At 45.1% G+C, this 283936-nt stretch overlaps 14 protein-coding genes and 2 long non-coding RNA genes across 36 annotated transcripts in view; 9 read left to right on the top strand and 7 right to left on the bottom strand.

Moving 5' to 3' along the window:
* ptprfa (protein tyrosine phosphatase receptor type Fa) overlaps positions 1-11921 on the top strand; it is a 36880-nt gene extending 24959 nt beyond the window's left edge. For 2 of the 6 annotated variants that reach the window (XM_089000066.1, XM_089000062.1), the window contains exons 14-35: positions 595-712; positions 1173-1754; positions 1830-1927; positions 2010-2266; positions 2352-2430; positions 2789-2998; positions 3210-3373; positions 3485-3496; positions 3934-4046; positions 4114-4146; positions 4522-4619; positions 5000-5123; positions 5197-5372; positions 5437-5556; positions 5692-5846; positions 6026-6311; positions 6928-7106; positions 7178-7304; positions 8177-8302; positions 8380-8534; positions 9458-9593; positions 10519-11920. In XM_089000066.1, coding sequence (XP_088856192.1) covers positions 595-712; positions 1173-1754; positions 1830-1927; positions 2010-2266; positions 2352-2430; positions 2789-2998; positions 3210-3373; positions 3485-3496; positions 3934-4046; positions 4114-4146; positions 4522-4619; positions 5000-5123; positions 5197-5372; positions 5437-5556; positions 5692-5846; positions 6026-6311; positions 6928-7106; positions 7178-7304; positions 8177-8302; positions 8380-8534; positions 9458-9593; positions 10519-10587 — 3417 coding nt within the window. In that variant the 3' untranslated portion in view covers positions 10588-11920. Of the gene's footprint in view, positions 1-594; positions 713-1172; positions 1755-1829; positions 1928-2009; positions 2267-2351; positions 2431-2788; positions 2999-3209; positions 3374-3484; positions 3497-3933; positions 4047-4113; positions 4147-4521; positions 4620-4999; positions 5124-5196; positions 5373-5436; positions 5557-5691; positions 5847-6025; positions 6312-6927; positions 7107-7177; positions 7305-8176; positions 8303-8379; positions 8535-9457; positions 9594-10518 lie in introns of all 6 variants that reach the window. The other 4 variants (XM_089000063.1, XM_089000064.1, XM_089000061.1 and 1 more) reach the window with 3 other exon arrangements.
* Positions 11922-12272: 351 nt separating this feature from the next.
* On the top strand, positions 12273-25246 carry kdm4aa (lysine (K)-specific demethylase 4A, genome duplicate a). 3 transcript variants are annotated; one of them, XM_089000444.1, is made up of 22 exons: positions 12273-12393; positions 14245-14424; positions 14560-14654; positions 15807-15921; positions 16000-16193; positions 16410-16459; positions 16824-16927; positions 17024-17161; positions 17227-17411; positions 17486-17601; positions 18369-18760; positions 19491-19581; positions 19646-19827; positions 20225-20429; positions 20504-20580; positions 21648-21703; positions 21847-21955; positions 22870-23058; positions 23294-23464; positions 23540-23659; positions 23736-23828; positions 24564-25246. In XM_089000444.1, exons 2-22 carry the CDS (start codon positions 14272-14274, stop codon positions 24702-24704), a joined length of 2976 nt encoding a protein of 991 aa, XP_088856570.1. In that variant the 5' UTR covers positions 12273-12393; positions 14245-14271; the 3' UTR covers positions 24705-25246. The 3 variants fall into 3 exon arrangements, with proteins under 3 accessions (XP_088856570.1, XP_088856569.1, XP_088856568.1); XM_089000443.1 differs by having other exon boundaries at positions 14479-14654; positions 23294-23461; XM_089000442.1 differs by having other exon boundaries at positions 14479-14654.
* Positions 25247-25847: 601 nt separating this feature from the next.
* Positions 25848-34360, bottom strand: polr1b (RNA polymerase I subunit B). 2 transcript variants are annotated; one of them, XM_089000441.1, is made up of 15 exons: positions 34167-34360; positions 33610-33777; positions 33343-33489; positions 32416-32548; positions 31790-31926; positions 31236-31459; positions 30984-31155; positions 30143-30314; positions 29189-29604; positions 28871-29041; positions 28645-28801; positions 28368-28564; positions 28001-28251; positions 26917-27424; positions 25848-26488 (listed from the first exon to the last, which is right to left on the bottom strand). In XM_089000441.1, exons 1-15 carry the CDS (start codon positions 34341-34343, stop codon positions 26114-26116), a joined length of 3405 nt encoding a protein of 1134 aa, XP_088856567.1. In that variant the 5' UTR covers positions 34344-34360; the 3' UTR covers positions 25848-26113. The 2 variants fall into 2 exon arrangements, with proteins under 2 accessions (XP_088856567.1, XP_088856566.1); XM_089000440.1 differs by having other exon boundaries at positions 28871-29604.
* Positions 34361-37705: 3345 nt separating this feature from the next.
* artn (artemin) lies at positions 37706-41703 on the top strand. Of its 2 annotated transcripts, none has more exons than XM_089001320.1 (3): positions 37706-37987; positions 39338-39512; positions 40811-41703. In XM_089001320.1, exons 2-3 carry the CDS (start codon positions 39341-39343, stop codon positions 41212-41214), a joined length of 576 nt encoding a protein of 191 aa, XP_088857446.1. In that variant the 5' UTR covers positions 37706-37987; positions 39338-39340; the 3' UTR covers positions 41215-41703. The 2 variants fall into 2 exon arrangements, with proteins under 2 accessions (XP_088857446.1, XP_088857445.1); XM_089001319.1 differs by having other exon boundaries at positions 37711-37997.
* Positions 41704-43650: 1947 nt separating this feature from the next.
* On the top strand, positions 43651-52726 carry rad54l (RAD54 like). 2 transcript variants are annotated; one of them, XR_016115602.1, is made up of 17 exons: positions 43651-43922; positions 44015-44095; positions 44437-44565; positions 44627-44687; positions 44781-44916; positions 44989-45058; positions 46213-46501; positions 46573-46697; positions 46770-46920; positions 48187-48313; positions 48375-48449; positions 48516-48646; positions 49217-49327; positions 49437-49520; positions 50359-50538; positions 50630-50793; positions 51721-51861. XR_016115602.1 is itself a non-coding variant. In XM_089001318.1 (17 exons), the coding sequence occupies exons 1-17, from the start codon at positions 43920-43922 to the stop codon at positions 51923-51925; spliced, it is 2241 nt and encodes a 746-aa protein (XP_088857444.1). In that variant the 5' UTR covers positions 43661-43919; the 3' UTR covers positions 51926-52726. The 2 variants fall into 2 exon arrangements, 1 of the variants encoding a protein (XP_088857444.1); XM_089001318.1 differs by having other exon boundaries at positions 43661-43922; positions 49397-49599; positions 51721-52726.
* Positions 52727-53864: 1138 nt separating this feature from the next.
* On the bottom strand, positions 53865-74376 carry arhgap39 (Rho GTPase activating protein 39). Of its 2 annotated transcripts, XM_089001511.1 has the most exons (11): positions 74227-74376; positions 63562-63966; positions 60928-61927; positions 60263-60427; positions 60010-60195; positions 58620-58833; positions 57918-57991; positions 57656-57855; positions 56626-56717; positions 56389-56558; positions 53865-54933 (listed from the first exon to the last, which is right to left on the bottom strand). In XM_089001511.1, exons 1-11 carry the CDS (start codon positions 74373-74375, stop codon positions 54739-54741), a joined length of 2850 nt encoding a protein of 949 aa, XP_088857637.1. In that variant the 5' UTR covers position 74376; the 3' UTR covers positions 53865-54738. The 2 variants fall into 2 exon arrangements, with proteins under 2 accessions (XP_088857637.1, XP_088857638.1); XM_089001512.1 differs by lacking the exons at positions 63562-63966; positions 74227-74376 and adding an exon at positions 62621-63143.
* A 1315-nt stretch (positions 74377-75691) lies between these two features.
* Positions 75692-85097, top strand: LOC148895011 (ankyrin repeat and MYND domain-containing protein 1-like). Its single transcript, XM_089001523.1, is given in 19 exon segments — positions 75692-75837; positions 75840-75985; positions 77009-77155; positions 77218-77412; positions 78281-78331; positions 78503-78744; positions 78849-79065; positions 79419-79577; positions 80376-80480; positions 80564-80742; positions 80820-80991; positions 81108-81248; positions 81317-81424; positions 81513-81620; positions 82227-82349; positions 83308-83409; positions 83672-83837; positions 83912-83954; positions 84042-85097. Coding segments are annotated over 19 exon segments (2616 nt in total). The 5' UTR covers positions 75692-75800; the 3' UTR covers positions 84217-85097.
* Positions 85098-85903: 806 nt separating this feature from the next.
* On the top strand, positions 85904-102222 carry LOC148895009 (E3 ubiquitin-protein ligase RNF14-like). Of its 4 annotated transcripts, XR_016115624.1 has the most exons (9): positions 85904-86056; positions 86540-86670; positions 86748-87272; positions 87374-87452; positions 88059-88271; positions 88365-88537; positions 88843-88976; positions 100832-100900; positions 102151-102222. XR_016115624.1 is itself a non-coding variant. In XM_089001520.1 (8 exons), the coding sequence occupies exons 1-7, from the start codon at positions 85909-85911 to the stop codon at positions 88969-88971; spliced, it is 1398 nt and encodes a 465-aa protein (XP_088857646.1). In that variant the 5' UTR covers positions 85904-85908; the 3' UTR covers positions 88972-88976; positions 97385-97745. The 4 variants fall into 4 exon arrangements, 3 of the variants coding, with proteins under 3 accessions (XP_088857646.1, XP_088857647.1, XP_088857645.1); XM_089001520.1 differs by lacking the exons at positions 100832-100900; positions 102151-102222 and adding an exon at positions 97385-97745; XM_089001521.1 differs by lacking the exons at positions 100832-100900; positions 102151-102222 and adding an exon at positions 94313-94453.
* Positions 88904-116642, top strand: LOC148895008 (phosphatidylinositol 4,5-bisphosphate 3-kinase catalytic subunit alpha isoform-like). Of its 2 annotated transcripts, XM_089001516.1 has the most exons (26): positions 88904-88976; positions 100832-100900; positions 102151-102230; positions 102328-102496; positions 102664-102790; positions 103211-103420; positions 103583-103677; positions 103781-103936; positions 104630-104875; positions 106010-106095; positions 106978-107083; positions 109174-109326; positions 109479-109613; positions 109911-110035; positions 110161-110242; positions 110877-111041; positions 111727-111830; positions 111903-112074; positions 112161-112267; positions 112333-112454; positions 112542-112620; positions 112732-112902; positions 113465-113582; positions 113736-113887; positions 114589-114751; positions 114838-116642. In XM_089001516.1, the coding sequence occupies exons 3-26, from the start codon at positions 102175-102177 to the stop codon at positions 114943-114945; spliced, it is 3207 nt and encodes a 1068-aa protein (XP_088857642.1). In that variant the 5' UTR covers positions 88904-88976; positions 100832-100900; positions 102151-102174; the 3' UTR covers positions 114946-116642. The 2 variants fall into 2 exon arrangements, with proteins under 2 accessions (XP_088857642.1, XP_088857641.1); XM_089001515.1 differs by having other exon boundaries at positions 112333-112620.
* Positions 89919-98592, bottom strand: zmat3 (zinc finger, matrin-type 3). 2 transcript variants are annotated; one of them, XM_089001518.1, is made up of 7 exons: positions 98373-98592; positions 94902-95279; positions 94588-94781; positions 94373-94513; positions 93004-93170; positions 92828-92931; positions 89919-91223 (listed from the first exon to the last, which is right to left on the bottom strand). In XM_089001518.1, the coding sequence occupies exons 1-7, from the start codon at positions 98494-98496 to the stop codon at positions 91015-91017; spliced, it is 1317 nt and encodes a 438-aa protein (XP_088857644.1). In that variant the 5' UTR covers positions 98497-98592; the 3' UTR covers positions 89919-91014. The 2 variants fall into 2 exon arrangements, with proteins under 2 accessions (XP_088857644.1, XP_088857643.1); XM_089001517.1 differs by having other exon boundaries at positions 94588-95279.
* A 311-nt stretch (positions 116643-116953) lies between the features above and the next one.
* kng1 (kininogen 1) lies at positions 116954-122421 on the bottom strand. The gene is made up of 9 exons (XM_089001522.1): positions 122279-122421; positions 122073-122140; positions 120708-120845; positions 119986-120102; positions 119803-119878; positions 118527-118696; positions 118333-118443; positions 118149-118247; positions 116954-117443 (listed from the first exon to the last, which is right to left on the bottom strand). The coding sequence occupies exons 2-9, from the start codon at positions 122127-122129 to the stop codon at positions 117153-117155; spliced, it is 1059 nt and encodes a 352-aa protein (XP_088857648.1). The 5' UTR covers positions 122130-122140; positions 122279-122421; the 3' UTR covers positions 116954-117152.
* A 1904-nt stretch (positions 122422-124325) lies between these two features.
* mccc1 (methylcrotonyl-CoA carboxylase subunit) lies at positions 124326-133409 on the top strand. Of its 3 annotated transcripts, XM_089001419.1 has the most exons (20): positions 124326-124614; positions 125037-125080; positions 125952-126091; positions 126177-126272; positions 126544-126665; positions 126729-126876; positions 127160-127281; positions 127879-127990; positions 128085-128166; positions 128248-128375; positions 128438-128621; positions 128706-128815; positions 129727-129943; positions 130022-130108; positions 130574-130623; positions 131015-131152; positions 131224-131331; positions 131447-131518; positions 131605-131768; positions 131816-133409. In XM_089001419.1, exons 1-19 carry the CDS (start codon positions 124559-124561, stop codon positions 131734-131736), a joined length of 2148 nt encoding a protein of 715 aa, XP_088857545.1. In that variant the 5' UTR covers positions 124326-124558; the 3' UTR covers positions 131737-131768; positions 131816-133409. The 3 variants fall into 3 exon arrangements, with proteins under 3 accessions (XP_088857545.1, XP_088857546.1, XP_088857544.1); XM_089001420.1 differs by having other exon boundaries at positions 128248-128315; positions 131605-133409; XM_089001418.1 differs by having other exon boundaries at positions 131605-133409.
* A 403-nt stretch (positions 133410-133812) lies between these two features.
* atp11b (ATPase phospholipid transporting 11B) lies at positions 133813-154819 on the bottom strand. The gene is made up of 31 exons (XM_089001251.1): positions 154368-154819; positions 151620-151736; positions 151315-151404; positions 150741-150821; positions 150483-150590; positions 150147-150275; positions 149889-149992; positions 149762-149809; positions 149228-149292; positions 148607-148688; positions 148199-148349; positions 147095-147292; positions 146241-146399; positions 145924-146111; positions 145770-145838; positions 145621-145694; positions 144421-144524; positions 144081-144262; positions 143810-144013; positions 143565-143718; positions 143327-143429; positions 143079-143224; positions 142914-142973; positions 141973-142100; positions 141599-141737; positions 141271-141294; positions 140759-140824; positions 140197-140300; positions 139942-140107; positions 136363-136526; positions 133813-135326 (listed from the first exon to the last, which is right to left on the bottom strand). Exons 1-31 carry the CDS (start codon positions 154392-154394, stop codon positions 135242-135244), a joined length of 3519 nt encoding a protein of 1172 aa, XP_088857377.1. The 5' UTR covers positions 154395-154819; the 3' UTR covers positions 133813-135241.
* Positions 144472-212715, top strand: LOC148895004 (uncharacterized). 2 transcript variants are annotated; one of them, XR_016115595.1, is made up of 4 exons: positions 144472-144555; positions 209097-209174; positions 209299-209471; positions 211267-212715. It is a non-coding gene; the product is annotated as an uncharacterized LOC148895004 (long non-coding RNA). The 2 variants fall into 2 exon arrangements; XR_016115594.1 differs by lacking the exon at positions 211267-212715 and having other exon boundaries at positions 209299-209934.
* LOC148895002 (uncharacterized) lies at positions 211097-266520 on the bottom strand. The gene is made up of 4 exons (XR_016115593.1): positions 266258-266520; positions 233066-233114; positions 226341-226522; positions 211097-211254 (listed from the first exon to the last, which is right to left on the bottom strand). It is a non-coding gene; the product is annotated as an uncharacterized LOC148895002 (long non-coding RNA).
* Positions 243985-245795, bottom strand: sox2 (SRY-box transcription factor 2). Of its 2 annotated transcripts, XM_089001269.1 has the most exons (2): positions 244320-245795; positions 243985-244115 (listed from the first exon to the last, which is right to left on the bottom strand). In XM_089001269.1, the coding sequence occupies exons 1-2, from the start codon at positions 245252-245254 to the stop codon at positions 244106-244108; spliced, it is 945 nt and encodes a 314-aa protein (XP_088857395.1). In that variant the 5' UTR covers positions 245255-245795; the 3' UTR covers positions 243985-244105. The 2 variants fall into 2 exon arrangements, with proteins under 2 accessions (XP_088857395.1, XP_088857396.1); XM_089001270.1 differs by lacking the exon at positions 243985-244115 and having other exon boundaries at positions 244150-245795.
* Positions 266521-283936: the final 17416 nt, after the last annotated feature.

Genomic DNA, 283936 nt, shown 5'->3' with positions numbered 1-283936 from the left:
TCGTCCAAACGCTTTGTGGGCAAACACGCCAGGTTTTGGATTTGTGCTATGCTAATGTCTCCTAGCACTTTGGGCTCAGGTGTGGCTTGCCCTGCACTGTAACGGCGAGCGTGTGTATGGAAGGTGAAGTAGAAGTAGAAATGTGCGCATTGCCTCCGATCAACGTCATTGTCAGCATCCGCGGAGCCAGGGGGCGCCACTAAACTTATCAGGCTGAGGCCGTGAGACAGCGCCTGGGATTTGGCGGCTCGCCGGGATGAGATGGGAAGGCAGCAAATCGGCTGCGACGCTCCTCCGGGTGAACAAAACAAGACCACCGGCGGAACGTTCTGCTCCAGCGCCGGCTGCCATCTTACTGTGACCTCACCTGCCTCCTCTTTCAACACACCTGCATTCACTGGACCTCAAATGCCAACAAACAACAAATGACCTTTTTCTTTCCGAACGTTTTTCTAGCGTTGATGTCGCTCTCATCAAGTGACGCAGTGAAATGGTTCCCTGAAATCCAAAAACTAGCAACCAAGATCTGCTTGGCGATTCCCTCGATGTACTGTAGTAGATTTTGTTCAAGGTCTTCACTTCCTTTGTCGACAGGAAGCCATTTTGACGGGCCTTCTGCCGGAGACCAGCTACTCACTGACGGTGGCGGCATACACCACCAAGGGAGACGGCGCCCATAGCAAGGCCCGGCTTGTTACTACCACGGGGGCAGGTGGGTTGCGCACCGAGGGTCTGTTGCTCTTGCAATATCACGACTTCTAAGACGTACAACCCACAGCTCCTTGAGACACTTTATGCAAAAAGCTATGGCTTGATGGAATCATCAAGCCATCAACGACCATCACAAAGGTCACTAAAATGACTTTATTATACAGTAGAGTTTATTTCTTTTAGTACAATACCATAGCACATTTATTATACATAAAATGAGGTATATTGTGTGTAGTTTTAAGGCTTGTTTAGTTGTAAATTATGTTTTATGGGGACGCATTATTCTCATTTTAATGGTTTCCTATGATAAATTAATGTTTGGAATACACACTTTTCACCTTACACACACTTTCTGGGAAGCAATTAAGTTCGTAAGCTGTGGTATCAGTGTATTCTGATTATTTACGACGACGATTCTGTCCGTCATGGTCATATTGTGTGTCCTGGGATTTCATTTACAGTTCCGGGCAAGCCCACTATGATGATCAGCACGACCATTGGCAACACGGCGCTGATCCAGTGGCAGCCACCCAAGGAGATGGTGGGCGAGCACATGGGCTACCGCCTGCAGTACAAGCGAGCCGAAGAGGACGCCTTCGCCGTTAGAGACTTCCACAAAACCGACGACCACTTCACCGTCACGGGCCTCCACAAGGGCGCCACCTACATCTTCAAACTGTCCGCCAAGAACCGAGCGGGGGACGGTGAAGAGTACGTGAAAGAAATCAGCACTCCTGAGGACCTTCCCTCCAGCTACCCTCTCAACTTGAGTGTGGTAGGCCTCACGGCGACCGCTACCCGACTGGCCTGGGAACCGCCGGCACTAGCCGATCGCAACGGGAAGATCGTCAAGTATGTGGTGGCGTACCGCGACATCAACAGCCAGAACGAGAGTTCCGATACCGCCACGGAAACGCACGTGAGTTTAAACGGCCTACAGCCGGACACCACCTACGACATCCGGGTCCAGGCCTTCACCGCAAAGGGTGGCGGACCACTCAGCCCCAGCATACAGAGTAGGACCATGTCTACCACAATGCCCGGTCAGCTCCAAAACAGCAACTTCTACTTAGTGTCTTGAACTTTTGCGCACTTAAAATCCTTCCGTTTTCCCTCAGTATTCACCAAGAACTTTGGGGTGACGGCAGTGACCAAAACGTCTGCGCTGCTGACCTGGGATGTTCCTGAGATCTTTGAGTCTGAGGTGCCCCTCAAGGTAAGCTCCTCGCTTCGTGTCCGCTCACTGTGCAGTAGAAGGAATGAAATTGTCATACCGGCCATGATGCCGTCTCCGGCAGATCCTCTACAACCAGCAGAGCGTGGAGGTCCGTGGCGAACAAAGGAGGAAGCTCATTACGCAGCTCACACCCGACACCGAGTACTCCTTTGTGCTCATGAGCCGCGGGAACAGCGCCGGTGGCCTCCAACAACAAGTCTCCATCCGGACCGCACCTGACCTGCTCCTGAACAAACCTTCAGAGTATCCGCAGGATGTGGATGAAGGCGGGAAAGTCAGGCTGCAGCTGCCCCGGGTACCGCCGGAGACCCCGTTCAGGTCTGCGTTGTCCTGGTTTCCAGTACGTTATGTAGTTAGGTTATAAATGCACGTTAGGATCTTATGAATGGACTATGCACACCAGCTGGTTCTACATCGTGGTGGTTCCGCTCACCCCGGCGTCCCTCAAGTGGGAGAACCCCGACGATATGGATCTCCAAGCGGTGAGTATGACCGCTCTTTGGTTTTCGCTTGGTGTGCCAAAAACTTGATGAAGTATTGTGGTCCTACCGGTGCAAAAAGGCTCAATATTTGACGTAGATACGATATGGCTAATATCAGATTCTGAATTAGCAACGATCAAAACAATAGCAGACGTTGGTCACTAGCTTTAGATTTCATCTCCGAACCATGTGTAGATATTTGAAAATAAACTCAGTGGAAGAACCCAGACGGCAATAGAAACAAAATGAAGTGCGGTGGCCCCTAGAGGTTCACGAAGGCTCATGACCTGGTCAAACATTTGTCGACATGTTAGCCTCTCAATTATAATAACGTTTTTTATTTCCATCTTTCACGCAGCTCCTGCAAGGAGAATACGACGCCCAAAGGAAGAAGAGGCACCTCGAGAGCAACTTCCTGCAACCGTACGTGGCGGCTAGGCTGGAATCGCTTCCGGAGGTTTTCACGCTGGGTGACGGTCAGGACTACCACGGCTTCCGCAACAAGGCGTTGCCGGGGCTACAACAGTACCGATGCTGCGTGCTGGCCGAGCTGACGGAACGCGAGTCTGTAAGAGTTTACATTTTGGAACGACGTCGCTGTGCTAGCTGGCTAAATCTTAGCATCTTTTTAATTGCACAAAAAATACAAAAAACTAAATACTGTACACGGCGACAGCAACAAGTATGGGCCGAAAACAAGAACGTAAAATATTACCTTGTTTTCGCAATTGTACGGTTCGATGCTAATTGTTAGCATTTCGTGTGTGGCCCATTTGCAGCAGAGAACGCTGGTGGCCAGTCCTTTTTCGGAAGCCATCTTGGTGAAGCTCCACAGCGGCATGGTGCGCCATTCCGAGGACCCCGAGATGCTTTGGGTGATGGGACCCGTGTTGGCCGTCATCCTCATCGTCATCATCGTCATCGCCATTCTTCTCTTCAAGAGGTGAGCAGCTGCATTTTACGCAACAGTTAGCGTCAACTTGCCACGTGTTTGTTTGACCTTTGATCTCCGTCTCTTCTTGATGATTTTTTGTTTATGTCTCTGTGGACGCAGCAAACAACAAAGGTGAGCGGGCGCTTCTTGTCGATACGGTTGCTATTTAGTTCAATGCTACATTTGGAAATGCTAATTTGTCAGTGCTAGCTTTTCAATGCCATATTTCGCAATGCTACTTTTTTCAATGCTACTTTGCCGCTGCTAGTATTCCATTGCTACTTCATTCGTGGATGACATACTGCTACGATTACTCCGTTCAAAGGCGGTACTACTTTACCGAATGGCATACGATGCTAGCGTAACAGTTGGTCACTTTATTAAACGCTGTATTATTTGTAAATTATTCATGATTTGTAACGCTACTTAACTCGGTGCGACCTTTTCAAGGCTACTCCTCAGGACTTTATATAAAAGCGCTTAGCTCGATGCTACCGTCGCCGTCATCTGTACTTCAGATGACGGCTGAAGAAACCTTTTTATCGAGACCGTTGCTCTCATTCGGTCAGGAAGCGAACGTCCCCGTCCCCCAAAGACGAGCATATGGCGGGCGCGAAGGACTCGCTGCTGGCCCACTCGTCCGACCCCGTGGAGATGAGGAGGCTAAACTATCAGTCCCGAGGTATGCGGGTGCGTCCAAACCTGGAGACACCAGTCCACTGACCCCTTTTGTGACCTTTCCTCAACAGGCGGCGGCACCCTCACTTGTCCAACCACACCAAGTTAGTCGTCATTCTTTTCACCCTTGAGACCTCATAAAATGTTGTTTTTGAGAGCCTCTAATTCAGCCTACCGATAAGGGTTTTTATAGCCTACTAAAGATCAGCCAATGGTGTCCAACTGAAGGCCCGGGGGCCATATCCGGCCCAGCGATTCAGTTTTGGGGGCCCCCTAAAGCCTATTATGCATGTTAAATGGATTTTTTTCCCTCTATATATAGTTGAAAATCTGGAACAATTGTGAACAATTTTACAAATAAATTATTCTTTGGCAACCCCGAGGTGACAAATATCTTGGGCCGGCTTTGGGCCAGGGTATCACTTTGCGTGTTTCCAATGTCAGCTCCAGTTTTTTTCATCATGTGTGGTGTCCACTAGGAATGAGACAACATCCTCCCATCGCCGCTTGCGACCTCGCCGACCACATCGATCGACTGAAGGCCAACGACGGTCTGCGTTTCTCGCAGGAGTACGAGGTAGCATGCACACACACACACACACACACACACACAAATGTGCGGAAGAGCAAATAGTTCAAAGGTTTGAAACCAGAGCGATTCTACCTGGTTCTAAATGGCTGGAACCGGTTGGAACCACTTATGACCGACTTTGACTGGTTAGAAGCAGTTGCGACTGCTTCGAACCAGTTAGGACTGCTTCTGATCGGTTAGAACCGGTTCCAACCAAGTGGACAATAGTGAAACCAAACTGACTCCTATCTTCTCACATCATCATCGGAATAAAACACGTGGACGGCGGTGAAGCCTATCTGGTCATGATCACAATATCATTGTCTCGAACCCGAAGAGATTTCCGATGGATGCGATTAACCAAGGCGTCATTGGCTTCCTTTTAGTCCATCGACCCCGGTCAGCAGTTCACGTGGGAACATTCCAACATGGAAATCAACAAACCAAAGAATCGCTACGCCAACGTCATCGCCTATGACCACACCAGAGTCCTCCTCACCCCCGCGGACGGTAACCTCCGAGCCGTCCTGACGCTACGCGTGTCTCCGACGCTTGTGGGCTTCCAACCTGAACCTCTTCGCAGGAGTTCCCGGCAGCGACTACATCAACGCCAACTACGTGGACGGCTACAGGAAGCAGAACGCTTACATCGCCACGCAGGGACCCCTACCCGAAACCCTCGGAGACTTCTGGAGACTGGTGTGGGAGCAGCGCACCTCGACCGTGGTCATGATGACGCGCCTGGAGGAGAAATCGCGGGTACGACCGTGACCGGGGTGAGAAGACAAAGGAGGGCTTGGTTGACGTGCGTGTGTTGCTGCAGGTAAAGTGCGACCAGTACTGGCCCAGTCGTGGTACTGAAACCTACGGTATGATCCAGGTGACCGTGTTGGACACGGTGGAGTTGGCCACCTACAGCATACGCACCTTCGCACTCTATAAGGTTAGGCTAATAGATCATATTTAATGTTATATATAGCTAAGGTGTTGTATTGAACGTCCTCCTACACGACGAGTACGCCAGATGTCCCTCACGTTTCATGCATGGCGCTGTAATTCGCCACCGTGTTTGCATCAGAATGGTTCCAGCGAAAGGAGGGAGGTGCGCCAGTTCCAGTTCATGGCCTGGCCCGACCACGGGGTCCCTGAGTATCCCACCCCCACCCTGGCCTTCCTGCGTAGGGTTAAAGCCTGCAACCCCCCGGACGCCGGGCCCATGGTGGTCCACTGCAGGTAAACACGGAATCGGTAGGCTACGTACAGTAGCATGTTCGCATAACATGGTAGCACAGCTTGCGAGCATTGTTTTTTTTTGCATAGCATGCTAGCATAGCTTGTTAGAATCGCATGCTAGCATAACATGCTAACATAGCATTAGCATCGGCTGACAACGTGCGTTGACGTCTTTCCAGCGCGGGAGTAGGGCGCACGGGCTGCTTCATGGTGATGGACGCCATGTTGGAGCGCATGAAGCACGAGAATTCGGTGGACGTGTACGGACACGTCACCCGCGTGAGGGCTCAGAGGAACTACCTGGTCCAGACCGAAGACCAGTACGTCTTCATCCACGTGGCCCTGCTGGAGGCCGCCGTGTGCGCAAACACCGAAGTGGCCGCCCGCAACCTCTTCGCGCACGTCCACAAGCTCAGCCACGTTCCTCCCGGGGAGAGCGTCACCGCCATGGAGCTGGAGTTTAAGGTCGGTATGACGGAGACCGACAACGCCATTACACCATTACACCATTTCTTTTCTTGTTTGGCTGCTGATAAAGCGTTAGCCATAGCAATGGTTTTTCTTTTCCACAAGGGGGTAGCATTTCCCCGTTTTCCATGTTTTGTTGCAGTTTCAGCTGTTGTTAAAGCGCTATATCAATCTATTGTATTTTGTATAGCTGTCTGTCTATTGTATTTATTTGTGTGTGCATTTATTTATGTATGTATGAATTTATTTATGTATTTATGTTTTGTTGTATTTATTTATGTATTCATTAATGTATTTTTTTTAATTTATATTTACTTTTTTACATTTTTATTCATGTATTCATTTATTATTTTCAATGTTTCCATTTATGTATTTACTTATATTGGTTTGTTTATTTAGCTGGCTGTCTACTGTAATTAACTGTGTGTGCATTTATTTATGTATTCATAATTATTTTTTTATTTACTTTTTTACTCATCTATTTATTTATTATTTTCATTTTTTCCATGTATTTATGTATTTATATTGGTTTGTTTATTTAGCTGGCTGTCTACTGTATTTATTTGTGTGTGCATTTATTCATGTATTTATGTCTGTATGTGTGTTTTTTCAGAAATTGTCCAACTCCAAAGCGCATAGCTCCCGTTTCATCAGCGCCAACCTGCCGTGCAACAAGTTGAAGAACCGTCTGGTGAACATCTTGCCTTTGGAGCGCAGCCGCGTCTGCCTGCAGCCCATCCGAGGCGTGGAGGGCTCCGACTACATCAACGCCAGCTTCGTCGACGGCTACAGGCCCGTTTTGCTCGCCGCCGTCCGGGTTTCCGCTCCGCTGTAACCGTGCGGCTTTTCCTTGGGGTCTCCAGACTGCAGCGAGCCTACATCGCCACCCAGGGCCCCTTGGCCGAGACCGTCGAGGACTTCTGGAGGATGCTGTGGGAGCACAACTCCACCATCGTCGTCATGCTCACCAAACTACGCGAGATGGGACGGGTAAAACACAAATGGAGATTAACAGTGAATTGGTTTTTTTTTTTTTTTTTTCAGAATTAAAGGACAGGCGACACCATTTTTTTGTTTCTTAAGTGACATCAAAAAACGTTTGCTAGCATCTAAAACAGGCTGATATTTTTAATCAAATGCAATAAAAATGACTTCAAGTCTCCCAAAAGTGCCACAAAATGAGCTCGGAAATGGGCAGATTTAGCAAGTCCCGCCCCCTTGTCGGTGACGTCACGCCAGGATACTCCTTCACCAACTGCCTTGCTCCAGAATCAAAACAATGGCTTCAGGGAGTTCAGAGGATTCGGGAGGAAGATGCTTTCTTGTTACTCGTCCAGTTATGAATATGATTCCAATAGTTGTGAAGAGGAAAGCATAAATGTTTGCCATCGATTCAAGAAGTCCTTTCGTATCAATTTGAGCCGTCTGGACTCCAATGTAGCGCCCAAAAAATGCACAAGATGGCGCGCAAGCTGCGTTGGAAATGGGCTGATTTGTCTGCTGGGAATTTGTGTCAACTTAAACCTTCTTTATGCGCATTACCGCAATTGGCTACGACACACAACCATTCACCGTCGCATTATTGATGTAGTTTTCCTGCAAATTTCGCCATCAACGCGGTGTTTATAGACGAAAAAAGGACCCAAATTGCATTGTGTGTCGGTCAGGGGTGTTCCCTTCGTGACGTCACTTAGGTCATCAACTCAAAAACAAGACTTCATGAATATAAAAGGTAAAATATCGCTACATGCGGTGGAATCTTTGTCAAATGCGCTCGGTAGAAGTCATTTAACAAATTATGGACGGAACTTGTCCGGAGGTGTCGGTTGTCCTTTAAATAACAGCCTATGGCTACCTTTCAGGAAAAGTGCCATCAGTACTGGCCCGCTGAGCGTTCAGCCCGCTACCAGTACTTCGTAGTGGACCCCATGGCCGAGTACAACATGCCGCAATACATCTTAAGGGAGTTCAAAGTGACTGACGCCAGGGTAAGCGGCGACCGGTCGTTTGCAGTCTTTGCACCAGTCGCACCCTAAGTCGGTCTCGACCCCGGTTTGTCCGTCAGGATGGCCAGTCCAGGACCGTCAGGCAGTTTCAGTTTAGCGACTGGCCCGAGCAGGGAGTTCCGAAAAACGCAGAAGGCTTCATCGACTTCATCGGACAAGTTCATAAAACAAAAGAGCAGTTTGGTCAAGACGGACCCATCGCTGTGCACTGCAGGTTGGTTTGTTTTTTTGCTCACGCCCTTCACAATAACATACAGTGATAGCTCAGCTTACAAACGCTTTACTTCACAAACTTTACACCTTCCGAACATTAAATTCACAAGAATATAATCTTGGCATACCAACTATTTCTCGGGAAACACACGGAGCGCCAAAGAGGCTGGCAGACTAGTTTTCCACACCCACTTTCTTTGAGTGCACTCAGTGCAGACATGGTTTGTTATCGATGGGATGCTTTTGCTTTTTTGGGACCAAAAAAGACCGCACCACAGGCTAGTGTTAAGCCAAAGAGGACACAACAGAAATTGACGGTCAAGCAGAAGAAGGAGATCCTCGAAAAGCATGAACAAGGTGTGCGTTTGTGTGACTTAGCGCCCCAGTACCAGTATGCTAAGTCGACCATTGCTACGTGTGGCTAAGGGCGTTTCTGTGTTGTCTAAGCAACGGTCTCAGGCAATAGAAGAGGTTAAAAAACTTCTGTTGATTTGGATTAACGAAAAGCAGCTAGCAGGGGACAGTGTGAGTGAGGGTATTATTGCCGAGAAATCACGGCAACTTCACTGGGATATCATCAAGAGGCAACTACATCAACGACCATCACAAAGGTCAATAAAACCACTTTATTATACAGTACAGTTGATTTGTTTCATTACAATACAATCGCACATTTATTATACCTAAAATGAAATATATTTTGTGTAGTTTTAAAGTTTATTTAGTAGAAAATGATGTTTTATGGGCACCTGGGAACGGATCACTGTACACTTAATTGGTCGCTATTAGCTACTCGGCTAGTCAGCGAGTCTATGAGTTATTTCATTCGTAATTCAGTCTGTCGGTCTATCACAAAGTTGGCTCAGTTACTCTGTCCGTGACTTGCACTAATTCTGTGTGACCCCTGACCCGACCCCCCAACAGCGCCGGTGTGGGGCGCAGCGGCGTGTTCATCACGCTAAGCATCGTCCTGGAGAGGATGAGGTACGAAGGTGCTGTCGACATCTTCCACACGGTCAAGACCCTGAGGACTCAGCGGCCCGCCATGGTGCAAACGGAGGTAACCATTTTGGACTTGCCCCCCCCAATTCATTAAATGGAGGTTTTTATACACCGAAATGGACTATGGAGGATAAAGAATGTATGCATGTTACTATTACTGCATTGGCTGTGCACATACTGTTTGTTGATGTGTTTTAACACCGTCAACATTGGTGCTACGTGTTAGCTCATCTATGACGTTTTTCACTGTATGTTAGCAATCAGCTAACGGGAGGCAAAATGGTATGTTAGTTTTAATAATAATACATTTTATTTATAAGCGCCTTTCAGAACTCTCAAGGTCACTTTTCAGTCATGGGATCAGTTTTTTATGTGGGTGAGCAGCGGCAGCCACACGCGCCAGCGTTCACTCAACCCAGAAGCAACTCAAATAGATAGAAAGCTAGATATATATTAGCTATCTAGCTGGCTGGCTGCATAACTAGCTGGCTATCTATTCACTTAATAGCTAGCTATCTAGCAAGCTAGGCATTAGCTAGTAGATAGCTAATAGATAGATAAATAGCCAGTCTGCTCGACCGCTAATAGACAGCTAATAGATAACTAACAGATAGCAAATAGCTAGGTAGGAAGCTTGATAGCTAGCTCGATTGTCATAATTTATGATGTAACAGGAACCATGAATTATTTTCAAAAATGTACGCACATGTACATCAAAATCAATTAAGATAGCCGGTTAGACAGCTAGCTAGTCAGCTACACACGCAGGCAATGTTGAATGAATGAATGAATTTTAGCGCTTTGTTCCAGCTTCAGCTGTTGTTCAAGCGCTATATAAATCACCATGTATTGTATTTTGGACAGCCGCCCTCATTTCAAGCTCACATAACTCCAGCCCCATATAAATTAGGAATGAACTAAACTTCATCTGAAAGCAGCAATAAAGAACTTTTGGATTTCCCGCTTCTGTTTGATGCCTTCAGGACCAGTACCAGCTTTGCTACCGGGCCGCTCTGGAGTACCTCGGAAGCTTTGACCACTATGCAACCTAGCCAGCGCTCTTCTGCTAGCCACGCCGGCCGGCAACACCGCAGTCCACCGACTGCCATTCTGGCTCGTCCAACTGACTTTTGATCACGACTTAATCTTTTCACTTTCTCGAAGCACTGCAGAGGACATGTTTTGTTTTGTTTTGTTTTGTTTTGTTTTGTTTTGTTTTGTTTTGTTTTGTTTTGTTTTGTTTTGTTTTGTTTTGTTTTGTTTTGAAACATGCGCTCATGTATTATGATCATGACTATTATGATGAAACTCACCTTGCTGCTACTTTGTTTTTCTACCATAGACATGATGAGAATCTAATGTTACTTTTATTGTTTCTTGGTGTGTGTTTGTTGGGGCGCGGGGGGTGTCATCACATCCTGTTGATGGAGCACAACAGACAAACTTTTTGGGGCTCGGAAATACTCAACGGGATATTGAGCCACAGCAAGTTTGATCGTACTTCCTTTTATTCGTCCAGATTTCAGGATTTTACAAAGGTATAATAATAATAATAAAAAAAACATGATATTAAAGGACAACCGACACCATTTTTTGTCAGAAAAACGTTTGATAGCATTTAAATTAGCCAAAACACGCAGGTTGATATTTTTAGTCAAATGCAAAACACACATAAAAATGACTTCAAGTGTCCCAAACGACTTCAAAATGACCCCGGAAAATGACCCCCGGAGATGCCGAGTCCCGCCCCCTTGTTCGTGATGTCACATCAGGACGTCTCGCCTTGCTCTAGAATCAAAACAATGGCTCCAGATTGGGAGAAGATGCTTTCTTGTTACTCATCCAGTTATGAATAGGATTCAAATAGTTCTGAAGAGGAAAGCATACATGTTTGCAATCGATTCAAGAAGTCCTTCCGGATCATTTTGAGGCGTCTGGACTCCAATGTAGCGTCCCAGAAAATGCACAAGATGGCGCCCAAGCGCCGTTGGAAATGGGCTGATTTGTCTGCTGGGAATTTGTGTCGACTAGTATCAAATAGTAGTTTTGGTGCAACACACGATTCACCATGGCGTCATTGATGTGTTTTCCTTCTAATTTCGCCATTAACACGACGTTGTACCCAAAATGCATTGCAATGCAATGCAAAAAAAGTACCCAAAATGCATTGTGTGTGGCTTTCTCGATCAGAGGCGTTCCTGACGTGACGTCACGTCAGAACTCGTCACCAACTGGAAAACAAGACTTCCCGAATATTCAGCGCGAGTCTTTTTCCAGGCTGAGTGACTTTGCGCGGGGTTAGGAAAGCCGATGATGGATGAGGCGTTAAGTTCAACAAATCTCTCTATATTTTATGTCGTTTCACATATGTGATTTTTTTAAATAAAAAAAATATGCACATGAAAATCTTATGGACTCTTCATTCACGTGTATGGGCGTCTATTTATTGATGTACGTATTACGTACGTATAACAGTATGTCGTCAATGGCTAAATCCACTGGGTATTTGTAGATGTGCACATTCCACCGTGCCATCCTTGATCCACTGTTGAAAAGGACGCCTTGATCCTCGAAGAGGGTACAGCAAGTGCTGAAGAATGAATGATATATGTCGATATTACACAGATAATTTTGTCGCGCTAATGAGTTTCGTGCGCATACAACAAAAACGTACTTAAAAGCGGCGCCTTCCGGCTGGTTGTCAAGGTCCCGAGCCCCTCCCCCTTGTCATGTCAACAAACCCACAGTGGGCAACTGAGCATGCGTCAGCGCCGTCATGGAGGAGCGTCTTTTCAAGCAAGACTTCGCGTCTATCTTTCGACTGCGTTAACTCGCGTCGCGTCCCCGTTGCTTCTCACGTAAGTCGTTTTGGACGTGTCTTCACGATGTTTGCGCACGCCAAAGTGTGAGCAAAAGTAAGTGTTTTCAGCGGAGAGAAGCGGCAAGCAACAAGCTGTTGCTACTTGGGCTAACGTGCTAATCGAGGGCAGCTGTCACTTTTACAATGCGCACGCCCGATTCTTTCCCTTTTACACTTCCGCTTCTCGCACAAGGACGAGTTTTTATCGCACACTTTGTATTGCTTCACGCAAGTCTCGGACTCTTTTGACTTCCGGTTTGATTTTGTCTTGAGATCGCAAAGCAGGCTGTCCTTATCCGTTAGCATGTTTAGCTAGCTAAATATTTTTCCGAGGAGCTTTGCTCTCACTGGGCCACCGTCGTTGACTGACACACCCGCCAGCCAATCGGAAATAAGGCTTGAGTTTAATTGGCCGACTCAAAGAGTCGGGCTCGTTTGCGATTGGACGGTTTGGTCATGTGTCGTTTTACGGCCACTCCGATTTCGTGTTTGTTTTTGTTTTTGTTTTTGTTTTTTACTGAATCGGTGCAACTTTTAAGACACGATCGCGTTTGTCCACAGCGCTCACCATACGCACATACGGCGTTTTCAGGTTACACTCAGAACACTCAAGTCGGTTTAGCAGTCTCCCACTTGACAAATGCCATTGCTATTTGTTTCTTTTCTTACATAGCAACATCATAACGTGTCAAATTAAACCTCTCTTAAAGGACAAGCGACATCTCCGGACAAGTTGTGTCGGTAATTTGTTAAATCACTTCAAATGACTTGTACTGAGCGTATTTTACAAAAATTCCACCACATATAGCTATATTTTACCTTTTAAGACTCGCGCTGAATATTCAGGAAGTCTTGTTTTCCAGTTGGTGACGATTCCTGACGTGACGTCACGGAGGGAGGGAACGCCCCTGACCGAGAAAGTGACACACAATGCATTTTGGGTACTTTGTTTGGTCTGAAAACACCGTGTTGTTGGTCAAATTAGAAGGAAAACACATCAATAACGTGATGGTGAATCCTTGTGTGTTGCACCAAGACTACTGTTTGATAGTAGTTGACACAAATTCCCAGTGGAAAAATCAGCCCATTTCCAACGGAGCTTGTGCGCCATCTTGTGCATCTTCTGGGACGCTACATTAGGACTTCAATGACGGCTCGAATTGATCCGGAAAGACTTCTTGAATCGATGGCAAACATGTATGCTTTCCTCTTCAGAACTATTTGAATCCTATTCATAACTGGATGAGTAACAAGAAAGCATCTTCTCCCAATCTGAAGCCATTGTTTTGACTCTCCAGCAAGGCAAGACGTCTTGGCGTGACATCACGAACAAGGGGGCGGGACCTTCTGAAAGTGGCCACTTCCGGTTTCATTTTGAAGTCGTTTTTGGACACTTGAAGTCATTTTTCTTGGTGTTTTGCATTTGACTCAAAATATCAGCCTGCGTGTTTTGGCGATTTTAGATGCGATCAAACGTTTTTCTGTTGTCAGTGCGGAAACCAAAAAATGGCGTCGGTTGTCCTTTCAAAGTAGATTTGACTGAGAATTTTGTGGCCACTTTTAAGTTGCTCGCAAGTCTAAGTAGGGCAGGGTTCGGGGACGTCAGCTATTCCCCAGGAATGTTTTTTTTTTTGGGGAAAACAAAATTGCACATGGTATATTTTAAACAGCTTCTTCCCCCAAGCCATTAACTCTTTGAACTCTTCAACAGTAGCCAAAATGGAAGTGTATAGTGCCACTTAGCAGTTTTTTTGACGACGATACTAGTGCAGCGTGTTCTACCGGAAACAAATTCCTTGTGTGTTCTACATACTTGGCAATAAAGATGATTCTGATTCTGATTTTCCAGGCGTGAGCCGAAAGAAGACGTCCCGCGATGAGCGGGGACTCATCCGCCCGGGATGCGCTTGCGGGCGCGGCCCCTTGTAGGATCATGACGTTCACGCCATCGATGGAAGACTTCCGAGACTTCCGCCGCTACGTGGCCTACATGGAGTCTCAGGGAGCGCACCGGGCCGGGATGGCCAAGGTACGTTTGACCCGTGGCCGCTCCGACGCGCCGCTGACGCCTTTCCCGGCGCAGGTGATCGCGCCTAAAGGATGGAAGCCTCGGAAGACGTACGACGACATGGAGCAGCTGGTCATTCCCGCTCCCATCCAGCAGGTGGTGACGGGTCAGTCGGGACTCTTCACGCAGTACAACATCCAGAAGAAGCCCATGACCGTGCAGGACTTCCGCAAGACCGCCAACTTGGACAAGTAAGCTCAAGTGCAATCAATCAATCAATCGCAGCCCTAAATCAATAACGTCTGGCCCGCATGTAGAATGAAGCGCTGTTAGTGTGTGTGTGTGTGTGTGTGTGTGTGTGTGTGTGTGCCAAGTGCTGCCATCTAGAGGCTCAATTACAAACAGCAAATTGGTCGATGAGTCATTGACTGACTTCGCACCTCAATTTTTTTCAAGGATTTCAAATTGGATTTTTTTTTCTAAAATGGCCATTTTCTACATTTCTAAAAATGTTTTAAAATTGTGATTTTCTAATAATTTAAACATGGATGTGCTTATAAATAAAATGTATTAGTAATTTTATCATTGTTTTGTAAAATGGTGATTAAAAATACAATTTTGCAACAATCAAAATGGCGATTTTCAATTTTTTTGAATTTCATCAAATGGCGATTTTCAATTTTTTTAACATTTTCTATAATGGCGATATTTTTTTTTAAATTTCATAATGGTGATTTTCAAAAATGTTTACATTTTCTAAAATGGTGATTTTCAATTTTTTAGTACAATGTCTTCGATAGCGATTTTCTAAATGTTTAAAAAAAAATTAAAATGGTGATTAAAAAAGGAACATTTTCTAAATTGGCGATTTTTTATTTTATTTTATAAAATGGTGATTTTCAAAATTCTTGACATTTTCTAAAATTGTGATTTTTCTATTTTTTTAAATTTTCTTCGATAGCAATTTCCTAAAATGTCAAAAAATAAATTACAATTGTGATTAAAAAACATTTTGTAAAACGGCGATAATCTTTTTTTAATTGCATAAAATGGTGATTTTCAAACATTGTTACATTTTCTAAAATGGTGATTTTCATTTTTTTAATGTCTTCGATAGTGATTTCCTAAATGTTTAAACATTTTAAAATGGTGATTTTAAAAAGGAACATTTTCTAAAATGGCGCTTTTTATTTATTAAAAAAAAAACCATGTTCTAAAATGGTGATTTTTGTAAATAAAAATAAGAAAAGTCCGAAATGGAGCCACAGACAGAAATGGACGATGACTTGTCATGATGATGATGATGATGATGATGATGATGATGATGATGATGTAAGTGGTCACTTAGATGATGGTGGATGTCCGTTGGCCCCCCCCCCCTCCCCTGGAAACCCCCCCCTCAGGTTCTGCCATCCGCGCTACGTGGACTTTGACGAGCTGGAGCGTAAATTCTGGAAGAATCTGACCTTGAATCCGCCCCTTTACGGCGCCGACGTCAGCGGGAGTCTCTACGACCCGGTTGAGTACGGGAGAGTTTTCCGGGGCGCCGAGCGGACCCGCTTTGGCGCTCCGGCTGAGCGACGTGTTGCCTCGCAGGACGTCGACGAGTGGAACATGAGCCGCCTGGACACCATCTTGGACACGGTGGAAAAGGAGAGCGGCGTGAAGATCAAAGGCGTCAACGCGCCTTCTCTTTACTTTGGCATGTGGAAGGCGGCCTTTGCGTGGCACACGGAGGACATGGACCTCTACAGCATCAACTACTTGCACTTCGGGGAGCCCAAATCCTGGTACCGATCCTCAGTCTGCTCTGTTTCCCGGATAGATAGACCACGTCATTTCATTTTTACTTCAAGCGATATATAGACGCACCAAAAAATGGCCTTTCACGCCATACAATCCAATACACAATTGATTTACAGTATATAGCACTTTGACAACATCTGAAGCAATGTTATTTGTCCCATGACGGCTCGCTTTGTTGTGTCCGTTTTGTTTTGACCAAGGTACGCCGTCCCGCCGGAACATGGCAGGAGATTGGAGCGCCTTGCCAAGGGTAACTCCCTTACGTCTCTCTATTTTCCTTCAAGCGGGAGGTGTTCCTCTGATGTCTAGCTAGCTTTCTATCTCTCTATCTAGCTATCAAGCTAGCTACCCATCGATCTAGCTAGCTAGCATCTATCTTTCGACTAACTAGCTAGCTAGCCATCTATCAGTCTCTCCGTTTGTCTATCTAGCTATCAGCTACCTGCTATCTAGCTTGCTAGCCATCTATCTACTAACTAGCTAGCTATCCAGCTAGCCATTTATCAGTCAGTCTGTCTATCTAGCTATCAGTCTATCTACTCATCCCTTTATTTGTCTGTTTGTTTTTCCAACTTAATTTGTTTGTTGATTGCATCGTATCTGTTTGCACGTAGGTTTCTTTCCCGGCAACGCTCAAAGCTGCTCGGCCTTCTTGCGCCACAAGATGACCTTCATCTCGCCGCCCATCCTGAAGAAATACGGAATTCCCTTTGAGAAGGTGACGCCGTGGCTTTGGGTTTTGAAGCGGCGCGCGAAGGGTGCGGTGGGCGTGGCCCAAGAGGCCTTCCCTGATGCGTCTTGGCGCCGGCCGCAGGTGACGCAGGAAGCGGGCCAGTTTATCCTCACCTTCCCGTTCAGCTACCACGCCGGATTCAACCACGGTTTCAACTGCGCCGAGTCCACCAACTTTGCCATGCGGCGCTGGATCGACTACGGCAAACGCGCCGCGCTGGTACGCCGCCGACGAGCCCTTCCGATTGGCCCATCTCCCGACCCGCCCCGACTTGTCCGCCGCAGTGCTCGTGCCGCCAGGACGCGGTGAAAATCTCCATGGACGTCTTCGTTGGCAAGTTCCAACCGGATCGCTACGAGCTTTGGAAGGCGGGAAAGGACGACGCCCCCATTGACCACGCCAAGCCCACGCCCGAGGCCGCCGTCTTCCGGAAGGGAAACGCCGGCGAGCGTGACCCCCCATCGGCGAGGTAAGCTAGCACGCCGCGGACGGGCGGACGGGCGGGCGTCCGCTCGCCTGTTGACGGACGTCTTCTGGTCTCAGCCCCGAGGCTCGGACGGCCGCAAAGCGACCGCTCCGTGCCGCCGAGGATGCCAAAGGCCAGTTGGGTCGGGAGGAGGCGGAGCCTAAGAAGGCCAAGATGGAGGCCGACGCGCACGGTAATCAATCATTTGGGCTTTGACTGTCAATCATTTTTCAATTAGTCGCCTATCCCAAACATCAATTTATTGAATATATATATATATATATATATATATATATATATATATATATATATATATATATATATATATATATATATATATATTCAATTACATTTTAATAAACTAGCACTTACAGGAATATTAAATGACACATTCTTAAAAATACTTTCAATTTCACATTTTTGGACATTAAAAAAAATTCAACCTAAATTGTAAATAAAAAAAAAGTATTTTTGTAATTTCAGTAAGATGTTTATAATTTAACTAAAAATATATATACAGGTAACATCCAACTTATGACCGAGTTCCGTTCCGACCAAATGGTCGTAAGTCCAAATAGTCGTAAGTCGAAATCCTTTCAAAATGTTGAATAGAGACTTGGAGGCTAAATGACTGGCAAAGTCCCCCCCTCCCTCTGGTGCCATCACGTGGTCGATTGCTGTGCGAGTGTGACATGCTGGCTGGCTGGCCAAAATTGTCCTACGTGTTGCGGTGCCAGGCGTAGAATTAAAATTTTCCAAAATAGGAGGTCGTCTGGAGGTCGTGGTCATAAGTACGGGTGGTCGTAGGTCGAGCCGGTCGTAAGTGGGATGTTACCTGGATATAGATACGTATGTTGAATTCCATTTTTAACAAACTAGCATTTACAGGAAATGCGTCCTTGGAGAAAAGTCAAAGAAAACATTTGCGTGTTGTTGAATGTTGTTTCTTACTTTTCTCAGATGAGACAATCAAATTGGAGTGTGAGCTGCAGAAGAAAGAAGAAGAAATTGTCAAAGAGAACAAAGAAGAAGAAGAAGAAAAAGAAAAAGAAAGTTCACCAAGGAAAACGGAGAAGGAGGAAGACGTTGAACCCGAGCCTGCCGCAAACCACGTTCCTGCGCCTGCGCCTGCACACAGCACCCAAGTGGTGTCGCCCACCTCGGCGGAGGTGGCCGTCTCGGACGCGGGCGCGTCGGCGCGCAAAGCCTTCCGGCGGACGCTGAGCCCCGCCGATGTCCTGCACGTGCACAGTTACGCCAAAGGAGATTACGCCGAGGAAGACGCCGCCGCCGCCGCCGCCAAAGAGCAAAGCGACCGCGACGGCGCCAGAGGCCGCAAAGACGTCAACAAAGTTAGTCCGCGACGACGACAGCCGTCAGGCCCAAACGTCACTTTCATATGGCTGGCTAGCTATCTATTAGCTATCTTTCCAGCTAGATGGCTAGTTGGCTTGGCTATCTATTAGCTTTCTGGCTATCGGGCTATCTATTACAGTAAAGTCTCGTTATATCGATATTCAAGGGAGTCCGAAAAAATATCGATATAACCGGGACTATCGATATAACGAGACTTTACTGTAGTTATCTATCCGGCTAGCTGGCTATCTATTGGATATCTATTAGTTAGCTAGTTGGCTGGCTATCTGTTGGCTATCTGTCTGGCGAGCTATCTGTTAGCTATCTATCCAGCTGGCTGCTAGCTATATATTAGCTAGCTGGCTGTCTATTAATAATAATAATACATTTCATTTCTAAGCGCCTTTCAAAACTCTTAAGGCCACTTCACAGTCACATTAGCTATCTGTTAGCTATCTAGCTGGCTGGTCAGCTGGCTATCTATTAGCTATCTGTTGGCTGGCTGGTGTTGTGAGCTATCTAGCTGGCTATCTGGCTATATGGCTCGTTCTCTAGCTGGGTAGCCAGCTAGCTATCTAGCTGGCTATTTAGCTATCTAGCTGGCTATCTAACTGGCTACCTTCCAGTGACCTCCAGAGTTTTGAAAGGAAAATTATGATGATGATTCTGATTCTAAAATGTTAGCATGAACTGGGCATGTCAAATGAGCATCTTGTTTGTGAGCAGCAGAGGGCAGAAGAGGCTCGAAGCGCCACGCGGCACAACGTACTGGGCCAGCTACCCGGACATCACCCGCTCATCAAGGACGCCGTTGAAGGTGCGCCACACCCGCAAAGGTTTTTGTGTGTCCGCGCGGTGTTTGCCAGCGTCGCTGTCAGCAGGTCCGGAGGAGGCCTCGTCCGTGGAGGAAGGAGGACTGGAAGGGGAAATCTGGGCCAAGGCTCTGGCCCACCTGTGGCAGAGTCGCCCCCCCAACCTGAAGAAGGAGCGCGAGTACAACCGGAGGTTGGGTTCCAAGCCGCCCTACTGCTCCGTCTGTTCGCTCTTCACCACCTACCGGCAGGTAGCCAACCAACCAACCAACCAACCAACCAACCAACTTAAAATTTTGCTCGTCATCTTCTGCATCTAAATCATAAACTGTTTTTTTTTTAAATTCCTTTCTCAGTAGGAACAATTCCATTTCATGTGTATTTATTTTGGCTCTTTTCGGCTCACAAATGGTTTTTTTGTTGTTGCTTGAATTAATTTACTCGCAAAAATAATTACAAATGCTAAAAATAGACACTATTGTAAGCGGCTCGCTATGAAGGCTCATTCTTTATATAGCTAGCTAGCTAGCTATTTGAGTCAGGAAACATATTAGCTAGCTATCTATTAGCTATCTAGCTATATGTTGTATATTATAGCTATTAGCTATCTGTTCGCTAGCTAGAGTTGTAAGGTCATCCGTTTTCCAGACGGAGGGCGCCGGCGGGTCCAACGCGCCCGTCATGGCCGCCGGCGGGCACGTGCGCAGCAAGCCGCTGATCCCGGAGGCGTGCTTCGCCACCACCGCCGAGGAAGACTCGGAGCGCCAGCGGGCGCCGGCCGCGTCGCGCCTGGAGGACGACGGCACCAGCCTTCTGCTCAGCTGCTCGCACTGCAGCGTCCGCGTCCACGCCAGTCGGTTGTCGTCGTCGTGACCGTCTGGAGGGCGTCGGATTGACCTTTGGCCTTTTTTTTTTGTCCCCTTCCAGGTTGTTACGGCGTGAATCCCGCCACTGTGAGCAAGGAGTGGAAGTGCGCCCGCTGCAAAGCCAACGCCATGACGGAGGTGAGCGCGTCCGCCCGCACGCCGTACAAGAGTCTGAATATTTTGCCAATAAAAAGAAATGAAGATGGCAAGATGTTTTGACGGCTCTCATCACATTTTGCCCCAAAAATCATTTCATGAATACGTCAATAAATTAATCATTCATTTAATATGTTAAATGTTTCAAAATGTCATCATTTATTAATTTAAAAAAATGTTAGACTTTACTAAGATAATAATTTGACATGTTAATAAGTCAATAATTTGATAATTTTATTATATAATAATTCAATTATTTTATAATTACGCGCATTTAATAAGTTAAACATTTTGTAATTTAATGGTTGAATAGTTGAATAATTTGATAATTGTAATCATTAAATAATTCGATTATTTTATAATGGCACATATTTAATAATTTAATTGTTGAATAATTGGATATTTTGATAATTTGATATGAACAAAAATAGATGTTTTTGGTGTCATAAAATTTTGTTACTCGGGGAAAAAAGGGCAAATAAAATGTGTCAGATGGAATTAGTCGCATATTGAATTTAATGTATTTATTTTAGATGAAAATAGTCCATTTTTCACACGGACAGATTTTTAAAAAAATATCTTCAATTGAAGTTTCATATTTATTTATTTTTCAACAGTTTGTGTAATTCGATTTTAATTCCTACGATGTAAGAAATGCAACTTTTCAAAAGCAATCATTCAAAATATTATTTTGACAGAGTAAAAATTGGATGTTTTTCGGAATAAAAAAAAGGAAAATGACAAACAAATTCTAAAATCAATTTGTTGATTTTAAAGATTAAAAGACGAGTATTTTTCTTTGTTTATATCAGAAGAAAGTTTCTTCATTATCATGACCACAAAGATTTATGTCGCCGCTATGGTTTTTTTTGTCAAGATATCGTTACTAAAATATTTCTTTCAAAATCATAATTTTACAAAAAGAGATCATATTATTGTTGTTTTTGTTTTTCCTGCCCACGTCTGACAACAGCAACAGCTTTTGATTTGCTCATAATGTTATGTTATTGATGAACTTTGCCCAATTCCTTTTTTCTTGTGCATTTCAGAGCTGCTGCCTGTGCTGCCTGCGCGGCGGCGCGCTTCACAAAGCCAACAACAACAAGTACAAGGCCTTATTTGCTTTTTCTCTTCCTGCTTTTGTCTGGCAGCGTGTCGCCCCCCCCCCGCGTGGACTAAAGGGGGCCGCGGGGGTGTTTTTTTCTTTCTTTCTTTCTTTCTTTCTTTCTTTGTTTGCGGCGGCGGCAGGTGGGTGCACGTCCTGTGCGCGGTGGCCGTGCTGGAGGCTCGCTTCGTCAACATCACCGAGAGAAGTCCCGTGGATCTGAGCGCCATCCCTCTGCAGAGATTTAAACTGGTGAGCTCCACGTGGCGGGGGGGCCTTCTGGGGGCCTTCTGGGGGCCTTCTGGGGGGCGGGTGGCCGTGAAGACTGCCAACGGGAAGCTTACAAATGGAACTTTGGAAATCTATTCAAATGGCAATCGTCTATTTCGCCCTGCCCACCAATAAATAAATATACAATTTAATTCATACATTAACAAATTAATTCATTAATATAGCAATACATCAATAAATTAATAAAGTCAGTAAGAATTTGATGATGTAATAATTTGTTAATTTAACAATTTTATACTTGACTAATTTAAGAATTAATTTAAATATTTAACACATTTATAAATTAATAGATTTAATGGTTTAATCATTTAATGAATAATAAGTTGTTGGATAAACAATTAGGTAACTAAATAAACAAATAAATAGATGTATAAAAAGATACATCAATATATAATTAATAAATAAGTAAATGTACAATAGAATTCATACATTTACAAATTAATAATTTATTATATTAATAAATAATCTAATAATTGTGTAGTGTAATAATTTATTACTTTAACAATTTTATATTTGACTAATTGATGAATGTAATAATTGTATGTTGTAGTAATGTAATGACTCATTCCTTTGATAATTTAATAATGCCAAAGTCAGCTTTCTTGTCAAATACGCGCTACTACGCGTGACATACGGCACACATGAAATGACTGTCCTCTCAGACACTTTAACAAACACAAAAACGCCAATTCATGTCACGTAGTTAATGTCATGGTTTAATAATTTAATGAATGAATAAAAAAACTTGATCAGCCCATGAACAAGTAGTCAAGTGAAGAAACAAATAGCGATCGATCGATCGATCGATCTAAATAAATAAATAGATGACTAGGAAGATCCACGAATGAACCAAATGAGCAGAATTGTCTTTGCAGAAATGTTACTACTGCAAGAAGCGCATGAAGAAGGCGTCGGGCTGCTGCGTGCAGTGTTCGCACGGCCGCTGCCCCACCGCCTACCACCCGACGTGCGCGCAGGCCGCCGGCGTCCTCATGCGGCCCGACCGCTGGCCCTTCGTCGTGCACGTCACTTGCTGCCGACACAAGGGACCCTCGCACATCCAGGTCAGGACGGCCGGTCGGGAGTCCAGCCGCTTGGAACCTGCCGTTATCTCATTGGGAATTATATACTCACTCCTTTGAGCCATCCATGAAAAGGACTGCTTTCAAGGTCCTCATCCGAAAACCTTCGTCATTCAACTAAAATTGTGCCGGAAGCTCTCTTTGAATCTTTTTTTTTCATGAATTTGCGTTGGATTTTTGGGCTTGTGGCTGAACGTCCGTGTTTTTTTGCGGTCAGCGCAACAAAGCGGCCATGCAGGAGCTGACGGCGGGCCAGAAGGTGATCTGCAAGCACAAGAACGGCCGCTACTACCAATGCGACGTGGTGCAGCTGTCCAAGGAAACCTTCTACCAGGTCAACTTTGACGACGGCTCCTTCAGCGACAACCTCTTCCCCGAGGACATCGTGGTGGGTCTTCCCTTTCCGCGCCGCTCGCTTTTGGCCAAAAATGTCAAAGCTCGCATGTCATGTGACCTCCTCCAGAACCGCGACTGCGCCCAGCTGGGTCCGCCCCCCCAGGGCGAAGCGGTGCAGGTGCGCTGGCCGGACGGCTTGGTGTACGGCGCTAAGTTTGTAGCGTCCCGCGTGGTTCAGATGTACCTGGTAGGCAAATCCAACGCACCCTCGTCCACCCTTCCCAATTATCTGTGTGTCACGAGACGGTTGCGGGTGCCCTCAGGTGGAGTTTGAAGACGGCTCGCAGCTGACGGCCAAGCGAGACGACGTCTACTCGCTGGACGAGGAGCTGCCCAAGAGGGTCAAGTCCCGGCTGGTGAGCGGTCGCCCGTCTACAAAGCGGATCCCGTCGCTTGGCGACAAAGAGCGCTCCGCCCGCCAAACCGCGGCCAATATACGACGCTTAATGACCATTATTGTGCTTTATAGGACACAATTTAAAATGTTGCTTTGGACTTGAGCTAGCATCCTGGAATTTCACCGGTTTGATTTGCTTTCGCCGGCCGAATAAAATGATGCGACGGGCCACATTTGGCCCGCAAGCCTTTATTTAAACACACGTGACGTAAGGGATTAGCCAGCCAGCTGAATAGAAAGACATATAGCTAACAAGTTAGCTTGCGAGCTCGATAGAGTAGCATGGAATTTCACAAGTTTGATTTGCTTTCAAGGGCTGAATATAATGAAGTGACGGGCCAGATTTGGCCCGCGTGCCTTAACTTTGACACTTGTGACGTAAGCGATCAGCCAGCTATCTGAATAGAAAGAGAGCTAGCTAACATGTTAGCTTGCTCAATCGATAGCTAACTCTATTGATGAGCATGTAATTTCACCATTTTGATTTGCTTTCAATGGCCGAATAAAATAACGCGGCGGCCCAAATTTGGCCCGCGTGCCTTGACTTTAACGCCGGTTTTTTTAGGCCCTCCAAGAAAAAAAAGACGACTACGATGGTTTAGAAAAAAACTAATTGCGAAAACACGAATATACGATGCCGTTGTTGTCGTTCCCGCCGTCGAGTCTGTAACATGGCCGCCATGTTTGTGCTCAGTCCAAAGCGTCGGATATGCGCTTCGACGGCATCTTTGAGGGGAAGGAAATCATCCGGGAATCCAAGAGGCAGCGTGTCATCAACTCGCGTTACCGCGGCGACTACATCGAACCCGTCATCTACAGAGCCATCATGGAGTAGGAGCTCGCCGGGACCACCTTTTCTTTTGGAACTGGTTTTTCTCGTCTTCCAAAGACAACTAAGAGCACTATTTGTACTCCCTCTCCGCGAGTAAGGAGAAAAAGGGCGGCAAAGCATCATTTCATTGGCCTCATGTTTGTTTTGTGAATTGGGAACAAATCCCAGACACGAAATGCACAAAATGCGGAGCGGAAATCAACTTTGGGATGTCTGGAGAAACAAATGCAGCGCACCCTCTCGAAGAGATGGTCTCCAGAAAAAGAAAAGGTGCGCTTCATTTGCTGACCTCACAAAGCCGCCTTGACTTTGACCACAAATAGCATTTTGTGCACATATTTAATATATATATATATATATATGCATTTTAATTCACCTTGTCATCAGCTCCGTTTGTATTTGTTTGCATTATTATTTCACGTGATGACATACACACTCTGCTAATCCCAAAAGCATTTCGGGTGAAACACACACATTAGTACTTTTGTTTTGTTTAACGTCCCAACATTTGTCTGCTAAATTGATGTGATTTAATTTAAACTTTTTTTTTTGTGTATTTGTTTTTGAAACTTGTACAGTCTTTGGTGCTTTTCAACACCTCTTTGGTTTTTAAAACACCCAAAATCTATAAAGCAATCATGACTTAAAAGCTTTGCCGCTCGCTAACATTGTCACGGAAACATTTTTATAAAAATGTGTATATTAGATTAAAATATGTATATGCTATTAATAAAAAAACAGCTTCGCTGACTGCGAGGCAATGAAATAAGTTTAGCTAATCTTAGCTAAATTTTGCTAATCTTAGCTAACGTAGGCTAACATGTATTTCTGCCTTTTTTCTTCATCCAAATGTGTCACAAATGCTATTTTTTCTACCACAAACAATGTTTTATAACAAAAAGAAAAAAGATTGGACTTTTTTAAATGTCTTCCCATCAATTTTGTAATTCAAGTTAAAAGCGCTTTGAACTTTTAGCTCAGCAGCTTGTGTAGTTTTGGAGAGTTGTTTTTTTAAAGAAATGTTTGTGTGTATAATGTCAAAATACACTTCCAGATATTCAACGATTTTGTAATTGTTTCAGTAAAAACAAAAAAATATATATCAAGATATAGATAGCATTCGGACCACTGTCTTTTTATCCCCAGAGCGCAATTCTAGATAGCCATATAGCTAATACATAGCCAGCCACATAACCAGATAGCTAATAGATAGCAAATGGAGAGCCAGCCAGGTATGTAGCGAGATAGCTAATAGAAAGCCAGCCAGACGGTCAGCAAAGTAGCGAAATAGCCATATCGCTCACAGATAGCCAGCTACTTAGCTAGCTAATAGATAGCAAATGGATAGCCAGCCAGTTAGCTACCTAGACAGTATAATTGTATGGTCAATCAGCGTTTTGGCCGTCCGTCATTCACTTGACGTCCAGCTTGACTTTAATGTTCATGGCGGCCAACTCGGCCACAAAATAGCGAAAGACGTAAGGCACCGACACGGATTCCACCGAGTCGCTTTTGCCGCACAGCGAGCAGACGGTGCGCCGGTGGCGCGTGGACGACCACGCCGGCGGCGGCTTCTCCAGCAGCGGCGACAGCAAACTGCCGCAGTCCACGCACACTTGCGCCACCGAGCGGTCGGAGCAGTTGAAGAGGCGGTCGTGCAGCAAGAAAGACGAGCCGTGCGCCAGCAAGGCGTCGCGCTCCATCTCGCCAAAACGGATGCCGCCTTGGACGTTCCTGCCGCCCACCGGCTGGTTGGTCACTTTGTCGCGCGACCCCGTCGTACGCACCTGCCGGAAGGACAAGACGGTGGCACATTGAAGAAAAAAACACGATCGCTTCAAAATTCTGCTCTTTTCTTCCTTTAAGTAAAGAAAGTCGGCAAAAAGTTGCGTTAACGCGATAAACGGGAATAAAAAAAAAAAAAAAAACGCCTCGAATGTCGTCGCCTCAACGACAGAAACCATAAAACGCTCTGAAATCAGTTGAAAAGCAAAGACATCCATCATAATACATACAAATATAATCAATAAATACAATAACTGTGAATATCATGGATATAGATACATTACAAAAATAAGGCTGACAGGCATGTATTCTTAATCCTCCGAGACGAACTCCGCCTCACGGATGTCGTCCCACGTTTGGTCAATATGCGGTTAATTTGGCCATTTTGGCAAACAAATCGTAAAAAGCGTCACTCACTCCATTCTTTTACCTGGAACTTGTCGGACACCATGTGCCTGAGCCTCTGGTAGTAAACCACGCCGATAAAGATGTCGGCCTCCAGCTCGAGGCCGCTGGTGCCGCTGTAGAGGCGCTCGGTGCCGTAATAGTTGTAGCCGGCGGCGCGCAGCGTCTGGCCAAAGTAGTCGAGCGCCACGTTGTCCTCGGAGAAGACGAAGGGCGTGGCGTCGTGGCTCAGCCCGTGCGCGGCCGCCGACTTGCCCGCCATGCTCTCGATCAGCATGCCGATGGTCATGCGCGAGGGGAAGCCGTGCGGGTTGAAGAGGATGTCGGGGCTGAGGCCGCTCTCGCTGAAGGGCATGTCCTCGGCCGGCCACAGGCGGCTCAGGATGCCCTTCTGGCCGTGGCGGCTGGCGAACTTGTCGCCGACGGTGGGGTTGCGAGGCACCCGCACGGTGATGCACACCCGCTTGAAGAGGCCCGTGCCCGCGTCGTTGCCGCACACCTTGATGTTGTCCACCACGCAGCTTTCGTGGCTCCTGCGGGCGGGAGCGAGAGACGCGGCAACACGTGAGCTGCAAAAGGCCGTCGCCGGCAATTTTGGACCTTTGCTCGGTACCAGAGTGGAGATTTAACAAAAACGATCGCAAAGTCCTCACTCGCACCTTTCATTTGAGCTATGACATGACGTGGTTTGGAGCCAATGGATTTTTTTTGCAGGTGAGTCGCGTGAAGCCTTTTGGACGTTTTCTCGGCACACGAGTGGATATTTAACACAATGACAACACAACAACAAAGCCCCCATTAAGACCTTTAATTAGAGCTGTAACTTGATGTGGTTTGAAGCAAAAAGATTTTTTTTTTGCGCGGTTGACAAAATGAAGCGTTTCGGACGTTTTCTCGGCACACGAGTAGCTATTTGACAAAATGACAAGAAAACGAGAAAGCCCTCACCGAGACCTTTAACTGGAGCTATGACTCGATGAGGTTTGGAGTGAATTTATTTTTTACTCGTGGACTTCACCTGCTAAGTTCGTGGAAAAAAAAAAAATCGCAATTTTATGACGCGAGTTGGCGTTTTGACCTTTTGGAAGAGAAAGCGGGCGCAAACTCACTTGTAGAAGGTGACGAAGGCCTGACCGGTGTTCATGTCGACGTAGCCGTAAAAGGGGTCGCCGTAGCGTAACGTGGCGCCCACCGGCGGAAGTCCGTCGGCGTCCAATTGCCGGTTCACCTTGGGATCTCCCGGCTTGATCCCGAACACCGCGCCTTCCTGGCCCCGCGCCCGCGTCGCCAGGTCCACCATTTCCGTCTTGTAGATGCAACCGTGAGCGAAGCCGCGTTCCCATGACGACTTGTTCACAATCTGGCCATCGGGGGGGGAGATTTTAGCGCGATTTTGATAGCGTCGAACTCGTGGCTATATTTTATTTAGGCCTCCGACAACAACGGCCGAATGCGCTTTTTTCGAGGGCCACTGACCATGGCGTCCTCCATGTCGTAGCCGCTGTAGGAGATGACGGCCACCACGGCGTTGGTGCCGCTGGGGTAGTTGTCCAGCTGGTAGCGATCGTACATGGACGGGCGCACCAACGGACTCTGCGGCGTCTGCAGCCGGTACAGTTTGTTGTCCGAGCGCTCGCGGAAGGCGTGCAGGGGGAAGCCCATGGTCTGCTTACCTGGAGACGCCGGCGCAAGCTAACCAAAAGGGCTCGGCCGGCGGCGCCCGCTACGCGGACGCTCCCGTTTCGCCACTCACCCATCTGGCACTGGTACATGTTCCTGGGACTCTGGTTGTGGTCCGAGTAGGGGATGAAGCTCGCCACCACGCTTAGCATGCTGTGCGGGAAGAGTTCCACGTGGCTGCTGACGCCGGCCTCCGCCTCGGCCTCCGTCACGGCGACGTTGACGTAAAGCTGAGCGGCGCGGAAAGCAGCGTCAAGGGCGCTCGGGCCTCGCCGTCCGTCCGTCCGCCGCCGCCTTACCTGCTCCATAGTTCCAATGAGTTCCCGCTTGCCCAGCGCCAGGTTGCGAACGGGGCGGACCAGGCGGCACGGCGCGGTGAACAGGAACAGGCCCGGGTACAAGCTGGCTTTGCCCGTCTTGGGTATCAGGACGATCTCGGTCCAGGGAGGGAGCTTCTTCTCCCGGAGGACCTGAACGAAGGAAGGAACGAAGGAAGGAACGAAGGAAAGAAGGAAGGAAGGAAGGAAGGAAGGAAGGAAGGAAGGAAGGAAGGAAGGAAGGAACAAATCCATTTCCCCCTCAAAGGTCTCCGGGAAACTTTTGCCGATTGGGCCCACCTTGAACACGCGCAGCGAGTCCGCCAGGGCGGCGGCCTGGCGGGCCTCCACCCAACCCGTCAGGGCGCCGTCCAGCAGGACCGGGTAGCAGTCGGCGTAGCGGCCGGCGGGGACGGCGTCGGCGGGCGTCACGCCCAGCGAACACAGCAGGGAGGGCAGCGCGGCGGCGGGCGCGGACGCCGTCACCACCCGGCAGCTGGCCGTCATGTGGTTCATGAGGCCGCAGGGTTCGCCGTCGGGCGTGTGCACCGGGCACAGGAAGCCCCACGACTCGGGCAGCAGCTTGCGCACCGACGTGGTGCGCATCTTGGCGAAGGCGGCGCCGCGGTGGACGCAGCGGAAGTGCGACAGGTAGCGGATGAAGTTCAGCTTGTCGGCCACCACGCACAGGCCCGTGCTTTGGAGCATGCCCAGACCTGGCGCGGGAAGGCACAACTCAACACCTCCATTTTCACACCGTAAAGTGTGCTTACAAATCACACCCATTGTTAGTCTTTCTATCTATTTGAGTTACTTCCTCCGGGTCGAGCGTGGCCGCCGCCGCCGCTCACCCGCACAATAACTCATCCTGTGGCCGTAAAGTGACCCTGAGCGTTTTGAAAGGCGCTTAAAAGTGAAATTATGATGATTAATTTGACGCCTCCGAACAAAAATTCATTTGAAGCTTCACCTCAGTTTGAAACGCTAAGCCCCGTTGACTACGAAAGCCCAAAGCTTCATTTAGCCCCGCCCCCTGTCTTCAAAACTTCATTTAGCCCCGCCCCCTGTCTTCAAAACTTCATTTAGCCCCGCCCCCTGTCTTCAAAACTTCATTTAGCCCCGCCCCCTGTCTTCAAAGCTCCATTTAGTCCCGCCCCCTGTCTTCAAAGCTTGACTTTGTTTAGCCCCGCCCCCTCGTCCCGATAGCTTGCTTTAGCCCCGCCCCCTCCCAGCTCGGGCTCAGGCGCGTCTGACCGGTTCTGGAGCTGAGGTTGCCGGTGGCGAGCAGGTACTCGAAGGCTTTGGTGAGTTCGCTTCCCAGGTTGAACATCTTGATGATGTTTTCCGCCGTCCAGGGCGCCTTCAGCCGATTGGATCGCTTGGCCATCGCCGCCTTGATTGACGTCAGCCACGCCCACATTTTCTCCTGCGGGACCGCACACCTCATTTTATTGATTCCCCTGATTTGATTGATTGATTTTTTATTTTTTCCTCAACGTCACACATTTTCTATGTATTAAAAACAAATAAAGAATTGTTCAAAAACTGCGCTTGCGTATGTGTACTCGATTGACAGCATCGTCAATTCACAAGATAAGCATCGGTAAAAAAAATGTTTCTAAAGAAATGTCAGGTGACAATTGAGGTCATCCTTTTTGACTGACTTTTCATTCAAAAATATGTTAAACGTTTAGAAACGTCATGAGTTTTATTTAGAATGAATTACCCAATCTCTTTTTCAAATGGTAAATCAATAAAAATAAGTCATGAAACCAATGCATGAAAAAAGAATCATTAATAATATAATAATAATAAATAGATAGACAGATAAATACTGTCAAATATTTTCATCAATAAGCTACTTTTTTTATTTCATTTTGGAACCTAATTGTGCAAAAAACAGTCAATCATTAAGAATCCATTAATAAGGACTTTTTTGATCTAGATATTGTGCAGTCATAATGATTTCGATAATTACTGAACCGAAATAGGAGAAATATTGATGATTAAAAGAAGTGAGAATATGTTGTACGTTGGTTGTCTGACGCTAATTAAAAGTTAGTTGCGTCATCGCTAATGACTGACAGGCAGGCACCTTGAGGAACATGAGGTAGAGCTGCCCCGGCGTGAGGACCTCCTGGCAGGCGATGCTGTCCGGGTTCTCCTCCAGGCTCTCCTGCTTGGCGAAGCTGAACAGCTTGCGGCACATCAGGCACAGCAAGCGGAACTTCTCCAGGCCCGTTTGCAGGTGGATGCAGATGCACTCGCTGCGTGCGGGGAGGCGCCAAAAGCGTTAGGGGGAAGGGGCGGCGACGGCGGGGTCGGGGGTCGCGGCGGCGCCTCGTACTCCAGCAAGATGTCGGCGCACTCCCGATCGCTGTACCACTCGGGCAGGTTGAGTTTGACGCGGAAGCGCCGGCCCAAGTAGTCCAAGACTTTGGAACGCGACGTGCAGCCCTGCTCCGACACCAAGCGCAGCATCGCGCAGGCGCAGCTGCGGTACAGCGAATTCTCTTCCACGCCTTTGATCATCTCAGAGAAAATCTCCGCGTCGCTCAGGTCCACCAGAGCCTGCAAAGCACGAGACAGTCCCGTGTTTTTCACGGTTCACCTGATCCGGGAGCAAAAATCAGCAAAGTCCCGAGTTTGACTCCGCGTCAAGCCCCGCCCGATTCTTCAGATGGAAATTTTTCAGACATTTCCTCAAACATTTGTCCTTTCAAACACAAACAGCGACTCCAAACCCGAGTTTGAAACGCACACAAAAATATCTTCCAACCGCTACCGTGTTTATGCAGCAGAACCGGACTGCTCTCACTGGCCAAATTGCTAATTCCTTTCCCCCCAACAAAACTCAAGCGGATGCTAGACGCGTCAAACTCATTTTTGGGGATGGCGTACCTTCAGCGCGAAACCCAGCGGCAGGAAGTAGAGTTCTTTCTGGTAGATGAAGTTGACCATGACGGTTCCGTTGTCCAGGTAGTGAAAGTTCATGTTGACCGCCGTGTGCTCCCCTTTCATGCAGCGCATGGACAAACCTAACAAAAGAGACAGCGGGGGAAAAAACAAAACAACAACAACATACGTCCGATCAACAAAAAAGAAAAAAAAAAAAAAAACAATTCCAAAAAAAGAATTAAAAAAAAAAATTAAAAATACCGCAAAAAGAAAAAAAGCACAAAAAAACATACGAGCCACAAAAAACAAAATACACAAAAAAACAAACAATACATTCCAAACAAAAAAAAAACTGAAAAGAAAAAAAGTACTGCAAAAAGAACAAAATAAATAAAAGAAAAAGGAAAAAAACATACAAGCAATAAAAAAAACTAAGAAAAAAACACCCCCAAAAAACTGCAAAAAAAAAAAACATGAGCAACAAAAAAGAAAAAAAAAAACATTCCAAACAAAAAATAAAAAAACTGCAAAAAGAAAAGGAAAAAAAAAAGGAAAATCAACAAGCAACAAGCAACGGAGTGTCCGTTTTGAAGGCTGGCAATTTGAAGCAAAGCGAGCGCGGTGTTTACCGTACTGCGTGTAACCCTGGCCTCGGCTTTTCCACTTGGGTCGGGAGAGGGCGATGGGGTAGTTCCTCCGAGGCATGATGAGCATGCGGATGACTTTCTCGATGCCGTTCACCAGGAAGTAGCCGCCCATTTCCTGGATATCGCCACGGAAGGATTCCAAACCTGACTGACTTACTTTCAGAGCCCAACGCAATGGAAATGTCTCCACTGCGAGACTAATGAAGGCCAATCCAATCCAATCGAGACGCTGACAACTTACGTGTTCAAAGCCTCCAACATCGGCTTGGAAAGCCAGACTTTGGTTCGAAACCTGCAGACATTTCAAGGCCTCACGCTAACTGGAGCAGCGCTAACTAAGCTAGAAATTGAAGCCATTTCAAAGGCTAACCCTTGTGTGGAAGTCTCCGTTTGAAAGACGATTCTTTCTTTCAAAGCGCAACGCCCCGAGCCATGTTTGAAAGCCCTCAAACTGGAACTCATTCACAAATTGATTGGGGAATTGAAAATATGGCACAGAGCGCCATTCCCCAATTTGGTCGGGTTTTGGGTTCTCGTGCTTGGGTGCCGATACAGCGCTGGCCAGACCTCTGGTAAAGGTTTTTCCTTTCCGCGAGGGGGCAGCATTTCCCCTTTTCCAATGTTGGCGCTTTGTGACAGCTTCCGCTGTTGTTAAAGCGCTATGTCAACCAATATGTATTGTATTTTGTCCATCTGCCCCCATTTCAAGCTCAGATAACTCCAGACCCACATAATTTAGGAATTAACTATTTTTTTCTGACGAAAGAAGAGAGTCTAAGGTTTCTAAGACGGTCCTAAAAGTCAATATTCTACGGGTCCTGGAATTGGAGCGACAATGACAAAAACCCTGGCACTGGAGCGGACACCTCTGAGTGAATTTGAAACGCTGAGCAAGGTTTGAAAGCCCACCTCGGCCTCTTCATTGTGTTCCACCAGCTGCCGCGGCGTCATCCCGTGCAGGTTACACAACTTGGACTTGACCATGATGGGAATTTGCCCCAGCACCTGCTTGATGATCCCTTTGGGAACGCCGTCCACCGACCAGCTCACGTCCGCCTGGATGCATTCATAGTGGCGGGTAAAAAAAAACAAACAAACAAACAAACAAAAAAGAATACATTGGGACCCCCAAGGATCAATGCGGTGACCTTATCCGGCGGCGCCCACGTCACTCACCACTATCTTGCCCCTGTAGGTGCATCGCCTGCCGCGACACTCTGCCGGGAAGACCCTCATCTCGCGACACACGCTGGCCTTGGACACGGCTGGCGGGTGCACGACGGCCTCCACGAAGGCCAGGCCGATGCGCTCGCCGTTCAGCATGAACTCCATCGGTGGGATGGCCTGATGAACCCCCGCCCCGAGTCGCTTCGTTAGGTCGGACGTAGTTTCCACGCGCGCCGACACGCATTATTCGTGTTCGGTAACTCAAACGGCCATTCAAAGTCGAATGCTGGTTTGAAAGTGGATTAAAAGCGATCGTTGAATCACAGACCGGGTCGGTCTTGACACCCGATTTACGACTTTGAACCTCAACAATAAATCCGAGCGATTAATCAATTCTCAACGTAGTTTTGAAATCGCAATCACAAACACCCCGGTCAACACGCTGCCCGTTTTGCGAAAACCTCCTTTGCAAAATTGACGTGTAAAACTTACTTTAAGCACGCATTTAAAGGTTAAGTCGAAATGGGATAAATAACGACTGCGTTTATCAGAGTAAAAGTCCAAACCTGCACGACTTGACTGAGGCCTTCGCCGATGGCATGGTCGAAGGAGTCGATGTGCGCTCTGACCAAGTCTTGCACAGCGCCACATTGGCTCTGCTTGAGCGCGCCGAAGCTTCCATCCGTGAGGTTCTTCAAACTCGGACTTTTAGCCACATCGTCCCACGCGTCCGAGTCGTCCATGCTTGTTTACCACACGTGCCAGCTCACCCCGGAAGTGCCGACTACGGAAGCCCAAAACTAAATGCCAATACGTATTTTTGATACGCTTCGTCATATCAATATTGGTACTGTATGACATGGGTTGATAATTGTAATTTCAATATAATAGTGGCTTATATATACCCTCTTCCATTGGTAAAGCGTATAATAATAATCGTTCGATAACGTTTTAGTGTATTTAGTCCCAACGTAATTGCCGTAGATCTTTTCCGCTTCGGGAAAGCTGAAATGTTTCGATTTTGGGAAACAGCTCCATTCTGTTTTAATATAAAATATGTATTTTTAATTAATACAAAAACAAATGCAGTAGGAGCTTTGCCTGATTAGTGAAAAAAAAACGCTTTACGATTAACACATTTTTGTCCCAAGGTCGTGCGCTTGTTAGTGGGCACACAAACAAGATTTACAAAGTAACACACACCCTATAAAGTAAACAAAATATATATTTGTGAAGAATAAAAACACAATTTTGGGATAAATAAAACTGACATTCCCCAAAAATGTTCGTGATTGTTTGGTCGTTTCTATGTTTTGAACACAAGATGGCGGTCATGTACAAAATAAAAAAACGAAGGAGACGAGTTACAACTTATTACTGTATTTCTCTATCTTATCATTTTGACTAAAAATAGTACTTTTGTGCTTTTGTGTGTGGAGAACCGTTCACTAAAATTAAATGAAAGTTTTGTCAGCCTTATCAAATGTAGATCACCACCCAGGACGTACTAGATAAATTGTTTTATCCACAAATATAAATTGATGACGCATCAGTTCCTGGTTTAGTACATGATCTAGGCCAGAGAATGGTCAAAGATATAAAGATATAAATAATTGTTTTCCAAATTAAAATTAGTATTGTTTCAAGAAAGATTACATAAATATGATTTATTCTACGACAGACTGAAATTCTGGTGATTTTTAAACATTTAAAACAGTAACTCCAAGCGATGAATCAATTCAATAGTTGAATCAAAAAATAGTTGTTGGCTAATTTAATCAGCAATTAATCACTGGTTCATTCATTCATTCATTGTTACAACTCTGATCCAAAACATTTTCCCATGGCGTCAAAATGGCAGGTGATGTTAATGCAGCTCTCCACGCTGTCGCCCGTAGCAACTTGAGCGAGCGTGTTGCTTCAAGTTAGCCACTCGTCAACATTCCACAGAGATTTAGCCACAGTGATTAATCATAATTAATACGGCAGAAACACGCAAACGTAACTTCTTTCTATTTTTTTCTTGTTTTTTTTTTTTATCAATTATGTACTACCGCATAGCTCCTGGGAAATTCTTCTTCCCCAGTGTGTGGCCTTCGCTCACGTTCCAGAGATGTGGCTGACCGAGTGACACCATAACGCGTGTTGGGGCCTCACAATCTCTCTCCGATTTGACATAAAAACCAAAACAAAACAAAAATAATAACAATAAATGTAAACCGCATGTATTTGTAAACAACATAGTTTTTTTGATAGAAAGCTAATATGGCTAATATAGATACATAGCGGACATGTGAGACTTTTAAGTTTACCTACCTACCTACCTATTATATGGCTCTCAACGTTTTGGTTGCCAAATCTTGCCCTAACCCTAACCTTAACGCTCAGGCTAATGCTAACGCTAACCACCCAACCGCAACACCAAGCCCACATTTCTACCTAACTTCATTATTGAATCAATTTCATTTTCAAGAAATGGTGTCAAACACTGAACAATTGTATCATCAAATTAAAGAAAACAACAATAGTCAGTTGGCTAAGGAGTTGGTTGGTCAACTGCGTGTCATTCCAATCACGTCAGAGTCACAGGTGACGCATGTTAGGAATGTGGCGTCGTAAAGAACAAGAGAAAATTCCGCAAAAAGTCCAAAGCGGCAGAACAGGTGTCCTCTATTTAAAGAAGGTCGTTGACCCCCGGTCGCCGTGGCTAAGACGGCGCGCCAGGACACAAAAGAGGCTTCAGCTTCAGCTTTGGTGGTCTCGCCATCGAAGGGGCTCACCTTCCTTGCCATCATCTCTTCTTTCATCTTGTCTCCGCTACCGAGGGGAGGAGGCTGTTCATTCATTCATTCATTCATTCACTCACTCATCTCAGTTATTTCCACGTTTGAGCCCAAATCTGCCGACACTACGTTCACAGAAGAAGCTTGATCTCAGGCGACAGCGTATCTAAAAGAATTGCACCCAGAGTAGTACTCAACTACTCTGTATCTAGAGTAACTAGAGTACTCACTCAAGTCCGCCTGCTTTGGATACCTGGGGGCACAATAAAAGATAAATTCAGCTATACCACGGTGTCCAAGTCAAGGCCCGGGGGCCAAATCTGGCCCGCCACATGATGTTATTCGGCCCGTGAAAGCAAATCAAACTTGTGAAATTCCATCATGCTTTCTAAAGTACAAACCAAAATTTGAAATTGTCAACCACAACAACAGTCATTATTTTTTACTTCAAATTTAAAGTTAGTTAGTTATTAATTTTTGGGGGGGGCTCTATATTTAAAATGGTGGAGGTGATGAAACATTCTAATGGCTTCCCCAAATTCACAAGGCCCCCCCGAGAGGAAACAATATGGCTCACGGCAAAAAAATTACTTTTACACCCTTGAGCTATAATAATAATAATAAATGTCATTTCTAAGCCCCGTTCAAAACTCTCAAGGTTAAGTTTTGTTCTGCAGCAGCAGCCACACTCAAAGCAGAATACCTCAAATAGATAGAAAGCTAGCTAATAGATAGCTAAATAGCTAGCTCGATACCTAGATAGATAGAGCGTACACAGTTGATTTCAGCTCCTCAGTCCGTCACTACATTTGATCGTTCTTGGCGGAGGATAAAAAATATATGAGCGCAAATACTTTTATGTGTCTCTTTGCTAAATGCCACCGTGGCCTAGTAGCCGGCGATTGGTGACGCCTGACTTGGGAGGACTTTACAAACTAATTAGGTGTCCTCCAAGTGCTCTTTTTTCTTGGCCGAGGGGAAAAAAAAAAAAGATTCTTTCCGCGGCCCTGTCGGTCGTCACGCTCCGAATGACTCGGCCCATACAAGGAAGCTGCAGAGGATTTGAGGATTTGAGGCTCTCTGGGCAGAAATCACGAGACATGGAAAGATTCTGCACATCTTGATAAAAGATGACCATGTGACTTATTTATTTTGTCCTGACACGTAATTATAGAGATGGAGGAACACACTACAAGCACACGTGTCAGACTTGCGGACGCATCGTATTGTACTGTATTGTGTTGTATTGACCAAAATAGGATTGATTTTGGTCACCAAATTCACAAAATTGCATTAGAATGACAAAAAACCCACATAACATTGTCAGATTAGTTGGACCGTTACGAAAATTAAAGTAAAAATTGAAAAAAAAGTCGTGTGTAAGAAAAGAAAATGGCGGCGACGTGACAAGACAAACAATTCCTCGAAATTCACTTCACTACGCATGCGTGCCAACGTTTGTTTTCTTCACCCCCCCACACACACGCGAGTACACGATGGGGGGTGCACGCGTGTCTGCGCGTCCCCGCGACTGCGAAGGGTGCGCGCGGGGCTTGCGCGGGTCTTGCTAGCCGCGTCCGTGATCTTTGGCAGGCAGCGCGAAGGTGCGGACAGGTAAAAACGCCGATCGCGACGACGCGTTCGAGGACGTCCGTGACGTCAATTCTCATTTCGACGAGCGTCGGTTAAACCGGAGAACATTCGAGAAGTATTTGAAAGTTGGCGCGACCGGGTCCTTCCGGGACCTGAAATATGTCCCGTGCGTTTTATTTTATGTCATTCTTTTATTGGAATGTCAAAGTAAAAGCGAGTTTTACTCATTTCTAACAGGCCGCTGCGATTTAATGGAGGAGGAAAGACGTTCAAACTTTGTTTAATGTATTGCACACAATAGCAAAATAGAAATCGTATTTCCTGTTTACAGACGATGTCATGTGCTAGAAAAGTTACCGACAGGAGACCGGGGCTTGAGATCACATAATTATGTATGTATTTATTTATTTATTGGTGTAACTATTTATTTTTACGACTAACTTTAAAGTTAAATTCAAACAATGACAGAGGTAAGACAAGACGCCTTCATCTCTCCTGCGACAAGTGCAAACTCCAACTTTTATCTGGTAAATATACAATATAGAAAGTCACTTTTTTTAACGTGTCGTTCTCGAAAATGGTTAATCGGCGCTCATCTATCCTCCCGACCCCCCTTCCACCTTCCACCTTCCACCTCCCCCATCCCGACGAAATGCAGAGGAAAGTCGTCTTCCAACTTGAATCGGCGCCCTCGCGTGGATACATTCAAAATGCACAAGACAAATGCTGAGCTGGCGACCGAGTGTCCAATGACGGCCATCGACACGAATGGAAAACACTTTCGTGGCTTATTTGTCACGCAGTAGTGGAGCAGGAAGCATCTTTTCCGCGGCGACGCGAGCCCGAAGGCGCATCGCTTCCTCACGGCCGCTTTCACACTCGTAAAATATTCAGCAACAGCCACCGCGTGTCCAATGACAACTGAGTGGCTGCACTAGCATGAAAAAAAGAGCCAAATAAATAAACAAAAATACATAACCAACAAACAAATAAATAACTAAATAACCAACCAACCAGTTAAGTAAACAAGCAAACAATGAAATAACTAACTAATAAATTAACAAACTAACCCAAGCGGGTAAGCAAGCAAGCGAGTAAGAATGCAACTAACTAACTAACTAGCCAACTCACTAACTAACTCAATGTCCATTTGTCCACTGCCAGACGAATAAAGGCACAGCCAATCCAATACACCCAACTAACTAAACAATTAACCAAATAAATAAATAGATGAATGAACAAACAAACAGACAATTAAACAATTAAATACATGAATGTATGAATGAATGAGCTGTCCAATGTGTTGGGGTGTGTTTTCCTCTCTGCCGTGTCTTGACGGGCGTCCATTTTGTTGCGGTCAGGCGATGCTGTGGCTGATGGCGGCGTTGCTGGCCTTGGCGGAGGACGTTTTGTCTGAGGAGGACGGCCCAGAAAACCAGATGAAACCGCACCGGCACGTCCTCGGGCAGCCCCCGTGGAGGTCCTCCGCGCCGGAGACCAAAGACCACGTCCCCTCGCCGTGGACGGAAGCCTTCGGTAACGGGTTTTTTTTTCTAAGACTTTGAGAGACTTTTACCCGGTTTGGTGTCGAGCGTTAAAAGTGCCGTCGGAGGCTGATTTCAAACTACAGTAAAGTCTCGTTATATCGATAGCGGATATATCGATAGTCCCGGTTATATCGATACTATTTCTATGCACGCACAGAGAAAATTACATGCGCGCAGGGTCGGATATATCGATAGTCCCAGTTATATCGATATTTTTCGGACTCCCGAGAATATCGATATGAGACTTTACTGTATTTAGGGGGCGCTATTGAGCAGCGCAGATGCGGCTTTGCCTCTCGACGCCGTTGGTTCATCCAACTCTGGCGCTAAGCTAACGATGACAAAGCGTCTTAATATAGTCCAGTGACTTGGTGTATCTGGAGCGTCTCAAGGTCGAGCGAGCTCAGTCACCGGAGCCCGTGGCATCCTTTGAAAAAACAAAAACAAAAAAACACTCCATCACACGAGTAGTCAAGACAAGTAGGGAGGACCCCTCTGCCCCCCCCAGCGGCCATTCAAACTGGGCAAGTCTGCATCCAATGTTTTTTTTTCTGCGAGATGCTGAGGAGCTGTGAACCATCTTGATTTATATCCACGTGTCTGTGCTCTACTGCCCCCGCGTGGCTAGGAGGGCAAAGCCGCACGAGACAAAAATCAAAGCAACTAAATCATTATTGTTGCCGGTTTAGACAGTCGCCCAGCGTGACGGGGAAACATCAAAATATTTCCGTGTAATTATGACAGGACGTTTGTGTGTGTGCGTGCGTGTCTGAACGTTGTTGCGCGATCCAGCGATGCGTTCATTTTGACAAAAACCTTTATTACGGATTACAATTGTTCCTGAAGTCAACACGGGGGAGGAGGGGGGGGGGGCATGAACTGACAAGCGTTGCGGTTCCAAGAGAAAGTCACACCAAGACAACGGCACTTTTTAGATATACACTATATATATATATATATATATATATATATATATATATATATATATATATATATATATATATATATATATATATATATATATATATATACGACGATACTAGTGCAGCGTGTTCTACCGGAAACAAATTCCTTGTGTGTTCTACATACTTGGCAATAAAGATGATTCTGATTCTGATTGAGTGTATGTTCTAATAATTGTCCACATTTGTCGAATATTTTCTGTCAAATATATTGACAATATTTTGTAAACAAAAAAAAAACCCCAAATTTTAACTTTGAAAGGCGGTGGTAGATGAAATGTATTATTTGTGTGATTTCTGATTTCTTTCTGTATTATTTTGGAAGCGTGGACGCAAGTCCAAGACGTGGACGGCGCTGAGAGCCGACGGCGCCGCTCCCCCCGCGCCGGCAAAGGCCCCGCCTCTCGCCGGAAGCCGAAGCGGGCCAAAGGCGGGCCGCGGTGCCGCCTGGAGAAGCGGCAGACGCGCGTCGGCGAGCTGGGCCTGGGCTACGACTCGGACGAGACGGTCGTGTTCAAGTACTGCGCGGGGCGGTGCGGCGCCGCCCGGCGGAACTACGACCTGGCGCTGGGGGGCCTGTTGGCCCGGGGCGCCGTCTCGGCCCGCCGGGTCGCTTCCGGGCCGTGCTGCAGGCCCACGCGCTACGAGGCCGTGTCCTTCATGGACAACCGCGCCGCGTGGCGGACCGTCCGCTGGCTCTCGGCCGCCGACTGCGCCTGCCTGGGATGAGCCGCCGCCGGTGGAGCGGCGCCTCGCTCGCTCGCGGCCCGCCCGAAGCACAACCTTTCGGCTGCGACGCCCGCAAGAGGGCCTCGACTCAAGACTCTGGGCTTTTTTCCGAGTGTGGCTCAAAAGAAGACTCTTTGAAGAAGTCCTGGGAATTGTGCAGAGTGGAGCTCGTACCACGTCAACGTTTCTGGCACGACGGCTCATTTGCTTGTTTTGGCCAGACCGCAAGATGCCTCTGATCCTGAACACTTCTGGACCAAAAACCATTTGACAAACTTGACTCCTGCTCGTGTTTCTGACAGCGCTAAACTGTTGCCACCAAGGTCAAGGCAAACGCGCCACTTACATGTCCAAACACACACATAACACACACACTTTTCTCCATAGTGGGGACTTGGTGTGTGAGGCACACACACACACACACACACACACACACACACACACACACACACACACACACACACACACACACACACACACACACACACACACACATGTCAAATACACACATGCACGTTTTTCATACATAGTGGGGACTTAGGGTGTGTGAAGCACATATGGATGCACACACACACACACATATAACCATACACGCATATACACACAACATACACAAGTTTTTACATCATGGTGGGGACTTGGTGTGTTTGAGGCACACACAGACTGACACACACTCACACAAACGGACTCTTTACAAGACAACACGGTGTAGTGGGACAGCAGGACAAATATAGGCGTGATCCAAGCGCTCTTCAAAGCGACGGCTTTTCAACACGTCGTTTAATTTTAGACGCCAAGCGACGCGACACCGCCCAAAAAAAAAAACATCGTCTTGGCAAACAAAGCCGCAGTCGTTCGGCACATCCGGAAATCCCACAACAAGATTTTGGGTTGACGAATAGGCTACAACAGGTGGCATTGACATTTTTTTTGAAAGGTTATATATATATATATATATATATATATATATATATATATATATATATATATATATATATATATATATATATATATATATATATAGTAAAGTCTCGTTATATCGATATCGGATATATCGATAGTCCCGGTTATATCGATACTATTTCTATGCACGCACGGAGAAAATTACATGCAAACAGGGTCGGATATATCGATAGTCCCGGTTATATCGCTATTTTTTCGGACTCCCTTGAATATCGATATAACGAGACTTTACTGTATATATATATATATATATATATATATGAAACAGTTTCGACAGTTATGCTTCATAAAATCAACAATATCCTCAATTCTATGTACTGTATAAGCTATTAAATATTTTCTTTTTAGCAAAGTCATGTTCACATAACAACGCCATCACTTCCATGAAACATATTTATTCGATAAATTATTTTATTTATTGGTCAGTGGCACTCAACATGACGAGGGGATATTTATGAGACAGTACTTAGCACACACCCCCGCCCCCAAAACACACACAGAGACATTTTTTTAATACTTTGGTCGTTCTGAAATGATTCACAAAGTTTATTTTTCTTCTTGTGCTTGTCGGAGTGCGAAGAAATCGCCTTCCCCAATCTCGATCGTGTGTCGACGTGTTGCAGTTTATGAAGACCGAATAACATATTAAGGGAGTAATAAAAGAAACCAATCAATCGACGTCCTTGTTGTTTTGCTCCATTGAACCGTACGACTAACGATTTTATTGCAAATGAAATTGTTTTTTGAGACGGGACAACGCTTTCTATTTTCAACTGTAAAGCAATGTAATCGCTATTTTTGTAATTTGTCGATACATTTTGAGAGTAAAGAAAGTTTAAACTGTTCGGGTGAGGTTGTTTTCATTTGTTGTTCGTGTCTGCTAATTCCGTTTGGTCAGACATGTTTGTTAAATGGCAAAGTGCTTATTTGAATTTGGGTGTGGTGACGTATTGCTTGAGTTGGGATAAGGGGTACAATGACATCACCACCAGAATACGTAATTCTCACCCTTGCGCTCGATTTTTCGCCGTTTAGAATTGAACGTTTCTTCAAAGATCGAAAATGACTTTGTGTAAATTTAATGGACAATCCTGACATCTAGCGGACAATGTTAAAAACGCCTGCCCAGTTGTCACAAGTATCAGTTGTGTCGAAAAATCAAGATCAAATTAAATATTATATTTGACAGTATCCACTAATTTACCACGGTGGTGAAAGAATGAAAATAAATACGCTAAATATTATATTTTTTGTTCCTATTTTTTACTTCATTGGGAATGCCAGACCTCGGGCGGATGTACCATTTTTATTTGGGGACGGGGGTTTCGGGATGAACCATTCTGCACAAAATTATTAAAAAGTGTTGCTTCTAGAACCAATTACACAAAGCCATCATTTATTTTGTCTAAATTACGTCTACAAAATGTAGAATAGGAATGCGTCACTGATAGATAATAAGCATAAAACGATAAAAGAATAGTGTTTCTGCCTCCGCGCTTGCCGTAGTTGTTTAGCGCGCGGTTTGAGAGATGGCGCTGCGTTCAGGGACTGACGTCTGTTTTGGTAATTCGGCGCTAATGTTTGCAAAGTGTGAATTATATCAAAAGTCAAGTCACGCGTCGGTTTGAGGAGACTCAAAGAGTCTCATCGGTCGGAGACCCGCGCACGCGGTGGCGAAGATGCTCGCGGACTAAAAATTTAGCGGCGACGACGACGACGACAGCAACGGAACAAGAGCGGACATGGTAAACCGCAAGGCAGTCAAACGACAACGAAAGAACGATATTACCTTTCAAGTCTCCGCTAAGTTTTGCATCTTTGTCTTTTCGCCACTCAGAGAAGAAGTTTGGCTCCCAGTCAGGTCGCGAAACGAAAGCTAGCCGACGATGAGGAGGACGAAGAGTGGACGTCTGTGTCGGTCAGTGAGCTCGTCGCCATTAACCGCAACGTTGCAAAAGTGGCACACCCGAGTTCCTTATTAACCAATTCATCAGATGAAAATGACTTTTTAAAAATGTATCCACGCATTTCAAAAACGGGACACAATTCCAAAACAATTGTCCATATTATTATGGTAACATTAGATCCTTTCAAAGCGTGGTAATTACACAGAGCTGCCACAAGATGGCGGCGAAGCACTACTTTTCCGTAAACGAAGCGCCGAAATTGACTTGCACGTGGTTCGAAGCACTCGGGCGCGTTGTCGTTCAAAGCGTATCGCGGTGCCTTGTGACTGACATGATAAATCCGTGTCGGCAGGGTAACAAAAGGAGTAAAGGGGCCCAAGCGGAGATACGAGCGAGTCCCACGGTGGCGTTCAGGAGGCCGCCGACGCAGCTCAACGCTCACGCTCACGCTCGTCCCGTCTGCCCCGACGGCAGCAAACACGTGAGCGAAGGTTTGGATTGTAACTCGTCACGTCACCTAATGGCAACCTCGTGACCCGCAGGAGGAGTTTATTCGCGGGATCCTCTCCAAACCCTTTAAAGTTCCCATCCCCAATTACACGGGTGAGCTTTTTTTTTTTGTTTGTTTGTTTGTTTGTTTTGACCACGGTGTGACTTTGCACTTGTCAATGTATGTGACGGCGGCGCCGTCCACAGGGCCGCTGGGCATCCGCACGCTGGGCCTGAAGCGATCCGGAGTGAGGCGAGCCCTTCACGACCCGTTTGCGGCCGACGCCTTGGTTCTGTTTGAGCCGGCCACGCCGAGCGCCCACGAGCGTCTCAAAAGGGACAAGTAGGAGCGCCGACTGACGTTTGGCCGGTCAACCCCCATTTTTTTGCTCCTTGTGGTTTTTGTCTTGCGCAGGGACAACATTTCCGTTCACGTGGTGGTGGATCCCGTCTTGGGGAAGGTGCTCAGACCTCACCAGAGAGAGGTAAACATCTCCACGTCACAATTATTTCATGCAATCTGCAACCTGGCTGGAAATGTACACACGTGATGCCCGTGTCAACCCCCGCCGGATCCATCAATACTGATTATTTATCTGTCTATCTATTTACTTAGTTAGTTATTTTTATATATTTATCTATTAGGATTTATTTATACATTTATACATTTATTTATTTGTTCATTTATGTATTTAGTTATATATTTTTTTATCCACTTTTCTATTTATTTCTCTATTTTATTTGCGTCTATTTAACCACTTATATATCTGTTTTATTTCTTTATCGATTTGGATTTATTTTTCTATTCTTGTTTATGTGTTTATTTAAGTATTTGTTTATTTATTTATCCACTTATCTATTGTTATTTATTTATCTATTCTTATTTATTTATGCTTTATCTGTTCATTTATTTATCCACTTATGTCAATATTTTTATGCATTAAAGTATGTATTTATTTTTCTTCATTTATTTTTTTATTTATGTATTTATTTATGTGTTCATTCATTCATTTATTTATGTACAGTAAAGTCTGGTTATATCGATATCGGTTATATCGCTAGTACTGCTTATTACGATACTATTTCTGTGAACTCAAGGAGAAAATTACATGCCAAAGGGATGGGATATATCGATAGTCCGGTTATATCCATATTTTTTCCCACTCCCGAGAATATCCATATAGCGAGACTTTACTGTATTTATTTATGTATTTATTTATCCACTTATCTATTTATTTACCTATTTTTATTTATTTATGCTTTTATTTGTTCATTTATTTATGTATTATTTATTTATCCATTTATGTATATTTATTTATCTATTTTTTTATTAATTTGTCTATTTGTTTATGTATTTATTTATTTTCTTTATATATTTATGCATGTGTTCATTTCTGTATTTATTTGTGTATTAATTTACCTTTTATTTATTTAGTATTTGTTCATTTATTCATCTATTTATTTATTTATTATGTATGTATTTATTTATTATTATAATTTTTATTTTTTTTATTATTGGATGGCTGATATTGATTTGATGGAGATGGAGTTGACGCGGGGGCGCTAAAACGGTGAGCAGGCCGGCAAGTGACATGACGTGATGACGGCGGTGGGTCGGGTCGGGTCGGGTCGTTCGTAGGGCGTCAAGTTCCTGTGGGACTGCGTGACGGGGCGCCGCATCCCGGGCTCCTTCGGTTGCATCATGGCCGACGAGATGGGCCTGGGCAAGACCCTGCAGTGCATCGCCCTGGCGTGGACGCTGCTGCGCCAGGGCGCCGACGGCAAACCCGAAATCGACAAGGCCATCGTGGTGTCGCCCTGCGGCCTGGTGCGCAACTGGTACGACGAGGTGGCCAAGTGGCTGGGAGCCCGCGTCCGCCCCCTGGCCATCGACGGAGGCTCCAAGGCGCACGTCGACCGGCAGCTCGGTAAATCCTTCCGCCAAATCCCAAATCGTGCCTGCGCGGCAGCCTCTGACGCCGCTTGCTTTTCCTCCCAGTCAACTTCATCTCCCAGCGTGGGCTTCGGGCGCCCGCGCCCATCCTCATCATCTCCTACGAGGCCTTCCGACTGCACGCCGACGTCCTGCACAAAGGCCAAGTGGGACTGATCATCTGCGACGAGGTACGCCCGGAAAAAACGCCACCTTTGCGCCCGAAACAAACGCCACCTTTGCTTCCTGTCTATTTTGCGCAGGGACATCGGCTCAAGAACTCGGACAACCAGACGTACCGGGCGCTCAACGCCGTGCGCGCCCAGAGGAGGGTGCTGATATCGGGGACGCCCATCCAGAACGACCTGCTGGAGTACTTCAGCCTGGTGCACTTTGTCAACGCCGGCATTCTGGGTAATCTCCTGGCCAAAATGAAAGGGGGCGGGGCGTCGGGGCAGATCTCCATTTCATTGGAAGCCCTTGTTGATTCAATGTTGCACCTCCGTAATGGAGCAAATCACGAGGACAGGGGGTGTCTTTGAACGCCCCACAAAATGGCCGCCGCGGCAAACTCAACAACGTCGAGACTTCTTGAGACTTTTTTTGTGGGTCCACTCACGGCAAGAAAGACGGAAGTTTTTGTCAACATTGCTTCCGTGGCGGATTTTGTCTTTAGTTTTTTATGTATTTTTACATTTTTATTTTTGTGGGTCCACTCATGACAAGAAAAATAAGCCATTTTTTGTGGCTCAATGTATATTATTTATTTATTTGATCTTTTTTTGTTTTATTTGATTTTTTTATAATAATACATGTCATTATTTAGTTTTTGGTGGGTCCGCTCATGTTAGGCACACGGCTAGCAAATTCCAAGTCGCTGATATTTGGCTTTGGAAGCAGAGGAAAAATTGAGAGCTGAGTTTTTGACCAAAAATCTCAATATTTTTTGGGGAGTCACCAAATTTTGCTACCAAAAGTAATGAGGAAATCACAATCGGGCAGAATCTCAAAAGACAATCACTTTTTCTGTGGGTCCACTAATGATAAGATTGTCCACATTTTTATCTATTAATTTTTTTTCTTAGGGCATTTAAATTTTATGGTCCACTAACCGCAATTTGGGAGACATTTTATTCCTGTAAATGCAAGTTGATTTTTTTCAACTTGGAACCACCAAACAGCTTCCGGCATGCATAGCGTCACTAGCCGCTAGTCATAAGAGCATACTGGCCAGAGCTAGCACACTGTATCTGTGAGTAAACCTAGAAAACAATTATGACAGTCGAGCTAGTTCTCAAGCTACCTACCTAGCTATTTATTTGCTATCTGTTAGTTACCTATTAGCGGTCTAGCTGGCTGGCTAGCTTATCTAGCAATTAGCTATTTATTAGCTACCTATCTAGCTTATCTATTAACTATTTATTAGCTCCCCACCTAGATTATGGATTAGCTATCTATCAGCTAGCAGGCTAGCTTCCTATCTATTGTTTATTATTGATATATTTATTTCAATTACTTCCGGGTTGAGTGACCGCTGGCGCGTGGTACTGCCGCTGCTCACCCGCAGAAAAACGTAACCCGTTTGTGTAAAGTGACACCTTGAAAGTTTTGAAAGGCGCTTGAGATTGAAATGTATTCTGATTATTATTGACCCGGGCGCCGTTTTTGCCGCAACGTCAGGGACGGCTCAGGAATTCAAGAAGCGATTCGAGTTGCCCATCCTGAAGGGTCGCGACGCCGACGCCAGCGACAAGGAACGACAAGCGGGGGAAGAAAAACTCAAGGAGCTCATCGGCATCGTCAACAGGTACTTTTATTTTGGCGGGTGGCGAAATCGGCCTTAACGTCTGCCCGTATGTCTCGCTCAGGTGTTTAATCCGCCGAACGTCCGACATCCTGTCCAAATATCTCCCCGTGAAGATCGAGCAGGTGGTCTGCTGCAAGTAGGTGCAATTCCCCGCCAGTGACGCTCATTTTGCCGCTAACTGGCTAACGCCGACTCCCCGCAGGCTAACGGCGCTCCAGACGGCGCTCTACGAGCGCTTCCTGAGCCAAGCCAAGCCGCTGGAGGCGCTGCGGGACGCCAACGTCAGCGTCTCCTCCTTGTCCTCCATCACCGTGCTCAAGAAACTGTGCAATCGTGAGATTTTGACGGACAATCGCCTCGCCGTCGTCGGGCAGATTAACGGATTTCCCGCTGTCTGAGGCGCACCTTGATTTGCGCGTTATACCGAAAATTGATTTCTACACCATTCGTTGGGGGTGCGCCTTATACACCAGAAAATACGCTATTTATATATTATATTTCAAGACAAAATGTTCATTCATTGAAGGTTATATGATATTTGGAAAAGTTATTTTATTCGTTTGAAAATAGAGTACATCGTTCATTAGGGGTGCGCCTTATACACCAGAAAATATGGTATTTGTGTAATATTTTTTGGGAGGTTTTGACTTGTCAGCCCAAAAAATTGCCGCGATGCAGTGCATTTGAATACAATTCTCCCCAATGGGAATCGATTCTTTATCCTCTGCAAAGAATGGCAGAAGGAGCAGCGCAACGGCCATTGAAATCATGCAAAAAAAAAAAAAAAAACATGAAAATTTGCAGTTATTTGTGAAGCTGTGCTAGTTTCTGGTGCGTGTTAAAAGTCTTGTTTGAAGGTCGCGCACGAGATGTTGAGCTGCAGTTTTTCTTGCGGCCCATCAGATCCAGCGCTCATCCACGAGAAATGCGTCCGAGGCGAGGAAGGTTTCCGAGGCGCTTTGGATCTTTTCCCCGACGGCTACTCGCTTCAAAAGGTGGCGCCGCAACTCTCGGGTAAGGAGACGGACGGCCAAAGTCGCAACGTCGTCACGCTCGATTCCGCTTGTTTTCCTTTGACCGCAGGCAAAATGTTGGTCCTGGATTTGATCTTGGCCTTCACCAGGTCCAGCACCGGCGACAAAGTGGTGCTGGTTTCCAACTACACGCAAACCTTGGATCTTTTCGAGAAACTTTGCCACTCTCGAAGGTATCCTTACGTGCGCTTGGACGGAAGCATGTCCATCAAGAAGAGAGCCAAGATCGTGGACACATTCAACAGTCCCGAGGTCACTCAACCAATTGCCACGCACCAATTTACAACAAAGTCAGTCACTGCCAGAGCGTGCGCAAATAAATAGGTGTCCGCTCCAGCGCCGGGGTTTCGGTCATTGTCAATTCCAGGACTCACACAATCTTGACTTTTACATCAACATTCAACGCAGCATAAAAAAAAAACCTTACACTCTATTCTTTCATCAGAAAAAAAAAAAAAAAGAGTTCATTCCTAAATTTATATGGGTCTGGAGTTATGTGAGCTTGAAAAGGGGGCAGATCTACAACATACATATTGATTTATATAGCGCTTTAACTACAGCTGAAGATTGAACACAGCGCTAACATGGAAAAAAAAAGGGCAATGCTGCCCCCTTGTGGAAGGCTGAAACAATTTTGCCTGAGATCTGACCAGCGCTTTATCGGCACCCAAGCATGAAAAACCAAAACAAATTCGGGAATGCCACTCCACGTCATACTTTTCAATACCCGAATGAATCCGGGAATGACAACGAATGACTAAAATAATAAGACATTTCATTTATAAGCGCCTTTCAAAACTCTCAAGCGTTTTCTGCGGGCGAGCAGCGGCAGCCACATAAGCCAGCGTTCGCTCAACCCGGAATAACTCAAATAGATAGAAAGCTAGCTAGCTAGGTAGCCAGCTAGATAGCGCAAGTGAGCAACATGGTGCAATTAAAAAAGGTACCTGGGCATTGCAGATTTTCAATTCAAGCATCCTTTTGTTGTTGTTGTTGTTGTTTTGTGTCCAGAACCGCGAGTTCATCTTCATGCTAAGCAGCAAAGCGGGCGGCTGCGGCCTGAACCTGATCGGCGCCAACCGCCTGGTGATGTTCGACCCCGATTGGAACCCGGCCAACGACGAGCAGGCCATGGCCAGGGTGTGGCGCGATGGCCAGAAGAAGACTTGCTACGTCTACAGGCTGCTGGCGGTCAGTTGCCGATGGCCCCGTCCGTCCGTCCGTCCGTCCGTCCGTCCGTGGCTCTTTTGCCATCTTGAGATTGACGCGATCCCGCCCGCAGACGGGCACCATCGAGGAGAAGATCTTGCAGCGCCAGGCGCATAAGAAGGCGCTGAGCAGCTGCGTGCTGGACGAGGAACAGGACGTCGAGCGACATTTCTCGCTCGGCGAGCTACGAGAGCTTTTTGCGCTCAACGCAAAGACGGCCAGCGACACGCACGACAAGTAAAAACAAACTAAATGCCTTCAAGATCTTTCGCTATCTCTCCTCATTAATACTAATAACGGCATAATAATAATAATACATGTCATTTATAAGCGCCTTTCAAAAATCTCAAGGTCACTTTACAGTCACAGGATCAGTTTATCTGTGGGTGAGCAGCGGCAGCCAAATGCGCCAGCGTTCACTCAACCCGGAAGTAACTCAAATATAGAAATCTAGCTAGCTAGAGAAGAGATAGCTAATAGATAGCCAGCTAGACAGTTAGCCAACTAGCTAGATAGCCATATAGCTAATAGATAGCCAGCTAGGTAGCAAATAGATAGCTAGCGAGTTAGCTAGATAGATAGCAAATTGATAGCAAATAAATAGCTAGCTAGCCAGACAGCTAATAGATAGCAAATAGGTAGCTAGCTAATGGATAGCAAATAGATAGCCAGCTAGACAGTTAGCCAACTGGCTAGATAGCCATATAGCTAATAGATAGCCAGCTACGTAGCAAATAGATAGCTAGCGAGTTAGCTAGATAGATAGCAAATTGATAGCAAATAAATAGCTAGCCAGACAGCTAATAGATAGCAAATAGATAGGTAGCTAGCTAATAGATAGCTAGATAGCAAATGGATAGCCATCTTTGTGATGATGTGCGAAAAAGATATTTTTGGCTATTTAGCTGCCTAGCTGTTAGCTATCTGGATATCTACTAGCTATCCATTAGCTAGCCTCCGTTGTTAAAAATATGTTCGTTTGCGGCTTGTTTTTAACGTCTTTTCGGGTTTTACTCCTGTTCTCTCCTTCCATATTGCAACCATCGATGTGGTTTCGTGTAAATCCTGCAATGCATCATGGGTAGATCCCCACCCAAGTTCATTGTTGATGATGCGGTCACGTTTCATATTCAATAATATAATCCTAATAATAATGGGCCGCAGGTTCCGCTGCCGGCGCTGCGTCAACGGCATCCAAGCGCGCCCGCCCTCGCCCGAGTCGGACTGCACCAGCGACCTGTCCCAGTGGCACCACTGCTGGGACAAAAAGGGCCTGCGGGACCCAGTGCTGAAGGCCTGCTGGGACGCCGCCGCCGTCTCCTTCGTCTTCCACCAGCGCTCCCACGAGGACCACAGGGGCATCGTTTAAGACGCATTGATTTCATTTTTTTAGATCCCAAACAATAAAGGACATTTTTGTTCGCATCTACATTTAAAAGCCAGTCATTTTATTGTACAAGATGGTCCAAATTCGATGGAAACTAAACATGCCACTACGTCATGATTCATTTTGGCTTCTTTTGGTTTATGGTTCTATTCCCTGCTTATACCCACACGTGTTCATTTGTTTGTACTTGACACAAGTGGTCCCCGAGCCACGGTACACAAGAATGAATGATTTATGAATGAATGAATGATGTATTTCTGTTTGATTTTTTTTATTAAATGAGTCGCGCGTAGTCTTTTATTTTGAAATGACCGGATTCTCCTCTCAGGTACGTCTCTTCCTTTAGTGCCAAAAATTAAACCCAGCTAGCAAAAGTTCCAGATGAAAAAAAGTTCCATGTGAGTACACAATGGATTGAAGTTTGTTATTATAAGCCCCACCCCTTCCGTGCTAAAATTGTCAAGCGTTACCCGGAAGAACAAGGTTGGATGGGGACTTACTGCTTTAAACAATAAAGGGGAAAAAATCGTCGCTTTATACCAGGGGTTGGGAACCTTTTTGACTAAGAGAGCCATAAAAGTCAAATATTTAGAAAGGCGCGCGCGCGCACGAACACACACACACATGCACGCGCGGCCACTTTTCAACAATATATCAGAATGTATTATTTAAAATAACTGTGATAGTACTCACCGTTAACATGAATGGTTTCCCGTTCCTCGCGATTGGTAAAAATCCAGGCAAACGATCGGAATGAAATTGAACTTGCCGGTCCAGAGACAAAGTTAGCTACTGCTAGCTAGCCCGCGCACAGCTCATAAGCTTCCGCACTTGCTATCTGCAATCTACTTCTCGCAGAAGTATGTTGATGCTAACGTTAACAAGGGGCTTGTTAAAATGTCACTGACATTCGACTGTTTCATCGATGCTATTGTTTCATTGCAAATTCCAATCCGAACATTTTCTCTCCTCAAAGGCGAATGAATCCTCCGGTGCATTCGAGGTGAAGTGCACCCGTTGGGCTCATTTAAAGGGGCGTTGACCTGTTTCAACATGACGGCCAGTATCATCCAATCCAAATGGCGCTTTCCGCCAACTGGAGCCCCAACAGCAAAATGAACGGCAAAAAAAAATGAATATGTATTTAGTTTTATCGGCGAGCCATATGTAATCATCAAAAAAAGCAATATATATATATACCCTGCCCACCACCTTTTCCAGCTACTCCCCTCAGGCAGGCGCTACCGATCCATGCGCACCAAATCCAGCAGACATTTAAACAGCTTCTTCCCCCAAGCCATTAACTTTTTGAACTCTTCAACAGTAGCCAAAATGAAACTGTATAGTGCCACTTAGCAGTTTGTTTTTTTTGACGACGATACTAGTGCAGCGTGTTCTACCGGAAACAAATTCCTTGTGTGTCCTACATACTTGGCAATAAAGATGATTCTGATTCTGATATATATATATGGCTCGCGAGCCATAGGTTCCCGACCGATACACGGGAAATAAAATAGAGAAAGGCCAAATTAGCAACACGCTTTGACAAAACATTCCATCTCGAGTCAAAACAGTCGCTTATAGTGTTTTTCTTTTATGAAAGCAAAACGTCTGGTACACGTTCAGTCTCGACAAGAAATGACATTGAAGACAACACGGAAGTTTCTCACTCGTTCTTCGTTTCGGTAACTTGACACAAACAAACAAACCCCAAAACAACCCATCCCCGTTAGAAAAAAAGGTGGTTCGACGTCACTGTACGCGCATGTTGATTGGCCTCTCGGCCGGTCTTTGCCACGCCCACAAGGAAGTCTTTAAATATGACTGGTCAACTCTCTCGTCGACGTGAGGAAATGTATCCAAAGTCTTTAAAAGTTTTATTTTGTCCCACGTTAACGTTTACGCCACTTTTCTCGAGATGTCGTTTTTCTTTCTTTTTTTAATACTGTCTGTACACGCTTAATGTACATAACCATCAATCAATATCGCACACACACACACACACACACACAAGCCTTGAACACGCGTACAACACGTTAAGAAGGCATCAAATAAATAAGAAATAAATTACAGGTTAAAAAAAACAGCAGTTAAAAAAACATATCGAGTCAGTCGGCAGCTCAAACCATTCAATCGTTCAGGAAATTATTTGAAGATGATTTAATGTTTATTTTTGGAATACAATGGCACCTTGAGGTGTTGAAGTGGGGCAAATTAGCGCTCCATCATACTGTATTTTTTGAAAAGCAATTGGTAGATACATTCATTGTGTTTGATTGGACTTTGTTCTTGTGTTGAAATTGGCGATTTGGTCAAATTGAGCAACATTCTGTTGCCGTGGATTAAGAATTTATATCTTTACGAATGATAGTTTTAGTCGCTCATCTCGAATGGTGCTAACAATGATCATTAAATAGTTGACGTGTAATTCCGTTTTTTGTTGAAATGCTAACACAGGAAGAAAAAAAAAGCCACATCTCATACGACAGGTCGCGTCTGTAAAAAGTGGTCTGGCCGGTATCTCAAGGTGCCAAAGTATTGACTTGGAATAGATGGAATTGATCCCATCTGGAACCATTGGGCGGTCGTGAGCGATCGGGAAGGTTCCGTCTGAAACGTGTCGGCACTTGCGGCGCTGAAAGTGAAAGGAAGGGCCTTGAACCTTGAACGTTTGTCCTTCATCCTTTTTTTTGGAGAAGCGTATTTGTGTTAAACGGTGTGAAACCACTAAACCAAAATGACACGCAATCACAAATCAGGGGCGACAGGAAGTCACATGACCCGACGGCCGTAGGTTATAGGATGGCGTCCATGAAGCCGGTGTCCAGCGTGTGGACGAGGAGCCTGATGAAGGACATCTCCTTGCGGGTGTTCTCGAAGATGACGCGCGGGTCGTCCGATTGGCAGCGGAGGCAGTTGGGCGCCATCACCATGGCCAGGTTGTTGACGTCCATCTTGGTCACCGACACGTTGGACGGCTGCGCAAACACCTGCAATGAATCGCAGTCAATTTTGCAACAAACAGACACCCCCGCCCCCCAATAAACAAACAAAACAAATCAATAAACAAAAAAATAACATGGTGAATAAATTACTAAATACATCTAAAAAGCAAAAATAAATAAATAACAGAGCGAATGAATAAATACAACAAGATAAACAAACAAACCAAAAATAAATAACAGTGAATACAAACATTACTGCGGTAAATAAGTAATAAAATGAATAAAAAGCAAAAATAAATAAATAACAGTGAATAAATAAGTAAACAATAAGCAAATAAATACATGATAAATAACAGTGAATAATTAAATAACAGAGCAAAAACAAACAAACAAATAAATAACAGTAAATAATGTGGTGAGAAAATAACTAAATAAATAAATAGTAAAAAAATACATAAATAAGAGAGTGATTGAATAAATAGTGAGAAAAAAACAAAAATAAATAACTGAGAGTAAATAAATACATAAATAATAAGCAAATAAATACAAGATAAATAACAGTGAATAAAAACATTACTGCGGTAAATAAGTAATAAAATGAATAAAAAGCAAAAATAAATAAATAACAGTGAATAAATAAGTAAACAATAAGCAAATAAATACATGATAAATAACAGTGAATAATTAAATAACAGAGCAAAAACAAACAAACAAATAAATAACAGTAAATAATGTGGTGAGAAAATAACTAAATAAATAAATAGTAAAAAAATACATAAATAAGAGAGTGATTGAATAAATAGTGAGAAAAAAACAAAAATAAATAACTCAGTGAGTAAATAAATACATAAATAATAAGCAAATAAATACAAGATAAATAACAGTGAATAAATAAATAACAGAGCAAAAAAATACAACCAAAGAAATAAACAAAATAATGTGACGAATAAATAACGAAATAAATGAAATGCCAAAAAAACAAATAAGAGTGAATTAATACATAAATAATAAGCAAACAAATAAAGAAAAATAACAGTGAATAAATCAAGAGAAATAACAGTGAATAAATAAAAAACAGGGCAAAAAAACAAATACATCAAAAAATAACGTGGTGAATAAATAACGACAAAAATAAAAAGCAAATGAATAAATAAATAAGTAAAAAACAGATAAAACAATTATAAACAACGGATGGAATAAATAAATAAATAAAAGAGAAATAACAGTGAATAAATAAATGACAGCAAAAAATAAATAAATAAATAAATAAATCCATAAATGAATAAATGAAAACGGCCAAACTTTTCCACATTGTCTTTTTGCATTTAGTGACAAAAAAATCTCAAAATTATTGACACAAATTTACAGTTGTGTCATTTGTCTAAATTGCTGATTGATTTTTTTTCTTTCTCTGAAAAAAAGGTGCGAAATGAGTGCGCGCGCGCGCTTTCGTGTAGTTTTTGGTTTTGTTTTTGTTTTTGTTTTTTGGGGCGTGCGTACCTGCAGGAAGCGTATGAGGTAGCAGAGCACCAGTTTGTTGATGTGCGGCAGTCCCAGCACCGCTTGGACGGCGCCATCGGCGTTGTCGTAGTTGTTCACGCAGCGGTCGTAGAACTCGTGCGGAATGAGCGGCTCCTCCAGCTCGCGGTACCAAAACTTCAGCAGCGACGCTGACGTGGATGGACGGATGCAATTTCCAGCATCCGCTTGATGGAGGCGGCGGGGATGAGCGCTCACCTGGAATGTGAGGGTCTTCCAGTCCGGTGGGGATCTTCCATTGGTCCACTTGCAACTTGAGGGCGTTGACCTCGTCAATGTCTCCGGGAACCCTGACCAAGCAAGGGCAACGGGCTTGTTTTATTAAAAAAAATAAATAAACATAACAATGCCCTTAGAGCTTAGCCGCGGCTGTCTTGGATTGTTGTTCGGCTTCTTAACTCATTGACTGCCAGACCGTGTGCAAAAAAAAGGGCTCTGTCCACTCTCCGTTTTTGTCACTCCAATTCCAGACCCCACAGAATATTGACTTTTACGACTGCATCAACATTCAATACAGCGTTAAAAACCTTAGACTCTTTATTTAGTTAATTCCTAACTTATATGGGTCCGGAGCTATATGAGCTTGAAATGGGGGCAGATGTACTAAACACAATACGATACATACACATTCCTTTAGATCGCGCTTTAACAACAACGCAAGCTGTAACTCAGCGCTAACGTGGACGCAAGGCAAATACTTTCGCCCTCGTGGAAGGAGAAAAAAAAAAAAAAAAAAAAAAAAAAAAACATTGTTAGAGGTCTGGCCAGCGCTTTATTGGCACCCAAAAAAACAAAACCCAAACAAATTTGGGAATGGCGCTCTGCCATATTTTCAACTCCCGAATGTTAAATATGTCAAATAATTTCATAATTTATATATGAATATTTTCACATTTACAGTCATCCATTTTCCAATTGAAGAATGTTATTATTCCTAATTTTGATTCGTAAATATATATTTTTTTAAATTTGTTATATATTAATATTTTGACATTTACAGACATACGCTACAATATTTTTTATTTGTGATTTTGATTTGTCAATATAAAATTAATTTTTATTTGTTATATATTAGTGTAGTTTTGATATTTACAGTCCTCCATTTTCCAATTGAACAAAATGTGTTTGATTTGTAATTTTGATGTCTAAATGTAAACGTATGATTTTTTTCTTGGTGAATGGCAGTGACTGAGAGAGAGAGAGAGAGAAAGGGTGGGTGTTTGCTGACCTAAAGATGCCCTCCGTCTGATCCCCGTTGAGGCCCAGGACCTCCTCAGAGAGGCGGGTCTGGACCCAGGGCAGCTGGCGGTCCGGGTAGCGTTCCCTCTGCAGGGCCATGACCTCCTCCAGGGAAGAGCCAAACATGGACGGGCTGAAGATGGCGTTGCGGGCGTGCTGGATCTCCTCCAAGCACGGTTTCTGAAGACCCTGACGGGAGGAACAAGGTCAATACGGGTGACCGGACCGGACCGGACCGGACTTGATGGTACCTTCTTGGCGCCGGTTAGCGCCGCCTTGGTGAGCTTCCGGTAGCAATGTTTAGCATAGCTGCTAATAGCCACTCCTAAACAGACAAACACACATTCACAATCAATATCCGGAGCTGAAGATTTCAGAATCACAATCATCTTGTTTGCCAAGTATGTAGAACACACGAGGAATTTGTCTCTGCTACAAAAAGCTGCACTAGTATCATCACAAGAAAAATTGCAAAGAGGCACTAGACAGGATTCTTCTTATTCTTATTATTATTTGCTATTGTTAGGTTAAAATATTACAGGCTACCTTCACTATCTATTAGCTATCTGCCTGGCTAGCTAGCTATATATTGACTATCTACCTGGCTGGCTATCTAGCTAGGTATCTGCTGGCTATCGATTGGCTAGCTAGCTTTCTATCTATTTGAGTTACTTCCAGGTTGAGTGAACGCTGGCGCGTGCTCACCCGCAGGAAGACTGAACCTGTGACTGTAAAGTGACCTTAAGAGTTTTGAAAGGCGCTTAGAAATCACATGGATTATTATTATTATTATTATTATTGGCTTGGAGGAAGAAGTTTTGTTTGAATGTCGGCTGGATTTGGTGCGGCTGGATCGGTAGCGCTGGAAAAGGCGGTGGGCAGGATGCAAAGGGTCCAGGTGGACCCTAATTCAGGAAAACTAAGAGGGGAGACTCGCGATGGCGCAAAGGTACCCTTGGTGTCGTTGAGGGGGTCCGTGTGTCTGCAGATGTAACCCTCCAGGTAGGCGTGGAAGCGCGGCGTGGGCGGGAAGAAGGCCAGGCAGACGGCCATCAGCTCCCAGCCGCGCTCCAGGCTGTCGTAACGGAAGTTCTCCGTGGTCTGCCGGCACAGCTGGATGTACAGCTCGTCGCGGAGGCCCTGGTTGCTCCAGCCGCGGACCACCACCTGCCGAGAGGGGGCGGGGGAGGGGCGCAGCCGCAAACATTCCAAGTTGAAGATATTGGAAGCAAGCAAGTAAAAAAAAGAAAAAAAAGGAAAAAAAAGAACATATATACATATCGCATCAACTCTTGTCGATATGATTATACAGTTGTGGATGGCAGTCATATGCCGAGAACTGTAAAAATAAAGGGAATGAAAGGAATACAAAAAATAAAATAAATAAAACAAGTTCAAATAAATTCAGTAAAATAAATAAAGAACACAAATTAAAGAAATAGATAAAAAATAGCTAAAATAAATAAATAGGGAACTGTAAAAATAAAATAAAGACATACAAAAATAAATAAAACAAATAAATAACAAAAATAAAATAGCTAAAATAAATAAATAGATAAACAGGCAGTAATACGCCGGGAAGGGTAAAAATAAATACAAACATAAATAAATAAATAAAAGAAACAAATAACATAAATAAAATCAATGAAAGAGATCAAATAAATAGGTGGCAATATGCCTGGAACTGTAAAAATAATAAAATAAAATAAATAAAACAAAATAAATGGATAAATAACATCAATACAAAAACTAAACACATAACATCAATAAAATAAATAGATACATAAAACAAAATAAAATAGCAAAAATTAATACATAAATAAGGAGTTATAAACCGGGAACTGTAAAAATAAATAAAATACCAAAAATAAATACATCAAATAAATAATATAAACAAGTACCGGTAGATAAATAAAATAGCCAAAATAAAGAAATGCTTTGCTTGAAAAATCCCCCTAAACTTCGAACATTTTGAGTGGTGATTTTTAATCCCTTCAAAGGCCTGTTTTTCAACCGCAACAAATGGTCGTAGAATCATGTTTGCAGTTCCCAAGCAAACCTGCAGAGGTCACTGTTGCCTAGCATTATACGGACTAAAAGTCCCATCGTCTTTTTTTGGCATCAAACTCAGTTCGAAGGTTAAAACTCATTAATATACATACTTATTGGTTTATATAGCCATTTAACAACAACACCTAACAAAGCGTTAATATACCGTATTTACCTTTAGAAAACAAAAATGCCAATTTATCATGTAATCCCCTTCGACAGGCTAACGGTAATTAGCATCCATTCTATGGAAGTCGTTTTGAGCTGCTTTGTTGTTTTTTTTGTTTGGCGTACCTCCAGGGCTACGAAGAGGGGCTCGGCTTTGGCGCGTCGGTCCCCCATGTAGGTCTGGATGAGCTTAAAGATGTCCACCGCCTCTTTCTTGACGCTGCGGTCCGACGTGACGATCATGGGCTTCTTGATGGGCTCGCTGCTCCACGCTAGCATGTTAGCGATGGACACCTTCCTCCTGAAAAGACCCTGCCCACGCGTACAAGAGCGCGCTTTTATCAGGCAGGACGGCTGGCGAAAAGGCAGTTTGGCGCACCTGCGTGTGTTTGTTGAAGTGTTTGGACGCCCAGTTTTCGATATCGGTCTCGGAGGACGGTTTCCTCAGCGTGAATTCCGGGAAAACGCCGCAGCTGGCGCTCGGCATCATGTTCCTGGCGTTGCGACTGGCCTCAAACTGGGCGCAGGCCCCGAGATCCTCCGACTGACATGGATGGAAAGAAAGGCGGCAAAAGTCAATGGCGGGAAATGGTCCCGCAAGCAGGACTAATCACGCAAGGGGCTAGATTTTTGAAAGCTGTGACGTAAGGGATTAGCTAAATAGCTGAATAGAAAGAGAACAAGCGAGCGAGCGAGCGAGCTTGATAGATGAGCTTGGAATTGGACGACTTTGATTTGCTTTCTGGGGCCCAATAAAATGGTTTGGCGCCCAGTCCTTCACTTTGACATCCGCGCCGCATTACAACTCTGAAAACGGGTCAGGGCTGCTGGCGGACACTATTTTGCCACAAAAGTCAAACAGCTCCCTTCCGTGCATGTTTTGGAAACCAGAGTACCCTGAGAAAAGCCACAAGGGCCCAAGGAGAAGGCGCAAAGTCCACCCGAGGAGGCCGGACCCGCGCGTGCGCGCCGTGAGCTAACCGGCGAAGCGCCGTCGGCAACCCCGGCGCGAATTGGAAAGTGGGCGGACGTCGGTCGGGTCACCTGCGAAGGATGAAGATACGTCTCGGGCGAAGCCAGGCCGGTCTGCACCGAGAGACTTTTCTCCAGCAGGATCTGCGGGAATCCCAGACGCTCCAAGGTGCTTCTCTTCCAAAGGCGGCCGTCGCTCTGCGCCAGCGCCTCGTCCTCGCTGAAGGCCCTCGCCAGCGGCCCGGGCAGCGGGACGGGCGCGGCGCCGTCGCTTTCGTAGCCGCGAGTCCCGCCCCCGTCGGCGCCCGAGTCCCAACTGCCGCGCTGCTTCATCAGCCGCCGCGCCTCCGACGCCGCGCCGCCAAAGTCGCCGACGCGGCGGTCCGCTTCCCGCGGGAGCGAGGGCTTGCGGTTCTTGGACAGGGAGCGAGTGCGGCCGGGGGACCAGGAGACGGAGTCCCGGTAGAGTAACCTCCGAGCCCCTTCGCCACCCTCGTAGTCCGGCAAGAGGCGGGGGTCCCGGATGAGAGAGCGGCTGTGCTGCAAGGTGCGGGACCCCCCGCGGGAGGCGCCGTAAGGCGGCAGGCGGGGGCCGGACGACGACTGCTCCACGTAGACCAGCTGCTTGACGTACTCCTTCCCCGCCGGACTGTACTCCAGACTCGCCGTCTTCTCCGGACACTTTTGCCGGGTCAGAACCAGCTGGCCGTAAGGGGACTGCTTGGGGGAGCGGTAGAGGGGCGCCGGCGACTTCCCGCCGCCGTAAAAGGAGGCGTCGGACGGCGGCTCCTCGTAGATGGGCGGGGCGCGGTACTCGGAGGGCGGTTCCTCGTAGAGCGGCGCCTCGTGGGCGTAGCGAGGGGACGACGGCTGCGAGTCGGCCGAGGAACGCCGAGGCCGGCTTGCGCCCGCCTCGCCGCGTTTCAGGAAGGGCGAGCGGCGGCGATCCTCGGCTTCGGGGGCCGCCGGGGAGTAGCCGTTACCTTGGTGGGACAGGAAGCTCGGCTCGCGCTCCGTCACCTTGATCAGCATGCGCTCCTTCGTCCCCGTCTTCCAGCGGAACGGGGACGTCCTGAGCCGCACACCCACAAACGCCACTCAATATTCATCATCATCATCATCAGCAGCAGCAGCAGCATACATTTCATTTCCAAGCGCCTTTCAAAACTCTCAAGGACACTTTACAGTCACAGGAAAAGTGAGCGTTCACTCAACCCCAAAGTAACTCAAATAGATGGAAAACTCACTAGCTAGCTCATAGATAGCTAATAGCCAGTTACCTAGCTAGATAGCTAATTGTGACATCAAGCAGTTGTAGATGAAAGAGGAGAGGCTCAAAGCCTCCTTTTCAACAGTGGACCAGGGACATCATGGTGGATTGTGCACGTCTACTACCAGCTAAATAATGTTGTTGCATTAGCTATCCATTAGCTAGCTGACTAGCTATTACCTGTTTATTAGATAGCTAGCTTTCTATCGATTTGAGTGACCTTGGGGTTGAGTGAACGCTGGCGCGTGTGGCTGCACGCGCCAGCCCCAGAAAATCTTTTCCTGCGACTGGAAAGTGACCTGGAGAGTTTTGAAAGGCGCTTACAAATCAAATGGATGATTATTATTCCATCAAGGTTGTGAATATTTAATGAGGTGAAGTTGATGAAGTTCACAAGGAGGCTTTCTTTCTTTCTTTCTTTCTTTCTTTCTTTCTTTCTTTCGTGATTGGCTGACAGAAATTTTTCATTTGCCAGCCAGCCAGCAAAGTGCTCACTTGGCATCGGTGCTCTCTTTCATCCGCCGACGACCGGAAGAGGGACACCAGTGTGAAATCGATTGGTCACCTGGCGGGGTGTTGAATGGTCGCTGAATGGCGCTGGCGTGAGAATGTGAGAAACAAAGAAGAAGAAAAAAAAAAAAAGAAGAAGAAGAAGAGGCCTCAACGCCCCTTCCGGCTTCTTTTTTGAAGAGCGAACGTGACGAGTCTCAGCGGGACTTGAACGCAACAAAGCTTCCGCTTTTTGGAATTAGTTTGAGAGAGCCAAGGTTGGGGCGCCGGAGGGGGGGCGCTTATCCGTCTGTTCATATTAAAATTATTTGTTTTAAATATGGAAGATTTGTTGGAGTGCAAAAAAACTACAGCTCTGACGTGATTTGGTGTTGCTGGAGAGATACAGGAAAATCCAAAGAACAACACCCCCAGCACCCCAAAAAAATCAAGAAAATAATGTCAAAGAAAAGAATATTAAAAAAATAAAATAAGATCATATAAATAGTATAAAAAGACAATAAAATAAAATGAAAAACAAAATATAATAAAATACAATTTATAAAATTAATAAAACTTATTGACAACACTGAAAAAAACGGTGGTTATTTTCAGCATAATTCTGGATGGTTTTAGTTTGTTTGACAAAATAAGACGCTGTTTCAGGAATTTTTTTGTAATGCATTTTTGACCAAAACCGGCGGTTACTTTGGGCATAATTATGCATGGTTTTGGTTTGTTTGACAAAATAAGACGCAGTTTCATATAGGTTTTTTTAAAGTATATTAAACAAAAATAAAATTATTATTGATAGTATTACAAAATAAGACGGTTTCGGGAAGGTTTTTCGTAAAAGTATTTTGACGTTAGCTTGATTAGCCGATTAGCCAAAGCCCGTTGACGCTAGCTTGTTTAGCCGATTAGCCAAAGGCCGGCGATCGCCTCACCGTTCGGCTTCATCGTTCCCGGCCGGCTTGTCCGCCGTCCCTTCCCGGTCCAGCGAGGACGAAGTGCTCCCATCGCGACTGAGGCCGCTGTTGCGTCCCGGGCTGTCGTCGGCCGAGGCCCCCGCGGGGACGGCGGCGTCGGCGTCGGCGTGCTGCTTGAGCGTCTGCAGTTTGGCCAGCGGGATGATGTCGCAGCCTTGCGGGCGGTGCCAGACGGTGCGCCGCGTGGACGCGTCGTAGTAGTAGAAGCGCGAGGTGTTGGCGTCGAAGAGCTCCCACCACTGGTCGTCGCCGCTGCGTTTGATGCGCACGCCCGCCGGCGGCTCCCACGCGCACTCGCCCGTCAGCAGGTTGGCGTACATGCGCTCGCGCGTACGCGGCTCGATGATCTCCACCCACTCCAACCTGGCGGCGCGCAAAAAGGCCAGACGCGGGCGCTTAGCTAACATCGCTTAGCATGCTAGCATCCGCCCGCGCCCAAATGAGTCCAAACTTTGATTGGACTTTGTCTAGATTGGAGATGTCAACTCCTCTTCAATCCTGATTTTGATGTCAACAGAAGCCGACAGCTGTCAGTCAGTCGACTTCGCTCATTCACTGCCATTCCCAAATTGATTTGGGAATTTATGACGCAACATTCCCAAAGTTGTTCGGCTTTTGGGTTTTCTTGCGGGGTACCGATAAAGCTTCATTCATCCATCCAGATATTTATTTATTTATTTATTTGTTTACCTCTTTATGTATTTATTTATTTGTTGATGTATTTATTATTCATTCATCCATTTATTTATGTGTTTATGTATTCATCTCTGTGTTTATTTGTGTATGTATTTATTATTCATTCATTTCTTGATCTGCTCTCCATTTATTTATTTACTTATGTGTGTATTTATGTATGTGCTTATTTATGTACAGTGAGACCTCAACTTACAAACTTTTTGTCTTACAAACGTCAAATTTCTGAAAATTAAACCTTATAATAAGCACTATTTTCATAATACACACCCACCACGGCTGGCGGAGTGATCATCGGCGGAAGCACACGACCGAACAGCACCAGAGGTTAAGTTACCAACAGTGTTAATGGAAGGTGACTCTCCTTCCATAAGCCATCAACGACCATCAAAAAGGTCAAGAAAACTTTATTTTACAGCACAGTTTATTTCTTTAATTACAGTCCTCATGTCATGCGCCTCTCTTTCCAAACAGCAATTCCCTTTGACCTTCGACCTCCAACGCCATTCCATCAATGACCATCACAAATGTAAATAAAGTGACTTTATGATACAATGCAGCGTATTTCTTTCATTACAATACAATAGCACATTTATTAGACATAGAATAGGGTATGTTGTGTGTAGTTTTAAGGCTTATTTAGTCGTAAAGTATATTTTATGGAAACCCGGGAACGGATTATTCCCATTTTAATTGTTTCCTATGTGAATTACTTTTTTGAGATACACACTTTTCGCCTTACACACTCTGTCTGGGAACCAATTAAGTTCGTAACTTGAGGTCTCACTGTATTTGTTTTTGTATTTATGTATTTGTTATTCATTCACTCATCCATTTATTTATCTGTTCTCCATTTATTGATTTAGCTATTTATTTACTTGTGTATGCATTTATAAATGTATTTGTTTACTCATCTATGTAACTGCGTATGTGTTTATTTACTGTGAGACTAATAAAGGCATATCCATCCATCCATCCATTTATTTATTGATGAGAAGGTTTCTTCAGCCGTCATCTGAAGAAAGAAGAAACCTTCTCATCGATGGACCACTTCTGTACGACTGAGAGCTTACACAGACATATGTATTTATTCGCTTGTTTATTCATTCATTCATGCGGCCATTTATTTATTTATTCACCTACTCATGTATTCATTCATTCATTCATTTTTCTATGTATTTATTTTTACTAAATATTTGTTGATGTATTCAATATTGATTTATTAAATATTTATTTGTTTATTTTTATTGCATTTATTTATTCACCTACTTATTTATTTATTCGTGTATTCATTCATTTTTCTATGTATTTATTTTTATTAAATATTTGTTGATGTATTCAATATTTATTCATGTATTGATTGATTGATTGAGGAGAGGCAAAACGATTTGTTCCAACAAGTGTTGGACTTCCCACAATGCCTTTCCACACACACAGGTTTCTGTTGCACCCACATCGGGGGGACGTCAGCTGCCCCTTTGGAATGAGGGCAAATTTTTGCAGGCGCTTATTACAAAAGTGGAAACGACGCCGCATATTTCCATCGGCACGCGGCGGCGGCGGCGTCGTCAATCAACAATTTCCCTGGCGATCGGCAGAAGAACGGGAACATTTTGCGCAGGTTTGTGCGTGGACGATGTCACGGTGCCTCCGCGTCAAATGGAGCCAAACGGCGTGAAAGGGGGCGGGGGGGGCGTTAAGTAGAAATCCGCCGGGGAAACGGAAGGATTAATTGGCCATAATTGCATGCAAATGACCCACTTTGATGAAATATTCCCAAGTGACGATTGACACGCTAACCCCTTTAGCGCGGCTTTTTCTTACCGCCGTGTCTTCATTGGCTAACGACACAAGTAGATGAACGGGGACGATTTCAGTCGATGCCAAATGCGGATATTAGCAGGAAAACCGGCTTTGGGAGGGAGTTAAGTGTGACCTAGCATATGTCCCGCTAATGCTAATGGACAAGTCTAAAAGGGCGCCGCGAGTTTGTGGCCACGCGGCCAGCCGATGAATACGTCGGCCATCTTGGCGCCACTCAGCGCTTGTGACGATCTGGCTAGCTCGCGGACGACAATTTTCCCTTTTAACGAGAAGCAAAAAGCACAAAAAGCTGAAAATGGCAACCGCGCCGCTGTTTCTTTTGCTCATTTGGCATTGGCGTACGCGTCTTTCAAGTTGTCACGGGCGGCGCTGGTCGTCCGCTTCTGCCGGGCTAAGCAAATCCAAGTAATCCAGATTCCACACAGAACACAAGACCTTTCAAATGAGAGCGATCACTGCCACCTCGACGGAATCGCCTTGTTTTTTTTTTGTCAGTACGTCGACGTGCGCCATTTTACTTGTTCTCATTCTCTTCTTATTGTCGGTAATTGTCAGTCAAATATTTATGATCAAGATTGAACGGGATCTTTTAACGGGTCATCCGCTGCCAGACCATGCGCAAAAAGGTGTCCGCTCCAGTGCCAGGGTTTTTCTCATTTTCATTCAAATTGCAGGACCCGCTGAATTGGGACTTTTATCAACATTCAATGTAGCGTACGAAACCTTACAATCCCCCAAAAATTGTTATTTCCTAAATGATATGGCTCTGGAGTTATCTGGGCTTGGAATGGGTAGGTACTATCTATTAGCTAGCTAGCGTCCTATCTATTTGAGTTACTTCCGCGTGTGGCTGCCGCTGCTCACCCGCAGAAAAAAAAATAGCTTGTGACTGAAAAGTGACCGTGAGAGTTTTGAAAGGCGCTCCGAACTGAAATGTATTACTATTCTTATTGTTGTTATTTTCAAGCAGGACGTTTGGATGTAACGCCGAGGAGTTGAGCTCCACCCCCGCCCGCCATCTGTGGCGTTCCAGCATTCCTTTCATTCTGTCGCAGTCGCCCAAAGCCAAGCGTCATTCCCGGTGAGCTTCCCTCCCCGGGTCGAATGGGCCCTTCCCAAGGAAAAAGGAAAAGCCACCCCGGAAGAAATCTCGGAGGTGCCGGTCGACACCCCCCCTCCCCCCCTCTCCCCCTCCCTCGCCGCAAAGGCTTTTGCGCCACCCACCCCGTCCGTCATTGCGGCTCAAGCAGAACAGCTTTTCCGCCCACTCGCCGACGACGAATTAGAAAACGCATTCAAGCAAGCGAGCGTTCCAAAGTGCGGCCCGGGGGCCGAATGTGGCCCTCTGTCAATTTTCATTCGGCCTCCCGTCATAAAATCAATAAGGTCTGTCTGTCCCGCATGTAGAATGACGACATCGGGCGCTAGCTAGCGCTGTTAGCTATGTATGCTAAGTGCTGCCATCTGGAGGATCGATTACAAATAACAAATTAGGAGAATTTCCATTTTTTTAATTCTAAAATAGCAATTTTTCAAAATATTCCAAATTTTTTTAAATGGTGAATTTCGACATTTAAAAAAAATTAAAATGGCAATTTTCAAACTTTTAAAATGTTCTAAAATGGCGTTTTTCTTTTGTTTGTTTGTTTTTTATTCTAAAATTGTGAGTTTCTAAATATTTTAAAATTGTTTCTAGAATGTTAATGTCGTCCTAAAAGTCGATATTCTGTGGGTCCTGGAATTCAAGTGACAATGACAAAAACCCTGGCACTGGAGTGGACACCTTTTTGCACATTGTCTGACAATGAATGAGTTAAATGTTTTTTTTTTTTTTTAATGTTACTTTTTTGGGGTGGGTGGTGACGACAGCACTGTCAGAGAGAAAAAGTACGATAGATGCCAGGCATACAAAGCTAAATAAAACTAGCGTGATATTGCTTCATTTGAATGTCCACATTGGCTAACTGTTAGCCTCATCCCCGAAAGTGGAACGTCACGTGACCCGCACGCACGCACGCACGCACGTTGTGACGAATCAAGCGCGTTGTGGCGAATGAAACATCGATTGGCACGCCGTCCATTTGCGAGGCGGCTCAAGTTAAATGCACGAGCTGTTCTTTGGCGACGCGCGAGCTAGGCGGCGTCACGCTACGCCCGCGATTGAGTCAGCGTCGGACGATTTCACGCCGTTTGACGAGCGCGTATAATTGTCTTTGGTCATAAACGTCCTCGGCAGCTAAAGGACATCTCGAGTGGCCGCACGTGGCGCGCGTTAGCACATGCTAGCTCGTTTGTTGGCTTGCCGGCTATCGACTCCTCACCTCCCCCGCCAATAATATGACGAGAAGCCATTGCGACAGGCTGTTATGACGAGCGTTTACACGCACTTTTTTAATGCTAATAATTTGTCCGAGAGGGAACCCGCGCAGAGGAACGCCGGAGCAGGAATCGAACCCACGTCCTCTGCATTGTGAGGTTGACGCGCTAACCAATGGCCCACCACAACTTATCTTTCGTCACCAGACATTTTTTGGATTTTATAACTACATTCATGAATGTGATCATCAGAGTCAATTAGCAAAAGATTGATCACACTAAAGGAAATAAACAAGCAAGCAAATAAATAGAGATACATAAATAAATACACAAACAAATCAATAGACAAATGACATTTAAATAAAGAATATACAAATAAATAAAGAAACAAGTTAACAAATGTACACACAAAGAAAGAAATAGACAAATCAATACACAAATACATACATTTATACACAAATATATAAATAAATAATAAAACAGATGCAGTGAAAATTTAAATAAGGAAATGAAATACAAACACATTAATGAACAGACAGCCAAAAAAAACAAATAAATAGACAAATAAGTAAATAAATAAATACAAAAATAAATAAATAATACATGAATAAATAAAATACAAATAAATAAACAAATAAATATCCACGCAAACAAACAAATAAAAAAAAAATAGACAAATAAAATAAATAAATAAAGAAATATATAAATAATAAAACTGAAAATTGAAACAAACAAATGATATACAAATAAATAACTGCATAAATAAGTAAATAAATAAATAAATATGTCAATAAATAAAATACAAATGAAGAAACAAATGAATAAATGTCCTCACAAATACATTTTTTACAAATAAATAACTGAATAAAAAAATTATAAAACAGATCTACAGACTAAATTTTAATAACGATATACAAATACATAAACACACACATAAATTCACGAACACACACATTAAGAGACATTTAAATACACAAATAAATAAATAAACGTAAAAAAATAAAACAAATCAGTTGTAATTTAGCAGATGTAATGAAACTAAGTGCCAGAAAGGATTGACTGTGCTTCTTTTCATTTGTATTTTTGTTGAATTGCATATTTTTTTTCTGAAAATAAAGAATGTCGCGTCCATATTGTATATGTCACATCCTGTCAATGTCAAAGCATCAATTTGACGGCGAGGACGCTCCGCATCATCCGCTGATGACTTTTTCCACGTCAGGCAGCGAGCAGGCAGGCGGCCTGGCTGCTCGCTGCCTGCGACCAATCGCGACAACGCCGAGGATTCCGCGGTCGGTCGATAGCAATCAAGAGATACAAGCGACGCGGCCCCACCCCCTCCCCCACCATCATCCTCCGGTTACTATCTATCCATCAGGCCCCTCCCCCTTCCCCACCATCATCCTCCGGTTACTATCTATCCATCAGGCCCCTCCCCCTTCCCCTCCGATCATCCTGACAAGCGGCGCTGGCATCTCCGCATCCGCGATTGAAAGCTCTGAAAATAGCAGCCGCAAGCCACCGACGGCCTTCGGAACCTTCAGCCACAATTTCTATTTTGCTCCTTAGCTACCTAGCTAGCTGTCTACTTGCTATCTATTAGCTATCTAGCTGACTGGCTCGCTACCTAGCTGGCTATCTATTAGCTAGCTAGCTCGCTTTCTATCCATTTCAGTTACTTCCGGGTTGAGTGAACGCTGGCGCGTGTGGCTGCCGCTGCTCACCCGCAGAAAAACTGAACCTCTGACTGTAAAGTGACCTCGAGAGATTTGAAAGGCGCTTATAAATGAAGTGGATTATGATTATTGTTATTAAAGCTAGCTAGCAATGAGCTAGCAATGAGCTACGGATGGCTACCGGGTGGCCCGCAGAGCCTTTTAAAGATATCCGGCGCGAAAGCGCATTAAAGCGGCGAGCAAAGACGCACACGGGCTACACGGGCAGGTGTATTGTGTTGTTAAAGTAGATTGTGAGCATCAGTCAGTCGAGTGCGGGGGAGATGGACGGTCTCCTAGCAACCGTCGTCTTAGAGATGGCGTGACCCCGCCGCTAGCGCACGTCAAAGGGAGCGTGACACCACGCCCCGAAGACCTCCACCCGCGCCTCAATCCCGCCATTGCCGCATCGGACGGAGACGTTGCGGCGGTGACGCGTCGCCAACTCCCTCAATTCACGTCAATCATAATTGACAAGATATGACGGCGCAAAATGGGACGATGCGGCGTGGTGACGTAGTTACAGGAATGGCTAGCTCCAGCAAGATAGCGCCCATGAACACATTTTTGCACATTTTGTGTCCGGCAGTGAATGAGTTAATGACTTTTTTTTAATGTCATTTAAATGTATTTTTGCAAGTAATAAAGTTAACTACTTTGATACAAACACCAATACACAATAAAAACTTGGGAAGCTAACATGATTTTGACATGTCACATCAGAAAAATACAACAAAACCGAAAACATCAACTAGCGACACAAATACAAGGGCAACAACTACGTACTCTTTCGTATGCTTTGTTTTGTTCGAAGGGGCGAAAGACGAAAGGGCAATCAGAGTTCCCTTTCACCAATGGACCAGAGGCGTCAATACACCGGCACCGTACATGCCCAGAAGGCCAGCGAAGGCATCAAGAGACATATTGTAGCTCCATGACACGCGCAGATTACGGGGGTTGAGTGGCTTTGAATAGCAAGTGGAACACTCCAGTGGGCTTCTTTGACCACTCAGCCTGTGGACCAATCACAGCAGCGCATACCAAATGAGCATCTATGCTCACTCGTCGTTCGACCAAAGTTAGATCCAAGTTTTCAGATTTAAAAGTTTCATGCTGCGGTATGCTTAGTTGGCCCAACGTAAGGCCCACAATGGAAGCAGGGAAAATATGGGGTTCATCGGAGGTGAACAGATACAACCTGTGACGGTAAACTGTCATCCTCGGGTAAGAAATCTAGCCTTGGACGGAATTTAGGACTTGGCAGGTGCGTCAGTGCGGCACTAAGCGATGTCGTTCCAAGCAGAGGGTTACTGTTTGCTTCTTCTGTCATGTCTGAGTGTGTTGCCATTTGTGTTGTTTTTCTTGCTGAATGGGCTTAAGCACCACAACTCATTAGTATTCGCATTTTGTTTGCTTGTGTTAATTACACAAATTGTTATGGGTATGCGAAAAGGGGGGTTCCCGGTATCACATTGACTTCCAAAAGCTAAATAAGAACACAAATTGCAAAACGCCACAAATGGACTTTGATAATTAGCACCGACGTCACAGTTGTATAATCATGACTTGGTTGCGGGATAAAAGCACGAGCAAAATTCCTGCCGCCTCTACTTCTGATGTTGTTTTTGTTGGTCGCAAAATTGGATTAAAATTTCATCTTTTTCACGCGACACATCAATTAGCAATGTTTGCCAGCTCGCCCAATTAACATTTTAGTATCCAATAAGTACATTTGGGAAAAAAATACACGTCACATCTCCCCACTGAGTTACGTGTGCCTTTGTGTAAGTGTGTGTGTGTGTGTGTGTGTGTGTGTGTGTGTGTCGTGATTTACATGAGGTGACACGATCTGTGTGACACACAAATGCACGAGCCATGAATTATTAAGGCGGGCCAACGACGCTGGTCTCGCGGTGGAGCGGCTTCCGCTGTACGTAGCCCGCCGTGCCACATCCAAGCTAGCTTACGACTCTTCCCGCGTGTCAACTTCCCAAATGGCCGCAGAACAAAAGGTTGAGCGCGCTCACCTTCCCGCGGGGGGACCAAAGCGGATTCAAATTGGCAATGTTTTAAATGTTCCACCGGACCGCGGCTGAACAATGACTCTGGAACACACCTTGCTTGGAGCACTTTTCCCACAAGCTAACAAGATTCCGCGGATCCGGGTACAAAATAATATCATCATCATCATCATCATCATAATAATAATAATTTGCGAAGGGCCACATTGTAGTTACGGTTTCCTCTGAGGTTTTTGTTTTTCTTGCTTGCGATAAAGCGCTGGCCAGACCTCTGGCAATGTTTTTTTCTCTTCCACAAGGGGGCAGCATTCCCCCTTTTTTCAGCTGTTGTTAAAGCACGATGTAAACCAATGTGTTGCATTGTATTTTAGACAGCCGCCCTCATTTCAAGCTCAGATAACTACAGACCCATATCACATAGGAATTAAGTCTTATTTTCCTGGATCAGGTAGAGATCTGGCCTAGGACTAATTTAAGACTTGGTGAATTCCTTCACAGGTGACAAATCTATCAGTTCGTGGAAAGACAATTAGCTCATATAACTCAAGACCCATTTAATTTAGGAATTAAGTCTTTCTTTCTGATGAAAGAAGAGAGTCTAAGGTTTCTTACGCTGCATTGACTGTTGATGTAGTCCTAAAACTCAATAATCTGTGGGTCCTGGAATACGAGTGACAATGACAAAAACCCTGGCACCGCAGTGGCCACCTTTTTGCACATGGTCTGGCAGTGAATGAGTTAACGAATAACTACTTTTCATGTTTGAAGTCAAAAATAACGACCGTTATTGTGGTTTACGTGGGACAATTAGAAATTTTGGTTCGGACTTTGGCAAATAGCATGGAATTTCGCAAGTTTAATTTGCTTTCACGGGCCAAATAAAATGATATGGCGGGCCAGATTTGGCCCGTGGGCCTCGATTTTGACACCTGTGGAATACTGTCGACATTTTTTGGCCAAGAGGCAAGACAACGCCCATAACTGGTCATGTGTCGCAGGACACATAAGACAAACAATCGACGGGTAATAATAGTCATTTATAATAGGGAATAGAAAGACGAACAGTGGACTGATTGCTTGTCAAAGTTAAGGCACACGTAGCTCAACCACTGACAGCTTTGCACCTCAATAAATGACTGGTCGCCAGCCATTGTCAGAGAAGGTACAGACAAACCGAACCTCTGGTGGTCCCGAGTGAAACTCCACATAGACAGCCTGAACGCTTTTGACGGGACTTAAACACCGAACCTCCACACTGCTAGCCGGGTAAGATAACCAAATAGCAGCCGCGGTAGCCGCGGTGCGACGTTAACTGAAGAAAATTCGTCCGCGTTACTTGACGGACGGAGCAGCCGAATGAACGAAGGCAACGTGTGCCGAAAGGCGTCGCGATGGCAGGAGAAGGGCGACGCACTTCCTGCTGCATGTCTGCCTTCATCCATTATCGGGACGAGGGTGAGGCCACACCAAAAAAAGAAAGAAAAAAAAGCAACAACTTGACACCGTGGATTGAACGACGGCGATGGATATTTGCGTACAGATACGCAAAAAGTTGCATTTCCGCAGTAAAAGCGAGATCTTTGCCTAATCGCCGAATGACGAGTCAAGTGATCCAATAGATTATTGCTCCGGAAACACGCAAGTTTCGTCGACAGAAAGGCATATTGAACTCCTGTCTCCTCGACGACGATGAGGATGCCGCACTGATGCTCCGTTAGCATCCTCCGCTAGCATTAGCCGCATTCCGCTGAGGTGAGGACGATTCGCTCCGACAGGTGCACGCAGGCGGCCGGCAGCCGCCTGCCAAAAGCCTCCTCCCGGCCACCGCCGGCCCCTGCGGAGCCCGGTGAGGTTCGGCGAGCACCTGACGCCGAGCCGGACAACACCTGCCACTGGCTCTCTGGCGAGAGCGTTCATAAATGGTGGCCCGGACGCGGCGACCGTCCGTCCGTCCGTCCGTCCGTTCGTTCGTTCGGTCGTTCGTCGTCGCCAAGCAATATCTCTCGCTTTATCGAGTCGACGAAAAGATGAAAACATGTACTCGCGAGACTCACCTCTCGGCCATTTTCCCCGCTGTTGTTAAAATCCCTTTGGAGTAAATGCCACAGAGGTTCGGTCCATGTTGGCCGAAAACGCAGCCGCCGCAGTCCAACCAGAACCCCCTACTAGTGCCAGACGACCGTCGAGGTAACGGGAAGCACATAGACTACATCCGGTAATGAGCCTCAGGGGTAAAACAAGATTTATTTTCCTCCGAAGATATAGCACCTATTCAAATCCCCGGTGCTTTCTCAGATTAAACCGATATAAACCTCGTTAACATTTATTTATGTGAAAATACCACATTAAGTCTTATATTTAATGTAAAACAATAGATTTTTTTTTTATTTTGACGCTATCAGACTTCCTTCTCCCGCTTGGTTATTTCAGTGGGTATACATTGGAGAGAATGCGCACTGGCGCGAGGCGTTCAAGTTGAAATGCCAGCTACGGTGCATCCGAATCTTTCAATGTTCCGTAACACCACGACTATCCCAGAATACTCCGGGGCACTCTGAAAAGGACAGACAGATGGACCGACAATATCTGGTCTGCGTGAGGGCTATGTGGATTGGATTGGATTTGCCTTTATTAGTCTCACAGTGGAGAAATTTACATTTCACAGCAGCAAAGTGATGAAAGGAATGAAAGTAGAAAAACAAAATACATGAGCTGCTGGAAAGGCAGCCACTCTCGGGGCGCCGATGTGGAATCAGATAACACGTGTGCAACAATGTACATATTTTTCCTATCATTAAAACAGAGGTCATGACAAAAAAGAACCAGAGTTACCTGATAGCGGATCAAGATCAGACCAGGAAAATGTGTGGGTTTCATGCGTTTCTGTCGTACGTTGGCATTGGCAGACTGCAGCGCCTCCATGTGGAGATGTATCAAAACTCACTCGATGTTATTTATTTCACATGCCGATTTGAGATTTCGGTACAGGTTTTAGCAAGGATCATGTAAGCTAACACACGCGACTTGCTTTCGCAAGTCACATAAAATGACATTTGGGCCGGATCTGGCCGCTTGGCCTTGTGTTTATCACCTGAGACAAAGTTTCGTTATAACTTTAAACTTACAAATTTTAATTCCCCCTTTGAATTGGGGGATCCTATAAATTACAGAGCATTCAAAATGAATAAGGCTGTTGTTAAAGCGCTATATAAATCTATGTATTGTATGAATTGCACTATAATTAATAACATTGCTTTTTCCCCCATACATCCAATATTTTAATTTATTCAGATTTGTCTGCAATGGTATGTGTTCAATTTACAATTAAGAATATTTCCGAATATTACAAACGCAGGTGAACATATTTTTTTTTTATCGGTGCAAGTGTCGTGAAAGTGCGAGACCGAAATTTTGAACAAGTCATGTCATTTGGTGGGGGCACTGTGTGATGACGTCACATGACGCGGGAAATTTTTTCTTCAATGTCATGCAAACAATGACATCATTAGTTTGCACATTATGAGAGGTTCTAATTACGTCGTTGTTCTCAGGTACGATATTAGAAAGGCGAATGTTGGAATTTTAATTTTTGTAAATATGCGTACAAATCCCGTGGCGTCGCATTTAAATGTCAAACAGGCAGAAAGCCGACGGGTCGCGACAACCGCCGGCGGGAGTCCGAGCAGAACCGTAAGCGAGGAAAGACGACACGGATTTGGTGTTCAGGACTTTCTCGACGGGTCAAAATACGAAGGAGAGTTTGCTAATGGCCTCAAACAAGGACAGGGAAGGTACACCTGGAGCAGCGGAGAGGTAAAGGGGGCAAGAAACACTCCGGTTTCTCAAAGGCGCCAAAATCCAATTGGATAACATTTCACTTGTTCACATTTGCCCCAAACCAAAACGTAGGGATCATCACACATTTTCTAATACCGTATTAAAGTGCATTTAAATAGCTTTCCAATGATGTATAGATTATTGTTCTTTGACAAATAATTAGGAAATAATGGCATTTTAAATTTTGGAAATATGAGGGGATTTTTCTGCCTGTAATGACACAGTTAAAACAATGAAAATCTGTGACCGAGTTCTTCATTACAGTTTAAACGATCATACTTTCTTAATTTTTGGCAGATCTTAACGAGTGAGGTGCCGTTGGAAAGCTTTTGAAATTCTAAACAAGAACAGAAAACACAAGAAAAGATTGAAAATATAAATGAGCAAATATCAACGATTGGATGCAGGCAGATTTTCGTCAAAAATCCAAAATGGCTGTCACTGAATACTAGGAAAGAAAAGCTCTAGAAATATAGATGCTAATGCATCTTTTTGCTTCAAACTTGGTAGTTATTGAGAAAAATATATATTCTACCACTTCTATGAGTTATAAAAATACAATTTACCTTTATAAACTGTAGTGTTAGCAAAAGAGCGTAAACTTCAATTCATTTTTTCCCCCGTTTCTCGTAAATTTCAAGAACCAGCATGGAGGGAAACGTCATCATAAGCTGCATAGCTTGGAAAATGCCACCAAAAACCATGACTTACTTCCCAAAAATGCAATGGTATGCGACTGCGAGTACAGAGTACGCTCGCTTCACTGGACAGAAACAATGGCGGTGGAATATAGCGAACTGTAACGTACCTAGCTAATGTTCCGTCAAAGCCAAATGGGAAAAATCTGATTCTCCATCCCGAAGCTTATAAGCCACTCCGAAAAAAATGAATAAACGACATAAAAGTACTCCAAGGTCCAAATGATCTGCCACGTTCAAGTTCAAAAAAATGTTCATATCATATCTCAAAATGTTTCACCAATATTTCTGTTGCGTGCAGTTCTACGAAGGCTCTTTCTACAAAGACTACAGGCACGGAGATGGAATGTACTCATGGCCAAACGGCAACACATTTGTCGGCAAATTCTACCTGAACTGGAGAGAAGGATACGGAAAACACATTTTCCCCGACGGAGCCGTATTTATGGTAAGAGTGACTCTAAAGTGGCGGCAAAGGAACGCCAAACCCAATCCAAGGCTCCGTTTCAGGGCTTGTACCACGCCAACCAGAGGTTTGGTCCCGGTGTGCTGAGCGAGCCAACAGGATGTCAGGACGTGGGCCTGTGGCATGGGAAGCATCTGATCCAACTGTGTAACGCCGTGCCAGGCAGCTTCAGCCTCAAAGACTTTACAGAATATACTTTCTTCTTGGATCAAGATGCCACCGCCACGTCTCAAAATCAGGTGAGTCGCAATCAATGACCAAAACGCTTCTGCAGACTCTTTGGATGGTCCTAAAATGGATCCTGCCTTCATATTTTGTTGGGGTTACCCGCTGAAGTCATGAATCGGAATCATCTTTATTGGCCGAGTATGTCGAACACACAAGAAATTTGTCTCCGCTGCACTAGTATCATTAAAAAAGACATGTCAAATAAATATGGAAGACACTGATAAAGGTTCATCTCGAACTGCTTCATGTCACAAAGAGGGTACAGCAAGTGCTGAAGAATGAACGACTGTGTCTTTGTGTTGTCATGTTTATTTTATTTTTTTACTTTAAGATTCCTTTCCATCTTTCTTTCATCACTTTCACTGCGTGTTTGCTTTCAGCATTTATCTTGTAGTAGATGTGCACATTACATTATTTGTTATTTAGTTTTTCGTTTTTTTTTTTTACTTCAGGATGGCGCCGTGAGAGTGGCTGCCTTTACAGCAGCTCCTGTGTTTTGTTTTTCTACCTCTTCCTTTCCTTTCCTCGTACTTTCATCACTTTTCTGCTGTGCAATGTCAATGTATCCACTGTGAGACTAATAATGGCTAATCCAATCCAATCTAACAAATTAATGAATAGTTTTCAAATCTAACGTCAAGATAAATAACTGTTATTGTGGTTTACATACGATGATGTGGAAATTTGGATTCAGACTTGCTTTAGCGGGCCGAAAGAAATAATGTGTTGGGCCAGACTAGACCCCCGGGCCTTGACTTTGACACCTGTGCTTTAGAGAGTTAATGGTGAGGGTCCGGTAGAATTTTCCACGCTCTTGTCTCGATTCTTGCAGTGTGCAAGTCGAATCAAATATGTTGATGTCCATTTTTTGCACCTTAGGAGACTCCTCCAACGCTTCCCCCTGAAGGATTTGCCAGGACACATTTAGCGGTGAAGTATTTTCATGAATAACTGATCGCAAATTAATTTGGGTCATATATGATGACACACTGTGGCAATTTCTGATTTTGCCTTCCGGGTCTTAACAATAACAGAGTCAATTTGCGGCCATTTAGTGCATCTCAAAATCATGGCTTTGTAAAATGGCCGTGTTTGTTTCAGAGTGACACAGATGACGAGTTGCTCCTCTTTGACGACAACACCATCCTCCCCGCCGGCATTGAGAATTATTCCAGCGATGGTGACCACCTCCCGTTGCCCGCGCACGTCCGAAGAGACTTTGACCAACGTTTCTTCGGCCAGCCGTGGGAAGCCGCTTCCACCCCGCACGGGGGCTACAAACGAGACCCTATGGATAATCTGCCCTTAACAGACAAAATGTTGGCTCACGTTCACAAGCACAGGTGGGGGAAGGTGGGGCCAACCGCAACGGTCCAAAAAGTGAAAGGTCCACCACAAAAGACATCTTAAACGATGTGGGTTTTTTTTTTGTTTTTTTTTTGGTCAGACATCAGGGCGAAACATTGGATTGGGAAATTGCAAAGGTCCTTTCATACCAAAGAGACGGTTTTGGTCCAAAAGGACCTCTGGAAGTCGCCTCGGAGCTTCTGATCCATCAGGCTTCCATCGGAGAACGAGAAGCCGTCTTACAGATCCTCCTGGCTGGTGTGGTTCACCCCGATGTCGCAGATTCTCAGGGACACACTGCCTTGATTGCCGCCACAGTACGTTCTCATCTCAGCTCGCGCTATCCTTGTACTCACTTTATGCGATTTATTGAGTTGACAGATGTCAAAGTCAAGGCGCGGGGGCCCGATCTGGCCCGCCACGTCATTTTATGTGGCCCGCCGAAGCAAATCAAACTTGTGAAATTCCATGATCATCTATCGAGCTAGCTAGCTAGCTAGCTAGCGATTGAGCTAGCTGACGAGTGAGAGACACCCCCCTTGAGTAAACCGTAACTACAATGTGGCCCGCGGCAAAAATGACTTTGACATCCCTGATTTAGTTTCTACTTTGCGACTTTTTTTTGCAATCATTTGATGATTTTTGCCCTTTTTTTGGTTGTGATTTTCAGATAAACTGCCATAATGACGTCATTGACCTTTTGTTGGATATGGGGGCGTGTATCGACCAGCGCAACTTCGAGGGTATGTCGTCGTTGTCGGTGTGTCACGTCCTCTACTATCCTGTGCAATGTCTGTACACCTATTCAGCCCCTGCGGCCTCCACGCAGGTAAGATTTCATTCCAGGAAGTGGATTTCGGCACTGACGGGCAGAACCTTCTGCTATCCAAATGTGCGCACTTCCATATTTTACAAAAAGATTGATCCGTCCGTCCGTCCCCACCTGATTGTAAAATGGAGATTTTTTTTTTTTTTAATTTACAATTTAAACTGTTGAAAATGACATTTTCTGTTTTATCTTCTTACTTAACTAAGGGCATCACACTGCTTTTTGACCGATTCTTCCAGAATTTTTATTTATGGAAGGAACACATTTGGTCAAACCCCCCCCCCCCCCCCCCCAAAAAAAAAAAAAAAAAAAAAAAAACACCAGCAAATAGCAGAAAACACAAGTGATAATTATGCAAAAACTAAAAACTAATTAGATACAGTAATACAGTAATGGCTTATGAACTTAATTGGTTCTCAGAAAGTGTGTAAGGCGAAAGGTTTGTCTGCCAAACATTTATTTCCCATAAGAAACCATTAGAAATGAGAATAATCCGTTCCCAGGTCCCCATAAAACATCATTTTCTACCAAATAAGCCTTAAAATGACACAAATATACCTTATTTTATGTATAATAAATGTGCAATTGGATTGTTATTAAAGCAATAAACGGTACAGTAAAATAGTCGTTTTTTTGGCCTTTGTAATGGTCGTTGATGTCGTTGCCTCTTGATGCTATCCAAGTGAAGTTGCCGTGCTTTCTCGGCAACAATACCCTCACTTACACTGTCCCCTGCCAGCTGCTTTTCATTAATCCAAATCGACAGAATTTTTAAGGCGGCGTCATAACTTTCCACAGAATATCGCAAAGGAGCGAGCCACCGTTGAGAACTTCAGCCCGGCGGACGATCACAACACCGCCGAGCCGAATAACTCGCCGCACTTGGTAGATCGTGCCATTCAGGTGACGATCGCTCTGATTGTGCGAGTGCCGGTGCACATCACGCAGGTCGCCGTTCTTGAAAGCCTCTTTTTCTGTGTTTGCAGACAGACAGCGAACTGATCCCGGAGCAATCTTTTTCGTCTTTCTGCTCCATGTACGGCTACCGAATGGAAATCTCCGAGGAGCTCCTGCAAGCCGCCGCCGAAGCCTTGAGTCGCACCGGCTTTCCTCAGCATTCCGACACTCAGGAGACGGTTCGCAAAATGGCGGCAAAGAAATACAAGTGAGTCCGCCATCTTCCATACTGGATCCAAGTCAATCCAATGTTTGTTTGTATTTTTTGGGGCTTATGTGAACCAGGCATCGTTTTCGTTTATCCACCCTCAATCTGCTGTTGGATCGCGGCGCGGACCCCAATATATGCAAAGTCCCCTTGCCCGTCCTCTTTGTGGCCATTATGGCAGGAGACACTGAAACGGTCAGGAGACTTTTACTGAGTGGAGCTCACACCGGGATTTCACTCTCGCTGCAGGTGTAGCATTGCCAGCGTCCACTTGTAATCTTTTGCATCATTGCGCGTCAGGTTGATTGACAAAAACTCCAAACCGATCCTTGTGTCACCATAACGCGCGTAATCTTCTGTTGTAGAGGAAAGGCCTTTATCCGCTGCACGTGGCCGCGGCCCTCCCCGGTCCCGAAAGCCCGAAAATTATCGAACTGCTTCTGCACGCTTTATCGGACCCCGACGCGCGGGCATCCGACGAGAATGAGATCTACGAGCTCGATAAGGCTCGTATGCGCCGCTCTGGCCGTATTTCTCTTGCTGCAATAACAAAGCGCTTGCGACGGTTGTGCAGGTTTCCATCACGATCAGAAAATCGTGCAAGAACCATCGGAAGCCGACCGCCGAAGAAGGAGGCCGAACGGCTCTGCACATGATCTGCCAGAGAGAAACGGACCACGCTGTGAGGCGCCGCCGAATTAGCACGGGAATGTCGGAATCTACGCCAGGACGGCATCGGACGACCGATCGCTGTCTTTGTTTTGATCCAGAATGCCAGCAAAGCGGTGGCGCTCTTGCTGTCCCACCGAGCCAGAACGGATCTCCTCTGGAGTGGACACTCGCCGCTCTCCTTAGCCATATCGAGCCGCAATCAACTGGTAACTAAGCGCCTTGACGCGCAACTTTTTCTGGGTGGACGGAAGCTTTCAACGTGGCAAAGTGAAGCATGTGCTCCTAAATGCAACCATTTCTTTCCAGGACTAACCAACTAACTAACTGACCAACTAGCCAACAATGACCTAGCTAATTTACCAACTAGCTGACCAACTGAATAACTAAACAACTACCCAACAAATTAACTAACCAACCATTTAACAATGCAACTATTGAGCTAACTAACTAAGCATCTAACTACCCAACTAACTAACCATCTAATGATCCAACTATTGATCTAACTGACTGACCAACTAGCCAACAACTAAATAACCAACCACTGACCAACTAAGTAAACAACTAACCACCTAATTAATTACAAACTAATGACCAAACTAACCATCTAACTATTAAACTATCTAACATCCAACTATTTAACTAACTAGCCAACTAGGTAGTTAGCTAACTAGCTAAATAAATGAATACATGAATAAGAAAACGAATCAAATGTGGCTGATACCTTTGCCACGAAAAAAGCATGTTGGTGGGGTCGTGCAAAAATCAATGAAATGTTTAATGAATGTAAACATCTCCCGACCACTTGAATGTAGGCAGTGGACGTGCTGTTAAAAGGCGGCGCAGACCCCAACATTCCGTTGGGTCTTGGAGTGGGCACTGCCCTTTGTGCCCTCTGTAACTTCAGCTACCATTTGGATGACAAAAGAGTCACACTGGTACACCATTTCTTCACCCGCGCACTCATTCCTACTTCCCAAACAAAGTCAATACAGTCACACCAACGCTTCAGCTCACCAACTTTCGCTTCACCAACATTAAATTCGCCAGCCTATAGTCTCGCCTCACCAACGAGCTTTCGGCGGACAAACACCAAAACACGGTCGAACGGCGCCACGGTGGCTGGCGCACCACCTTTCTTTGAGTGCGGACGTGGTTTGTTAGCGAGCGGAGTCCTTTTGCTATTATGGGACCGCAAAAGACCCCACCGCATGCTAGTGTTAAGCCGAAGAGGACACAAAAGAAAATGACGGTCGACGATCATCGAAAAACACCAACGAGGTATGCGTTTGTGTGACTTAGCGTACCAGTGCCAGTTTGCTAAGTGGACCATTGCTACGTGCGGCTAAGGGTGTTTCCGTGTTGTCTAAGCAACGGTCTCAGGCAACTTGTGTTGATTTGGATGAAGGAAAAGCAGCTCGCAGGGGACAGTGTAAGTGAGGGTATTATCGCCGAGAAAGCACAGCAACTTCACTCGGATATCATCAAGAGGCATCAACGACCATCACAAAGGCAAATAAAACAACTTTATTATACTGTACAATTTATTTCTTTCATTACAATCCAATAGCACATTTGTTATAGATAAAACAAGGTCTATTTTGTGTAGTTTTCAGGCTTATTTAGTAGAAAATTGTGTTTTTTCAGGGATCTGGGAATGGATTATTCTTATTTTAATGGGTTCTTATGAGAAATACATGTTCGGGAGACAAACTTTTCACCTTACACACACTTTCTGGGAACCACTTAAGTTCGTGAGCTGAGGTATCACTGTAACACAATATTAAAATGCTCACTGCAGTTTTACAGTGAACCCCCTTCCCTAAAAAGCTTTAGATACAGCCAGTGGGGAAAGAAATGAGCATACTTTATTTAACTTTTCTTTGTGCAATGCAGCTGGACATGTTGATAAAGGCTGGCGCCGATATGTTGATGCCGGTTTACATCGGTGACATGAAAGGGACTGCAGTCGATTACGCGCACTTCTCTTTCAACCAGGTAGGACCGCATTTAAAACACTTGCGGGAAATTAGTTTTAATAATAATAAGAGCTTGGTCAAAACAAACATGCGGCTCAAACCTCTAAAGATGGAGGACACTGATTCGCTGTGGCGACCCCGTCAAGGGAAAAGCCCAAAGGAAAAGAAGAAGATTTGATCACATTTTTTGTGCATCCTGCTTGCTTGTATTGGATATCAACATTGTAGAGGTTGAGATCTTGCTGTACCTTTTCCCACTTGTGTGTAACGCCGCCATGTAGGACTTGCGTATCGCCAAATCCCCCTTCAACACCCTCAACATGGAAGAAAGAGAAACGTTCAAATCGCGCCGCCACCTGCTCGGCCATTTGGGAGATCTTCTTCGCCGCAAGGCCGTCCAGCGAGAGAAAGAGAGATTAGAGGTGGAAAAGCTCCTCTCACACACTGGTAAGCCTATCGGATTTTGCGGCGCCACGTTGAGTTTTGGTCACGTGCTTCAAGAGCTTTGATTGCCTCCTTAGAGGAAGACGCCGGTTCTTGTCGCCCCAAAACTCCAGACGAAACGTAAGTCCACTGTTGATGAACTCTCCCCAAAAACTATCAGGAGAGCGTCTGCCTCTTGAACTTGTATTTGTCATTTTTTGTCCCTAGGAAACACTTTCGCTTCTGCTACCATTGTGGCCTGTCTGCAACGGTGACACTGAGCGAGTGTACTCGCTGCCACAAGGTTCTTTTCTGCTCCACGCATTGTAAACTCAAAGCATGGAACAAGGGACACAAGCAAGAGTGCGTCCGGGATGCTCGACATCATACGCTTCCCCGTTAAAATGGACATACAAGACAGTCTGTCCCAACAGGTACCGTTTGCGACTTGTGCTAAAATTATTATGACAAATATTTTTGGGGCCAAACTACCTCCAAAACCTCAGTCTCCGTGACAAACTTGACCGACCCGAAGCTTCCAAAACTCTTCTTCTTCTTCTTGTACAAAATCATTTTTTTCACGGCATTATCGGGCATGTGTTTCTTAAACACTGCAGTGTACTTAGTATACATCCAGGGGGATTCCCATGACTACCGTGTCCACCATTTGACCTGTGAACTGGAGGCATGATATCAACACCCTGATTTTATGACACAAACTATATACGTATTTCACTCAAACTAAATAAAAGGTGTAATTAAAATAAGATTTCAGTGGTTGCATTCTATCCAACATGGTGACCCTTCCCCAGGGATGCTTCCAGCTTTTGGGTCCTCACCCACCCTCACACAATACAGGTAACATCCAAGTTACGACCAGCGCGAGTTATGACCACCCATACTTACGACCACGACCGCCAGACCCTTTTTTTTAATTCTACGCCTGGCACCGCAACGCGCAAGTAGCTGGCAACGCCTACTACAATTTTGGCCAGCCAGCATGTCACACACTTGCACAGCAATCTACTGTTTGAATACACTCAATCCGGTAGTTATACAGTGCAGATACCGTCTTGGCAACATCTCCTGTAGTAGTCTACACTGCTTTTTTTTTTTTCCTTCGCCGTCCGTCTGAGTCCGAGTGTGTGTCGGGCGACCTCTTCTGGCCGTTAGCAGGGAGAGCCATTTTTCAACAGCTGTATTCTTTACGTATAAGTGTTTTCTTTAATCCACTATATAAAATGTAAATATAAATCAATAATATGAAATATAAAATGATAAAAACGACACTAAAAGGTAAGTAGAGCATTTATAAATTGTACGGTAAACAGTTTTGTATAAATTACAGGTACTTACACAGGAATAAAAATCCATAGTACAAAATGATTAAAATGACACTAAAGTTATCAAATTTTTAAATGAACTGTAAACAGTTTGATATATAATAGTATTCAAGGGAAAAAGTTGCTTAAAAACAACCTACTGACATCGTATATACTAACCTGTCGTGTCAACGTCACGTCGGCCATTTTGAATGGATTTCAACTTACGACCATTTCGTTGGAATGGAACCTGGTCGCAACTCGGGTGTTACATGTATATAAAAAACGTCGGATGTAAGAAAAAGGAAGAAGACAACTGCCTTCTGTAGAAAACTCGGGGGAATCGGGGAAAAGCGGAATAATCATCCAAGCTTCATAGATGGAGATGAGAAGGCAACTAGTTGCACCTGCGTGGTGGGAATGCAGTCACAGACAGCTCAATGGAGGCCGGTCTCCCCCACGTTACATTCTCATTTTTGTCTATCGCGGGTGGTCCCATTCACCGCGAAAAACGAGGGGCCGCTGCACTTGCTTTCGCTTCAAGCTGCGCGATCAAATTAAGTTGGAAGGATACCCCATGACGGTAGTTTGATTTACGTCGTCAAATGTCGGCCGTCATTGGAATGGAGCGGCTCGACTGGCGCGGTTGCTGTCGCTTTTGTGTTTGTTACATCATCCCCAGATGAGTCAGCGGCGGGGCGGACGACGAGACGGACGAGCAGGAAACGGCGAGTGAAGTGAAAAACACAAGAGGGGCGAACGGGCGACCGGGAATGGACGCGGAAGAGCAAGACAACGAACTGCTGGCCCTGCGAAGTATCTTCAGCTCCGAGGAGTTCGCTCCACATCAATCCAAGTCTGGCGGAGAACTAAGAGTTTCGCTCGAGCTGCCGGCGGGATACGCGGTGACGCTCGCTCAAGGTAAACAGCACTTCCTTAATTAAAAAAAAAAAAAAAAAACACCATAACGTCGAAAATAAAATTAACTCACGACCACGTCGAAAATAACATGAAAATAACCCACGACGACGTCGAAAATACAATTCAGAAAACAGATGACTTTGAAAATAACATTAAAACTCGACGATGACGTCGTAAAAAATGTATCCAACTCGACGATTATGTCCAAAGTAACATTTTAAAAAGACGACGTCGAAAATACAATAATAAGATGACGTCGAAAAGTACATTAAAACTCGACGATGACGTCGCTAATAACATGACAACTCGACGATGACGTAGAAAACGAGCACTTCATTGACTTACTTTGAATAAAAACCATCAAATATCCACTTAAGGCTGAAAGATATCCAGTAGAATGGGTTTTATGACATTGACAAATAATTTTCGACGTTGTCACAACGCCGCATGTCTTAAGTTGTGCCCTCTTTTTCTTTTCTTAAGGTGACTCCTTGAAACAATGCGAGATATCATTCCTTCCACCTCTGAGTCTGAACTTTGACCTGCCCGAGGATTACCCCTCCCGCTCTCCGCCTTCCTTCAGTCTATCTTGCGGCTGGCTAACTCACAAGCAGGTAATCTCGGTCAATCCGAAATGACATTTTTCTTTTTTGTTTGCCACGGCTCACAATCTGCCTTTTTCATTGTCCAGCTTTCGTCGCTGGGAGCTCAACTCATCGATCTGTACCGAGCCGCCGGAGGTGAGGTGGTCCTCTTCTCTTGGGTCCAGTTCCTGAGAGAGGATACTTTGGACTTCCTGAAGCTCACGTCCGCGCTGGAGCTGCCCGATGTGGCCAGCGCCCCGTACCGCAGCCGCCAATCGATACGCGCCGCGACCCTAGAAGGCGAAGGCACCCAAAAATGCGGGAAAGGAGCCGAAGACCAGACGGCGGAAAGCTCCTGCGGTGCCTCCTTGAGTCCGGCGCAGAGACTTCTCTCTGAGATATTGACCCACGACGCGGCTCAGAGACAGCAAGTGTTTGAAAGCGGCGCGTACGACTGCGCCGTGTGTTTTACCAGCTACCCGGGTTCCCGATGCGTACGAATACGAGAGTGCGCTCACGTTTTCTGCCGGCCTTGTCTGGCTGAGTTTTGTAAAGTGCAGATTATTGAGGGAAACGTCCTCGGCGTCACCTGCGCCCAGCCGGGCTGCGCGGCATCACCGACGCAGGCGCAAGTAAATCACCTCCAACGCTCCACGGTTGACAAATAGTCGGCTGTGGAATGTGGATCTTTTTTCCCCGCCATCTTTCACCCTGTTGTGTTTTGATCGGGAAGGTGGAGAGTCTGGTTGGAGAGGAACTCTTCGCACGCTACGACCGTCTTCTCTTCCAATATTCCTTGGACTCCATGCCAGGTAACGTATAGCGTGTGCAAATGCAATTTATAAGAAATATACATGTCGTTTTGTCACACGGTCAAGCTGAAAACCAAAAAAGGCACTGAACTTGTTCACTGCCACCATAGTTGACTCGCTCGTTCGCTGTCATTCCCGAAAAAAAAAAAACATTGTTAAACTATATTTTTCTTTAGCTGTTTTTTTGTTTGTTTGTGAAAGACAAGATATGTTGTTACGGCTTCAGCTGTTGTTAAAGCGCTATGTAAATCAATAGGTATGTATTGTCTTTTGTATATCCGCCCCCATTTCAAACTCATAACTCCAGACCCATATAACTTGGGAATTAAGGACAAAAGTGTCAGGTTTATTACGCCGCATTGAACGTTGACGTCGTTGAAAAACTCTGTGGCTATTCTGTGGCTCCTGGAATTCCAGTGACAATGACAAAAAACCCCGGTACGCATTTTTGCACATTGTCTGCAAGCCGATGAGTGAAAATGGATGTTGGCGGACGTCCATTTTCAGTTTGCTTCATTGCAGACACTTTTGATGGTGTTTTCTATGGAAGTCAATGTCAATGTCAAAGTATTTTCTGTGTAAGAGACGGCATAAATATGTGTCCAGATGTGACGTACTGTCCACGTCCGTCCTGCGCGTCGCCCGTCGTTCGGGAGGAGGCCAGCGGGGTGGCGCTCTGCTCCGTCTGTGGCTTTGCCTTTTGCGTGATCTGCAAAAAGACTTACCACGGAACAGACGACTGCAGGCCCGAGAGGCCGCTGAAGACTTTGCAAGAAGAAGACTCGGAGCCAGGCGATGTGCAACTGCCGCAATCCCTTGGTAGCTCAATGTGCTTTTTTTTTTTCCTCCCCGGAAATGGACTGTGTCACTAGTTGTGTCTTTTTGCTGACATCGGGTTGCATTTCATGTCAGAGGGGATGAAGGCTCTCTGGGAAGACTTTGCCGCTGGCAGTAAGCAAAGGCGTCGCCTGCTGCTCAGCAGGTATGGTCAACAGGGGCTCTTCCAACATCTGGAGGACTACCTGAGCCAGGGTTGGATTGCCACCAATAGCAAATATTGTCCACGCTGCTTCTGCAGGATCGAGGTATGTTGAGATCTTCACCATGCATTTTACATTTAGATTCCATAAAAAAAAAAAAAAAAAAACCTCAGCCTACGAACTCTTGGTTCCCAGACAGTGTGTAAGCTAAAAAGTGTGTATCACAAAAACAAAATTCCCATAGGAAACCATTAAAATGGGAATAATCCGTTCCCGGGTTTCCATAAAATATACTTTTCAACCAAATAAGCCTTAAAACTACACACAACAAACCTTATTCTATGTATAATAAAGGTGCTATTGTATTGTAATGAAAGAAATATATATTGGTGTCTGTCTATCCTTTTCAGAAAAACCATGGGTGCAACGTGATGACTTGTTGGCAGTGCAAGCAACAGTTTTGCTGGGCCTGCCTGGCTATGCTTTCCTCTGAGAAAACATCGCGACACTTTGAGGACGGTTTGTGTTCTCGCTACTAAGATGAGTGAGTACCACCAACCTTTGGCTGCCTTGTGTCCGTCCGTCCGTCCGTCCGTCCGTCCGTCCGGCCGCGCACAAGTCCCTTCTTGAAGGACCCGACGTTTGCTCAGGAGTCATTGAATGGAGATGACAAATTCACCTTCCAGAGTTATTTTGGATTGGATTTTCAATTCTAACATTCAGACCGTATTTTACACCTTCGTGGGGAATTTTGATCACAATATATGCTGTTATCAATCAATATTTAAGTCTGAATCCTGAAAAAAAAACATTGATTAAAAAATATTTTTTTTTAATTAGCTCCCACAACTCATAACAATAAATACGTAAAGTCCAGGCTGAACTTTGGACTGTTTTTACAACCATTTTTGTATTTGTTTCATGTTACAACAGAGAGCAAAATGGCAAGAAATGTTGTGGCGGACGCTCACATAGTAAGAAATACCAGTTTTCAAAATAAATAAAAGTGGGAAAAAAACCCTAGACAGAACATTGAAATCCCTGGCAATTTTTAACGGAAACTTCATTTTCATGTGGTGAAAAGTTACACAGTATTTATACAGAAAATTCGACAAGAAAGTGGCACGTTATACGCCAATTGGAACCAAAATATCCAAAACAGCATTCTGCTTTATCTTTGGTGCAAAATATCAAATATATGACCACTCGTTTCCTCTTAAATGATTTCAGTGCTTTGTCACTTTTTTTGGATATCAAAGAAAAAAAAAACCCGCAAAAATATATATATGTATCTGTAGCCGAATAATGGTCTAATAATTCATGCCAAATAAAACAAAGTCAATTCAACAGAGCTATTTTTCACCAAAAATTCATCCAGGTTTTGAACGATTGATTGGTTGACTTTCCTGATGAGTCGACAAAAGATTCATGACCATTATAGAATATATATATATATATTACAATATTTACAGTAGTATGAGTTGACATAATAATACATTTCATTTATAAGCGCCTTTCAAAACTCAATCCCAATATTAAACATGTGTACACTGTATATTATGATTTTTTTGGGTTGACTCCATTTAATTGCATCAAGCAGTTGTGAACTAAAATCATGTTTTTAATGTTCATAATCAGAAAGCTTTTACTAGAAATTAGCAAATTACATCACCTGATGAAATAAAATGGAGTAAATTGAACTCACCACCTTTTTAGTGTACCTACTCCCCTTTAACGCAATCTAATCACCGATTTGAAATTATTATTTATTTGGACGTAGCAATCGCGCAAAAATGTTACTTTCCCCATTGTGGCCCTAATAAGCCATTCACTGGCAGACCAGGTGCAAAAATGTGCCTGCCCACTCCAGCGCCAGGGTTTTTGTCATTGTCACTGGAATTGCAGGACCCACACAATATTGACTTTTAGGACTACTTAAACCTTCAATACAGCGTTAGAAACCTTAGACTCTCTTCTTTCATCAGGAATTCCAAAGTGATATGGGTCTGGAGTTATCTAAGCTTGAAATGGGGGCAGGTGTACAATATAATTGATAGGACTATTTTATAGACAACTTTGACCCAACAATAATACATATGGGTAGAGCACTTTAACAACAATTGAAGCTGAAACAAAGTGCTAACATGGACAAAAGGCAAATGCTGCCCCCGCGTGGAAGGGAAAAACATTGCCAGAGGTCTGACCAGCGCTTTATTGACACCTGAATAAATAAATAAATTGGGGAATGGCAGCCAATGAGTTAATAACGACACTGCCAGAATGCTTGGTGGAAGCTTCTGCGTCCTAATTCCGTTTTCCCTACGACTGAAGGCACAAACAAGGTCAGGCCGGCGAAGCTCAAGGTCAGCAAAGGTCGCAGGTCATGCGCCGCGTTTTCCGTCGCCGTCGGTCTCTCACGTCGCTTACGTTTGTTTTCTTGGTTCATCTGACGATTCAATCGCGTGATGTCTTTTCAATTTGTCCTTAGTTGGACTTTCTTATGGGGATTTTAAAATCGTACATTTTGACCCTCCAAGACAAAGATTGTGGCTTGCAATTTCTTCTTTGTCTTCTTTGATTTTTTAGCCGTAGCCCAGATTGTCCATCTCGTTGCGATACCTCCACTCGGACACTTTAGCTTTATGCCGCTTGCTTTCCAGATGCTGTCGGAAATCCGTTTCTTGTTCGGCTCCGCAGTTGCACATGGAGCAGTAGAATTGTCCGCTAGGGGTCACGCACATGGCTAAATCTCGGGGGATCCTCTGCCTTGGTCTGGGGTTGTAGTACGGCCCTGGAGAACAAAAACAAAAAACTAAACTAAACAAGAAATCCGGGGCACGGTTCATCGGAAGGGAGGGTGTTCCATTTTTAGAAGGCATGACATGACGACGTCTGTGAATAGAAAGCCGCTGTTCTTTGTCTGCTCTGCCAGAAGCTTTGTGGCTTGTCGACATGTAGCTTAGCATTTCTTTTCCACGGTGTCACCACCGTCAAGTATTTATATCCCACATCCGCATCTGACTCATTTACCTTGACCTTGGAATTCGCCTTCAACTCATTGACTGCCGGACGATGTGCCAAAATGTGTCCACTCCAGTGCCAGGGCTTTTGTCATTTTCAATCAAATTGCAGAACCCACAAAATATTGACTTTTAGGACGACAAACATTTAATGCAGCATAAGAGACCTTACTGTCTTTCACCGCAAAAAAAGGTTAATTCCTAAATTATATGGGTCTGGAGTTATGTGAGCTTGAAATGGGGGCGGATGTACAAAATACAATACATATTGGTTTATATAGCGATTTAACAATAGCTGAAGCTGTAACAAAGCGCTAACATGCTGCTGTGAAATGTAAATTTCTCCACTGTGAGACTAATAAAGGCATATCCAATCCAATCCAAAAGGCAAATGCTACCCCCTCGTAGGAGGGAAAACATTGCCAGAGGTCTGACCAGTGCTTTATCAGAAAAATAACCGGGAATGGCGCTCTACGTCATGGCAGTGAATGAGTTAATGTTTTTGGAGCTTCTTCTGGGCTCTTTGGTTAACATTGGCATGACTGTATTTTCCATTGTATAAGGCGCACGCACCCCCAATGAATGTATTTTCAAAAACAAATTCCACATATAAGGTGCACCTTCAATGTGTCTAAAAAGTTTTCCAAATATATTTAAATACCATATTTTCTGGTGTATAAGACACATGGCAGTATAAGGTGCACCCCCAATGAATGGTGAAACTTTTTCCATTTACTGTATAAGGTGCACCTTCAATGAGTGAAAAGTTTTCCAAATATAATATTAAATACCGTATTTTCCAGTGTATAAGGTGCACGCCCAATGAATGGTGTACTTTCACACTTTTTCCGTGTATAAGGTGCACCTTCAATGTGTGAAAACAGGTTTTTCATATATAATACACAAATACCGTATTTCCCAGTGTATAAGGCACAGCGGAGTATAAGGCGCACCCCCAATGAAAGGTGTATTTTCAAACTTTTTCCATTGATAAGGCGCACTTTCAATGAATGAAAAAAGGTTTTCCAGATATAATGTAGAAATATCTAAAATGTAAATAAATATAAGGCGCGCACACACACACACACATAGAAGGTGCTACAGAAGAGGCTGCGCTTGCGCACGCATTTTTCTACAGGAGACGTGGCACTTGCCAGACTTGTTGTGGCTCAATACAACTTCACATATAAGGCGCAGGCTCATCTTTTCAAGCAAAGCAACGGCGCACCTTCAATGTGTGAAAACAGGTTTTTCATATATAATACACAAATACCGCCTTATACACTGGAAAATACAGTCATCCTCGCTCGTTTGTTGATTTAGGCTCAGAAGCACCTGTTTGGCTTTTGTCGAGACGAGCGGGCTGAGCTTTTACCTTGCGCGGAGGCAGGAAGCTGCGGGCTACGCCGATTTTTCACCAATCTGTACTCATTGCCATCTTTCCAGTTCCTTTTTGGGCTTACTTCACCACAACGGTCCCTGAAATGGAAAATCCGGAGATACGATCACTTCAACATGGGGGGGGGGGATGCTAATCTTGGTGACGCTTACGCGTTGGTGGCGTTGTGCTGGGCCTCGGCGAGGCGTAGTTTCTTGGCGTGGTTCTTGCCCTGGTAGTGCGCCTGGGCGACTAAAAGGGAGCTGAAGGAGGCATCGCACAGCTTGCAATAGTCGTTTTCCGTGGCCAAAATCACCCGGGTGGGGCCCTTATGCAACGCCTGCAACAGATAAACAGCGTTTTTTTTTTTTTCGTGTACAAGGCGCAGCCAAAAGCCTTGATTTTCTTCCAAAGATGACCCTGCACCTTAAACGCAGGAGCGCCTTATATGTGCAGGCATATTGAGGTCTGGCAACTACTGTCAGCACACCCCCCCCCCCCCCCCCCCAACAAGTAGTAGTGCGTACCCCCAGCATCTACTGTAGCGCCTTATGATGTGGTGTGCCTTATATAGGTAACTTACGACCACCTCGACTTACAACCACCCATGCTTACGACCATGACCTCCAGACCCTATTTTTAAAAATTTTAATTCTACGCCTGGCACCGCAACGGGCTAGCAGGCAGGCAATGCGTACGACAATTTTGGCCGGCCAGCCAGCCAGCATGTCACTCTCGCACAGCAATCAACCGTGTGATGACACCAGAGGGCGGAGTTTGCCAGTCATTTAGCCTCCCAGTCTCTATTCAACATTTTGAATGGATTTCGACTTACGACCGTTCGGGCGGAACGGAACTCAGTCTGAAGTCGGATGTTACCTTTATATGGAAAACTTTTAGATGTTTATGCTATATTTGAAAAACTTTTGAATTCATTGAAGGTGTCCCATATAGGCAGGTACGCCTTATACATGGAAAACGTTTAAAAATACACCACTTATTGAGGGTGCGCCGTATACTTCGGTGCACCTTATACACCAGAAAATACGCTATTTGTAGGAATGGGGCGTATTTGCACAATTGACTACACCAACACATGCAAATAAATGTCAACAAGGCAGCTATGGAACATATTAGTATTTGGATAAAATATCATTTTTGGTTACTTAACTCATTCCCTGCCATTCCCAAATTGATTCGGGAATTGAAAATCCGCCATTCCCGAATTTGTCCTGGTTTTTTTTCCCCTCATTTGGGTGCTGATAAAGCGCTGGACAGACCTCTGGCAATGTTTTTCGCTTCCGCGAGGGGTTAGCATTTGCCTTTTGTTCATGTTAGCGCTTTGTTACAGCTTCAGCTGTTGTTAAAGCGCTATATAAATCATTGGGAGCAACCTGAACTTCATGACTGCGTCTGGCTTGACTCTGCTCACGCCCCTCCGGCGTTTTTGTTGTCGCTGTGAAATGTGACTGCTGTTGGCAGATGGTCTACATCAGCAGTAGGCGTCGTCCCCGTGAGTCACTCAGTCGCCTGGTGCCTTACCTGCCTCGTCATGTCAGTGTCGCTGGATCCTGAGAGGACGTTTGTCTGCCCGGCTGCCTCGAGGATTTCGGGGATCCTGACGGCCGGTGGCTGCTGACTCCCAGCTCGAAAATTCCGCAACTTTTTACTGTGGTTCTTCCCCTGGAGACAGTGTGAGAAAGGCTTGTCGTCGGTGAAACGTAAACGCAGGCGTATGCGCGCCTGCACCTGCTCACCTGGTAGTGTGCCTGCGCCTGCTGAGCTGAGTTGACGGTAACATTGCAGAGTTTACAGTACAAAGGTTTGCAAAGTTCTTCCAGAGCCTGCGTGTCCTCCTGGTCTTCCCGACCCAGAGGAGAAGCCTCTTCCTTGGGCTGCTCGTCGGTTGGGACTGCCCGACCTGGAACAGGACCGGCTAAAACAGCCGACACTGGGGATGAGATGAGGGGAAGCTGTGAGACTTCTGGACTCTGGAGTAGCGGGGAGGGCGACGGGGTGGGAGGCAAGGGGAATCCGTTGACTCCAGTAGGCACGGGGGGGACCGACGTACGTCCGTGGTTCATAGCCGGAGGCCCCAGCGGTTGCGTGAGGTCTAAGGGAGGCACCGTTGCTTGCGCGGGGTCCAGGGACGGCGCTCCCAAAGTCAAAGATGGAGGCCCCGGAGGTTGAGCTGGAACCATTGGCGGCGGACCTAAACGATGGACTGATGAAATGGGAGGAGGTCTCAAGGTGTGAGCGATAGCAGGGGGCGCCAGAGTCTGGGCGCTGACCACATTTGGCGGTCCGATCGCCGCAGTAGGGATGACGGGCGGGGGGCCGAGAGGTTGGGTAGGCACCATCGGTGGTTGGCGCAGGGAGGCCATGTGTTGAAAAGGCTGCTGCGCATGGCTGAAGAGACGCAGAGCAGGCTTCAGCATGGTCTCCGGACCTGAGGAGATGAAGATCCGCTACATCAATTTTACTTTGAACGGCTTCTGTCCAGAATTCAGTGGATCTTAATCTTGTTGGCGGCACGGAACCCCCACCGGTTTCATCTGCTCATTCACCGAAACCCTTCTTTCAATGACTGCGCCCACTAACTGCAGACTGGACTGAGCGGTGAACCTCTGCGGCGGAGGATCCACCGAACCCCTGAGACCGACTCACCCTACGGGTTCCGTCAAACCCAGTTGAAGAACCACCGGTCCAGTTTGACAGCAACATTTCATGGCAAATGTTTTGCGGTTTTTTTCCCTACAAATATCAGATACTCTATATCTGTGTCGGTTCTCAGTCGTACAGGAGCGGTCCATCCAGGAAAAGCTTTCTTCAGCCGTCATCTGTACTTCAACTAAAGTTGTGCTGGTAACCCTGGCCTTATATCCCTCATGGACAGAGGTGGCTGTGCCAGACCTCTGCTCTGATAGGTCTCTGCGAACATCCCCTGCTCTGATAGGTCCCTGTTCGAAGGTTGAGGGAGCAGTCTCTGACCTATCAGAGCAGGGGATGGGCGCAAGGACTTATCAGAGCAGAGGCCTGGCACAGCCACCTCTGTCCGTGAGGGCTGTAAGGGCAGGGTTACCAGCACAACTTTAGTTCACTGACGAACCTCTTTGGATGAGGAACAAAACGTCAGACACCTTCAAAGAAGTACAGATGACAGCTGAAGAAACCTTTTCTAAATATCAGATATTTGGCAATAAAACCTTCAAGTTAAAATGTAAGACAGTCGAAAGCACCAAACGGCAAAACTAAGATCGACTCTCGAGTCATGCTTCATGGAGGATTGACCCACTACATTAATGGTGTTTGGAACCTTTGCACTACTTGGGTGACGGATTGTGTTGATGTACATCATCATCCGGCAGCTGTGTCAGAGCTTTCATCTGGAATCTTTTGGCTTGCCTGATGGCCAGCATTTCATGGACCTAAAATAACACGCACGGATGTTTGGCTTTCCAATTGGGGGAAGAGGGGTGCCGCTTCTCCAGACAGTCACCTGGCACGCTTGACCTCAGGAAAAAACTATGCCGGCTGGACATGACCGCAGTCCTGATACGCTTCTCGGCTGAATGTTATCACGTTTGTGGTTTGAATATGTTGAGCTCATCCGTGCACTGATTTTGGACACATCCTACTTTGTCACTTTCTCAAATAAAAAACATCATCAGACCAGTCTTCATGTCACTCATGTCATCACACCCAGTTTATCTTCAGCTGTCACCAAAGTGAAATACAACCTGCCTGCAATGACAAGACCAATTAACTCCTTCACTGCCAGACGATGCGCAAATAGGTGTCCATTGCAGTGCCAGGGTTTTTTTTTTTTTGTCATTTTCACTCAAATTGCAGGACCCACAGAATATTGAGTTTTAGGACTACAGAAACATTCAATACAGTGTAAGAAACCTTAAGTCTGGAGTTCTCTCATGTATTGTATTTTGTACAGCTGCCCCCATTTCAAACTTGGATAACCCCAGACCCATATAATTTAGGAATTAACTCTTTTTTTCCTGATGAAAGAAGAGATTTTGTATTGTATTTTGTACAGCCGCCCCCATTTCAAGCCCAGATAACTTCAGACCCATATAATTTAGGAATTAACTCATTTTTTTCTTGATGAAAGAAGAGAGTGTAAGGTTTCTAACGTTGTATTCAATGTTTATGTGGTCCTAAAACTCAATATTCTGCGGGTCCTGGAATTCGAGTGACAGTGACAAAAACCCTGGCACTGGAGTGGACACATTTTTGCACATCGTTTGGCGGTGAATGAGTTAAGCCCACTTTTTTTTTTGGGTGGGGGGATTTTGAAGATTATTGCTGTCGTATCGTTTCGGTGTCAATGTTGCGGTACTACACAGTATGCAGCTGTCATCAAAGTCCAAATGATGCTACTTCAATAAAAATCAAGACACCGCAACCTCTTTCTTTCTCGGAGCATGAACATCTCACGGGATCAACTACTAAGAGTATCTTTTAAATAGGCCAAGTGTCCTTTTTTTCTCAAGTTTTTTCTTTTTTTTCCCCGTCCGTCGTATCACATCAATTATGGAGCAATGAGAAGCACATGCCTCATCCACTTCTTCCGTCTGCTTCAGTGAGCAACAAGAAAAGCACAGACTGCAGCCACGACTGAATCCGTCCGTGTTCACAACCTAAACAATCAAAGCTCCTATTTTGACACGGCAGAGCTCATCATGTTTTGTTTTCTATTCTCCGACAGCATCCAGAACATGTCCGCCTCAAAAATTCAGTGTTTGGCCAGATAACTAACATTTACTTCTGCTATGGAAGCTTCAAATAGGAATAGGTCTTATCTCATCTTAACTTTGACACAAATGAAGGCAAATAGTCCAGAAAATGAACACATTCTTGTGTTGGTTTTGGTCTTTTGTGTCGATGTACTTTAAATTGTATTAATCTGAACAAATCTGAATATTTACAGGATGCGGTTGAGCATTGCCACAAATGCATTTTTAAATGGATAAAGCAACTCCATGAAGCTCATTCGCGTAGCTGATATGATCCCTTTTGCTGGACAACACCCTCAGAGGGAATTGCTGCGATATGCGAGCAACTATCGACCAGCGTCGTCGTCAGCGGCGGTTCTTCGTTGATGTTAAGGATGAGATTGCGTCCTGCATGACTTTGCTGCAGCGTCATGCTGACAAAGGGCAACGTTAGCAGCCACTGCAGGGGGTGCGTGGGGGGGGGGGGGTCCACATACGTCACCATCTTCATGTACTGTCCACCGTATGTGCACAATCAAACCAACGGCGTGGACTCATCTTGGTACTTGATCTGCCGACAAGTCAAATACTGCGTTTACGTTACAATTACAGAGATGAAAGTCACGTGGGATTCTCCAAACAGAAAATCCCTTTCTTTGATATTGAGCAGGCAGAAAACGTCCGTCTTTCTCTCTGAACAATCTGCTTGTTATGCCTCCTTTAATTGTGGCCGCACCGCGACGCACGAGAAACGTCGATGACACGCAAGAAGAGTCAAGATGGTCCTGCACGGCAAGCCTCCATCTCCTTACCTGGCAAACGGGACAAATAATGGCTGCCGCCGCCGGTGTAGCCGACAGCGGGCGACGTGTAATTCCTGCAGTATTGTGCGCTTGGATAAAACGCCGCATCGCCGTTCCTCAGTTGTAGCGCCATCGCGGCAGACGCAGACGCAGACGCAGACGCATCCCTTCCTTGACCAACTTGGATCCCAAAAGTGGCCAACTGGCCTGGTCAGTGTGACGAGAGTGCGGTGTTTCCAGCAAGGGGGGGGGGCAAATACTGCTAACACTTCAAAAAAAGAGAAATGAACGCTCTTAGTAACCGAGCAAGTGATGGTCACTTTTAAATCAAATTTTAATTTATTTTAACGACCATATTCGGTGACAAAATCGAGTAATAGAAGAAAGCGGTGCTGTCGATCTTTAAGGAACTCCCACCCACCCGTTCTGAATGGTACAGTCCACGTCCGAAAGCACCGCGATTGATTTGCATGGGCATCGGTAATATTGATAATAGGTCGATCATGCGAATACAGATTTTTTAAAGGTGCGACTTCTTTATCTACGATACTCTCGACGAAAAGGGAATTTAAAATCGATATCGTTGACGTTCAACCGAAGGTCTATTGGACTTGGCCGCTCTTTGTCCTCGCCTGGAAGGCAAATTCGGTGCACCTGAACGACGGCGTTCAATTGAATAGAATCCAATTTATAGTTGTATTAAGTTCATCCTGTCTACTTGATATCCAATTTAAAACAGATTCTTATCTTACAGTGTATTGTCGGTGTTCAAATACGCGACAACTCTGACGAAGGCGGAAGTAGACGCCGAACCATGTCAGGTGTTTGAACACTGACAATACACTGTCTGTAAGATAAGAATCTGTTTTAAATTAGAATCCAATTTGCTCTTCCAGTTTTCCACACGCCCCTGAAAGAAAGTCTTTCTCCAAGATAGGGAAAAATAAATACTTTTATTGGTGTCAATGAGAAAATAACGTCTTCATGAATGTCCGATGCAATTTCGTAGCGTTCTCCCATTTAAACTGCTCCAAGACGACACTAATTTAAAAAGCGAGTTCCGACCAAACCAATCGAGATTTTGTTGAAGGTGACCCGGAAGGCTTTCCTCATTTCTTGTCAACAATTATAGACGACTAAAACGCCAAAGGTCTACACGGCTGCTTATTATTATTCAAGTTCAATTTAGATTTCAAGCCGTGTGTCAAAACAATTACAATTACTGTCCACCCTTGTCATACGCAGCGCTCGTTGGGAACACCTAAAGCAGTGGCAGGCCGTGCATGTCACTCATAGGCCTTCAGTAGTGCTACTTCTGAATCAATCCGCAGCTGTCGCTGGAAAAAAAACCTCATGTACTGTCCTCGATGGTACAGTTCGCCAGGAAATAACTTGTGAAGAAAGAAATACTGGCATTAAACCAAAACGATTCTGATATTTTTAGGCCAGCAGAGAAGGCTTTGCAGGCCTTGACAGTCCGCCATTGACCTAAAGTATAACCACGTGAACATACATCCAATTATTATTATTGTTGTTGTTGTGTAATGATGATCATTTTATGTTACTTCCGGGTTGAGTGAACGCTGTTGCGTTTGGCTGCCGCTGCTCACCCGCAGAAAAAAATATATCCTGTAACTGTGACGTGTCCTTGAGAGTTTTGAAAGGCGCTTGTAAATGAAATGTATCATGATTATGATGATCAAAGTTGCGGATGTAATTTTGAGTGTCAGGGACGTAAGGGAGGGTACCCCCTCGCCTCGCCTCGCCTCCCCGCCTTGCCTCACCCCCGAGCCGGCCGCACATCTTGACCAGAGCACCTCACTCCCATCCCGGCTCCCTCAACACTGTCGTTGTATCTATCGTTCGATTCGTCATAACAATTCCCAAATTGCGACACGGCGAAGAAAACCGTCCCCATCGCGGATTTAATGGTCCTCTTCGGGCTAGTTGAGTGATTTTTTTTAAAGGGACCCCCAGAGCGGCTTGCGTTTCTCTCTTTGGTGATCAAGCGTCAAGCGTCAAGCGGCCGCAGCGAGCTCCGAGGTGTGGACGGTGGACTCGTTGGCCGTGCCGAGACCACAACCATCGTCGTCAAGCCTGTTCGGCGTGTCGACGCCACCCATGGGGATGGGGGGGGTGTACAAATGTGAGTCGTGTAGCACCTTTTTAGTCGGGCGAGTGACAACAGACAAGGCGAAAAGAACCCCGAAGCTAGCTAACACACACACACACACACACACACACACCGTCCTCGTAAAACGTGGCTCATAAGCGGCGTCCTTAACGCGTGTATTTGGCGCGTCCTCGTCAGCAAATGAGCCTGATTGTGTCCACGTTCGCTCAACTCGCTGTGCTGGCATTGTCGATTGAGCTCGCTCATTAGTAGCCTCCTTGCGAACGTCACCCTCACCATTGATCACACGCTGTTTGTGTTCTTCTCTCTTGTGTGCCTCTGCCTACCTCCAAAGTGAAAGCGTGAGGTTGGATTCCAAAAAAGATGGAAGGTGGAACGAGCTCGTCACCTTCTGCTCTGTGAGGTATGTCTCTCGTTTTCATATGAATGAGACTTTTTTTTTTTAAATCTCCTGTTTTTCCATACCTGTTAAGTCTCGCGATTTGGTCGGGAGACTCGATTTTCACCACAATTCTCACAATCGTCCGGAAGGTGAAACAAAATCTTCTTTTCCTTTGGGCTTTTCCCTTCAAGAGGTCGCAACAGCAAATCAGTGTCCTCCATCTCGAGAGGTTTGATTGGCATGTTTGTTTTGGCCAAGCTTTGACGTCAGATGCCCTTCCTGACACAAGCCTCTGTATTTATCCGGGCTTGGGGCCGGCACAAGAAGACTGGTTTATGTCCCCTTGTGGCTAACAAGCAACTCTATGAACTCAATCAAGAGGAAGATGCTTAGTAAAAGGCTCACAAACACAAAATGGTCATCGGCGCAGCAATATTCAAAAAAGCAAAACTCCAAATAAAAATGTGAAAAAACAAGACATTTTTTATACTAATTGAATGTATAAACAATTGGATTGGATGTACCTTTATTCGTCTCACAGTGGAGAAATTGACATTTCACAGCAGCAAAGTTATGAAAGGAAAGAAAGAAGTAGAAAAAGGATTTTCGTGTTTATATCTAGAATCAAAACAATGAGTTCAGATTGGGAGAAGATGCTTTCTTGTTACTCATCCACTTATGAATATGATTCAAATAGTTCTGAAGAGGAAAGCATAAATGTTTGCAACCGATGAAAGAAGTCCTTCCGTATCAATTCGAGCCGTCTGGACTCCAATGTAGCGCCCAGAAAATGCACAAAATGGCGCCCAAGCTCCGTTGGAAATGGACCGATGTCTGCGGGAACTCGTGTCAGCGAATATGAGATAGTTGTCTTGGTGCAACACACAACAATTCGCGATCATGGCGTTATTGATGTGTTTTCCTTCTAATTTTGCCATCAACAGGGTGTTTTCAGACTAAACAAAGTACCCAAAATGCATTGTGTGTTGCTTTCTCGGTCAGTGACAAAACCTACCGTGACGTCACGTACGGACTCGTCACCAACTCAAAAACAAGACTTCCTGAATGTTCAGCGCGAGTCTTAAAAGGTCAAATGTAGCTGTATGCGGTGGAATCTTTGTCAAATGTGCTCAGTAGAATTCATTTGAAGTGATTTTACAAATGATGGACACAACTTGTGCGAGGGCGTCGTTTGGGTGTCATTGTACCTATTTTTGTGCTTAGCATTTCATGTCGCCTTTATTGACGTCCTGCTTTCCTTGTGGTTGAAGCTATCGTGTGTGACAGAGACGAAAATGCCTCCCAGGCCGTCCTCGGGGGAACTATGGGGGCTCCACCTGATGCCTCCTAGGTAGCAGATCCCAAATTCCATTTTTTTTCATTGACTCATAATTTTACGCCCCCCCCTCCCACAAGCGCTTGAAAATAACTGAAGTCGGTATCGGCAGGATCTTGGTGGATTGCTTGCTGCCCAATGGAATGATTCTCAGCTTGGAGTGCCTCCGTGAGGCCGCTCTGATGACCATCAAACGTGAGCTCTTTAAAGAAGCCCGAAAGTATCCCCTTCATCACCTCTTGCAGGAGGAGACGTCTTATATCTTTGTCAGTGTGACTCAGGTAAGCCATTTTACTGGGAAAAAAAGGCCCAAATGAGCGTAAAAGTGAGTCCCAATGGCAAAGCTGCGACTGCCGTTTTAGTCCGCATTACGTGGCAGAACGTCCAGGATGAGTGTGAGGCCTCCAAGCTAAAACAAGAAGAATGGATTTTGTGTTCCTGTCTGCAGGAAGCCGAGCGCGAGGAGTTCTTTGATGAGACGCGAAGGCTGTGCGACCTCCGCTTGTTTCAGCCTTTCCTCAAGGTCATTGAACCCGTTGGCAACAGAGAAGAAAAGATCCTCAACAGAGAAATCGGTCAGTTCCTCCAGCGCCTTCTGACTAAAAAGAGGAACGGGAGAAATGAGCACTTTATCTATTAGCAACATAATATTAATAAATAAATAAAAAATAGTCGTCGAGCTGAATCTGCAAAATTTAATGTCATTTTATTTGATTTGATTTTTTATTATTAACATTTATTGTAGTCATTTATTTTATGTATTTATTTAATTTATTCTGGCAGGAGTATTTATTTAATGTATAAGGGACAGTAGAGGCTCAGGTTATATCTTAGCAAAATAATAAGAAACTAATAATAAATAAATAATAATAGTCGTTGAGCAGAATTTGCAAAATTTAATTTTATTGTATTTTATTAGTATTATTATTATTGGTAGTGTTGTTGTTATTATTATTGCTGAACATTGACTGTATTTGATGTATTTATTGTGTGAGGTTTTGCCATCGGTATGCCAGTGTGTGAGTTTGACCTGGTGAAGGACCCCGAAGTCCAGGATTTCCGGAGAAACATTTTGAACGTGTGCAAAGACTCTGTGGAGCTGAGAGATGCCAGCGGAGCCCACAGCCGAGCGCTTTACGTCTATCCGCCCAACGTGGAATCCACGCAACAACTCCCCAAGCACATTTACAACAAATTGGACAAAGGTAGGCCGACTCGCATTTCCCCAAACTCCATTTGGGGAAAAGGAAATGACTGCAATACCACAGCCGCCCAAAAAAAAAAAAAAAAAAAAAAGAAAGAAAAGTTGCTTCGTCGCTCATTTCCTCACCTCAACGTTGACCCCATTTTCTCTTTGTCTGTTTGAGGTCAAATTATTGTTGTCATTTGGCTGATTGTCTCCCCAAATAACGACAAACAAAAGTACACATTGAAGATCAACCACGACTGCGTCCCCGAACAGGTCAGTGAAGGAGAAGGTCGTCATTTTTCATTGAATACAACGACAATATAACCTTGACTGTCATTGAATCTCATTTGATTGATTTCTTCATTTTCCATTTCAGGTGATCGCGGAGGCCATTCGCAAGAAAACGCGCAGCATGCTGCTCTCCCCCGAGCAACTCCAAATGTGCGTTCAGGAATATCGGGGCAAATACATCCTCAAAGTATGTGGCTGTGACGAATACCTGCTGGAAAAATACCCACTCAGCCAATATAAGGTCAGTCGCGTCAGCAGAGTTGGCGTCAACCGCTCCGTTTGATCACAGAGATTCATTAATTGTTTTTTCATACGTTGGGCGCAGCGCATTATATTTCTGTCATGACGTTCCACAAGGAGCATCACATTTTAAGGCGTGTCATGAGCTCTTAAGAAAATGGAAGGCTTTTCCGTGCACCTATCTGTCTGTCTGTCTGTCTGTCAGTCATTTATTTGTTCACTCATCCACTTATTTATTTATTTTATCCATCCATCATCCGGCTAAATCCTGTCAATCAAATGTTGACTTCTTGGAAGTCTTCTGATAGATTACCGTATTGTCCATAATAAAAGACGCATTGGATAATGAGGCACACCGTTTTTTTTTTTCCTTCATACATTGGGTGCACCGCATGATAATATCACCATAATGACTATCCACAAGGCGCCTCAATCTATCAAGGAATTTTTTGGAACTTCCAAACCTGTCACTCAAATGTTGACTTGTTGGAACTCTTCTGAGAGATGACCGTATTTTCCATCCTAAAAACCTTGAATGAATGGCCCATTTTGTCATGTATTTGAAGGCATGTCGTGAAAATGGCATTCTTTTCTTTTAATGTGGAAAATAGGATAGCCGAGAAGGCCGTCCGAGCCTTTTTTTCTTCTCTTTTCTTTTCTTTTTGTGTCCGTCCGTCCGTCCGTCTCCCACCAGTACATCCGCAGTTGCATCATGCTGAGCCGGATGCCCAACCTGATGCTGATGGCCAAGGACAGCCTGTACGGCCAGTTGCCGACGGATCATTTCGTCATGCCTTCATACTCGCGTCGCATCTCCACGGCTTCGTCGTACGTGAACGGCGAGGCGGCCGCCAAGTCGCTCTGGACCATCAACGGAACCTTGCAAATACGCATCCTCTGCGCCACTTATGTCAACGTCAACATCAGAGACATCGACAAGGTGGAAAGAGACATATGGCACGGGACAAATTCCCTGGCCGTATTTGTATATCGGGGTTGCGCCTTATAAAATAATATAATACATTTCCTTATTATAAGGCGCACCCCCAATGAATGTTGGATTTTCAAACATTTTTCTCATATAAGGTGTACATTGATGATAATGAGAAATATTTCCGTTTGCGCCCAAATCGGGTTTCTGGAAGGAATTATGGCCGAAAACGCAGAGTTGACTGTACAGTGATACCTCGGCTTACGAACGCTTTAGCTAACGAACTTTTCACCTTACGAACGATAAATTCGCAAGAATATAATCTTGGCATACAAACTAATTTTTGGGAAACAAACAGAGCACAAACACACACGAAAGGAAGACGACAGAGCTTGAAACAAAAAAACAAAAGTGAAATGGTGAGAAAATGGATAAAAAACACAGTGACATTTGGACTCGTTTCAACTTTATTGATAGTTCAAAGGCAGAGTGTAGACTGCAAGGTTAAAATAGCCCATCAATCAGTCTCCACAAATAACCCGCAAAAGCCATCTGTACAATTTGAAGAGAAAAGGACAAGCAGGCAAGGGAAGCGGCTATGAATGAAGTTTCTAGTGTGTCTGCCTGCATCTGTTGCAAGATCACAACTTCTAAGATGGACAACTCCTTGAGACACTTGATGCAAAAAGCTATCCATTCACATCACAAAGGTCAATAAAACCACTTTATTATCTAGTACAGTTTATTTCTTTAATTACAATACCATAGCACATTTAATATACACACAATAAGGTATATTATGTGTAGTTTTAAGGTTTGATGAGTAGAAAACGATGTTTTATGGGGACCTGCCAACGGATTATTCTCATTTTAATGGTTTGCTATGGGGAATTAATGTTTGGAATGCACACCTTTTGCCTTAAACATACTTTCTGGGACGCAATTTAGTTCGAAAGCCAAGGTATCACTGTACATTAATTTCATCTGTGCTGTATGTCATGCATATTAGCATATTTGACAATAAAGCTGACTTTGACTTGACTTTATTTTGGTGCTATCAGCATTGCACTCTTTGAAAATAAAATTGCTCCACTATTATTATTCAACTCTCACAATGCCGGTGTCTTTTTGTTTTTGTTTTAGATTTATGTGAGAACGGGTATTTACCATGGTGGAGAACAGATGTGCGACAATGTGAATACGCAAAGAGTGCCCTGTTCGCAGCCCAGGTAACATTTTTTGCACGCGCTTACTTGATCGTCCTCATTTGCTGGGGGACTAAAAGTTTCACCTCTCAGAAATAAAAGCCGCAGGATTCTGAGCTTTGAATCATTATGTGAGCTTTACTCTCATTGTTGTTTCTTTTTGCCACACAGGAGCACAGGAGTTTGTAGTTCAAACGTGTTCAAAGTGCGGCCAGGGGGCCAAATTAGCTATCTATTCGCTAGATATTAGCCATCTATTCACTGGCTACTGGCTATCTATTCGCTGGCTATTAGCTATCTATTTGCTAGATATTAGCTATCTATTCGCTAGCTATTAGCTATCTATTCGCAAGCTATTAGCTATCTAGTCACTAGCTAGCTATCTATTTGAGTTACTTCCGGGTTGAGTGAACACTGGCGTGTGTGGCTGCCGCTGCTCACCCACAGAAAAAAACTTATCCTGTGACTTTGAGAGTTTTGAAAGTAAATGTATTATTATAAATGTGTCCCTTGGTCAATTTTCATTGGGCCCGCAGCCTCCGTCATAAAATCAAGAACATATTTCTCACATGTATAATGAATCCATTGGTCAGTAGCGCTGTTAGCTGCATGTGTTCAGTGCTGCCATCTAGAGCCTCGATTAGGAACAGCGAAATATTCGATGACTAATTGACCGAATCAATTGTTTAAAAAATGGTGATTTTTCTGAATTTTTACATTTTCTAAAATGGTGACAATCGACAAAAGAACACATTTCACGGCGGCAAAGTGATGAAAGTAAGAGAAAAGGGAAAAGAAGAAGTAGAAAAACAAATAGAGGAGCTGCCGTTAAAGGCAGCTCCTCTTGCGCCGCCATCTTGAAGTCAGCCCTCTTTGTCGATGAAAATGTCCTCTCATTACTTGCAGGTGGAACGAGTGGCTGACGTACGACATGTACATCCCAGATGTCCCGCGAGCTGCCAGACTTTGCCTTTCCATTTGCTCGGTCAAAGGCAGAAAAGGAGCAAAAGAGGTACAAGACAAAGCCAGATGGGGGCAATTTCAAAATGGCTGCCATGAACGCTTCAGCTAACGAACCTTTCGCCTTACGTACGTACATTAAATTCGCGAGAATATCATCTTGGCATACAAACTAATTTTTGGCGGATGAACCAAACCACGCAGCGCCACGGTGGTCATCCCGTTTGAGTGCAGACGTGGTTTTCTATCGAGTGGAGTACTTTTGCGACTGAAAAAAAAACCCCACCACAGGCTGGTGTTAAACTGAAGAGGACACAAAAGAAAACTACGTCGAGCAGAAGATAATTGAAAAACACCAACCAGGTGTGACTTGGCGTCCCAGTAGCAGTATGCTAAGTCGACCATTGCTACGTGTGGCTAAGGGCGTTTCTGTGTTGTCTAAGCAACGGTCTCAGGCAATAGAAGAGGTTGACAAACTTGTGTTGATTTGGATTAACAAAAAGCATCCAGCGTGGGGACAGTGTGAGTGAGGGTACTATTGCCGAAAAAGCACGGCAACTTCACTCAGATATCAAGAGGCAACTACATCAACGACCATCGCAAAGGTCAATAAAATGACTTTACTATACTGTACAGTTTATTTCTTTCATTACAATACAATAGCACATTTATTCTATATTTTGTGTAGTTTTCAGGCTTATTCAGGAGAAAATGATGTTTAAGGGGACCTCGGAACGGATTATTCTCCTTTTAATGGTTTCTTATGGGACATTAATGTTTGACAGACAAACTATTGGCCTTCCACACACTTTGTGGGAACCAATTAAGTTCATAAGCCGAGGTGTCACTGTAGCGAGGGTATTTGGGAGCTTATTTGCACTGTGGTAACATTCGGTCGTCGTATCACGACCTCCGTTTGAATGTTGTCGCTTAGCGAAGGTGAACGCGAGCCGACGGAGCGTCTCCGGTTCTACTTAATTTCTCATCAAGGTTGGCAGAAAACGTCATCGGCGGGGGGGATCCTTTCCATTTTGCCTCAACACTCAGAGGTTGTCATGCTCTCTCGCTCTCTCTCTCTCGCTAGGTCGCGCACGGCCGAGGTGAGGTTGGCGGATGTTCTTTCATGCGCTGCCACAGTGAAAGACAAACGCTTCTCGGGATACAATTAGATTGGTGGCCAATGTGTAATGCAGTGCCCCTCCCCTCCTACTTGTTACGTATTTGTATTTTTTTCCATGTTCTGGAAAACAATGTTGGGCTACAAATGCCCCTCCCTGACTGGAGTCAATAATACGGGATGGGTCGCCAGTGATTTTCAAGCCCCGTTGGTTTGAAACTGGAGTGGCTTTACAGTCAAAGCTCGGTTTTCAAATGACTCGGGGTTTCAACCAAAAATGTCATTTTTTTTATGCCTCAGTTCACAAGCAAAATTGGGTTTGTGTTTGTGACTGACGCATTCGTATTGTTGAATAAAGTTTTTACAGTCAAACTTCGGTTTTCAAACGTCTCGATGATGGACCCATGGATCAATTTTCGACCAAAATGTCAGTTTTTTATGCCCCGATTTAAAACCAAAGATGGGATCTTGACCAAACTGAGCGCACCTTTTATGCACCACGCAACTTCCTGATACGTCACTTCCTGGTGTCGCGTCTCATTGTGACCGACGCGTTCGTATTGCTGAGTAAAGTTTTTACAGTTAAACCTCTGATTTCGAAGGTCTCGGTTCTCGACCAATTCGGGTTTTGACCAAAAATGTCTTTTTTTTTTTTTTGCCTCTGTTTACAACCGAAAATCGTTTGTGGATCAAACTGAATGCACCATTGGACTCCCCTCCGCTTCCTTATATGTCACTTCCTGTGTGTGTCGCGTCTCAATGTGACCAACATCCATCCAGTGTTTGTCTTGTTCAATCATGAGTTAAACAAAGCAGACATTGATTACATAGATTATAATGGGAAATTATTATTATTATTATAATAAATATTTTGGTTTTCGACCAGGTTTCTGAAACGGACGATGGTCTGAAACCCAGGTTTGACTGTATCTCCTTCAGGATTAACGGTCCAAATTTGGATTTTTGCGGTCCATCCTGGACAAAAGTCATTGGGACCTTCCTCTTTCCCGAATCTTTTGTTGTAGGAGCACTGTCCACTCGCGTGGGGCAACGTCAACATGTTTGACTACACACACACTCTGGTGGACAACAAGATGGCCCTCAACCTTTGGCCTGTTCCTCACGGCCTTGAAGATCTTCTCAATCCCATCGGAGTCACCGGCTCCAACCCCAATAAGGTAAACGTCTGATAGCGTGCGGACAGAATAGACGACTGAATAAATTGATTGGCGAATTCCACGTGGGATCTCCTCTAGTCGCCTGATCAAAGTCATTTTGAAGAGCTCTCTTCGCGGATACTCGCTGCGCTGCGGCCTTCCTTGTTGTGCAGGAAACTCCGTGTCTGGAGTTGGAATTTGACCACTTCAGCGGTCCGGTCAAATATCCCGACATGAACGCTGTGGAGGATCACTTCAACTGGACCGTCTCCAGAGAACTTGGCTTCAACTACAACCTCTCGGGACAGGTACGGACTACAAATTCAAATATGTCGTCGTCGTGACGAAATACGAGTGGAAGCACATTTCGCGCTCACGTGGCTAATGCGAAAAATTAACTTTTGAGTCCCCCGATCCTCCATCAAGCATCTCCAGTTGGTCCACAATACTGGCACCCGCCTCTTAACTGGTACTCGTAAGAGGGAGCATACCACTCCTACTCTGGCAACTGGCTCCCACAATTAATGTCTTTTCGGGGTGGAAAATACAGGGTTGATTTGTGATTGATTGATTGATTGATTGATTGATTGATTGATGTGTTTCAGAGCAAGCGAGTGGCGAGAGATCACGCCCTGACCGAGGGTGACGTGGACCAGCTGAGACAGCTCAGTAACAGAGACCCCCTCTCAGAAATCACCGAACAGGAGAAAGACTTCCTGTGGAGACATCGGTAAGCCCACCCCCGCCTACATCACCTGTCCCAAAATGGCCCCTTTGGTCATTTAGTGTCGGGAAATGGCATTTTCTTTGGAGTTCCATTGAATTTGCCCCCTGCTGCCCCCCTCCCCCCTTCAGGCACTATTGCATGAATTTCCCCGAGATCCTTCCCAAGATCCTTCTTGCCGTCAAATGGAACTCCAGAGATGAAGTGGCACAGGTATCCTGACTCTTATTCCCAATGCATCTTGCTCATCTTTCAGGGAGGGGGGGGAGGCGCTTTTTTTTTCAGTATCCACTGACAAATGCAAATTTGAAAAGATGAATCGATTAAGACACCAAAGAACAGAAAATACAAAGTTCTCTGACTTAACTTGTTCACTGTCATCCCCCATTTGATTCCCCAATTGAAAACATGATGACATTCCCGCATTTGTTCGGGTTTTGGTTTTTCTTGTTTGGGTGCCGATAAAGCGCTGGGCATGGCCTCTGGCAATGTTTTTCCCCTTCCGCAAGGGGGCAGCATTTCCCCTTTTTTACATGTTAGCGCTTCAGCTGTTGTTAAAGCGCTATATTAAGCAATATGTATGTATTGCATTGTATTTTGTACAGCCGCCCTCATTTCAAGCTCAGATAACTCCAGACCCAGCATCACTTAGGAATTAACTCTTTTTTTCTGATGAAAGAAGAGAGTCTAAGGTTTTAAACGCTGAATTGAATGTTGTCCTAAAAGTCAAAATTCTGTGGGTCCTGCAATTGGAGTGACGATGACAAAAACCCTGGCACTGGAGTGGATGCGTTTGATTTGAAGACCTTCTCGACCTAAATTTTCCATCACATTTCTCGCGTGTCAGATGTACTGCCTGTTGAAGGAATGGCCGTCCATCCGTCCGGAGCAAGCCATGGAATTGTTGGACTGTAACTACCCGGACCCCATGATCCGACACTTTGCCGTCCGCTGCCTTGAGAAATACCTGAGCGATGACAAACTGTCTCAGTACCTCATCCAGCTTGTACAGGTAAGTCGTCTTCTTCTTCTTCTTTTTTTTTTTGGGGGGGGGATGGGGGGGGTGTCCATCGCAGGGTGTGGACTGGGCTATGGAAAGCAATTCTCAGATGTTTTTTTCTTCAAGGGAGGTCGGTCGTCCCATTGGACTGACAGGACTGGAAATTGGGGCCGTTTTTTTCTTTTCTTTCGGCTGATTGGGATTGTTTGAGGAAGAAAAAAAAATCCCAGTTAAAAATTTGAAGTCATAAATATTAGTTTTTTCCATACTTGAGTCAAAGCACTGTCCATTTACGGGGGATCTGCCGGGGGTACCTCTTTTTGCCACCTCAAAATAAAATAGAATACATGGAATCATACATAAATTCAAATGAATAAAAAGAATTCATAACGAGAGTAAAAATGATTAAAACATATATAAATAATACAAATGGCAAAAATAATAAAAACAATTAAAATGATTAAAACTATAATACAAATATATAGATAATAAAACAATACACATAATGTAAATAATACAACTGATGGAATGATCATTTTTCTTAATTGCGTTTGATTGTATAGAACGGTGAGAAAATGCGGTTTCAGGTTTGGCTGCAAAACTGAAAACTAGAAATGATAGGCACATCCCCTCGAAAGCAAAAGAATTGAAAATCCTGGTGAATAATGATCCATTCGCGCGTCTCCTCTTGCGCCAGGTGATAAAATACGAGCAGTACCTGGACAACCCCCTGGCCCGCTTTCTCCTGAAAAAGGCCCTGACCAATCAAAAGATCGGCCATTTTTTCTTTTGGCACCTCAAGTGAGTTCCTTCCCATTTGCAAACGTTCCTGCAAATGTTTCCTGGGTTTCGCTTTGCTTTCTGTCGCCCCAGAGCCGAGATGCACAACAAAACGGTGAGCCGACGATTCGGTCTGCTCCTGGAGGCTTACTGCCGGGCGTGCGGCGTGTACCTCAAACACCTCGGCAGGCAGGTGGAAGCCACGGAGAAGCTCATCAATCTCACGCATATCCTCAAACAGGAGAAAAAGGATGAGACGCAGAAGGTGCTCCTTGAAGCCACGCTTGTTGAAGGTCCAGCGCGTGTCTTTATGCTCCCTGTTCTTGCCTTCTTGCGTGCGTGCGCTTCAAGGTTCAGATGCGCTTCCTGGTGGAGCAAATGAAAAGACCCGACTACATGGACGCCCTGCAGAATTTCACCTCTCCTCTAAACCCCGCCCACCAACTCGGCAACCTGAGGTGAGCGTCGGAGCGCCCGGAACGTCGCACGCCGTCGGAATCACGGCCAGGTGGTTCCCGCGCAGGCTGGAGGAATGCCGGATCATGTCGTCGGCCAAGAGGCCCTTGTGGCTCAACTGGGAAAATCCCGACATCATGGCCGACTTCCTCTTTCGCAACAACGAAATCATCTTCAAAAACGGAGACGGTAACAAACATGGCGCACCGGTCTGGTCGCGCTTGTCCTCTTTTTTTTCCTTTGGACTTGTCCCTCCCTTGTCTTTTCACGCTCTAGACCTGCGCCAGGATATGCTGACTTTGCAGATTATCAAAATCATGGAGAACATTTGGCACAATCAGGGACTTGACCTCCGGTAGGGAAAATTCAGTCAGAAAAACATATTTGCTGCTAGTGTTCTAGAAAAATGAAATTCTGAGCTTTACTTGATCGTATTTATAGCCTTGTGTGTCCCCCCCTACCCCAGCATGCTGCCCTACGGCTGCCTGTCATTAGGCGACTGCGTGGGTCTCATCGAGGTGGTCCGCAGCTCGCACACCATCATGCAGATTCAGTGTAAAGGGGGATTAAAAGGAGCTTTGCAGTTCAATTCCAACGCGCTGCATCAGTGGCTGCGAGACAAGAACAAGGGCGACACGTAAGTCCGCTATTTACTAAGCTCTCTTCATCCTCGGATGTAAAAAAAGGCCAATGAACTCATTCACTGCCAGACCATGTGCAAAAAATGTGTCCACTCCAGCGCCAGGGTTTTTGTCATTATCACTCCAATCGCAGGACCCACACAACCTTGACTTTTAGGACAGAATAAACAATCAATGCAGCGTTAGAACCCTTTGACTTTCTTCTTTCACCCGGAAAAAAAGAGTTCATTCCTAAGTGATATGGCTCTGGAGTTATCTGAGCTTGAAATGGGGACGGATGTACAAAATACAATACATATTGATTTAAATAGCACTTTATGTTAGCGCTAACATGGACAAAAGGCAAATGCTGCCCCCTTGCGGAAAAGGAAAAAAAAACATTGCCGGACGTCTGAACGGTGCTTTATCGGCACCCCGCGAGGAAAAAAAACCCCGAAACAAATTTCTGTAATGGCGTCCACGTGACACTTTAATTGCCGAAAATAAATAGCGCAAATGAGTTGAATTGACTTTTGATTTGTCATCCTCTTTTTGTCCCGATCTTCTTTTGGTTGGCAGGTACGACCTGGCTGTGGATCTTTTCACACGCTCCTGCGCTGGCTACTGCGTCGCCACCTTTATTCTTGGCATCGGCGACCGGCACAACAGCAACATTATGCTCAAAGATGATGGACAGGTAAGCCCTTGAACGCCAGCTTTGGTGGGAACACGCTAAAGTTAGCATCGTGTTGACAACATCAGGGGACACCCACCCCGGCCGTGCGTCACACTCGACCTTGACTCTTTATTTATTTATTCATTGATTGATTGATTGATTGGTGTGTCTCAGTTATTTCATATCGACTTTGGACACTTCCTGGATCATAAGAAAAAGAAGTTTGGCTACAAGAGAGAACGAGTGCCTTTTGTGTTGACACAAGACTTCCTCATCGTCATCAGTAAAGGTTCCCAAGAGTGCTCCAAGACCAAAGAGTTTGAGAGGTGCACAGCCACTTTTCTTCTTGTCATTTAAATATACCGAGCAGCTCATTCTTAGCCGCCTTGCTGTTTTTGTCAACTTGACAATCTTAGTTTGTTGTCTGTTGGAAGCTTCCGTGGCAAAATAGCGGGCGCCGTCAGCTCTGACCCATTTTCGCAGTTCTAATACAGCACAGGTGTCAAAGTCAAGGCCCAATCTGGTCTGCCGCATCATTTTATTCGGCCCGCTAAAGCTAATCCGACTCGTGGAATTCCATGCTCATCTAACGAGCTAGGTACTGATCAAGGCAGTTAGCTTGTAAACTAGCTGGAGATCGAGCTAGCTAGTTCTCTTTCTATTCCGCTATCTGGCTAATCCTTAACATCACAGGTGTTAAATTTAAGGCCCGGGGCCAAATCTGGCCCGCCATATGATTTTATTGGGCCCGCAAAAAGCAAATGAAGCATGTCCGGCGCCGTGATTCTTGCTAACATCCAAAAGGGTCCCATTTAATCCACAATAATAGTCATTTCCGACTTCAAAGTTGAAAACTGCAGTAGTTCTTCCTTCATTTGTTGTGTGGGGGGAATGAACCGTTGTCATTGTAATGGCTTCCCCAAATTCACAGCAAGCCCCGAGAAGAAAGCGTAACGTCTTGAAGAGCCTTGTCGTGCGGGATGTGTGGTTTTTGAAGTGCGTTGCCCACTTGTTTGGCGTCGCTCAGGTTCCAGGAAATGTGTTACAAAGCCTACCTGGCCATCCGACGGCACGCCAACTTATTCATCAACTTGTTCTCCATGATGTTGGGCTGCGGCATGCCCGAGTTGCAGTCCTTTGACGACATCGCTTACATTCGCAAGACTTTGGCCTTGGAAAAAACGGAACAGGTCGGGAAGGACAAGAGAAGAGAAAACAAAACAAACGTTTGGATTGCTGACAAGCGTGTGGATTTTTCGTTTGTTTGTTTTTGCAGGAGGCCTTGGATTATTTTATGAAACAGATGAACGACGCTCACCATGGCGGTTGGACCACCAAGATGGACTGGATTTTCCACACCATTCGACAGCATGCGCTCAACTAAACTAAGACGCACGCACGTGAAAACCAGGTTTTTTCCTGTTGTTTTCTTGAGGTTTTTCCCAGCATTCCCGTGACCTTGCTGAGGATAAGGGGCTCAGATCACGGATGGAGGATGGATGTTCATTATTGGACTTATTACAATATAAGAGAATATATTTTTCTTTTTATTGATTTATTTTGTTGCCATTTTTGGCAGTCACGCTTCATTGAAGATGCACCTTGGGATTTTGTTTTTAACATTTCACTGGAAAACCCGACAACACTTTTATTTTATTAATAATTTCTTTTATTTATTTATTTATAAGCAGCCATGCTTCCTGGAAGATCCACTTTGGGAATTTTTTTTTTTTGTTCACGTATCACTGGAAAAGCCAAATGCCCAAAAACGACCACTTTATTGGATTTATTTATTTATTTTTAATTTTATTTCATTTTTCTTTTTTGTTGTTGCCATTATTGGCAGTCACGCTTCCTTGAAAATCCACTTTGGGATTTAGTTTTTTTCTCCCCATTTCACTGGAAAAACCCAATCTCCGTTGCACCTCTACACTCCCTGCCCCTTGCCCGTCTCAGACACACACACACACACACACACACACACACACACACACACACACACACGCGCGCGCAAAGACCACTAATCCAATGCGATTGCGCAACACCCTAACGTGAACTGAAGAACTAGTTTTCGTATTTGGATTGTTGATTTTTTTTTTTTTGGTATTGATTTCTGCCTCTTGTGAATGTAAGCGTTGAGCCTTTTGAATGTGTAGCTCGAGCAGCTTTTCCGCCTTTTGAGTTGGCGTTGCCTCTCGGTTGTCAACATTTTTCTTTTTGTTCTTGAAATGACCCAAACTCAGCGATGTGGCGATGATGTGCTCTTCATTTTTTTTAACTCATTCACCGCCATTCCCGAATTTATTCGGGTTTTGGTTTTTTTCCACGCTTGTGTGCCGATAAAGCGCTGGGCATGGCCTCTGGCAATGTTTTTTTTTTTCTTCACAAGGGGGCAGCATTTCTCTTCTTTTCATGCTAGCGCTTTATTCCAGCTTCATCTGTTGTTAAAGCGCTATATGAACCAATATGTATGTATTGCATTGTATTTTGTACAGCTGCCCCCATTTCAAACTCGGATAACTGCAGAGCCATATCACTTAGGAATGAACTCTTTTTTTTTTCTGATGGCAGAAGAGAGTCTGAGGTTACTTGCGCGACGTTAAATGTTGATGTCGTCCTAAAAGTCAAGATTGTGTGGGTCCTGGAATTGGAGTGACGATGACAAAAACTCTGGCACTGGAGTGGACACCTTTTTTTTGCACATGGTCTGGCAGCGGATGAGTTAATGTTATTTATTGCACGTGTCGTCCATTTGGACAAGACAAAAGCTTAGCCGATGCTATGAATGTACATTGGGCCAATGTATTTGATTTATTTATGATGATTATTTTGTCTTCATATTGTATAACGCGTGTCAACGCGCATATTTCAAAATGAATGCCTTAAGTTTGCTTCATTCCGAATACTTGACAACTTCATTTCCTCACTACTTTTTAAATGATCTTTATGATTATTATTATTTTGTTTTGATCTTTGCGTTTGGCTGACTGGTCACAGGGTAAAAATGTGCACCTCGATTGACCGACTGACCATTTGAGTGTTTGGTGAAGATTTGTTAAACATTAAACCGCACTACCTTTGTTTTTTGCACCACACTCAGCTTCTTCATTGGCTTGAGTGAGTATTAGCTAACTCTTAGCTAGCTAGCTTTCTATCTATTTGAGTTACTTCTGGGTTGAGTGATTATTGGGTGACTTAGCTAACTCTTAGCTAGCTAGCTAGCTTTCTGTCTATTTGAGTTACTTCCGGATTCAGTGATTATTAGCTAACTCTTATCTAGCCGGATAGCTAGCTTTCTATCTATTTGAGTTACTTCCAGGTTGAGTGATTATTAGCTAGCTTTGTATCTATTTGATGTATGAATGTTTGGAAAGAAAAGTCCAAAGAAGTTGTTTGGTTTTTTTTTTCCTCCATAGCTCGGAAACCTTCACGAGCGACGCTCTGCCGTGATTTCAACACGTCTTCTATAGACAATTTTCACGTATTGGGCAAAGTGGCATTAATTGGAATCAAAAGCTGTATTGTTTTCACGATGGGGTGTGGAGATTTTTGCAACAAAGCTTGAAAAGATGATTTGGAACGGAAAGGCCTTCAGCCCAGAAGGTCTTCGTCGCGCAGGGGCGGACCCGTGGGCGGCGCGAGCGCGCCATCCGGCGTGGGATCGGCTGCGGGGCGGAACTCCCTCCATGGCTCGGACGGGCAGCGGAAGGGATGTTGCATGGCAACTCGGGCCGCCGTCGGGGTGGCGCCGGGAGATGCGCCCGTGGCGTCTTCCTCCGACGATTCCTCCTTGTCGGGCGCTGCCGACGATGAGGTGACGGGACCGTCGAGCGCGGCGTCCCGAAAGGGGGTCCAGCCGGGGGGCAGGCGACGGCGCAATGGCTGAAGAGGAAAACAAAACATGCTTTTTTCTATTTAGCGCCTCAAATGCTTTGCCCGTAAAGTTGTCGGATGCCACATTATTAGTCAAACGTTTCATGCGAGCAATCTCTCTCGGTTTTTTTATATATTATCAATCGGATCCATCCAACAACAACCCAATCCGTCCATCCATTCATCATATCTCTCTACAGTATTTGTCCATCAATCATCCATCCATCCATCCACCCATCCATCCATCATATCGAGACATCCATCCATAATATGCATCAATCCAACAACCCAAACCATCCATCCAAGATGACAATCCATCCATCCAATCAACAACAAAATGCACCCATCCATCATATCCATTCATGTATCCTTCCATCCATTCATCCATCCATCTACATCCATTCATCGTATTTATCCATCCATCATATGTATCCATCCACCCAACAACCTAATCCATCCATCCATCCGGATTTTGCATTTCTGAAGCTACTCAACTATTGAACATTCACATAGTTGTGAATTTTTTTCATTCGCTGAAAAATAAAATCACTCGTTTGCTGTTTTTAAAAGCACCATCATTTTTGAAAACTCAACCTTTTTTTGTTTGAGTTGAAGAACTTCTACTAGTTGGCCGCCATCTAGTGGCAAGTATGAGCAAGCCCTCATGCAGCCCTAAATCATTTTTGCACGTAAGCTGGAGAGCGGGGAGCCGACCTTAGGAGGCAAAGGCCCGTCCTGGCATTGGAGATTGGCCTGAGGGGGCACGTGTCTCCACGGCGCCACGTCCACTGTGGAATGACAGTGGACCATCTCCTGCTCAAGCACAAGCACAAGCAAAGCGAGCTGCTGAGAAACGCGGCTTCCTACTGGACCGGACGCATTTGGCCGTTAGCTTTACCGAGGCCTCGTCGTCGTGCACGCAGAGGTCGCTGAGTTCGCTGTGCTCCGCCTTTGCGCAGGTGGTCTTCCTCATGTCAAATTGCAGTTTAAATCGGAAACCCGCCACCACCTGAAAGGCCATCAAACGTCTTGAACGCTCCATTTTTGCTTCTTCTCTTTCCCTCCCGCCAAATCGGCGTCAGGAGCCTTCACCTGTCTTGTCGCGTGTCCAACGTTGTTCAGACTGAACAGATGCGTGGAGTTGGAGATGGAGTTGTACTTGGAGATGGAGAACGACAGAGGAACCTTGATGTCCTCCGAGTTCTCGTCAATCTCCATCGGGCAACCCAGACAGGAAGCTCTTTCTGGCACGATATGGTCATCTGGACAAAATTGGGCAAAAAAATGCTTCGGAGCCTCTGTGGATGCTCTTGGCTTTTTTGATGCTACGTGACGCTATTGTAGCTTTTAGCCTGCCTGCTCAACATAATATCAGTCGTTATGCGGAATCAAAGAAAACAAAGCCAGTTTGCTTCAATCTGGACTTTTCTACTTTTATTCTTGTACGGCAACAATAACCCCCCCCCCCACACACACACACACAAAAAAATAAAAATAACAAAAGAGGACACGGATATGTTCCCAGGGGGACTCCACCCCGCAATTTGACAACAAACGCTCTTGACAACAAAGTCCATCATTCCCCTTTTGCATTTCCACCAACGTTTAATGCAATCATTTTTCTCAATGACAAATTATTTCGACAAGTCAAATGTTTGTTCTTTCTCTCCATGGTCGATATTGCGAAACACGTTTGTAGTTAATCATTCGGGCAGACTTGCAACGACACCATCCGCTTGTGCTCTTGATGATGTATTTCATTTGTCATGAAAATTTGTCCGGATAGATAGCCAGCTAGATAGCTAACAGATAGTTATTAGATAATAACAAATAGAGAGCTAGCTAAACATTATTCACCCAAAAGTAAACACGCAGTGTTAGCTAAGTATCTAGCTAGCTACATAGCTTGCTAGCTATTTGCTGTCTATTAACTGTTAGCAATCTCGCTGGCTAGTTAGCTAGCTAGCTATTAGCTATGTGGCTGTCTAGCTATCTAGATAGCTATCTATTAGCTAGTTAACTTTCGATCTATTTGAGTTACTTCCGGGTTGAGTGAACACTGGCGCGTGTGGCTGCCGCTGTTCACCCGCAGAAAAACGTATCCTGTGACTGTAAAGTGACCTTGAGAGTTTTGAAAGGTGCTTATAAATACAATTATATAATAATAATAATCTTGAGAGTTTTGAAAGGTGCTTATAAATACAATTATATAATAATAATAATAATATATGATTATTATAATAAATTATGATAATTATGATTGATTATAAGGAGTAAACAAATCCACGTCTGCCATCTAGGTGCAAATATTGATATTCCAACTTGAAATGACAGTTGAGATTGATCGAACGTGCAGCGAGTGACTCACCGAGCAGACAGCGGACGTCTTTGGTGTGAGCTTCGGTCTCTGTCACGACCACTGTGGCATTGCAGGAGAAAGGCGCCTGAAGGAAAGACCACGGCGGGATTTTGCAAGAACATCTCGCAATTCAAGACGCCGCCGTCACATTCACTCCGCCAAAAGGAGTGGAAAAGCCAGATTATTCCTTACTTTGCGACCATAAGGGTGATAGTCGCAGTCGGTGTAAGGCCTCGCACTTCCTGCCAGGCAGTCGCTCCTCCTGCTGGTAAAGTCCAGCGAGTAGAAAGATTCCGAGCCGTTCTCCGACTAAGGAAACAACAAACGACGCAAATAGTTGAGTTGTCGACACACATTTGATTTCTGGATTCAAATACAGCCATGATGAAGTCAATGTTTATTTTAGTCAGGGCATTTATGTGTATGCCGCTGTTCTCTCAAAATGACGTTTTTTTTCCCTTTAGATTTTCTAACACTGTCAAAAACAATTATTTGACATATTTTTAACATGCGTGTTATTTATTTAATTTAACACTTCCGGTTTTGAACTTCCTGTCTAACGCTATTCGTCAAAAGTCACCTTGACACCTTCAATTCGGCTAAAGTTGATTTCCGAAGGCTAACGAACGCCTTTTACCCCCAAAAAGGGAAAAGGTGATATTTGTGCCATAATTTGTGTCAAGATTTGGTGTGTAGCTCGAACCTAATTATCTGTACGAACCGTATTGTGAAACGCTATTGTGCCCGCTTTTATGCTATTTAGCCCACGGTTAAGAAAATACAGTAATCCCCCGTTTCTCGCGGTTATGGGGGACCAGAACCCCCCCCGTCGTAGGTGAAACTCGCCAAGTTCAATATCGTTAATATCTGGGAGGGGCGGGATTGATTCATTTCAGGTGTGAAAGCTTCTTTACCTTGGTGGCCGTTAATATCTGGAAGAGGGCCAACTTGTAGCTCGTGCTCAGCCTGTCATTGAAAGCGTGTAGCGCGCTGGCAACGGCCTTCTCCACGGACGGGTCGTCGCAGAAGATGTGAACGCCTGGTTGGACGTCCTTCAACAAGACAACGCTGACACTCACAAACAACGTGGTAGTATTACGGGAAACAATAGCTCATATTGACGGGCCTTCACATTCTCAAAATTCTTCCTAGAACTTTGATAATATCGTGAATTGACTGACTTAGCAAAAAAAAGATACATTGCACCGAAGTGCATGTTGTACAGACGCTCCCCAACTTACGAACGAGATACGTTCCAAAAATTTGCTCGGAAGGTGAATTTCTTTGTCAGTTGCTTCAGTGCTATAGTTTGTATGGGATGTATGTTTAAGGATTATACAAGTATGTTTAAGCCTCGTATAAGTAACCTGTATTGGTTTGTACTGAAAAAATAAACATTGAATAAAATAGATGCTCAAAAAAGATATGTACGGTGATACCTCAGCTTACGAACTAAAGTGGTTCCCAGAAAGTGTGTAAGGCTAAAAGTGTATCTTCCAAACATTTATTTCTCATAGGAAGCCATTAAAAATGAGAATAATCTGTTTCCAGGTCCCCATAAAACATGATTTTCTGGGGAAAATATATTCGTGTTACTACAAAAATGGTCGTATGTCGCGTTGTTCGTAACTCGAATGTTCGTAAGTAGGGGAGCGTCTGTGTTTGTGTCAAATTTTCTTCGCCGAAGGTATCGGTGAATATTTCTTGATTTATTTATCTAGCTATCTAGCTGGCTATCTTGCTAGCTATCTATTTGCTATCTAGCTCCCTGGCCGGCTATCTAGCTAGTTCGAAGGTATCGCTGAATATTTCTTGATGTATTTAGCTAGCTGGCTATCTCGCTAGCTCGCTATTGGCTATCTATTTGCTATCTAGCTAGCTTGAAGGTATCGCTGAATATTTCTTGATTTATTTATCTAGCTAGCTATTTCCTATCTATTTGCTATCTACCTCCCTGGATGGCTATCTAGCGAGCTATATATTAGCTATCTAGCTGGCTGTCTAGCTATTAGCTATCTATTGGCTAGCTAGCTAGTTTTCTATCTATTTGAGTTACTTCCGGGTTGAGTGAACTCTGGCGCGTGTGGCTGCCGCTGCTCACCCACAGAAAAAAAGAAACTTATCCTGTGACTGTAAAGTGACCTTGAAAGTTTTGAAAGGTGCTTATAAATGAGATGCATTGTTATTATTATGGCGATTTATGAATTGCAATGACTCGTTGGGGTCGCCGCTGGTTCAAAATCCGCCAAAGGCTTGAAATTCCCCGCTAGCGTCCTTACCTGGCTGCAAACGAGGCCCAACAGAACCAGCGTGGTCCAAACCACGCCCCTCCTCATGGTGCTCGGTTCTATGTGACGACAAAATTAGGCGTCAGCTCCAAACGCAAAAAAAAAGATGCACGTGAATTGATATCATAAACTCGATAAAATAGAAGTTTCAACAGAGAAACAAAATGGCCGCAGTGAAAACAATGTGTTGCTCTCACACTTGGACGGAGATTGGCGGTGGCCCAGCGGGTTGATCCGATCCGAGTCGACGCCTCCTCAGCCTGGAATGGACGACGGAAAGAAGTTTTCCCCAAAATGTAGCTTGCCGATGACGATGATGATGATGATGATGATGATGATGATGATGATGGTGACTCACCGATCAACACACAGGACAGGAGGGCAGACAAAATACACAACACACACACACACGCTGGTTGTGCGAGCGCAAGTTTGAGTAAATGTTTGCTTGTTTGTTTGACCCGCTCAGTCAAAGGCAGCGACGTGACCACAACAAATGATCTTCATTGACTTGAAAGCAGGGAGCGTTGATGTTTTTTTCACCTTCTTATTCATTTATGGCAATCAAAAATATGGACGACCGAGAGGAAAGCTTGGAGTTTGAGTGAAAGGGGGCTCCCCGGGGGTTCGATGGAGTAAGCGTGCGGTTTGTGTATTTAGCTGGTACTTTGTCCCTGGCGACCTTTGCCCTCCACCACCATTTTGAGTTATCCAGTGCACTCAACATCTCAGATTGGATTTCTTTCTTTTTTTTGGCCTATTTTGTCCCTTGGAAAAATCCAACAGCATATTTTATTCAACGGCACAGTTGATCCCAAAAATCCAAATATTCCAATGAGCAAAGACAATTTCTTTGACCATATCGGCAAAAAAACAAACACAAGCTCCTCAACTTTTTTACGCTCAAAAATACAAAGGTTGACATCCCCAAATATCTTTTTTTTTTTGCCTATTTTGTCCCTTATAAAAATCCATCAACATGTTTTATTCAACTCCAGTTTATCCCAAAAATCCCAAATCCCGGTTATCCCAAATATTCCAATGAGCAAAGACACATTTTTTTTCTCATCTCATCTCATTTTCCGTACCGCTTATTCCTCATTAGGGTCGTATTGACAAAAATAAAAAAAACAACACTCGATCACCAAGCTCCCCAACTTTTTTGGACATCCCCAAATATCTTTTTTTCTTTTCTTTTTTTGGCCTATTTTGTCCCTTGGAAATATCCAACATTATATTTTATTCAACTCCACAGCTTATCCCAAAAATCCAAATATTCCAATGAGCAAAAACATTTTTGTGATGATATTGACCAAAAAAAAAAAAAGTTGATCGCCAAGCTCCTCAATTTTTTTTACACTCAAAAACACAATATTTGACATCCCCAAATATCTTTTTTTCTTTTTTTTGCGCCTATTTGTCCCTTACAAAATCCAACAACATATTTTATTCATCTCTAAAACTAATAAAAAAAGCAAATATTCCAATGAGCAAAGACATTTTTTTTCATCATATCGCCAAAAACAACAACAATAGATCACCAAGCTCCTCAACTCTTTTTACACTCCAACATACAAGGTTTGACATATCTTTCTTTTTCCCATCGCTTATTTATAAAACTTGACGATTGGGCTGTCGCGGTTGGCCTTTTGATGATTGCTGTCCTGACTTTTTTATTGGTGAAAGAAAACCGAACAAGCGGCTACGAACGTCTCTGAGCTCAACAAAGTCGCATACATTCCCCCCATTGTGTATTTAATGTGTTTTGCAGTAATCCTTCGTTTTTCGAGAAGACATCAGCGCTGGGAACCGATCAAGCTACGGCCATGTACAAAACCTTTGAGTCATTCGGCATTTTTTTTTTATTCTGAATGTTTTTCTCCCTGGAAAAAAAAAATCCGCGATGCACTGCAACCGCGACAAATGAACCAGGAAGTAGCGAGGGATCACTGTATTTGTAAAGAAGATATCATCATAAAGAATCTCATATCAAGCATTCATTGATGTTGGTGGAAAAAAATAAAGATATATAGTTACGCGACAACAGAATAAATATACAAACAATTACTCTATTTTAATGTAATAGTTTTGAAGGAAAAAAACGTCTACGAGTCTTCCAATAGGAGCTACTACTAACTAACTTTGGAATGCTGCCACCTGCCGGTGAAAAGCCGTAATCGCAGCAATATCCCGCCTCCGTATCCTCGTCCCTCATTGGCGCGCCCTCATCGACGCTACGGATCCCCGGAAAGCTCAAAATTACAATACAAACTTGGTCTAAAACATATGTGTTGTTTTTTTTTACGCGTCAATTCGTCCAATGTGAGCTAATTATCCTTTTTAGGGGTCTTTCCCAATTTAGGTCGGCTTTACAAACCCGGAGTTACTTGACGGGGCTCGGTTAAGTCTTTGACATTTACCGCTTCGCCTTTTCTTCCGCGAGCTAGCAAGCTAGCTCGTCGAAGAAGCTGACAGCAATGGCTGCAGTCATTCTATGTTTCCCGACTCTCCACGGTTTACGGATATTCACACAGTGAGTCAATGAATGTCTACCCCTTCGCCGTTGGCTCCAAACTATTAGCCACGCTGTCGTCTCACCGGTGTCGCCCATTCTTTTTTTTCATTAGCTTCGCTAGCAATCACTTTTGGAAATGTCAACCGAGATAACCATAAACAAAAGCGAAGACTAAATACACTACAAGGAGTTTCTAAACTTTCATTATCGCAGATATTGTCACAACTATCAAGAAAAAACAATTAAAATAACTCGTCGTCGTCCAGGGTTATGCCTTTGTTGGTATCCGAGCAAGGTTAAACGAAGTGACAGGCCATCACCCTACGTTGATCAAAATGTTTGTCAAACGATTATGCAGCATTTTATTCATGTTGTCCTATTCCCCCCCCCCCCAAAAAAAAAAAAAAATAATAATAATAATAATAATAATCTCTTTACAGGAAACTGTTATGGAGCAAAAGAGGAGCGAGACTTATTTCTGGAGGTAAGAGATTCTCCATGGAAATCCGGATTTTGAATGATGCACTTTAAATGTCATTCCTGTTAGTTGATAAGAAATTGAATCCACAAATTGAGGTTTCATAATAGATCCCGCAGTCATTTGTCTTTTCTGCTGAAACTTGATGATTCTAATGCTTGATCAAACTGTACAATTTACCTGACCTATGACATCAAAAATGTGCATTCATCTTTTTAAAGAGATTCATTTCATGTTGTTATCTGTACAACAAAGTACTATTTTTATTCTCTCATGTTATGTCATGAACATTTTTGGATCTGTGGAATCAAATATATCTGCTAATGTTGCTTTGCTTTTTAATTTAATTTGATTTTTTTCTGTCTTTGGAATGGATTCCTCCCAAAAACGAGCTTCCACTGCATTTACAGAAGCCGTGGACTTTCTGTTGGATGTGTTTGAATGGGTCAAAATAGCTTAATTACTATCTGGCTAGCTATCTATTAGCCAGCTAGCTAGCTTTCTATCAGTTTGAGTTACTTCCGGGTTGAGTGAACGCTGGCGCTTGTGGCCGCCGCTGCTCACCCAAAGAAAAACTTATCCTGTGACTGTAAAGTAACCTTGAGAGTTTTGAAAGGTGCTTATAAATGAAATGCATTGTTATTATTTTATTTATTAGATTAACTGTTTGTATATTTATTCTGATGTCACTTAACTACAGCTATAAATGGTTTGTTTTTTTCACATCAATGAATGATTGATATATGAGATTATTCATTATGATAATGTCATCTTCTTTACAGATAAAAGCAATTACCGTGACTCCTCGTTTTTCGCAGCGATTTATTATTAATATTTTGTCCAACATAGCCTGAAAAAATGTTGATGCTGTTTTTAGGCAGGGGAAGCATCGAGAAGGTCCTGATAGCCAACCGAGGGGAGATCGCCTGTCGAGTCATGCGCACAGCCAAAAAGATGGGCGTGCGCTCCGTGGCCGTCTACAGCGATGCCGACAGACACTCCATGCACGTTGCCATGGTGAGTCAGGACAACGTGCGTCGCTAAAAGGTCCAAAAAGTTCACAAACGTTCACTATTTTGATGGGTTTGTTTTTTTCCCCCAGGCCGATGAAGCTTACCACATCGGGCCGCCTGCCTCCCAGCAGAGTTATCTCAACATGGAGAAGGTTTTAGAAGTAGCCAAGAAATCGGGATCACATGTGAGTGGTCACCTACACTGAGGACAGGGAAGTCTTTTGGTAGTTTTGAACGCTCACTTGCGATAACCTGTTTGAAACCAAGAGCGAGCTACTTTGTGGGCACAGAAATGGATTGGATTCGTCATTTCACAGTTATGAGAGGAAAGAAGTAGAAAATGAAATATAGTATTATGATTCATTCATCAGCCCTTGCTGTACCCTCTTTGTGACATGAAGCAGTGCTACAAGCTAAATGTGTGTGTGTGTCTTTTTTTTTTTTTTTTTTTTTTAGGCGGTCCACCCCGGGTACGGCTTTCTGTCCGAAAACACAGAATTTGCCGAGGCTTGTAAAGAAAATGGCATCCTCTTCATTGGACCGCCGTCTTCTGCCATCCGCGACATGGGCATTAAAAGGTACATCGTGCGAGATCATCTGGCCTGGCCACAAATGCCATTGACTTTTCCTTGACCTTCCAGCACATCCAAACACATCATGTCGGCCGCCGGGGTGCCCATCATCGGAGGTTACCACGGCGATGACCAGTCAAATGAAAGACTGCGAGCGGAGGCGGAAAAGATCGGCTACCCCGTGATGATCAAAGCGGTCCGCGGAGGGGGCGGCAAGGTGAGGTCGTGACCGCCGCCTAGTGCTAAATGGTATTATTGCACGGGTGTCCAAGTCAAGGCCCCGGGGCCAAATCTTGTCACGGTTTCCCCAAATTCATAACGGCCCCCGATAATGTGGCCCACGGCAAAAATGGTGTCCATTTTTGTTTTCGTCGACTTCCCAAATTTGCTTCCCACCAAAGAAGAAGAAACCCCCAAAAAGATTTCAGAGTAGTCAATATTTGTGTGTAATAATTGATCCTATTCAAAGAAATAAGCTGGCCATGTTTTCCTGCGTGCAGGGGATGCGCATCGCACAATCCCACTCGGACTTCTTGGAGCAGTTGGAGTCCGCCAGACGAGAAGCCAAGAAATCCTTCAATGACGATGTCATGCTCATTGAGAAATTCGTCGAGGATCCCAGGTAAGAACAAACAAAAAACAAACTGAACTCATTCACTGCCAGACCACGTGCGATAAAAAAGGTGTCCGCGCCGGTGCCGGGGTTTTTGTCATCGTCACTCGCGTTCCAGGACCCGCACAATCTTGACTTTTTGGACTTGCAACGTTACAAATCTCAGACTCTCTTCTTTCATCGGAAAAAAAAACAGTTAATTCCGAAGCTGTATGGGTCTGGAGTTATCTTAGCTTGAAATGGGGGCAGGTGTACAAAACACAATAAAATACGTACTTACAAATTGGTTGATATAGCGCTTGAACAACGGATGAAGATGGAGAAAAAGCGCTAACGCGGACAAAAGGTAAATGCTGCCCCCTCGTGGAAGGGAAAAAAACAGGGCCGGAAGTCTGACGGGCGCTATATCGGCGGCCGCCACCTTCCTTCCCTGCAAGAAAAAGCAAAACCCAAACAAATTAGAGAATTAGAGAATTAGAGAATGGCGCCGCGCTCCACGTCATATTTTCCCAAATAGTCGGCCGATGAATTCAGGAATGGCAGCGGCCGACTTTAAGTGGCACGAGGGCGACTTTTGGGTTGTCGTCACGCTGCGTGTTTTTTCAGACATGTTGAGGTTCAGGTGTTTGGGGACATGCACGGGAACGCCGTCTACCTGTTTGAGAGGGACTGCAGCGTCCAAAGGAGACATCAGAAGATCATCGAGGAAGCGCCAGGAGTCAGTGTCTTAACGTCCTCAATCCTCGTCCTCCGATGAAAAGAAGCCCCGCCCCAAACGCAGCCTTGACGCCATTCCTTTTTATTCCCGACAGCCCGGCATCGACGCCGAGGTTCGCAGAAAACTCGGCGAGGCCGCCGTCAGAGCGGCAAAAGCCGTGGACTACGTGGGCGCAGGTGACGTATCGGATAGCGACGTCTCCGCTTTTTCCCGGAGGCGTTCCGGCTTCTTTCCCGTAACGCTCGCGTGGCTCGCAGGCACCGTGGAGTTCATCATGGACGCCCGCCACAACTTCTACTTCATGGAGATGAACACCAGGCTGCAGGTGGAGCATCCCGTCTCCGAGATGATCACCGGCACGGACCTGGTGGAGTGGCAGCTCAGGGTGAGCGGCGACTTTTGAACCCCGGACGGCGACCTTTGACCCCACGCCCCCCACCCCCGCAGGTGGCGGCGGGGGAGCGTTTACCGCTTCTTCAAGATGACATCGTGCTCCGAGGTCATTCCTTCGAAGCTCGGATTTACGCGGAGGATCCCGACAACGATTTCCTGCCGGGGGCGGGGCCTCTGCTCCACCTTTCCACGCCTCCGGCGGACCGGCACACTCGCATCGAAACCGGAGTCCGAGAAGGTACCGCCTCCGCAATATTTCTGCGACAGCGATCCCTCGTTTTGATTTGATGACTTGACTTCTGGGATGTATTTCCATTTTTAGGAGACGAGGTGTCCGTTCACTATGACCCAATGATCGCCAAGCTGGTGGTGTGGGGGGAGGACCGCCGCGCCGCCCTCAAGAAGCTTCGCTACAATTTGCGGCAATACAATGTAAGAGGCGCCACGGAATCCACGTCAATGAACCGCGCTTTTGTTTCCGGGCCGAGCCGTGATCGTTCGTCTTTTCCCGGAGAACGCAACACATATTTTCCTTTGTTTTTTTTTCCGTACGATACAAATGCTCACCGTGCTTTCCTGGCAGAATGCCAACAATCGTGAGCATTTTAAAATGTCCGTCAATTAAGTCCTTCACCGGCAGACCATGTGGGAAAAGGCCGCCCCTCCAGTGCCCGGGTTTTTGTCATCGGCACTCAAATTGCGGAATATTGACTTTTAGGACGACATCAACATTCGATGCAGTGTTACAAACTGTACACTCTCTACTTTCATCAGAGAAAAAAAGAGTTAATTCTTAAGTTATATGGGTCTGGAGTTATCTGAACTTGAAATGGGGGCAGATGTACAAAATACAATGCGACACATACATATTGGTTGATGTAGCGCTTGAACAACACTGAAACAAAGCGCTAACATGGACAAAAGGGAAGTGCCGCCCCCTTGTGGAAAGGAAAAACAATGCCGGAGGTCGGACCGGCGCTTTAACGGCACCCCCTGCAAGAAAAAACAAAACCCAAAATAAAATTCTGAAATATGTCTTGATGTCATATTATCAATTCCCGAATACATTTGGGAATGGCAGTGAAGGAGTTAATTGCTTTTCACAAAAAATCATCAATTAATTTTCGCATTAGTTTTTTTAAACAATTTGATGGTTGTGTTTCCTTGAAACGCGACCATTCAACTATTTCGAAACAATTGTCAAAAATAATCAGCGATTCATTTGCGCATTTGTCTAATAATAATAATAATACATTGTATTTATATGCGCCTTTGAAACCTCTGAAGGGCATATCATTATTGTTGTTGTTGTTATGGTGATAGATGTGAATTGTTGTGATCAGATTGTGGGTGTGAGCACCAACATCGAGTTCCTGCTGAGGCTGTCGGGCCACGCGGCCTTTGAGGCGGGCGACGTGAGCACCGGCTTCATCGCTCAGCACCGCCGCCATCTCTTCCGCCCTCCCCGAAGCCCCTCCGGGAGCGCCGTCTGCCAGGCCGCCTTGGCCCTGCTGCTACAAGAGAGGAAAGACGCCCGCGACTGGGCGGGCGCCTCCGGCGGTGAGGCCGTCGCACGTCCTCGCGCCCGTTCGGGGAAAAGGCCGTGATCGTGAGCGTGCGTCTGTGTTCCCTCGCCAGATCCTTGGTCGCCGTTCGGTTGCAGTCGCGGCTGGAGGCTGAACGCGCGTTTGCGCAGGAGCTTGACGCTGCAGCGAGGAGACCAAAGTAAGTCGCCGGCGGGAAGGAAGTTGCCGCTTTCTGATCGCGGTCACGCTTACGCTAGCCACGCTGGCCGCTAAAGGTCTCCAGACAATACATCTTGATGTATAGATACGGTGAGACCTGAGCTTACCGACTTCATTCTTTCCCAGAAAGTGCGTGTTTGGCGAAAAGCTCGTCTGCCAAACATTTATTTGCCATCATGGTATATTCTATATACTTTGATATGTGGTGATAAGTAGCGATGGGAAAACGAAGCTTCACGAAGCGCCTCGTGACGCTCCAGATGGATGCTGACGCCAGAAAAAAAGTCCATTGAAGGAGGAACGAAAAGCGCCCAAACTGTGTTAGCGTCGGCCAGCGACATGTTGATATTTTTAGATTGGACGAATCGCAAAAGGGCTTTTTAGCCGCTAACCATTAGCGGACTCTCCGGTTAGCATTGAGAAACCATTCTCATTTGCTTTTCAGAAGTGGTCGTGCTCGTCACGTACAACGAAGACGGGAGCTACGCCATGCAGGTGGGTCACTTTTTTTAACTCTTTCACCGCCAGACCACGTGCAAAAAGGCGTCCGCTCCAGTGCCAGGGTTTTTGTCATTTTGACCCACAGAATATTGACTTTTTGGATTACATAACATTCAAATCCGCGTAAGAAACTTTCATCTGGAAAAAGAGTTAATTCCCGAGTGTCCAGAGTTATATGACATTGAAATGGGGGCAGATGTACAAAAGGCAAATGGGAAAAACATTGCCAGAGGTCTGGCTGGAGCTTGATCCGCACCTCCCGCAAAAAAAAAAACAACCAAAAAAATCCCCAAGAAATTGGGGAACGGCGCTCTACGTCATACTTTTCACTAGCCGAAGAAATTAGCGAATGAGCTAACAGATGCTTCCCGTCGGCCATTTTCAGTTGGGCGAGGAGCTCTTCCACGTGACGGGCGAGCTGGAAAGCCAAGGCGGAGCTTCCTTCCTGCGCGCCACCGTCGACGGCGTCAAATCTCGCCCCAAACTGGTCATGGTGGACAACGACGTTCACCTCTTCTCCACGGTGGGCGTTACCTCTTTTCCAAAATGGCCGCCATTGACCTTAACGACGGCCATTGACGGCGTTTGACGCAGGAGGGCGGCGCCGACGTGTCCGTTCCGCTTCCAAAGTATCTGGTGGCGGTCAGCGGATCCGGCGCTCAGGGCGGCGCCGTGGCCCCCATGACCGGAACCATCGAGAAGGTGCTTTTCCTTTCCTCAACTCGCACGAACCAAAACAAACAAAAAAAAAAAACCCAAAAGTGAGCGCGCCAGCGGTTTTCCAGCCAATTTTCCGCCTCATTGTATTTTGTGTCAGGTGCTGGTGAAAGCGGGCGACCGAGTCAAGGTGGGCGACCCGCTGATGGTCATGATCGCCATGAAAATGGAGGTGAGCGCGACACGGCGCCGCCGACCGCCCGCCTTTCTTCTGACGGACGCCACGACGGGCCATTTGCTTTCAATCGCCTCCCGCAGCACACCATCCGGGCACCCAAGGCGGGCGTGATCGCCAAGGTCTACTTCAACGAAGGCGCTCAGGCCAATCGGCACGCTCCGTTGGTGGAACTGGAAGAAGAGGGCGGGGCTAACGACCAGGAGGCCCAGTAGGGCGACGGAAAACCACGCGGATGCCCCAAAATTTGCTCTGGAATGGTCCAAGCTCACAAAAAGAACAAAACAAATTTTTGGAGTTTTTGGAGCGCTGGCCATTATACTACGCTGCCTTTTTCTATTTTTTTGCCGTTGCTGCCGTTTTTATTATTATAATAATAACAATAATTTCATTTATAAGCGCCTTTCAAAACTCTCAAGGTCACTTTTCAGTCACAGGATACATTTTTTCCTGTGGGTGAGCAGCGACACGCGCTAGCGTTCACTCAACCCAAAAGTAACTCAAATAGATAGAAAGCTAGCTAGCTAGCTGATACAGTAATAATAATAAATATATTTCATTTATAAGCACCTTTCAAAACTCTCAAGGTCACTTTCAGTCACAGGATACAGTCGCTAATGGATAGCTACCTTGCCAGCTAGATAGCTAGACAGCTAGCTGGCCAGCTAATAGATAGCTAATAAAAGTTTTTCAAAATATAATATTTAAATATAGAAACGTTTTCCAAATATCTGGCTGGCTGGCTGGCTGGCTATTTAGCTAGCTTGCTATATATTAGCTATCTATTACCTAGCTAGCTTTCTATCTCTTTGAGTTACTTCCGGGTTGAGTGAACACTGGCGCATGTGGCTGCCGCTGCTCACCCACAGAAAAACGGATCCTGTGACCTTAAAGTGACCTTGAGTGTTTTGAAAGGCGCTTATAAATAAAATGTCTTATTATTAATAGATAACAAATAGATAGCCAGGTAGATAGCTTAATAGCTAGCTAGACTGTCATAAATCTCTCATAAGGAACTCTGTCAAATGTCTCGCCATGGTTGCTTGGAAAGGAAAGAAAGAAGTAGAAAAGCAAAATGCAGGAGCTGCTGGAAAGGCAGCCACTCTCGCGGCGCCATCTTCAAGTCAAAAGAACAAATAATACGACAACGCAAAGACACAGAGTCATTCATTCTTCACCGCTTGCTGTACCCTCTTTGTGACATGAAGCAGTTCTAGATGAAACAAGGAGAGGGTCAAAGCGTCCTTTACACCAGTGGATCAAGGACCTCACGTGGAATGCGCACGTCTGTTACAAGCTAAATGTTGAAAGCAAACAGGAAGCTGTAGCATCCATTGCCGAAAAGAGACTGTCCTGTCTCGCATCTCCCGTCCCTTCTAAATCCGCTTCAATTCCAAGCCGCGACAGTTCCACAAACGCATCGGCGCTCTTGAAATCTGTAAATGCAAATGAAATGTGTCAAATAGTCCTCAACAAAAATAGTTTTTACTTTGCAAAGAAAATTGTTTGCTCAATTACAACTTTATCTCTGCACTCCAGATTTTTTTGTCGTTGTAGTTTCTAGCGCGCGTTAAGTGATTTTTAAAAGCAAAAAGTGTGACTGTTACTTCATTAGCCTATGCTAATGTCTCTTCCCTGGTTTTCTGTCAACTTTAAATCAGTTTGCTTTATGTGTCCAGAAACAAATGATTTATAAATATCTGTACTTTAGCGCATCATCTTTGGGAGATATTTTTGTTTGTTTTGAACCATTCTACGTAAAACGGATATTAGCATGCGTCGTCATTTATCACTGTCAAGTTTCAGGAAAAAAAAATACATATGCATTTGTTTTTCTTATTATTAAGATACTGAATCTATCTCGAAATAAATCAAAAAAATAATATGATCGAATGACACGTCCTACTTGTTATGTGTAATCGATGCGTAAATTGCGTATTGCAACCACTGCACGTGAGGCAAATCAACGCAACCGGAACCGAGTCCTAAACCGGCAGTGAGGACGTTCTGAAGCACGAGACTCGGGAGGAGTATTTTTTTGTGTTTGTTTGTTTTTTTTCCTGAAATGAACGTCACCACATTGTGGACTTTCCAAAATTCTCCATCAAACTAAAAAAGAAGCATATTAAGGTAAGCTGAAAATGAATGATCAAGCCTTTCGACAAACGTTATGAGTTGAATTTGTTTGCTGTGCGGAAGCGTGGACGCTACACACTCCATGTTCATGCTTCGTCGTTCGCCGCTTGGCTTTGACGCCTCCTTCTTGTTGTCAAACAAATACGAAACCCACTCTTGCTTAAAAATGTATTTATTTCATAAATAGAAATGTACTTTGATAAATGACAGTATAACATGACGAGAGCTATGACAGACGACAAACATCATCGGCTGACTGACAGGAGTGATGAAAAGTCCGCCAGTAATTTCCTGTTCGTCTCCACGCTGAGCCACAAAAACACCGATTGGTTGACATTTGTCATTTTTCCGTCTTATTGAATAATTGAAGCCCTCCTAATCTCAACTCGTTCCAAAGCAAACGTGGGAAAAAAAGGCCCATTTCCCAATTTAGATTTCACAGCAAAGTCACGGAGCAGTGTTGCGTCACGTATCAGAACCTGTGGAAACTTCAAACTCGACACGGAGAGCATTCATATCACAAGAAAGGCTTTTCCAGTTAAGTACCAATGTATTCGTACCGAGATATTAGGTCTTAATTAGACGGACGGGACATGATTTTGGTGGTGGTGGCGGGCAGCATTCGCATGGCTGAGAAATCATCTCCCAGAAAAAAAATAGCTTGGATTCTCAGGTGAATACTAAGCAGCTTTTAGTTCTCCTTGATGACATAAAGATGGAAAAAGTGCTGTTCTTTATTAAACTTTGGAACGCCATTCAGTTTGGTTTCTCCAACTATTTGGAATTCAATATCTTGAACACAAGCAAAAAAAAGAAAAGACTAATGAATATATTGTGCACAAAAAAGGATCCATTTCAGACATTTTCCAACATGAACTTGGTTTGACATTTTCTTTTCAAGTTACGTGACAGGTCGAGTTGAACCGCAGAGTCTTATTATTTTATTTTTTTAACCGTTTCAGATTATTTTCATGCCAAACAAGAACCAGGTGGAAACTGAGTCGAAAACGAGAAAGCAAACGCGTTATTTTCCAAAAAACACAAAACAACAAAAGATGAACAAGGTGACCCGCGACACAAAATGGCGTCCGAAAGGAGACGGAAGAAACATTCGTCGGTCGAAAGTCGGCGTGCGTCGCTCGGGATTAGCCAAGATGTCTGCCCGTTCGCTGAACCGCCATCGATGGCATGTATCGGAAGGGACGATGGAGGATCACGACCTTTGGGGTTGACGGACAGACGCCTTTTGGTCGCAGAGAGTGAAGAAGGCCAAAACAAAATGGCCACCATGTTCCTGGGAAAACAAAATGGCTTCCGCGACGCACTTTGAGGTCAGGAGAAATGGAGACAAAAAAAAATCCGCGCAAGCACCCGTGAGGGTAGGCACAAAAACACAACGCAGCTCTTTGGTATCCAGGCGAAAGGAGTCAGCCGGCGGTCCGAAGAGGCAGGAGGGGACCGGCGCCGGCTGCCGGACGTCTTTCAACTGTTTAGGCCCCCTTAAGCGTCCTTTGGTTTCATGGGCGGGTCCGGGTCCGGCTTAGAAGAGCGGGTGAGCGAGCGCCTGACGGGGGACGGCGTAGCTCAGCAATGGGTGACCTCGATGGGAGACGGCGGCGTCAGCACACTGCGATCGTTGGAGTACAAGTTGTCTGCGTTGGCCCAAGTCCTGAAAGCAGTACCACATCAGTTTTTGTCCATCAAGCCTTAAAAGTTTGGAAGACGCAAAGAAGTTTTTTTCAAGAATCCGGGGAGGGGGGAGGGGCGAAATCTTTGGACGATGTACTTGGCGCTAATATGAACTGATGACCTCTCGTTGAAATGGCATTTTGATGCGATAATGACAACTTTTCCAAGGTTAATGAGATTATTCCTCGGGACTCGCGTAGGCGGTGGTCATGACGAAGGATGGTCAGTATGCGCGCGCACCGAGACGAGCTCCGTCCGTGTCCAAGGGGGGCTACAACTTCCATGGACTTGAGTTGCCATTTATTCGGGAATGGAAAATATGATGTGGAGCGCCATTCCCCAATTTGGCTTTTCTCACTTGGGTGCCGATAAAGCGCTGGTCAGACCTCTAGCTATGTTTTGACCCTTTCTCTCTGTTTTTCCATGTTAGCGCTTTGTTACAGCTTCAGCTATTGTTAAAGTATCGCTTTACAAATCAATGTGTATGGTATTTTGTACATCCGCCCACATTTCAAGCTCAGATAAGTCCAGACCCATTTAACTTGGGAATTAACTATTCTTTTTTTTCTGATAAAAGAGGTGAGTCTACGCTTCCTTATGCTGTATTGAATGTTTATGTCGTCCTTAAACCCAATATTCTGTGGGTCCTGCAATTTGAGTGAAAATGACAAAAACCCTGGCACATCGTCTGGCAGTGAATGAGTTCAGATTTTTTTTGGCGCCAACATGCTCACAAAAAGTTCCCAAAGAGAAAAAAATAAGAGTGTGTCTCCACGTAAGGCAAATGTTTTGATCGCAGGGGCCGCATATGGAACATTGGAAGGATGGACGTGCCCCGAAAAGTGCGGAAATCGCAATGGGAAAGCCTTACGACCGTCCCACAATGAGGACAGCGGCAAATAAAAAAGGAAGAGAATCAAAAGAATGGCCTTTGAACAAGGGACAGTGGGCTTAACAGTGAGCGCTGTGAGGTCGGTCACGTGGCAAATCAAAGTGCAGGACCCCCCGCCGCCCACCTGTTTGCACGTGCGGACGCGTCGCAGCGGTTGCTAGCGCTCGTCCAGCGTCGGCTCACTTGCTCCAGGAGGCGAGCCGTCCGGCTGCAGCCGCTCTGCCCGTGTTGGTAGCAGCACAAGGACTCCACGCAGCCGAGGGCCTTGGCCTGCGGGGTCCACAAAGACTGCAGGGGAGAAGGAAGAGGAGACGTCGTTAGCGACGCAAACAAAGCCACCGTCATATCGCTCGAGTCAAGAGAGGATTGGTCGCTATGGGCCGGGGGGTGACGCGAGCAGCCATGCCACCAAATGAATGAATGAATGAATGACACAAAAGCAAATTCAGACAAGAATTTGTTGTGGTTGGCATTCGTCCGCCATGATGGACAGTCTCGGATCCGAGCCTCACGCAAAAAACTCTCCACAGGTCAAATTATGGTCGCCGTGACGCGTCAATCGCGACGCAATCTGCACGGGAAACCAACGACGGTATCAGTCAAGGCCAACCCCAACCCGCCCTCGTTTGCCTTGCGTTTCCAAGAAGCGCCACACCGGAAGACTGCGAGCAAGAAAATCCCCTGCGCTAAATCGCTTGGTGGACAAATCTGTACGATTTTTGGCAAACTGCATCAAAGCCACAAATGCGACGCTTGAAATTCCGATTTTCCTGAAGTGGTCTCGTCTTGATTACGGTGAACCGACCGCAGTCGTATTAGCATCGACATCGATCGATTCCATTCGCGCTAATTTCACAGAGTCATCTGATTGACCTTAAAAACGGCAATCAACCCATTCGCTGCCATGGTTTTTCTTGCGGGGGTGCCGATAAAGCGCTGGTCAAACCTCTGGCTATGTTTTTTTTTTTTCCACGAAGGGGTTGCATTAGCCTTTTGTCCATGTTAGTGCTTTGTGACAACTTCATCTGTTATTATGTTGTATTTTGTACATCTGCCCCCATTTCAAGCTCAGATAACTCCAGACCAATTTCACTTAAGAATTAACTCTTTTTTTTTTCTGATGAAAGAAGAGAGTCTAAGGTTTCAACCGCTGAATTGAACGTTGATGTCGTCCTAAAACACAATATTCTATGGTTCCTGCAATTGGAGTGACAACGACAAAAACCCTGGCGCTGGAATGGCGGACACCGAATGCGTTAAAACTCGTGCGTAGATGCAGCGCGTTTTTCGTAATGCTAAAAATCAAGTAAAAATCCAAAGTCCAAGAGCGAACATGCAGCAGGATGCAGGCGGCAAGACCGGATGGGAAAAACATGAGGGCAAAGTGTCAGCGTGCCAAGCGTATGTATTTTCCCTCAAACGGCGGACGGGTGGCCGAGTTGAGGCTTGGAGGAGGACGAGGGTTACTACCTAAGGGGGGCGTCGAGGGCCACGGGGAGGATAAGCAGCTAGCGGGTGCCAATTGTCCTCCCCTGGGCGCCGACGGGCCTTAAGAGCGTCAGATTGTGGGCCCTTTTCCATCTGAAGGACACAAGATGGCCACGGTGAGCGCTGACAAAAGAATACCGCGCTCTAGCTGAGGTGGTAACGTTGCAACAGACACGTTTCGGCGTCGGGTGGTTTTTACGTCCGAGCTGCTTTAAGATGGCAGGAAGTGCTAACCTCGCCATTTTGCCATTTGGGGGATCGCAAAGCCTTGCTTTTAAAAAGTGTTGAAGCCTCTGCAAACAAATTACTAAAGGGGTCACGCCAGAAAATAGTTGATCAGTGAATCTGCGTGAGTGACAGTAAGATCTGACCATGTTCTTACGACTCTTCAAAATAAAAGTACGTATATATATATATATATTTATTTTTACGTAATAGACTGTGTACCCAATTATGACGTTTTGCCAGTGACTAAAATTTGTTGAGCATCAACAATGACATTCCTTTTGATATTAACTCATTCGCTGCCATTACAAAATGTATTCGGGAATTGAAAAGTGTATTTTGGGGTTTTTCTTGCGGGGGTTGCCGATAAAGCGCTGGTCAGACCTCTGGTAATGTTTTATCCCGTCCACGAGGGGGCAGCATTTTGTCCCTGTTACAGCTTCAGTTGTTGTTAACGTGCTATATCAATCAATCAATGTGTATGTATTGTAAGGTCTTTTGTACATCCACCCCCATTTCAAGCTCAGATAACTCCAGACCCATATAACTTGGGAATTCACTTTTTGCCAATGAAAGAAGAGAGCAAGGTTTCTAACACTGTATTGAGTGTTTATGTAGTCCTAAAAGTCAATATTCTGTGGGTCATGCAATTTGAGTGAAAATGACAAAAACCCTGGCACTGGAGTGAACACATTTATGCACATGGTTTGGCAATTATGTTTCTCCCTTTTTTAAGATGGCCGTCAACTTTGCGAAAAAAAAAAAAAACATTTTAATCTGTCATGTTTGTTAACACAGAGCGTGAAAAAAAAATCTGCTCTAAGAAACAATCATTTGGAAGAATTGGAGGCGGCGGACCGCGCTACTTCCTTTCAAAGTGTACGAATCTGAAAAATAAATGTGGCTAATTGTGCAGAAAAACCGTGAAGAAACGTTGAACCTTGAATTTGGCTCGTTTGAGAAACGGGAAAACCCGTCCAAGACGGACACCGATTTTAGATTGAAAATGTTTTTTTAACTAAACACCCGTTTGACTGAAACTCTACTACTATGCAAAATAACTTTCCAATATGGCGAAGGGGGCGGGGTCTGAGTCTTGTTCGTCCGGTGTCCTCTACCTAATTTTGCTCAGCTGATTCTTGGCTCTGGAGAGCGGTTGAAGAGCGATGAAGTCGTCCCCTATTGCCACACAGTTGGAATACATCTACGTCGGAGGAGGTTAGGGGAGGAAGCAAAGCAGAACAGACAGGTTACACCCTCCAGAAAACCACGCACAAGAGGACAACAAATGTTAGAGCGCACACAGGAAAGAAGTGAAGATAGCCCACACCCAACGGCCAAAATTGGTTTTGTTTTGAGCGTAACCAAAACGTGTACGGTGTAAACATGCAACCCTGAGCGTAGTTTTCTTCCCCAATTTTAAAATATGAAATTGTGACATCCGCATAATGAAGTGATCAGTTTGCAACAAACCGGGAAAGGTGACGACGGCAAGCGGAGGAAGCACCGCCAGGAAAATTCCCAGCGGACAAGTCAGCCCATTTCCAACGCGGCTTGTGCGCCACCTTGTGCATTTTCTGGCCGCTACGTTGGAGACGCCCAGACGCCTCCAATCGATACGGAAGGACTTCTTGAATCGATTGCAAACATTTATGCTTTCCTCTTCAGAACTATTTGTATCATATGAGTAACAAGAAAGCGTCTTCTCCCAAACTGAACTCTCTGAAGCCATTGTTTTGATTCTGGAGCAAGGCAGTTTGTGAAGGACTATCCTGGCGTCTCAAGCTCATTTGTGGCAGTTTTGGGACACTCATTTTTATTGGTGTTTTGCATTTGACTCAAAATATCAGCCTGCGTGTTTTGGCTATTTTAGATGCTATCAAACGTTTTTCTGATGTCAGTTAGCAAACAAAAAAAATGGCGTAACGTCATTATTTTTTTGAGACATGAAAAAATGCCCCATTTTCCATTTCTGCCCCCCGCCCCCTACCTGACTCTTCTGCGTGCCGGTGGGCCGCAGATGTCGGTAAAACACCTTCTTGAGCACGTCAGGAAATAGGCACGTGATGACCACGATGAAGATGGCGAACCAGGCCGAGCCACTGGAGAGCAGTTGGACAAAGACGAAATACATGTCCTGGGTGTGGAGGAAGGGCCTGCCAGAGGGAGGGGGGAGGAAGAGCCAAAAGCTTCTCAGCGGATGAAGATTCAGTACATTCCACATCCCGGGCCATTTTTTTGTTACCAGATGATTCCACCGTAGAAGAGCGAGAAGATGAAGTAGAAGGCAATCGAGCCCCACGTCACAAAATGGTTCATCCATGTCCAGAAGTGAGTCTCCAATGCCAGCTGTGATCGGTCCAAGCAGACGCGGCCGGAACGGTGTTAGAAGACAAGCAATTCTTGACCACACTGGTGTCAAAGTCAAGGACCGGGGGCCAAATCTGGCCCACCGTATCATTTTGTTCGGCCCGCCAAAGCAAATCACACTTGGGAAATTTCATGATGCTTGCTGAAGTCCAAACCAAAATTTCAAATTGGCGGAAATAAACCACAAAAACAGTCATTATTTTTGACTTCAAATTTGAAAACTAGTTATTCATGAATTTATTGTGCGCTCTGTATGTAATCTGTGGAAGGGATGAAACATTGTAATGGCTTCCCCAAATTCAGAATGGCCCCCCCGAGAGGAAACTGTAACGACAATGTGGCGTGACCGCGGAAAAAAATGACTTTGACACCGATTTGCAAACAAAAACATTCAATCGGCCAAATTGCATGTAGAAAATACCATTTGAATGATTTACCTTTAGAGTGACGGTGATGACCATGACGGTAAACACCAAAGTCCCAAAAGTCCAGTTGCCCAACATCTAAAAAATATTTGACAACAGAAATTTGATCTGCAGTTTCCATTATGATGACAATTATTTCCTGCTGTACATAAATCGCGATTAGTTACGCAAATGCTTGTCTCAAAACTTTTTCTTGCCTTCGGGCAGTAGGCGGGGGTCACCCTGAACCTCTTGCCGGCCAATCGCAGGCCACGTGACAATAGTCATCGGTGCTCAAACTCGCACGTAGGGACGATTTTAAAGTGTTCAAAAACAGCCTGCCAACCATGTTGTTTTTTTTGAATATGGGAGGAAAACCCACAGAAGAACATGCAAACTCCACACAGGGAATAGGTTTTACTTCCATCAATAGTGACAATTGGCTAAAATCATTTCTAGTATCCGGAAACAAAATAATAAACTTTTTAAAAGGAAGAAAAAGGGGGCGGGGACAGAAAGCATTGAAATTGTAAAGCAATGCTTACCAGCTGCCTGTTAGCTCGCAAGATCTAACAAACATGCACGGCATGAAGGCAGGAGTCCACCAAAGATGGCAAGAGAAGAGAAGTGAGAAAAAAAAGTCAGATTAGGATGACACCAATGGAAAACCGAGGTAAGATGAAATGTGGAAATTGACAATCGGGGGGGAAGAAGGGATGACCGCAAGGGTGTCATGCCAAGCGGGGCAATCCACAACATTCAAATCGAAGAGACGCGATACTCGGGAGGAAAAAAAAGCTCATTGCATTTGCACCGGGTGGGTGTCCGGGTGTCCACTTTTGAGATCTGATGAAAATGGTGGCGCATACGCACCTGGCCGTTGCCCATCAAGGTGGTGTCTTCGCCCATCAGCGCGTAGGAGCCAAAGAAAAAGACAAAAGCGTGACCAAAACCCAAAAGCGTCCAGTAGAGGAACGTCCGCAAAGATAACAGAGCGTTCCTGCTGATGTCTCTGAAAGACAAACGTGATCAAGGTTGGTTTTGGTTCGGGGCCGCCACAGAAATGGACTAAATACCACTTTCATGGACAGCGCAATAAACAAAAAAATCATTGGCACCGCCCTACCCACTTTCGAGGAACAAGACAAAGGGCACGGGGAAAAAAAAATCCTACTGGACCCTCCGCACCCTGCCCACCACCTTTTCCAGCGACTCCCCTCAGGCACTGGCTAGCGGTCCATGCGTACCTGTACAGGACGGGTTTGGTCTGCAGGACATGCGGATGGACGAGTTGTTCAAACAGACTGTAGACCAGGATGGGCAGTGAGGTAAAGCAGATGTTGTACAGCGTCAGGTAAACGCTGTCGTACAGAGTCTGGAACACAATCGGTGACAGCGAGGCAACGCATGACTCGGCTTTTTGATTTGAAAATCATTTGAACACATTCTTTACAACTTGCCAGCGTGTCAAATGGGGGTTTGCGGACACAAGGCCGGAATGTATATGGTGCTGACATATCAAAGATGGCCGCACTTTTTGAAGTAACATTGACATGAATAAACTTTGAACCGGATCGCCAATTCAGGTCTTGCACAACATAAAAATATACAGTTAACATCCGAGTTACGACCGGGTTCCGTTCTGACAAAACCGTCGTAAGTCGAAATCCATTCAAAATGGCCGACGTGACGTTGACACGACAGGATAGTAAACCATGTCCATCTGTTGTTTCTCTTGAATACTATTATATGCCAAACTGTTTGGAGTTCATTTATAAATGTAATAACATTTAGTGTCATTTTTATCATTTTATAGTTCGTATTATCAATTTTAATTGGCGTATAACTGTACCTGTAATGTATACAAAACTCTTTACTGTATAGTTCATTTATGAATGTTGTACTTCCCCCTGCTAATGGCCAGAAGAGGTCACCCGACACACGCGCTCGGACTCAAGCGGACACCGAAGGAAAAAAGCAGATGTTGCCGAGACGGTATCTGCACTGCATAACTACTGTATTGAGTGTAGTCACGCAATAGATTGCTGTGCGAGTGTGTGGCCAAAATTGTAGTACGCGTTGCCGGCTGCTTGCGCGTTGCGGTGCCAGGCGGTCGTAAGTATGGATGGTCGTAACTCGGATGTTACCCGTATATAATAATCAAGAACGCAGACATAAAAAAACTTACTTGCTGTGAAAACAGGCAGAAGAACTGGTATAAAAACTGCGGTGTGATAAAACACACATTCTGAAAAACAAAGTGGAAAGTTGCGTTGAATCTACCCAAAAAAAAAAAAACACAAATTTGAACGTCCTGCAAAGCGACAAAAGGAAGAATTTGGTGTGTGCGTACCTTATAGAAAAAGTATTGCACGAGGGTGGCGATTCGAATGTAGTAGAAGTGACCGTGGACCAGCAGGAGTTTTGCCAGAAATCGAAATCGGGCAATTGCATAGTCGCTGTTTCTCACGGCCTGGCGACCTTCCTTTCCCATAATTCCTGCGAGGGGACAGAAAGAGCCACACACACACACAAAAAAAAAAGGTCGGACGGAGGGTCGCCATCTTTTGGCGAGTCAAACGCGGGCGGGTGCTTGTTTACCGATGCCGACGTGGGCTTCTTGAATCATACTGACGTCGTTGGCTCCGTCCCCGACGGCCAAGGTGATTGGTTTCTCTGGGGAGCTTTTTAAAAGTCGCACCACCTGAACAAAACAAAAAAAAACAATAAAAAATAACCCTCAAAAAATAGTGAGACTCTTGATTCATCAAAAAAAACAAAACCAGATTGAGTTATTCCCCCATATGTAAAATGTCTAAATAAGTGCTAATGTTGCTACCTTGGCCTTCTGCAGGGGGGCCATGCGGCAGCAGAGCACCGCCAAACAGTTTTTACAAACTTCCATAAAGAGTTTTTCGTGTTCCCTCAAGGCCAAAGACAAACTGTCTCCATCCACCACCAGTCCGTGCTGGATCACGTGGTCTTCTTTCATCCTACAAAAAGTCAAAGTCAGCTTTATTGTCAATTAGTCTGGCGGTGGAGAAATTCACATTTCACAGCAGCAAAGTTATGAGTTGATGTCACCTTCGAGCCAGTTTGCGGAGCTGCTCGGCGCACTCGCCGTCCGAGCGCTGCCGCAGCAGCTCCAGGATGTTCATGCTTCGGTGGAAGTGGCCGCAGGAGAGGCTGACGCTGACCGCCGTCTCGTGTTTGTCGCCGGTCAGCACCCACACTTTGATTCCGGCCAGGCGTAAGGACTCGATGGTCTCCTGGACTTTGTCTTGGAGCCTGGGAACCCAGATGAGAAGAATGACCCTGGGCAGATGTTCGGGTCGCGGAGGGGCGGGCTTCCTACTTGTCTTCCACTCCCGTGGCTCCAAGGACGTGCAGCTTTTTCTCAAGGTGGCTAAAGGCCTGCCGGAGTCGCTCTTCCCTCTGCTGCAGCGCCGTGCGGGCGCTCCTCAAATGCTTGTCCGCCTCCAGATACTCCTCCGGACTAAAATGGCGACAGGCGACCACCAGGGTCCGTAAACCTCTCTGCATCGTAAAAAAAAAGACCAATCGGAAGAGCGAATCCGCTTGCGATAAAATCTAAACATTGCTCGATTTGATTTCAGTGTGCAGAGTGGCATCGTCCGCTGCATTTTATTGTATTTTTTTTTCATGGTTGGATGTGAAACAAGGTATTTACTCACCAAGGCAAACTCATCGACGTGAATTCTGGTCTTTTCTATCTCACCGCTAGTGGCGAAAGGAAGAATGGCCGACTCTGCTCCTTTGGTGAACAGCACCTTGCCGCCTACAGGTTGAAGCGACGCAAAAAGAAAAAGGTAGGCGTCCGTCAACTACAAATTCGGGTACATATTATTCAATCATGATCATTTTTTTAAACAGACATTGATGACATTACATAATGGCAAATGTTTCGGTTTTCAAACAAATCAATTTTCAAAGAGATTTCTGGAACGGATTATGGTCGAAAACCCAGGTTTGACTGTACAGTGATACCTCAGCTTACAAACGCTGTAGCTATTGGACTTTTCACTTTATGAACATTAAATTCACGAGAATATAATATTGGCATACAAAGTATTTTTCGGGAAACACAAAGAGCGCCGCAGTGGATTCCGGACGACTTTTCCACACCCAATTTCTTTGACAGATGTGGTTTGTTATGGAGTGGATACTTTTGCTTTTTTGGGAGCGAAAAAGACCCCACCGCAGGCTACTGTTGAGCCAAAGTGGACACAAAAAAAAATGACGGTCGAGCAGAAGAAGGGGATCATCAAAAAACACCAACGAGGTGTGCATTTGTGTGATTTAGCGTCCCAGTACCGGTATGCTAAGTCCACCGTTGCTACGTGTGGCTAAGGGTGATTCCGTGTTGTCTAAGCAACGGTCTCAGGCAATAGAAGAGGTTGAAAAACTTCTGTTGATTTGGATTCACCAAAAGCAGCGAGCAGGGGACAGTGTGAGTGAGGGTATTATCGCCCAGAAACCACAGCAATTTCACTCAGAGCCAAGTCTTCAAGAGCCAACGACGTCGACCATCACAAAGGTCAATAAAACAACTTTATTATACTGTACCGTTTATTTCTTTCATAACAATACAATAGCACATTTATTATACATAAAATAAGATATATTTTGTGTAGTTTTAAGGCTTATTTAGTAAAAAAAAAATGTTTTAGGGGGACCTGGAAATGGATTATTCTCATTTTTAATGGTTTCCTATGGGAAATTAATGTTTGGAAGACACACTCTTCACCTTACACACACTTTCTGGGAACCAATTAAGTTCGTAAGATGAGGTATCACTGTCGTAAAAAATATCTTTTGAGTTTTGTTCCTCAGTTTATGCGTCATTTCAAAAGGAATCCAAAAACCGCGGGTACCTGAAGGGCTCTCGAGGATGACGCTCATCCGTCTGCGGTTGGCATCAAACTCTAACACATGAAGCAGTTTATATCTGAAAATGTAAGAAGAAGAATGGTTGATTTACATTTGCAGCGGTTGGGAAAAACAAGGGCAAACGACAACTTACTTCTCCGCTTTGCCGAATGTTTTGATTTGCATGATGTCACCTCTGATCCCGGTAAAAGTCACCCCGATTCTAAGGATGCCATGCAAGCAAGCGGCGTGTTAGAAAGTGGGGTGGAATGCCCACCCAGCCAACTCACTCCAAGATTTCATGTAACCTCTTGGCTGCCTCCACTAAAGCTTTCTCATCCGGCGAAGCGGCGTAATATTCCATTTCGGGGGAGGAAAATCCGTTGATGTGCGAAAAGGGATCTCCGGCGCCGGCGAGGCAGTCCGGCTGGTCGTAGCTGATCTGGACCGTGTGACACAATGAAACCGCTTGGAGAAATAAGAGTTCCTCTCCATCCTGAGTGGTGGCGGGAGACGAGGAAAAAAAAAAAAAACAGACTGTTCATGTTTGGATTTTTTCATTCAAGACACGTATGACGTGTGTGTGTGTGTGTGTGTGTGTGTGTGTGCGTAGATTGGCTTTTACCAAGTTTGGCGCGGAGCCATCTGGCGAATCGTCCCTCCGACCCTCCGGTACAAGTTTGCCATTCACTTCGCGATATTTGATCCCATTGATGGAACACTCCCGGAATTGCATTTCGTTTTCCGTTAAGGTGCCCGTCTTATCGGTAAACACATATTCCACCTGTCAAAAATACAAAACATAGCTTCTGTGTGGCTTCAAAAGAAAAATCTATAGTTAACAAGTGACGTATTGACAATACAAAATGAAAGACACCGTTTGCATTTGCACGTAATTAATTTGAATGATTAACTCATTCACTGTCATTCCCGAATGTATTTGTGAATTGAAAAGTGTGCCCTAGAGCACACCTTTGTTCAGATTTGTTTTTTTTTTTTTCTTGCAAGGGGGCGGGGGCTGATAAAGTGCCCGGTCAGACGTCCGGCAATATTTTTCCTTTCCATGAGGGGGCAGCATTTGCCTTTTGTCCATGTTAGCGCTTTGTTACAGCTTCAACTGTTGTTGTATTGTATTATCTACAGCCGCCCCCATTTCATGCTCAGATAACTCCAGACCCCAAACAAAAAAAACCTTTTTTTTTTAACTCTTTGTAGTCCCAAAACTCTTAATTCTGCGGATCTGCAATTTGAGTGAAAATGACCAAAACCCTGGCACTGGATTGGACACATTTTTGCACAATTGTCTGTCAGTGAATGAGTTAATATGCGATATTTTTGGGCTAAGTGCACACTTAACACTTTCAAAAAATATATATTAAAAAAACTAAATAAAGCAGGTTATCTTGATCTGCAATTGTTAGCCAGTAGCATTTGCGATTTTGATGTCAGCGAGAGTGGAGCACCACTGTTTTTTCCTACCTGTCCCAGTTCTTCATTGAGGTCTGAGGTGTTGACCTGAGCTTTCTGGTCACTCTCCTCATGGTAGAGGTCTAAATCCCAGCCTATGAAAAAGGAACCAAGGAACTTCTGCATCTCCACAGTAACATAGAGTGAGATGGGAATGATGAAATTGTAGAGAACCAGGAATGCCAAGAAGTCTGAGATGAATTTGGAAATCTGTGGGACGGAAAGGGGGACAACTTGTGTGGGGGAAAAAAATGAATAGGCAGAAGAAGGCAGTCAACGGTTAAGAGCGCAAAAATTTTGAATCAACGCTTGTAAGCATTCCATTATGGAACGGAAAAAGCGACATTTGATGATTTTGTGGAATAAATATGAATGCCACAAATGAAATCCATCTCTATGCGCAATCTTCAGAGCTCGGCGAAAACAATCACGGCAGCGCAAAATATCTGAAAAGCTGATTTGAAGTGAAGGCGACAGGCAAAAAAGCGTTTTCATACGAATAAAAAAAACAAACAAACAAATATATATATATATATATGAAGACATCATTTTAAAAAAGGCAACATAAATAAATACAGTCAAGTCTGGTTATAACGATATTGGTTATATTGATAGTACTGCTTATTACGATACTATTTCTATGAACGCAAGGAGAAAATGTACATGCCGCAGGATGGGATATATCGATAGTCCGGTTATATCGATATTTTTTCCCACTCCCGAGAATATCGAGAGAACGAGACTTTAACGTACATAAAAATAAATACAAAAAATAAGAGCATATGGCAAATACGCACATGCGAAAATCTGATTTTAAGTGAAGGCGACAGGTGAAAAAGGTTATTCATGCTTTAAAAAAAATACTAATAAATAAATAAAAAAAAAATAGAAAAAAATAAGAGGAGAATGTGACAAATACACACATGCAAAAATCTGATTTTAAGTGAAGGAGACAGGCGAAAAAAGTTATTTAGGCTGAAAAAAATATATAAATAGAATAAATTCAAACAAATTAATCAATAAAATAAGAGGATATGGCAAATATATTCCAATCCGATGTCGTTCAGCCCACTTAAGCCCCGACCGAGTGACAAAAGTACAAGGTGGACATGGTACCGTGCTGCTGTTTTTCTCTTGATGGGTCTTTTGGTTGTAGAAGGGCTCGTCCCATTTGTCCTCAGCCTGCCAGGCGTATTTCAAAATGGTGCTGAGGACAGCCTCCACCAGCAGGATGACCAGGTAGATGATGAGGAAGCTGTTCATTGATCTGAGAGGAAAACGGAACTACAATGCAGCCCGCCGCAAAAAATGACCTGCACCCTTGCACTACGCTATTTGATGTCTAATGTTTCATTTCATGTCTCACCAGAATTAAAATTCTCTTGCCCAAAACAAAGAAATGATGAGACACCAAACTCCAATTGAGGAAATGAATACAAAACGATAGCATTGGTTACTTCAAGGCGGTGTTGTCAAATGTAGCGAATGGGATCACGACAAAAAAAAAAAAAAAAAACAACTCACTTCTCCACTGCAGACCGTTTCTGAGACTTGCATTTATAGTTGAGGGCCATTTTGGACTCCATCCCGGTATAAACTGCAACACCTACGCTTAAAACACACCGTGTGAGATTGCTTGTATCTGTCAATATTAACCGAGAGAATAGATGATATCATATAGACATATATGTATATAGCGACTGTTTTTGTTTCTTTTTCCTGCGTTCCCAATCAGAAGTGACGCCGGAAGCATTTCTCAGCTTCTCTCCCGATGGAGTCATGAAGCTAATATGAAGTGTTTAGCCTTAGCGGCTGACTTCACACTGTTTGTGTGAAGTATTAGTGCGCACGTGTTGGCCCGCGTGTGATGCTACGCTCGTTTGTGCCAGCGTGCTAATCAGGCTAGCATGTCGGCTGATACGATGGATGAGAGGGTGCCTAGTTGAATGATTGAAAGCAGTTAGCGAAGGTGTCGGTAGTTGATAATTGTGTTTGTTCAAGATTATCTGCCGTCAGCTAGCAACCTCCATTTTGTTTTAGTTCAGAGCTGCTAATTTATCCGTATCAAATCTCTGTGACGTTTTAAATGGTCTTTCGCTTAAAGTCGTCACACATTGCACGGAGCAAGGCGCTCGCTTGACTCACCAAATATCTCTTTGGTATTTTTCAACCTGGCCCCTCGTAGCAGCAAGTTTTCTGGACCTAGTGGTCTGACATACGGCGGAAGTAACGATCCACGGTGTTAATGAACTAAAGGATGGTCGTGCATACATGTTGTTGGCATTAGGAAATCAATAGTGATACCTCAGCTGACAAACTTAATTGGTTCCCAGAAAGTGTATGCAAGGTGAAAAGTTTGTCTGCCAAACATTTATTTCCCATAAGAAATCATTAACAATGAGACTAATCCGTTCCCAGGTCCCCATAAAACATCATTTTCTACTAAATAAGCCTTAAGACTACACAAAATAGACCTTATTTTAGCCACCGCGCTGCTGTGTGGTTTGCTTTATCCGCCCAAAACCATTTCATATGCCAAGATTATCAACTTGCAAATTTTAAGGAGAAAAGCTAGCTAAAGCGTTCGTAAACGGAGGTATCACTGTAGTCATATGAAAATGTGATTTAAAAACAACTAAATATCACGAGCAGTGGCAGAAAAATGAATGAAAATGTCACCTGACAACATCCTCCCCGTGGTGAGTCACCGTGATTCGACCGACAAATCTGCAAAGGATCAGATCAAGTAAGTCTCTTAGCGGGAGACAAAAAAGAAATCAAAAACTAGTTTGACGTGTGGAATGACCTGTAGAGGTCAGCTTCCGGTTGCTGACACTCCACGACAGCCTGCAAGGTCTCCAGTTGGGACGCTGACTGACAGACGGCCGTCTCCGCTACCGAGTAGTGCGTCTGGAAAACCAACGAAAGATGCTTCAAGTTGACAAAACCAATTTGTCGGAAAGTCAAATGGCTTGGCTATTTGTCAATGAAGAGGCGTCCGACAGGCATAAACAAAACAAAACAAAACAATGGCAATTTTCAGGCGCGCGAGATCTTCACACACCTTGAGATTGGTCTCTCCATCCAGGCTGGCGCTGGTAATGTGACAGGTGCCCTCCCAACGCTCTGATGAAAGCAACACCAGGTCGGCCGGAAAGCTTTCATCTTTAGCCACGCGTACGATATCCCCCACCTGCGCAAACAGCCCACAAAACACACATTGGGGCCTGCCAGTGGACGTGTGAGATCAGGGGTGTCCAATGAATGGTCCGTGGGCCATTTGCGGATCGCCATCCGTTTCCCAGTGGCCCGCCACTTGACGCAATTTTTTTAAAATGATATTTATATATATATTGTTATTTTTTTTTTTATGGGGCGGGGGGACCGTTTGCCTTTATACCCGGATGTTCTTGGATCTTGTCTGGACCAGGCTTCCACTGCGGACAACAAAGACGGGGGCGCCGTTCACCTCGCTGTCGGCTTTGTGCCTCAACCAGTCCTCGTAGCCCTGTCGACCATCAAGTCGGATTTTGCAACAGATCCAACCGGACGACATCAAAACGAAAGCATTGTGCGACATGATAATTCCAGCTAGCTAGCGTTAAGTCGTTACGGTCGCTCTGTGGAAAAAAGGAAGCGGCAAGGCAGAAGTTGTCACCTGTTTGATGGCCGTTACTGTGATGACAAAGAAAAGAGGTAGACCGCTCGTGATGGGGGAAGTCGGGGTGTCAATCATTAACTGGAAAGACAAAGACAGTCGAAAAAAAATCATTCTCATGACTGCAAAGAGGGTCGAGAAGTTGTGCAAAGTTGACCGTTTGTTACACAGGTTGCCGTTTCATCAACAAGACGCAGGCGTCATTTTGAATCCTTTCTTGGCCATAATCCAAATGATTTTGCTTTATGGGCCTGTTTGACTTCATTTTATTTTTGTTCAATTGACAAATGCACATTTCTACCGTTTAAACATATACATTCATCAAATTGTCCGTATATCAACATTTAAGAGTCATGTGTTTGCTTATTATTTTAGGCGTTATGCCATGTCCACGGGCAACTTTTCCAAGATAAATAAAATAAAAATAAAAAGCAGTTGCATCCGTGACTCAATATCAATTGGCCTCGGGCTGAAAAGCCGCCGCAATACTTGGCGTGACGAATTGTGTGTCCACAACGATGTCACGTGACATGAGTGTGTGTGTGTGTGTGTGTGTGTGTGTGTGTGTGTTTACCTGTACAAGGAAGATGATGAGAAAGTAAAAGTTGGCTATCCTCCGGAATTGCTCAAAAAGATTCTTGGGGACAAAATTCCAAATGGTATACTGCAATAGGAGGAGACAAATAATTAGCCAAAGCAGACGGATGGCGCCCACAAGTCACATTCAGGTTAAAATAATAACTACGGACAAATGATTAGCCCGCTAACGTACTAAAGTCAACTAAAGATGACCGCCAATCAGTCTCCCGACCACTTTTAACGTCTGCGAGTTCCAAAATGGCGACGACAAGCGAGCGGTTACAATTTAAGCAATCGTACCTTTGATGATATGATACGGTTGTCGGTAAAACGTTGAGGTATGTAGTGACCACTCTGCGGGAAGCGGTTTGCCACATAAACCGTCCTGGTGTCGCTTTGATGGGGCGGGTCAAAGCCCTGGAGGTTGGGGGGGAGGGGGGGAGGTGGGTAAGGGGAATGGAGAGCACAGTTCCGATAGTTATTTGGAGTGGTATCGAAAAGTTGCACTGACAAATCATAATCATAATAATAATACATGTAATTCACAAGCGCCTTTCAAAGCACCCAATGACACTTATAAATAGGCCCAGGTGTGTTTTTAACTCATTCACAAATGTATTATTTATCCGATAAAGCACTGGTCAGAACTCTGGCAATGTTTTTCCCTTCCACGAGGGGGCAGCATTGGCCTTTTTGCACATGTTAACGCTTTGTTCCAGCTTCAGCTGTTGTTAAAGCGCTACATGAATCAATATGTATGTATTGCGTTGTATTTTGGACAGACACCCTCATTTCAAGCTCATATAACTCCAGACTCACATCATTTAGGAACTAACTCTTTTCTTATGATGAAAGAAGAGAGTCTAAGGTTTCTTACGCTGCATTGAATGTTTATGTAGCCCTAAAAGTCAATATTCTGCGGATCCTGCAATTCGAGTGACAATGACAAAAGCCCTGGCAATGGAGTGGACACATTTTTGCACATCGTCTGAGTTAATTGTGAACAGTCGGACCAGGTTTGACAGAAATAGGAAAGTGCAACGGAAGCATTATTTCAAATGTCAGGTGCCGGGAAGGGTGCAGTGGAAACCGAAAAAACACATTTGGTGAATTGAGCGCTGAGTCACGGTTGAACAAAGTGGCGACGATTGCACTTCTACGTTCACGTCGATGGAATTGAACTGAAAATATACACCACACTAAAACTAAGCAATCACCGCTGCTTAGTGACCACTTTCCAGGGTCCTTCAGCACTTGCTACTTTGCGTACTTTAGTCAATGACACACCAAAGTTCTAGAATGTGACCCGGTTTTCAAGATGTGTGTGTGTGTGTAGGGGGAGGGGGTATTTGTGACGCTCAATATTTGCTAAAAAGTGCCATTTACAACAAGAGCCTGCACCTGTTACACTTTCGTTTCTTGTTCGACAACTTAATGCCAGTGTATCATCTTCAAAACGCATTTACTCCTTTTATGATAGTTTATCATAGATTCGGGAGCATAAAAAAAAACCAATGATATCATCGTTCATCACGATAGGTTCTGTGAAAATATGTCATCCTAAAAATAGGCGACGAGCCTTTGCCCATCAGATAAATAGTGGAAATAGCTGCGGACGATAAGATAACTTCTTAACGATTGACTTCTTAATTGTTTAGGATGGGATATGTTCAAAAGTCTGATGCGGCGCACCAATTGTTTTAATTAAATGAGCAGACTTGTGATTCAAATAAATTCCATTTTGATGTCCGCGTTTTAGTCATTCATTCACCAGTTTATAGTTAGTTACAATACAATACATATTGCTTAATAGTTTTGCTTTTTTGGAATATTGCTGTGCCGATGACCATTTTATGTTTGGGAGCCTTTTACTGAGCGAGTTGCTTGTTCTGTAGCCACAAAGGGACATACGCTAAGTCTTCTTGTGCCGGTCCCGAGCCCGGATCAATACAGAGGCTTGTGTCGGGAAGGGCATCCCCCGTCAAAGCTTGGCCAAAACAAACATGCCGATCAAACCTCTGAAGATGGAGGACACTGATTCGCTGTCTTGAAAGGAAAAGCCCAAAGGAAAAGAAGGAGCTGAAGCTGTAACAAAGCGCTTAACGTGGACAACTGTCGTATACAGGAAATAAAGCAGTCACAAAGATGGTAGAAAGTACCAGGGAGTAAAACTAAGTCTGAATCATGTGGAGTCAAATGCCAAAGAGTACAATTGAGTTTTGAGACGGGTCTTCAAGATGGACACAGTTACACAGGTATCCGTTTATTTAGAAGAAAATACATTCGCCTATAAACACCTCAGCGCAAAAAGTTTATCTTACATGTTGTACGGGGACAAATGTGTGTTTTGAACGTACACAAATTAGAACAAAGCTAATCAAATAAGTCGGACGTTCTTTGCTTTGCGTGAATGCGCAACGTCTCACATAAAATCTACCCCCCCCAAAAAAAAAAAAAAATACAGTTGAGTATGCAAATGAAACGTTAACCACGAGCAGTCAAAGCCGGAAAATATGAAGCAAGCCATAAGCACAAAAGCACAGAACGGACAAAAAATGAGAATGAGAACGCGACGGAGACGAACGACGCGGTAATTACAAGACGAAGGACGAAGACCATCCGGGCCGCCGCGTCATCGCAATTTCTCGGACGGTACTTTCCTCTTGGCACGAGAGCGAATCGTACCATAAAAATGGAGCCGAAGCAACTTTAGCAAAAGTTGAGCGGACGAACCAGCCGCTGGGGTTTGCCAGCGCGTTTCAACTTGATGCTGGTCGGAAAGCAACTCGAAGCTAACCTGTTTATTTGACAACTTTTGACAACGTTTTTCCGCCAACGTGACGTTTGCTAGCTAGCTGCTTGGATTACACGGATCCATGTTGTTGTTGGTTTTTTGGACGCGACATCCACAAAAGCTATCTGGCAAAGCGAGCTAACAAATGACCAAAACTAAATAAAGTTCCTTCGCATTTTTTGGTCGTCCAAGTGAGCAAATGTCAAATGGACTTTGTTCGCGAACAACCCCGAGAACGTTCGCAGAAGTCTTACCAGCTGCTGTCGTATCCATCGGAGCATCCTTGCGAGGGGGAGAAAAAAAGACGTCCCGAGTCGCCTCGACAGCCGCTAGCCGCGACTAGCTACTCCGGCAAAAGACACCCCCCGACCCCAAAAAAAAAAAGCGTCCCGCAACATGAACGTTTCCCCCCCGAAGGGCGACTCCTCCTCGCCTTCGCATTACGCCACACATTCACTCCGCGTCGGAGTGCGAAAAATACAAGCGGGCCCGAGTCCCATTGCGAGCCGAGCCGGAAAAAGAGCCAGACGACAGAGCACACCGAGTGCCAGCAAGCCTAGCTGGTACTAGGCTAGTAGTAGGCTAGTAGTAGGCTAGTAGTAGGCTACGTCGCTCCTGTTCACTGTTGGTTGGCTCGTCTTCTTGAGGGCTGATCGGCTGCCGTTTCCAATTGCAGCTCAGTCGAGGCGCTCCGGGGGCGCTGTTGCAGTGCCCCCTGGTGGCCGATAGGAAAAAATACTCCCTTCTAGTCATGGGAATTCCGGCTCCTTTCAGAGAGCCGCTTCTTTTGGCTCGGCTCTCTAAAAAGGTCCGGCTCTTTTGGCTGGCTTTCTCTTTTGTTGCTTAAATTAACTCCAAAAATCATGTAAAATTATGTGAGAAACGAATTACTCATGTAAAAAAATTCTTACACTGTATCAAATATTTTTATTTATATGGCTTTATATGTGCACAGAGTTAGCGGATGCTAACTTTGACTTACTCTGTGGTGACTTTTTGCAGCCATTTTTGGACTCCAGCACGTTCTTTGTCAGATATGATTCTGCTCTGATTCTTTGAGAAAGCCTTTAATAGCCCAACGATGGGGATATTTCCTACTTGGAATTGCATCGGTTGGGTCCCGAGCATGAGTAGATTTTCCGAATCCTTTGTTATCTACAATTGAAAATGGCTGGAAAATCACTTGCAATCATCTGACCCACTTTAGTTTTTTTTCTTTGTAGCTCTATCAAGCCCTGTCGTCTCCCTTTCCTGTACTACTCACAGTGTGCTTCTGTTTATCTAACCCCTTATCACTGCTTCCTGTGTCTGTAAATCTCCCCTCCCTCCTCTACCGCGGATATCGACCAATCACGTGCGCCTTTAACCGAAGACCGGGGAATAGAGGACAAAAAAGTCGGCTCTCATTTCTGGCTCCTTGTTAGGAATCGGTTCTTTTCGTCACTTCAGAGATACGTCTGTGAGAACCGGCTCGTTCGCGAACGACGCATGGCTTCGTGGACGCGCGAAAACAAATCCATAAATGGCGACTGTCACGGTTGTTCTTTCGAGTTTGTTTGATTGATTTTACATCAAGTGTTTTGAGATGATTTGTGAAAGGAAAAGTGCTCTACAAAAAGAAAAATGGAGTTTGTTGATTGAACTCACTTTCATCAATAAGGGGATTTCTGGGTGCCTTCTTCCCATCATCATTCTCCTCGTTATCGTGACGCCATGTTGCTCCTTTATTTTATATTTGTGTATTTACTTTGCATACAAGTTTAACCACAATACTCACTTTATAAAGCAACTATTGACACAATACAGACAGTTCATTTGTAATGTGAAACAAACGAACATGTAAAAAACAAAATACATTTTTAGACTAATTGACTTGGAAAATGTTTTATATTCTCGTGCCCTATATTTGAATCCGAATTTTACCACCATTTTGTGAAACTACATGCGGCGGGGTAAAACGTTAACAACGCACATATTTTTAAATACAAGCGCTTTAGCTTAACCAAGTTTGTGCTCCATTCAATAGCTGAGTTTATTTTTGCTATTGTACCCCGACACACACACACACACACACACACACACACACACACACACACACACACACACACACACACACACACACACACACACACACACACACACACACACACACACACACACACACACACTTTATGCGGAGTTGATGCCGAAGCAGCATGTTTACAGGGCAGATTGGGCAAATCCTGTGCTTAATCCGCTATCTGCAGTCTGCGTTGGGATGCGAGTCGCTTGCACGTGACTGCCGTTTGCTAATCGCTCTTACGCTGCTTTACATAACCCCTGTAAAACCACCACGACTGCCACATCTGTGACTCGTGGCGGGATAAAATAGATCTATTTTGACTACGAGGGCAAGCGTTTGAACGCGATCATCTTATTTTGAATTGTTGTATAGTTGAGAAAATGCTGGAAAGGGGATTTTTTTGGGGGAGAGGGGGGGGATAATTTGATCTGTTGCACAGAAGGAGTTTCATGACTGAATGGATGTGTATTGCATGCATGGAAGTAGATTGCTAAAGACTTGAAGGATGAGTCTGAACAGAGAATTAGAGGGCCCCGTGGTCCAATATGTGAAGTAAGCAGTCATTTTATAATTCGGGAACAGGCTCACAGTGGAGTGCCCTCACGTTGCGCCCAGTGCTTGTTTGAAATTCTGATGCCTGCATGTCTGTAGGCAAGTTCCCAAATCATGCCTGGCTCAATTCCCAGAGTTGTATTCCGAAGCAATACTGTCATTTTACAAGCGCTGTCACCCAATGGAATTATTCATGACGTTTTGTTGGGACAAAATAAATAATGACAGAAAATAGCTTTGTAAAAAACAAAAACAAAACGTTTTGCTAATTGACAAGCTAGTCCAGATGTCTTACTTATTTTGAGCCAACAGATTGGCTTGAAAATCGTATTTGGACCTGGCTGGCGTTTTAGCTGCGTTATAGACATAAAAGAAAAAAGAAGAAGAAATCTAGTGAAACGCATGCAAGTCATTGTTGGTGATTGCAGCATAGCATTTGTTTTTGAGCTGCGGCCACTTTGCTAACCTTAAGATGACCTTTGCCACCGTTGACCGGTCCCCTTCATTGCAATAATCCCCAAAAAACGAACAATAAATATAATGGATGGATTAACAAAAATAAGTAAAAAGATCAATAAAAAATGCATAAAAATATCAAGAAAAAGTACATCAAAAGATAAATAAATAAACAAATCAATAGATACATAGATGAATAACAAGATAAATGGATACATTAAACAAGATAAATAGATTGATAAATAGATAATAGATAAATAATAAATAGTACATACAAAACTAAATGAACAGAGAAAAAATAAACAGACGAATACATAAATAAGCTAAATAGATAACGAAATGTTTAGTGAAGCCATAAACGCATCACCAGACTGCGCTCATTGGCATCAATGAAAAAAACGATCATTTTCACTCATGCTATTGTCCTAATAATTGCTTTGTCTCTTTTTCTATTGAACACGTCCGGGGTGTTCTCTCCTTCTTGCAAACGGTCCACCAGTTTAGGCGCCAGGTTAGCCGCTACTCAATAATACATACAGCCAAAATGGCCGTACGACGGTGGGTCAGTCGGTCGGTTGGTTGGACAGGGTTAATCTTAACCTCAGGCCCGTTTAACCGTGCCCGATCCTCTTTGGAAATACTAAGTGGCTTTCACTCATTAGCGCCATGCAGCTACCCCGATGACTCTAAATAGGCTTCAGGGCAAGTTGTCCATCTCCGTGAGGACTTTTGGATTCCGTTTTGGATGTGTGTGAGCATATTCATGTCTGGATGCATGACGATTCACATCTGTCTCCGTGGAGCACAAGTGAAAAAGGGCAATTTAGCAAATGAACGGGCCAAATGCCAATTGGTCGTTAGCTTCAGACGTGGGCGGGGGGGGGGCGTGGCCTCTTTGGGCTTTGTCTCGAAATGAGCGTCAAATGATGTCCCGTTAGTTTTGGCAATCGATGCCCCTCCGGATGTTGGGAAGGGATCGAAACGTCTGGTCTGGTGTTAGTCTCCCTCTTGAGGTCATTTTGGGGAAGTACACCTTGCACTGGCGGGGTTGTCCAGCCAAAATGAAAAGATTTATTGGCCAATTTTAGGCTATAAATTCATTTTTTTGTCATCCAACACCCTGACCTCACTGATGACCTCTGGCATTCTTTGTAACGCACTCGCTGTCATTCACGAGTCACTAGTCGATAGCTAGCTAGATAGCTAATATTATTATTAAAATTGTATTTTCTGTGTAGCTCTATCTCTTCAGAATCAGAATGAGAAAAGCTTTATTCGCCCCACAATGGGCAAATTTGCAGTCCACGGCAGCAATTTGAAAGGGGGCTGATAGGATAGAAACAAGATATTCTAAGCATAGTCAAATAAAAATGTCAACTGTATACTGTTTCTATTTATAATTGTCTCTTATTTATTATTGGATCTATGCTTGTCTGTGACTGTAAAGTGTCATTGAGAGCTTTGAAAGGTGCTTGAAATAAAATGCATTATTATTAATAGATAGCAAATAGCTAGCTAGCTAGCATATGAGCAAAATTGATAACGGCAGTTTAAGACGAGAAAAAAAAAAGTATAATTGCGGAATGAACTCTTTTTTTTTCTGATGAAAGAAGCGAATGTAAGGTTTTTAACGCTGTGTTGAATGTTTACGTAGTCGTAAAAGTCCATATTCTTTCCGTGTGTCCTGGAATTCAAGTGACAATGACAAAAACCCTGGCACTGGAGTGGACACCTTTTTGCACTAGTCTGACGGTGAATGAGTTAACCCTGCCCGAGACATTTTTGACTTCTTCAGCACTTTTAGCGACAATACTGCGGAGCATTAGGTTCATATCGAATGTTGAAAAGGTGTCAAGAGAAACGTTAGAAGATTTGCAAACGACCTTCAATGTTCTCCACGCAAGAGCCAGAAAGAGATGTGTTTGTATGGCGTTACCGTGGCAACTGTCAGTCTCACCACATGTGTCTTGTCGGGGGGGGGGGGGGGGGGGGACATATAGTGTGTGCGTGTGTTTGCTGTTGTCGTAGTAACACCAGGTCCCGTGTAACCTTGGCTTTTTGCCCCCCCTCCTCACCTTGGGAGGGACGAGAAAGCAGCTGCTGATGACGGCTACGTCTCGATGTGTCCGGACATGCTGGAAATATGTCGGACTTGGACACGTCCGTCCCTCCGTCCGTCCGTCCGTCCGAGGTTGAACCCATCGTCCTTTTCCGCGGCTCAACATTTGGATTTGCGTGAGCGATAGCAGAACCAAGACGGACCGGGTCACGCTTTCACACGTACAACAGCAAATATTTGCACCCGTGCAATCTGGAAAACCTCCACTTGACCCCCCCCCCGTCCCCGTCCCCGTCCCGTCCCCGTCCAAGTTTGCTCAAATCCAAAGGCAGGCGGTAACGTTCTTTTTTTTGCTGGTGCGACTTTTCACAATAAAAGCAGTTTGGGAGTAAATGATCCCGTCTCCCGCGTTAGGAGGCCCGCGAGTCCTCGCGGGCGTCAAGCCGTCCGTCCATCAGCGCTTCCAAGTCCTCCGCTAAATTGTCTGTGTTGCAAGGACCGACCGGCCTTTCTTCTGGGTTGTCTCGCCTCTCTTGCCACGTCACTTTAATCGTCCTGACATCATGTCAACCCCCCTTGCAGGTGTCTGCTTGGACCAACGTGTGGACCGTGTGTGTGTGTGTGTGTGTAGAAGTTCTCATGCTGTTAACACCCCCCAAGTTTCCATAAATATGATTTTCATGTTTGAAATTCGGTCCCAACATGTTTTTTTGACAACGACACTAGTGCAGCGTGTTCTAACGGAAACAAATTCCTTGTGTGTTCTACATACTTGGCAATAAAGATGATTCTGATTCTGATTCTGATGTCTCACACACTATGTCGAAAAACTTGTTCAGCTATGAAATCTGGTCCCCACATGTCGAATGCTTCACACACACAATGTCCCCGCAATATTGAAAAAGTTTTTTTTTCATGTTTGAAATTCGGTCCCCACGTGTGAAATGTCTCACACATGACGTCCCCACGATGTGGAAAACATTTTTTTCATGTTTGAAATTTGGTCCCCACGTGTCAAACACCTCACACACACACACCACGTTTCCACAATGTGGAAAAACGTCTACCTGCTTGCCGGTGTCTCTAATCTTTGTTTGTTCTGCTCCAGCACCAGGGGAGAATGTTCACACACACACACACACACACACACACACACACACACACACACACACACACACACACACACACACACACACACACACACACACACACACACACACACACACACACAAATGTGTGTCAGATCCGACATTGTGAATGCTGTGGAAATCCATAAACGTTCAAACATCTCTGATTGGTGCTTGACATAGCAGTCAGTCACTTGTAGTTTATCAACAATTTCGGGCAGGTGTGGGACGGGGGGCGTGGTTGTATGTAGAGGACCACCAAGGCGTCCCCAAGACCATCTGAAAATTGCGAGTGTGCAAGCGCCAGACGTTATCGCGCAACAGCTTTTGATAGCAGCTCAAGTGGCAAGATTTGCGCACTTTGTTTCACAATCTGTCGCTGCTGGAGTTCCAAAACTGAGATGACCGTGACTGCTACTTCAACGGTGTGTGTGCGCGGTTGTGTGTGTGTGCGTGGTTGTGTGTCTGTGGCTGACTAGCAAGAATGTGTTCCTGTACTCCAGAGGGGCAAAAAACAACACATTTTCAATAATAATAATAATCCATTTAATTTCTAAGCGCTTTTCAAAACTCTGAAGGTCACTTTACAGTCACAGCATACGTTTTTCTGTGGGTGAGCAGCGGCAGCCACACGAGCCATCATACAGTCAACCTAGAAGTAACTCAAATAGATAGAAAGCTAGCTTGCTAATGGATCGCTAATAGATAGCTGGCTAGCTAGCTGTATGTATATATGGCTAACAGATAGTCAGCTAGCTAACTACCTACAGTAGATAGGTGTAAAGCTATATAGCTAATAGAATGAAAGGATCACGATATAACAAAGACCCACGTTATATGAACGGGTTTTTTCCCGTGCAAAAAAAAATTCGCTATGCACTGAAACCGCGCTAAGCGAAGCGCGAAGTAGCGAAGGATCGCCGTATTGCCCCTCCTCGCACTTTTCTTCAATAGTTTCCCGCTCTTTACCAGTCACCGTGAACTACAAACTATTTGATAAGGAATCATCTTGATTGGCCAAGTATGTAGAACACACAAGGAATTTGTCTCCGCTGGAACGCGCTGCACTAGTATCGTGATAAATAAAAAGAAATAGCAAAGAAGCACTTCTATTTGGGTTACTGTTTCGGGAGTTGATGACTTAGCTGTTGAAATGTCTGCTGGATTTTGAATCGGTAGCGCCTGCCTTGGGGGAGTCGCTGGAAAAGGTGGTGGGCAGGGTGCGGAGGGTCCAGTGGGATTTTTTGCGCCTTTGTTTGGATTCTTGCAGTGTGCAAGTCCTCGAGAGTAGCGAGGGCGGTCGGCGCCGATGATTTTTTTTTCCCCGCGTCCGCATTGTCCGTTCAAGTCGGATTTTGTCCATTTTTGTGCCGATGACAGCCGTGTCGGAGTGTTGGAGCACTTCCTGTGGCAGATTCCCTTTTTTTTCATTTCATCATTCAAAATAGCATCTGCTGATTTTTTTTTTTCGTCCCGTTTGTACTTATAAGAATTTTTGTTGTTGGAAATTCTGACACCGACGGAATAAAATCAATAGCAGAGGAAGCCCTTATTTACATTTTGAGGACTTTGGACATTTGACGGTCAAGGAAAACTGTTTGATGCCGTTTCTGGCCGTCAGAGGGAACACTAGACGTGTGTGTGTGTGTGTGTGTGTGTGTGTGTGTGTGTGTGTGTGTGTGTGTGTGTGTGTGTGTGTGTGTGTATGTTCAGAGACAAAAAGACCAGCATGTTTAAGCTAATGCCTCTATAACTGCCAGACCAAACATCTGTCTTACCTTCCTCTCCCCCGTGTACGTTTTTCGTCACCAATGCCCCCATACCGCCTCCCCAACCACACACACACACACACACACACACACACACACACACACACACACACACACACACACACACACACACACACACACACACACACACACACACACACACACACACACACACACACACACACACACACACACACACACACACACATACATTTACACACGCACACCACTTTTCAAAAGTCCGCGTTTCTTTTTCTTCCCTTCTTTGTCTATTTTAACCGTGTGTGTGTGTGCGTACCTGTATTTGTGTATGTGTGTGTGTGTGTGTGTGTGTGTGAGTGTGTATGTGTGTGTTGATGATTACGGTTCATATTGTACAGCTTTAATAACTACCATCCACAGCATTTTACATTCAGGGTGATTGCATCAGTTTCGCTTCAGAGATTCAATGGAGATGGTTGTTATGATTATCAATATGATGATGATGATGATGATGATGTAATCAACTGTGGCTACACGTGAGAATCAATGTGCTACGCATCTTTACCCGAAATCCCAACCACTAAATGATATTTTTTTGTAATGTTCAATGAATGCCAAGCGGCCGTGATCACGAATGGAGGGACATACACGTGACCGCTAGATGGCAGTCGACACCCACTAATCATTACACCAGTAGTCCAGTTTCGGAGCGACCTGTCCATCAACACGTTTTCTTTTTGAGTTATGAATCCGCAGCCATTTTGGCATTTGTCCAGATATAAGAAGCAGAAATTAATTTTTGTCTCTATCCAGGCTGGTTTGTTTTGTATTTATTTTTTATCTTTTTGGCATGTCACTCCTCAACGCGGCAATTGCTGTTGTACACCTGGCCCTTGCGTACACACGACGACGCTGCAAATGTGCACTCTTCTCTGTGTTTACTTGCTGCTCGCCGCAGCTGCCGCCCGCTTTGTCGTGATGCTAATCCCAACGACCCCCCCCACATACACACACAAAAACACGGAAGGCCTAAACTTGCTTCAATGGCTTCGTATGGAGTAAATATTATTAGATTGTTTGATATACTGCGCATCTAAAAAAAACACCATATTTTTGCCGGGATGTCGCCGTTGACTCTGATGTCTTTGAAGATGAGTGCTTGCACTTTGACGACAGACATGTTGGATCAATTTATTCTATCAACCAGGTGCGGTATAAATGATCTCGGGGCTAATTTAAATGTAGTCACTAACCAAAAGTTGTACCGAGCTCACCCACAGAAAAAACTTGCCGGTGACTGTCAACTAAAGTGACCTTGAGACTTTTGAAAGGCGCTTAGAAATCAACTTTAATATGATTATTATTATCCATAGTTGCAATATTGATGTATTTATTTGCTTTCTACGATAAATACAATGTGTGTGTGTGTGTGTGTGTGTGTGTGAGAGAGAGTCCAACAAGGCACTCCAACGCATGAGTGGCTTGGCGCTGGGCCAAGCATGTGAAACCTAGCAAGAAGATTTGACTTGGCTTCTCTGCGGGTGAGAGGCAACTGGCATATGCTCGGCGTTGGCATATGGATCTTTGTTTGTCCGTTTTGGACCATTTAGTCATTGTGTCACTCTCAATCGGAGCACTTAGCCAATTGGCGCTACTGGCGAATCTCACGCCATTTTCACAGATGAGCCAAGATGGAGTCCGCCGCTGCGCCGTCTGCTACGGTTCGCGCGGCTTGAATGGAATGAATACCTATTCCAATTAATCCTTTTAACCGACGTGTGTGGACGCCCGCCTTCCCCCCTCCGGTTCGCGCCGATGTGGCCTTCGGGCGAACCGCCTTGTTGCCAAGTCACGTCAGACCGTTCCCCCCTCCTGCGGCGGCTTTCCTTGGACTTCTGAACCCAATGGCGGCCCCTCCGACCCCCCCGATCGCCCGTAAACGCAGAAAGCAATCGGTGAAAGTGGTCGTCCTATTAGTTTGGTTCGGGTGCATACCGATGGATGCCCCCCCTCCCAAGTTTGCCATTGTTGTTGAACGGCTGGCTGTAAGTAGACGCTCCGAGGAATTTGTTGCAAGCGACGGGAGGTGCGCGAGCCCAAATCATCCACTTCCTGGTACCCTCGGATGACACAGCTCACTGATGCATCTCGCTCATTATTGTCCCACGCTGGCCGGGCCAACGGCTACTTGGAACTGTCGTGAGACTCGGGCTCGGGAAATGCTTGTGTGTGTGTGTGGGCCTCATCACACAAGATGTCCCCACTATGCAACAAAAACGTGCGTGTGTGTGCCTCGTCACACACGACGTCTCTATGTAGAAAAACGTGTGTGCGCCAAGTCCCACTATGCCATTAAAAAAGTGTGAGTGCCACATCACACAACGTCCCCACTATGTAGAAAAACATGCGTGTGCGTCCCTCATCACACACACACGACATCCCCATTATGCAACAAAAACGTGCGTGTGTGTGCCTCACACACTTAAGTCCCCACCATGTCATAAAAACGTGTGTATGTGTTTGCCTCATCACACACGACGTCCCCACAATGTAGAAAAACGTGTGTGTGTGTGCCTCATGTACTAAGTCGCCACTACGTCAGGAAAATATGTGTGTGTGTTTTCAGTCCCACAACGGCGCAAACGGCCTTTTTGGCTGCCCGACTATGAAATATGCAAATTAAGCCCAAATTATGCACTTTTTTTGCGTGAGACTTGCACAAGTCCACAAATAGGCTGAAGTATTAATACTTTGTATGACCAGTGCAGGAAAAGATAAATAAATAAATTAATTAATCGAGCTATGCGACGATACAGAGTATGTTTTAAAACAAACACTTTTAAGGCTCTTTGAGCTCCAGTTTCCCCTCCATCTCTGTCTCTCTTTTACATGAGTGTATACGCACATTCACACACATATGCACACACACACACACACACACACACACACACACACACACACACACACACACACACGCACGCACGCACGCACACACACACACACACACACACACACACACACACACACACACACACACACACACACACACACACACACACACAAAACAAGAGCCTGATAAATGGTAGCTAATTAGCAATGGTAATGACCAGGTGTCTGCGAATGAGCCAGTTTCTTCCAACCAAAGTGGTTGAGGTGGGGTTTCGGGTTTTGTGTCTGTGTGTGTGTGTGTGTTTGTGTGTAGGAGAGAGAGAGTTCTTCACTCTTTGCGAGAGAAATCCACAGTGAGCAAAAGGCCTGTAGATCTTAAGGTGTTTGGCTCACACACGCATTCACAAGCCTCTCCTGTTCCCACACAGTCACCTTACGCCAATACGGGACTGCAAGAGACCATCTTCCAATCGCAACCTCAAGTTTTGGTCAGGTGACCTGATCAGGAAACACGAGCAGGGGAGATGAGGTTACACACAGCACTGGTCTGATAACAGCACCCTGTCTATCCTGCTCACCCCCCACCCCCACCTCTCTTTCTCCTTCCCTCCCTCCATTTCCCCTACACTGCAATTTACAGATTTGGTTTCAGCTTTGCTTTCACGCTAAACTGTCGGATCCTGAAGCCCGATGAATCCGAGTGGCCGTGCCCGTTGATGTGAATGTTTGCACTTGGCCGGTCAATCATTTGGAACCGCGGCAGGCTTCCGAATAAATATACAATTTTATTTTATTTTATTTTGTCATGTACTAACTGTTACTAACTCGCTAAATCATCCATTTTGCGTCCACAGTTCGGCAGTCTTTGACTTTTGCTGTCCGTCGTGGTGTGCTTACCATGATCATGTAACATGGCCGCAACAGGTCCATCCCGTCTTGTTTTTAGTTGTCAAATTTATAATTGATTGGTGGGACATTGAATATACACAGAATGTGTTTCAAAAAAGATAGATAGATAGATAGATAGATACCGTCCATAGATACTTTCGATAGATACCGTCAATAAATACCACAGATACCATCCATAGATACCATAGATGTGCGAGATTAGATAGATAGATCCTAATTCATATAGCGCTTTCACAACAGCTGCAGCTGTAACAAAGCACTTCACATAATAGTCAACACAAAGCAAAATAATAAACACATCAGATATAAAATGTGTGTGTGTGTACAAAAAGTGACAGACAAGTAGCCTTAGACTGACGACGACGACAACGACGATGTTTCCTGGTGCGAGCTGTTGCGTTGAGAGATTTTCCAGGCCCGTGAGGCAACGCTTCAGCGCTCTGATCTGTTGACCGGGAATGACAAGGTCAGTCTTCAGTCTCCTCGCGTGGAACATGACTCCCGCACGTTTGCGAAGATCCGACCCCCGTCACCTCTGACCTCACCTGTCGGGTCATTCTCATGCCACCCTGACCCGCCGTGAAACCAGAGAGCACCAAACATGCCGGCGTCAAACATCCCCAGAAGGGAAATTGGACGGAAATCCCAGGCGACGAGTCCATTTGAAGTCATCTTGACTTTGAACATCTATATGACTGAAATGCGCTTGACTTTGGAGTCAGTCAATCCTCCATGATGCGTCTCCAGTCGGTCCGTAGTACTGCTACTCGTCTCTGGACTGAGGGAGCGTATGAATCCTACTCTGGGATTCAGTCACTGATCTTTTGCATATCATATACATATACAGGTCATATACAGGTTACGACCGGCGCAATTTACGACCACCCATGACCGCCAGACCCTTTTTTAATGTAATTTAATTTTATTAATTCTATGCCTGGCACCGCAACGCGCAAGCCGCCGTGAACGCGGAAGCAGCCGGCAAGGCATTCTACAATTTTGGCCAGCCAGCATGTCACACACTCGCACGGCAATCTATTGCGTAACTACACTCAACACAGTAGTTATACAGTGCAGATGCAGATCTCGGCAACATCTCCTGTAGTAGTCTACACTGCTTTTTTTTTTCCCTTCGTCATCCACCTGAATCCGAGCGTGTGTGTCGGGCGACCTCTTCTGGCCGTTAGCAGGGAGAGCCATTTTTCAACAGCTGTATTCTTTACGTACACGTTTTTTCTTTAACCCACTCTATAAAATGTATATATAAAATATAAACCGATAATCCAAAATATAAAAATGCCACTAAAAGGTAAATATAAATGAACTGTACAGTAAACAGTTTTGTATACATTACAGGTGCACTTATACAGTAATAAAAATTGATAATACGGAATATAAAATGATAAAAATGACACTAAAAGTTATAACATTTATAAATGAACTGTATACAGTTTGGTATGTCATTGTATTCAATAGAAAACGTTGCTTAAAAACAACAGATTAACATCGTCTCCTATCCTGTCGTGTAAACTCACGTTGAATGGATTTTGACTTCCGGCCATTTGACTTAGGAGCGTTTTGTCGGAACGGAACCCGGTCGTAACTCAGACGTTACCTGTAATTTGTTTTCAAATCTCCACGTGGCCTCTAGGTTTGGTCCTCCGGGTTCCTCAGGTGGTTTGCGCACCAGATACTATTCGAGGTACCACGGCTTCAGTGAAGCTACAGAGGCTACGGAGCCCCTTGGCTGGAATGTACCGATTGTTATATGATTGTTTTTTTTGGTGCTTATGTTTGGGAAATACAGTTGAACTGATTTCAGAATTGTGGCGGCGGACTTGATCCCCACCTCAACAGTTGCGCTACCCGGGAGACAAATGACAGAATGTTTCCCCCTTCAGCACTGCGCTCATTCCAATCTGAAAATTGGCCAATCTAGGTAAACATTAGCCGATAAAGGCTAGATTTGGTGTCGACTCAGCACGCACTCCAGCGATTCGTAAAGGTCACGTTTCTTTGTGGCTTCTCACGTAGCAACACGGCGGCAACGTCGGTAAATACATTCCGCGCTATGGCTTCATTTGCAAGGCAACTAAAACGCGCCCGACAACCAAGGTCGCTTCCCCTCCATTGATTCTCATCGTTATTCATTTATTTATTCATTTATTCACTCAGCGTTTATGAAAAGCCGTCGAAGGTTCATCGAATGCAAGCGTCGCCTTGGAAAGTCCCAATGTGCGGCGGGGAAAAAGGCGGAATCCATTCCTTGGAAATCCGGCTTTCTCAAGGTTTTGCGATCGTTTTCATGTGTTTGGCTCATTCCGTCGCAAATCCGAAATCGTCTTCATTGTCATGGTTGCAATCAGCGTCTATCTATGTGCATGTGCAAAAATGTGTCCACCCCCATGCCAGGGTTGTTGTCATTTTCACTTGAGTTCCAGGAGAATGCAACTTAAGAAACCTTAGACTTCTTCTTTCATCAGAAAAAAAATAGTTAATTCTTAAGTTATATTGGTCTGGAGTTATCTGAACTTGAAATGGGGGCATATATACAAAATACAATACATATTGGTTGATATAGCGCTTTAACAACAGCTGATGCTGGAACAAAGCACTAACATGGAAAAAAAGGAAAATGCTTGTGGAAGGGGCCAGCGCTTTATCGGCACCCAAGCAAGCATAAACAAAACCCGAACAAATTCGGCAATGGCGGCCTACATCATATTTTCAACTGCCGAATAAATTCGTGAATTGCAGAGAGCGAGAAAATAACACGCAGACGCACAAATCTTTGATGTATTTTCCCTGAAATGTCGAAGTGTATGCAATGACAAGAGACCAAGCATATTTATCGGCCTTTCAGCTGTCAGGCTGGTACTTGTGATTTATTATTCCTTTTTTTTTGTCGTCTGGAAGGACTAGCTTAATAGCTGGACCCGCGGGGTTAATAACAAGTGTGACCTCTCGGAGATAAAGCCGCACGCGGAGAGTCGCGGTGTGTTTTGCGTCTTCTTGACTCCAACGCCATCGTCTTTGTCATCACATGTTTTGGAGATCGCCACCATTGCTTTTAGCTGCAGCGCTAGCTATTCGGATAAGTGACTTCAATTGTTCCACTCAGCCTCAATTTGGTTGGCCTCTGTTTTGCTAAACGCTAGATTAGCGCCTGCGCTTATCCCGCCGTTCTAGATAGCAGCTAGCGGGGGGAAGTTATTGGACTTTAAAAGATGGGATACGTTTTCAAACCAGAATGTGGTCAATGTAAATAAACAGATAACGATTGACAGGCAAAGGGGCGGGGCTACGTCACAGCCACACCCACCACCTTTCCGATTCACGACGCAATTATGGTTGACCGTTTGACCATTTTCCAAAGCTAATTTCACAGTTTACGCCACTTCACGGCGCTTTACTTTTTGTCCCGCGTACGCCGACAGCGTTGCCCTTGACGTAAAATTAAATCATTTGTTGCAAGATTATGAGCTCGCGCAAGCTAGCGCGCACTTTGCGTTTCATTTGACACCGGGGTGGAGTGTTTGAATCCTGTCCAAGGGCGATAAGAGTTTTGGTGACAGGGTTACACGAACCCTAAGTGACGCACGTAAACGCTCCTCGAGGGCGGGACCAACATGCTTTAAGACGCCGCCACGCCGTACGGGTGACACTAAATCCTATTCACGGCAACAAACACGATGACAGAAGTGGCAGGAGCGGGACGCCGGCGTCGGGAGGAGGTTTATTCCGGTTTATGCCGGTGACATATACACGTCCGCTGTAAAAGCTACCGTGACACTACCGAGCGGGAGGAAGAGACAATTTAAATGCGCTAGACACTGTCGCCACGCTAGCTCAAACTCCAAAATAAGCTTCAAAAGAGCTCAAAACTTTCAAAATATTCTGTGGCTGCAAATTGGCTTGATTTTCGCACCAAATTTCCTGGAAAAACAAAGACAAAGATGATCCTGTTTGGTCCCACTGGGATCTTGGTCATCCCATCTTAATCGGTTCTGGCAGCTGCTGAAGGCAACACTCGTCAGGCAAGGTAGCAGCGAACTGACTCTTTGCATAATTCAGCCGCAACAGTCAGTTGAGTCTCCAACATATAATAATAATAATAATAATAATACATTTCATTTCTAAGCGCCTTTCAAAACTCTCAACGACACTTTACAGTCACAGGATAAGTTTATCTGTGGGTGAGCAGCGGCGGCCACACGCCACTCAACTAGCTAGCTAATAGATCATTAATCGATAGCTAATAGTTAGACAGATAGCTAGCTAACTATTTAGATAGCTATATAACTAATAGATAGCCAGCTAGATAGGTAGCTAGCCGGCCAGATAGCTTATAGATAGCAAATAGATAACCTGCTAGATAGCCTGCTAGGTAGCTTGCGAGATAGCCAGCTTTCATGGCAGTTGTATTGAAATAGAGCATACTCACTCATATGACGATCGCATCATGGCCGTCGTCGTCATTTGGATCGGACAAAGATGATGTCATCGATGGTGATATTGTTCTTGTGCTTATATTTTTTACCGGGTAATTTTTCCGAAGCTCATTCCTACTTTTACTCTACTTAAGTATTCGTTCTTTTATTGGAGTCATTTTTTTTCATCTCCTCTGGCCATAGCTGGCAGTTATGCAAAAAAAGTCCTGTTTGACGATGATTTAGCCGAGTGAATTTGAAAAGTTGAATCCGTTCACCTGTAGTAAAATGAGCCTCTCGACAGCTGACGAGCTAGCCTCGGGATTATGACTGAACTCCTCTATGTCAGCTTTGGCGCAAAGCCGCCACCTGCTGCCGAATCCATATGCGACACTTGCATGTACGTACGTCTGTGTAAGCTCTCAGTCGTACAGGAGTGGTCCAACATGTACATGTACGTAGCCTTTTTGTTTATTGAATCAGAATCAAAATCAGAATCGTCTTTATTGCCAAGTATGTAGAACGCACAAGGAATTTGCTTCTGGTAGTAATGGAGCAACCATTGAGCAGTATTTACAAAAAGTAAAATAAGAACGTGAATGAAGAACAATCATTCCCCATGGCTGATCCGAGGTTGTCTTCACTGCAGGTAACTGGATGTTAGCGTGGCTCGCAGTCTTTCTTGTGATCTGTGTCTCTTTGGCCCCAAGGGGTCCACCATCATCACTCAGTGGATCCACCCATCCGCTCCCTCCACCATGCCCAGGGGCCTCTCGGCCGCTCCTAATCCCAGAGTCCCGCACCCTCCCAGGTACGAAACCTGGCCGCGCACCCCCCGTTTCGCCCCTCCCCAGAGCCGCCGGAGAATCGCTGGCTTTTACTCGTCTTACAGGGCGTCAATTGAGGTTGTAATCAAACCCTGGTGAGAGACTACGGTCCCAGACAGACAGACAGGCGTAGAGACAGACGGACCTAGCAACGGGCAGTGAGCTGGATACAGGGGGGGGGGGGGGGGAGCAGATGATGGCATTGGAGGCCGGGATGAAGGGACGACAAAACCGCAGGGACAAGTTGAGATGAATAGAAAGTGTAAGTGTGTCAGTTACCTGACCGGGGTGGTTCTTTGTGCCGCCCTCCCATACATGAGCAAATCTGATGGCCTTCTCTGGTATACCAGCAGAAAACATGAAATCTGCCAGGAAAGAATAGGATGGAGTGGAGATAGCTCCGTTTCCCAGCTGCCGTTTCACTGCCACACACACTTTTTGTGCTTTGTGGAGACATCAGCTGATCTTTGGCACTCTCGGGTGGAAGACAGTTGTAACGGTACCTTTTTTGGCCTCCGTGCCTACTGTACCTCTCTCTAGACCCCTGATTCTTAATGTCCTTGGAGGCACAGAACTCCACCAGTTTCGTATGCTCATTCACCGAAGCCTTATTCCAATGACCTGCCTATTAACTGTTAACTTCAGTCTAGACTGAGTGATGGACCTCTGTGACGGAGGATCCACCGAACCCCTAGGTTTCCATCCAACCCAGGTTAAGAACCACTGCTCTAGACATTGAACTAGCATGTTTCCATTTTCTTTGCTGTAGAACGCAGCAGAAGTTGATGTTAATGAACACGTTTGCACTTTTGAGTCTTGAGTTTCACTTTTCAAAGTCAAAATGCTAGAAAGTGATCAATGTCCACAACATCCATTCAACCATTTTCTGTACCGCTTAGCCTCGGGGGTTGCCGGCGCCTTTCCCAGCAATTTTCGGACACTAGGTAGGGGACACCCTGAATTGGTTGCTAGCTAATCGCAGGGCACACAGCGACAAACAACCAGTCACTGCGACACTCACACTTAGTGACAATTTCGAATGTTCAATTAGCCTGTCATGCATGTTTTTGGAATGTGGGAGGAAACCCGGAGAAAACCCATGCGGGCCCTAGGAGAACAAGCAAACTCCACACGGTGAGGCCGGTCCGGCTCTTGAACCCCTGACCTCTGAACTGTGAAGCCGGCGTGCTAACCACTTGACTACCAGACCGCGCTTTCCCGAACATGACGGATGTAAACACTGGTGCACGTTTGCGCGCAAAATTTGGCTAGTAGCCTTTACCCTCGGCAATTCGTATTTTCTTTGATAGTAGCTTATTTTTCAGTGCAGATGACATTTTTTAAAGCTCGGAATTCTATTAAATGCATCGTTCAATTGCTTCCGTCCCAGTGGCCCTTGAAGTGAGAGGAGAGAGTGTGCACACCTCTGTTCCAATGCCAGCTTTTTATCACATCAAAAAATGAGAGCAAACTGCTCGAAAACACTTAGCGTGGGGAGAAATAAACTTTGAAGCTCCACAACCTCGAGGCATGAAAGAAATGAGCGGAGGTAGGAAGTCCGTGTTCCCTCTCGACTATCAAGTGAATTTTACGCAAACTTTTACAAAAAGTCCCGGGAAGTAAAATGATTGGATGTGCTCCCATCTCCACCGGTTGAAGCTGATGAATCCTGGCTTTCGATCAATGATCAATTTATTTATCAATTTTGGGGTGCGAGCTTTGTGTGTGTCCATCTTTCTTCATGGCTCGGGTTGAAATCTTGAAACCCTGGCTACAGTATCGCCTTTCCTGACATGAGAGGCCCCCGTGGCGGCTCAGAGGCTGCTCGTCTTTGAAGCTTTAGTGGCGCTGCAGCGGCTCATTTGGTAACAGGTTGGGAATGGGCCGCTGGCGAAAAATGACACTCTGGTCACCTTGGAAACCGCTTCCCTCATCTAACTTCACAAGGTGATTTTTCAAGGGATCGGACAGTCACTTTTTATTTGGCTTGAGGGGCCGCCATCTTGCTTCTGCTCAATGGACTGTCCTCACTTTCTTAACACTCAGTCAACGTGACGTAAACAAGGTAGACTAAATTCCTTTTGCGTAGCCATTTTTTCCGCTCTGTTTTTGTGAATCATATTTAAATGAGAAACGGAACACAAAACTGCTCTGAAGATTGACAATTGTGCTACTTGACAAAAGATCCAAGGGCAGAATTCTGCCTCAGGCACCGTGTGGATCCCAACCTGTTGTTTACAAAACCAGCTTTTTTTTCTGTGTGGCGGTTGTAATGAGTGTGTCTTTGCGCTGATACCTCTTCATTAACCAACCTGTCATGACGAGGAAGTGAATGGGGCTAAACGTCGTACCGCTTTTACAAACAATCCATCCAGACACAAGAATCAAGAATGCTGACAAAAACTCAGACATTCAAGGGCCGATGATGACGCGGTTGTCTTCCACCTCAGAGCTTGCGGGTTCGATTCTCTGGCCCTCAGTGACCATGTCCGAGTGTCCATGAACAGGACACTGACCCTCAGGTTGCTCTTGACGCTACGCCAATTGATGAGTGAGGAATCAGTGTTAAACCAGCCTAAGTCTACACCGGGGGTCTCAAACTAGGTTCGAACAAAACCCTACCTAGCGCTTCGGTGAGTCGGTCTCAGTGGTTCGGTGGATCCTCCGCCGCAGAGGTCCACCCCTCGGTCTAGTCTGCTGTTAGTAGGGTTCGATGAATGAGCAGATGAAACTGGTGGGGTTCGGCGCCTCCAACAAGATTAAGAACCGCTGGTCTACAGGAATTTAGCCCGGTTTTGAGGCGACGGATCTGTCGCTAACTAATTTAGCGTCTCGTAGTTGGTATTTAGTCATATGGGTCCCCCGTGGATCCCGTGTCGTGTGACGTACTCAATGACTGGTCATGAGGCTACGTTGTCTTTCGATCGGTTCTATCACATTGACCAGTAGCAAGATGGCGGCCTCCAAATAATGGCGAGAGATTGTACGTGGTGTTCATAAACAAACAAAAAAAGGGCGAGAAATGAAAGGGACGATTTGGAAAGTAGCAGGGTGTATCTAAAGCGTTTCAACTGTTGCGACGTTTGCTGACTGCAAAGCTAGTAGTCGATTAGCGAACGTTGGAAAAACGTTTTCAGGATCCAGTCATTCAATCCCAGCTACATTTTCATGTACGGTGTTGTATATTTTTATTTTTTCCCCCCTGTGCGGTTCTGTACGGCTGATTAAGGCCCCAAATCTGTTGTTTTGGCCACTTTTTCTTGATTACCTTGGCTTCATCTTCCTCATCCACATCATCAGCTCCTCTCAGTTTTTGGCCGATGTGCTCACCCAACGCTATTTTGTGTGTGTGTGTGTGTGTGTGTGTGTGTGTGTGTGTGTGTGTGTGTGTGTGTGTGTGTGTGTGTGTGTGTGTGTGTGTGCGCGTGCGTGTGCGTGTGCGTGTGCGTGTGTGCGTGTGTGCGCGCGCTGCCAGCCTAACGAGTTTGATAGCCGTCACCCGATCTTGGTGATGAGGGTTTTGCTGTAGTTGCGGCAGGAACGAGAGTAAGAGCAGAGTTGGGTTTCTCCGCAGTAATTAGTTTTCCCAGCCTCTAATTATACCCGGCGGAATTACAAGCCTGATTGACTGTCATTTAAGCATTTTAATTGGTGGAATTGCAAGCCCTTTTCGCCTTTCAAAAAAGTCGCAAAAGTTGTTGTTTTGATAGGTCGGAATGCAAATCAAGAATTTAGGAATTGGAAGAGCGCAAAGCATTTCCCTTTTTTAGATTCTTTTAGTAATTTGGACCGTCTTTGTTGCCCCATTCATCCCACACTTGACTTTGTAGTCACCCAATCCAATCCTCCATTCAACAGTTCCAGGTAGTCCAAAATGCTGCTGTTTAGCTGTTGACAGGTGCTCGGTAGAGGGAGCATGGCACTCAAACTCTAGCGATTTGTATTGAATTCGTTGTTTTCTGGATTCTTTTTGCTTGACATTGAGCACTTTGAATTGAATTAGTTAGTTTGTAGATGATTTTTGCTCTACGTGCGCTTTGTATTGAATTAGTTATTTTGTGGATGATTTTTGCTCCATGTCCAGCACTTTGTCTTCAATGGCGGTTGTTTTCAAGGCTCACTCAGACGTTTCCTTTGATTGCCTTTTGCCCTTAATTTCCATGTTTTTCAGGCTGGTTGTGTGGCTACTATGGTCCAAAGCTTCTCATAGTAGCCCCCCCCCCCCACCTTTCTTCCTATCTCGACGCTCTTTCCTGCGTTGTCTCCCAGGCGCCTGAAAGAACAGTAACCACCCCCCCACCCCTTAAACGATTAATTTCCCCCCGAACAATCTTCATCCCTTCTATTCTTCCCTCCCCGTGTTCCTGCGTTGAAGTACTCGCCGGTTCATTTGAGCGTGTTCTTTCAAACGTGCTCAGATCCCACCCGGGGGTGGGCGGGGCCTGTAATGACGGCACATTTATTAATTAATTGCACGTGTAATTGCTAAAATTAAGTTTGGGAAACTTGGTAATGATGTGAGGAATTAAAGGGGATGTAAGCTTTGAAGACAAGCATCCACCCCCCCCCCCCCTCCGGAGTTCTTTCAGGATGGACGGATGTCTCGAAAGGACGAGATAGAAGAAGCAAAAATGGGGAAAGCGGCGTAATCCAGGAGGAGAGAGGCCCCCCGATCGCAGACGAGGAGTTTTGTCTCCGGGCTAATCTTCTTTGCGGGAAAAGTGGGGGTGTCACGGCCGTCATGGCCGCCACTCGCCGCCGTCAAGTCTGTTGTCGCTCCGTCCGTCGCGCTACGACAAATTCCTCCATTGATTCCGAGCCGGCCACTTTAATTAACTTCCTCCCTGAGATAATGGCCAGCTCAGAGGAAACTCCGAGTTGAGGGAAAAGAAGAGGAGGGGGGGGGGGGGGGGGGGGGGGGTGGAAAAAACTTTTCCATACATCTTCAGAATGGCACCCCCCCCCCCCCACTTCAGCGCCAATATAATTTATTTCTTTTTATTGGAGTGGATTTTGTCCGAAAAATTCGATTTGAACACAAGGAGCTAAATTGTTGATTGTCTTGGGGGGTATTCAGTTGGGGGGGGGGGGTGCTTAGATTTGAGGTCTTCTCTGTGCTGAGACGATAGCAACAGTCTCTATTATGTGTTGAGAGCGTATAGTTTCATTGAATGAATGCTTGAATGGAATGGAGGAAAAAAACGTCCTTGGTGGGAGAAATGCTTTTGCAGTCACGGCAAATGTCTTGTAGGGGGGGTGGGGGGCAATAGGGGGCAATAGGGGACAGGGGGGTTATGGCAAAGGAAGGACAAAGTTAGAAACGGGATGGATGTTGTCATAACGCTGAAATGGAATTTTGTGGGACGGAGTGGGGCGGGGGGGCAACATGGCATTGCGTTATCTTGTTGATAGGTCAGAACAGAAGAAAACAAATGCCACTTATGTTCATCGTCATCATCTTCATCATGGCGGGAGGGGGCGTGGTCATGCTTGATGGCGTGAAAATGAATTTGGAAGATTTTCATCCATTGGCTGCCAGGAGCATCCAAATGAGACTAATCCCACCCAAAAATCCAGAATGGGAACAAAAAAAATGGCCACGACTTCCGGGAATAGTTGTTAACTCATTCAGGGACATTCAGGAATTTATTCAGCAATTGGAAATATGATGTAGAGCGCCATTCCCAAATTTGTTCAGGTTTTCTTTTTCCTTGTTTGGGTGTCGATAAAGCGCCGGCCAGACCTCTGACCGTTTTTTTTCCCCTTCCACAAAGGGGCAGCATTTCTCTTTTTTTCCACGTTAGCGCTTTGTTCCAGCTTCAGCTGTTGTTAAAGCGCGAGAAGAACCGACATATCTTGGATTGCATTTTGGACAGCCGCCCTCATTTCAAGCTCATATAACTCCAGACCCATATCATTTAGGAATGAACTCTTTTTTTTCTGATGAAAGAAGAGAGTCTAAGGTTTCTTACGCTAGATTGAACGTTGATGTAGTCCTAAAACTCGATATTCTGTAGCTCCCGGAATTGGAAATGCCAATGCTATAAACCCTGGCACGGGAGCGGCCGTCTGCCAGTCAATGACTTACCAATCAGCATGAATTGCCTCGGGCGATTTTGTCACGGAACAAAATCAAATAGGAGGTTTTGGCGGATGAGGGAGCTCTAATTTCCGAAAAGGAAATCGAGAACGGTCCATCGTTCATGAGCAAAAAAAGTGTGGTTTTTTTGGTGTTTTATTTTGTGTTGCTGAAAGTCCATCAAAGTGGATCAATAGGCGCAATTTCTTCTCCTACTTGCGATTGTCAGAGAGTGACGACGGGCTCATCTTTTGCGGCCGTCTGCTCCCGCGACAAAGTAGCGTCGCTAATCCGCGCCGCTGTCGAAAGGCGGCCGCAGCCGACCGCTCGCTCTCTCCTGCGATAGCCCCGACGCTCCATGGCGTTTATCTGCCCTTGACACCTCTCCGTCTTCATCTCGCCGCTTTCGGGGGGGGATCGGAAGAAAGAAGGCGGTGGATGGATGGAATGGGGGGGGCGCGGGGGTCCGGGAGGTGGGGTCAAGGCCTTCCGTGTCAATCCTGATTGAGATTGGAAAGTGAGCTGTCCGCTGAAAGCTGAAGGCTGAAGGCTGAAGGCCGAAAGCTGAAGGCTGAAGGCCTTGGTTTCCAAGACACTGGCGCTGTCTTTGCAACTCTTGGCGGCCGCTTGCCCTCCAAAGGACACTTGTCCCGTATTGTTTGAACGAGCCTTACCCCGTGCCTCACAGTGCAGAGATCCGGGTTCAATTCCCCACACGACCTTCCTGTCCCGTACGTTTTGCGGCAAGAGACCAAAACGTGTTGTTGAGATCAAACACAATGTGGACAAGATCAATAACTGTTTCAAGTTTGTTCAGATGGAATGCATTTTTGAAATGTAGACATTTAGACACTTTTGAAATTTTCAGCTTTTCAAATTTTGAAAATTTAGAACATTTAGAAAATTTTGAAACTTGGACATTTCAACATTTTCACATTTTGACATTTCGACATTTCGACATTTTGAAATGTTGACATTTCAAAATGTCGAAATGTCAAAATTTAAGAAATGTCGAAATATTGAAATTTCGACATTTCGACATTTGCACATCTGGACATTTTGAAATTCAAAAATTTTGAAATGTCCAAATGCCGAAATTTCAAAATTTCAAAAATTCCAAAATTCAAAATTTCAAAATTTCAAAATGTCAAAATTTGGACTTTTGGACATTTGGACATTTCTACATTAGACATTTCAGAATTTCAAATTTTTGACATTTCGACAATTTTGAAATTTCGCCATTTTCAAATTTTCAAATGTTCAAATTTTGAAATTTTGAAATTTTGAAATGTCAACACTTTGATGTTTTTCTTTTTTAATAATTTTTTGGGGGTATTTTTATTTTCACCTTTTTTTTCAATTTTTTTTATTAGTGAGTGGCGACCGGGGAGTAAAACTGAGTGAAGTTCGTAACTCCACCCGGGAAACTTTTCAAATCCTGTCGTGATGGACAAACGACCACATTTTGATTGGGCGACAAAGCGCCGTTGGCCCTTAAAGTCTACATTCAGGAGCAAGTGATCATCATGGATTTTGGAGAGAGAACACATGGCACCCTCCCTCCCTCCCTCCCTCCCCGCCCCCCTTTAACCCCCGACCCCAAAGACCCCCTCCTCACTATAGCTTTCCAATCTAAAGGAGCAATAAAGCAGTGATAATCCGGCGGTCGCGAAACAGTCGTCCATTATTTGCTTGTAATGATCCTTTAATATGGACTCTGATGTCGTCTCGGTTTTCTTCCACGGCGATGGCCACACAAGCGCGATTGTACAGTAGGCCGCATGCGCCCCCCCGTATGCCCCCCCGTTCCGCGCATGGTTACACTGGTTACGGATTGCGTTACGGCGCTGAGTTGTTCAAGACTTGATTAAGACGGTCGGACGGACGGAGCTCAGTGAGCCCAACAAAGTGTCTTTCAGCAAAAGGAGTGCCAACGTCGGCTCTCGGGTTATTGAACAGCCAGCAAACGTCAAAGGATTTGCACCCTTTTCACCTTCAACTTTTTTCTCCGCCTTCTCTTCTGCTTCTATTGGAGTGCGACAAACGGTCCGAAAAGGTGGACGGAATGTTTTTGAGAAGCCATCTTGGGCCGGCCAAATCGCATCGTTCACATTTTGCACTTTATCCTGCAAAGTCCAATTTGCAAATTGTGTCGATTGTCATCAAAATAGTTCACCGCCTGCCAGGTGATGTGCCTAAATGGGCCAGGGTTTTTGTCATTGTCACTCCAATTGCACAATATCCACTTTTAGGACCGCGTATACATTCAATGCAGCGTTCGAAACCTTAGACATTCTTCTTTCATCCGAAAAAAAAAAAAAGTTAATTCCCTAATGATATCAATCTGGAGTTATCTGAGCTTGAAATGGGAGCAAATGTACAAAATACAAGACAAAAAGGGGAATGCCGCCCCCTCGCTGGAGGGAGAAAACATTGCCTGCCGCAGGCCATGGACAGCGCTTTATCGGCACCCAAAATTCGGGAATGGCGCTCTATGTCACATTTTCAATTCCAGAATAAATTTGTGAATGAGTTAGTCTTCAAACTGGCAAATATTTGTCTTTTTTTTAATGTTCAAATTGAACATCATTTTTGGGTTGCGTTTGCAAAGGAAAAGCATTGATTGAAACTTCTTCCAAGTCCAGTCTTGTTTTTGCTGACCACTAGGGGCCAGCGCAAGCTCATGGCGACATCTTGCCAACTGGCAAAAAACGTTTGATTGTGATGGATGGATGGACCTTGTTTTTTTTTTTGTCTTTCTTGCCCCCGACTCACTTCACTTTTATGTGGACAACTTTGCGGGAAGATGAAAAGCGGCGAGAAAATGGCAACCCGTGATGGAACGGAAAGCCTTTTCCTTTTCTCAGCCGCTCTTTTCGTGGCATTTGATTGGACGAAGGCCAATTTTCCTGATGACGACGACGTCGACGAGTTGGGAACGCACAACTCGTCGACTCACAAATCACAACATTATAGCTTGACATTTATTTATTTAGTTACTTAGTTAGTTTGATACATTTTTTTTTGTTAGTTTTTTATTTACTTTGATAGTTGTTCATTTAATTTTTTTATTTATTTAATTAGTTTTTTGTTCATGTCTTTCTTTCTTTCTTTCTTTCTTTCTTTCTTTCTTTCTTTCTTTCTTTCTTTCTTTCTTTCTTTCTTTCTTTCTTTCTTTCTTTCTTTCTTTCTTCTTTAGTTATCAATTTGTTTATTTGTTTCATTCTTTATTTACATATTTATGTATTTATATGTTTGTTTCATTACTTATTTATTGATTATTTGTTTTGTTATTTATATATGTATTTATTTGTTTCATTTATTTATTTATTTGTTTTTTTCATTTATTTATTTTGTCAAGGGACAATTATTTATTAATTAATGTATTTGTTTGTTTTGATATTTATATAATAATAATAATAATAATAATAATAATAATATCTAGCTAGCCATCTAATGGCTATCTATTGGGTATCTATTAGTTAGCTAGCTTTCTATCTATTGGAGTTACTTCCAGGTTGAGTGAACGCTGGTGCGTTTGGCTGCCGCTGCTCACCCACAGAAAAACTTGTGAAAATCCTGTGACTGTAAAGTGACCTTGAGACTTTTGAAAGGTTCTTATAAATGAAATGTATTATTTATTTTGTGACAGTCCAAATGTCAATAAAGCTAAAGTATGTGTGAAGAAAGTTAAAGTTAGTGCTGGCGAGTTGGTGCGAAAGGAGTCGATGTGTGTCCAAGGGTCCGAGAAGTGGCGTGGGGGGGGGGGGCATCTGTCACCACAATCACTAAGAAGGATGGCAGGGGGGCAATGAACATCACACACACACACACACACACACACACGCACACAGAGCTGTAAAAACAGTGCCAGCTTGCGGCCGGTCAGGCCGTTACCCATAATGCCTTGGGTCGAAATGCTTGTCACTAGGTTCCGGTCGGCGTGGCAACGGACCTTATTAATCTGCCGATGAAGGCCAGCTGCAGTGGTGATTCAGGCCCGCGCGCGCACACACACGCACACACACGCACACACTTTTGCATGGACAACATTAGTTTTTTTTAATGATCTTTTTTTTTTTTTCACACACAATCGTACATTATCGTTGAGCTCTCTGTGATACCCGCCGGAACCCCATTTGCCCAATTGGTCCTTTACTATGGTTTGCATCGTTGATTGTTCCCGTCTTTGCTTTTCCTAATACTCACAGAATGAACCGGAAAAGTTTGTGCGTGCGTGTGTGTGTGTGTGTGTGTGTGTGTGATAGTCTTACTCCGATTTATTATGCTGTTGCCCCAGCATATCCTTGCCGGTTGCCTAGCGACAGGGGGATGGGGGGTTGGCCCCGTGAGCGAGGCCCCTTTGGTTCATTCCCACACAGTCACCCGCTCCCAGTGTGTACTTGTGCGTGCGTGCGTGTGTGTTATTTGTGTGGGATATTTCTCCCTTTTGATTTTTCAATTCCCAGCAGCGGAGCGGTTTGCCCACCCCGCAGAGACTTTTTGGGTGGGCAGTGTAGAGAAGGAGGTGAAAATAATCATCATACATTTCATTTAGAAGTCACTTTCAAAACTCTCAAGGTCACTTTACGGTCAGAGAATAAGTTTTTGTGAGGGTGAGCAGCGGCCGCCACACGCGCCAGCGTTCACTCAACCCGGAACTAACTCAAATAGATAGAAGGCTAGCTAGCCAGCCAATAGATAGCTAATAGTCAGCCGGCTAGATAGCTATCTAGCTAGCTAGCTAGCTAGATAGATAGCCAGCCAGCCAGATAGCTCGATAAATAAATCAAGAAATATTGTCACTAGATGCTGTTTTCAGACCATCGCCCTCCTCACTTTATCGCCGCGCTCGCGCCGATGCTACAGTTTTATGTTTGCTTTCAACATTTAGCATTGTAGCAGACGTGCGCATTCCACCATAAAGGTCCCTGATCCACTGGTGAACAGGACGCTTCGATCCTCCCCTCTGCTTCATACAACCAGAAGAAAGTGCTTTGGATCGAATGACTGTCGCGTGTATTTGGGCGGCAGCGGGTGTGCGCAGAAGGACGGATAGCGACTTCACGGCTTGAACAACTCTTTGCGACTTTTCCGACTCTTCCGTTCTGCTTCCATCGGTCGCTCCCACCCTGACAAAGTCCACTTTGCGAGGAAGAGAAATTCAGTTGCCTCACAAGGACGCCAGCGGCCTCCAACCGATGAAGAAAAGGGCCGAGTTTTTGCGCCACTTGACCGGCCGGGGCAAATGTCACTCAGCTAATTAGCATTCCATCAAAACTTCTGTTCTACTTGCCCCCCGCCCCCTCCTATTATGACCCCCCCCCCTCCCACAGACCCCTCATCCACCTCACCCTTCCTCACAATACTTCAGTCCACGGAAACCAATCAAGCCACTCATCCTGGATCCTCCTTTCAACCCCCCCGACCCGACCCGAAATTCCACCCTGCTTATGTCAGACTTTAAATTAAAGTGCATGTCTCGGTGTGCGTGCGTGCGTGCGTGCGTGCGTGTGTGTGTGTGTGTGTGTGTGTGTGTGTGTGTGTGTGTGTGTGTGTGTGTGTGTGTGTGTGCGTGCGTGCGTGCCTTAAAGGTTCACCATGGGAACAAACAATGCACACATTTGACAGTTGTCCAAATTGAGCAGAAAGTCTTTGTTATTGTGTGGAAGTAAACCTGGACGGAAGTAAGTAAACTCGACGAAAACATTTAGTTGTTTTCGGTGTCTGAAAACACTCGGGAATGGGAATGACTAAAATGTGACTAAAACTAAGAAGCAACGAAAAGACCAAATTCAAAATGGCCGCCAAAAACAACAACAACAACAACAACAAAGGTCAAGAGGAAGTTGGTGATGAGCTCTTAGCTGCTGCGGACATTCAAGACGAATGGCTAAAATTGGAATACAACTACAATTTATTTATTTATTCATTTATTTAGTTATAATAATGGTACATTTCATTTCTAAGCGCCTTTCCCAAGATCACTTTACAGTCACAGGATAAAGTTTTTCTGTTGGCGAGCAGTGGCAGCCACATGTGCTAGCGTTCACTCAACCCCGAAATAACTCAAATAGATAGAAAGCTAGCAAGCTAGCTAGCTAATGGCTAGCAAATAAATAGCCAATAGATAGCCAGTTATAAGGATGTGCGAAAAAAAAGATATTTTCGGCTATCTGGCTGACTAGCTATTAGCTATCAGGCTGGCTAGCCATTAGCTGGTTAGCTATCTGGCTATCTATTAGCAATCAATTAGCTAGCTGACTAGCTGTTACCTGTCTAGCTGGCTCGCTGTTAGCTGGCGAGCTGTTGGCTATCTGGCTAGCTATTTGCTATATATTAGCTAGCCTCCGTTGTTTCTTAAAAAAACTACAATATGTTCGTTAGCTGCTTGTTTTAAACGTCTTTTAAAGTTTTACTCCTTTTCTCTCCTACATCTTTTTAGCTGCAGCTGTGAAAGCGCTATATACACGAGGATGCATTGTCTTGTATGTTGTAGCATTTATTGATTGATTGATCAATAAAGAGCAAAACTTTGATCCGTTTCACTGTCATAGTTTCAGAAGTGAACTGGAGTTTTCTTGACAGAAGTCCTCGGCTTGTAGCGTAGTTGCTTTTCTTCTTTCTTGTCTTCAATTGACCCCCCCCCCCGCCCTCCTCAACCCCTCATTCGTCTCCGGAGCCGTCCGTCACTCCAAATGACAAACCCCATCAAATGACGCCCTTTTGCTGTTTCACATGCAAATTTGGACAAGAATCGGAATGAAATCAACGTCTTGCTTTTGATTTTTGAAGTGACTTATTCCAAGACAAAAGAAGCAATGTCTGCATGGAGCACAATGGCAAAGGCTTCGCCGCCTTTTGTCCCTTGTGTTTTTCTCTTTTTTCTTTTTTGAACTCCCCCCACTTCATTTCCATTTTTGGGGAAGAGCCGAAAACAATAAATAAAGGCGCATCCTAAACTGTTCATCTGTGATGATTGTGCCTAATGGTTCTGCGGAGGCGAGGCGAGGCGAGGCGAAGAGAGGCGAGGAGAGGCGAAGAGAGGCCCTTACGCCAGGGAGCGGAGGAGGCGTCACGTGGAGAAACGCCGCCTTTTCTGGCTTTTCCGTGAGTGGATAAGTGCTACGTGTCGGCGTCATGTTTAAAGACGCGCCGCATGATATCTTTGTCACGGAGGACGACAGCAATGGCGGCCGGCATCCCCGCTTGTCAAAACAAAGCTCCTTCGGGGAGCGGGGCGGAAAGGTGCCATTTGGAATCCCAGCGATTATCCGCCACGTCAAACGGCAGATGAACGCGTGAAGGGAAACCTTCATCTTGTACTCCAGTCAATTATGGCGGCTGGTGAAATCGGTGCAGGAGTTTTAACAAGGCGCGAAAGGAGCTCCTAATTGAATCTTCTTGGGTTGGGGATGACGCCGCGACAAAGCTGAAAAGCTGACGGTGGCGTGGAGGAAAATGGTCACAAAGATTCCGGGCCTCTTATTTGTCTTGGCGGAAAGCTTCGGCGTATTCAAACGTGCAAAAGTCCTCTGATTGGTTGTGGGCAAACCAACCAGGGCTTCACCTTCACGTCTGTTTTGGTCATCGACAAGTTCCTCTTGACGGTTGTCGTTGTCGTCGTTCTTGTTGTTGTTGTTGTTGGCGGCGGCCATTTTCAATTTCGTCTTTGCCTTTCGCTGCTTCTTATCTTAGTTTTAGTCACATTTTCCCTATCCTTTTGAGCACTTTAGACGTCAAAAAGTACAAATACAAGGCAAAAAAACAACAAGCGTTTTAGTTTGAGTCAGATTTGAAGCATTCTTGAGCTTGAACTTGCCGTTGACGGCTGTGGTTGTCTTTGGCGGCCATTTTGAATTTCATCTTGAAGACGTCATTTGCTTCTTAGTTTTAGTCACATTTCCCCTATTCATACGCATTTAAAAAAATCATTTTAGTTTGAGTCAAGACATTTTGCTCATCAACAACTTCCTGTTGACGGTTGTTGTTGTTGGCAGCCACTTTGAATTTCTTAGTTTATCGTCACATTTTAGCCACGCCTTGTTTGTGACCGTTTTAGATGATGGGAAAAAAAACCTTCATAACGCACCGAAACTAAGTAAGTCTTCAACACGCAGGAAAAGCCACTGCAGTCACATCTGAGAAACCTTGATGGAACTCCGCTTGACCTTGAGTGCAAATGATTCTGGAGCTAAGACAGCTGTTCTTGCCTGAGGACACGCACGCACACGCACGTACATGCACATGCACACAAACACGCGTTTTTGCCACGCGGTGGGGACGAAAAATTGCCCTTTGGGAACCCAATTTTAAACATGAAAAAAAAAATATGTATGATACTCAAAGATTTAATTTTACGAGCCAATTTATTTTATTCTGTGCTCAGAAATTACTTTAAAATGGCATATTTCTAGATGTAATTTTTCCAGGTTTTCGTCACCTCGTGGGGACATCAGAGCAAAACCCAGATTTTTTTTCGAGCACGCCCACATGTGGCACATTGATACCCTGGCAGCATCCATATGCCCCCCCCCCCCCTGAAAGGAAAGGTGCGGGTCCTACATTGAAACACGCGGCTGTGTGATTAATTGGCGTCTGATCAGCGCTGTTGCCGCTCCCCGCTAATTTCTGTCACGCTGGATTTTTGCAGGCTGTCGCCGGTTGGGTGTGAGGTTTTCCAGTGCTAATTGCGCAGTATTTGTTGCTAATAGGATAATAATTGGAGCAGGTGCAGATAGCCTGCCTGCCGCCTATTTGGAGAATGGGTGTCGTGTCGGGGGGGTGTTGGCATCACGCCAAGGATGCGTGCTGTTCAGTGCATTACATGAACAGAAAATGCATACTTTGAATAAGTAAAAATACAAATTGTTCAAGCGAGAGATAGAGAGAGAAAGAGGCCCAGTGGGTGCACAACTGTCCTTGAAAAAAAGAGATTCAATTAGCATCCCAGGAAATCACTTCTTTTTTCATGGCATTTATTAATTTATTCATTTATTTATTTAGTTAATTATTTTTTCATATTTATTTATTTACTTATTTATGCAATTATGTAATTATTTTTAAATATTTATTGACCTTGTATTTATTTATTTAACAGTAATTTATTTGTGATTATTTATTTATTTATGTTGTTTTGTTTATGTATGCAATTATTTCTGTGATGATTTAATTAGTTTTATGTATTTATTTATTTGGCGGGGAGGCATTCGCACATCATGACAACTGCCTTTTTTGTGGGGTGGGGGGCGCACTGATGAGTAAAAGAATGTGAGCATGACTATAAAGTCTCAACACAATTTATTATTATTATTATATACAGTAAAGTCTGGTTATATCGATATTCAAGGGAGTCCGAAAAAATATCGATATAACCGGGACTATCGATATATCCGACCCTGTTTGCATGTAATTTTCTCCGTGCGTGCATAGAAATAGTATCGATATAACCGGGACTATCGATATATCCGATATTGATATAACGAGACTTTACTGTATATGTAATATGTTATATTGTGATTTTATACATCTAGCTGTATTACATATTTATTAGCGAGCCTGAATTTTGTTGCTTTATGTTTTTCACAATCACGTCTTCTGTTATTTTGATGCGAGTCGCGGCACTTTCGAAGGCCGCGATGCCCAATTTATGCCGCCACACGGGTGTCGTCATCGCCCCCCCCCCCCTTCCTCCCCCTGTGAGACTGCTCCGTCTGCAAAACGGCGATGCTATTAATACTAATCGTAATATGCCCGGCGATAGATAGAAGCTCCTTTGCTTTGAACTGGAAATGGGTTGTGTTTGGGACGTGGGGGGGGGGGGGCGATTAAGTGCGGCGAGACGGTATAAGAGGGTAAATCTGAAGAAGCAGCGGCGTCACGGCCGCTCCCCCCATCACCCACCTAATAAACAAATCATCCAAGGTTTCTTCTCAACGCCCGCTATGCCATCTCAAATCAGTTTGGATTAAGACAGAATACGGCAATGTTCGTTCCCTTTAATGTCCCGCGAAAGTGAGAGTGCATCTTTGTGCCCCCCCTCGCCTCGCCGCCCCCCGCCTGCACTGTGTTTAGCCCCCGCTTAGCCAAATGAGCTCCTAATAAATGCGGCGCTGAGCCCCAGACGCTTATAATTGGAGGGCTTTCGTCATCGCTTTTGGAGAGGAAAGTATTAATGAAGGGGGGGGGGGGGCGAAAGGTGTGTATGTGTGTGTGGGGTGGGGGGCGGTGTACACAAGGGGAGTGTGTTTTTTGCAAGGTGCGTCGAGTGGTTGGGAGTGTGTGCTCAAGGCGGAGTGTGTGAAGGCAACTGATAGGTTCGGTGTAAGTGTGTGTGTGTGTGTGTGTGGTGGGGGGGGGTGAGTGTGTGCGCGAGCGGGAAAAGAGTTATTATGTGTTGACGTGTTGTACCTGCGACTCCTTCATATGGAAATGCCGCCGCTCCACGTCGTCGCCTTCATGCAACACACACGGGCTGATATGACCCCCCCTGGACACCCCCCCCCACATCAACCGTTCCCCCCTCCTTTCCTCCCCCGGGTTTAATCCCGCTCATCCCCCCCCCCCCCCCCCCCCGCTCTCTGAAGGCGTAAACCTTTATCAAATGAAATAGATAAACCAAGCATTTTCTTTGCCAAATGTATAAAACCTCAAATGGGCGCCGCACCATTTAACTCTTCTATTGAACGATCATTTCGGCAAAGAAACACTTTGACATGTCTGATTTTTTCAACGAAACTCTGACTTGATCACGTTCTGGAATGCCCGCCTCGCTCGCCACAGACTCGAGCTGGCGCTAGCCGAGTAAATAGCCACATCAAGGTACGTTTTTATCAACTAATCGAGTGACCGACGACTGAACTCTTGACAGGCAAGCGTGATGGATGACAGGCTTTTTCCACACATATCGCTAAAGATTAGCCACCTGACGTGGTGATCTGTGGTAGGACCGTGTTTCCGTTCAAGATGTATTCCGTCACGGGACTGCGAGACGGTTGTGAAATGGTGGTCGGTTCAAGTCCCTCTGTAGACTCTCAAGTACTGTATTTTCCGGTGTATAAGGCGCACTTAAAAGCCTGGATTTTCTCCAAAAGATGACTCTGCGCCTTATACGCAGCGGCGCCTTACCGCAGGTCTTTTCTGCTGACGGCAATATCAGGTGGACCTTCAACGAATGGTGTATTTTCAACCTTTTTCCAGATATAAGTGACCGCACTCTGCAGTAATTTGGTCGGAGGCGAGCTAGCCAAAGAAAGGGCACTGCTTACTCGATGCGGGTTTGAACGGAGCACTGGAGATGACGTCCATTGCAGATCTGGAACATGTCAAGGGTTTAAACTTTGACCTTCTCTTACATGGATTCGTACCCGGTGCCAAACCCGATAGAGGTTGCCCTTGACGTTACTCAGCGTACAGGAAATCGGGGCCTTTTGTTGGAACTACTTGATCGTCATGAGCGGTATGACGTAGCTTCGGGCACTTTAGCGCTTCCTATCGCGCGGACAGAAGTTGAACCGAGCAGCATTTCAGACCAAGACCGAAGACCCCATCTCGACTCATGTCACAAATTCCTTGTGTGTCCTACATACTTGGCAATAAAGATGATTCTGATTCTGATTCTGATTCTGATTCTGATGTCAACGGTATTTTGGAGTACGATAAAATGACTTGCCACTATGTCTGTGTAAGCTCTCAGTCGTACAGGAGTGGTCCATCGATGATCGGCTGAAGAAACCTTCTCATCGATGACTTGCCACTATGGCTCGCACAATGTTCAGGAAGCGCTAACGGAAAAGAGCCTCTGCTTGGTTCTTGGTAGCTCTTTCAGTTTTAGGCGCCGGGAAATGGGGCGTAGGAGCGAGAACCGTAGCTTGTAATGGAAGTCAGAATTGGAATGATATGCTCCCTCTTACATGTATCGCTTTAAAGGGTAAGCAGCAACATTTTGGACCTACTGGAAATGTTTCATGGAGGATTGTCTGACGAAACTGATTTCAAATCTCACTTGAACGACTAGGACAGGGGTGTCCCAACGTTTTTGCAAAGGGGGCCAGATTTGGGGGTGGGGTGGGCAACCTTAGCGGATGTTACATACAACCAACAGCAATTAATTTCAACGAGTCATTCAACACAAAGTGACAAAAGAAAACACACAAAGCAAGGTTTGGATTTGGATTGGATTTGCCTTTCGTCGTCTCACAGTGGAGAAATGTCATTGATTTAGTTTGTGGGAGCACTTGCTAACGGTTGCCTACTCGAGCCCCATCTTGGATTTCATTGAAGGAAGGCGCATTCCGTGGCCGTCATGGCTGACAATCGGCTTCCTCTGCTTTTGTTTTCGCCGCTAATTTGATTTCTGCAAATCAAGGTTTTGTCTCGTCAAGTGACTGACAGTCGCCTTTGCCTTCGTGAATGGCGTTGGGGGAAGAAATAAAAAAAGATGGTGGCAGATAACGCCCCTTTTGCTTCTTGTGTTATATCAAGACGCGCTAATTAATTCACACGCGCATATCTGCAACATTAGTTCCAGACGAGATAATTAAGGGAATGATTTTGCTATTGTTCCATCCAGACCACGACGCCGCTATCTGTTTGTGCGCAAAAGTGACTCGTCACCAATGGCGTATCTTTAAAGGGCCCTGCTTTTGCCGTCTTGTAATTAACGCAACACATTTGAGAAGCTATGCTAATAATTGATTGTAGGGGACGTCGGGGGTATCAACAATGGCAATGTGTGTGAGCTGTCAGACGGAGATAGCGTCCATGCCGCCGTGCTAAAACTATTTCCGTGGCCTGTTTATTGTCATTCGGCGCTTATTTTATTTTATTTTTCAGCAGCCTCAAGCAGACAACTCAGTCGTCGGCGTCCGACATTTGTGTCGTTAGCTCGTCTAAGTCCGATGCTGCGTGTCGCCGATGTTTTTGCTCTTTCTCTTTTTGACTTTGGTGTTTGCGGAAGTTTCCCGAAAAAGAAGGAAGCTTCCGACTTTGCCCAGCTAATAAAACGGCGCCACCCCCAAAATGCGAAGATTGACGTGAAAATGGTCGAATGGCAGATTCAATATACAAAATAATATAATGGAGGGGGGGGACTAGGAGTCGACATTCTTCCGTTCCGCCATCTCACGGCCGATTCGTCACCGTGACAACCATCGGCCCACCTCATTCTGGGATGTCCCTGTAGTGATGTTCTTCAATTATGTCTTGCTCTTTAATGTCATGGCCGCGTATCCGTGTGAAGTCAATTTGAAAATGCAACCTGCTATCAAAGGACGAGATGGCGCCGCTAACCTCCGGCGCAAAGCGAGCGAGCGAGCGAGCCAAAGAGAGGGAATGGGCGAGCGAGACGAGAGAGAGAGAGAGATTTGCATTCCTTTTTTTTTTGCAAACTCTTGCGGGCTCCAATTTGAGCTCCGACATGAAGATTTTTTTCAGGGAAAATGTCAAACGTGACCATTTTTTGGAATCCTGACAAGTCGTTTTGGAGATTGCGATGCGGCACACAAGAAGGGAGAGTGGAGGCGTCTTTCAAGGAAGCTGGCGCGTTGTTGGCTCTTTGATCGACCGGCGTCGTCATCAAGTTACGCTTTTGAAGGCTGACGCAAAAAAAAACGTTGCAATTTAAAAAACAAAATGGAGGTTGTCATCAATTCCACCAGCTAGCTATTAGCTCGGTCCTTGAGTGCTTTGAAAGGCACTTACATATAATAATACAATGTATTATTAGTAGTAGTAGCTCTCTATTAGCTAGCTAGTTTAATGTCAAAGTCAAAAAGTCAAAGTCAGCTTTATTGTCTAATATGCCAAGTGCTAATGTGCTAAGTAGTATAACGTAAAGCTAGCTAGCTATTAGGACGTATATAGCTGGCTAGCTAGCTAGCTTTCTATCTATTTGAGTGACTTCCGATTGAGTGAAAGCTAGCGCGCGTGGATGCCGCTGCTCACCCACAGAAAAAAAAAATATCCTGTGACTGTAAAGTGACCTTGAGAATTTTGAAAGGTGCTTATAAATTCAATGTATTATTATTATTAACCAAAAAACACATAAAGAAATGTGTGGATTTTCAAGACACGTGTTGGAATCCATTTTGAATTTCCAAAATGTCGCCGGGCTTCAAAATGGCCGCTTTGCGACGTCACTCCTCGACGCCATTCAACTCTGGATAGATTAGCGAGCAAACGGGGAGGGCAAAAAAGCTCCGACTATTTGCCGATGGCGTGAAATGACCCCCCCCCCCCCCATCTGCGCTTTCAACGATGGCGCCTTTCATCGCCGTATAGCGTCGGCGGTTTAAACAGCTGTTGTGCGTGTGTTTGCTGTCGCCCCATCTATTTGTGTGTGTGTGTGTGTGTGCGTGCGAACATCAGCGGGTTCTTTTGTATGGCGGAGAAACATTGACGTTAGCTTCCTGGTTGTCCTTTTTAGCTAGTGGTCATGTGATTCCTAGCTGGTCATGTGGTCCAGTTGACAAAAAGATGAAAGAAAAAAGAAATGCTCACCTCTTGTTTAGGACGAGTTGTTCTCCAATGAGTGCTCCAGAAATCAGGAGGGCTTTTTTGGACGCCATGTCGTTGACCACCTCATGTGGGCTGGGGGGGGGGGGGGGGGCGCACCTTCAAGGACAACCTGATCACTCTCTCTCTCTAAAGCGTTCCCTTTTGCCACAAGAGCGAGGCTTCCCTCCGTCAACGTTGTTTTCCCTTCCCTTCCCTTCTTTTTGTTTTTGCAAGCAAGTGGTTTGTTTCCCGACAAAAGTGTGACCTTTTGCCGTTTGAACGAGCGAGGAAGAAAAAGCAACAAGCGCCTTTTCTTTTTGTCTTGTGACATGACTTTCGTGTTGTTTTTGTCGTCCCGCCGCGTCGACATCCCGCAGGTCCTCTTGCGACTTTCTCCTTCTTTTCATCCGGCCTGTTGGTTGGTTGGTTGGTTGGTTGGCAGGCGGCGTCCTTGAAAGAAGCCACGTAGCCTTTTGCGGCGAGTGTTTAGCGAGCGCTCTTCCTGATTTGTAGCGGCTCCCGTTTGGCTCTTTTGTTTGCGGCCAGCCAGGTGCTCTTTGGTGGCGGCCAGGACGCAGCGAACGAACGCTTCTATCCCATTGCCTTTGATGGCGAGAGATCGCGCTTTCATCTTCGTCTTCCTTTTCTATTCAAGGGTGCTTTTGCAAAGTCCTCCCCGAGGGCGCCGAGTCACTTTAGCGGCTTGCGGCGAGGCCGCCGACTTTTGTTTTTATTTTCCAAAGAAAACGCACGACACTTGTTGTCGAAGACGTCCCACGTGGCAAAAAGCACAAGTTCAATCACTCTCACGTGAGCGCTAACCGGATAAAACCTATTGAAAATTGCACGCCGACCTGCACAGCTAGCGCCACGTTAGCTTTGTAGCATTCTCAGACCGAGTCTTTTCAAAATGTAACTCATTTCCAAATTTATTCGGGAATTGGAAATATGACGTCGTGCGTCATTCCCACATTTTTTGCTCGGGTGCCGATAAAGCGCTAGCCAGACCTCTGGCAACGTTTTTCCCTTCCACAAGAGGGCAGCGTTTTCCTTTTTTCATGTTAGCGCTTTGTTACAGCTTCAGCGGTTGTTAAAGTGTGATATAAGCCAATATTTTAGTGTATTTTGTACATCTGCCCCCATTTCAAGCCCGGATAACTACAGACCCATAGAATTTAGGAATTAACTCTTTTTTTCTGATGAAACTCGAGAGACTAAGGTTTCTTACGCTGTACTGAATGTTGATGTAGTCCTAAAAGGCAATATTCTGTGGGACCTGCAATTTGAGTGATAATGACAAAAACCCTGGCATTAATTATTAATTAATTAATTAAATTAAAAGCTAGCTTGATGCTACGATGCTCTTCTTGTTTGTTGATTGGACGTATTTATTTGATTTTAATTTTTTAAGCCATCCTATCCTTTTCCAAAAAGGTTGAAAAAGTGTATTAGGCTCCAAAGTTTTTGACCAAACATTTCATCAGCTCATGATTGAAGCACTTTGAAAACACTTGTGCTTTATCATCCAATTAAAATGTGATGCTAGCTAGCGTTGGATCAAAGCTTTGCGTTAAGCACCTTGTCATTCATTCATTCATTCATTCATTCATTCAGTCAATGTTAGCGGGTCAAGCGCAATTCTTCTTCTTCTTCTTTTTTTTTAATCCGTCAAGCTAGCTTTTCCTCCCGAATATGTTTTCAAATCATTGGAATGGTCGCTTTGAGTGGCGGTATGTTAAAACCTTGTTGAAGTGTGATGGATGGTGAATTATAGACAAGCACACCCCCCCCCCCCCCCCCACACACACACACACAGACACACACAGACACACACAGGCACACGTAATGCGATGTTTTGACTTCCACGTCAGGGTTAAGAGATCAGCGGCGCAGACCACCCTCCAAGCGACAAACGACGCCCAATCGTCGGCCTTTTAAAGTGTTTCAAATAATTGCACTTCCACGTTGGTCTATTATCGTTACCTTGAAGCGGCTTTTCAAAGCCCCTCTCGAAAAAAAATAGATCAGGTCGCAAGATGTCAGTGATAACATGCAAAATAGTGTGATTACAATCCAAGGTTGAAAGTATGCTTCACCCTGAAAGGTTACAAGAAAAGAAATATGAATTTAGTTTGGAAAGATTGTGTTGCGTTGACTTTCACAAAAAAAAAAGGAAATTAATTGGTATACTTCTTCAGAGTTTTGAAACCTTTTCGTCGATGGACCACTCCTGCACCACTAAGAGTTTACACACACCTAAATAAATACATAAATAAATAAACTATTATATAAATACACAAATTAATATATAAAAAATATATAACTAGTTAAATAACGAGAAAATAAATAAATAAATAAATACACAAATAAATAAAAAATAAAAATAGACAACAAAAGAAATAGCTATATAAACAAATAAATACGTGAATTAATTAATACATAAAAATAGATACAAAAATAACTGAATAGATAAATAAATACATAAATATATAAACAGATAAATAAATTAATACATAAAATAGTCACCTAAATAAATAAATAAATAAATAAATTGATACTGAAACAAAAAAAAATGCTAAACAAATACGTAAATATATAAATACATAAATAAATATATAAATACTTCAATGAATAGATCAATAAATACATCAATACATATATAAATACTTCAATAAATACATAATAAATACATAAATAAACAATACATGAATTAATTAATTAATTAATTAATTAATCCCTAAATAAAGAAATGGCAAAATGAATAAATCCATCAATAAATTTTGACAAAAGGCCTCGAGCAGCGCTGAGCAGGTGGTTTGACTACCGAGGGCAACTCATGACGCATGAGATGGAGTCATCCGGTTGATTTGGTGCAAGCAAACGCTGCAACTTGAAATCTCGACAACGTAACTCTGACTTTTCAGGATAAAAAGCAAAAAAAAAAAACAAGACAAAAAGGTAATCCACGTTGAAGCCTCGCCCAGCTGAGGTGCATTTTTTTTTTTTTTTTTATATTCAAGGCGGACACGTTGCGACTTGACTTTGTGCGGCACGTGTTGCTAATCTTTATTTGTGCCATCCCGAGCGCTGCATCAATGAACGTTAACGTCCCGACATTAAGGGCCGCGTCCGTCTGTCCGTCCGTCCGTCCGTCTGCCTGCCTGGCAGGTAAAATACAGTAAGCTTGACTCCATTTGGCGGCAGATCCAAAGAGATCAAGGAACATTTGTTTGCTGACAAATTGGCCGCAGTCGCAGTCGCAGTCGCAGTCGCAGTCGCAGTCCAGGTCCAAATCGCCAGCGCTAAATGTTCTCACACCCAAAACAGAAAAGCTTTCTTTCCTAACGTGAGCTTCACGGAGAGCTGTGATGGCGTCCCAATGGAAAAACGCTCACCAGCTTTGAAATAAGCAGCTAGCTAGCTAGCTAGCTAGCGAGCTTAGCTCATACTTGACCCACATCCACATTTGTTTGTGTCGCGTGGACATCCATTGATCACCTGATAATTCATTCACAAATTAGTGAAATGATTAGTGAAGTAAGCACTCAAATAACTCAGTCATAAATAAACAAACAAACAAATAAATAAATACATGAATAAATAAATAATAAAAATGAATATTAACTTCACAAATAAATACACATCAATAAACAAGTAAATAACACAAATAACTGCACATTTAATTGGCAAATTATTTAAATAATTAGTTGATTAATCATACAAATAACTAATAAGTAAATGCATAAATAAACATGAATAAATAAAAAACACAAAAAACTGCATAATTAATTAACAAATTACTTTTTTGATACAAATAACTAATAAATAAATATATAAATAAACATATGAATAACAAAACATTATTGAACTCGTTCACTGCTATTCCCGAATTTATTCAGAAATTGAAAAGTGTGACATTATTTATTTATTTATTTATATATGTATGTATGTATGTATTTATTTATTTATGTATTTATGGATGTATTTATTGATTTATTTATTTGAATGGCAAACTGTTTTCCGGGTGGCCGTCGATGACGCGTTGATCCAAATTTGTACAATCTAAGCTGACGTTTATGCTCAGAGTGCCATTGAGTTCAATTAGTTCCTTTTTTTGGGGCGGGGGTAAAAAAAAGGGGGTGGGGGGGGGGGTAGGCACAAGAGGGGGGGCGTCATTCGCTGGCTCTACTGAGCAGTCACGGATTAGCCAAGTTCTGCTCCGTTTACTTCCACCTGTCAACGCTGTTAGGCCTTCTGTGTGCTCACGCGCACGTGCACGCGTATGAGCATTCAGCCGTGAGAAACTACCTCCGAGACCCTGCTCATGACTTCTCTAGGTGACAGCTAAACAGACCCACCCAGAACACACACGCACGCGGATTCATGCCAAATAAGTACTTTTGGTGTCAGCTGGCATCAAGCATGGCTGATTCACAAGGTAAACGCGAGCTCATCATCCGCCATCTTGTTGTACTTTCTTGCATTTTCAGCCGCTAAACAAGCAAAAAATGAGTCAAGGGAGACACAAAGTGAAGCGTAAAAAGCGTTTGTCATGTTGTGTGGTCCCGTGTGAACGCGAGGAAGCTTTGCCTCCACGGCTGACTGAACGTACGCCCCCCCCACGCCACGCCACGCCGTCCCCCCACCAGCACTCAGAGCCTGCTCTGGCCTGTTGGCAGGAAGTTGACACACACGCTCACCCGCCGTCCATTGTCAAAGAGAATGAAATAAATGAATAACATCTACATTTAAAGAACCACTTTTGATTGAAGTAAATGAACAAAGTAGCTGTAAAAATGAATAGTCAGTCACAAACTTAAGAGAGAAAAAAACCCCAACAATTAACAAACAAAACAATAGTATTCTAACCTTGAATTGAAAGGGCATTGAAAGCCTTCCTATTGGAATGTTCCCATTTGAAGAAATCTAAAATGGTCGACGACATTTGTTTCTATTGGGGAAAAAAGTGTTTGCGCAAGCAAAAGTGAAATTGGACGCAGCGACATTTGAGTTTCTTCTTTGTGAAGGAAACGGAGAGATTAAGACAATCCTCGGTAGGACACCTTGACTGCGCCGCGCTGCTTTGAGGATTGTGGGACAGCGCGGGGGGGGGGGGGCCAGCCGGCCGGCGTGGGGCTATTTGGATCTTACAGGGCATTAACAGCAACATTTTCTACCTGACGTTGTCGCTTCGAAGAGCACAGCGGCGGTGGAGCGGCCTCTTTGTCAACAGATTCTCTGACGTCCCCGCAAAGAGACAAAAACCAAAACACACGCACACAAAAGGCGTCCCCAGAAGCCAGTTGGGACGCTGGCTGGCCGCTTTTCATTCACTCACTTGGCCATCGGCGTCCGAGATCACTTGGCACTCTTTGTTATGAACGTGATTTATGTCTTCCTAGCAAGGATCCTCTAGCCCCGTGTGTGTGTGTGTGTGTGTGTGTGTGTGTGTGTGGTTGGCACAGCTGCGAAAGGCCTCCGCTAACGTCTTCTGCCCACACTTCTCCTCACTCTTCTCGTGAGAGTGCCTTCGGGAGTCTTTGCAAACCCGCCGGATTCCAAAAGCGGCGGGGACGTCGCTTGCCTTCTCTTCGGAGACATTCCACCTGTTGTTTGACTTGAAAAGCTATTCTCGAGGGGACGTCCGCAGCGGGCGGGGCGGGGCGACGCAGGGAAAGCGGGTCCCGCCGATGCCAACCTCTGACGCAGACTCTGCTTTGGCGACGTGGCAACACCATCTGCTACGAGCGTGTGTGAGTGTGTGTGTTCGCTTGGCTAAATGGGTGATGGAGTGTTTGAGGCCGCTGGCTGTAATTGAATAGACTACTGGTTCTCGTAGCAACACACAACAAACATACACGTACATCTACACACACACACACACACTAATTACGCTTGAAAAAGACAAACTGAAACATGAGAAATGTGATGAACTATTGAGCGATGCTTGGAAGAAATGACATTGAGACGCACCTGGACGTCTTCTCCAAATGAGAAGATGCGCGGCGGTTCGTCTCTGCTTGCTGGCATCCCGTGTCTGCCTTTTGGCTTGTAAGACCCCCCCCCCCGCGCCCCCCTTGCGACCTGCCAGCTGCCGCTCACGGCCTCCTCCTGCATTTTGCACTTTGCCATCACACAAAAGAATGACCAGAACGGCGACTTTCCAACAAGGAAAAACGAGAAGGACAAGCCACAGACAGCAATGAAGTCCTTTGTCCTCCGTGGCAGTTTTGTCCCCGGGGGGGTTTTCATGGTCTCGCTCGTGTCTAACGGCCACTCGCGCCATCTTGCCCCCTTCGCGACTTGAACTACGACGGCCCCGTTTTCCTGGTCAGAAACGTCAGAATTTCTTCTGAAGACGTCAAACCGGGTTTTGCTCTGCGGTGACCCGTTTGCTCGCCCGCGGTTTGCCCGTCGCCCGTCCGTCGCCCGTCCGTCGCCCTGGGGGATCAAAAAGGAGCTCGCTTGGAATATGACCTGCCTTCAGTTTTGCTTCCCGTGCCCTCCGTCAACGATTGAAAAGGGCGACGCCGACACTGACGGAACAAGGATGAGAGGGGGCGGGGCTAAAAGTCAACAGACTGACGACAAATGCATTTTGTCAACAACTCGCTGATTTTACGGACCACCAAATATACTTCATTTCGCCAATACCGAATGTGCCCCCCAAAATAAGTCAATAAATAAATATGGACGTACGTACGTACGCACATACGTACATAAAAAGACTACAAAATGAATATACAAATAAATAAATACACCAACAAATAAGTACATACAAATTAATATAACAAAATAAATACATACATGAACAATGAATGAATGAATGAATGAATGAATGAATGAACCAAGGGGAAAACACACATGGTACATCCGTGTTGAGATCCTTGAGTGCAGCTAGCACATAATTTGTTGAAAGCTTTTCCTGCTTTCTGCGGCGAGCAAATCATCAATGTCATGTGAAGCGCGTCATAGTTGGAAATGGTTCCCATGGCGCACGAGACGTCAGTCAAAGCAAAGCGATTCTTTTGAAGGTTGTTTTTGGCCTTCACCTTCTTCAGATGGTTGCGCAATGGTTGACGCGCGCCGCCAAATATTTTGCCATTCCGGTCCGACGCGACTGACGCGGCGGTGGACGCGCTGCTCTCAAATATGGCCGCCGCGCCCCCCGGGGTGATCCCGTTCCCGCCTGGAGCTCCAAAGCGCCTGATCGCACCTCCCGACATCTATCGGGGGAACCTCTGAAACTTACCACGAATAGAAGAAAGAAAAAAAATCACGGGATGGCTGCGTGCGTGACTTCCGTGAAGTGTGAGGATTACTAAAGCTAATACCAGGTGTGAGAGACCAATCACTTTGCACACACACGCACACACACACACGCACTACACAGTCCTTTTCAAACACCGCCGATTTCCATCAGCGCAGAGATAAGACAAACACACCCATGGAGACCAGCGTGACTCATTTCACACACGCACACACACTTTTGACACATTGTGGGGACTTACTGTGTGAGGCACACACTAAGTCCCCACCATGTAGTCATTGAGCACACACACACACACACACACTTGCTTTTGACACATAGTGGGGACGTCGTGTGTACCCGAGTTAGCGCTCCGGATGAGCCTCTGTCAGCACGGCAGGATTAGATCCAGTGCGGCCACAAGAAGAAGAAAGCTTTTCAGTCGTCGCCATCAAAGAAAGCTTGTCCGCCAAAGTTGGCCCGCTCGCTTCCTCGCTACAGTTTGTCGCCGTCTGCAAGGGCGCGCGCTCGCTAGCCTGCCCTCCTTCAAGCGGCGCTCTTTTTAGCAAGCGCGTTTCGAGATCAGAGGTTTCACAGGGCGATAATGCGGACGATTCCACGACCCCCAGAACAAAATACGCCTGAAAAGACTCACCCAGGTGCGCGTTTGTGTCGCGCAAGTGTTTGCGGGGGGGCGGGAAGGGCGGATAGGAGGTGTGCAAGGCGAGGAGAAAACACACGACGGCGAGCTCACGTGGACAAAAATAAACACTCGGCAGACTTAGCGAATGTGCTGCACGTACGTACGCGCATAAGCGACGGCGAGCTTCTTTTCTGCGGACGTTGTGTCGTGGCTCACCCCAACGATTATCCGCGGCGTGAAACGCGAGCATGCCATGGACTGAACTTGGAAAGTTCATTGCCTGCTGCTCATTTTTCCTTTTCATTGCCGTTCGTTCGTTAGTTAGCGCTGCGCCGCGCAGCTGCTTGGGAGTTCCGCGCTTGGATTTTGTGGCCCCTACATTCACCCTTGGGCACTTTGAGTCATCATCGTCATCATAAATTCCATTTCTAAGCGCCTTTCAAAACTCTCAAGGTCACTTTACAGTTACTGGATAAGTTTTTCTCCGTGGGTGAGCGGCGGCAGCCACGCATGCTCGCTCACTCACTCACTCAACCCGGAGGAAAGTCAAATAGATAGAAAGCTGGCTAATAGATAGCCAGCTAGCCAGCTCATAAATAGCCAGCTCGATAAGCGATCTGCCATCATGTTAAGCAAGAATTGTCATTGTGGTCGGTCGGGACCAGGCGCCATAACTTGTTGCACTTGGTCCACGGGAGGAATTTTACGCCAGACGAAATTAGTATCAAAACATTGCACTTCTTCCCAAAAGACTAGCTGCGTTAAAAAGCGTGTACGTTTGCTATTTGCAGTCCGGAGTGCAGTGGGCTGAGCGCCCATGCAGACTCAGCCCACAAGTGGCGCGGAACGCGGACTGCGTGTTCCGCGCCACTTGCCGTTAGTTTTTCAAAGGGCGCCCGTTGATTGGTCCGTACCTGCGCCGCACCCCCAAGCCCCCCTCCGTGTCCGTCCTTCCTCTTAATTAGAGGAAGCGCTAAACCGGGCGAGGTTTAGCGCTTGTCGGTGAGAATGACGTGTCCTCTGATCTCCGTGGTAACATCATTTCGGGGACACGCCGGAGCTTTGAAAGGCTCCGCCTCCAACTGACCTCCTCACTCAGGTTTGCACGTAGCGTAGCTTTCGGACGCCCGTCGAGCTCTTTGGCGAGTGTTACGTGGACGCGGCTTGTTTCCATCCTCTGCGAATTTTCCCTCATCTTTTTGACGGCCTTCAAACTCAGCGTTTGCCTTGCGCGCTGGCCATTTTTGCCATCCGGAGCGTTTCAAATGACATCCAAACATTTGGATTGTCTACCATTAAAAATAAAAGCGTAGCTTAAAGTTTTCAGCAACGTTGATGTGTGATGTGTGTGTGTGTGCGTGTGTGTGTGTGTGTGTGTGTGTGTGTGTGTGTGTGTGTGTGTGTGTGTGTGTGTGTGTGTGAGGGAAAAAAAAAGTTCATTTCAAAGTTACCTTTATGGTTATGGAGTTATTTGTGCTTGAAATGGGGCGGGCAAATGCTTCCCCCTCGTGAAAGGGGGAAAAAAAACATCAGCAGAGGTCTGACCAGCGCTTTATCAGCAAGAAAAAAACAAGATCTCCCACATTTGGGAATGTATATAATATTTTCAATTCCCGAATATATTTGGGAATGTATTTAGAATAAAATAAATACATTAATAGACACACAAACATCTAAACAAATGTATGAATCAACAAATAAATAAAGCAAACAAACAAATAATATTTTTAATTCTCTATCTTTAAGAATAAAATATATAAATAAATTAAAATCCACAGGTAAATAAATACATTAATTGATACAAAATAAAGAAAGAAAGAAGTAAACAAAAAAAAACAAATACTGAAATAAATAAATACAAATTAGTTCAAATAAATAAACAAATAATAAAATATATAAATAAATACAAATCAACAAATACATAAATGCATTAATTAATACAAGATAAAGAAATAAGTAGACAAATAAATAAATAAAAATATACAAACAAATACATAAAAATAAATAAATACACATTAGTACAAATAAATAAATAAATAAACATACAAACAAAGAAAGCCACAAAAATAAAGAAATACATAAATAAATACATAAATAAATGCATAAATAAATGAATGAAATGAACAAATGAATACATGAATAAAAATAAATAAATCCAGCTAAAATATGTATTGCTATGTTTTGGCATTAAATGAGCTGAATCATCTCTCGATGTGGATGCGAGCGCTTCCAAGCGCTACGTAGGAATGTGATCCAAGCTGCTCCAAACGTCATTTGCTCATACACAAGTGTGTGTGTGTGTGTGTGTGTGTGTGTGTGTGTGCGCGCGTACAATGTCTGCCTTGACTATAAGTTGCGTAAGTGCGTCCATCAGGATGTTGTGTATGTGAGCCAAATGAGCTCATTGTGGCTCTCTGAATGCTAATCACACAATCGACCCCCCCCCCGCCCTGGCAAAAGCCGCAGTGTAACCCACTGAAAGCCAAACAGCAGATGAAGGCGATAACGCAGACACACTTGCGCGCACGCTGCGCTAGGCGCTATTGTGGAACTTGAGCCCTTATGTCTCACTATCGGGTCATCTTTTGGACACATTAGCGGCGGGGGGGCTCCGTGGGGGTGTGCAAGCGTTCTGATCAACAGCAACATTTAACAAAAAAATTCAACAGCCAGGTTCGCGCCAAAATCAGTCCGGCTAGAAATCGCATCGGATTCAAATAAATACATAAATAATCTTCATCACTAGAATCCGACTCCGAAATCCTTGAACTCCTTCACCGCCTTTTCCGAATTTATTTGGGAAATGAGCGACATTCCCGAATTTGTCCGGTTTTGATTTTTCTTGCTGGGGTGCCGATAAAGGGCCGGCCAGACCTCTGGCCGACAAAAGTGGACATGGCGGCAAAAAATGAAAAAAAAAATAAAAAATGAGCTACACGCTTGAAAGTTGCTAAGATAAAAGTGGTCGTCCGTCCACCGTGACGGCCCGTCAAAATCAAACGTTGTATGAATTGAAGAAGCACTCCAAGGGTTTTCGGGGCCTGCAGTGATTTCTTCCCCAAATGATAGCCAGCAGTTCCCTAGACGCTTCAAATACACAGAAACGTGCTCGGCCAATCGTTGTTTTCTGTTTGTTTGCTTTTTTGTGTTTTTTTGTTTGCGAAATACGGGAAATTGTTTTTGGCGACAATTTGAGCGTTTTGATGGAATCGGTGTTGCCAAGTAGCGCTCGCTGGGCATCGCACGAGGGACACTCGGGCCTAGCGTGGCCCCAAAGCCTTCATCGAGCGGACACACCAAAGAATAGCTGAGGGGAGACGCTTGGGGTGGTCAAAGGGGGGCAAATGGAAGCCCGCAGAGGGGGAGGCGGCGGGACCCGAAAGGGACGGACGGAGGCGGCAGTGGAGGGCAGTCACCTGCGGTGTGGGAATGGAGAGCCACTCACCATGGGGGGGTTACTGGTCTCTTTTAGCCCCCCCCCCCCAACTCATCTCACCCCTTCCTCTTGGATATAGGATGGCACCAAATGCTAAAATTGTGCGTCCAACCAACTGATCATTTGCGTGATGTTATGCTAGCGCGTTATTTTGAGGCTAATAGCACGCTACAAATTCTTTTGACAAGACGGTCGCTTGAGATGATTCGTTTGTGTTGCAGACCTGCCGCTAAGTCGTCAATATTCACGGACGCCGCTTTGCTAACATTTTAGCAAAGTGCGGCGGGCGTCAAAGATTTGCTCAACTCTGTCGTTCATGTCGATCGGGTTGAATGCTTTCTTTTGTCACGGTATCCGTGGATTTTAGGCAGCTGCTTCCCGATGACCCCCGGCGGAGAACTGTCGCCGGACATCTGCGTCACCGAACCGACAGTTAGCCTGCGCGTGCGCGCTATTCGCGAGTCCGAGCGTCCGTAGCTAGCACTGCAAGTGCGCCGGCCTCTTTTCTGCTTGGTTGGGCTTCCGTCAAAAGTGTTCCGGGCGTCTCTCAACCGCACGGCCTTGACAACCGTGTGTGCTCAACGCGGGGGGAGGGCGGCCGTAGCGGGCGTTAGCGTCGCTTACGGCTAGCGCTATTTACGTGGTTTTTTTCTTTGCCGATCTTTAAAACGCCCAACTCGCAAAATGACATCACCTGTCAAGTTGACAAAAGAAGACACGGCGGACGCAGACGGACAGGAAGTGGGAACTTTGTTTTAGCCGCCGTCGCTAACTGGTGCACGTCTGACGGAGCAATCTCCTCTAATCTGTTGAAACAATGTGATGAGGTATGCGTGTCTGCGCGAGGCAAGCGTACGGCTAGGCTCGGGTCCCGCACCGCCGTGATTGGGGCCAAAGGTCACCGGGGCAACCGGGGCGCCGTCATGCTCCATTACGCGCTGCTACATGACAGCGCTAACAGCGCGGCGCGCTTAGTTGGCTCGAGATGCTTCGTTTGACATCTCAAAGTTTCAATCTGTGATTCCCATTGCCTGTCACACACGGTCAAACTTTGGTTTTTGACCATAATCCGTTCCCGAAACCTGTGCGGAACTGCTTTTTAAAAAAAATGATTCAACAAATGTATCGGCCACAATGACACTGGACACCAGGAAGTGACATATAAGAAAGCGGAGGGCATTCGAGTGGTGCATTCGGGTGCGCAAAATATTTAGTCAAAAACCAAATTGGTGGAGAAGCGAGACGTTGGAAAACGATCTGGACTGAACTCATTCACTGTCATCTCCGAATTTATTTGAAAATTGAAAATATGATGTGGAGCGCCATGCCCGAATTTGTTCGGGGTTTGGTTTTTCTTGCGGGGGTGCCGATAAAGCGCTGGTCAGACCTCTGTCAATAGTTTTCCGCATCCACAAGGGCAGCATTTCCCTCCCTCCGGTCCATGTAAGCGCTTTGTACCAGCTTTAGCTGTTGTTAAGCGCTAAATACGTACACCAATATGTATTGTATTGTATTTGGAACATTTCAAGCTCAGATAACTTTAGACCCTTGTAATTTAGGAATGTACCCTTTTTTTCTGATGAAAGAAGAGAGTCTAAGGCTGCATTGAATGTTGATGCAGTTCTAAAAGTAAAATAGCGCAAAGATGGAACAATTAATTTAATTAGCGGCCTTTGTTCGGCTCAATTGCTCGGCGACAACGCGAGCAGACATTTTCTACACGCTTGCGAGAAAGGAAGCTAGCCCAGGACACGAGTTTGCTTCCCGCGTCCGTCCGTCCGTCCGTCCCTTTTGAAGTGGCCGCTGGGCCTCCAGGCGGAATTGCCAGGCTCTTTTGTTGGCCTCTTTATGACATCCACAACGCTGTATCGTCCTGGGCTTCCCCCTGGAGTCCTTTGGAATATCAAGATGGATTGGGGGGGGGGGGGGGGGCTTTATTTTTAGAGCGCTTTTCAAAGTAAAGGCAATGTGCTAAACATCAGTCAAAGTCAACTCATTGAAAGGTGTTGACAAATAAGGCATTGAAAATGACTACACGGATGTACAACGCAAAAATAAATTGGGGAACATTTTATTTCTACATTTCTACAAGACAACCACATCAAATTCAAATTCTTTCAAATTGCTGCTGTGGACTGCAAATTTCCCCCTTGTGGGACAAATAAAGTTTTTCTGATTCTGGAAGCAACCAAAAAATTGGGCATTTTTATCTCATTCGTCGTCATTCTCAAATTGATTCAAGGATTGAAAATATGACGTGGATCGCCGCGTGTTTTGTATTTTTTCTTGCCTGGCGTGCCGATAAAGCGTTGGCCAGACCTCTGGTAATGTTTTTCCCTTCCACAAGGGGGGCAGCATTTGTCTTTTGTCAATGTTAGCGGTTTGTTACGGCTTCAGCTGTTGTTAAATGGCCATATAAATCAATGTATCGGATTGTATTTTGTACATCTGCCCCCATTTCAAGCTCGCATCACTCCAGACACACATAACTCATTTTTTTCCTCCGATGAAAGAAGAGAGTGTAAAGTTTCTTAGGCTGCGTCGAATGGTTATGCTGTCTCAATATTCAGAATCATCTTTATTGCCAAGTATTCCGTGGGTCCTGGAATTTGAGTGAGAATGACAATAACCCCGGCCGGGGTGGCCTGGAGTGAGTGGCCACATTTTTGCACATCGTCTAGCAGTCAAAGTGTTTACAGTTGGGGCTGACTTCAACTCATCTTTTGTGATCGAGGCGCAGCATAACAGCCGAATGCCGCCTCACCGTGTTGCGTTTGAACTTTAGATGGCACCTATTGGCCCGAAACCTCCATTGACTTGCTATGCATTCTCCAAGCGTTCCGAATGATCTGCAGCCGTTTGATGCTCCGTTGACGGAGTCCGATCGGAAGAGCGTCGCGATGCTTTTGCTGATCAAACCAAAGCATCGACATGACAGTTTCGGCTGCCAACCCGACAGCCGAAACCGAGGAATGTCCATGTCGGAGTTGCTACAAGCAGGTACCCCTTCATCCATCGCCCCCTTCCCGCCAGAAGGCGCTCTCGGCTGTCCGCGGTCTATTCATCACTCCAACAGGTCGGCCGCATTGCCGTGGCCTCGTTGTGCGGGGAGAGTGAAAGCCGGCAGGTGTGGCTGTGCGGGTACGTGCGTGCGTGCGTGCGTGCGTGTGTGCGTGCGTGCGTGCGTGCGTGCGTGCGTGCGTACGTGCGCCACAAAACGCCGCTTTGTCCTTCACCTCGGCCCTTGTTGGACGTCCCTCTGGGATCCTTTCCAAGTCCATTGCATTGTCACTGCAGGAATAAAACTCATTTTTTCATTTTCTTTTATGTGTATGCTTGTTGATTCTTATTTTTTTGTTTATTTTTATTTTGTTTGTCCCCCTTTTTAAATTTTAATTTTAATTTTAATTTTAATTTTAATTTTAATTTTAATTATTGTATTTCAGCCAAAATACAAACAAAAATCTCGTATACAAATTGTAGTCCGCCCAACATGATGAAAGAAAAACTCTAAAATAGGAGAAAACGTCTCCATTGACAGCCATGGGATTCAGGGCGCAAGGTGGGTGGCGACGGTGCAAGGCGCTCCAAAGCAAACAACTCGTGTTTAGTCAAAGCCGAGTTGGACGAGGGAGGGGGGGGGGGGGCACGGGGCCCAAAAAACAAAACAAAAAACTGGCCTAACCCGTCCCGTAGTCCCCCCGCTATGTCACCGCTGATGTGTGTGCGGTGTGTGGGCTCCTTACCTCACCGGGCGTCCAGGAAAAACATCCGAGTGTTGATCAAAATGATGAAGATACGGCCGCTTGATGTACGCCATGTCTGACTTTGGGTGCGTGTCGTCGTCGTCGTCCCCCCCCCCTCGCAACCCACAAGAAAGCGGCTCTTCCAAGACGTCGACCCGAGCCACACTCGCGTTGGGCAGGTCGCGACTCGTCAGGGAATCCCGCCGCCCGCCGCCGGCTCAAAATGGCTGCCTTTTGGACTGGAATGCTCGCGCGCGGAGGCCCGATAAGAAAAGGCCGCATGGGCGACGCGACGCGACGCGCCATGCTTTGCGCTTCTGATAAACATGAAAAGGAAGTTGCGCCGGAGATTGTATTTGCGAACGGCGTAGGTGGGCCAAAAATGACAGCAGAAGAAGCCACGCGGGGGGATTCCCCCAAAGGCAATGAAAAAAGCCTGCAAATCCGCGCTTTGTCTTGGTGGTCGCCCAGAGTAAACGTCAGCCACGTCAGCCACGTCAGCTTTGTTGTTTTTCTCGGAGTTTGCAATAACGTTAGCTTGACAATATGTCCACGCGGAAAACGCCACATTTTTACTTTAGCTGAACTTTTGAACTCAAAGCCGATCGATCCGCTTTATGAACCCTTAGCATGCTATTAGCTCGAATGGTCATCAAACCGTGTGTTGCCTCAGCCGCATCGCTTTTCTACTCTTTAACTGAACTTTTCTTGAGCTGGACTTTTCAAAGACGCAGCTGATCCATTTTATCAACAGTTAGCATGCTATTAGCTTGAATGCTAATGAGACCGTGTGTTGCCTCCACCGCTTTAGCTTTCTTTAGCGGAACTTTTCTTTCGCTGAACTTGATAACTCAAAGCCAATCTGCTTTACGAACTGTTAGGACGCTATTAGCTTGAATGCTAATAATACTGCGCGCTGCCTCCATCCAATCGAAACTTTCTGATTCGTATTTTTTTTTTACTTTTCACAACCGCGTGAGGTCATACGTACGCTTCCTCCACTTTTTTGCCCCTTTTTTTCTCAAAGTTCTCAACTTCTCAAGTGAGAGCGCTAATGCGCATGTTTGATGAAGGACGAGCGCTTGACTTTCATCTCTCCCGCCCAACCACACGTTAATACGTTACACATTAACTTTGCAGACGTGTTTGGGGGTGACAGACCGCTGTGTGTGTATGTGTGTGTTTCTGGGTGTGTAATTGTGCCGTCGCCCGGTTTGTTTTCCGAACCCAGAGATGATTAGTATTGATAAAGGGCCTGGCTCTAAATATGAAGTTGTGAAATCATTAAAAGCACGGAAATATTGCCCCTCCCCCCCCCAATCCTTTTACGCTAATCCGAAGCATAGCCAATGAAAGCATTCATTAGAAAAATCATCAGCTTTGCTTCATCCAGGATTTTGCGCCCGTGTGCGAGGACGCGAGCGTACGCCCGTGCGCGCGTACGTGTACGTGTGGTGTGTCATACGGAGCTTAGCTGCAATTATACGTCCGTGTTTGCGTGGAACCGGCGTGTTTATTGCTTATTTATGCAAATCGGGTTGCCATTTTTACATGGCTAAAAGTGACAACATTAGCTTTAATCCCGGATAGGGGACGATATTTTGGAAAAGCAATCCAAAATGACGATGGAGGCGCCAGCTTCAAAGTCTTTCAATTTGACAATGTCAGAGGAAATGTACGGACACAAAGTTTTTACCTCATTCTGTCTATATATATATATATATATATATATATATATATATATATACAGGAACTTTTTTTCGGTAATTTTTAAGTCATTTTATTTTAAGTCATTATATATTTTAAATATGCGCATCATATACAGTATATACATACATACATACAACTTTTCCTTCCTTCGGGCGTACAACTTACAAAACGTCTCAGTCTGGGTCGCCGACAACATCTTCAAGAAAATGAAAAAAAACAAGATTTTTTTTTTCTAATCAAACGTTTGCTTTATTTAATAAAGCAAACGTTTGAATGAAAATGTTGAAATCAGAATAAATTATTCCGATTTGAAAATCTTCATTCGGTTTGGAAATGTCTGAATTTCGGTTCATTTGGCAATTTGCATACTTGGCACGCACACGCATGCACAGACACGCACACACACACACACTCACACACACACGCACGCACGCACACGCACACACACACACACACACACACACACACGCACGCACGCATACACACACACAGTAGTGGTTGTATTCAAATGCTATAGAAGAAGAATCTTGTGTTAAACATTGTATTTTTTTTCCATGCGCAGTGTAAGACGACATGGCCCCATTTCAGACCAAGGAGACGATCTCGGTGACCTCTCCGACCCCCCCGACTCCCCCCTCAGGTGTGTGACTTTTGTGCGTGTGCGCGCGAGTGCCGAGGCGGGCTAGCCGCCTGCCTGCCTGCCAGCCAGCCAGTTGGAGGAAAGATTATCTTGACAAATTGGATAAACATCTTGTGTGTGACAGGATGCTGATGGAGGGTCTGCCCGTCCACACACACGCACGCGCGCACGCACACGCACGCACGCAGCTGGGGTGGCCGGTTTGTTTCGCCGGCGAGCGAGCGTGTCCTTGTTGCGTGTGTGCGAAGGCAGGTAACAACAGGTCTCCCTTCTCAAACAGAACATGCAGGTTCTCAGGTGTGTCTGCTTTCACCCCCCACCTCCACCTCCACCTCCACTCGTACTCTTGTCTGTTTGTTTGTTTTTTGTGGAAAAGGCCACTCGGCGGATCAGATTGAAAATCTTGCCTTTGCCAAAGATTCACGCAGATGGAGGACATTTTTTGAAAACTTCAGCACCGACCGAACCGGAAGTCGCAACAACAACAACAACAAATCACTGACAAATGAAAGATTTTCAGATTTGTGATTACCACACCAGCAATAAGAAGGCTTGGATGGAGCTAGCTAGCTGGAGAAATAGATGGATAGATAGGTAGGTAGGTAGGTAGGTAGGTAGGTAGGTAGGTGGATGGATAGATGGATGATATTGGATATTGGATATGCCTTTATTAGTCTCACAGTGGAGAAATTTACATTTCACAGCAGCAAAGTGATGAAAGGAATGAAAGTAGAAAAACAAAAATACATGAGCTGCTGGAAAGGCAATGATGATGATGATGGCGAGGTAGTTCACAAGCTAGATGCAGATGTAGATGTAAAAGACTAGGTTAAGGTCTGTCGTTGGCGAGGAGGTCCCCACGCATCCCGTAGGACCGGTTGACTCATCCGTGCTTTTGTTTGCCACGCTTGATGAAAAATGAGCGCTTGTCAGGCGTCTTGACGGCTGACGTACGTGCGCGACTGGCCTGCATGAGGCAAAAATTCCTCAAGTGCAAGCTTTTCACTCTTGAAATGGGCCCACGCAGACCGCGGATACATTTCTTTTGCTACTTCAATCCGGACTTAAAAAGAAGTCAATATGAATTTCAAAAGCCACTGATATACAGGGTTGCGCAGTCCAAGTGAGAAATGGCCGTCCCCGGCAAGTCACTTCCAGTCGCTACGTTACGTCACGCTCAGCGATTTTGGTCTTTGAAAAAGACAAACGAGAGAGTTGGACGCATGAAGCCGTCATCCCAGAAGCGACTTTTCTGGCTCTGTTTGCCCTTGGCTGGCGAGCATACTTTTGCCATGCGTCAAAGGGTTTGGCCAGCAAGGACGTTTATTTTTAGCCGCCGCTAAATCTGCTCGCGTTGCCCGCCAAAGACTTGACTTTAGTGCGCTTGATTCTTTAGATTTGAACGTGATCAATTCCATTTTCAACCTTCAACTCAAACGAGCAGTGAGTGAGTTTAAAAATGTTCAACCTGACGTCAAAGGGAAAAAAACACTTTTGAGGTCAAGCAAAGGAAAGGTGTGACGTTGTTCTTCATCGCGAGGAAAATAACAACCGAAAAAAATTAAAAATGGAAGAGTGAGCTACGGTGTCGCAACGGTTCCAAACTGGCAACACCTTGTCGCCTGTGAACATTATTTCCAAAGATCACAAAATAACCTCAAATATAAATAGAATGCTAGCTCTATATATATATATATATATATATATATATATATATATATATAATATAAGTAAGATTTCAGGTCACCGAGTTGATTGTCGAGCATTTTGGAGGCCGAGGTCTGAAGCTTTTCCAGGCTTTGCGACGTTGCACACATAAGACAAGCAGTCAATGTAGGAAGTGGGGAGTGTTCAAATATTATTACAAAGTCATGTTTATTTCTATGGCTCGTCAAAAGAAAGAAGTTTTCAGACAGGTTTGCAGACCCCCACAATCCCCCCCCCCACTCCCCCTTCCAGCATGAGCAGGCTGCAATGGAGGCCAACTTTGACATTTAACGTGACTTCTTTCTTGTTTCTCCGCCACATGACGTCGGCGTTGTCGCCCGCTGCTCTCACGCGCCGCCTTTGGCTTGGGCTCCTACACAAAAAGAGAGAGAGAAAGTCCTGTCAAGACTGAGCCGCGGAGACCGTCGTCAACGTCTCCAATCACCCGCCAAAGCCTCACCAAAGAAAAGGGCTTTTTGGAGCCTTTTTTGACTTGTCCGTATTGCAAACAGCAAATGAGTGGGCGACATCGAAGTCTTTTCTGTTGTCATCAAGGCAGAAGATATTTGGCTTCCACCTCGGTGACACCTTGCCATCGGATTGGACATTGATGAACTCATTGACGACAAGACGATGCGATGTGCAAAAAATGTGCCCACTGCAGTGCCAGGGTTTTTGTCATTTAGGACGACATCGATGCAGCATAAGAAACCTCAGACGCTCTTCTTTTATCAGAAAAAAAGTCAATTCCTAAGTTGTATGAGCTCGAAATTGGGGCGGATGTACAAAATACATTACAAGACAGACATATTGCTTTATATCATAAACAATAACAATCCATTTCATTTCTAAGCACCTTTCAAAACTCTCAAGGTCACTTTACAGTCACAGGAGAAGTTTTCTGTGAGTGAGCAGCGGCCGCCACACGCGCCGGCGTTCACTCAACCCGGAAGTAAATAGATAGAAAACTTGTTAAGCAGCAAGTAGATAGTTAATAGATAGCCAACAAATAGCTAGCGAGATGACTATCCACCTAGATAGCTAATATCTAGCTAGCTAGATAGTTAGCTAATACACTGAAAATCACTATTAAATACAGTGATAGAAATCTAGCGAGCCAGCTCGTAGATAACAAATAGACAGATCGCTAGCTAGATAGCTAGCCACTGAGATAGCTATATAAATAAAAGATAATGTATAGAGATTTAACAACAGATGACGCTGGAACAAAGCACTAACATGGAAAAAGGGAATTGCTGCCTCCTTGTGGAAATGAAAAAAACATTGCCAGAAGCAAAGGCCAGCGCTTTATCGGCACCCAAACAAGAAAAAAACAAAACCCAAACAAATTCAGGAATGGCGCTCGACGTCAGATTTTCTATTCTCAAATAAATTCGTGAATGGCAGTGAATGAGCTAACCCGAAAGACAACAATAGGGAAAAAAAAACATGGATTTTCTGAATAGCTTTATCGCTATTGTTTAAACAATGACTGCCACCTACTGGAGTGGATGTGTAATGACGGGGGTGGGAGGACTTGTCGGAAAAACGTCTCCCTCTTGCTTGTCATTAATTTGTCTTGATTTATTTTGGAACAAATTGCCGATTTTCTTATTTTAGTTGGGCTGGCGCGCTTCCCGTCACGATTCATCAAATGACAATTAGCGCCTGCCTGACTTATTCCAGCGGACCGTTAGCATGTTTTCGCGCGAGTCTATTTAAATAGCGTGAAGTCATTGGAAAAACAGGACAGGCGATGCAGGAGAGTGAGGGGGCCCCGTGGGGGGTCTTATGTGGATGACTCAACCACGTTCCTCCTGTGGAAGTTTCTAGATTACGACGTTATAATGAGCACTGAGTTAAGAAGATTTTATGTTCACAATTAATTATATATTAGAGAAGCAGTAAAAAAATTGTCCTTATTTATTTATTTATTTATTTATTTATCTGTCCACCTATTTAGTTATTCATTTATCCACCAGTTTGTTTCTTTATTTTGTTATTTATTCGCCCACTTATTTATTTATTTGTCCCCCCTTTTATTTATTTTATATTTATATTTATACATGCATACATGCATGTATGCATGCATGTATGCATGCATGTATGCATGCATGTATGTATGTATGTATGTATGTATGTATGTATGTATGTATGTATGTATGTATGTATGTATGGTATATAGTTTCATACTGTGGCCCGTCGAATGTCTATGTAGCACAGTGTTAGAGTGGATGTTTTCAGATGTAAGGTCCCAGGTTCAATCCTGACATGCGTTTTTAGCGCGGAAAAAAACGACAATTTATAGTAAGGCGTTTTTGACCAAAAAAAACGACCATGTATCGTAAGGCGTTTTTAGCCGAAAAAAACGAGCATGTATAGTAGGACGTTTTTAGCCGAAAGAAAACGACCATGTATAGTAAGGCGTTTTTAGCCGAAAAAAACGACCATGTATAGTAAGGCGTTTTTAGCACAAAAAAAAATGACCATGTATAGTAAGGCGTTTTGACCAAAAAAACGACCATGTATCGTAAGGCGTTTTTAGCCGAAAAAAACGACCATGTATAGTAGGACGTTTTTAGCCGAAAGAAAACGACCATGTATAGTAAGGCGTTTTTAGCCGAAAAAAACGACCATGTATAGTAAGGCGTTTTTAGCAAAAAAAAATTGACCATGTATAGTAAGGCGTTTATACTGTGGCCCGTCGAATGTCTATGTAGCACAGTGGTAGAGTGGATGTTTTCAGATGTAAGGTCCCAGGTTCAATCCTGACATGCGTTTTTAGCGCGGAAAAAAACGACCATTTATAGTAAGGCGTTTTGACCAAAAAAACGACCATGTATCGTAAGGCGTTTTTAGCCGAAAAAAACGACCATGTATAGTAGGACGTTTTTAGCCGAAAGAAAACGACCATGTAAAGTAAGGCGTTTTAGCCGAGAAAAAAAACGACCATGTATAGTAAGGCGTTTTTAGCCGAAAAAAAAGACCATGTATAGTAAGGCGTTTTTAGCAAAAAAAAAATTACCATGTATAGTAAGGCGTTTTTCGCCGGAAAAAATGACCATGTATAGTAAGGCGTTTTTAGCAAAAAAAAAAATACCATGTATAGTAAGGCGTTTTTCGCCGGAAAAAATGACCATGTATAGTAAGGCGTTTTTAGCCGAAAAAAAACGACCATGTATAGTAAGGCGTTTTTAGCAAAAAAAAAATGACCATGTATAGTAAGGCGTTTTATACTGCGGCCCGTTGAATGGTGGTAGAGTGGATGTTTTCAGATGTAAAGTCCCAGGTTCAATCCTGTCATGCGTTTTTAGCGCGAAAAAAAACGACCATTTATAGTAAGGCGTTTTTGACCAAAAAAAAGACCATGTATAGTAAGCCGTTTTTAGCCGAAAAAAACGACCATGGTTAGTAAGCCGTTTTTAGCGCAAAAAACGACCATGTATAGTAAGGCGTTTTTAGCTGAAAAAACGACCATGTATAGTAAGGCGTTTTTAGCGCAAAAAAACGACCATGTATAGTAAGGCGTTTTTAGCCGAAAAAAATGACCACTTATAGTAAGGCGTTTTTAGCCGAAAAAAACGACCATGTATAGTAAGGCGTTTTTAGGCCGAAAAAAACGACCATGTATAGTAAGGCGTTTTTAGGCCGAAAAAAACGACCATGGTTAGTAAGGCGTTTTTAGCGCAAAAAACGACCATGTATAGTAAGCCGTTTTTAGCCGAAAAAAACGACCATGGTTAGTAAGGCGTTTTTAGGCCGAAAAAAAACGACCATGTATAGTAAGGCGTTTTTAGGCCGAAAAAAACGACCATGTATAGTAAGGCGTTTTTAGCCGAAAAAAAACGACCATGTATAGTAAGGCGTTTTTAGGCCGAAAAAAACGACCATGGTTAGTAAGGCGTTTTTAGCGCAAAAAAACGACCATGTAGAGTAAGGCGTTTTTAGGCTGAAAAAAAAACGACCATGGTTAGTAAGGCGTTTTTAGCTGAAAAAACGACCATGTATCGTAAGGCGTTTTTAGCCGAAAAAACGACCATGTATCGTAAGCCGTTTTTAGGCGAAAAAACCGACCATGTATAGTAAGGCATTTTTAGCCGAAAAAAACCACCATATATAGTAAGACGTTTTAGCCGATAAAAAACTACGATGTATAGTAAGGCGTTTTTAGCCGGAAAAAAACGACCATTTGTAGTAAGGTGTTTTTGACAAAAAAAACGACCATGTATAGTAAGGCGTTTTAGCCGAAAAAAAAAACGACCATGTATAGTAAGGCGTTTTTAGCCGAAAGAAAACGACCATGTAAGGCGTTTTAGCCGAAAAAAAACGACCATGTATAGTAAGCCGTTTTTAGCAAAAAAAAATGACCATGTATAGTAAGCCGTTTTTAGCCGAAAAAAACGACCATGTATAGTAAGGCGTTTTGACCAAAAAAACGACCATGTATCGTAAGGCGTTTTTAGCCGAAAAAAACGACTATGTATAGTAGGACGTTTTTAGCCGAAAGAAAACGACCATGTATAGTAAGGCGTTTTTAGCCGAAAAAAACGACCATGTATAGTAAGGCGTTTTTAGCAACAAAAAAAATGACCATGTATAGTAAGGCGTTTTTCGCCGGAAAAAATGACCATGTATAGTAAGGCGTTTTTAGCCGAAAAAAAACGACCATGTATAGTAAGGCGTTTTTAGCAAAAAAAAAATGACCATGTATTGTAAGGCGTTTTATACTGCGGCCCGTTGAATGGTGGTAGAGTGGATGTTTTCAGATGTAAAGTCCCAGGTTCAATCCTGTCATGCGTTTTTAGCGCGAAAAAAAAAACGACCATTTATAGTAAGGCGTTTTTGACCAAAAAAAAGACCATGTATAGTAAGGCGTTTTTAGCCGAAAAAAACGACCATGGTTAGTAAGGCGTTTTTAGCGCAAAAAACGACCATGTATAGTAAGGCGTTTTTAGCTGAAAAAACGACCATGTATAGTAAGGCGTTTTTAGCGCAAAAAACGACCATGTATAGTAAGGCGTTTTTAGCCGAAAAAAATGACCACTTATAGTAAGGCGTTTTTAGCCGAAAAAAACGACCATGTATAGTAAGGCGTTTTTAGGCCGAAAAAAACGACCATGTATAGTAAGGCGTTTTTAGGCCGAAAAAAACGACCATGGTTAGTAAGGCGTTTTTAGCGCAAAAAACGACCATGTATAGTAAGCCGTTTTTAGCCGAAAAAACCGACCATGGTTAGTAAGGCGTTTTTAGGCCGAAAAAAAACGACCATGTATAGTAAGGCGTTTTTAGGCCGAAAAAAACGACCATGTATAGTAAGGCGTTTTTAGCCGAAAAAAACGACCATGTATAGTAAGGCGTTTTTAGGCCGAAAAAAATGACCATGGTTAGTAAGGCGTTTTTAGCGCAAAAAAACGACCATGTATAGCAAGGCGTTTTTAGGCTGAAAAAAACGACCATGTATCATAAGCTGTTTTTAGGCGAAAAAACCGACCATGTATAGTAAGGCATTTTTAGCCGAAAAAAACGACCATATATAGTAAGACGTTTTAGCCGATAAAAAACTACGATGTATAGTAAGGCGTTTTTAGCCGGAAAAAACCGACCATTTGTAGTAAGGTGTTTTTGACCAAAAAAACGACCATGTATAGTAAGGCGTTTTTAGCCGAAAAAAAAAACGACCATGTATAGTAAGGCGTTTTTAGCAAAAAAAAATGACCATGTATAGTAAGGCGTTTTATACTGTGGTCCGTCGAATGTCTATGTAGCACAGTGGTAGAGTGGATGTTTTCAGATGTAAGGTCCCAGGTTCAATCCTGTCATGCGTTTTTAGCGCGAAAAAAAACGACCATTTATAGTAAGGCGTTTTTGACCAAAAAAAAGACCATGTATAGTAAGGCGTTTTTAGCCGAAAAAAACGACCATGTATCGTAAGCCGTTTTTAGGCGAAAAAACCGACCATGTATAGTAAGGCGTTTTTAGCCGGAAAAAAAGACCATGTATAGTAAGGCGTTTTTAGCCGAAAAAAACGACCATGTATCGTAAGCCGTTTTTAGGCGAAAAAACCGACCATGTATAGTAAGGCGTTTTTAGCCGAAAAAAACGACCATGTATCGTAAGCCGTTTTTAGGCGAAAAAACCGACCATGTATAGTAAGGCGTTTTTAGGCGAAAAAACCGACCATGTATAGTAAGACGTTTTAGCCGATAAAAAACTACGATGTATAGTAAGGCGTTTTTAGCCGGAAAAAAACGACCATGTATCGTAAGCCGTTTTTAGGCGAAAAAACCGACCATGTATAGTAAGGCGTTTTTAGGCGAAAAAAACGACCATGTATAGTAAGGTGTTTTTGACCAAAAAAACGACCATGTATAGTAAGGCGTTTTAGCCGAAAAAAAACCGACCATGTATAGTAAGACGTTTTATCCGATAAAAAACTACGATGTATAGTAAGGCGTTTTTAGCCGCAAAAAAACGACCATTTGTAGTAAGGTGTTTTTGACCAAAAAAAAGACCATGTATAGTAAGGTGTTTTTAGCCAAAAAAAATGACCATGTATAGTAAGGCGTTTTATACTGTGGTCCGTCGAATGGTGGTAGAGTGGATGTTTTCAGATGTCAGGTCCCAGGTTCAATCCTGACATGCGTTTTTTAGCGCGAAAAAAACGACCATTTATAGTAAGGCGTTTTTGACAACAAAAAAAAGACCATGTATAGTAAGGCGTTTTTAGCCGAAAAAAAACGACCATGTATAGTAAGGCGTTTTTAGCCGAAAAAAACGACCATGTATAGTAAGGCGTTTTTAGCCGAAAAAAACAACCATGTATAGTAAGGCGTTTTTAATCCCAAAAACCGACCATGTATAGTAAGGCGTTTTTAGCCGAAAAAAACGACCATGTATAGTAAGGCGTTTTTAGCTGAAAAAAACGACCATGTATCATAAGGTGTTTTTAGCCGAAAAAAAGACCATGTATAGTAGGGCTTTTTTAGCCGAAAAAAACCCATTGTATAGTAAGGCGTTTTTTGCCGAAAAAAACGACCATGTATAGTAGGCTGTTTTTAGCCGAAAAAAATGTCCATGTATAGTAAGGCGTTTTTAGCCGAAAAAAACGACCATGTATAGTAAGGCGTTTTTAGCGTTAAAAAAACAACGATGTATCGTAAGGCGATTTTAGCCCAAAAAAAATGACCATGTATAGTAAGGCGATTTTAGCCGAAAAAAAGACCATGTATAGTAGGGCTTTTTTAGCCGAAAAAAAACCCATTGTATAGTAAGGCGTTTTTAGCCGAAAAAAACGACCATGTATAGTAAGCCGTTTTTAGCGTTAAAAAAACAACGATGTATCGTAAGGCGATTTTAGCCCAAAAAAACGACCATGTATAGTCAGGCGTTTTTAGCGTTAAAAAAACAACTATGTATCGTAAGGCGATTTTAGCCGAAAAAACGACCATGTATAGTAAGGCGTTTTTAGCCGAAAAAACGACCATGTATAGTAAGGCGTTTTTAGCGTTAAAAAAACAACTATGTATTGTACGGCGATTTTAGCAGAAAAAAAACGTCCATGTATAGTAAGGCGTTTTTAGCTGAAAAAAATGATCATGTATAGTAAGGCGTTTTTAGCGTTAAAAAAACAACTATGTATCGTAAGGCGATTTTAGCCGAAAAAAACGACCATGTATAGTAAGGCGTTTTTAGCCGGAAAAAAACGATCATGTACAGTAAGGCGTTTTGAGCCGAAAAAAAACGACCATATAAAGTAAGGCGTTTTTAGCCCAAAAAAAATGACCATGTATAGTAAGGCGATTTTAGCCGAAAAAAAGACCATGTATAGTAGGGCTTTTTTAGCCGAAAAAAAAACCATTGTATAGTAAGGCGTTTTTAGCCGAAAAAAACGACCATGTATAGTAAGCCGTTTTTAGCGTTAAAAAAACAACGATGTATCGTAAGGCGATTTTAGCCCAAAAAAACGACCATGTATAGTCAGGCGTTTTTAGCGTTAAAAAAACAACTATGTATCGTAAGGCGATTTTAGCCGAAAAAACGACCATGTATAGTAAGGCGTTTTTAGCCGAAAAAACGACCATGTATAGTAAGGCGTTTTTAGCGTTAAAAAAACAACTATGTATCGTAAGGTAATTTTAGCCGAAAAAAAAAAGACCATGTATAGTAGGGCGTTTTTAGCCGAAAAAAAACCGATCATGTATAGTAAGGCGTTTTTAGCCGAAAAAAATGACCTTGTATAGTAGGGCGTTTTTAGCTGAAAAAAACGACCATGTATAGTAGGCATTTTTTAGTTGAAAAAAAACGACGATGTATAGTAAGGCGTTTTTAGCGTTAAAAAAACAAGTATGTATCGTAAGCTGTTTTTAGCTGAAAAGAACGACCATGTATAGTAAGGCATTTTTAGCCGAAAAAAACCGACCATATATAGTAAGGCGCTTTTGACCCAAAAAAAACCCCACCAGGTAGGTATGCATTTATTTATCTGTGTATTTATTTATTTATTTATTCACTCAGGCATTTGTTTGCTTATTTATGTATCCACCCAATTATTTATTTATTTATTTATTGATTGATTTATGCCCACATACCTAAAAAAAAGGAAAAATGAAAAAATGAAAATGGCCGTGTCCCAAATTCCGATACTTTGATGCCCCAAAATGGGATGGGGGAAATGGGAGGGGGCTCTAGAAGGGCAAACTGGCCCATGTCACACGTAATGGGATGGTGACCCAATATTTGAGGTGCTGCTCAACAGGTGCGCGGATGTGTGTGTGTGTGGGGGGGGGGGGGGGGCACAGAGATTAAACACACCCCCCCCCCCCCACACACACACACACAAACAAACACACACCCACACCCGGATGCCATCATAAGGACAAAAACTCCCGTCTGTCAGTTGTCTTCCATCCTGTCTCTTGTCCAACTCTCCCCCAACTTTTGCTTCAGCCCAGTGGGACCCCCTCCCTCACCCCCCCCCCCTTTCTCTCTCTCATCCGCTGTCTGTTAACCCCCCTCGCCCCCTCCCTCGGGGCAAAAGTAAGCCACGCCTTGAGGCCCCGCTCCCATTGTGAGCCTTGCGCTACTTCTGTTTGGGGCCTTTGTGCGCCGCTAATCAGCCGTGGGGGCCACGCTTGGCCCCAAAATGGCTGCGCGCGCGGTTGCGCGTGCGCGCATGTGTCCCTTGCCCTCATTACGTAGACACACTGGGAGGCCAGCATGGGAAGTTTCTGCCGCCCTCCATCTTGGCCACTCCCCCCCCCCCCCCGCAAAAACACCATCAAGACTTTTTTTTGATACGCGAAATAGGCAAAAATTTGTGCGTTGAAAGCGACGAACGCCACCCATCGGGGGGGTTGGGGGGGGAGTTTCGAATGGTCGCCCGGACTCATCCCGGGTGTCGATTTGCGCTAATTCAGCGTGAGCCAACCACCGCGGATGGACGAAAGCCTTTGATGGTTGGAAAATACATTTGGTGTCCCTCGTAAATTGGATTGGATTGCATTTGCCTTCATTAGTCTCGCAGTGGAGAAATTTACATATGAGCTGGACTGAGTCCACTGCCCGTTGGCCTTTATTGCCCCCCCCCCCCCCCCGACCCCCTCCCGCTAGATCCCTTCCGTTTAGCCCACCTCCTCTGCTCCACCACCCTCATGCTACTGCTTTTCACTTGCCGATTCACGTGACCCCCCCACCCTCCCTTACACGACGACCTCATGCAACTCGACTTTTTGGCATCTGCTTATCAAAGATCAAATCCTGGATTGCTTGTTTTTATTGAAATGTGCCATTTGTTTGGCGACCAACCGGTTCAGGGTGTCCCCAGCCTACTGCCCGAAGACGGCTGGGATCGGATGTGTGTGACAGAGTGCTAATTACTGGTGACGCAAGGGTTGTGTGACTCTGATCCCACTGAAAATCTACACTCGTAGGTGGGGGGGGGGGGGGGGGGCTGTAAGAAAAAGATCCCGATATGTTACGTCATCACTACATCAACAAAGAAGCAAGTGAGACTCCATTCAAACCCTTTCAAGTGACTCCGTCATGACAAAATGTTTGGACGAAAGCCCCCAAAACAACCCCCATTTTTCAATTTTTCAAAAATAGCAAAATATAACATTGGCATTCGGGCCTTTTCGGGGGTCGGGTCTTGTCAAAACAGGCGCAAAACACGACACCCTGAACTGGTCGCCAGTCTGTCACATGTCACCGTCCCTTGGCGGATCATGACCGAGAATGAAATGTGAAAATAACATGTGAAATGATATACAGTAATAAAAACAAAGCATATGTAAGCCGCTCCGATTTATAAATCGCAACCCCGAGCAAACTATGAAAAAACTGCGATTTATAATCCGAAAAATACGGTAGTTAAAGCCCAAAATTCGCGACGTAGCTATAAACATCGCCGTCTACCGCGCACTAGATCGAACGCATCGTCAAGACCTGGCTCAATGATTTCGTAAGATCCAAGAATGCCGCCAGCCTGATTTTGAGTTAAAACCCGGCGTGATTTCCATCGGCATGAACGGTACCCAAACGGCCGCGGTTTCTTCAACGTGCTATTCGGCATCATCCGCGAACGCTGTTACGGTTGCTATTTTCGCTGGAAGACCCCCCGTTGGCACCGATAGCTGTTTTTGGGCGACACTGCGCTGACTTGTGCGGGAAATGTCTCATTCCCTGGCGTTAAGTAAAACCAGAAAGAGGACAAGTAGCGGCAGCACCAAAGGGAGAAGAAATAAGAGAGAACGAGGGCAGTCCAACCTCCCGCCAGACTTGTAATGGGGGTTTGATTAGCAAGCATGTAATGTACTTTACCTCCACAGCTGGAGACACGGAGGGGGGGGGGGGGGGGGGGGTAGCGCTAGAGGGAGAAGATCTAGGCAGTCGTCTCAGCATGTCCTCTCATCACACCCCCTTCTACACACATCCTACAATACTTTTGGACCAGGATAGAAATTGCCCCTCCCATTCTCTAAAACCTAACCTAACCTCCTGTGGCTGTGTCGACCCCCCCCCCCCCCCCGCCAGTCTCACGCCATCTCCCCCTTCTTTTGGATGCACCATGCTGTGTAAGCAGCGGGTGCGGGTGGGGTAGGATGAGGTTGGAGGTCAGAAGCAGGAAGACCCGCCCCCCCCCCCCCCTCCATTAACAAGCTGTGAGTCTGCACGCAGGAAGTTGTTTGTGCACAGACAATGCAAGTTTATTTGAATCCCGCCGGGTTCAAAATGGGCTCTGTGTTGTCCCTCCGGACGGCCGGCGTTGAGGGTTAAAGGCTAAAGAAAACGTCAGTGGGACGCTTTTCGTCTGTAAGGATACGCAAAGTTCTCAAGAGCTCCATAAATAAACCTGAGATGGGTTCTACCAAAAACTTATCAAGACCCGAATTGACGTTCTAATGCCCCCAAAAATCAAGCTGTTGTTAGCACTAAAGAAGAAAAGTAAATACGAATAAACTTTTTCCTTTGTGACGTACCTTCCTTCCACCATGCCAGATTAGCGTTATTAGCGACCCCACCCCCTTCCCCGATTTCCCCCACGACGTTCCGCCTCACTGTGCTGTCAACTGGAGGTGTGAGCGGCGCGACGTTAATGCGTGGGGACAACCTGACAAGCCTGTTGTCCTTTGGGGCTCCGCCTCACCGCCCTGGACCCAAAGCCATCGGCAATTCAAACGGCAAAACCAAACAGTCGCCGTGGGGGCCGGTTGGCATCTGCTGGGTTGCCCACGGAAAGGTCCGCTCGAGGGATCAAAGCATTTAAGCCTTCTGAGATATGAACATGAGGTCCTTCTAGCGCTGGCGTGGTGGGCTTGTTTGCCCACCTGCCCATGAAGGGGCACCGGTTTTACCCCGACGTTGGCAATGTGGAGACGTTAAATTCATCTGGGACTCCAAAAATCTCGAGATCATCTCGAGGACTTGGAAAAACCACCAGATCTGCGTGCTAAGTGCTGTACATCCAATCAAAAATCAGACCTCTAAAACCAAAGGTAGTCAAAAGTGGTTAAAAAAGTTATTAGCAGGAATACAAGAACTTATTAGCATTAGCATAAAAGACAGTAAATACAACACGACGCTAAGATGACACCAAATAATTGTCAACACTGTGTTTGAACAGACAGAGTGGCCTCTTCCTAGTCAGGAAATGGAGGTCTTTTGGGATTCGGGGGTCACTCCTTAAGACCTTCTTTGACTCTGTGGTGGCTTCAGCCATCCGGTATGGAATTGTCTGCTGGTCAGGCAGCATCAGCAGCAGACTGGAGCACCTGGTCAAGAGACCCCTTTCAATGTTGCTTCTGTAGACTGCAAATGTCCCCATCGGAGCACGACTCGAGGCTTTGTGATTCTGATTGTGAAAACCACCTCTACCAATGTCCAGAAATGGCGCTTGCCTGGTTTTTCCGTCTAGAGGAGCTACACTTCGTCCTCCAGCAGCAATTCCACCCCGCTGACCAGAGACAGAGCTCAGAGACGTCCGAAAGGGTCGGGGGAGACCCTTAAAAACAGAATCTTCAAAAGCTCAGAAATGTACACGCGGGTCAGAATCTGAGCTAGGTGCTCCCTCCTATGAGCTCCAGTTAGAAGCGGCGTTTTGGACCAACTGGAGAAATCGGAATGGAGGACTAGTTGACTCTGACATAAAGCGAGTCACAGTTCTATGGGGGATTTTTCCGGGTTGTTTTCAAACATATTTTTCAACATTCTTGGGTGTTCAACCGACCATCATTTTAGCCTTGTGTTTTATTTCCTGTCTTTTATGCAAATAACTTCCTGTTTCTATCTTCAGTTTTTGATGTCTGATTTTTGTACACCACTTGATGTCCGGTTGTTTTTCGTTGTGTTGTATTTACTGTCTTTTATGCTCATGCTAAGAAGTTCCTGCATTCCTGCTAGTAACTTCCAGTTTTGACTTTGATCTTTGCTTTTCAAGGTCTGATTTTTGACTTGCTGTGCAGCACTTAGCACGCAGATCCATCCGGTGCTTTTTGCAAGTTCTCGTGAGGATAGGAGGAGATTTTTGGAGTCCCAGATGAATTTAACGTTTCGGGAACGTTTGGGTAAAAGCCACACTCTGCCAGCGCTAGAACGAGTGAGAGGTTTTTACTTGACCCAGCTACCCCAGATGCCCCCCCCCCCCAAAAAAAAAACATGGGTGATTTAACAGCACCACCGATTTGCAGGTTCAATTTAAAAGCGCTGTCCAATTTCCAAAGCAAATTGGCCACTGTTGGCTTTAGATAAGGCGCCAGGGAGACAACAGGTTGAGATGTACCGGGGCCAATAGCGTGTCTCCGCTTTTCATTTCATTGAAATTGAACAAAGTGCCGACCCCGCCCACCCCTCCCGACTCTGATTTCCTCCCAAACAAGACTAATTTTCAAATCTTCAAGCCTGGCGATCACATGCTTGAGAAATGTCCAACAACAAAAGGTGTTTTGACGACGTTAGCGGCGCGACTCTTCGCCAGGGTGCCGCCGCCGCCCACCAAAGCTCTTTGGCTACAGTAGGGCATTAAATTGCAAATTAATGAGGATTTTCCTGGTGTTTCAAGTACAGTCGCTGCTGAAGGCTTCAATCGGTTAAATCCTCCGCTCTCCAGATGCCCTCATTAATTTGAGATTGCCTCTAAATGAAGCCCCTCTTCATCGTGGCCGGCCGGCGTTTTGCTAAAGTACATTCATTTATATTTAAATTGTGAAACGGCCTCCGCTTAATGAGAAAGACTTGACGTTTTTAGCGCCGATTCTAGATTCCACGATTGGGTGGACTAAAGTCAGTGGAGGGAAGTCGAAGGATTGGAAGAAAGCGGCGCCTGAAACCAAAGGTGTACGGGGTGGCCTCGGTCCCTCAACCGGTTGATCAGCGGCGCTTTTTCAAAACGGTGGCAGCTCGAGTTAGGAAATCAATTCTGGAAGGGATTTCTTCACTTGAAAATCTTTTCCATCTAAAATCCCTGATCTGTTCCACCCACAAAAAACAAAAAAATGTTTTCTAAAGCATAAAAATGCTTAGAAATGTGTAGCAACTACGTTACAATCAGTGTTGCGCAATATATGACAGTTCTACATTGTGTAAAAAAAATCAAAAGAACAGAATAACAAACATAAATTGTAGGGCATTTAGCTTTAAACTGCATCATCTGCGTTTTCAGCACTTTTTAGTTCATGTTCTCTCTCACAAGTGCTTTCTTTGACTGCCATTTTGTAAAGTACCGATCCAAGGACATTTGCTTTTGTCGGCTTTTAACAATCCTTGATTAATGTCCAAGGCTAACATCTGCATAGTTAGCGATGGCCTGACTTTCTAACTAGCTATCCAGCTATCTCGCTAGCTACCTATATGATTAGATAGCTACCAATATGTCTATCTATCTATCCATCCAATCTTAAGTCACTTGCGAATTTCCGCGCTAACTCGCTAGCTAACTATCTAGCAAGCTAACTGTACACAGAGCAAACATTTCGTACGAAGAGACCTTCATGAATGGAGGTGATGTAGGTCGATGATTGTGATTATGATTCTTATGATGATTCTTGCGTATTTTCCGTGTGGAAGCAACAGGTGTCTCTGGCATCACAGGATGGCCGAACAAAGCCCTCAAGCTTCTTTCTGACTGCCTCCCGCGCCCAAAGAAAGCATCCAAAGTCTCCCGCCGTCCATTGGAAAGAGCGGCCATCCCTGCGTCCAATCGAGAGAGGCGGCGGGTTTCCCGAGAGCACTTTACTCGGCGTCCTCTCGCAACCCCCGGCGGGAATTTGACTGTTAGGAATCCAAGTGCCAGGCGTTTAAAACCCGAGGAATGCTATTGTTCCCTTCGCAGCTGCGCTAGCCCAGGCCCGGCCGGCTAACTGCTGCCAGCGTGCGTACGAATGCGGAAGTGGGGGCTTTTGTGGAGTCGGGGGGTCGGGCAGGGCTGGGGGTCAGGAGGGAGAGGAAGGTGCGAAAAAGGCTAACTTTACGTCTCGGCAGTTCTCTTTGCTTTCAGGACAAAGCAACAGCGAGTTGACAACAAGACGACACATTCCTCAAGGAAGCGCAAAACACCCAAACACCACAACAGGGACACACACAAAAAGAAAAAAAAATGGGATGGAAACGATGATGCCCCAAACAAAAATGGCCCCCAAAGCTTCTCACCCGAAAATAAATAAATAATAATCATCGGGTGGAACCGATGATGCCCCAAACAAAAATGAAAAATAATGTAAAAAAAAAATCATCGGATGGGACCGATGATTCCCAAAAGAAAGATGCCGACCAAAGCTTCTCAAAGCTCACTTCGAAATGAACCGATGATGCCCCAAACAAAAATGAAAAAATATTCATCATTGGATGGAACAAAAATGGCCACCAAAACTTCTCGAAGCTCACGCGAGGAAAAAAAATGAATAGTCATCGGATGGAATCGATGACGGCCCAAACAAAAATGGTGGCGAAAGCATCCGGAAAGCTCACCTCATTGATTGCTTCTGTGATCCGTCGGCCCGACCTTCTTTCCAGCGGCTGGGAGGAACCAGACTTTGGCAACCTTCCAGACGCTTGACTTCATCCATTTTGTGTCACCTTCAATTTGGAGCCCGATCGGCACCCCGCGGGGCGCGACGCGACTCGCCTAGCCTCCATCTTCAGTCGGCTCACTGGCAAAAATCAAGGGAAAAAAAAAAAAAAACATCTCAAATGTTGAACGGCATACAAATAGCATCAAAAGAATTTGGAACAACAGGTATTTATTTAGTTATGTATTCATCTCTTTGTTTATCTACTATTTATGTATCCATTTATTTATGTATGTATGTATTTATTTATTTGTTTTTATTAATCTAATTGTTTATCATTTATTTATCTATCATTAATTTATGTATGTATTTATTTATTTATGTATTTGTATAGTCTGTCTGGCGGGCGATTTTTTTTTTTTTTTTTTGCTTCTGCATTTTTATTTGTAACTTTTCAAAAAGTGTTTAGCGATTTTAGCGTCAACTCTTTTGTTGGTTGTGATGGTGAGAGCTTCCAAAAAGGAAGCTGAAAGTGCGAGTCATCATGCGTCGTCGCCTTTGTCGGCCACGAGCGCCTACGGTGGGATATGCCTTGAACGCTTTTTTTTTTGTTTTTGGTCAAGTTAGCATTCGAGGTCCCGCGCGCGCGTGCTAACGTTTTGTATAGAATTTGCTGCGTGCGGAAAAACAGGGATTTGGGGGCGTCAGCACACAGAGACAAACAAAAGCCAGAATGCAAAGCCTTTTCCAAGGACACACAATTCGCCCCGCACGCTCTCCGGGGGGGTGGGGGGGGCTGTTTCGGGCTGCCGGACGCAGGCGCGAAACCGGGCTAACGGCGTTAGCATCACCGCGTCGTTAGCTTTGCGGCCCGCTGTTTGTTCCAAACGATTGCGTGGAAAGACAATCAACTATTTCAACTGCGGCGGTTCATTTGTTGAAATTAGCACGCCGACACGCCGCCGACCTAGCACAAAAGCTAGCGGCATGTGTCGTTTGCGGGAAAGCGCTCACTCGACTCAACGGAATTTCTACAGCGCTCCTAAACAATCTCCGCCGCGCTGAAATACACCAAAGTGACTCACCACGCTAGCCGTGACGACGTCATCTCACGTTTATCGTATTTGAGCGACTGACGGCGAATGGATTAGCCGTATTTGGTCGCTTGTCGTGTCGAAAGATCGACTGTGTCAATGGTGTCAAGTTGTGCCAAATCACAGCGAGTCAATGAGCTTTTATGTACTTACTACGGAACCGAGAGTTTTTTAAGGTGGGGGGGGGGCACACAACAGATCAATTATTGCCTTTTCTGTCTTAGCATTGAATGAGCTTCTGTTGATTCAGTTTTGTTGTCTTGGTGGGTTTTTTTTGAGGGGGGGGGGTCGCTGTCGGCAGACAGGTCCTCATTGTACTCAAGGAAGGAAGACTGTGCCCAATTGGGAGGGGGGCAACGTGCGTGGGACTTTTTTTTGTACGCGTGTACAGTACGGCGTGTGTACAGCGACGCTCCAAAATGAATTGTTGGCGCCGGATCGCTCGGCAAAGGTTCTGTTTGGGTGACGGCCTGCGCCAGGGGGGACTTGAAGAGGGCACCAGTGTTCTGCTTTCGCCCATCGGGGAGGGGAGGGGGGCACAGCGTTGCCAGATACGCCACGGGGAGGGGGCACAAAGCAGGTTGGTTGAAGTGACTTGCTTTTATTTCGCAAAATAAAATCTGCTTCCAGATAACTTTTTTTAGAGGTGGACTGTGCAGCACTAATAAATAAATCCAAAAATAAATACATACATACATACATGCATGCATGCATCCATAATTGAATGAACCAAGTTGCGTTTCTCCTTTTGTCACTTAGCACAAGCTGTCGAGCCGAGCTTGGCCACGAGTCTCTGTACATTTATCACCAATATTGACAACGTTGTATTCAATCCATGAAAAAATAACCATGTTGAAGGCGACAAACGCATATGTTTTTGTTTTTTACAGACCCTTGGCCACCTCGCGCTCCCCCCTACCCCAAGATTTTCATTTGCCCGCTAATTACCCATTTCATCTCTTTGCTTTCCAGACACACACACACACACACACACACACACACACACACACACACACACACACACAGACTGCAAGGCGCTCAATGTGCGGCCGGACCAAGTGTCAGCGTTTTAGAAAATGTTAAAATTTTTTGAAAATTGCCATTTTAGATTTTTTTTTTTAATCGCCATTATGGGAAATGTCAACATTTTTGAAAATCATTTTAGAACATGTATGAACATTTTGAAAATTGCCATTTTAAAAAGTGTTTAAAAATCAGCATTTTAGAAAAAAAAATCCAAAATCACCATTTGTGAACGGATACAAAATTAGAAAATTGCCAATTTTATTTTTCTTAAATCGCCATTTTAGAAAATGTAAAAAAAACTACAAATCACCATTTTAGAAAATGACAAAAACATTTTAAAATCACTCTAATTTGCTGTTCCTAATTGAACCTCTAGATGGCAGCACTTAGCACACAGCGCTAAGTGCTGCCCATTTCCTTCATTCTCCGTCCTCGCCAGACAATCAATCGATTTGATGACGGCCGTCTGCGGGCCAGATGAAAATTGACCACGGGCCGCAATTTCGGCTTTGAGAAAGAAAAAAAAAAACCCAACAATTCTGTTGTTGTTGCTGTTGTTGTTTTTTTTGTTTTCGGACTGACTACCCGCAAAAAAACTCATTTTTAATAGCTATGCAATAAACTTTTAACGACCGCTCAAGGGGCTCAGCTCATCAACGGGAGCGATTGAAACACACACACACACACACACACACACACACACACACACACACACACACACGCACGCACGCACGCACGCACGCACGCACGCACACACACACACACACACACACGCACGCACGCACACACACACACACACACACACACACACACACACACACACACACACACACACACACACACACACACACACAGAGCGCCCTGTCAGGGCCAACTAAGCGGAGTGGCCAGTAAGGCAGCATTTGGATTGGCTGGACAGAGGTTGCCGGGGGTGACGGTGGATTTGGGGGACCACCTGCTGAGTTTCAGCCACCAACTGACTGAAAACATTTCCATCAGAAATGGAGATGGGGGGGGGGGGGGATGGGGGTCGGGGGGGGGGCAGTCGTGAAGGAAAGAAGTGAGGAAAATCCGGACGCAAGACTTTTCATGGCTTTCCAAGAACGTGTGATCAAAGCGCCGCCCGGATGAGTTTGCTCAAGAGTTGGAGTGAATCCCTTTTCATGGGATTGAAACCTTCACAATTGAAAAGTGGCGGCGGAGGAGGAATTTGTTGAATTTATTTTTGTCAAACCGCCATCTTGTTTGCTCACATTGCAAGGAAGCGTTTAGGAATCAATAAGTTGAACGGATTTCGGTTTCTGGCATTTTTTTGGCGGGGGGGGGGGGCAGTGGGCACCCTCCCATCCCCCAATATTTATTTCGTGCGCATCAATGACAACTTTGTGCACACAAAACCCCTCCAGCGTGCTGATAAAGGAGCGCTCGTCTCTCACGGGGACACGAGGGTAAGCAAATCAAGCGCACCTCGGCGGACTGTTCCCAAAGCAATGCTGCGCCTTCAAACATCGCTCAAATCATGACATTGGATGTTTTTATTTCATACCAACATGAAAATTTCATTTCATACACATTCGCCGGCAAGCACGTTCCCACTCGGAGCCTGGCAGTCGCCGGCCAATCAAAATCCAGCCTGCCAGTCACGCCCCCCCCCCCCCCATGCTAGCATTTCCGAGTTTCTCATCGCGTCCTTGTCACTCATAGCGAGCCGAAAATCGAATAGCATCGCGGCGTCCCCGCCCGTCCACCACGTGGCTCGACGTCAAAACTTTCAACTTTGAAAAGTGCGTTTGACTTGACGACCAAGAAAGCCGAAAGGCGGCGTACGGCGGCCACTTGATGTCTATTTCCTATTTTGTGAAGTCGCACTTCCGTGGCCAGAAAGTACTTCCTCGTGCGTACGTCATGAGATTTTTCTTCAACATTCTAATTGGCTCCATTTTAGTCCCTCAAAGCGTTATGGATGCTAAGCTTCACAGTGCGCCCTCTTTCCCCCCCAAAAAAAAATCCAAATAACAGCCCCCCCCCCTCCTTCCCCATTTTATGTATATGGCCAAAGCCAGTGAAGGGCTCCCCACGGCACCCCTACTTGTGTGTGGGAGGGGGGGGGGGGTCTGGTGGGAAGGGGGGGGGGGGCACACTGACCCGCAAACTGACCTCCTCAAACTTCAAACTGAATGCTTCTGGCAGTTACCACGACGACAGAGCTCTCCGGGCCTTATCCTACTTACCGAGATGAGGAGTGAGGAAGATGGCGGGGGGGCAGCGGTGGGACAGCGAAAGGTGTGTAAGTAGAGCGAATGGGAGAAACGAGAGAGCGGTGACGGGGGGGGGGGGGGGGGGGGGGGGGGGGATGCTGAAAACGAGAGTTGCCGCTGTTGCATGTCTGTTTTAGCGCACAGGAGAGAAAGAGATGACTCGCCGTCTGCTATTCGGCCACAATCTGGACCACGTGGCACTCGGGACCTTTCTTTTCTTTTTTGTTTGTTACTTTGGACACCTTTGAAATGATTTCGGCCGGTTTGCGTGGCTGCGTTCATTAAAGTTGACGGACGAACAAAAAGGCATTTGCCTTGCGCTCGATTCCCGACGCCACCAAAAAAAGACGCCCGGAAGAATCTTAAAAGGAGTTCAGGAACATTTCTGAGCGCACACAGCAGGGATTTTTTTGCTTTGATGTCATCATTTTTTCACCATTTTTCATCATAACGTGCAGATCCGCGATGTCCCTTCAGGTCTTTTGCTTCCACTGTCCTCATCAAACATCATCAAAGCCACTTGTTTCACCTACCTCGCTAGCGAGGTGATAGGAAGTGAGCTAGCTAGCGAGCGAGCGAGCTAGCGAGGTATTTAGTGTGTTAGCAAACTAGCTAACAAGGTCGTTAGGGAGTTAGCGAGCTAGCAAGGGGATAGCTATACTAGCTAGCGAGTTAGCTGGCCGGTAAGCTAGCAAGCTAGCTTGTGAGGTAGTTCGGGAGTTAGCAAGCTAGCTAACAAGGTCATTGGAGAGTTAGCGAGCGAGCAAGGTGATAGCGAGTTGGCGAGCTAGTAAGCCAGCTCACGAGGTAGTTAGCGAGTTAGCCAGCTAGCTAACAAAGTTGTTAAGGTGTTAAGCCAGCGAGATAGCTCGATACCAAATTCTCTTTTGGTTTTTTTATAATGGGACACTTGTTCAACGTTGCGCTTGATCCGTCCCGCCGTAAAAATGAACAGCGGAAGCTAAAACGAGTCCAGCCGGGTTGGCGACGGGGATGGAGGATGATGTTGTCATTAAAAGGGGGTACCCCCTCCATCGATGGGGGGGGGGGGACGCGCGCGTCGCTGCCCGTTCAAGCGCCCTCACTTGGTAAATCGCTAAATGATCCCGGCTGTCATTGAATCAATATGAACAGGCAGCAGCTGTCACGCGTCATGGCCTCCCCTGAGGCCTGCTCGGAGGGGGGGGGGGGGGGGCAAGGGGGTGGGGGGTTCCTTGTCAACATCAGATGACAAAATATGGCTTGGCTGGCTGGACGCTTTTTTTTTTCATCAACCGGCGGGCAGGGCGGGCCTCTTCTCTGTGACAAAGTCAAACCATGCATGGATTACAGGGGGGGGGCAATATTATTGTTTTTTTCATTGTTAATTATCGTTTCCCTGGTGATATACAGTATATCTATATTTCGATAGATATACTGTATATCTACCGACCAATAGATAGATAGATAGAGATGCTTTCAAAATAAAGTTGAGCCTGCATATGAAACAAGATCATCAAAGTTGCCCCCCCCCCAAAAAAAAAACAAAAAAAAAACTGCATCCATGTCTTCCTTCCTTGTGCCATTTTGACCTGCAGCGACGACAAAGTGGTGAGATGTGAAAGGTCTGCGGAGGTGGTTAGGGGGGCTGCTGCTCTCGTCTTTCGCTCGTCCCGACGTGAGACGCTGAAACCTCATCCATCCATCCATCCATCCATCCATTCTGCCCACGCTGGGGAGGCACATGTCATTTCACTGGTGTATGCGTAGGGGGGAGGGAGGGGGGGGGGTGACAGGGCTCTGATCTCCCCCTCCGATAGCCACCCGATTCAAATGGCCGTCACTTGATCGGCGTGCGAACCGACTCCTGCGCCGCTCGGGTCACGACATGGCGTCGTCTTCAACACGACACGCCCGCGCGCGCTACGTCCCGACCCGACTGGGAAGCCGTCGCGGAGTCGCCGGCGATTGGTCGCCTATGTCAAGGCTGCGATCAGATGAGCGCGACCGATTGCGCGCGTACGGTCCTGTCCAGTCTCGTTGTTAACACAGAGGATAAAGAATAGATGCCCGTGAGGATGCTGATGTTGTCTGTCGACATGGTTCGCTCCACCATTTGTGTCAACATTCATGTAGCTTGCATAACTCCTTCAACGGCCGAGAGCAATTTTGAGTCCGTGTAGCATTGGATCATCGTGGCCAATTTTTCAGCTATTTTTTGTGATGATGCTCGATATACATTTTCATCCATTTTTCACGTCATAATATCCTATAGAGAGTCACATTTTGACAACCCTCCCTCCCCCCCAAAAAAAAATACTTCTCACCCATTCTCCTCAATCCTGCTTCGTTCAACCATCTGCTTTGATTCCGCACCTGAAATGAAACAAGAGAATGCTTCAGCTTTTGTGCGCTCACCAAAATAAATAAACACATCAATACGTAAATAAAAAATAAACTAATGAATAAATACATCGATAAATAGATGGACAAATAGTCAAATAAGTAAATAAATAAACAAATAAGTAAACACATGAATACAGAAAAAAATAAAATTAATAAATAATAAAATATATAAATAGCTACAAATAACTAAACACATAAATAGATGAATGAAGGAATGAAAAGAAAAGAAAATGAAAAAAAGAAATGACATTTTTGGAAGGCGCTGACATTTTGGTGAACAAACATTGAAAAAACACGAGAAAACGTCTCCAAACGTTTGTCTATTTAAACGTCAAATCTGAATACGAGGCCTTCAATTTGACCACATTAAACATTCCAAAGAAAGCAAAAGGCAAAGTTTTTGAGCTTCCGTGGACTGTAAAGTGTCCTTCAAGAGAGTTTTGAACGGCGCTTACAAATGACATACACGCATGGATGATTGTAATCGAACAACGTCGTGGGGACATTTTCAATGAGGAAGAATTTGTTGGCGAGCGGACATTCAAAGTGAAAGAAAGCAAACATGTTCAAGAGTGAATGTCTTTTTTCTGTTGTCGTTTGTGGCGGGCGCAAGAGAAGTTAGTGTGCGAGCGAGCGACGGAGACAAGTGGAGTCTATCCACTGCAACATCTGCCCGCCTGCCAGTCTGCAACTGTCCTGTCTGATGATGTGAGGCGGTGCGGTGCGCCCGAGGGGACGTCGGTGGTGAAAGAGGCCCCTCTTTCCATCCCAACAACGGCTTCTGTCACAAAATCCCAGCGGGGGGACCTCCGAGGCTCCGTCGCCGCTGACGCAATCCACACAAATGGACATGAATCGCTGCTGCCGCTCACGTAGCCCCCCCCCCCCCCCCCCACCCCCCCCATTAAAAAAAATCCTATTTTTCAATGAAACTCCCAAAAAATGATACTTTTGGGTGTAGGGGCAGAGTATCTGAAAAGGCTTCACAATACAGTCCGTGAGCAAAGCCACACGGACACGTGGGGGGGGACAACCTGAACTGCTAGCTTCTCAATAAAGGAAGGGGGGAGCCGTGGGTGTCAGTGTCCCGCCCGTTTCAAATATGCTTCAATACTCTCTGAGCCACACTTCCCTAATCATTTATTTATCAATTAATTCAGGAATTAATTAATACACAAACAAACACAAATAAATACAGTAAAGTCTGGTATATCGATATCGGATATATCGATAGTCCCGGTTATATCGATACTATTTCTATGCACGCACGGAGGAAATTACATGCGCGCAGGGTCGGATATATCGATAGTCCCGGTTATATCGATATTTTTTCGGACTCCCTTGAATATCGATATAACGAGACTTTACTGTAAATAATAACAACAATATATAATAAATAAATAAACGAGTAAATATACACACACAAATACATAAACAAACACATAAATACATAATATAACAATAAATGAATGAATGAATCCATAATTAAATAGGTAAATAGATAGATAGATAAATCAACACAAAAACAAACAAACAAATAAACCATTTGAAAAATAAATACAAACAAACACACAAATAAATAATTAAATAAACCAATACATAAATAACCAAATAAATACATGTATGCATAAATAAAGAAGTAAATAGATAGATAAATACACAAGGAAGCAAATAAATAAATAATATACAAATACACAAATAAATAATATCTAAATTAATAAACACGCAAATAAATAAATAAACACACAAACAAATAAATAATAGATAAATAAAAACATACATAAATATATACTGTACATACATAAATAAATCATATTATTTTGAAAGTAGCCCATGAAAAGCCGCTTGACAATTCAGTTTATACACAGCCTCATTGTACATCAGTGGCCCCCCCGAAAAACATTTTCGCCCCCCCCCCCCTTTCTCTTCTCAACATACAATTCTGAATGTGTCATACTCTAAATTAGGACACCCCCCCCCCCCTCTCCGTTTAATGTGCGACTAGAGTTGTTGGTCAACAGTTGGGTAGGGTCGGTGGGGGCCTTCGCAGGGGGAGGGGGGGGGGGAACAATGGCTGGTGCTGTTGGGAGCAAAGAGAGAGAGAGAGAGAGAGAGAGAGAGAGTCCGTCTGATGACAGAGTGAAAGAGGTTAGTGTCTATGCTGGGAATTGAGAGCGACAGAGACTGGAAGGGGAGGGGGGGGGGGGGGGGGGTCCCGTGTCTGTTGGCTTGTTAATGATGTTACAGGGCCCCAAAAGCTCACAAGCAAACAATCTCCAAAACAAACTTCTCCAATCGCCAGGCCACCAAAAATGCCTTTTTTGTTTTCACCGCAACTTTTTAAGCGGTTCACAAAGTTTACCCGAAAAAAAAAAAAAAACAAATTTGGCGTCGCCGCAAACCCCCAGACACGTTTCCCGGCCAATTCTTCAAGGAAATTTGACGCTAAAATAAATGAAAGTCTTAAAAAGTCAAATGAACACCCAAAAAAAAACCAAAAAAATGGTGACGTTCCACAACATCGTGTTGGAAACGCTAGCTAGCTAGCTGGCTAGCTAGCGAACATTTTTTAGAGTCGGTCGTCCTGGCAACGCTATCAGTGGCTCCCAGGCGGCCCAGCCAATTGAACTGAATAGCTAGCCACCATTTTTTTCTTGAGGCGGTCAGTCGTCATGGGAACGAGTTCACAACAGCGAAATGCACGTTGGCCATCCCATCGGGATTGGACACTTGCAAAGTGGAATTTCAGTTTCCTCGCTGGCGCTTCAACGCTTGACGTTTGTGCGAGTCCCACTTAGCATTTTTGTTTTAACTCATTCACTGCCATTCCCAAATGTATGTAATGTAAGAAAATTGAAAATACGACGGCAAGTGCCATTCCCCAATTAGTGCGAGTTTTGACTTTTCTTGCGGAGGTGCCAATAAAGCACTAGACAGACCTCTGGCAATGTTTTTTCTTTTCCACAAGGGGGCAGCATTTCCTTTTTGTCCATCTTAACACTTTTGTTACAGGTTCAGCTCTTGTTAAAGCGCGAGTTAAATCAAAATGCATGCTTTGCACCTTGATAGCTATATAGCTTGGTAGCGATGCAGCAAAATTGCTAGGTAGCTATATAGCTAGGTGACTAGGGAGATAGCTTGATAGCTATGGAGCGAGATAGCTAGGTAGCAAGATAGCAATATAGCTAGGTAGTAATATAGCTAGGTGACTTGGTAGCTATGTAGTGAGATAGCAAGGTAGCAAGATAGCTAGGTAGCAATATAGCTAGATAGCTAGGTAGCTATATAGCTAGGTTGTTATGTGTACAGCAAGTGCTGAAGACTGTGTATTTGTGTTGTCATATTATGTGATGTTATTTAGTTCAGTTTTTTTTTACTTCTGTAATGATGATCATTTTATGCGACTTCCAGGTTGAGTGAACACCGGCGTGCGGCTGCCGCTGCTCACCTGCAGAATAAAATATCCTGTGACTTTAAAGTGTCCTTGAGAGTTTTGAAAGGCGCTTAGAAATGACATTTATGATTATTGTATTATTATCTGCCCCCATTTCAAGCTGGGATAACTCCAGACCCATCTAACTTAGGAATGAACTTTTTTTTTCTGATGAAAGGTTTGTAACGCTGCATTGAATGCTTCGATGTCGTCCTAAAACTCGATATTCTGCGGGTCCTGCAATTTGTGTGAGTGAGAATGACTGGCCACATTTTTTCACATGGTCTGGCAGTGAATGGGTTAATTTATGGCAAGCTATATTCCAGCGCCGAGCCCCCCGCCCCCACTCCTCCGTTGGCCTAGGAGGGGCAATCCTCACCCGAAGCAGCAAATTTCCGGACCAAGAAAGAAAAAAGAGCAGCGGAGCGCAGCATGCGCTACTTTGGCTACTTTGGCTACTTTGGCTTCTTCCCACGCCGTCAACTGTTGCCTGAGCGCTTTTTGTCGGATCGCCACATCGGGCCGCATTTCACTCATTTTTCCGGCCGAGGCGAAATTCGCCGATCCTGACGCATACCGTATATGTGATGCTAAGTCGGGCGATGAGGTCAAAGGTCGGGCGGCCCCCGCCCTTCTAGCTGGCTGAAGCTTCATCCTTGGAGCTTCATTGTCCTCGTTGCGTGAGCGGCCTCCAGCACAGCCAGCCAAGCGTTTGACCGCATTCAAATAAGAAAGAGATGCTGTTCGCTGATGTGGGGGGGACGTGGGGGTCCCTATGACAGTCCCCTTTTGTGGCTTTTACTTTTGTGGCACTGGAACATCTCCTGTCTTGTTTTTAGCAGTCCTTAAGATTGCGCAACTCTCCATGTTTGGATGTTCCTCCTTTTGTTTATTATTTTGCTTTGTGTTGACTTATGATGGAAAGTTCTGTTGGGTTGTTGTGAAAGCTGCTAAGCCTTTTTTAAACCCTTTTGTTGATTTATTTTATTGCTATGACACAAAGAATACATTGTTTTTATCTTTTTGTGGGACGATTCGAGGCTTTCTGGTTCTGATTCTGAATACATTTCATCCTTTCCTCTTTCATCTAGAACTGCTTCATGTCACAAAGAGGGTACAGCAAGTGCTGAAGAATGAATGGCTCTCTGCATCTTGGCGTTGTTGTCATATTATGTGTTATTTCGTTTTATTTGTTTTGTTTTTTGCCTTTCCAGCAGCAGCTCCTGTATTTTCTTTTTCTACTTCTTTCTTTCCTTTCCTCCGCCTTTCATAACTTTGCCGCTATGTTACTTCTGGGTAGAGCGAACGCTGGCGCGAATGGCTGCCACTGCTCACCCGCAGAAAAACCTTGAGAGTTTTGTAAGGCGCTTTGAAATGAAATGTATTCTAATTGTTGTTGTTGTTGTTATGTAGCATTGAAATGAGCTGATGCGAGTTGTTTTTCAGAGCGCGCCGAAGCAGAGACGGAGAGAAGCCGGATTTCCCCCCCCGGCAGGTCGGCTGGACCACAACAGGCCCCGATTGTTGCAAATCCGTTGCTGCTCAACAACCAACCCCCCCCCCCTGCCCTTTTCCCCCTTTTGCCCCTCGGCGCCTTTGGCCACTTTCTCTTGGCCAAATCTCATCAAAAGGCCCAAAACTAGAAGATGCGAACAAAAGCGTGAACGCTGAGGCTTTCGTCGTCATGATGAAGCCGTGTTATTTTTATCCATCAGTGACAAAAATACCAAAATGAAAAGTCAAAGTCAAAAGTGGCGCGATAATCGGAATGGAATCGAGTAAGATGGCCACAAATAGGCGCAAGAGCTAACAGGCTTTGTATTGTGAGTTACAAAAAAAAGAGAAAGTTCTAAGCGAGCCTCATCTGTCAGGGAGGTCAAATCAGATCAAGCACATCCATTTGTCAAGCTGGCTTCCCGCCTGGGCTTTCTTCGCCAGGATGATACTAGTGCAGCGGCTTCTACCCAAGACAAATTCCTTGCGTCTTCTACATACAGTGATAGTTCAACTTACAAACTTCATTGGTTCCCAGAAAGTGTGTGTCAGGCGAAAAGTTCCTCTTCCAAACATTTATTTCCCATAAGAAACTATTAAAATAAGAATAATCCGTTCCCAGCTCCCCCTAAAACAATTTTCTACTAAATAAGCCTTAAAACTACACAAAATAGACCTCGTTTTATGTATAATAAATGTGCTATTGTATTGTAAGGAAAGAAATAAACTGTAATAATAATAAATTTCATTTCTGAGCATCTTTCAAAACTCTCAAAGACACTTTAAAGTGACAGGATATTTTTTCTGCGGGTGAGCAACGGTAGCCAAACGCGCCAGCGTTCACTCAACCGGTACCGTATAATAAAGTGGTTTTATTGACCTTTGTGACGGTCGTCGATGTCGTTGCCTCTTGATGATATCCGAGTGAAGTTGCCGTGCTTTCTCGGCGAAAATACCCTCACTCACACTGTCGCCTGCGAGCTGATTTTGGTGAATCCAAATCAACAGAAGTTTTTCAACCTCTTCTATTGGCCGAGACTGTTGCTTAAACAACACAGAAACACCTTTAGCCGCACTTAGCAATGGTGGACTTAGCATACTGGTACTGGGACGCTAAGACACACAAACGCACACGTCGTTGGTGTTTTTCAACGATCTCCTTCTTCTGCTCGACCGTCATTTTCTGCGGTGTCCTCTTCGGCTTAACACTAGCCTGCGGCGGGGTCTTTTTCGCTCCCATAATAGCAAAAGTACTCCACTCGATACCAAACCACATCTGCACCCGGAGAAAGGCGGTGATGAAAACTAGTTGGTACGGCAACATTAAATTCTCGCGAATTTAATGTTCATAAGGTGAAAAGTTGGTGAGCTAAAGCGTTCGTAAGCCGAGCTAGCACTGTACTTGGCAAGAATAAAGATGATTCTGATTCTGCCACCGAAATGTCGTCAGAGTAGCCAAACAACCCGATTTCCCAAGATGGCGTCAACAAGCAGATGACCATCAATGACGTTATGCTTGCGGGTGGGTGTGGATGAAGGTAGTGGGGGGGGGGGCGGGGGGGGGGGGGGGTGTAGGGGCCCTCCGCCCCGAGGCCGATGGCATGCTGGCGTGTCACTGTGTGGTCTTACTCATTCGCTCTGTGTGTGTGTGTGTTTGCCAAAGAAGTGCAGGTGCGGGGAAGGACACACACACACACACACACACACACACATGGGGGGGGGGGTGCATGGTCAGGGAGGTCTGTTTTTTTATGCTTGAACAATGACACCGCGGCAATAACATAGAAAAGAGGCCCTCCGTGCAATTTGTCCACGGACATTTGCTCATGACGTTCAATTCACTGATTGCCATCTTTTTTATGATTATTATTATTTTTACAACCCTGAAGATGATGATGAAGAAGAGGAAGAAGCAACGGTGTTTATTAATCAAATGGTAGGCACTATGAGGGGGAAAATATATCGGCGGTGGAAAAACAACAACAACAAGATTTTCAGTTGGGTACTTGAATGCAACATTTTCAATGAGGCTGTTGAGGAAATTAACATTTCACCCCAAAAAATCAATGCTTGGTCCTAAAATCTCAAGATAGAATTAAAAACAACGCAGTAAATTGTTAAGGAGCAAGTGAATCGCTAGCCTTGTTGCACTAACTACCATTTAATTCAATTCATTTCATCTGTGCTGTATGTCAAGCATATTAGCATATTTGACAATAAAGCTGACTTTGACTTGACTTTTGCACCTAATGACAATAATAATCATAATCATCATCAACATAATTGTATATGTCATTTTTAAGCGCCTTTCCAAAACTCTCAAGGACACTACAGGATAAGTTTTGACTTTGCTGTTGTGAAAATTGGCATTCCCACATTTCACCCCAAAAAAAGAATGAAGACTCACCAAATTTAAAGCTACAAATAACGTGCTAGCTTTGTGGGCTAACTAGCATTTTTGCCCCTAATGGCAATAATAATACATGTCATTTCGAAGTGCCTTTCAAAACTCTCAAGGACACTTTACAGGATAGGTTTTTGCTGTTGTGAAAATTGGCACCAAAAAAAAAAAACAACAACCCAAATTTAAACCTAGAATTAAAAACAACTCAGAGAATTGTTTCAGGAGCAAACAATTCGCCATAGCTTAGTTCCGCTAACTAGCATAGATGCCCCAAATGTCAATCATTCGACTTTAAAGTTGACTGAAATTACTGTTGTATCCCCCCCCCCCCCCCCCCACCGTAAAAAAGTACGTTTTTTCCGGTGCAATTTGACCTAATTAAGAAAATTGCATCGGCATGAAAACGCGTAAAAAGTGACTAATCCGCATGCTAATTAGCCAACACTTGACACCTGACGTTTTTTAACCGCTTTTAATTTCGGTGCTGATTAAAGCCCCCTCCTGGAAAAAAAGCCCCCCGGATTCAACGCTGGATAAGCACCCGCCGTGACAGCTTATCAAGCGTAACATCTGGGAGGTTTTTTTGTCCTGGGTGGGGGGGTTCAAATGTAAAAAATAAAGAGAGGCAGAGGCAGAGGCTCGCGCTTCGCACCTGTTGCACTTGAAATGTCCCCAAGCGTCAGGACGACAGGCAGCACGCACGCGAGCAACAGGAATTGCAGCAGATGGAAGCCGCGGACGGTCGCTTACGAGCTCTCCTTTGACAAAAAAAAAATCAAAATCAAAATAAAACCATCAAAACCCACTAAAGCGGCCATTTCAAGGAAAACAAGACGAAGACGACGAGATCGACCGGGTCGCCTAAAAACATATCGTGGCGCATTCAAGGCCTCTCCGACTTTTTACAACCTTTCGAAATACGTACTTTGTCCCATGCAGCGCCATTTTGTTTGACATGTACCCGAATAAAGTTTGATTTCATTATATTTCACACGAATAAAAAACATTTGTTCAAAAAAATAATCACGTTGAGGCGATTCCTCCCTCCCTCCCGAAGTCGTTTTAAGCACAAACAAACTAAAATTGTTTTCTCGGAGCATCGTGACAGATGAGCAGCAATTTAATGAAAACGACGTCAAATTGCGACAGGCCACTTGTGAGAAATAAGACCCCTTAATGCCCCCCCAAGCCCCCTCGCGCGTTTAAAGGCCGACGGCGGAAAATGTCCAAGGCGATTTCACGAAACGAAACGTACGGAGCACGTTGCATAACGTCAGCGGAAGCTCCCCTTTTCGCCACCTCAAAGGTGACGAGATCACGTCTTCTGTCCTCGGGGCTACTAAACGGGGACCCGACGTCGCTACAAAGACAAGAGGGGGGGGTGGCGGGATTCGGGGGGCACCACGGACACCTTAATAGGCTTTCCGGTTCAGCCTTTTTAAACACAAATTGTTGATCGCCGATGTCGTCGCCTATTACAAACAATTCTCGGATCAATAAGTAATGAAGCGACCAAAGATCCCTTGACCTTCGGAGAGGGGCTGGGGGGCAAAGTGGACCGATCGAGACGAATTGGGTTGGGGGGTCGGGGGCGAAAGCTCTTCAAATATTCATCCGCCGGTTCATGTGAGCCGCGTTCCCTCGGGACCCGAACCGAGCAAAACACCACCGCCTTAATCTTAATCGACTGCACACACACACACGCACACACACACACACACACACACACACACACACACACACACACACACACACACACACACACACACACACACACACACACACACACACACACACACACACACACACACACACAGATTTAAAACCGTTAGCGAGCTGTTAGCTCGTTTTAAAGATGATTGTTTTCTTTTTATTTTGTTTCGCTACGAGACGCGTTTAGGGGCCTCCGGTACAAACGCGATAACGTTTCGTCGAAGCGAATGTGAAAGCGTTTGATTCAAAGTTTGAGGGCGGCCACCGCCCCCCCCCCCTTCACACACACACACACACAAGGCGTTTAAAAGCAGGAACGCTGTCTCTTTTCCATAAACGCACCCCCACAATGCCGGGAGAAAAATAACAAGTTTGTAAAATCCATACGATTAAAACACTACGTGACGGCGCCTTTTTATTACGTCATTAAAAACCCAAACGAAAGCATGGAGAATTTGTTTTTGGTCGTTTGTAAAAGTCACACCAAGCGCAGTGTTTAGTTGACACGGGTCCTCTTTGTCGTGGTTTTAATTTCTTTTGGAATTGAAATGTTTGAATTGGAAAAGTTGACGTCGGTTCGTGTGATTCTCTTTCCGCCATTTTAGAAGATCGCCAATAAAAATAGGAAGAATATTCTGGATTAATCTTGACAACGATTGTTTTTTTTTGTTTTTTTTGGCGAGATGGGGTGAGGTAGATTGGGGGCGGGGGGCGGGGGGCATCCACCCTTACTAGAAAAACGCAAACGCGGTTAACCACCCATCTGCCACCATTTTTGAATTAAAAAATGAATCAAAAAACGAAGAAAAAGAAAAAGAACCAGCATCAGCATCGGCATCATTTTTCACAATCGAGTCCAATCAAATGAAAACTCGCAAACATTTCGAGTCTCCAAATTTTCCCCAAAATTTATTCTTTTCAAACTGCATATGGAAAAAAATAGACTCCGTTGAAATCGTGGCTGTTATAAGGATGTTCATTAGTTTCACTTTATATATACATGGAGTGCTTGCTTGCTTGCTTGATTTTTTCAATCATCCCAAAATCCAACTACGGGAATAATTCGGAGATGGAAACAGAAAATAAATGTCACACTTAATAATATACATCAATTGTACAAATCAATTCGGGCGTTGGCGGGGGGAGGGGGGGTAAAAAGCTTCAAACGGGTGAAAAGTGGGAGATAGAAGGGGGGAATATAAATTAACTTGGGGATCTGAATGAGCCGAAGGGGGGTTGGGGGTCTTTTGGTGGGAAGGGGGGGGTCCCTCATTTATTTTTGAACGAAATCAAAACGAATTAGTCACGCAGGAAAAAAAAAGCAGCGTTACCTGTTTAGCTCTTGTGTCCCTTTCTCTTCACTAACTTTTGGATTCCTTCTGCCGTAAAATTGGAACATTTTCGACGGAACTGCCTTTCATTTTTTACATCTATAATCATACACACACACATTTATATATATATATATATATATATATATATATATATATATATATATATATATATATATATATATATATATATATATATATATATATATATGATGAAAAGGCCGTCATCTGTACTTTGACATATATATGTGTGTGTGTATATATATATATATATATACATATATATATATATATATATATATATATATATATATATATATATATATATATATATATATATATATATATATATATATATATATATATATGTATAATGTATATAAAAAACAGGGGGGGCGATGCAATTTTTTTCCGATGACGTTTCTTTGATAAATACTGTACAGAAAAAAAGATGACCGCAATCATCAAATATTGGAATTGCGAGTCCCACTTGGTCGTCTTGCGAATTCCAGTAGTTTGGCGTGAAGTGGGGGGGAGTAGGGGTCAGGAGGGGGGGCATCTCGCTGCCGCATCCTTCCATCGTTCTTTAGAGCTTCCTTAAAACAAATCAAAAGGAGGGAAAATGGGGAGGGGGGGGGGGGGGAGAAATAAAAACGGTGTTTTTTTTGTCCGTGGTGACTTGTGTACAAGCCCCCTCCCTTAACCCGTTTTTTTTTTTTTTTTTTTTTGCTCTGTACAAAAGTAGTCCAAGGTTATGTCGTCCGCCGTTTTTTTTTTTTTTTTTTGGGTGGGGGTCTTACATGTGCGTGAGGGGCAGCGTGCCGTTGACGGCGGTCCCCGGCACGGCGCTCTGGTAGTGGGCGGACACGTGAAGTCTGGCGTGGTCGCCGACGTCCGCCGCCGGCAGGTACATGCTGATCATGTCCCTCAGGTCGCCGCTCTGGCAGCCCGGGGGGGCGACGGCGAGGGCGGCGCGGTGGGACGACGACGCGACGCCGGGGGGCGGGCCGCAGCCGCCCGACTCCGACTTGACCGCCGCCGGGGCGCTCATCCCGCCGCCCGCCTGCGGGTAGGACGCGGAGTAGGCGGGCGAGCCGTTGGCGTAGCCCTGCGGCCCCCCCATGCCGTTGTAGTGGAGGGCGCCGACGTCGTAGCGGTGCGCGGGCTGCATCTGGGCCGCGTTGTGCGCGTTCAGGGCCGCGTGCTGGTAGGCCAGCGGCTCGTGCATCATCCCGTAGCCGCCGTTGCTCCAGCCGTTCATGTGCGCCGCGTACGAGTCCGCGCGCTGGTTGGCCGCCGCCGCCGCCGCCCCGCAGCCGCCGCCGCCGCCGACCCCCAGGGCGCCGTTGCCGCCCGGCGCCAGGAGCCCGCCCGGAAGGGCGTACTTGTCCTTCTTCATCAGGGTCTTGGTCTTGCGCCGCGGGCGGTACTTGTAGTCCGGGTGCTCCTTCATGTGCAGGGCCCGCAGGCGCTTGGCCTCGTCGATGAAGGGCCGCTTCTCGGCCTCGGAGAGTAGCTTCCACTCGGCCCCCAGACGCTTGCTGATCTCGGAGTTGTGCATCTTGGGGTTCTCCTGCGCCATTTTCCGCCGCTGGCCCCGAGACCACACCATGAAGGCGTTCATGGGCCTCTTCACCCGCTCGGGGCTGTTTTTCGGGTTGCCGCCGGGCGCGTTGCCGTTGCCCTGGGGGGCGCCGACGGGGGGCTTCAGTTCCGTCTCCATCATGTTATACATCGCGCGGGGGGGCGGGGGGTGGGGGTCGGGCGGGCGGGCGGGCGGGCGAGCGGCGACGCCCGAGCAGGTGACAGGAGAGAAACGGACTCCGATCGGGACGGGACGATGAGAGGTGACGACGGCCCGGCCCGGCCCGCCCACCCCTCGCGTCGGGGGGCTTACGACGACAAAAACGGAAGAAAAAAAAAAAAGTTACCTGGCGTGAAACTTGTACTCTGCCTGGACAAAAAAAATCCAAACAAATCAAATCAAATAAGAACAAGGCGAGCTTCCGCGGCCACTCGCTCTGCGGGAGCGCGCGCGTGCGTGCGGATGCGCGCGCGTCACGGCGTCACACGCGGGACGAGGCTTTTCTCTCTCTCTCTCGCTCCCCGCGGCAAAAAAAAGCTCTTCGGGCCGGGCCGGGCCGGGCCGGGCCGGGCGTCGCTCGTCCAAAAAGGTCCCGAACAAACGTCCTCGACTAACGTCGTCCCCGTCGTCGCGTCCGCCCGCGCGAGCGTCAGCCTCGGCGAGTCCGGAGACTTTGGGAACAAGTTCATCCGCGGCGAGCGTTCGAGGGACGCGGGCGGCGGCGAATAAATGGCCGGCGAGCGGCCAATGGCGGCCGCCTCGCCGCCCCGGCGGGCCAATGGGAGACTGTCATTAGCATAAAGGGGCGCGGCCTGACGAGGCACCCAGAAACCGGGGCTTCTGGGCGAGCCCGCGCCGGCGACGGCGGGAGGGGGCGGGGGAGGGGGGGGGGGGGAGACGCGCATGGATGAACGCGGAAGTACATCGACAAAGCGGCCTTGGACTAGTTTGGTGGCAGACGACGCAAAACCTTATTTTTTTTAGGCGGGTTGAGGGGGAACTATTTTCATTGGAAGACATTAGACGCGAACGCGGAAGTACATCGGAGGGTTCGCGAAAGTGGCCTTCTATTAGTTTGGTGGCAGGTGACCCAAAACCTATATATATATATATATATATATATATATATATATTTGGGGGGGGGGCTATTTTTATAAGAAGACGTTCGACGCGAAAAGTAAACGCGGAAGTGCCGCTGGAGTAAGTTCGAGAAAGCGGCCTTGTGCTATTTTCGTGGCGGACGACTGGAAAACGTTCGCCACGTATACACTTTGTTTTCAAGCCACAACTGGGGAGGGCGAGGCGGGGGCGGGGGCGAAACGTCCGTCCTTAAATAATTTAGCTTATCGTGAGAAGCGACCCCCCCCCCCCAAAAAAAAAAAAAAAAAAAAAAAAATCAGAGTCACGCGAATATAAAGAGAGAGAAAAATAAGCCTCAGAAGGCCGAGACACAGCATTGAAAGCAACTTTTTTTAACCCCAAGCAGCGGTGTGTCTGTTTTTGTGTGTGCGGGAAGTCAAACAAAAAAAGAGTCAAAGGTAATCCAAGATGTCCCCCCTTTTGTTCGCTGAAGTCGAATGCCAACACGCAGAAGGTAGACGAGCTCATCTGAGCACAAACCAGCGAGTTGTTTCTTTTTGTATGTGTGTGTGTGTGTGTGGGGGGGGGGGGGGGTCGTGTTGTCACTACATCTGTCCGGACAACGAGGCAAGCCCACTCCACTTCCACGCTGTTGCTGGCTTCCCAGTGGCGAGCCAGAAAGGTGAAGACAAAGTGCGCCAAAAGGCGAAAATGGCGCCGATTTCAGGCCGGGGGGGAAAAGCAGCAAACGCGAGGCCAGCAGCCCCCCGCCTCACCAGCCCCTAAACACACACTTACACTAAAAATGATTGCATCTTATGTTTCTTGAGCCCCCACCCAACCCAACCCCAAAAAAGTTTCGAAGCCGCCGCAATGGCCCGCTCTTGTTTGGCCTTTCAACGGGCAGGCGATTGTGGCGGCCTGCGTCACACGAGTGCCGCCTAACGGCCGCAGGAACAACTACAAGCAAAAAAAACAACCAAACAAAACCGCCGAGGCCGCTTTACGCCAAGTCGACTGCGTGGGGTCTCGAGAAAGAACCCGAGGGGGCGAACCAGACCCCCCACCCCCCAAAAAAAAACTTTAATAAAATTACTACTTGGTAGCGTTTGCGTTTTACGTTAAAACAATCAATGTGCTAATGTGTGTGTGTGTGTGTGTGTGTGTGTGTGTGTGTGTGTGGGGGGGGGGGGTTACCTGTTACTAATGAAATTAAAATCCAGCGTCAATATGGACGAAATCCCAATTGAAAGCCTGCAGGTGTTTTTTTTTTTTGTTGCTCGAGGCCATTTTGACATGAGCGTGCAGGGGCAGCTGTCAGGATGCCCCCCCCCCACCGCCCCCCACCCCATATCATTCAGCTGGCGCTTCGTAGGCTGTGAGGGGCGACATGCAGCTCGCCCCATTATCTGAAAGGTTGAAATCATAATCATAAAATAATAATCATAATAATAAAAATAATCATCAACATCATAATAATGGGCCGATCGCACCGTTATCTGCATCTGAGTGCCCCCCACCCCACCTCTAATCTGTTTAGGATAAGAAGGGAACAGCGGTGACCTGGTGGGGGCCCGGACCGGTCGAGAAAAAAAGCCCCCCCCATCGACCCCCTCGCCATTGCAATAAACGTCAGGAATGACAGCGTGTGTTTTTGCCACCCGAGGAGTCGGACATCCCCGAAACGGTCAAAACGGCAACACGTGCGATTTTCAAATAATTCTGCTGACATCAAAATAATTCAACATTGGCCAAACAAAAGGTTCAAGTGAAAGGCGGACGCCTCCAAACTCATTTGGGGGCCGGTGACGTCACTCTTCAACTCGACCGGATTCACCGAACACTTTGAAATCACCAATCTCATATTCAGCTTCATTCATATCATACCAAAATACACGAGACGATTATTTGCAAGTCAACAACAATATATAAAAAGATAGCAACAACAACGCCATCATCATCATCATCATCATTATTATTAGTACCCAGAATAATTATTTTTATGGCCGTGATAGTGATACTACTACTAATAATAAATATTTATTAGGGGTAATAATAATAATATTTACTTATTAAGGTTAATAATAAAAAAACATAATAATATTATAGTTAATACAGCATAACAATCCAATAAAATAATAATTATGATTGTAATTTATGGTTGATAATTGGAATACATTTTTAGGGGTAATAATAATAATAAATACATATTGGGGTCAATAATAAGACTAATAATTACAATAACTACAATAACAAATACAGTATAATAATAAAATATAATAATAATTATTATTGTTATGGTTAATAACAATGAAGGTATTGTTAAAATACACCATTCTTATGATAGGTTAATAATAATGATGTTCTGGCATAATGGTATGGCACTTTCTGAAGCGCCATTCCACCACACGGCAGCCCGATGCACTCCCCCCCCCCCCGACCCCCCTCCACCTCACACACACCCACGTCGCATCACACGCACGCACGCGCACGCACGCACGGCTACACAAGAAGGAAGCAGCACTTTGGGGCTCCTCGCGTCCACGCTCCGTCCCAACTTACTGGCTCTTGTGCGGCGTTTGTCTTCCTCTGGTCGTGATTGGCAGGAGTGGGGGGGGGGGGGGCGGGGTAGGAAAACCCGTTTTCTTCTTCTTCTTGTAGCCCTCGTAGCCCTCAGCCGCTTTAAATCTCCGAACGGGAATATTTTCCAGACGCCCCGCGAGCGTCACCGACCAGTCCGCATCCGAGCATCCGAGCGCCGGCGCGCCCTCCGCGGCTTGCGGAGGTGGAAAGAGGAGGAGGAGGGTCTGAGGGGGGTCCGAGGAGGGTCTCGCGGAGCGGAGCGCAGCTCGGCGTCCGTGCTCGGCGCTCTCCCCGCAACAAGGAAAGCCCTCGCTGGCGACTCGGCATGTGAAAAGGGGGCCGACGGAGGAGAAAAAAAGAAAAAAGAAACGGAGAAGAATGCCAGCAAGAACAACAAAAGTCACTTGTAGCAAAGTGTGCGCCTCTCCTCTTCTATCTTCCCCTCCGCCCCCCCCCCCACAAGCTTTAGCCCACATAATGAGCAGGAAAAAACCGCTTTCTATTTCGCTCACAGATAATTCCGAGCCATTGTTTCTTCCACAGATGGTTGCCTTTTTTCTTTTAATAGAATAAGGCGGCTCTTTTGTCAGCTCACAATCCACAAAAATCCAAAGCGTCCTCCCGAATCAGCCATTTTGTTCTCCTTGTGAAGGCCGAACAAAAGGCGGCTCGCTGAGGTAATGGCCTGCCTGCCTGCCTTATTCAAAAGGCTCCAGAATGGGGATTGCACGCCAGCACAAAGATTCTTTTGCCCATCCTTTTCACCGTCGTCGCACAAAGTATACAAGGAAAAATGGGGGCCCGAAGAGAAGGTGACACTGCCACAATTGTGGAAGGGGGGGGGGGGGATTCTGTCCGCTTGAGAGCTGCTATTATGATCATAATCAATCATAATTATTTGCAAGAATCAAAACAAGGACCCTTCGCACCCTGCTCACCGCCTTTTTCGCCGACTACTCTCAGGCGGGCGCCACCTATCGATACACGTGCACCAAAATCCAGCAGATATTTCAACTGCTTTAACTTTTTAAAATGTTGCAATCCTTTTCACTCTTGCACAAATTATACAAGGAAAATGGCGGGGGGGGGGGGGGGGGGGGCTCAAGAGAAAGCGACACTGCAAGAATGGCGGAGAGGGGGGTAATATTGGGGGGGGGGGGTAGGGCTAGAAAATTCGGTCCGGTTGAGATCTGCTTTTATGATCATAATAAATCATTATTATTCAAAACAAGGACAATCCGCTCACCACCTTTTTCAGTGAGTGCCCTCTAGCAGGCGCTACTGATCCAAATCCAGCAGACATTTCAACCGCTTCTTTTGCCGTCCATTAACTCTTTAAAACGTCACCAAAATACTTGCGATATTTATACAAGGAAAATGGGGGGTGGGGGTGGGGGGGGCTGAAGGCAAAGTGACACTGCAAGAATGGCGGAGAGGGGGGTAATTTCTCCACTGTGAGACTAATAAAGGCAAATCCAATCCAATCCAATCCAATCCAATCCAATCCAATATTGGGGGGAGGGGGGGGGGAGAGAGAAAGAAAATTCAGTCCGGTCCAGATCTGCTATTATTATCATAATAAATCATTATTATTTGTAAAAATAAAAATAAGGACCCTCCGCACCCTGCTCACCACCTTTTCCAGCCACTCCCCATCAGGCAGGCGCTACCGATCCACGTGCACCAAAATCCGTCGGACATTTCTGATTCAGATCATTGTTATGATGATTGAAAATGAATGCAGAGGTCAAAGGTCAGCGGGAGGTCATCCCGCATATAGTTGATCACATTCAAGAACCGGGGTGGGGTTTTCCTTATGAACCCCCGCACAACTTCCCTACAGTCCATGTTAGACTTTGCGGGGGGCGGGGGTGGGCCGAGGCGCGTTCAGGTTGGCCTTGTCAGAGGCCTGGCAGGTGGAGCCTTCGCATCACCGCCAAAAATGGACTGTGCGCGGCCACGGTTGGTGTCGTTTGCAATTAAATCAATCACGTCTTCAACTCAGAACATCATCAACACGTCTGGATCATCCCGGCCTGAACGGATTGGATCTTGTCAATCGTTACGACGGGAGCGCTCCCTGTCAATCAAAGTCTGTGTGTGTGTTTGTGTGTGTGTGTGTGTCCCATTTGCGAGGTATCTGCACCACCATCCCATTCATGAAAAAAGGACATTGGTCCAAAGTAAATTTTAGTCCAAAATGGCGGACAATTCCATGAAAATGTTTTTCGACACTGATTGGGAATATTAATGTTCCGGCTGGTGTGTGGAACTTTGAAAAACCGATTTGTTCGAAAACCAAAACCGCACACTTCATTGTAATTAACGTCAACAAAATTAATCCATTCCAACAACTTCAGCGGTGAACTAGCGTCATCCGTCAAGGTTTCAAAGTACATGACAATATTCCACTGAATGATCACGTCCATCAGGCTTGTCCAAATTTGAGGGCAGCAGACAGAAAACAAATGGAGGGATTAAATGTGTCCATTTTTCAAAACAAGCTCAAAGTGGCCCAAAAAAGGAACAAGAAATCCGGTATCGTTTGGCTACTACGTCATCTTCCTGTAAAAGGTATTGGGGGACATTCCAAAGGGTTTTTTTGGGCAGGCGCTATCTGAGCCATCTGGGCTCCATCCTTCCAAATGACAGACATGGCGCTCAAACGAGGGAACTTACATGAGAATTGCGTCCGACGAGGCTCGGCCACGTGACAAGTGGACGGCCAGCCGAGCCACGGACTGAAAAGGCCGCCGCGCCAAGCCACGGCCTTTCACAAACGAGCCAACCATCCCAGCGTCTTCGCAATACCAGAAACGAGTCAAATATTTACATCGTCAACACCTCAGGATCCGCCAGGAAGAGACGGAAGAAGTGATCGGGGAGAGGAAAATCTGGGTTTCCCCCCAAAAAGCTGAAGAAGTGGCATGGGCAGCCGATTAGGAAAGATGAGGGCGTCCGCTAGGAGGCCTCAGGGTCGATCGACTCAAGATGAGCTGGAGCGACGACGAGGTCTCCCGGCTCGCCTGCGAATGCCTTCCAGATTTGGAAGAAGTGGCTGGGGAGGGGAACATCTGGTATTGCCGACTAAAGCCGCTGCCCCCGCGACCCAACCCCGAAAAAGCTACGGAGAATGGATGGATGGAGGAATGTACAACAGAGGCTGAGATCAAGTGACGGATGGCTACGGCGTCGACTGCGATGCGGACCGGGTATCGCTCCGTCATGATAAAGAAAGTCGCAGGTTGTCCACCCTACCTCCTTTTGAGGTAGGGTGAAAAAACATCAATCAAGCGAGAGGGACTCAAGTGGCTACATGATGACAGGAGCCAGAAGAAGTGGCTCAGGCAGATTTTTCTCTCTCTATCATGAATACATAGAATAACAGACCTCCACGGAACGTGAGCCTGAAATATTTCTTTCAACGTGATTCTCAGAGTCCTATTTTTAGGAAAGCTACAAAAGAAAAACGTGGGGGGGGGGACCCCTAACCGCCTCCCCTCCCCTCTATTGAGCTGATTTAACGCCGCCACACACTTTCTGGGACGCCACATGCGCCTCCCGGAGGCTTCTATCTGACTTTCTAGCTCACTCCACCGCGTACTCGCTTCCTTCTCCCGACCGTTCGGGCTTTTGTTTACGAGCCAATTTGAATGTGAATGAATGTCTCTCGGTGTTTTTTTTTTTCCTCGCTCTCTCGGCGTTTCTAGAAAGCGAGGCTCTAATCCAGGCGGGCTGCCGTCCCCCCGCACCCCCTCGGCCCTTTTGTTTGGGATTAGCGCGGTTTAGCGGCGGCTAACAATGAGGAGACGAGCGGCTCACCTCATCGCCGCTAATGAAGTGTGGCCAGTTATTTGGCCGTTAGCTAGCTAACCGCCACCCGAGCTGAAAGGATAGCTTCCGCTAGGTGGGATTAGGTTTTCTGTTTTTTTTACGAAAATCGGAGCGTTCGGGGCGCTAGACGAGAACACGTATAAGCCGCGGTCACTTGGGTAACGAGGCCGAGCGCTAACGGAGTGACCAGAACGATTTTCGGCTTGGCAAAATCACACTCGAAGCGCAAACGTCCGCGCGGACAATATGTTGGCTTGTCTTCTGACAAAGAAGGCATTTTCCTGAAAAGATGGAGGGGGGGTGCTGGGGGGGGGGTCTGACCCACCACATCGGCTCCTTTTTTTGGTTATTTTGTTTTTGGAGTAATGTTGCTAACAGATCACAACGCTAACAAACAAGCTAGCGGCGGTTAGCGTCAAGCTACATAGAAATGTTGCTGAACGGAACACGTGTCATGCAATGGAAAGCCCCCTCTCCATTGCCCCCCCCCCCTTATCTCTCTCTTAGTTGCTCGCCCGGCCGGTCGCTAACATCAATGAAAAGCCCCCTCGCCCGCCCCCTCCTGCCCATCCTGACAGCTCTGGGTAGCTCCTTTAGCCAGAGACTATTACACCCGCGCTGCAAGAAGGAGAGGTACCGCCGCTCGTTCCTACCGACTGCTGTCAGGCTTCGCAATTCCCAATGATCACATGTGAAAAAAAAAAAAAACCAAAAAAAAAACTGGACACCTGTAAATATGGGTTGTTGCAATATATCTAAATGCATTTCTTGACTCTGCACTATGTACAGTCTTGTTTATAGAACGGTTTTTGCACATCTACATTTGCACAGTATTCAGGTGACATTTTTATTTTGTTATGCTTAGAATATCTTGTTTTCTATCCTTTCATCCCTCTTCAATTGCTGCTGTGGACTGCAAATTTCCCCATTGCGGGACGAATAAAGGGATTCTGATTCTGATTCTGATTCTGAAAGCAGCGGCAACTCCCCCGTCACTAATGCGTAAGCAGGGACAAAGCAAAAGCGCCGGCGTCCGCCGTGCATTGTACGAGCCCCGCGACGCGTATCCCGACACGCGTCTTTATTGACAGCTCGTCAAAAATCAATCCAAAAAGATCTCCAAGTTGAGCCAGATTTGGCCTTGGAAGTGGCTTCTTTTGGAATAAGAGCGGCCATAAGTGTCCAATGTTCCAGCCGAGCGTGTGTCATTTGGCATTGATTCCGCCGCTCCCCCAAACCCCTCCTTAGCCCCTCAGTCACACACACACACACACACACACGCACACACACACACACACACACACACACACACACACACACACACACACACACACACACACACACACACACACACACACACACACACACACACACACACACACAACAAGAAAAGTTGCTCACATTGGCTGCTAATGCACATTCACAATCCGTCTATTTTCTGCTTACTGCCCTCTGGTCATATCACTCCTGGTTTTTTTCTTTTTGATGTGGAATCTTCTTGCTTAGTGCTCAGACATGTTGTTTTCTCGAATGGGAATGTCTTCACAGGTCACCGCTCTCTCACTATAGCGGACAAGAAAAGTTGTCTTCCTAATGTTTGGTTTGGCCAACTTTGCCTTTTGGATTTGAAGGCAATCTCAAATGATCGATAACGACACTAATAGCTGATTGTATTTGCTAAATGGCGCCATCCTGAGGTCAATAAAAACCACACAAAGACGCAGGACGTCATTCATTCTTCAGCGCTTGATGTATCCTCTTTGTGACATGAAGCAGTTCTAGATGAAAGAGCGTCCTTTTCAGCGGTGGATCAGGGACGTCACGGTGGAACGTGCACGTCTACTACAAGATAAATGTTGAAAGCAAACCATTGATCTCATTATTGCTTACTTTATTCGTATATTCATTTGTTTATTTATGTAATTGTTTATTTATTTGTGCGTATTTATTTATTTATTATATTTTTATGGATAGTGTCCTTGCGAGTTATGAAAGGCACTTAGAAATTAAATGTATTATTATTATTATTATTCTAAATATCAACCGACGCAAAGGCCACATTGTGTTTGAAAATAGTCAGTCGTCAACTATTGCCGCTGTACCCAAAATGCAAACATTTTGTAACAAAGACAGTAAAAAAAAAGCTACAAATGAAGACAAAGCCAAAGAATCAAAAAATTCAGACCCTCGATGATGAAAAAAAAGAACAGGGGGAAAAATGCTTAAAAATCGCTGGCAGACGGTGTGCAAAAAGGTGTCCACGCCAGTGCCAGAGTTTTTTGTCATTCTCACTCAAATTGCAGGACCCACACAATATTAACTTTTAGGACTACATAAAAATTCTATACAGCATTGGAAACTTTAGACTATCTTCTTTAATCCGAAGAACAGAGTTAATTCCTAAGTGATATGGGTCTGGAGTTATATGAGCTTCAAATGGGGGCGGATGTACAAAATCCATCCATATTGATTGAAATAGCACTATATCAACAGTTGAAGCAATGCGTTAACTTGGAAAAAAAACATTGCAAAAGGTCTGGCCAGCACATTATGGGCACACAAGCATGAAAAAAAACCCAACATGGAATGGAATGGCGTTCTACGTCTTGTTTTTAATTCCGGAATCAATTCGTGAGTGACATTGAATGAGTTCAGCATGAACTTCGAATTCCGACCCTCGATGAGGGAAAATAAAGGTTTTCTGATTCAGATTCTGATACCCCCCCCCCCCCCCCCCCCCCCCCCGTACCTCCCAATCCCCCGCTGGGACACACCGGATCCAAAGGATCACCATGACTTTTATGGCTTACTAACGGTGGAGGGAGAGGGAGTTGAAAAAATGCCTGTTGCCCGGAGGGGGCGAGCGGGGAAGAGGGGATGGGGGGGGGAGGTCCATGAGGACCGGACTCTCAGGCGCCCCCCACCCCTCAACCCCCAAACAGTCCACAATGCTGACATTTCCGTCTCGGGAAGACTTTTGATGGATGACAAGTGATTCGATTTCACTCAATTGCAATGGCACACACACACACACACACACACACACACACACGCACACGCACACACACACACACACACACACACACACACACACACACACACACACACACACACGCACACGCACACACACACACACACACACACACACGCACAGCTGTCAGTCAAGTCTTTTTGCGATTTGGAGAGCGTCGTCGTTGCTTAAGTCTGACACTGTGCCTCAGCCACCACTAAGCCTTTATTACTGTATTCATTCAGCGCTGTTGACAACACACACACACACACACTGGAACACCCACAACGGCGCTATCAGCAGGACCTTTTCAGTAAGCCGAGCGTATCCCCGAGCCGGATCGTACATGTTTTTCCCGACAAACATCCTCCGCCGTACAATATCGGGATGCTCTTTTTGTCCTGAGAGGTGGCGTGTTTCTGTTTGTTGTTGGGGTGTTTGGGGGGGCCCGCGGGGGGGGGGGGGGTATCGCTTACAGCCCAGGTGCTTGAAGAAAGACACCCTCTCCCATGGCGGCGGCACTCCAGAAGCGTCAACGCCGTTATCAGTTCTATTCCAATGTATGTCTTATCGAGGTGGTGGGGGGATTGGGAGGGCTGGGGGGGGGGTAGCGATTGACAATACAAGCTTATCAAACATCCTCAGCCTTGATTCCACCTGTCACTCAAGACCAACACGCACACAGTAGCACCAAGAGTGGGGCCTTTTTTTGATTGACAGCTGGCTTTGCCAACAAATACGACGGCGGGATCAACATCCGTGTGGCCCCTTACACGCACGCACAGACACACACACACACACACGCACACACACACACACACACACACACACACACACACACACACACACACACACACACACACACACACACACACACACACACACACACACACACACACACACACACACACACACACACACGACGTGCTGTGTGTGTGTATTTGTGTGCGTCTGAAGTGAGCCAGAACATTCCAGAGTAACAAAGGTGGGATTAGAAAAAGGCATTAGTTGGCCAGGCAGCGAGATTGTCGTCAATAACAGCGGCCGCAATAAACCGCAAAGCCTCGATAAGGAGACAAAAAGCAGAAGTGAGATAGCGCTAAGAAGGACGAGAGGGACGAGAGGATCAATGACCAAAATGGCGGCTGGATGGATGGATGGATGGATGGATGGATGGATGGATGGATGGATGAGGGAAAGGCCAGATCGATGTCGAGTCAAGACGGAAAGTTGACCCAAAAGCTGGTGGCACATTCACAGTTATTGACGGCAATTTTATGCATCCAAATTCTCAGCAAGGGCCACACTCGTTGCTCAACCAGACCCCACGAGGCACCATCACATTTAACTCATTCGCTGCCAGACCACGTGCAGATAGGTGTCCACGCCAGTGCCAGGGTTTTTGTCATCGTCACTCCAATTCCAGGAGCCACAGAATATTGACTTTTAGGACTACATCAACATTCAATGCAGCGTGAGAAACTTTAGACTCTCTTCTTTCATCAGAAAAAAAAGTTCATTCCTAAGTGATATGGCTCTGGAGTTATCTGAGCTTGAAATGGGGGCGGGTGTTAAAATACACACAATACATCCTTATAGCTTTATATAGCGATTAAACAACAACTGAAGCTGTAACAAAGTGCTCACATGGACAAAAGACAAATGCTGCACCCTTGTGGAAAGAAAAATCATTGCCAGGGGCCATGACCAGCGCTTTATCGGAACCCGAGCGTGAAAAAAAAAAACCCAAATACATTTGGGAATGGGGCTCCACGTCAAATTTTCAATTCCCGAACAAATTCGTGAATAATAATAATAATAATAATAATAATAATTATTATTATTATTATTGTTATTAATAATACTAATATACCATTTTGTTGGTTTACTTTAAAAAATCCATATATATATATATATTTATTTCTTAATTTTGGTTTGCACTCAGGAGAAGCGGCGGCGAGGTGCGAGGTGCGAGGTGCGAGGCGCGAGGTGCGAGGCGGCCCTTTCCAGCGCTTTTCAACAGTGGCCACGGCGCCTTGCGAGCAATAAATACGCACTCATGCGTGGTGGACAAATGGTGGTGGGGGCGTGGGGTCTTCCCATAAATTATCAGGGAAAATTAATTAGCAATATAAATGCCAGGCGGAATGCATTATGCGCAATTGTCTTGCTATCTTTTCAGGGATAAATCTTGTAAAAAAAGGACGTTGTACGAATCATCCCGCGCGACATTTTGTGATCAGCGAGTGAACGGTTTTGAAAGGGGGGGGGGGCGTATTTTTAGGTATTCATCAGCAGGAGCCGTTGCCTCTTAATTATGACGGCGTCCTCCTCTCAGCCACACCTTCTAAATCGTGTTTTGTGGCGTCGCCGCCTGGCCTAGCCTAGCCTAGCCTAGCTTGACGAGCTAGCGACTAATGACTTCTCTAATTGAATTTGCTCTCTGTTGCCAGCCTGCTTTTTTTTGGAAGTGGCTGTTTTGTTGCAGGGGCTCATCGTGTCTTTGTGTGACGGCTCGCTGAAGACAACATGGGACCCCCCCCAAACCCCCCACCACACCATGTCTGTCTGTCTGTCTGTCTGTCGTCACGTCTCTCCGTCTATATCGTTGTACGGATGTGGAAAATTTGACGAAGAAGAGGCAGGCAAAGACTTGGCTGGATTTTCACTCTCAGCATCGAGTTGTTGTCTTTAAGGGGGGGGGGGGGCGCTTAAACTCATTTTAGCTTTGATTTCCTACAGGGGGCTGTTATGAACATGGAAAAAAAACATGTCTGTGTTATCACCACATCAGATGACAGAATATACCATTGAATACAGAATACATGTATTTAGTCATTCATGTATTTATTTATTTGTTTTGTTTTTTGATTATCCAATCAGTATTTTTATATATTTATTTATGTATTATTGTTATTTATGGTTTATTATTGTTTATTGTTTATGATGATTATTATTATTGATTTTTATATTATTTAATATTATTTAAGGTTATGTATTATTTAGTTATTAATATTTATTAATAATAAATATTTATTTAGTTGTGTTATCATTCATTGATTGATTTATTTATTATTTAGTTAGTTATTTATCCAAACAATTGTGTATTTATTTTTTTATTTGTGTGACCAATCACGTGTGGCTTTAACCGAAGACTGGGGGCAGGAAATAGAGGGAAAACAAGCCGGCGGCCATTTCAGGAGCTCCGAGAAGCGGCTCGTTCGCGAACGACGCATCACTCATCGCGGCGCTTCCCGAAAAGTAGGTCCGATGCCAAGATGAGATTTTCGCAAATTTCACGTTTGTAAGGCGAAAAGTTTGTTAGCTGAAGCGTTCATAAACCGAGGTATCACTCTACAACCAAAGTCCACGAGCGTTGATGATTAGCTTATCGTGATCATCGTTCGGGCACGTACTCGCATTTCCGCAGCACAATAAGGTCCAACCGATCCATTGTCGAGTTTTATTTTATCGTTGGCTTGGAAATGAAATGAGAGGCCCAAACCAATCTGGGATGGGGGGGGGGGAATGGGGGGGGGGCGTCCAGGCTGTGACCAAAAACGAAATTGCTACATCCATTCCATCTTTTTAAATTCCCATTTAGCTTCTAAGCAAAAAAAAAAGCTAACCAGTGGTGGCTCTCCATCGGCAGACTTTGCATATTCATCTGTGACAGTTGAGGTTATTTGCTGCCCCATTTGCGCAAAAATATCCACTTAGCCGTATCATCTTGACTGATCGCCACTCATAAGCCCAGCAAATAGGGCGACAGGGGAGGAGAACGCTAATATGGCCTCACATTTCTATGCCCTAGTGGACCCCTTTCACCCAGGAAGGTTTGCCGTTCGGCTGAGGGACGGGAAAGAGATGGACAGGAAGTGGCCTTCCCAGAGGGGCCGCCGGACCCCCGCTTGAAGAGCCACTTAACCAATCTAATGCCAGAGATGAGATGACAGGGAAAGGGATAGAAGCGGGGACGCTTGACAGCGAGACAAAGTAGCCCAAGGCTGGGCGATTAGCAGTTGCTAATCTGATGGGAAAATCTGGAAGCATCAAAAACACACTGCGACACTTCCGCACAAGAAGTGAAATGAGATTTAGGGGGGGGGGGGGGGGGGGTTTAAAAAAATCTCCTCATCCGCCGCGTTAGAATGCAGATTACAAGTGTGATCTGCGGGCTTAGAAACCATTTAGCCAATGACTAAATGTTATCTAAAAAACGCTTTAATTTGCCATTCAGGGTTGCAACAGGGGCCCCCGCCGGCTGTCAATGAGGGTGATTAGACCCCCACGCCGCCCGCCCCAGATCGAGGCTTCGGAGGGCCCAAACATCTGCTGACTTGGAGATGGCAATGCAGGAAAAAGAGCTCCACTTCAGAAAAACGGGCATCTGATTAGCAAACGGGAAGGCGGGTAGAAGTGCAAAGAGCCGCGTTGGTCGCGTGCCAGCGAGCGCGGCGACGACGAAGGCCCATCTGTGCGCCCTCACGCTCAAGGCGAGACGGATGTCGAAGCGCCATTGATTTCCATTCAGCCGCCGTGAGAACCGTGCGGGAAAATGTGTACGCCACACACACACACACACACACACACACACACACACACACACACACACACACACACACACACACACACACACACACATATAAACACACTTAGAAACAGATGTACACTTTTGCGACATGCTGGGGACTTACACACACTAAGTCCTCACCATGTTGTGTGTGGGGCAAACATGCATACACACACAAACGCATGCACGCTCACACAGACACACACACACACACACACAACACACACACATAAACACACTAACACAAACACACTTTGAACAGGTGCACATTTTTGTACATGCTGGGGACTTTGTGTGTAAATCACACACTAAGTCCTCACCATGTAGTGTGTGTGGCAAACATGCATACACACACACACACACACGCTCACGCACACTCACACGCACACCCACACACACACACACACACACACACACACACACTTAAAAAAAGGTGCGCACACACACACGTGCACACACACACGTGCAAACACACGTGCAAACACACACACACACACACACACAAACAGGTGCACGTTTTTGGAACATGGTGGGGACTGAGTGTGTGATTCACACACACTCAGTGGCCAGCATGTAGTGTGTGAGGCAAACACGCATATACACACATGCACGCTCACGCATGTACGCACACACAGACCCACACACCCACATACACGTGTGTACCCACAACAGACACACGGTGGAGAAAATGAGGGTGTTTGAAAGCTGCGTCAAGTACCCAGGCTGGTGTTTGCTGTCACTTTGCCAAAGCATCTCCGCTCTTTCCTGTCATTTTGTCAAGCGTCCCCCCTCCTCCCGGGCCCCCCGTATCCCCCCTTTCTCCGCCCGCCCGTCTCCCCTTCAACAAGCGCAAGCAACTTTTGCGAAGGCCACATCTGGTGCTCAAATGAAATCATTTCCAGTCCATAGAGAGTGGCGAGGGAATCAGCGGCTTTTCTCTTCCGGCAGCCAACGCCATCGTTTCCGCTAGCGACTGATTAGCAGTCAATGTACAAAAGTTGATCTTTGTATTTTTTGGAGCTAAAAGTGAGACGTTTGAAACGCAGCACCCGCAAAAAAACGACGGGAAGAAGGTGCAAAGTCAACGGCAGGGTTGGAATCCAACGCTGCACTTTGGCACCGTGAGGCGAGCGCGCAGAGATTTCAAATTTCTTGCGTGTTCGACATACTTGGCCAATAAAGATGATTCTGAAAAATAGAGCCGCCGTGAAAAAAAAGGCACCAATCAAAAACATTGCTGACGATTGCCGCGGCCTCCATTTATTTGACTCTGAAAGCAACAGAAAGCATGGGCAGTGTTCGGCAGCTAAAATGCAAAGTTCAAATGAAAGCATTCTCTTCGTAATTCAATTTTCCTTCGCCGCCCTTCGTTTTCTTTTTTGTGTTGCCCCCGCAAGAATGCAAGAATGTGTCATTGAAGGCCTTGTGATAGAAAACCGGCGTCCGGTCGGTCGCCCGGCCTGGGAATGGACCGACTCTTACAAAATCCCTCCAAAACAAGGCTCGCCGCGGTCCATCCGTCATCGCATCGAGACAACGCGGCTCTTTGTTTTGGTCCCGATCGGGCCGGCGCAAAATTTGGGCTTGGGCCCAGCGACCGGAGGGGTGTGTCATGCTGTCATGCGCGCCGGAGAGAAGAAAGACGGCGTCAAACAGTGCCAGGGTTGCTTGCCTGCCAAGCCATGCGCTTCACCCGCTGTCGATTCGACAGTTCGGACCATTCCATTGCCTCGGGGAGGGGGGGGGGCAGGCAGATTCAAATCCTTTCATTCATTTACACTGATCATGTCGTTATCGCACCCCCCCCCCCACCCTTTGCTTGCGAGTCTGAAATCGTGTTTTGAGGGGGGGGGGGCAAAGTAGCTAAGCTTTTAGCAGCCAGTGGCAAATTCAGAAAAGGTAGTCGTGACTAGGCACAACGCAGCCCCAATAAATGAATAAACAAAACACTAAAACTAAATACAAACCAAACAAATAAATCCCTTGATAAATACATAAATAAATGTAAAATAATTAAACACAAAATATGTAAATAAATGAATAAATAAATAAAAATAGGCATAAATAAAGTACAAACCAATTATTTAAATAAGTAAAAACCAAAACAAACAAACAAATCCCTACATAAATAGATTGTAAAAGGAAATAAATAAACACATAAACAAACAAACAAACAAATAAATAAATAGAATCAAACCCAAATAATACATAAATAAACAAAAATACAAACCAAACAAATAAACAAACAAACAAACAAATCCAAGATAAATAGACAAATAAACAAACACATTGAATAAGTAAATAAACACATGAATAAAAACACGAATAAATAAATAAATAAATAAAAATCCAAAGCAGTCAGTGGTATCCCATTAAATAGACAAATTTGCCCCCCCCCCACCCCAATTTTTTGGGGTCAATCCCCAGACTGCCCACATGCCAAGTCGACTGCAGCGCGATGTAAGCGAGGTTATTTGCATCGGCTGCCTCCTTAAAGTTTGTTTAGGCGGTTGGAAACGTCTCCCTCCGACACTCAAAGTGATTTCGAAGTAAATCCGGTGGTCGCGATTGCCGTTTGCTGGTGGCATAGCGCAAATCAGCTTTGCCGCCAAATCCCGCCAAAATGTGACAAACTATTGTTGTTCTTTGTCTCCGTGTCACTGTAATCCTCTTTCAGTCGCACTCGCCGCCGTCATTCTCCCCAATTGCCAGAAAATGACTGCTGTACTGACCGCTGTGAGCACAGCCGCGCTATGCTACGAGGGGGGTCGGGGGAGGGGGCACACGTGTAACGGGGGAGTTTGCTTTTGCATCCGCGTCCATCCTAGAGGGGCCTCGGTCGGATGTGGATGTTGCGCGGCGCCTGTTGGCTCTTTCCCGGGTTGCCGCGTCGGGGAATGCGGGGGAAGCGGGGGTATGCGTTTGGCTGCTGTCGCAGGTAAAGCCTTACACAGCCTTACATTGTGCTGCATCTTCGCTCTCGCTTTCCTCTTTTCCAAGCGCTTATGTTGGATCATGCAAATAGCCGCGCTAGCGCTAGCGGTGAGGTGGAATACGCGGTGTTGATGTTCATTTCGGTCAAGTTGACAAACATTTGAATGTGAATGAAACGGGAAAAACATTGTCCAACGCAAACGTGTCATGAATGTCAACGCGAACATTTTCATTGGGGAGATCGACAAACTGTGGAAAGGCTACATTTTGGTCGGACGTGCGAGGTCAACATGTCGGGCGAGCCGCTAGGATACATCATCACATAAATCCATCTAGCTAGCTAGCTAGCTTCCATTCATCCATCCATCCATCCTTCCTACCATCCACGTAGCTACCTAGTTCCCATCCATCCACTCATCCATCCATGTAGCTTGCTATCTTTCATCCATCCATGTAACTTGCTAGCTTCCATCTATCCGTGTAGCTAGCTAGCTTCCATCCATCCATCCATCCATCCATCCATCCATCCATCCATCCATCCATCCATCCATCCATCCATCCATCCATCCAGGTAGTTCGCTAGCTTCCATTCTTGTATCTCTTTCCTTTCCCCATGACAAATTTCCCCATAGCATAAAGATCGAGAGACTCCTGTGAAAGGAATGAACAAAAGAAAAGAGTCCTCGGCACAATTTCAGCGCATGCGCCCGGCCAACTTTTTCTCCGTCCCAAGTATGTGTCCCTCAGCTATATGACCCCGGCCGCCTCTTCCCTCTTAATGCCTTTGATAAAACATCAGGCGGCAAAAGAAGGTCACGAGATGGAAGACGTGCTCTATTGTGGCCAAAGCAGGCCCATAAAGGCTCCGGTACGTCCATATCGCTCCGTCTCTCCGCTAGCCGCATTAAGACCACGTCTGGATTCTTTTCAGACGCAGCCAGTCTGAACGCTCACAGAGCTTTTCGTCCAGCACATTATTCGCTCCGTCCCATCAGCCCCCCTCGTCCCACCCGGGCCTCTAAGCCCACCGATGAGCATCTGCAACAGCCCAGAGGCCATACACTATGAAAGTGTCCGAAATGGAGGAAGAGAATGGCGTCAAGAGAGCGACTTGAGGGTGAAGGAGGGCCGGCACAAAAGAAGAAGAAGAGAGGTAAGAGAAGGCCTTAAGGAGGCGAAAGAAAAGGAGGCCGAGTCTTTAGAGGGAGGCCAGGCGGCACTAAGCGTCTGTGTTGCTGAGCAGTCAGGCCTGCCGTCCCCGAGGCCAGAAAAACCCATCATCGCCTCTTGACCCTTGACTGACTTTCCTCACCCTGAAAAATACGCCTTTGGACGAGTGGCCCGAGAGGGACACTTTGGGACAACTTGCTGGCAGTCGACGGGACAATGCATTCTACCAGAAAATCCTGAAGGAGAAGGAACGTCTGAGCAAATTTGTGTCCTCATACAAGCCTCACAATGCCAAAATAAGCCATTCAGTTTTTGGAGCGGCCGGGCGAAAATCCCAATTTGATTCCAACTTACGTACCGAGGCGAGACAGCAAACGGGAAGCTAATGCTAGGAGAGGGACGGCTTCAAAGACCTTGTCACATGCTTATCTATCATACTTGCTCGTGGTTACCACAAATACTACCGGACGCTTATTCATTGCGTATTGTTGCGTACTTGGCCCAAAAATACAATATTGATCTGGATTGTACACCTTCTCGTTGACCGAGTCCGCACGCAATTCAGCATCCACTATTACAAATGTACGCACGGCTAGTAATAGCGCACACAACCCGTTAGCGCTCACGGGTAATTCTGCAAGCGATGCCCAATGGCGGACAAGACGAACCACCAGACACCAATCCGATTGCTACAACTTGAAAGGCTAAAAAAAATTAATTAGACGCATAAATGCTGTCATTCCTACCACAAATGTGGGTCCTCACGTGCACGAATGCGCACGTACTCACGCAGCCAGTGGCCTTCGGGCTAATTGCTAGATGGAGGCATATTTTCCCGTTGGCTTCAGGGCTGTAATTGTGAGCAGAGAGCAATGACATGGCTTCAAGCTGAGAGGACAAATCACCGGAGGCCACCGATTAGGATGCCCCTCTCGCTCTCTGCGCACGTGGGTGTGTATGTCCATATGTAATTGTGTGTGTGTACTCACAGACTACATGGTGGGCACATCGTGTGTATCTCACATACAAAATAGAAAAAAAACATGCGCGCACACGTGTGTGTGTGTGCGTACTCACAAACTACATGGTGGGGACATAGTACTCTCGCACACTATGTCCCCACCATATAGCAAAAACGTGAGGATGCGTGTGCGTGTGTGTGTGTGTGTGTGTAGTCACACACTGCATGGTAGGGACATCGTGTGTATCTTACACACAAAGCGTGTGTCCGTGTGTATATGTATTTGTGTGTGTACTGACACACTAAGTCCCCACCATGTATGAATTTGTCATGAAGTCAAACAGCGCTGGATTGCAGCTTTCTTTGGCATTGACCTCAAGTAGCCACACGCGCCCTCCCCAAGAAGGCCCCTCAGTCACAGTCACAGTCTCCATCTTACCGTTGAACAAGTTGAAGAAAATGAAATGCGCCACAGAGCCGCCTCGTAACATATTCACGGACGCTCGCATTTCTAATCAGGGAGGTCAAAGGTAAGGGAAATATCCGCCGGCCCTCCATTACGGCGCCATCCCCGTGAGCAGCTGCGCGCTCCCAAAAGGCCATGCGGCATCCCAAATAGCATTTGTAGCATTTGTACTTGCTAATTGAACATGATTGGACTCCAGCGCGTCGAGCGCGCCGCACGCCGCACGCCTTACAAGACGTGACGCGACGCGACGCGACGTCTCTGATGGCTTTCGACACAAAGCCGGATTAACATCAACGACGCCGTCACACTTAGCCTTCTTTCTTTTTTCTTTTTTAGCCTTGCCGCCGGAGTCTCGTTAAGACCCGGCGGGACCGGTCGGGTTCCCGCCGAGAGAAAAGAATAGCGAGGCCCCGTATGGAAAGGCGCTAAGCGGCGTGTGTGGCCGCGATGCAACTTTTTGGCCTTGAAAAAGAGACAAAGATGTGGCAAGAAAGCGCCCGAGCGTAGCGAGCGTCACTTCCTCCTCGCTGTCATCTTACCTGTCAATGATGTCACGCCGGTCGTTCTGCCAATCCTGTTCTCTGATTGGACGCCAGCCGGGACCCCAACCAAATCCGTCAACGGCAGAAGTCCCTTTCACCACTCGCCACTGCCTTATTTGTCATGAGAAGGACGTTGCCGGTCGGCGCCGGCAACAGTTGCCGATTCCCCGGCCCGGCCGGCTCCCCCCCGGGCGGCTCGGCCCGCCCGTGCCCGCCCGGGCCCCCGCGGCTTTCCGCTCGGCCGTCCAAGCTGGGAATGGCGCGGCGGCTCGAGGCGTTTTTGTCTCTTTCACTCAGGCAAGATTAGTCGATAGAAAACGTCCACAATACGCCATTGAAAGCCATTGTTGATATTCCACATTTTTCACATAGCCGAGCAGAATAGACGATGCGGCGGGCGGGAAAGCACGAAGCGGACTTAGAGGCCCGACGGCCGATGCTATCGGGGAGCTTTCATCCTTTGCTCTACGCACAAATAGACACACTTTCAGCATCTGGCAGGCGCGGAAATCAATAATGCACGTCCGCATTTGGATCAGCGGGTGGTTGAAGGCGATAGGGAGAAGAAAGAGAAGGCGCTTTGTGCTCGGGGACCAGTCGCCACGCTTGCTGTGGGAAGATTAAGGTCACCGACGACACCGGCGAATGGACTCGTGCTACAAGAGATGACCTCAGACATTTTTTCACGGCTCAGAAATGCTCGCTCTAGTAAACATTTGTGCGTTCTAACGTTGGAAAAAATGTCTAAAATGGCCATTTTCACATTTTTCTTTAATTGTAAAATCGTTTTTAACATCTTTCCAAAATGGCCATTTTCTCCTTTAAAAACCAACATTTCTATACCTTTTCTGTACGTTTTGTAAAATGGTGATTTTCGAATTGATTTACAAAAATGTAAAAAGGCAATTTTCTAACTTTCTTTACATTCTCTAAAATGATCATTTTCAAATTAAAAAAAAAGTAAAATGCCGAATTTGTCACATTTTTATTGTCTAAAATGGTGATTTTCTTGCGATTTTCTTAAAATGGCGATATTCTAACTTTTTTTTATTCAAAAATGTTGATTTTTCTAATTTTGAAAACAATTCTGTCATGGCGGTTTTCTAACTTTGTAAAAGCATTTCTAAAATTGCGATTTTCCAACTTTTTAAACAATTTCAAAAATGCTGATTTTCTAATTTTTCAACAAAAAATCTTAAATGGCCATTTTCTACATATAAAAAAATCTAAAATGGTGATTTTCAAAATTGTTATTTTTTTTTCTATAATGGCGATGTTAAAAATGTCTAAAATGGCAATGTTGTACATTTTTTTTAATTTTTGAAAATGGTGATTTTCTATTTTTTTTTCTATTCTAAGATAGCGATTTTATGAATTGATATGTTCAAAAATGGCATTTCTTTTCTAAAATGGTGATTTTCTAACTCGATGTGGCACTTTGGCGTCTTGAACCGGACTTGCCCGGTTCACCCCAATCCAAAAACACAAGTAGAAACGCAAGTACGTATCTGAGCGGCGCCGTTTGGCGTAAAACCAGTCATGTCATGCCACGTCGAGCTCATCAAATCCTGTCCCGCCGACGCCAAAGTGTTTCATAAAGAACCGGTTAAAATGTTTGCTAACATCGGGAATCGGCTAGGAGTCAAGAGCGAGACATGTTAATTGTGTGCTAATGATATGTAATGAATGTCATCAGCCCCGAGGCTTCAGCTAACGAGCTAAATGAACTGGCACTAATAGGGGGGAAGGGGAGGAGGGGGGGTGGCGTTAGCTTATCTAAGCGTGTACATTAGCGAGCGACATAACGGGCTGCCGTGTGGCGCCGCATACCATTTTGTTCAAGCCCCCCCCCCCACATTCATGTCAATCGCATAAAAACAAATGGCGTGATGATTTCCACACGCAAGATGGCGCGCTACGTGTTATTTACTTTTGCTCAACTGAGGCTCCAGATCCCAAAAGGATCCGAATGCCGGGCATTCCCGACATCCCCATTTCGGCGAGGTAGCAGAGAAGACGAAGAGAAGCGAGGGGGGGGAGGGGGGGAGAATTCCGCTCTCCCTTTCCAAAAGCGCAATTGACAGCTGATTGATGGCTATCTCTGCCGCCTGACAAAGAGCCTCATTAGCATATCTAAAGCCATGTACAGTTAAAAAAAAAAAGAAAAGATGGAGCATACGCTAAATGACATGTTAGCTGTCCACTCCTTACCCGCTTGTTTTTTCTCTCTCTCTGCCTCATCGCTAGCATCGCTCGCATCGCTAGCTCGTTCTGAGAAAAAAAAAAACAAAGCAGAAATCTGCTTGTTGTCTGTTGCGTAAGCCTGGCGACAGCTTGACAGCTTGCTTTCAAAAGGCGCGAATGCAGACAAACGTGCTGATTCTGATTCTTTGGGGTTTTTTTTTAAATCGACTCACAATTAAATGCTACACTGGGATCATGCGTCGGTCACCTTGAGACGCGACAGGAAGTGACATATAAGGAAGCGGAGGGTAGTCGAGCGGTGCATTCAGGTGCGCTCAGTTTAGTCGAGGACTCATTTTCACTTGTAAAAAAAACGGAAAAAAAATCCGACATTCTCGGTCAAAAAACGAATTGGTGGAGACGTTCGAAAAGTGTGACTGTGAGAAAGAATGAAAAACTTGTAGTTATGAAAAAAAAAACGCTTCGACCGGAATTAGTCTGAATACAGCGAGCACTCATGTAGGCCTACTTGAACTATTTTCAGGCCATATTACCCCCCCCCCCCCCCCAAGACCCCCCTCCGGCCGCCTCTCCACCACTTTCGGTCCAGCAATCTGGCCTCTAATTGTTCATTCATATTGTGAATCTTGAAATCGGGGCCCCTAGCCCGGCGCTAAAGATAATGACTCACCGCGCGTCGTTAGCTAACGTAGCAAAATGAGCGCTGGGTGCAGATCCACGAAGCGAGCGCGTTACAATGACAGTGATTAGTCAGGTGTCCGACGCCACACACGCAGATGCTTTGCGCTTCGGGAAGGAAGCGGAGAAAAACATCCTGGTTTTTGGGGGGGCTTGTTGATTTGTCGCGAGGCGCAAGAGGTGAGATGTGACCATCCCGATGATAATCATCATCATCATCATTATAATAATGTTGCTGCCAGGAAATGAAGGGAGAAATCTGTTGCGGCTCATGTCCTCAACCGTGTGCTGAGAAAGTATGAGAGGCAGGGGTGTGTAAACTTTTGCAAAGGGGGCGAGATTTGGTGTGTTTCAAATATTGGGCGGGAAGGAGGAAGGAAGGCTCTCTCAATAGAATAGCAAATGAATTGAAATACATTTCAGCAAGCTATTCTGTGTTTAACATTTGCTTTTTTTATTTTTATTCTTTTACATCTTCAGCATGTGTTGTGGATTCAATTGACATTGAACATTTCATAGAATATTCACTAAATTCACTTGCTTAAGACTAACTACTTTGTAACAGTTAAATACAAGTCATTGTTCTTTTGTTCTTTTTCACCATTTTAGACTTTTTTAATTGTAGAAAATCGGCATTTTAGAACATTTCTAAAAACGGAAAATTGCCATTTTAGAAAATTTAGAAATAATTTAGAACATGACTATGTTAGAATTTTTTAAACAAGTTAGAAAATCACCGTTTTAGAAAATATTTAAAATGTAAAAAAATCACCATTTTTTTAAAAATAGATAATTAGAATTTTAGATTTTGGAAAAATCACCATTTTACCGATTTTTAAAACGTAAAAAAAAGATCACAATTTTAGACTATAATTTGAAAATTGCAATTTGAGAATTTTTCACAAAAGTTACAAAATCACCTTTTTTAAGTCAGAAAATCGACATGTTATGCAATATTCAAAAAGGTAGAAAATCGACATTTTAAAAAATATTCAAAAATAGAACATCAGAATTTTAGATATGTTTTTAATAATTTAGAAAATCACAATTTTAGACAATTTCCCAAAATAGAAAATTGGTCTTTTAGAATATTTTTAAATAATTTACAAAATCACCATTTTACAATCTTTTTTAAAGTGAAAAAAAAAATCACCCATTTAGACGTTTTAATTAGAAAATTGCCATTTTAGATTTTTGGTTAAAAAAAAGAGTTACACAATCCCCATTTTATATTTTTTGGAAAGGTAGAAGATCCCCAATATTTAAAAAGTAGCAAATTGTTGGCAACCTCTTGCCAAGAAATGTCTCCATCTGATTGGCTTTCCATTGGAATGCGCTCATCAACGCTAAGCGATTCCAAACTTTTTCTTTGACGGGAGGTCATTGTCGGCCATTTTGTAAGAATCAATTAGTGGCGCGAGGCCGGCGGTCGTTAATACTCTTAGCAACAATTAGTCGGCGTAATCCCCCAAAGCTGTTGTGGTCTTGACAGCAGGTGCTGGAGCCTCAAGCATCCACGCTAACACCATCTGAGCCCCGAAAGACGGCAAATGCGACAAAGACTACTTCCAGTGGCGAAGTACTTACACTCGGGCAACGACGAGGCGCACGGCGGGCGGCAAACGCAAGACAAAAGCCGCAGTTTAAATGCGGGAGATGATCATCGGCGAGCATTTACGTGATAGTGTCGCTGGGCCTTCTCAACCCCCCCACCCCCGGAAGGACAAACGTCAGCCCCCTCGGGCAACGAGTCTCACAGTATGTGTTTGTTAGCCTGAGAATAGTGCATTAAAAATTCAAACTAGCTTTAACGTCAAAAATTCGCACGGCTGTGAAGCGCGGACGTTAGCGTCTGGATATGCATTTTTTTGGTCATTGTCACTCAAATTGCAGGACCAAAGAATACTGAGTTTTAGGACTACATCAACCCTTCGATAGAAGCGTTACAAATCTTACATGGTCTTCTTTCAGCAGAAAAAAATGAGTTAATTCCAAAGTTATATGGGTGTGGAGTTATCTGAGCTTGAAAGGGGGGCAGATGAACAAAATACAATACAATCCACATTGATTCATATAGCGCTTTAACAACAACGGTAACAAAGCGCAAACATGGACAAAAGGCAAATAGTGCCCCCTCGTGAAAGGAAAAAAAAACAATGCCAGGGGTCTGACCAGCGCTTTATCGCCACCCAAGCAAGAAAATTCTAAACCCACGCGAATTCGGGAATGGCGCTCCACGTCGTGCTTTTTAATTCCCGAATAAAATCGTGAATGGCAACGAATGAGTTAGCATGTAGCATTTTGAGCGCCGGACCAGGTTAGAGGCTAATCGGAGTCATCTCGGTTGGAAGTCGGATTGTTACGCCATTAATCAACATATCGATTGGCAATAATTATTCGTCCCACTGTGTTGAACTCAGCAGGTGAAGCTTTCTGTGTGTGTGTGTGAGTGTGTGTGCGTGTTTGCATGAGTGTGTGTGTGTGTGTGTGCGCGTGTTTGCATGAGTGTGTGTGTGTGTGTGTGTGTGTGTGTGTGTGTGTGTGTGTGTGTGTGTGTGTGTGTGTCTTTGTCTTCCCTGTCACCCTGAAGGTTATCTCCATGGTGGCAGCATTGTCAGCTGACAGCCGCATCCCATGATGCCAAGCGAGACGTCAAAAAGTCCTTCCAAACGAGGAGCTCTTGATGAGTCGTAAAACACAAACACGCACACACACACGCACGCACGCACACATGCACGCACACATGCACACACACACACACACACACACACACACACACACACACACACACACACACACACACAGAAACACACCTGTGCAACACCCATCCACACACACAGCGTTTTGTGCGATCGAGGGGGCTGCTCCGACTTTGATAAGCTATCACATATCCCGGCCGACGGTCGCTAACATCACATCAGCCCAAAAAGCAGCAAGTGACAGACAAATCAAGCGCGCCCAGAGCTGCCGCCGCCGCGGCAACCCCCCAAAAAAGCAAACAAAATGCAAAAACGAGCCACAAATATAGAAAACATACATTTGACTGAAAAGGCATTTGAAAAGGGAAGAGAGCCCTTGATGTGGGAAGCGCCCCCCCGCCCCACATCATAAATAAGCACTCTTGGTAAAAAGCCTGTAATTTAGAACAAGGCGCTTGTTGCGCCATTTTATCCCGGGGCACAGCGTCAAGGCCATAAAAAGCCATTAGACGGCGCAAACGGGCACATTTTGGATCAAAACAAAATGACTTATTGGTGGAACAATATTGTTCTAATGTCGGGATGAATGGTCGCCGGGAAATGTGAGTGCTATGAGACTCGGGGGGCCAAGAAGGGGGGTGGGGTCCATTTTTCGCATCCGTCTGACTCGATTGGATTGACAAAATGCAGTTTACTTTCATCTAAATGTCCATAAAATGGGGGGGGGGGGGTGTCACTTTCTTGAGTTTATACGATGTCAAGATGGCTGCCTTTACAGCAGCTTCTGTATTTTGTTTTTGCTGCTGTGAAATGTCAATTTCTCCATTGTGAGACGAGTAAAGGCTCATCTCATCTCATCTCATCTCATCTAATGAGCAACCTTAAAATTGGACCAAGACAACTAGTGTAAGATTTGATGGTTGTGGTAAAAAAAAGCTGACAAAGAAGCTTTCAATTGCGGCGGGAAAATTGCAACTTGTCACTCAGCAAATAAACTCGACTGAGAAGTGATTCATCAAGGCCATCTGGGATCGTTACGCGCGCACGTACACCTTTTGAATATGGTCCATGCTGCTAGCTAGCTCACTCGCTAGTTAGCGAGCTAGCTAGCTCCATAGATGAGCATGGAATTTCACAGGTTTGCCAGCCAGCTCGCTAACTAGATAGCTACCATTCTATTCAGCTAGCTATTTAGCTATTTGTGTTTTTATCACTTTGCTGTATACTGGAATATTTTTTTGGTGTGATAGGAATCTTTTGTTTTTTTCCTGCTGTGTGCGATTTGGATTTTTTTCAATTGCGACGCATCCGCGGTGTCGACGCTCATCCGCACGGCAACACGGCGCTCACCGGACATTTGTAAAATGGATCTCGCGCAGACTACGAACAACAACGTCCACGTTGGACATATCTCAAGTCGGCCTTTGTGGCCACAGCATCAACCAATAGGATGGCGGCGCCATCGCGCCGGTTCGTTTTGGCACCACGACAGTGGGCGGAGACTCACAATTGTCCGAGTTGGATCATGTCGCAGTTTGGAAATCAATTTGAAAAAACAAAAACAAACGTACAGTCATGCCTTGGCTTACGGACGCTTTAGCTAACAAACCTTTCACTTTACGAACATTAAATTGGCGAGAATATCATCTCGGCATTCCGGCTACATTTCGGGAAACACACGGAGCTCCACAATGGCCGGCGGACTAGTATTTGGCAGAAGAAAGGGTGTGTGGAAAAGTAGTCCGGCAGCGCCACTGTGGCTGCCGGACTACTTTTCCACACACACTTTCTTTGAGTGCTGACGTGGTTTGTTATCAAGTGGAATACTTTTGCTATTATGGGAGCGAAAAAGACCCCACCAGACACAAAAGAAAATGACGGTGGAGCAGAAGAAGGAGCTGATGGAAAAACACCAATGAGGTGTGCATTTGTGTGACTTAACGTCCCAGTACCACTACGCTAAGTCGACCATTGCTACGTGTGGCTAAGGGCGTTTCTGTGTTGTCTAAGCAATGGTCTCAGGCATAAGAAGAGGGTAAAAAACGTCTTTTGATTTGGATGAACGAAAAGCAGCTAGCGGGGGACAGTGTGAGTGAGGGTATTATCGGCGAGAAAGCACAGCAACTTCACTCGGATATCATCAAGAGGCAACTACATCAACGACTATCACAAAGGTCAATAAAAACACTTTATTACACTGTACAGGTCATTTCTTTCATTACAATCCAATAGCACATTTATTATACATAAAATAAGGTCTATTTTTAGTACTAGTTTTAAGGCTTATTTACTATGAAATGATGTTTTATGGTGACCTGGGAACGGATTATTCTCATTTTTAATGGTTTTGCGCACCAAATCCAGCAGACATTTAAACAGCTTCTTCCCCCGTCGCCATTAACTCTTTAAACAGTCTCAGAAATAAAAGTGTCGAGTGCCTCTTTGCAATTTTTTGATGAGGATACTAGTGCAGCGTCTTCTACCGGAAACAAATTCCTTGTGTGTTCTACATACTTGGCAATAAATATGATTCTGATTGCTATGGGAAATGAATGTTTGGAAGACACACTTTTGGCATAAGCACACTTTCTGGGAATCAATGAAGTTTGTAAAGTGAGCTATCACTCTATCTTTTTTCGCAACCAATTCAACACAGCATTTTTTTACCTTTATGTCAAATAAAACATTTTTTGAGGGGAGCGGGGGTACTACAAAAGGATAACAAAAAGAAATAATAACAATAATCTGTGTGTCCAGTCACTTGGTGGTAAACGACAACAATAGAAGAAGGAGAGAATTCAATTACTGGAGGAAAGAGAGCAAGAGGATCAGCTCTGATCATCGCCTCTTTCTTTCCTCTCTGGGGATGAGAAGAGGGCTTAAACACAAACACGATTACACACACACACACACACACACACACACACACACACACACACACACACACACACACACACACACACACACACACACACACACACACACACACACACAGCGACTTGTACGTCAGTCAATATTGGCACCCAATGACCCCGCCAAGGAAAAGCCATTTGGAGCGACATCTACTCTTGGTGTTTATTAAACCTTCAACCTCTTTTCTCTCTGAACTTGCGACACCCGCCCCCTTTCAGCCCCCTCGCGTGGTCGTGCCCCCCCCCCCCCCCACTTCAATCGGACCTGTGATTGGACAACAACAACGTGACACGGACGCGGCATCTGGAAAGGCCACACCAACAGGCCCAAATGCTGTACCCCTCCTACACATAATAGACACAAATGCACATGCACACGCACACCATCTCCTGCAAACAAAACCTCTTCATCCAGAGCACAATGGAGCCCCCCCCCCCACACCCACACCCACGGGAAAAGGTGATCTTTTTGGCTATCCGTGGCTCTGATGGCAACTGAGAGCAGGAGGAGCAGGAGGAGGAACGGGATAGTTTGGGAAATTGGATCACGGGGCCGAGTGTTGTCGCGGTGGATTTTTTGGCCTGTCCTTGAACGCATCACATTTGACTCTTTATTGCCAGCAATAATAATTCCACGTTCATTATCAGCAATTTTTAAGAAAGGGGGGGGGGGGTGTTTGAATCAATTTTAGTGGCTGATGCCCAAAAAAGGTCATCCGACATAACGGGTGATGAATTTATTAAAAAAAAAACAATGTGCCGCCTGTCATGACCATCAAGCGGATGTTGCAACCAGCGAGTGTGTGTGTGTGTGTGTGTGTGTGTGTGGGGGGGGGGGGGGGGTAGACTTTTTGAAAGATGAGGTATAAATGCAGCAAGTGGGTTGATGGGGGGGCTGGAAAATGATAAATATACATGGTGGGGTGCGGATGAGGGGGAAAAAAATCTGAAATATGCTAAAATAAAGTTTTTTTGTCAAATAAAATCCTCAACACACACATCAGAAATAAGCCAAAATACAGTTTTTGTGGCCAAATAAAATACTTGCGCACGGATCAGAAATATGCCGAAATAAAATTTACCAAAACATTTTGCCAAGTAAAATAATCAATACACGGATCACAGATATGCCAAACTAAACCTTCAAAATTTTATTTGGTGAAAAAATATTCAATTTATGGATCATAAATATGCCAAAATAAATCTTTAAAAATGTATTTTTCTTTCCAAGTAAAATAATACATACAAATCAAGCTTTTTTTTCCCCTCTCTAATTTTCAAAATGACAGTCTTGTTTTTCAATTGGAAGATGCTATTTTCCGACATTGCAAGACCAATTTCAAATGGACTTCTTGCTCAACAATTCAACCATTGTTCCCCTGCCACAAAATAAATCAACCAAGAAATACTTGTTGGCTTTTTTTTTCCCCATCTTGACTTGTAGCCTTCAAACATTTGGCCTGGCTTTCACTTCACATTGCTGGAGGTATGATGCGTTTGAAAAAAAAAAAAAAAAAAAAAATCAAAAACACGTTTGAAAAAGCCACGTCTCTGCCTGTTTTACTTGATTGATTTTTTTGTTGTGATTTTCAACTTTGCCCCGTTGAGACGTACTTAGCCGTGTGTTAAAAAGGCGATCCACTTAAGCGGAGCCAGCCCGACTTTGGCCTTGATGAAATTGCAAAGGTCAAAAGGGCAAGCGAAAAAAGTGACTGCGTCAATAGAAGTCACTTTTTGGAAAGTTCACCACGACGCTCCCGTCCGTCCGTCCGTCCGTCCTCATACGACAGACAATTTGATATTCAACATGTCCAACTCAAATGCAAAAGAAGTACAAGAAGATTTTTCTTCGGGAAACGCCAGAGCAAATCTCAAACGATGATATTGATGTTATTTTTCTATATGGTAAATAAACAAACAAATAAATAGATGGGAGAATACATATACATAAATAAATAAACGGGTGCATATGTGCATAAATAGGTGGATAAATATGGATGTATAGAGAGCACGCTATCTTTCCACTCCCATCTAAATAAATTACTTCCACCTCCGCAATATCAATGGTCTTGGCCCGTCTCTCACTCCTCACACCGCTAGGTCATAGGCTTGTCACCTCCCGGATGGACAATCAATTAATTCATGCAATTAATTCACTTCTCTTTGGTGTCCCTCAGAAACTTCAACTGGTCCAGAATTCTTCAGCTCGGATCATCGGCAGAACCTCATCCTTTCACCACATCACCCCCGTCCTCCAAGAGCTCCGAGAGCTCCAGCTTTTTGCTGACGTGGATTCTCTTCCCACCTTCAAGTCCCATCTGAAATGCCATACATTTGAAATGGCGTTCAGCTCTTGTTTCTATTTAGAATTGTATTTTATTTATTGCATTGTATTAGTGATTATATTTTATTGACGAGAGTGCCTATGCTTGTCTGCGACTGTAAAGTGTCCTTGAGAGCTTTGAAAAGTGCTTCAAATGTCATGTATTATTATTATTATTATTATAAACAAACAAACAAACAAACGGGTGGATGAATAAATAAGACGTCTGTGTATCTATCCATGTGTATCTTTTCATCAATTGGACAGATAAACAAATAAATACATCTACAATACAATAAACGCATGTCTTCCGTTCTACGCTTGCCGGGCAATTGTCTGTGGTGGACTGAAATCCTGTCTGTCTCATTGCTCAAGCATCCTATTTCAAGGTAAGAACCCAATAACGGGAAATAGAACGAGCAAGAAAAGAATAGGATGGCCTTGAGGATCATCAAAAAAGAGCTGGAAGTGCGCGCGTGTGTGCTTGTGAGTGTGTTGTGGTGTGGCAGAGGGGAGGGCGCATGGCGAGGGCTGGTTTGAGGTGTGTGTGTGTGTGGGGGGGGGGTCGTCCATGGCTGTGTGACAGAGTCTCTCTGCATTAATTGCTTAAATTGAAGCGCTGCCACATCTATGAGAGACGCTTTGATATGATAATGGCAGCCTTCTCGGCTCACGAGAGAGAGCCTTGCTATACGCGTGTGTGTGTGTGAATGCCATGCACCTGCCAGTACGCCGCTGTCTCCATCACGTTGAGTCAGACCCATAGATGAACACCCCCCCCCCCCATCGCCGTCCCTCCTCCCCCTATCGACACCCCAGAATAAGAAAAGAGAAGAAAAAAAACATCTTGGCGAGCAATTTGAGAAGAGGATGGCGACCAAGAGCAAATTCAAGTTTGCAACGTGATGAGTAATCATCGAAAATAGACAAAAATATGAATTCCCTTGTAAACACGACAGACTGCCACTGATTTGCTTGATTTCTTCACCTTTCCGCATTTAGAGCTACTTGTATATCAATAGAAAGCATTTCACAAGCTACTCTTTAATGCGACTGAAAAATTAAGAACATCAATGAATACATAAATAAATAAATGTGGAAACAGAAAAATGAATGAATACATAAATATATTAATAAAGGTGGCTTGATATAATATATAATTAAGCAAATAGATAAATAGAATAAATAAATACAATGAACCAGGTAAATAAATAAATAAATAAATAGAATAAATAAATAAATAGAATAAATAAAATAAATGAACCAGGTAAATAAATAAATAAATAAATAGAATAAATAAAATAAATGAACCAGGTAAATACATGTGAAATCAAATAAATAAATAAATAAATAAATAAAATGACTCGAGTAAATAAATAAATACATAAATAAACGTGAAATCATACAAATACATAAAGTGGCTGTATAGATAACTAAACAATTATGCAAATAAATAAAAAAATAAAAAAATAAAGAGATGAACAAATAAATAATGTGAACCAGGAAAATAAATAAATAGATGCGGAATCAGAGAAATAAATAAATAAAAGTTGCTGGATAGATAAATAAACAATTATGCAAATAACTAGATAAATAAATAAATGAACCAGATAAATAAATACATAAAAAAAAAAAATCACATTATATTATTTCTAACTGTTATTGTTGAAAAAAACACTAAAAAAACTACAGGATGTCGTCAAAACAGAAAATTGTCACCCTGAAAAAAAGGAACTTGAGAAGTGACTTGATGAGTTTCCCCATTTGGAGGAACTCATTCAATGTCACAACAAGTCGTCGTCGTCATCGCCCCCCCCCCTTTCGAGTCACTTCCCCCCAGGTGACCAAGTCGCCCTGATGATGTCATAGGTCAACGAGGCCTCCATTAAAACGCCGAGAGTAAAACCGTGGCAACGCCGGACGCGTTCCCGCTCATCCTTGTGTTTGTGTGTGGGTGAGGATTACTGGAAGTCGGTGGGGGGGCACTGGGTGAGTCAGCGGGCCACTCGGGAGGAGAAAAGAAGGCCTGACGCATACGCACACAAAGCATCGCCGCCAGGAGGTCCTCCTGGTGACTCTGCTAAGCAAGGCTGACCTTTCCTCAGCAGAACCATCCGGAACCGTGGGACAAATTGGGGGTTTGGGGGGCGCCATAAACAAAGCAGCCTTGGGGTTTGGAAAACAAAAATGTGGCCATTTTAAGGCTTTTTCAAGGGAGAAGCTGGAGCGCGGCTGGGGACACCCTGAATGGCTGAGGCGTACTGCTACACCGTTTCTATACGCATTTTAAAATATGACGGCAACGTCAAACCAGAGCTCATCTGTGATGGGAGAACTGGTTTTCAAGAACCGCACTAAAGGTGTCTAGGTTTTTATTGATTGATTGATCGATTTGTATATTTAGTTGTTTGTCTGTCTATTTATTTAGCTATTTGTTTATTTATTTGTTTGTCTATTTATTTATGTATATATTTATTAGTGAATGTATTTCGGATCCATTTATTAGTGAATGTATTTATTTATGTATTAATATATTAAACTATTCATTTATCGATGTATGTGTCTATGTATGCATGTATTATTTATTTATTTATGCAATTGTTGATCTATTTACCTATGCATCAGTGAATTTATTTATCTACTTAGTTGTGAATTTATTGAAAGTACTTATTTATTTATATATTCATATAATAATTTAATGATTTGGTCACCATAGTAATGAATACATTGGCTGAATTGCAGTTCAACCATATGATGGGGGGTGGGAGGTAACGGAAGCCAAAATTAAACATCTGTCCCCCCCCCCCCAAAAAAAATAACATTTTGTCGCTCTTCAACCTCAAGAATAACCCGAGCATCCGGAAGCAGTTTTTCCCCGTCCAATATACGACGAGGACGGAAATGACGGAGCCGATTGACGGCAGGCAGGGGTTGGCCGTCGTGCCAGCTGAGCGTCACACGCACACTCTATCCGTGTGCGTGTTTTTAGCGTGGACTTTTCCCATCCCTTGATGATGGGAAAGGACTGATTTTTCTTTCCAGATGATGTTGTTGTTTGTTTCCAAATAAACGCATTTGGGTCATTTTTAAACATTCCAGCAAAAATGACTGACAAGTAACCCACACACACGCGCACACACGCACACACACACACACACACGCACACACACACACACACACACACACACACGCACACGCGCACACACGCACACACACACACACACACACACACACACACACGTCAGTCGCTTCACTTCCTGCGACTGAATGAAAGCTTCTGTTGTCTCTCTGTCCCCCCCCCTCGCCCCCCCACCCCCGTTTCGTGCAAATGAAGTAACAAATTGGCGCAAGCTCCGAATGAAGATCAGCAAAGCCTTGAAGGCGTTTTTGTCTGAAGGATAACTTGCTGCTTCGATCCATCCCCCCCCCCCCTCACCCCGACTGACTCCCGCGTCCCCAGCCAAAAGTTTGGGAGCATCAACAAGTCAATAGAAGCTGAAAGACCTGAGCTGCTAAGCAACGAAGGTGGGCAGGACTTCCGCTAAGCCTCTTAGCCATTCTGCCAAATATGGAAATCAATCCTCGGGTAATGACGAAGCACGCCGCCGCCACCGCCGCCGTCGCCATCCCAGGAGGAGTCGGGCCCACCTGTGGCCGGGTTAGCCGCAGAGCTACGATTCCATTCTTAACGGCGGCCGCTGTCTTAGACTTAAGAGACGGGATTGGCGTGCTAGCGCGGGAGCTAAAATGACAATGGTGACAAATGCACAGCCGTTGTTTGTTTGAGGGACAGGTGTCCACGGTGGGCGGGGCTTCAAGTGCGAAGCCGTTGAAAAGCCGTCCCGCCTCCGATAAGGCGCACTTCCCACGAGTAGCCTAGTTTAAAACGGGTTGCATAGATAGGGCGCGCCGCATCGGAAGGCACATGGAATAGAATAGGGGCTGCGGTTGCAATGCTCATCCACTAGATGGAGCGACACTAAAGAGAATACAACACAATACAGATTGCTTTAGATCTACAGTTCACAACCGCCGCAGATGTACAGACGCTCCTCTACTTACTAACATTCGAGTTGCAAACATTTTTGTCGTCACATATGTAAAAATAAATAAAATCATAAAAATACACATAAAAATAACCCACACGTAAAAATAAATCAACAAATAAATACAAATAAAAAACAAATAAGTACAAATACAAATAACATACACATAAATAAATAAAATAATAACAAACTTTTAAAAATACAAATAAAAAATAAAGAACAACATTTTAAAAACTACAAAATACAAAAAATACAAAATTTAAAAAAATAAAAATACAAGTATAAATACAACAAATATAAAAATGCATAAAATAATAAACATACATATAAAAATCAAAATAAACACTAAAAATAAAAGAATGAATGAATAACTTTGAATTGCAGCCAAAATGTCATTGTAAACTCAGCTAGTATTACGCTAGATATTACGCTTTGTCGTTCGACTCCCGTTTTATGACACAGGCATCATTAGAAATGCTTGTGTTATACGTATACGTCTCCACTTTTGGACGCTCCTTAAGCAATCAAATGCACGGCGCTAGACGCAGATTGAACAAAAGGACAAAGTGCCTGGCGAGCAGATAGCTAGAATGAAGCAGGAGACGCAAAAACGGCAGACAGGCACAGTGCTGAGGCCGGCCTTGCTAGCGTGACACCTGCGAGCTAATTTGCAACAACACAAAAGGGGATTGCAAGAGCGGGGGGGGGGGGGGGTGCTATGAAAAAGCATAGCGCAGGAAAAAAATAGCTAAAGTAAAAATCACTGTTTAATTTGAAATCCAAGAGTTTGGGTGGGGGGGCGTAGTTCATCCATAAGTGGAGCTGCACACACCAAAAAAAAAAAAAAAAAAAAAAATAATGTCACATTCTTTAATTTTCGCCCCCGAATAAAAGGGCCAGCCATTTCAGAGCGAATAATTGTTTGAAGCAATGATTTTATCATTAATCCGACAGCGGCCCCCGAGAGCCGCGGGGTCACGCCAGAGGTTGATTAGGTACGAGGCTGCACAAAGAGCTTTCCAGTCGATGCCGTTGAAAAGGAGCGAAAAGGAGCCCGTCATTTCGATTGCCAATTGGGCCCGAGCTGGCCCGTCTCGCTCCATTACATTTTCGCCTCACAATAAACATCAAGACGGACAAAGAAAATGACGCCACCTCCACCGCCCGTGTACGCTCCGCACATCGTCGTGGGGGCGTGGACAAGATGGGGACGCCACCCGAGCCGGGTCATCAAAAAGTGCCCGAGAGGGGAACAAAAAATAAAATAAACGACTAAACGGGCAGAGTCACACAACAACACTCCAAACTTTTTTTGGACCTCTGATAAGCTTTTACACGCCACGAAAATCCAAACTCCGGCCTTGACCATCAATGCGATGAATCGGCTCATTAATTGCTAAGGAGTCACCTAATTAGCTCATTCACTACTAGTTCTTCCATCAGAAAAAAAGTCAATTCCTAAATGATATGGGTCTGGAGTTATCTGAGCTTGAAATGAAGGCGGATGTACAAAATACAATACAAGTAACTCAAATAGATAGAAAGCTAGCCATCTAGCTAAGAGATAGCTTATAGATAGCCAGCTAGTTAGCTAGACAACTAGATAGTTACATAGCTAATAGATAGCTAGATATCTAGCTAGCTCGACAGCTAATAAATATCATCTCAACCCATGAAAAGGGGATAGACGATTTATTAGTTTTCTGTATTCGTGTTAAGATTGGCTATATTGGATCAAATTAGCTAATTCACTACCAGACCACGTGCAAATAGGTGTCCACCCCAGTGCCAGGGTTTTTGTCATTCTCACTCAAATTGCAGGACCCACAGAATAATGAATTTCAGGACTACATCGACATCCAATAGAGCGGAAAAAACCTTAGACTCTCTTCTTTTATCAGAAAATAAGAGTTCATTCCTAGGTTACATGGGTCTGGAGTTATCTGAGCTCTAAATGGGGGCAGATGTACAAAATGCAATACATATTGGTTGACATAGCGCTTTAACAACAGATGAAGCTGGAACAAAGCGCTAACATGGACAAGAGGCAAATGCTTCCCCTGGTGGAAGGGAAAAAATATGGCCAGAGGTCTGACCAGCGCTTCATCAGCACCGACAAAAAACAAAATTAAGAAAAAGCGAGCAAATTTGTAAATGGCGCTTTTCAATTCCCGAATAATTTCGGGACTTCCCACTTGCGGCGGCCATATTGGCCATATTATAGCAAAAAATACATACTTTCAAAAATTGTGCGGCCAATTTTGTTTTTTAAACGACACTTTGTTATTATTACAGTAAAGTCTGGTTATATCGATAGTACTGCTTATTACGATACTATTTCTATGAACGCAAGGAGAAAATGTACATGCCGCAGGATGGGATATATCGATAGTCCGGTTATATCGATATTTTTAACGACTCCCGAGAATATCGATATAACGAGACTTTACTGTACTCGTATTCTATAACGTCCTGTATGCACCCATGGCCACACTTGAAGATGAAATAAACAAACATAAAAAAGCAAGGCGATAAAAGAATCCCTCTCTGTGGTGGCATTAAGGACATTAAGCACAAGGCTTTTTTTCCCCCCTCGCTCCATCTGCGGCAGAAAATCAATGGTCGCGGGCGGCGAGGACACTCGGAGGCTAATTTGAGCGCTCATTTTCTCTGCCGGCTAATCCCGCCGAGCGCAGAGTGCAAGAGGACTGGAGAAGAAAAGTCACATATCCTTTTCTCAAATGAATTTGATCAGCATGAAAACAAAGCTGAACAAAGTCTATTTGACAGAAAACACTTCCATAGCGTCTTCT

This window comes from Hippocampus bargibanti, linkage group LG07 (genome assembly GCF_051943395.1).
Source record: "Hippocampus bargibanti isolate YZ-2025 linkage group LG07, ASM5194339v1, whole genome shotgun sequence".
Taxonomy (NCBI): domain Eukaryota; kingdom Metazoa; phylum Chordata; class Actinopteri; order Syngnathiformes; family Syngnathidae; genus Hippocampus; species Hippocampus bargibanti.
The sequence above is the reverse complement of the archived record's forward strand: the minus strand, read 5'-3'. Positions and strand labels throughout refer to the sequence as shown.

Excerpts from the sequence above, each read along its gene's own strand:
- kdm4aa (XM_089000442.1), top strand. The coding sequence starts at position 14,272 with ATGAGCGGGGACTCATCCGCCCGGGATGCGCTTGCGGGCGCGGCCCCT. Across the intron at positions 14,655-15,806 it reads AAGACCGCCAACTTGGACAA|GTTCTGCCATCCGCGCTACG; the intron begins GTAAGCTCAAGT and ends CCCCCCCCTCAG. Across the intron at positions 23,660-23,735 it reads GCGTGGTTCAGATGTACCTG|GTGGAGTTTGAAGACGGCTC; the intron begins GTAGGCAAATCC and ends GGGTGCCCTCAG.
- polr1b (XM_089000440.1), bottom strand. The coding sequence starts at position 34,343 with ATGGACGACTCGGACGCGTGGGACGATGTGGCTAAAAGTCCGAGTTTG. Across the intron at positions 30,315-30,983 it reads TCTACCTCATGTTCCTCAAG|GAGAAAATGTGGGCGTGGCT; the intron begins GTGCCTGCCTGT and ends GCGGTCCCGCAG. Across the intron at positions 27,425-28,000 it reads GCCTTCGTCACCTTCTACAA|GAGCCACGAAAGCTGCGTGG; the intron begins GTGAGTTTGCGC and ends TCCCGCCCGCAG.
- artn (XM_089001320.1), top strand. The coding sequence starts at position 39,341 with ATGCTGTGGCTGATGGCGGCGTTGCTGGCCTTGGCGGAGGACGTTTTG. Across the intron at positions 39,513-40,810 it reads GCCGTGGACGGAAGCCTTCG|CGTGGACGCAAGTCCAAGAC; the intron begins GTAACGGGTTTT and ends TTATTTTGGAAG.
- rad54l (XM_089001318.1), top strand. Across the intron at positions 44,566-44,626 it reads GCCCCGACGGCAGCAAACAC|GAGGAGTTTATTCGCGGGAT; the intron begins GTGAGCGAAGGT and ends CGTGACCCGCAG. Across the intron at positions 46,921-48,186 it reads TGTCAACGCCGGCATTCTGG|GGACGGCTCAGGAATTCAAG; the intron begins GTAATCTCCTGG and ends CCGCAACGTCAG.
- arhgap39 (XM_089001511.1), bottom strand. The coding sequence starts at position 74,375 with ATGTGCTTCCCGTTACCTCGACGGTCGTCTGGCACTAGTAGGGGGTTC. Across the intron at positions 61,928-63,561 it reads GGGAACGATGAAGCCGAACG|GACGTCCCCGTTCCGCTGGA; the intron begins GTGAGGCGATCG and ends TGTGCGGCTCAG. Across the intron at positions 60,196-60,262 it reads ACTTCAACAAACACACGCAG|GGTCTTTTCAGGAGGAAGGT; the intron begins GTGCGCCAAACT and ends ACGCGTGGGCAG.
- LOC148895009 (XM_089001520.1), top strand. The coding sequence starts at position 85,909 with ATGGACGCGGAAGAGCAAGACAACGAACTGCTGGCCCTGCGAAGTATC. Across the intron at positions 86,057-86,539 it reads CGCGGTGACGCTCGCTCAAG|GTGACTCCTTGAAACAATGC; the intron begins GTAAACAGCACT and ends TCTTTTCTTAAG. Across the intron at positions 88,538-88,842 it reads GCTGCTTCTGCAGGATCGAG|AAAAACCATGGGTGCAACGT; the intron begins GTATGTTGAGAT and ends TATCCTTTTCAG.
- zmat3 (XM_089001517.1), bottom strand. The coding sequence starts at position 98,496 with ATGGCGCTACAACTGAGGAACGGCGATGCGGCGTTTTATCCAAGCGCA. Across the intron at positions 95,280-98,372 it reads TTATTTGTCCCGTTTGCCAG|GTCCGGAGACCATGCTGAAG; the intron begins GTAAGGAGATGG and ends TCATCTCCTCAG. Across the intron at positions 94,514-94,587 it reads AGGCGCAGGCACACTACCAG|GGGAAGAACCACAGTAAAAA; the intron begins GTGAGCAGGTGC and ends CACTGTCTCCAG.
- LOC148895008 (XM_089001515.1), top strand. The coding sequence starts at position 102,175 with ATGCCTCCCAGGCCGTCCTCGGGGGAACTATGGGGGCTCCACCTGATG. Across the intron at positions 103,937-104,629 it reads ACCCACTCAGCCAATATAAG|TACATCCGCAGTTGCATCAT; the intron begins GTCAGTCGCGTC and ends GTCTCCCACCAG. Across the intron at positions 114,752-114,837 it reads CCTTGGAAAAAACGGAACAG|GAGGCCTTGGATTATTTTAT; the intron begins GTCGGGAAGGAC and ends TTGTTTTTGCAG.
- kng1 (XM_089001522.1), bottom strand. The coding sequence starts at position 122,129 with ATGAGGAGGGGCGTGGTTTGGACCACGCTGGTTCTGTTGGGCCTCGTT. Across the intron at positions 120,846-122,072 it reads TGGGCCTCGTTTGCAGCCAG|GACGTCCAACCAGGCGTTCA; the intron begins GTAAGGACGCTA and ends GTCTTGTTGAAG. Across the intron at positions 118,248-118,332 it reads TGCACGACGACGAGGCCTCG|GAGATGGTCCACTGTCATTC; the intron begins GTAAAGCTAACG and ends GTGCTTGAGCAG.
- mccc1 (XM_089001419.1), top strand. The coding sequence starts at position 124,559 with ATGGCTGCAGTCATTCTATGTTTCCCGACTCTCCACGGTTTACGGATA. Across the intron at positions 125,081-125,951 it reads AGCGAGACTTATTTCTGGAG|GCAGGGGAAGCATCGAGAAG; the intron begins GTAAGAGATTCT and ends TGCTGTTTTTAG. Across the intron at positions 127,282-127,878 it reads AAATTCGTCGAGGATCCCAG|ACATGTTGAGGTTCAGGTGT; the intron begins GTAAGAACAAAC and ends GTGTTTTTTCAG.
- atp11b (XM_089001251.1), bottom strand. The coding sequence starts at position 154,394 with ATGCTCCGATGGATACGACAGCAGCTG. Across the intron at positions 149,293-149,761 it reads CACGGGGAGGATGTTGTCAG|ACCACTAGGTCCAGAAAACT; the intron begins GTGACATTTTCA and ends GCCGTATGTCAG. Across the intron at positions 145,839-145,923 it reads TTAGTGGAGGCAGCCAAGAG|AATCGGGGTGACTTTTACCG; the intron begins GTTACATGAAAT and ends TGGCATCCTTAG.
- sox2 (XM_089001269.1), bottom strand. The coding sequence starts at position 245,254 with ATGTATAACATGATGGAGACGGAACTGAAGCCCCCCGTCGGCGCCCCC.